General features: G+C 38.2%; 13 protein-coding genes across 20 annotated transcripts in view; 6 read left to right on the top strand and 7 right to left on the bottom strand.

The window, feature by feature from the left end:
* Positions 1 to 2,579, bottom strand: part of LOC127430515 (uncharacterized PE-PGRS family protein PE_PGRS54-like) — a 36,747-nt gene extending 34,168 nt beyond the window's left edge. The window contains exons 1-4 of the mRNA XM_051680345.1: positions 2,504 to 2,579; positions 577 to 795; positions 202 to 243; positions 1 to 8 (exon numbers count right to left, since the gene is read on the bottom strand). The exon at positions 1 to 8 is cut by the window's left edge and continues 187 nt beyond it. Coding sequence (XP_051536305.1) covers positions 1 to 8; positions 202 to 243; positions 577 to 795; positions 2,504 to 2,579 — 345 coding nt within the window. The remainder of the gene's footprint in view (positions 9 to 201; positions 244 to 576; positions 796 to 2,503) is intronic.
* Positions 2,580 to 53,404: 50,825 nt separating this feature from the next.
* On the bottom strand, positions 53,405 to 62,463 carry LOC127430546 (protein FAM114A2-like). The gene is given in 14 exon segments (XM_051680366.1): positions 53,405 to 54,170; positions 55,891 to 55,944; positions 56,081 to 56,153; positions 56,242 to 56,381; positions 56,524 to 56,628; positions 56,707 to 56,792; positions 57,164 to 57,287; positions 57,490 to 57,648; positions 58,070 to 58,204; positions 59,799 to 59,902; positions 59,992 to 60,093; positions 60,225 to 60,324; positions 60,683 to 60,901; positions 62,212 to 62,463. Coding segments are annotated over 13 exon segments (1,479 nt in total). The 5' UTR covers positions 60,881 to 60,901; positions 62,212 to 62,463; the 3' UTR covers positions 53,405 to 54,071.
* Positions 62,464 to 66,413: 3,950 nt separating this feature from the next.
* Positions 66,414 to 69,456, top strand: LOC127430548 (membrane-associated progesterone receptor component 1-like). Its single transcript, XM_051680368.1, has 3 exons — positions 66,414 to 66,740; positions 68,254 to 68,409; positions 68,658 to 69,456. Exons 1-3 carry the CDS (start codon positions 66,452 to 66,454, stop codon positions 68,750 to 68,752), a joined length of 540 nt encoding a protein of 179 aa, XP_051536328.1. The 5' UTR covers positions 66,414 to 66,451; the 3' UTR covers positions 68,753 to 69,456.
* A 1,450-nt stretch (positions 69,457 to 70,906) lies between these two features.
* On the top strand, positions 70,907 to 71,999 carry LOC127430549 (cytochrome c oxidase subunit 7B, mitochondrial-like). Its single transcript, XM_051680369.1, has 3 exons — positions 70,907 to 71,050; positions 71,587 to 71,708; positions 71,790 to 71,999. The coding sequence occupies exons 1-3, from the start codon at positions 71,014 to 71,016 to the stop codon at positions 71,862 to 71,864; spliced, it is 234 nt and encodes a 77-aa protein (XP_051536329.1). The 5' UTR covers positions 70,907 to 71,013; the 3' UTR covers positions 71,865 to 71,999.
* A 1,953-nt stretch (positions 72,000 to 73,952) lies between these two features.
* LOC127430547 (phosphoglycerate kinase 1-like) lies at positions 73,953 to 90,375 on the top strand. Its single transcript, XM_051680367.1, has 10 exons — positions 73,953 to 74,120; positions 76,763 to 76,813; positions 77,580 to 77,735; positions 79,836 to 79,980; positions 83,776 to 83,879; positions 84,016 to 84,135; positions 85,613 to 85,727; positions 87,700 to 87,879; positions 89,316 to 89,493; positions 89,596 to 90,375. Exons 1-10 carry the CDS (start codon positions 74,056 to 74,058, stop codon positions 89,733 to 89,735), a joined length of 1,254 nt encoding a protein of 417 aa, XP_051536327.1. The 5' UTR covers positions 73,953 to 74,055; the 3' UTR covers positions 89,736 to 90,375.
* Positions 90,376 to 92,135: 1,760 nt separating this feature from the next.
* On the top strand, positions 92,136 to 145,751 carry LOC127430545 (angiomotin-like). Of its 3 annotated transcripts, XM_051680362.1 has the most exons (15): positions 92,136 to 92,215; positions 92,407 to 92,457; positions 94,743 to 95,183; positions 115,312 to 115,455; positions 116,237 to 116,297; positions 117,939 to 118,938; positions 120,002 to 120,518; positions 122,499 to 122,643; positions 127,051 to 127,143; positions 127,312 to 127,457; positions 128,813 to 128,962; positions 131,940 to 132,130; positions 133,431 to 133,813; positions 139,216 to 139,467; positions 142,468 to 145,751. In XM_051680362.1, exons 5-15 carry the CDS (start codon positions 116,237 to 116,239, stop codon positions 142,593 to 142,595), a joined length of 3,066 nt encoding a protein of 1,021 aa, XP_051536322.1. In that variant the 5' UTR covers positions 92,136 to 92,215; positions 92,407 to 92,457; positions 94,743 to 95,183; positions 115,312 to 115,455; the 3' UTR covers positions 142,596 to 145,751. The 3 variants fall into 3 exon arrangements, with proteins under 3 accessions (XP_051536322.1, XP_051536323.1, XP_051536324.1); XM_051680363.1 differs by lacking the exons at positions 92,136 to 92,215; positions 92,407 to 92,457; positions 94,743 to 95,183 and adding an exon at positions 107,313 to 107,432; XM_051680364.1 differs by lacking the exons at positions 92,136 to 92,215; positions 92,407 to 92,457; positions 94,743 to 95,183 and adding an exon at positions 107,324 to 107,422.
* A 2,735-nt stretch (positions 145,752 to 148,486) lies between these two features.
* Positions 148,487 to 159,608, bottom strand: LOC127431066 (mitochondrial fission factor-like). Of its 2 annotated transcripts, XM_051681301.1 has the most exons (7): positions 159,271 to 159,608; positions 157,226 to 157,335; positions 157,023 to 157,117; positions 154,956 to 155,135; positions 153,287 to 153,352; positions 152,871 to 152,946; positions 148,487 to 149,191 (listed from the first exon to the last, which is right to left on the bottom strand). In XM_051681301.1, exons 1-7 carry the CDS (start codon positions 159,500 to 159,502, stop codon positions 149,060 to 149,062), a joined length of 891 nt encoding a protein of 296 aa, XP_051537261.1. In that variant the 5' UTR covers positions 159,503 to 159,608; the 3' UTR covers positions 148,487 to 149,059. The 2 variants fall into 2 exon arrangements, with proteins under 2 accessions (XP_051537261.1, XP_051537262.1); XM_051681302.1 differs by lacking the exon at positions 154,956 to 155,135 and having other exon boundaries at positions 159,271 to 159,604.
* A 5,320-nt stretch (positions 159,609 to 164,928) lies between these two features.
* Positions 164,929 to 169,747, bottom strand: LOC127431067 (transmembrane gamma-carboxyglutamic acid protein 3-like). Its single transcript, XM_051681303.1, has 4 exons — positions 169,698 to 169,747; positions 167,525 to 167,570; positions 166,850 to 167,010; positions 164,929 to 165,483 (listed from the first exon to the last, which is right to left on the bottom strand). The coding sequence occupies exons 2-4, from the start codon at positions 167,532 to 167,534 to the stop codon at positions 164,935 to 164,937; spliced, it is 720 nt and encodes a 239-aa protein (XP_051537263.1). The 5' UTR covers positions 167,535 to 167,570; positions 169,698 to 169,747; the 3' UTR covers positions 164,929 to 164,934.
* Positions 169,748 to 170,675: 928 nt separating this feature from the next.
* Positions 170,676 to 172,883, bottom strand: ripply1 (ripply transcriptional repressor 1). Its single transcript, XM_051681095.1, has 4 exons — positions 172,722 to 172,883; positions 172,298 to 172,376; positions 171,554 to 171,627; positions 170,676 to 171,314 (listed from the first exon to the last, which is right to left on the bottom strand). Exons 1-4 carry the CDS (start codon positions 172,790 to 172,792, stop codon positions 171,113 to 171,115), a joined length of 426 nt encoding a protein of 141 aa, XP_051537055.1. The 5' UTR covers positions 172,793 to 172,883; the 3' UTR covers positions 170,676 to 171,112.
* Positions 172,884 to 187,181: 14,298 nt separating this feature from the next.
* LOC127430796 (claudin-14-like) lies at positions 187,182 to 193,004 on the top strand. 3 transcript variants are annotated; one of them, XM_051680865.1, is made up of 3 exons: positions 187,235 to 187,278; positions 190,421 to 190,464; positions 190,973 to 193,004. In XM_051680865.1, exon 3 carries the CDS (start codon positions 191,028 to 191,030, stop codon positions 191,856 to 191,858), a length of 831 nt encoding a protein of 276 aa, XP_051536825.1. In that variant the 5' UTR covers positions 187,235 to 187,278; positions 190,421 to 190,464; positions 190,973 to 191,027; the 3' UTR covers positions 191,859 to 193,004. The 3 variants fall into 3 exon arrangements, with proteins under 3 accessions (XP_051536824.1, XP_051536825.1, XP_051536823.1); XM_051680864.1 differs by lacking the exon at positions 190,421 to 190,464 and having other exon boundaries at positions 187,182 to 187,278; XM_051680863.1 differs by lacking the exons at positions 187,235 to 187,278; positions 190,421 to 190,464 and adding an exon at positions 190,516 to 190,647.
* A 5,296-nt stretch (positions 193,005 to 198,300) lies between these two features.
* On the bottom strand, positions 198,301 to 204,987 carry rbm41 (RNA binding motif protein 41). Its single transcript, XM_051680877.1, has 7 exons — positions 204,952 to 204,987; positions 202,982 to 203,095; positions 202,278 to 202,479; positions 200,858 to 201,062; positions 199,249 to 199,751; positions 198,775 to 198,922; positions 198,301 to 198,558 (listed from the first exon to the last, which is right to left on the bottom strand). The coding sequence occupies exons 1-7, from the start codon at positions 204,957 to 204,959 to the stop codon at positions 198,371 to 198,373; spliced, it is 1,368 nt and encodes a 455-aa protein (XP_051536837.1). The 5' UTR covers positions 204,960 to 204,987; the 3' UTR covers positions 198,301 to 198,370.
* Positions 204,445 to 247,221, top strand: klf8 (Kruppel-like factor 8). Of its 2 annotated transcripts, none has more exons than XM_051680878.1 (6): positions 204,445 to 204,824; positions 229,033 to 229,137; positions 237,079 to 237,541; positions 242,677 to 242,788; positions 243,980 to 244,122; positions 244,399 to 247,221. In XM_051680878.1, exons 1-6 carry the CDS (start codon positions 204,540 to 204,542, stop codon positions 244,578 to 244,580), a joined length of 1,290 nt encoding a protein of 429 aa, XP_051536838.1. In that variant the 5' UTR covers positions 204,445 to 204,539; the 3' UTR covers positions 244,581 to 247,221. The 2 variants fall into 2 exon arrangements, with proteins under 2 accessions (XP_051536838.1, XP_051536839.1); XM_051680879.1 differs by lacking the exon at positions 204,445 to 204,824 and adding an exon at positions 209,004 to 209,889.
* Positions 247,222 to 252,531: 5,310 nt separating this feature from the next.
* On the bottom strand, positions 252,532 to 269,500 carry LOC127431233 (Krueppel-like factor 5). 2 transcript variants are annotated; one of them, XM_051681569.1, is made up of 4 exons: positions 269,216 to 269,500; positions 262,060 to 262,852; positions 261,489 to 261,548; positions 252,532 to 254,377 (listed from the first exon to the last, which is right to left on the bottom strand). In XM_051681569.1, the coding sequence occupies exons 1-4, from the start codon at positions 269,384 to 269,386 to the stop codon at positions 254,199 to 254,201; spliced, it is 1,203 nt and encodes a 400-aa protein (XP_051537529.1). In that variant the 5' UTR covers positions 269,387 to 269,500; the 3' UTR covers positions 252,532 to 254,198. The 2 variants fall into 2 exon arrangements, with proteins under 2 accessions (XP_051537529.1, XP_051537530.1); XM_051681570.1 differs by having other exon boundaries at positions 269,252 to 269,500.
* Between the last annotated feature and the right edge of the window lie 18,858 nt (positions 269,501 to 288,358).

Below are 288,358 nucleotides of genomic sequence, written 5' to 3'. Positions count from 1 at the left end.
TCCATAGCCTGTTCCAAATTAGGTAAGCATTACTTTAATCAAACTCTAAAAGACAACATTTAAATGTTCAGAACCTGCAAACAAGTCAGTTGCATCTAATTGACAGCTACACGAACTGCTGTTACATCAACAATGGCAAACAAAGCAACATGAACCATACTGTTAAAAAATTAACAAGAAAAAGTCAGGAATGGCTCTCACCTCCTGTCTTTCCTGGTTTGAAACCAGGAATTCCACCAATTCCTGCATATAAAAATGAAGAGAGAGAGAGAGAATTGCAATACTTTATTTAGCAGTGCACTTATTTATATTATGAATTATAGATTGTTATCTGACCAAGCCAATTTGGCTTAACTAGAGCACACTGTACTTAACTGGAGATTTTTTTTTTTTTTTTTTTAGGTAAGCATATAATTCAAACAAAACTCTGAATAATTTTCAGTGGATAACATGTATCTTTACACTTTACACAAGTCATAGGTACGGTTGCTAAAGCACAGATATGTAAGCTATGGCCACTTATTGCACATTAAATAGTTCAATTTAATAGTTAAAAGAATAAATGTAGACCCCCACCAGTTCCAGGTCTAATTCCAGTTCCTGGCCCTGTTCCAAGACCGCCAGCAACTAGACCTAATCCTGTTCCAGCTCCCCCAGGACCAACTCCTGGCCCAACACCTCCGATTCCACCACCAAGTCCACCTCCTGGACCAGTTCCAATTGCAGCTCCAGGTCCAACCCCAGCCCCTAATCCAGCTCCAGTTCCACCCCCTGCACCAGCTGGTAAGTAAACTCCTGAGAGAGAAAGAGCACATTAATAATCAGCTGTATCAATAATTTCTATGCAGTAAAAAATGTCAGATAAGTACGTACATAAGGAAGCATTTAGTTTTGATGATACATTTGTTTGACGTAGCAAACTATTACCAAAGACAGAAAATTAATAAGCAGCAGAGTTCACAAGGATATGAAGACTGCCCTGCAAAGGCAAAAAGCAGTAACTATACATTTGGTAAAAACTGAATTATGACTGAAGTCGGGCCTCTTAGAGTAAGATCTGTCCTGTGAGAGACAGGTTTGGCTCAACTATGCTCAGATTCAGAGAAAACAGAGTGAGACTATTGTATAATCCACATTTGCCTTGACAATAAAAAAAACTTTAAAGTCATTTTTCTCAGTTTCAGTGTTGACATTGTTACTGCATTTTGGCTCTGTAGGGCAGAACACCTAATAGAGAATACAATACTATTGACGTCTTGTAAAATAAGAATATTTTCTGAAAAAGTATGTCTGACAAGTACATACATTTTGTGCAAACTGTAGAAATAACCAAATCTGGTGTGATTTTAGTTTAGTCAATGTTTATTAGATTGTACTGTGTGACAGTGCATATAAGGATCTACCTCCTGCAACATATTACCAGTTTATGAGGACCATTCTTGTCCTTCACTCAGTGACGATGTAACATACCAAAGGGGTTATTGCTAATCTCCACCTCCAGTCTTTCGTGTGAAGCACTGAATTCATAGCACTAAATACATTATGTGTCCTCTTGACTTAACCAGTACTGTTTAAGATTTGGAAGGATGGGGAGAGCAAAGAAGGGATGTGAATCATATGGGCAGTAACATCCTATAGCTGTGCTCTTTCCTTCTACAAACCCTGTTGGGGAAAGCTTGTAGGTTGTTAGTATATGGTTTAATGATCTGGACCAGAGCTTCAGTTCTGTTTCAGAGCAGTTCAGATCTTTTTCCTTTTACATGAATAAAAGATGGAAAGTAGGAAATCAAGTAATATCTAGAAACAAACACTTCAAAATGAATGAAAATCTTTCAAAAACTGGTTATGCAGAATATGGGCAATGTTTATGAAAATCCATCTGTTTTCATGTTGTACTCTTTATGAATGCATCATGTAAAAAATTATTTAAAAAATTACATTATACTTTTTTGAAATTTTTTCGTCAAATGGATATGCATCATATTTCACTCATAGAAAACATGTGGCATTCATTTTTTTATTAAAAAACATAATTCCTCAAATTGATAGTCTACAGGTCTTAGATCTTTTGGATGATCAGACAAAGAATAAAAATAAAACATGACCAGAATTCTCTTATATAAGTTTCTAGCGCACCTTATTTTAATAAACAGCTTGGAACAGAATTAAAAGTTGGCAATGTAACATCTCCTGCACAAAAAGCTTCTTAGAATTGAAGATCCTGTTCAAATTAGACCCATTTCATTGACAGTACATGCTATAAATAAAACTGCACCAACACACCAAAGTATTCCCTCACAGTGCAGCAATTTTAATATCACTTGCTTATGTTTAATTCTTACAACTTGTACCCATGTCTAAAACATTGAGAACATAGAATATGAACTGCATGGCAACCTGGCTTCAACCATCAGCAGTGCGAAACTGATATTCAGTTAGAGTTGCTGCCATGGTGGCAGTATACCTGGAATACAATAAGATATAAATTTTTGAGGCACCTTACCTCCTTGAAGGGAGGGTCTACATAGAACCAGCAGGAGAAATCCACGTAAGAGCAGAGGTACCTTACTCCAGGCCATTCTGCTCTGTAATACCCCTCTCCACTCTCAAACTGTGGGTTTTATCCCCCAAAAGCAAATCACTGCACACCCATGTCTTGAACAAGAAGGATAAGGGGTGGGGGGTCAGTATGAGGGAGAAAAAAAGAAAGTAAGGATGGAGAAACACTACGTAATTAGGGAAACCAACACACTTGGGTCTTGTACATTGGGGGTTTTTTTCTGTTTGTTCTAACCCCACCCCACCCCCAACCCCCTTAAATGACTGGAGCTAGTGCATTTATTTGGGTCAATTCTGCCAACAAGAGTCAAAGCATTGGCCAAACATTAGAGAAAGATATTCTGGGATGGGAGAGAGAGAATTCGGGGAAAAAAAGAGAAAGGTTTAAAGAATGAAAGACACACTTATTCTCTCTGAACGAAATGTTCTGTCCGCCAGATATCCTCATGAATTTCAACCACACAGTTTTTTTTTTTATCCCCAATCAAACTCAGCAAGTAATCGTACCAGATAAGGTTATTACGTGATCTATTGTTTCCACCTACGGGGGAGTAAGTAACATTTAAGCACAAGACCCATCATTCAATCATTCAAGGAGGAGGAGAACTCACATCTGAGGTTTAAAGTCACTTGGCCGGGTTCCAGTTATATCTCTATTGTTATTAAAGTATGGGTCCCTGTGGAACACATGAAATCATGTAAGGGATGGAAAAACATTGAATGGGTGTGCATTGGAACACATTATTGAAAGTTGACAACACAGATTTCACACTCTGTAGCCTCAACTTGGGTATTAACGGATAAATCATGAAAATTGACCTTTGGAACAACGGTTCATCGTTACTGCTCAGTGTGATCTCAGAATTGGAGGTTTCCAAAAGGGACAAATGCCTAAAAAGCCTTTTAGTAATGAAGTTAAATATTTTTCTCCTTACTAGGCAATAATTAATTGTTATGAACTTCAAAACTTTATAGGCTGAATTGTATTTAGAAAAATGTTATTGCTCAGAGGTTGCTCTTTCATAGCTCAGGAGACTTAATAGAGCAATTTTTTTCTTTTTTTTCTCCCCTTTTCTCCTCAATTTGGCATGCCCAATTCCCAATGTGCTCTAGGTCCTTGTGGTGGCGTAGTGACTCACCTCAATCCTGGTGGCAGAGGATGAATCTCAGTTGCCTCCACGTCTGAGACTGTCAATCTGCACATCTTATCACGTGGCTCGTTGAGCGCGTTACCGCGGAGACCTAGCGCGTGTGGAGACTCACGCTATTCTCCGCGGCATCCACGCACAACTCACTACGTGCCCCGCCGAGAGCGAGAACCACATTATAGCGACCACGAGGAGGTTAACCCAACGTGACTCTACCCAGGCCAATTGGTTGCTTAGGAATCCTGACTGGAGTCACTTAGCATGCCCTGGATTTGAACTTGCGACTCCAGGTGTGGCAGTCAGCGTCTTTACTTGCTAAGCTACCCAGGCCCCTCCTTAATAGAGCTCTTAATTGCGTTTCATTTAAGTATAAACTTTGTCTCAGATGTTTTTAGGGGTTAGACACAAATGAGACATGCAGTAAGAGTATAGAGCTTTATAATTAACGTGGATTCCATAGCTCAGGTAATTTGGTCTGAGCACTGTTTGAAACATTGTTGAGATCAGAAATACTTCTGAAAGACTTTTGGAGATATATATGAGGTTACACAGGTTTTTTTTTTTTTTTTTTTTTTAGAGAAATCTCTGAGAAGCACAACATTTAAGTCTCCATTTGTTTGCATTTTATCTAATTGCTTTCTAGGTAAAACAACTGAGATGTTAAAGAGATCTAATTTGTGAATTTTCTGACAATACAAGCAGGAGTCATTTGTCACCCACTGCACTAAAACGGCTTTAAGCAGCATTTATCAGCTTGAAACCTTCTATATTCTGACAGCCATACTTAAAAGGTATCATTTTGTGTTTTATGATAGCATTTCTTCTCCAAGGTTATCACCCAGTATTTCCATATTACTGGTCACTTACACTCATGGGTGGTTATAATAATCACTTACAACTGCCTGTTGGATACTTGCGTATGCATACATTCTGGCAGTTTGTGTCCAAATTTTGCAAAGAAACCAAAGGGGTTTTCTGGAAAGGCACCATATACCCCCACCCCTTGCTGAGTTTTAAACCCTGATTGTCTAGCACTCCTTGTTTGGTCTGGAGGAGCTTTGCCAAAAAGTCTGCATTCAAGCACTAGTTGTGTTTCAGGCTATTGGCAAGGAAGAACATTAGGTCATTCCTCTACTGATAGACACTTTCTTGAATTGAATGTAAAACCATGTACATAAAAACCATGAACTTCTGAGTGTATGACCCTGTTTACACCTTGTATCTCATGTGATCCAATCACATGTGGTCAGGTGAGACACATGTTTAAACCTGGTCTCCTAAATGAGTTTCCTGTGACCTCTTGTGATCAGATTTCGAGGGGTGGGACCCTCACTATGTCAGAGTGTTACTGCATAACATTAAAGCGCAACAAAGTCAGAAAAGACAAAGAAAGTGTGAAAAAATGTTGCACTGTTTCTCCAAGATGCAGCTGAAATTTAATCTAAGCACAAACGCAACATTTTGAACAGAACTGTCTATTATTTTAGTGAAGTACTTGTGAGAGCTGAGTTTTTGATGTTCATGCTTCTCATAAGTGTCCCTACATGTTGAAATCAGAATCAGAATCAGCTTTATTGCCAAGTATGCTTACACATACAAGGAATTTGGCTTGATGACAGGAGCTTCCAGTGTACAACAATACAAAAACAATACAAAAACATATGTACATACACACACAGACACACACAGACATACATACACACATACACATACATTGTGCAATCTAATACAAATCTGTTATCTGTTATGTACAGTGGAAATAAAAATCTGTTATGTACAGTGCAAATGGTTTTGGGTTTTTTCTAAAAAAAAACAGTGCTGCCACAGTGCTGTTTAGAATGGTGAGGGGGGTCAGTGTTGGTGGTGTTCCTCCTAAAGTCCACAATCATCTCCACCGTTTTGAGCATGTTCAGCTCAATGTTGTTTTGACTGCACCAGACAGCCAGCTGTTCAACCTCCCTTCTGTATGCAGACTCATTGGATTCTCGGATGAGGCCGATGACAGTGGTGTCGTCTGCAAACTTCAGGAGCTTGACAGAGGGGTCCTTGGCGATGCAGTCATTGGTGTAGAGGGAGAAGAGTAGTGGGGAGAGCACACATCCCTGGGGGGCACCAGTGCTGATTGTATAGGTGCTGGAAGTGAGTTTCTCCTGTCTCACAAGCTGCTGCCTGTCCATCAAAAAGCGCGTAATCCACTGACAGATAGACATGGGAACAGAGAGTTGGTGTAATTTATTTTGGAGTATAGCTTTGATGGTAGTGTTGAAAGCCAAACTGAAGTCCACAAAAAGGATCCTTGCATATGTCCCTGGTCTGTCCAGATGTTGCAGGATATGATGCAATCCCATGTTGACTGCATAATCCACAGACCTGTTTGCTCGATAAGCAAATAGAAGGGGATCTAGAAAGGGTCCAGTGATGTTCTTCAGGTGGGCTAACACCAGTCTCTCAAATGATTTCATGACCACAGACGTCAGAGCGACAGGTCTGTAGTCATTAAGTCCTGTGATTTTTGGTTTCTTTGGGACAGGAATAATGATTGAGCATTTGAAGCAGCATGGGACTTCACACTGCTCCAGTGATCTATTGAAGATCTGTGTAAAGATGGGGGCCAGCTGGTTAGCACAGGATCGAAGACACGCTGGTGAGACGCCATCTGGGCCTGAAGCTTTCCTCGTCTTTTGTTTCCGAAAGATACGGCTCACATCATCTTCACAGATCTTAAGTGCAGGTTGAGTAGCAGGAGGGGGGAGGAGGGGGGTTGCAGGAGGTGTTGGTGTTTGTGTGAAGTAAAGGTCAGAGGGGGTGTGAGATTGGGCCTTTCAAATCTGTAGTAGAACACATTCAGGTTATCAGCCAGTTGTTGGTCCACCACAGGGTTGGGGGTAGGAGTCCTGTAATTTGTGAGTTGTTTCATGCCACTCCACACTGATGCAGGGTCGTTAGCTGAAAACTTGTTTTTCAGCTTCTCAGAGTATCTTCTTTTAGCCACTCTGATTTCCTTGTTCAGTGTGTTCCTGGCCTGATTGTACAAGACTTTATCCCCACCCCTGTAAGCATCCTCTTTGGCCTGACGAAGCTGCCTGAGCTCTGCTGTAAACCACGGTTTGTCATTGTTGAACTTTAAATAAGTCCTAGTAGGAATGCATATATCCTCACAGAAACTGATATATGATGTAACAGTATCTGTGAGCTCATCCCAGGTCTGTGGCTGCAGCCTCAAAAACACTCCAATCCATGCAATCGAAGCAGGCTTGTAGTTCCCGCTCTGCTTCATCGGTCCATCTCTTTACAGTCCTTATTACTGGCTTGGTTGATTTTAATTTCTGATTGTAGTTTGGAAGATGAACCAGACAGTGATCAGAGAGTCTCAAAGCTGCTCTAGGGACAGAGCGATATGAATCCTTTATTGTTGTGTAGCAATGATCCAGTATGTTCCTGTCTCTGGTGGGGCATGTAATGTGCTGTTTGTATTAGGGCAGTTCACATGTGAGATTTGCTTTGTTAAAATCCCCAAGAATAATAATAACTGAGTCCGTGTATTGTTGTTCCGTGTCTGTGATTTGATCAGCCAGCTGTTGCAGCGCCGCATTCAAACACGCGTTTGGCACGATATACACACTCACCAGAATAAATGAGGAAAACTCCCGCGGTGAGTAGAAAGGCTTACAGTTAATAAAGAGTGCTTCCAAATTGTTCAGTGCTGTCCGGAATGGTTTCACTCAGCCAGGTTTCTGTGAAGCAAAAGGCAGCAGAGGTTGAAAAGTCCTTGTTTGTGTGGGTGAGGAGATGTAGTTCGTCCGTTTTGTTAGGAAGAGAGAGGAGATTCGCAAGATGAATGCTCGGCAGCATTGTTCGAAAGCCCCGCCAACGGAGTTTGACCAGCGCACCAGCTCGTCTCCCTCACCTGCGTCTCCTAAACAACAAAGCCACGCCTCCAACTAAAATGTCTAGCAAAACGTCTGAATATTCAAAAACCAGGAAAAGATTGTCTGGTATAAACTGTCGAATGTTCAGCAGTTCGTCTCTGGTAAAACTGACTGGAAAAAGATTACTAGAAACAGGACAAAGAAACAAAAACAACAAAACAATATCATGATGATCACACTGAAGAAGATCCACAGTGTTCTCATGCTTGTGTATGAATCCACTTTTTCAAACCAGTTTGGATCACCAAAAATGCATCTTAATACCAGGTGTAAATGGGGTCTTTATGTGTGTTATTATGTATGTTTTAAACACCTGGCAAAAACACTCAATAATCTCTCAGTAATTAGTAGTGATCGCTAAGGCAAGCATCACTTTTACTATCGTTTATATGTAGGGTTAGAGATTTGAACAAACCCCTAAACCTAAGTATTAAACTTCAGCAGGTAACATGAATGATACCTCACATCATGCAGCTTACTGAGAAGAGATGTGCTATTACTATTCTAAGTGATCATACTCTGGTGGACCATAGAACGAATGAAAGAATACCGGACACTTACAACGTACATTGGAGGGAGCTGAACCATATCATATTCTAAGACTTGAGGGTGGGCCATTTTGTCTTTGGCCAGTAAGGAACCAACTAGAAACCATACAGATCACCCTAGCAAACACCCAGCAATGCCCTAGAAACCACTCACAACACCCTAGCAACCAATGTGATATAAATGTGCCAAAAACCATTTAGCAACTGCACATCAACTACCTGACAGCCATCTATTACACTCTGGCATCATGGCGTCGAGATTTGCATGGACCGCAAAACGCATACTTTCTTAGAAAATCTAAAAAATATAGTTAACAGTTATGGATGTGGATTTGCACTCCTCACTTTAAAAGCCACTAACCATGTAATGATCATTTGGCCAGAGCAGTGACAACAACTAAACCTTAAAACAGCACTGCACCTGTTATTATTTATTTAGGTTAAAAGGGTACCCTACGGAATTCTGGGCTCTTTACTTGCAGGTGAACATTATTTTGCTTTATTTACGTCCATTGTGCTTCAGATCTGCTCTTCTGTGCAGATGATACTAATGGTTTGAGGTTTACTATTTTCACCAAATGATCACCATATCAGAGCCAATCTGACTAGCTACACCAAGAGTCACTGATAGGAAGAAAGTGCTACAAGACATATATAAGTAAAATATGCTGTCTGAACAAGTAGTATATTTTACGCCATAGTAGCCAAACCTTCTTTCCTTTGTTTACTCACATGACGTAACACGCAAGGATGATTTACGAAAGCCTGACATTTTCCGACAAAATGAACCCAACAGCTATGAATGTAAAGTCATTATTGTAGGCTTTCTTTAATGACTCGGGGTAAGGCAAGAATGTGGTTTTGAACAGAGATTTTTATGTACTGGCTCAATAATGGTATTTTGTTCATTTAAAATGAAAAACTCAATGTGAAATCCTCTGTAGTGTACATGTACATTTACAATAAAAGGTAAAACAGGCATCATAATCATGCAAGATTGGAGGAAATGCCTCTCAGTCTCTTCTAAAAGAGTTCCCATATTCACACAATGACATGTTGATATCCAGTAACCAGACAGTTTTAAAACAAGCTGAGCTATGCTTGGCCTGGGTAAAAACCGATAAGCATGCTCAATGTCGACCAAGTTACACTCTTGTTTCAGGGATTTAGGCCTGATCCAGCCAATGTCAAAAGAGTTTTGTTTCAAGGGGGTGGATAAATAGTATAGAAGTGTGCTTGTTCTGCAGTACAATCCTGTAATTGGAAAGAAAATCTGTTTTACTGCCATTTTAACATAGTTTGAAATAGCTTTACATTGACACTTTGATGGAGGAACATAGTTATGTGGTGAAATGTGTGGAATAATAAGACCTAGAGGAAAAAAGATGAGATGTATGTCTATACCAAGCCAGTTAGAAGAAATGCACAAGAATCAGTTTTGTTTATTGATAAGTGGTGATCTAATGAGAATGAGATGCACGCTTGGCATCTGATTTATTTTGGAGAGGCCCTTTGACCAAAACATCTACTAAATTATATCAAAGAAGGATCATATAAATATCTCCAACATCTGTTTTTTTTATTTTTTATTGTGCTCTAACAGACTGCTTATGACTGTATATTATTAACTCACCCAGCTCACCCTTGTCCACATAAAACAGTTACGCACACAGTCTTGTGTCCAGCACCTCGCACCCAATGTCAGTGCAGAGGCGTGTCACAGTTATGAATAAAGCTGCTGACTGAAGAGTGCCCATTTTCAGTTTACCTAACGTCTACCTTGCGTTTACCTAACGTCTGCTGTCTATATAAGGGCTGGCACACTGAGTGATTTAGCTCCCCAGCGCCTCACTATGTAGCGCGGCTTCCTTGGCTTTTGAAGGGGTATCAGAGGGTTCCAGGGGCCCTTCAGATAAGCTGGTCCTGGTGCTGATATTTCTCAGACTAACTCTTGTTCAGGCCAGTTTTAATAACTGATTCCAAGTGAAAAAATTATTGTTTTATTTTTGTCCCCAGGTGGGTAACAGAAGATGTGCTAGCCCTGAATATTAACATCTAGCCAGCATATTTGACTTTATCTCCCTAGCATGCATATGCAGTCCAGGATACAATTTGATGGACGTTCTTGATAACATTACATATTTTGTCAATACAAATTCATTTTAATACTAGTTTAGATTGTGTGAGAAAGTATGTATAGCTGTTGTAAAAAGTTTTGGATAAAAGCATTTGCTAAATGACAGCTTGCTTGTAACGTAGCTTGGCAATGACAGGCAGACGATGATGATGATGATGTGAAGAACCCAAATGCAGTTTATTTACATCAGTGAAAATCAAAAACGTGAGCAAGAACAAAACATAAACATGAACTTGACTAGACTTGACGAAACTTGATTGACTTGACTTGACATGGAACAATGTTACACCAACAATACCTGACAATGGACCATGGCAAACATGAGGGTATAAATACCTGGACAAGGGTAACAAGACAACCAATGAACAAACAGAACTATAAACAATATAACAAGACTAATAAACGTAAACCGATGACAAACTAGAACTGATAACGAGTTAACAAGACTATAAACCAATGAAAACAAGACACATGAACATGGAGGGAAACAGGATATCACATGACCAGGAAACACATGACTATAAAACAGGAAATCACATGACATGAAACGGGAACTAGACTTCCAAAATAAAAGACACGAACACAAAACATGAACAAAAACACATTAAACATGACATTGCTATTTACCTCCTTACTAAATACAAATCTGAATATGAACAAGATATTTAGCATTCCCTATAGCCTGTAATAGGCTGTAGCCTATAAAAGGCTGTAATAAATATATGTAATTACATACAGTATATTTATAACAGATGGGAAATGAAAAAGACCCATACATATAAACATGGGTCAAAATGTAATATATACTGTATATATTATATATACACTGTGTGTGTGTGTGTGAGCGTGTGTGTGTGTGTGTGTGTGTGTAAACTTTCACTAAATGTGAGGGGGAAAAAATCACATGACCAAAGAGACCTTAATTGAGGTGTTCCTTAAATGTCAATTGAAAAGAGACTTGTGAAAAGTATAGCAAAAAAGTTGGGGGGAAAATCGGTCATTTTTATCCATTTGCATTTCGGGGTTAAACAAAGAAACAAAACACCCCTCGCACACCTGGGTGGTTGCGGGCTGGTGCATAGGAAAAAAGTTAATATAATGTAAAGAATAGAAAAATTCCTGCAATTGCCTGAATAAAGTCTTTGGCAGAAACATTGCTATTTTTGGCACTAAACATACAGTATAGCCTATATACACTATATATATATATACCACCCCCCCACCCCCCGGCCAAAAGTTTGGAATAATGTACAGATTTTGCTGTTTCGGATGGTACTTTAATTCACCAAAGTGGCATTCAACTGATCAAAGTATAGTCAGGACATTACTGATGTAAAAAAACAGCACCATCATTATTTGAAAAAAGTCATTTTTGATCAAATCTAGACAGGCCCCATTTCCAGCAGCCATCACTCCAACAACTTATCCTTGAGTAATCATGCTAAATTGATAATTTGGTACTAGAAAATCACTTGCCATTATATCAAACACAGTTTAAAGCTGTTTGTTTCATTAAATGAAGCTTAACATTGTCTTTGTGTTTGTTTTTGAGTTGCCACAGTATGCAATAGACTGGCATGTCTCAAGGTCAATATTAGGTCAAAAATGGCAAAAAAAGAAACAGCTTTCTCTAGAAACTCATCAGTCAATCATTGTTTTGAGGAATGGAGGCTATACAATGCTTGAAATTGCCAAAAAACTTAAGATTTCATACAAAGGTGTCCACTACAGTCTTCAAAGACAAAGGACAACTGGCTCTAACAAGGACAGAAAGAGATGTGCAAGGCCAGATGTACAACTAAACAAGAGGATAAGTACATCAGAGTCTCTAGTTTGAGAAATAGACGCCTCACATGTCCTCAGCTGACAGCTTCATTGAATACCCGCTCAACACCGGTCACAAGACAGCCACATCTATGGCAAGTGCTACAGGAAGTGTGGGGTGAATGTCACCTGAGTATTTGGACAAACTGACAGCTAGAACGCCAAGGATCTGCAAAGCTGTCATTGCTCCACGTGGAGGATTTTTTGATGAGAACTCTTTGAAGTAGTTTAAGAAGTTCTGAACATTTTTTTCAAATTGTAATAGTAATTTTTCACATTATTAATGTCCTGACTATACATTGTGATCAGTTGAATGCCACTTTGGTGAATAAAAGTACCAATTTCTTTCCATAAGAGCAAAATCTGTACATTATTCCAAACTTTTGGCCACCAGTGTAAATACATATGTATGTATGTATATATATATATATATTACTGACCAAGATTTGAACTGTTGACAGGAATACAGTGAGAACCCAACTGGATATCGTTTGATTGATTTAGATGGAGCAAACACCCACTATGATTTTTATGAGGTAAATTCTGCTTAATTGTTTACTTCACAGCCAGGGGCGGTGCCAGGATTTTTCACAGGGGGGCCGGGCAGGGTCCTGTTTAAATGAGTGTTATATCATCCGACAGGGCCCCCACTCTAGAACCACCCCTGATCACAGCAATGCAAGTGTAAAGAAATGTAACATAAAACATTGACATGTAAAACTGGCCAAATTCAAAAGTAAAAAAAAAGTTGTAAAATGGGTCACAAGAGTTGTAAGGAGCTGGCAGAAAGATTATATAGTGCACAATGTAATACTATATAATGTTATAGAGTCTCTAGAAAATGACTAATCTGTAAAAACATCTTAAGAGGTGTCATTAAAAGTGGAGGTCAAATGCTTAGAAAATTATACTCCTAACAATGACCTTTATTCAGCTAAAATGATCACGCTGCAATTGCTCTGACGCAGCTTTAAAAACAATGTTAAGTGTCTAACGTCACATGAGTTATGTTGGATGATGTCGTTTGCCATGTCAAGCCCTCTTCCCATGAGTCAATATGCTGAACTGTCTGTTGAAAACAATAACACAACAATAATATCGTCTTAGGAAAACTATTAAAAGAAGCGCAATGCGAGGGGTTCATTAATCAAAATGTCAAGTAGCCGGACCAAGAGGATTGTGAGAAAGCAAATCTTATCCTGAAATCCTCATGTTACTGTTGGGTTTCTCAAGGGATGTCAGAGTGAAAGGTAAACCAGTTTGAATTACACGCAATATTGTCATTCCATTCTCAAATGGGGTGTTGAAGGAGACAAATTGTTTTATATAACAAGCTAAAAATGTATGACCAAATTCCTATATCTAAAACTAGATGTTTCCTGAAGAACTGAATGTTTTTACCAGTCCCACCCCAGATCAAAGATTATGATCTTAAAGGATGTAGTTCTGTTCATGTCCTTCCAAACCTGTATGACTTTCTTTCTTATGCAGAACACAGAGGGAAATTTTTTATGAATATTCCGGTTCGTTTTTTCAATTCAGTGGGAGTATATAGTGCCTCACTTTAAAGCTTAAAAAAGGACCTAGAAGTATCATAAAATTGTCCATGTGATTCATGCATCATATTCCATGTCTTCTGAAGACATAAATAATAGGTTTTGGTAAGAAACATCCCAAAATGTAAGTCATTAATTGAAAATCTTGATGTCTGTTGAGCATTCATGGAGAGAAGCTCGTTCACTGTGGCACGCATTCACGTGAGAACTTGCATTGTTTATAAGCTCTCACATGAACACACATGCAAATGTAAACAAGCTTCTCTCATAAGGCTCATGAACGCATATTACACTCATGAACGCTCATGTTTTTAGTGTTGTTTAGCGCTAAAAACAATGCAAGTTCTCGTGTGAACACGTGCCACTGTGAATGAGCTTCTCTCATGCACGCTCATGTTTTCAGCATTGTTTAGCGTACAATGGGCTTCATTTTTTATAAAAAAAAAAATTATCTACATTTCGGGATGTTTCTAATCAAAACCTATCATAAGCTTTGGAATATGACAATATGCGCAAGTGGCATGAACCAATTTTATGATGTTTTTGCATGATTTTGTAAGCTTTAAAGTGAGGCATTATCAGGTACTGTTGTATCAAATTGTTGTATTAATTAAAACATCTCCCTTTGTGTTCAGGTTTGAAATGACAAAGGAAAGTCAATGATGTTAGAATTTTCTTTTTTGGGTGAACTATTCCTTAAAGTGTTTTCCTGTGTGCGTAACTGTTTTATGTGGACAAGGGTGAGCTGGGTGAGTTAATAATATACAGTCATAAGCAGTCTGTTAGAGCACAATAAACTATTCCTTAAAGTGATTCTTTGATTCAACCATTTTGCATGGCATTGAGGTGAACTTGTGTTTAATCGCAAGTCTTTTGTACCCTAAAGTACTCTTCTTTTATTTATTTTTTTTACTCTAAACTTTTAAATTCATATTTATTATGTTTTCTAAAAATGAAAGTCCGAAGAGGTTATTGACAGTAATTGGTGTCAAGTTGGAGAAGTCTAGTCATAAAAGTTGAATTGACCGAGTTCTGTGAGTCACTTTAATCAAAAACTACACTTTGGACAGGGTTGAGCAAGAACATTGACCACCAGCATAAACAAATAGATTTGCTTTCTAACAGTAGGAAATGAGGTTGAGAACCCTACAGCTTTACGTGTGCCAACGTTCTGCCGTAATTTAGCAAATAGAAGGAAAATGTCTTCACCTCACTGGATTGCAGATGTTTGACATTCCATGACTCTGAAAATGACTGAGGTAAGAACATGATTTCAGTTCTGTCTCAAATGAGGCTTGTTCACTAGACTGGGCAAAGACAGGATAAAAAACAAATCTGCGTAACTCAAGCATAGTGTGAGGTCATTCTACTAGGAACCGAAGTCGCCAGCAAAAACAGGGTCATCTTTGCTGGGAAACTACTGCTTTGAAAAATTTACCTGGGATTGTATAATCATTTTGATTAATGTTAAGCAATGTTTACACAGCACACAAGGACTCGTGCAGTTACTTTGCCCAAATGTTTTCTTTGTAAGAAATTACATATAATCTAACAAGATTTTCAAATTTTCTGCAGTAAATGTGAGTGGTGCTTGTCCATGGAAAACTCGTCACCATGATGCAAGGGTATTCTGGATTTTGGCCAGGAAGTTGCTATTGATTTGCCAAGTTGTTTTGAGTGGATTTTAGCTTGTTGCAATGCAGTTTCTAGATTGTTCTGGGTGGTTGCTGGGTCTGTTTCTCTTTCAATGTAAGTCTATGGGATTTTCTCGATTTACAGACAATAACATTAGTTACTGGAAAATCTTAAGTCTGATCCCTTACAAAAGTAACCTCTTCTCAACAAGCCACATGATTAGAGGGATCATGTTCATAACACAAATGGTGTGAGATGAATAAGTTGATTAAATACATTCAATTTGTTTTCCCTTACTTTATTGGGCTAGAGACATGGGGTAAAACGTTATTCAAAAGTAACATTTGTTTAACCTGCTTTCTTTGAATGGCTGTTAGAGGAAAAGCCAGTACTGTGACAAAAATAGTTTTATTTAAAAAAAAAAAAAAAATCTGGTCTAAAAACACATTTTTAGTGTAGAATTGTGTCAGCACTTTATATAATGTTAAAACCCCACTGGAGAATAGACCTCATCTGTGACAATTCAATGATTGTCACAGGAGTAAATGAGGATAAGACCTTATTGATATTATCCAATCAATGCAAGGATTGGTGCCATTTATCTAAAAGGAAAACATTCTATTTATTATCAGTGACACCCAACTAAACCTTTTAGGTTTTCACCTCAAAATATAGAATCTAGTAAAAATATTTTACCATGTCTGGTTATGAAGAGATAACAGAATGTGCCCAAAAATAAAAACAGATTCAGATGTTTAAAAACGTGAATTTGTATGTAGTCATCGGATCACATTCTATTTTAAACTAAAACAAATCCCCTTCAATGTGGTTTAACTTTAGACGTTGAGAGTTTTAGTGTTTCAAGCTTTATATTTACCCCTTCCTTCAGTCTGAAGTCATCTTTCAGTCAGTTGTTGTTGATAGCAATGCTGACCCAAGAAGAACAGACATGATTACTGTTATCAATGTCAAGTCAAAATCATCCAGCTGGAAGCACTTAAATTGGATCTGGTCTGTGAAATTGAGGAACTTTCACTCTTGACATCATTGTAATGTAATGGGGCCCATCCATATGTTGAAAAATGTAACAACAACAAAAAAAATCATTTTATTTCTAATACCAAAGAAGAAACAAATTTGAAGCTATAGCTATAACTGAATTTGGTCAACTCTTCTTCTGAACTAAAATAACTGTTGGTGTAATTTTATATGCAAAAAATGTAATTTTTAAATTACAGTTGAAAATAACCTCTTCAGTTGGATAATTTATAGGTCAACCATTTAGTGAAGCACTCAATCAGTATGTTTAAGGATCATCCACATTGAAAATACAAACCCAGTGAACCTTGGTTGTAGAGTCAAAGTCTATTTTATTGGCTAATTACATAATAATTATTCATTTAAAACATAATTTTATAACATTTTCTGGCCTCTTTGCAAACAGTTTCTGAATGATTCATGCTGCGGGAAGTTGCCAGTCAAATATGTCCCATCATGTATGCTGCTGTTCTCTGATAAAACACATGCTGGTATTTGATTTGAGTGGAACATGGGGTTGTTAGGGTTCCCCATGCAGTATTAAATGTGCACTGATTTCAAGCCAAGTGTTATCAAAATACGTTCATGTATTTTATTCTATTTATTTATTCTACATGGAGGTAATTTGTCTGTTGAAAAAATAATTACACAAACATATTAATTCTTTGCATTTTTGGTTGGTGATCTGGGTGGGTAGGAATGGTAAATTTGTTTTTCCGTCTGGTCAGTCTGATACTATACAGAACGGTTGTGGCTGGTCAGACTGTTATCAGTATGACAGAAATTAAAACAAGCTTTAGCTGGCAGGTTTTCCAAAAAGGGGTACACTTACTTAAGCAGGTACTTGAGCAGGTTACATGGTACTCACATTTAAGGACTTAATTTTACATCCTCCACTGTTCTTATTATTAAAATTGGTACAAATAATGGTGTATACACTTGTGGGGGATATTTCATACATCTTAAAGTACTACACTACCCATAATCTTGAAGACAGATGCACCATTCAGATAATTTGCTGTTACAGGAACTGGAAAAGAGCTCAGAAGGGACCGTCCACTCTCATTTACCATTGCGAATGACATAATCGAGCCCCCTTTCATTCTCAAACCAATTTTATATCGGTATATGTATCTGTAGCAACAAATATATGGTATATTATAATTGTAATACCTGACTTACAGTCAATGGTTTTACATTGTACTGGGATTTCTTATTTGATTCCGTTATAACAATGCTTCATGGGATGAGCGATGTCTCTTTTTTTAAATGCTAAATTTAATTTAATCAAATGGTGTAATGTTGTGATTCATCTGGGAACTGGTTGGTTTGGTTCCATTCTCTGCTGTTTTTCAATAATTTGCTATGTATACATGCACTAGACAGATGTCTTTGACCATTGCGCTGTCTCACTGTCTTGAGACACGTCTTGAGACTCCTGTGGTCTGTTCTATTCGTACGCTGCGTCTAGCTTTTTTACAGTAAGAAAGAGTTTCATTTAAACGGCCCCCATCTCATTAATGTTGAGAATAACAATTATTATTTAACATTTTTAAATGCCCATGGAGAAAATGAATGGAACAAACACTTCCAGATCCAAAGTCGCTTAAAAAGTGGGCGGTCACTGTTGCTCTCTGTAATGGTCACTTTTTTTGTGATTAATTTTTTTTATTGATTCATACCTTAAACAAACCAAAATCAAAACATATATACACAGAATCATATTTAACCCCCACTATTACTCCTCCCCCTCCCAATCCCCAACCCCACCCTGACCCTCAACAAACATTCCTGTGGTCACACGAGTACACACACACACACACACACACACACACACACACACAAAAAAAATTATATAATAATATTCACATACATTAACAACTACACCTCTCCACTACCCCTCCCCAAGAGCCCTCCAAAAATGCCAAATATTTGCCCCATTCACAAACGAGTCCAAATTCCCCAGTCTTCTAGATGACCCTGCTTCGAAAGCCGCCACCATCCCCATCTCTGAATACCACTCCTGAAATGGGGGTGCTCCAGCCGACATCCTTCCCCTTAAAACAGTTTGTCTGGCGATCATGACACAGGTTAGGACGCAATTTTTTATATGTTTATTCCCTATATTGATGACCACCCCATCTCAGAGTCTGGGGCAAAATGAAATTTGAGTGCCCAATACGTCACACATAAAACTCTGAACCTTCAACCAAAATTCTTGGATCTTAACACAGCACCAAAAAACATGGGTTGTGTCTCCATCTTCTGATTGGTATCACCAGCAGGTGGGTGTGTCTTTAAGACCAAGCTTATACAATATAACGGGGATCCATTAGAATCGACGTAAAGACTTGAACTGCATAAGGCGCACCCTTGCATCTCTAGATGCAGACTTGGTGTTTTTTTAGAATCCTAGCCCACACTCCCTCATCCAATACCAAGTAATCTCCAGTAACATAATCTCTCGATAGAAGTTAAAGCTCCGTCCCCCAGACTCTGATTTAGCAGGGAGTAATACACTGATGCCTCATGACCTTTTCCAAAAGCAGTAATCACCACTCCCATAGTGTTTACCGCTTTAGGGGGTGTATGCTACTCCCAAAAATAGTACAGAGCAGGTGGCGCAGCTGTAAATACCTAAAAAACTGAGATCTGGGAATCCCAAAATGTTGAACAAAATTTTCTAAGGATCTCAACACTCCACTCTCATATACCGTAGGTCACCAAGTGTAGTAACCCCCCTCACAATCCACTCTTACCAGCAGAAAGGGGACTTATTAATACATAATTTTGGGTTCGGCCATATGCTCGAGACAACATTTTGTCCATACCGAGTGCAAATGCGAGATAACGGGGTGTTACTTAACTTCTCTGGTTAGTTTGATAGAAAGGCTTTGCAATGGCGAAATAGGAGCAAGAACTTCCTGTTCAATACAAAACCAGGGAGGGGCTCTCTCAGGTGGAAGCGACCAATGAGCCAAATGTCTGAGACCGAATGCATATTAATAAAACAAAATATTGGGTAGGCCTAGCCCACCTTTGTCAATCGGCCTATGCAGCTTACTGAAATGTAGTCTGGGACATTTACCATTCCAAATGAAGGACTTCGCTATGCTATCAAATTGCTTGAAATAAGAGAGGGGGACATCTATAGGGAGTAACTGTAGCAGGTAGTTGAATTTTGGAATACAATTTATTTTAATAACATTAACCTTCCCAATCATAGATAAATGTAATGAAGCCCACCTGCCCACATCACTTGAAAACCTTTTTATTAAAGGGTCAAAATTAACTCCAACTAAATCACACAATTTTGATGGGAATAAAATACCCAAATACTTAATGTCCTGTTTGGGCCACTGAAAGGCGCCCGGCTGAAAACTGGGCAGTACGCTGTCAGAGCCAAAGCTTCGGATTTAGATCAATTAACTAGGTATCCCGAGAACTTAGAAAAGGAATTAATAATTATGTGGAGGCATGGCATAGATCTAGTAGGGTCAGAGACGAATAATAAAATATCACCTGCGTAAAGCAAAAGTTTATGCGCCACACCTCCCACCACCACCCCTGGAAAATCATCCTCCTTTCTTATCACGGCTGCTAATGGTTCCAGGGCAAAACAGAACAATAATGGGGAAAGAGGACAACCCTGCCGGGTGCCCCTATCCAGATTAAAATAATCTGAAATTAAATTATTCATTTGTACCGCCGCTACCAGGTGTCTATAAAGTAACTTAATCCAACCAATAAAAGTATTCCCGAACACGTACATTTCGAAAATCTTAAAAAGATAATCCCATTCTACCATATCAAATGCCTTTTCTGCGTCAAGTGAGATGGCAGCAACCGGAATCTGATCATTCGCCACTGACCACATGATATTAATGAAACGCCTGATGTTATCAGAAGAGCTATGGCCCCAAATAAAACCCATCTGATCTATATGTATAAGAGAGGTCATAACTTTACTTAATCAGTTAGCCAAAATTTTTGACAATATTTTAATGTCTAGCTGGATCAGGGAAATTGGACAGTAACTCTTACACTCACTTGGATCATTGTCCTTTTTAAGAATCAGACTGATCCGGGCTTGCGTCATGGTTGCGGAAGCTTTCCATTCTTTAATGACTCCGTATAAACTTATAGCAAAAGTGGAGCCAATTCTGTAGCATAAGATCTAAAAAACTCAGCGGCAAAGCCATCTGGCCCTGGAGTCTTGCCTGTAGGCAAGGTCTTAATTACCTCGCCAAACTCTTCCAAGGTTATCTCAGAATCAAGATAATTTGTTTGCTCAGCTGTCAGTTTAGGAAGTTCTAATGGTTCCACAAAGTTTATAATATCCTCATCAGTAGACGAAGATGTGGAACTATAGAGATCAAGATAGAATTCATTAAAAGCATTATTAATATCAATGGCTGAAGTAAATATTTCATCACCAGCAGATTTCACTGAGGGAATGGTAGAAAAAGACTCTCTCTGTTTTATATATCTAGCCAGAAGTTTTCCTGCCTTGTCCCCCGACTCAAAGTATGACTGTCTTGCCCTGAATAGCCAAAACTCCACCTAGTATTATATCTGTATTTCAACTGGGTCAATTCTCTGAGGCCATCAGATGACATTCGGCGCTTCAGCTCTGCTTCAGCATTTTTAATATTCCCTTCCAACTCCATGAGTTCTCGTGCTTTGGATTTTTTGGTGAATGAGGCATACTGTATGATCCGGCCACTAAGAACCGCTTTAAGTGCCTCCCAAGCCACGCCTACAGAGGACACTGAGGACCAGTTGGTCTCCATATAAACACTGATTTCAGCCTTTAACATTTGTTGGAATTCAGTATTTCGCAAAAATGATACATTAAACCGCCAACTATATGATTTCCTTTTCTCCATATGTGGCAACACCTCTAAACTCACCAGGGCATGAGACTAAAATGTTTCCAATTGAGCAATCAACAACAGATGAAATGAGGGACTTAGATCAAAAATCAAATCAAAATCAAATCAAATCACTTTATTGTCACACAGCCATATACACAAGTGCAATGGTGTGTGAAATTCTTGGGTGCAGTTCCGATCAACATAGCAGTCATGACAGTGATGAGACATATTCCAATTTACAATAACATCAAATTAACACAACACAATTTAAACATCTGTTATACACATAATTACACTCAACAATATACAAATAATAACATACACTGTACAGTATACAATACGCTGTTTTTGTTTTGTTTTGTTTTGTTTTTTTACTATATAGATACACATTATTCAATAAAAATTAAAAATAAAAATATATAAAAAAATTAAAAAAGTATATATATATATATATATATATATATATATATATATATATATATATATATATATTTATATAGAATGTACAGTATTGTACTGTATTGACATTCAGGCTGCAGTTGATAGTCAGTTGTTAAGAGAGAACACAATATAATAATAATAATATAATTTATAATAGTCCGGTGTGAGATATAAGAGTAAGGGTAATAAAGTGCAGTGCTGATGTATTTTGATCATGGGAGATCAAGAGTTCAGAAGTCTGATTGCTTGGGGGAAGAAGCTATCATGGAGTCGGCTGGTGCGGGTCCTGATGCTGCGATACCACCTACCTGATGGTAGCAGTGAGAACAGCCCATGGCTCGGGTGGCTGGAGTCTCTGATGATCCTCCGAGCTTTTTTCACACACCGCCTTGTATATATTTCCTGGAGGGAGGGAAGCTCACCTCCGATGATGTGTCTGGCAGTTCGCACCACCCTTTGCAGTGCTTTGCGGTTGTGGGCAGTGCTATTGCCGTACCAGGCGGAGATACAGCCAGTCAGGATGCTCTCCACAGTGCAGGTGTAGAACCGTGTGAGGATGTGGCGGTTCATTCCAAACTTCCTCAGCCATCTCAGGAAGAAGAGGCGCTGATGAGCCTTCTTCACAACGACTTCAGTGTGGACACCCAGGAACTTGAAGCTGCTGACTCTCTCCACTGGTGCTCCATTGATGGTGATGGGACTGTGTTCTCTGTCTTTTCTTCTGAAGTCCACCACAAGCTCCTTTGTCTTACTGACGTTGAGGGAGAGGTTGTGCTCCTGACACCAGTGTGTCAGAGTGTGCACCTCCTCTCTGTAGGCTGTTTCATCATTGTCAGTGATCAGACCTACCACCGTCGTGTCACCAGCAAACTTAATGATTGCATTGGAGCTATGTGTTGCCACACAGTCATGTGTGTACAAGGAATACAGTAGTGGGCTGAGAACACAGCCCTGCGGGGCTCCAGTGTTGAGGGTTAGTGATGAGGAGATGTTGCTGCCTATTCTAACCACCTGGCGTCTGCTTGACAGGAAGTCCAGGATCCAGCTGCACAGCGAGCTGTTTAAGCCCAGAGCCCGGAGTTTCTCATCTAGCTTGGAGGGCACTATGGTGTTGAATGCTGAGCTGTAGTCTACAAACAGCATTCTCACATAAGTGTTCTTTTTTTCCAGGTGGGAGAGAGCAGTGTGTATTGTAGATGCAATGGCATCATCAGTGGAGCGGTTGTTGCGGTAAGCAAACTGCAGCGGGTTAAGATTGAGTGGCAATACAGAGCAGATGTAATCTTTGATTAGTCTCTCAAAACATTTGCTGATGATGGGGGTCAGAGCAACAGGACGCCAGTCATTTAAACAAGTTATTTTTGATTGTTTTGGTAAAGGCATAATGGTGGATGTTTTAAAGCATGTGGGGACTACAGACAAAGAGAGGGAAAGGTTGAAATATGATGACTCGGCCCGGAATGCCGTCTGGGCCCGCGGTTTTGCGGATATTCAACCATCGGAAGGATCGGGTTACATCCGCTACAGAGACGGAGAGTGAACTAACCTCTGCAGCTTCGGCCGCAAGAGCTCTCTCCGCGAGGGCGGTGTTATTTCCCTCGAAACGAGCATAAAAAGTATTTAGCTCATCCGGTAGAGAGGCAGCGGTGTTCATGGCGGAGTTTTTATTCCCTTTAAAGTCCGTGATGATGTTAATTCCCTGCCACATGCTTCTAGAGTTGGTGGTGTTAAACTGTCCTTCAATCTTGTTCCTGTACTGGCATTTTGCTGTTTTGATAGTTTTTCGGAGGGCATAACTGGCTTGTTTATGCTCCTCCGCGTTCCCGGAATTAAAAGCGGAGGTCCGTACATTAAGTGCCGCGCGAACATCGCTATTGATCCACGGCTTCTGATTCGGATAGATTCGTACAGTTCTGGTCGGAATCACTTCCTCTACGCACGTTCTGATGATATAAATATATATATTCTATAATAAATCTTATGGACTGATGAAAAAAATATATAGTCCCTACCAGATGGGTTCAAAAGTCTCCAAATATCTATAAGATCAAGATTTTCACACATCCTGTGAAGCATCAATGTTGCTCTAGGGGGCTTACACCTTTGCTTAACTACGATCAAGGACTTTGTCCATCAAAAGATTTAAGTCTTCTCCAAATATTATATCATTAGGGGTGCTATCTATAAAAAAAAATGTTGCCCCTGAATTTCAGCTAAAACAATACTGACTCTTCCTAATTTATCTTTAATCTGTTTGAGATATTTGAATTGTAGATGCTTACTTATCAGTGTAATGACTCCCTTGCTCTTACTTAAAGCCAGCACTAAAGAAAACATGTCCACACCATATCTTCCCACATTTTTCAGCTTCCTGCAGGGAAAGATGCATTTCTTGGAGAAACACTATATCATATTTCTCACGCTTAAGAAGATAAATAACCTTCCTTCTTTTTATGGGGTGCCCCAGTCCATTCACATTCCACGTGGAGAGAGACAATCCACTCATATTAACATTTGACATTTTGACATATTAGAAAAAATAGATTGTGTGTCAAAAACAAAATTATAAAAGCCACATTCCAACATTAGTGCAACAATCAAACCACAAACCTCCCCCCGAACCAAAGAAACAGAACAAATAAAAACATGCGCATTAACCCCACACACGACAACACCAACTGGCGTCCATCTCTGTAAACTCAAACAGTCCATGTACGCCCCCGCGACAACTTTGCTGTCGGATTGCTCAAGTTGGGTGTTTCTATACAAATTTTGTGAGACAGAATTACACAACAAAAGATAATCTATAAAACAAACTCCAGCCAACAGGCGGAATAAACACAAAGAACGTGTAGATTCATCCACATAACTGTCCTGAAGGTGTGTTCCTCCACAAAACAAACTCCAGCCACTAGGCGGAACCAGCAAAAAAAATAAATTAATAAAGTTTCCTCGGACAGTCAAATGAATGTTCAGTGAGCCGGCCCATTCGGCTGCTACATGAGTGCAACAAATGACCTAATCACTCCAATGACTTGCAAGAAATACTCCACAAAACAAACTCCAGCCAATAGGAGGCATAAGCACAAAGAACTTGCAAATTCATCCATACAACTGTCCCGAAGGAGTGTTACTCCACAAAACAAACTCCAGCCGCTAGGCGGAACCAGCTCAAAAAGAAACAAAAAAAGGTGCTCAGTTTCCTCGGACAGTGAAGTGGATGTTCAGTGAGTTGGTCCATTCGGCTGCAACGTGAGTACCACAAAATAACTTACTCAGTCCATTGACTTTATGAAGGACATCGCTTACTGGGGACGTGTAAATATTTTACGGCTATCCTTAGCATCTATTCTCAATTTGGCCGGGAACATCAGTGCAAAAGCGACCTTCCTTTGATGTAAGAGTTTCTTGCATTCCTTGAATTGATCACGTTTCACTCTTGTCGAATTCGCAAAGTCTGGGAACAAGAAAATGTTGTGGTTCTTCCAAAGAAGCCTTCCTTTACTCCTCGCCTTGCGTAACAAGAGATCTTTATCGGATGATCTCAGAAATTTGCCACTTTAAGAATATTAATGATAATACTAAATGACTTCTGGTTTGGGGTCATTGAAGGGGTTCTTGAGCATTACTGATAGCAGTAGGGGTACATAAGACAAAAATGGTTGGGAAACACTATCTTACACTTTAGCTTGCAAAGTGCTCAAACACAGATGTGTTATTTTACATTTGCATTTCACATTATGCACAGCATTATTTCATGCATCATTGTCAAACACTCTACTGGCTGTACCAAGTGATGCACCATCTTATTTAACATCTTAAAATGGCATGACAATTTCAATGAAGAGAAGGATTGTTTGAAGTTAATAGAAATTAAGCCTTACCACACTGCTTCATGGAAAACATGTTGACATATCTCAAGACAAAACAATACATGATGGCTTTAACTTACAACCCTGAATAATTTATTTATTACTGATTTTAAGACACGAAATGCATGACGTATCTCATTACAGACAGTAAGCCTATGCCAACAATACATGCAAAATATATTCCCTCTTGACTGCAGGCAGTAATACAGTAATAGAGGAACCTGTCTTACATCGCCTTTTTGGCAAACACCTTGTCGGACATCGAAAAAGATCAAAATTAAGCCCTCTCGCATGTCATTACATAAATCATGCAAAGATCTCACCATAGAATGAGAGTGGCAGAGTGTGGTGAACATGTTTCATGCCATAGCTGTGAGCACATTATATATACACAGCATTTGAGCTTACAGCGTGAATCACTGAGCAAACAATGCGAGGACTTTAATCAGAGTGAAATGGAGAGAAACAAATTGTGCTGTCTGACAACTCTCTGGCTGAGGCAAAAACTCTTTTTGGAGCACATACCTGTGAGCTGTTACCATACATAGAATCAGCACTTATCACAGTAGAGGGATATAAATATTGAATCTAGAGTGTCTGGCTCACATTGGAGCCAAGAACTTGATGTTGCAACTATGAATAGAAAAACTTTTATTATCTGTTGTTGTACACATTCTTCTCATTTGCGCTGCTGTAAATTGAGAGGATAAAGGGGTTTTGTTTTTATAACAAGTTGTTACAATGAGAGTTGACCTTTTGATCATCAGTGTGGTTTGCAGCTTGTTAAAACATACTTTTTACTGTAAACTCACTTTTTACCAAGAAAATAACACTGTAACGGTGGATTCGTTTGTGGTCGTCCCTAGATTTCATCAGTTGGCAACTGTTAATACAGACTATAAGAGTACAGAAACAGTATTAAATAACGATTTGTGATTTTCAGTTACTTCATCGAGGCACAAAAACAAATGCAATGAATTAGGTTGGAGAGACAGATTGTTTAAGCAATATTAAACAATAGTGCTGTTTATTAGCTGTGAACTGAATATTAGCACAACTGGAATTCCACTGGATACTGAATACAACAGAAAGAATGTGAGTATGATATTGCTTTACAACATTTTATAAACAAGAGGTTACAATTGAGTTACTAACACTTGGCAACACATTAGATTACACAATAGTTAACATAAACTAACAATGAACAACACTTTTTAAGCATTTGTTACACTTGGTTAATGACTAGGTTAATAAATGCTATAAAATACTGTTCATTGTTATTTCATGATATACCTAATACATTGACTAAGGTCAACGTGTACAGTCTTGTTGTAAAGCATTACCCTTACATTTTAAGACATAATATGGCAAGCTATCTTGTTTTTATTTTGCTCTGCCAATAAAAATAGGACCTAAAGAAGCCAAAGCAGGATCAACCGTTGCATGTCGCCAAGCAATGCATGGCTGTCAGTGAACACGGATAATTGAAGTGAAACAAAGGCCAAATCCAAACTGCATTTTTGCAGCCTTAAAGGGCTTTGCAGGAAGGAAGCGCTATTTAAAGGGTCGTCCAAACAAAAATGAATACCTATAGGAAGGGTCATTCTACAAAGCCGTTAGCAAATGGTATGTGTGATGGCCACTTCACTGAGGCAATTTTTTCTGTTTATGATCACATGATCCTGGTCGACTCGTCATTGTGATTCATTTTGAAAACTCAGATTATTTCAAGACAGTACCTGGGATTTAAAAAAACCCAGTTTCTCTTACACCCAAGGACTATCATCAAAAATTATTAAATCAATTAAAAGATTAACTAAATAATATAAATAGAGAGCAGATTAAAACAATGAAGTGCCTCAGCGTTGTTATATGAAATATCAGTACTCATGGAACGCTGCTTGTCCATTCAAATTCGATGACTGGACCTAACTGTTATATAATGTCTATTATTGATGATCTCAAAGAACAAACATGTGGATTTAAAAAGTGCTACACAAGAACAAAAAGAGAAATCCTGGGATTATGTGAGTTTAAATACCAAAATACTTGGAATACACTTTTATAGTATTAGGAAAGATGGGTCAAATACTTGCTTAAGGCAATACAGAGATGATGCGCTTTACTGAATGCTTGAAACAGAATCATTCTCTAACAGCTAGAAAATGTTGGGGAAACTTAGAAAATTAGCTGTGAGAAGCAAGCCAAAGTTTTTATTCCATTAGCACCATAAACAGCAAGGAGATTCAGAGACTTTGTGCAGCTACAAGCATCCAGGCCAGGGAACGGTTAATTATGATATCTCTGAGACAGCGTGAGTGTGTTTGATCCCCTGCAGCTGCCCGGTACTTAATTATGAATTATGATCATTCTAATAGTCACTACAGTACCAATTAATCAACATGTCTCCTAAAAATGCAGCTTGTCCCAGTGATAGTAATTCACTCTAACATCTAAATGGCCTTCCCGTGCTCATACAAGATAGACGTGAACCTCGAATACCTTATATCTGTTGTCTGGGTTGGATCATACAGATGAGTTCACTGCCTACAGCTGAAAACATCTGTGGCATTTGAACGTGAATGTTGTTTTACTTGTGACATCACAGCCGATCTGTCAATGCTGACAGATTGATAGTGTTCAGTAAAGGCATTTATTTTCAACCACGCATTGTGGTACACCAGTGCTAACAGTTACACCAAAATGTATCTGAACCAACCCAATCTCTTGACAAGTCATTATAATTTTAGGCTACGAGTTGGCTTGAACAAAAATTTACAACTTTTACTCACATAGAGAATAATAAACAAATAAATGAACAATGTTATTATTATTTTCTTCTTTCGTTAACATTAGTTAATGAATTAGGTATCATGAACTAACAATGATCAATACATTTTCTTACAGCATTATTAATCTTTGTCAATGTAAGTTTACAAAAAATGCAATTGTTCATTGTTAGCTCATGTTAATTCATAGCGCATTAACTAATGTTCATGGATACAACTTCCGACTTTAAAAATGCATTAGTACATACTGAAATTAACATTAACCAAGATTAATAAATGCTGTAAAAGTATTGTTTATTGCTAGTTCATGTTTCCTAATGTAGTTAACTAATGTTAACAAATGGAACCTTTTTGTAAAGTGTTACCATTTTTTCTAAGTTTAACCCCTAACCTATACCTCAAACCTATACCTAAAAATAGTGTAACCCCTAACCCAAACTTTAAACCTAACCAAGATTTTAACAGTGAAAACGTCTTGGTTACTGATGTAACCTCTGTTCCCTGATGGAGGGAACGAGACGTTGTGTCGATGTAGTGACACTAGGGGTTCGCTCTTGAGAGCCCCAATAAAAAAAAATAAAAAAAATTTAAACCGAACAGTGGAAACGCATCATACGGGATTACCGAGGGGGAATCACCACGTATGGAGCACTGAGCCCAAGTACACGGGCTCACCTGAAAAGGGCATACCACGAGTATTGGGCCTGGTGGTGTCACTCCTCCACCAAGTTCGCTACCGAATAGTGCTTAAAGAATTAGAGAGGTGTTCAGTGTTCACCAGTTGCAGGGAACTGTTGTGGACAAGATAGCGCACACTATCACCTTAAAAAAGGGGAAAGGCATAATGCAAGCGATCCACCCGACCGGCTGCCCGGCCTACCTGTTGTCACCATGTAACACTCAGGTCAAAACCGGTTCTATGCACAGGTTGTAGAACCTCGCAAAGGTATTGGGTGTAGCCCAACCCGCTGCTCTGCATATGTCTGCTAGAGAGGCACCCCTCCCCAGTGCCCAGGAGGACACAACACCTCTGGTGGAGTGCACCCGGACTCCCAAAGTGCACGGCAGGTCTTGTGATTGGTAAACCAGAGAAATTACATTTAATCTCCTCGCGCCTTTGAGGAACCTGGTGATCAGGTCATGCTGCCGTGAGGGTCTCCCATCCAGTGTATCGTGATATGCTGCTATAGCAGCCACGTACACCTCCAGGATAGAGGGAGACAGCCGTCTCTCCAGCCTCTCCTGAAGGACAACACAGACCCGACTGCACATCTCTGTGGATCTTCCCTGCGGGAAGAACACCAATTTGTGAAGAGACGCCACTTCAGAACGTACAGCCACCTCATGGAGGGGGGTCTGGCCTGAGTGATCATGTGAACCACCGCTGGCGGAAGGCCTGCTAGGTCCTCCGCGTCCCATCCAGGAGCCAGACGTGGAGATTCCAGAGGTCTGGCCGCGGGTGCCAGAGCGTGCCCTCCCACTGAGTGAGAAGATCTGCCTCAGGGGAATGTGCCAGGGAGGGGCTACTGCCAGGAGCATCAGGTCTGAGAACCAAGTCCGGTTGGGCCAGTACGGCACAACCATCAGCCTCCGAGGCCAGCTGTGCACCAAGGCATCCGTGCCGAGGGGAGCCTCGGACAGGGAGTGCCAAAAGGGGCAGTGAGAGGACTCTCGGGAGGTGAACAGGTCCACCTGCGCCTCCCCGAATCTCTCACAAATTAGCTAGACTGCGCAGGGGTGGAGCCTCCATTCTCCGTGGAGCATTACCTGCCATGAGAGCGCATCCGCTGCACGGTTGAGGACACCCGGGAGGTGAGTGACTCGCAGAGACTTCAACGTTGCGGGCGAGTTGCGACATGCGACATGGGCATACACTGGTTTATGTACGCCACAGTCGCTGTGTTGTCCATCCAGACCAACACGTGCTTACCCTGAATCAACAGCCGAAGCCTCCACAGGGCCAGCGATACCGCCAGCAACTCTAGGCAGTTGATGTGCCATTGCAGGCGGGACCCTGTCCAGAGCCCCGATACTGCCTGCCCATTGCACACGGCATCTCAGCCCGAATTAGAGGCATCCGTCGTGACCATGATGTGCCTCGAGACCTGCTCTAAGGGAACCCCTGCCCGTAGAATTGCCAGATCTGACCAAGGGCTGAAAGTTTGACAGCACCGTGATGTGATAGTCACGCGCTGGGTGCCGTGGCGTCATGCCCACCTCGGGACTCGAGTCTGTAGCCGGTGCTGGAGTGGTCTCATATGCATCAACCTGAGGGGAAGTACCACCGCCGAGGATGCCATATGCCCCTGGAGCCTCTGAAATTGTTTCACTAGGACCGCTACCTTCTGCCTGAAGGTTTTCAGGCAGGCCAGCACCGACTGTGCACGCTCATTCGTAAGGCCATCATGGAGACTGAGTCCAACTCCATACTGAGAAAAGAGATGCTCTGCGCAGGGGAGAGCTTGCTCTTTTCCCAGTTGACCTGAAGCCCCAGTCGGTCGAGGTGCCGAAGCACAAGGTCCCTGTGCGTACACAATAGATCTCACGAGTGAGCTAGGATCAGCCAGTCATCGAGATAATTGAGGATGCGAATGCCCTTTTCCCTTAGCGGGGCCAGGGAACTTTGGTAAAGACACGAGGGGACAGGGACAGACCGAAAGGGAGGACCTTGTACTTGTATGCTCGTCCCTCGAAGGCAAACCGAAGAAAGGGTCTGTGTCCAGGAAGGATCGATATGTGAAAGTACGCATCCTTCAGGTCGATGGTCCTGAACCAATCCTGATGTCGTACAGATGTTAGGATGCGCTTCTGCATCAACATCTTGTACGGAAGCCTGTGTAAGGCTCTGTTCAAGGCACGCAGATCCAGGATTGGGCGGAACCCCCCCCCACCTTGGGCACAATAAAATAAGGGCTGTAAAAGCCCTTGTGTAACTCGGCTAAGGGGACAGGTTCTATCGCTCCCTTCGCCAGAAGGATGGCTACCTCCACCCGAAGGACTGAGGCATCCTCGCCTCGCACCGTGGTGGAAAGGACGCCACTGAACCTGGGCGGCCGTCTGGCAAACTGGATCGCATAGCCGAGACGGATCGTCCTGATGAGCCATCTCGACAGACTGTAAAGTGCTAACCAGGCTCCCAGCCTCTGCACTAATGGCACCAGGGGGACGATTGGATTTATCACGCCCGGGGTGGGGGGTTCGCGGCGAGGCAGAGCAGACGGGAAGATCGTCCGGGGGAGACGTGCTACCCCGCGAGCCCGCAATGGTGGCCAGTGGCTGGGGTGGGCGAGCGGCCCCAAGAACCATCGTACTTATTTTTTTTCTTTATTTTTTCTTTATTTTTTTATTTTTTTTATTTATTTTTTTTATCTGTTTGCCGGCTTTCTTTTGACGGAAAACAAGGGAACGCAAGATACTCGCGTCCCGCTCGTTGACCAGAAAGACTTCCAGTGCCTAGCTATCGCGAGCATTGGAGAATGACCCAGGGAATGAGGAAACTGCTCTTTTATTGACAATTTGGGTGCCGGGGTGCACCCAAATTGTTTTGTGGAGGAACACAACTTTTATGTGGATGATCAGGGCTTTTTTATTGATCTTGAAGGGATGTTGCAAGCCGCTGGCACCCCTCATGATATAATATTGGGAGGAGACTAATCTTTTGATGGACTCAGTCCTTGATCATAATGAAGCAAAAGTGTGTAAGCCCCCGAGAGCAACATTGACGCTTCATAGGATGTGTAACAATCTTGGTCTTACAGATATTTGGAGACTTTTGAACCCATCTGGTAGGGACTATATATTTTTTTCATCAGTCCATAAGATTTATTCTAGAATAGATTTTTTTTTTTAATCTAAGTCCCTCATTTCATCTGTTGTTGACTGCTCAGTTGGAAACATCTTAGTCTCAGATCACACCCTGGTGAGTTTTGAGGTGTTGCTACATACGGAGAAAAAGAAATCATATAGTTGGCGCTTTTATGTATACCTTTTGCAAAATCCTGAATTCCAACAAATGTTAAAGGCTGAAATCAATGTTTATATGGAGACCAATTGGGCCTCAGTATCCTCTGTGGGTGTGGCTTGGGAGGCACTTAAGGCAGTTCAGTTGGATCATACAGTATGCCTCATTCACCAACAAATCCAACTGAGGCTGAGATACAAGTAGGTTTAGGAGTAGGTTAGTTTAGGGTTATAGTTGGAGAAAGGTTATGTTTAGGAATAGAGGTAAGGTTAACAATGTAACTGCAGATGTAATTAAATGCATGTACTTAGGGTTAGGGTTAGGGTAGCAAGTACAGTGTAACAGCACATAGGTACATAATAAGTACATTGTATCAAATGCTTAAATGCAAAGAAAGACACCTAATATAAAGTGGGTCCCAAATGTTTAGTGAAATGTTTTGCTTGAAAAGTGTGCTTGCTTGTAATGTCTTTCTTTAAAATAAATTCCTTTTTAATATTCTGTTATCTATTGTTATGAATTTTCAGTATATGGGGCCACTGAATGCATACATGCTAACGTTCAGTACTCTCCGTCTCTATCACTCTTACTCACACACACACTCAACAAACATGGTCAAAGACACATATTACTGTAATATCAGAGTGACTCTCTACAAGGTTTGATTTGTCCTTCCACAAAATGACTGTAAAAAAAAAAAAAAAATCACCATTTTCCTAACATATCATGACAGATAACTATGGAGGTGCTGCACACGATTTACCAAGGCACTTCCATTATGGTCGGTGGAGCACTGGTGGTCATGTCTGGAATATGGCCAACAATAATCAGCGACATCACTGGGGAGACAAGGAGAGAGAAATAGTGTGTCATTGTGTTTGTGCTTCATGGGGTTTTGTTTGCCAGATTTTTTTAATGCAAAGAATAGCATACAGTACATAAACGTATAATGCACATAGCCAAACATTTTTTAAAAAGTGTATTAGCATTCCAACAATAGGTCAAATACTTTTTCTGCAGCATAACAGATGTATTGCTCAGTAGATGATGTAAAAATAAATAATTTAATGTAATTTCCCAGTAAGCACTAGAACAGGGTGACTCCCTGCAATATACATGCAAGTGGTCATTATCCGATAGTGCTGTTATCACTAAATTGATAATGACCGACATTTGTGAAGGTTGACACCAGAAGTGAAAGGGCCTAGTTCAAACTGGACCACCAAAAGGAAGAGAGGATTCCATCGCTGTATTTCAAGGGAAAACAGTATGGAAAACACTAATGAAAAAAAAAAAAATAGACTGCTACTTTTAGCTAATAAATCAACAGGAACCTTACACTGACACATAACAATGAGTTATTTTATAAAATTAATGATATCACAATCAGTTAATTCTTAGGAGTTGATTAATTGGTTGATTAATTCAATGTTGACCATTTGGAATCATTTACAGACCACCAGTTTGGGAACAACTGCTTTAGTAAAGTTGGTCATTTCAAACCACTTTGTTAGCAAAACTTCCTTCAAACCTTCATGGTGTACTCTAGTATATTTTATTAACTTAAGGCAAGGCAGATTGAAGTCATTAATGTTAAAGTTCGTCAACATGACGTCCCCTGCAACGGCATCCATGTCTTGAAATTCAGTTGTGGTCTCACAGTTCAGATCATTTGATATAACTTATCTAAATGTCTTTCTGATTTATTCACCTCCACTTATGCCATTGCAACTTTTAGACAACACAAAGAACTGTGTGGGGTGAAAAACATGTCTATTAAGTCATGTCTATCCATGTCTATTAATCAAGGTTCCCCTGAGAAGTTCAGATATTTATTCAGGGAACTCAACAATCATTTAATATGAAATCAGCAGTTGCAAACTGGAGCATGACATTTGTTATCATTCAGTTAAATAAGTCAGAACAAATTCAGACCTGACAAGCAGAACATTAAGTAGAGGAAAAAAGAAATACTCAGGGTGGGCTACAAAATTTATAGTGGTCCACTCGGCCACAGTCTTGGGAATGCTCCCGGGCAGCTATTCCTATGGATACAAACAGCAGGAAAGCACAGCTCCTATCTACTGTACATGAATGGAAAAAGACCTAAGTCTTCAAAATGGTAGGTCAAGAATCCGATCAAAGAAAGGCTGTTCCATATTGTATATTGCATCAAAGTGCATTCAGCAGGAGACGCGGATATAAACACAGAGACAGCGCGTGAAAGTAAAAGCCGCCAGGGCAGTGCGCACGTTGATGAAAGAACTGTCTGCATCTCTCCCTCACTAACTTAAGGGGGGCCTGCTGAATTTGTTTTGTACCGGGCCCAAGAATTTCTAACTGCAGCCCTGAATGCACATGCTCGTTCTCAAGCCAACTGACATGCGATGTCTTTATCTAAAAGGTGATTGGCTCTTTTACCTGTAAGGCAGGACTTTCTTTTCCACACCCGCCATATTGGGAGTTCCAATTTCTCCCATTCATTTGAATAGAAGTGCTCTCTCTCTCTGGCTAAATAGTCTCTGATGTGTTGCTTTTTTGCTTTTGTTTCACTGGCCTATTCAGCAGTGGTCTTGACCATTGACCACTGTTGAATAATTAACTAAATCGTTAACTAAACATCTCCAATAACAGGGGGTTAATAGATATAATACGAGTATTATCTGGCTGGTCATATGATCTCAAGGTGCAGGCCGGGTTTTACAGGGGTGTTTGAGGGTGCTAAGCACCTTCAAACAAATGTTAGAGCTCCCTCAATTGAATATGTAAGCCTAATGACACTGTATACTGACAGCAGATTTCTTTGAATATCGAGTGAACGGGGACACAAAATATCTGTATTAAAACTAATAAACATGTAAAATGAGTGTGATTTGTAGGCGAAGCATTCTGTTTTCATACCTCCAACGTACAGCATTTGATTAGTTAAGACCTCCACTTGTGCATAGAGAAATAGCGGAATTATCTCACACAATCCTCCGCCTGTTGCTTTCTGCTCCAGGATAAAGCTGCCTATATATACAGTATTTATAGTATATCACACCTCCACTTTATACAGAGCACCCCCACTATTTTAAGAAGCACCCTCAGTGATTTTGATCAGGAACCAGGCCTGTCAAGATGGTTCCCCTTGTAGGATATCATTTTTTTCTAGACAACTGATATGAGTGCTGTCTTCATATCATTTGTATGTTCATAATTTTAAAACTTTTTTAAAAATAGTACTAACCAGAATACTGTTAATTTATTTAGGGGTATTTTTGTACAGTGGTAAAACACAAATTGATACACATCAATACATTGCCTCAGCATCATTTTTTAAATATATACTGTATATCAAATTTTGATTAATTGCTTGTGCAAACATGCCAGCTCAATGGAGAAATATATGGCTGCAGGTCGCACGCCAGCAAAGATATACAGAACCCCTAACCTAACCCTTTCTCAGTTCCCACGGCCTCTTTTGGAGATTTTGCACCCATTTGGAGATCTCCGTGCTGCAGATTTAACTACTTGGCACAATGGCAGAAATGTGGGTGTTTTCAGGGCATTGCTACGTGCTTACTATGTATTATTTTAGGTGAGAAACAAATCAATATTTATGTCTTTTTCACTATAATTGTTTACTTCCAGTTTCTCTCCAATGTGCGTCCATGAGGGGAATCAGTTCACGCTGCCTCTCGCGTGATGCAAGCACGTTGGCATGTTCAGGCGAGAACTGATGAGATACAATTGGAAATGCAGCTCGATTTGTTTACAAGAGAATGCTGTTCACAAGTTTCATTGGTTTGGCTTTCCTTTGAACATGCCAGCACACTTACTATACATCACACGAAAGGCAGCGTGAACTGATTCCCCTCCTGGACGCGCACTGAAGAGCAACCAGAAGTAAACAATTATAGTAAAAAGGACTTAAATATTGATCTGTTTCTCACCTAAAGTGATCGTATTGCTTTAAAAGTCATTAATTTAACCACTGGAGTCATATGGATTACTTTACTATGATTGTCTGTGCTTTTTGGAGCTTTTAAGTGCTGATCACCATCCACCTGCATTGTATGGACCTACAGAGCTGAAATATTCTTCTATAAATCATAGTTTGTGTTCAGCAGTAGAAAAAGTCATACACATCCGGGATGGCATGAGGGTGAGCAGCGGCGTAGCTAGACCTTGGCTGATAGGGCTGAAGCCCCGGATCTTTTGTTAATAGCCCAGAATATTTTTTTTTTTTGTGATGAAAAAAAAGTAAGGCTCAATGTTCTTGACATCAGGTTACAAAAGCAACAAGGCAGGCTGCAATTCTGGCTTCCAATGTAAATTAATTCCTATCAGTGAGTCTAACTTGCATTAATTGACAGTTCGCACTTTGACTTTTACCTGCTGTTCATGCTCAAGTTCATCAGACACATTACGAATGCCTCGAGTGGGAGCTTTCTATTTTCTCTCACAGTGGTGCAGCTTTTCTGTATCAGAGACACTGAGGTTTTATTATGCAAGCCTTATTTCTAAATATATAATCTATAAGCCTAATTTCCAATCTTCATTTGTTTTTAACAATCCACACACCAAGTAGATTTTAATGCATGCCAGTCAGCTTGTTCGGTTATTCAGGTTTAGTCGGGAGTTTGTAGGCTACGCGGGAATAAAGAATGTTTATTGCAATGGAATTTCCTCAAACGCAACCCAGAATAGCAGAACAGTGAGTTATATGCCTAAAAAGCACAATACAAAGGTTTTAAAATGATAAATCTCACAGCAAAGTAAAAAAAATTATCAAACTGACACTGCCTGTATATGCGTTCTGCCCAGGCTGGTTCACGTTTCCATGTCATGTGCGTGGAGTTAAATTGCTGCATTTAAATAGCCTCTTTGGGGTGCCTTGATTTTTTTTTTTCTCTCCCCTTTTCTCCCCAACTTGGAATGCCCAATTCCCAATGCGCTCTAAGTCCTCGTGGTGGCGTAGTGACTCACCTCAATCCAGGTGGCGGAGGATGAATCTCAGTTGCCTCCGTGTCTGAGACTGTCAATCCACACATCTTATCATGTGGCTTGTTGAGCACGTTACCGCGGAGACATAGCATGTGTGGAGGCTTCACACTACTCTCCGCGGCATCCACGCACAACTCACCACACACCCCACTGAGAGTGAACCACATTATAGTGACCACGAGGAAGTTACCCCATGTGACTCTACCCTCCTTAGCAACTGGGCCAATTTGGTTGCTTAGGAGACCTGGCTGGAGTCACTCAGCACACCATGGATTCGAACTTGGGACTCCAGGGGTGGTAGTCAGCATCTTTACTCACTGAGCAACCCAGGCCCCCTGGGGTGCCTTGATTTTGTAAATGGTTTAAAATCAAATTAAACTTGTCTAATTATTGTACTTAAGTCTGCACACCAGAGCAAAAGGGGAAAAAACACTATCTTACCGTTTATCAAGCGTTGAAACTTTGCTTGGTTAAAAACAACCTAGAATCATGAAACCCAATGCAGGTGTTTCGAGATGCGTTTTTAAAAAATACAGTTATTTTTAACTCTGTGATCCCACGATGGCGTTTTACTGGCAAGTAAAAAAAAAAAAAAAAAAATTACGAGAATTAAGTTGGCTAAACAGAGCGTCATTATCATAACGATAGAACGGATGCTGAGCCAGCAGCTTCGTTAATGCAAGAGATGGATGTGGAGGACGTAATTAAATCATACTTTAGGATAGGATTTATGCAATAAAGAAATCCTTGGTCTTTTGGCGCATCAGCACAGAGTTATTAGTATCCACACTCTGCAGCGGTTATGCAGGAAATTTAATTTATTCAGGAGAAAGAACCAGACAGATTCGAGCAGTCCCGCTTGGCATTGTTATTGGGTTTTCCTCTCTAAGCAATACTGTAACTGAGGGGATGTACCACATACAAGATCTTGATATGGACTTATATAATTCATAGCAGTTCCAATTATTTTTCACTTCACTTGAGTGTGAGCCTATATCTCGCGCCTCCCTTGACAGGAGCCCACATGTTGAAAACTCATGTACTAATGCACACCTCATTCATGAACAAAGAGCTCACAAAAACTTCCCACAAATTCAGCTTGGTTGCATAGCCAAGTTATCTCCCTGGTTAGTGGTGTTGTATGTAAAGACCCAGACGCTCCACTTTGCTGTTGTCCACCACATCACTTTGATGTTACTTTCCCTTTGATTTATTCTCAAAATATTATGATAAATGACAATTGCAAATTAACATTTTTAAATTATTTTTATTTCATTGTTAGCATTAGTTTCTGCACAATGAACAAATGAGCCGACAAGTTGTAATTTTCGCTTTGATCCACATTTTAAATAAAAAATGTGTTTGATCCATTTATTGTGCATCTGACATTTGCTTATATAAAGTTCTGAACAGGTGTCAGTGTTGTGCGCTTAATATAATAATTATTTGACAGGTAGGGTGGTCATTTTTTAAGTCATGGAAGGAAGAATTCTTCTTATTTTTATATTTAATTTGCCCTGTGGGCTAAGCCACATATGACACTGAAGTCTAGCAATGCCCCTGAGGGTGAGTAAATGATGAGAGAATTTTCATTTTTGGGTGAACTATCCCTTTAATGATGCAGAGGCTTAAGGAAATGGTGTAGCATATTTGATGCAGGTGGCCTTCAGCAAACAGAGCCTGTCAAGCTGTAAACTGGGAACACAGTGTGAGCACAAAAGAGAGAGAGAGAGAGAGAGAGAGAGAGAGAGAGAGAGAGAGAGAGAGAGAGAGAGAGACAAGATTTTTCCACCAAAAATGGAAAATTCTGTCGTTATTTACTCACCCTTATGTTGTTACAAACCCGTATTTAAGGTATCGTAGGCACTTTTAGCAATTCTAACTTCCACGAGACTGAGCTGCTGAATTAGCCACACCCCCTCTTTCCAAACCCGGCACATCAGAGATGCCCTTGAGACCAACACTGAACAGAAAAGCAGCATTAGTGCGTGTTCTCAAGGTTGCTAAACGCAACAGTAGTAAAATAGCACCCTCAACTGAAAACTATTATGAAGCTGAACATTGCATTAAGCCTCAATGATCCACTTCAACTTCAACAAACGAAATGATTGAAAGGCATTAGGGCTGTCATGATTATGAAATTTGGCTGACGATTAATTGTCAAACAAAAAATTGCGATTATGACGATTAATTGTCTGTTTTACGGCTGTGACATTTAATTGTCTCATTAAGGGCTTTCACAATTAATTGTCATGTAAATTGTCAGATTTTTAAGGTGCGCTTCATATTCCTTAAGACATCATTCATACACACTTCAAATATATAAATCAAATAATAAAATAGGGATAAACTATGATTTCCTGTTAAGGCTTTAAAAACGTATGAATGACATGAAAAGTAATGTTTTAAATATCAAAATATTTCTAAATACTTAAAGTATGTCTCTCTTTTTGGTCAACTTTAGGTCTGGTCAGTTTTAAATTTACACTTATATTTTATCAATTTTTTATTATAAAAAATAAAATATAATTATATATATATATATATATATATATATATATATATATATATATATATATATATATAATTATTATATTAAATTTTTATTATATTATGCAATAGTAAAATATTTATTTCCTAATTTCTTCACTTTCACATGTTATTTTAATGCTCTGATTAAACCCACAAGCCCTTATTTGTCATGAAGCAAAACCTTTGAGACTTTGTTTCATCATTTTATCACTCAACAGAAATAGAGTAAGCATGCGTCTCCTTTGTGTCACTGCGTGTCATTAACACAGCGTGTATGAACCAGGAACATTTGCTTTGACCTCCGCAGTGCAGCTTAGTGACGCTCAGACTCGGAGTTCAACTGAATGACACACAAACGCACTGCGCGTTCATGGCATTTATACAGTATATTTGCTTAAAATTCCCTTATTTGAGCATTGAAATGTGAATGGAATTAGAAGTGCACAATAATCGCGGTTGTCACAAATAACCATGGTTAGATTAATAATCACGACAGGCCTAACAGGCAGAAAGCATCAAAGACAGTGGCCCGCGGACACATTTTTGATTGCTATTTACAAAGTTTAGAGCTGTTTCAGAGACCTGTAAGGCATCTCAGGACACTTATTTTAGTGATATCTTTCAGATAGAAGGAACATTTTCAGCATTCCATAAATGTTTTTTTTTTTTTTTTTTTAAATCTCTTACAACACATTTAATGAGAAAGAACACAACTTTCTTCCACTGAACAAAGGAAGAACTGCATATTTTTTCTATACAATGAAAGTGAATGGTGACTGTAGCTGTCATTATGCCTAACACCTCTTTTGTGTTACATGGAAAAAAGTCATAAGTGTTTGGAACAACATGAGAAAATGATTACAGAATTGTCATTTTTGAGTCTTGTCTCTCTCTCTCTCTCTGTATTGCTAATACTATGTTCCCTGCTTACAGCTTGAAAGGCTCTGTTTGCTGAAAGCAGTGTGAACGGCAGAACTGGAACTTTGTGTTTGTGTAAACAGCATGACGGGTTGGAAAGTCTGCTGCCACACAGATGACGAGAAGGGCTAACAGAAAAGAGAGAGGCACTCTGGGATATGTCCTCACAATATGCCCCACCTCTGCCCTGCTTGTTGAGTCTGTTGGTCTTGTGTGTGTCTTTTTGAGTATTTTGCTCCATTGAGTTTCATTCTTTGCAGATTGTTCCCTTATCCAAAGGCAAATTGGTACATTTTTATGTTTTAAGTGCTATGCATTCTTCAAATGTATTTAAAAAGACACTTTACCCAACAATGAAAATTTTGTATAATTTACATGTTGTTCCAAACACATATAACATTCTTTCTGGACACAAAAGGAGATGTCAGGCTTAATGTTAGGGATTGACAGCCTCAGTGTTTGTGTGTTTGAGTATATAAATGCGACTTGCTTGAAAATAGCAGGTGGTGTTGTTGCAGGTGAGTAAAACTTTTATGGGCCAAGACCTGCATGGTGATTCAGATGGGAAAAAAATATATTTTTTAAGTAATTAATAAATGACTTATGGTACCCTATAACGGTATTTCCATGGTGATCTCATATTTGTTTTCAAGGCACACTGACATCAACTTGCAACAGGCATGTACCAAGGCAACATCAACATTACACTGTAGCATCTGCCATAAAAATACACAAGCCATTTATCATCGTAATGTAAAGTCAAGTCATTGAAGCATTGCAGAAAAGCAATTAGAAATACATTTGTACTGTGTGTACAGAATTGGAGCAATGTGGTTGTAAACAGGGAAACTCTAAACAGTCAAACAAGACAAATGATTTGAATTGTACATGTACTAGTTTTTCCACTGTAGCATTAGGAATTTCATACTTAAATAGTTATATTTTCCTAACTGCTGAACTTTTAAACAGAAAGTTCAAATATACATTAATATATAGAATTAATAAAAAAACAAATAAAAACAAATATACACTATATTGCCAAAAGTATTCGCTCACCCATCCAAATAATTGAATTCAGGTGTTCCAATCACTTCCATGGCCACAGGTGTATAAAATGAAGCACCTAGGCATGCAGACTGCTTCTACAAACATTTGTGAAAGAATGGGCCGCTCTCAGGAGCTCAGTGAATTCCAGCGTGGTACTGTGATAGGATGCCACCTGTGCAACAAGTCCAGTTGTGAAATTTCCTCGCTACTAAATATTCCACAGTCAACTGTCAGTGGTATTATAACAAAGTGGAAGCGATTGGGAATGACAGCAACTCAGCCACGAAGTGGTAGGCCACGTAAAATGACAGAGCGGGGTCAGCGGAGGTCGTCAACTTTCTGCAGAGTCAATCGCTACAGACCTCCTAAGTTCATGTGGCCTTCAGATTAGCTCAAGAACAGTGCGTAGAGAGCTTCATGGAATGGGTTTCCATGGCTGAGCATCTACATCCAAGCCATACATCACCAAGTGCAATGCAAAGAGTCGGATGCAGTGGTGTAAAGCACGCCGCCACTGGACTCTAAAGCAGTGGAGACGCGTTCTCTGGAGTGACGAATCACGCTTCTCCATCTGGCAATCTGATGGACGAGTCTGGATTTGGCAGTTGCCTGGAGAACGGTACTTGTCTGACTGCACTGTGCCAACTGAGAAGTTTGGTGGAGGGGGATTATGGTGTGGTGCTGTTTTTCAGGAGCTGGGCTTGGCCCCTTAGTTCCAGTGAAAAGAACTCTGAATGCTTCAGCATACCAAGAGATTTTGGACAATTCCATGCTCCCAACTTTGTGGGAACAGTTTGGGGATGGCCCCTTCCTGTTCCAACATGACTGCGCACCAGTGCACAAAGCAAGGTCCATAAAGACATGGATGAGCGAGTTTGGTGTGGAAGAACTTGACTGGCCTGCACAGAGTCCTGACCTCAACCTGATAGAGCACCTTTGGGATGAATTAGAGCGAAGACTGCGAGCCAGGCCTTCTCGTCCAACATCAGTGTCTGACCTCACAAATGCGCTTCTGGAAGAATGGTCAAAAATTCCCATAAACACACTCCTAAACCTTGTGGAAAGCCTTCCCAGAAGAGTTGAAGCTGTTATAGCTGCAAAGGGTGGGCCGACGTCATATTAAACCCTATGGATTAAGAATGGGATGTCACTTAAATTCATATGCGTCTAAAGGCAGATGAGCGAATACTTTTGGCAATATAGTGTATATATATATATATATATATATATATATATATATATATATATATATATATATATATATATATATAATGTTTAAAATGATGTAAACTCAAATGAGAAGACTCTAATCATATCAGTCTGAGAGAAAAAGCTGCTTCATTCTGCATATGGTGCTGGGTCCACATTCATGAGCGCCACCATGTTTGTTTTGTTTAGTTTTTTTACTAATTTTTATCCCCTTTTCTCCCAGTCTGGAATGTCCAAGTGGTGCGGTTACTCACCTCAATCCGAGTGGCAGAGGACAAGTCTCAGTTGCCTCCGCTTCTGAGACCGTGAATCTGCGCATTTTATCACATGGCTCGTTGTGAGTGACAATGCAGAGACTCACAGCACGTGGAAGCTCATGCTACTCTCCGCGATCCACGCGCAGCTTACCACGTGCCCCATTGAGAGTGAGAACCGCTAATCACAACCACGAGGAGGTTACCCCATGTGACTCTACATTCCCTAGCAACTGGGCCAATTTAGTTACTTAGGAGACCTGGCTGCAGTCACTCAGCACACCCTGGATTTGAACTCGCGACTCCAGGGGTGACAGTCAGCGTCAACACTCACTGAGCTACCCAGGCCACACAGGGTGTGGCCATGTTAAGATCACATGACCAGATGAATATTACCCGTTTTATCTCAATAATCCCTCACAATTGGACGCTTTCACCCACGGAATAAATTAATCATGGCTAACTGTGATTAGTTAATTTCTAAAATGGCATCGGTAACTGAAAATATTTGTGATCGCGTGATGTTGCATCGATGCTGCTAGATGTCAGCAAGGGCGTAGATTTGGCTTGAACATTGGGGGGTTACAGTATGAACAATTTACATGTTTCCATTGATCATGGTATAAATATTGGAGGGGTTGTACTTGCTTGTTGATTATTGTGAGGGGGGGTTACCCCCCCCCGGAATCTATGCCCCTGGGTGTCAGCGAACATAAACAGAAATATTACTGACTGCACCTTTAAACTACATTTGTACATTTTATGAAGAAAATTTGAGTGGTGCTTACCCATACAAAATTAACTACTATAATACTAAGGTGTTGTGGGTCGTTGCCAGGGCATTGCTACTATGTGGTTGCTAGGTGGTTGCTTATTGGCCCACCTGTTATTAAGATCCCTATTTACGGCTTCAGATTGAAGATTCATGTTTTACCATCCGGCAAGCAAACATTATACATCTTATTGCATAGAAAAGTATTAGCACCTCTCCTTGACAAACCGACAGTGCAGGTTTATTGATATCCCTAACTCTAAAATTGAGCAATAGTAATACCGTAGTGTGGCTTGCCTAAAACGCACCACTAATTAATAAAAAGTCACACTTATGTTTTAATAATATAAAAGGCAACAGTATGTCATTGAGGTGTGTGGTCTTTACAGATTTATGAGCACAAATCGAATGAATTGTTGTATTTTTATTGCTGTCATGTTCTGTTTAAACCCTCTGACGCCAATCCCATACAATAACATTAAACAAACAGAGCCCATAACAGAGATATGGTGGAAATGAGACAGCATTCTCGTTAATCACTCAAGTATGTTTAAATTAGCTCTTTAGGGAAAATATTCATAAGTCACCTTTCAATCTGCAGTGAAAATAAACAGCTACATGAGTCATGGCCTCTTTCACACTAGCATGTACAGTATGTTAGCAGTGTGGACTGTTTCCTGCAGGCTGACCTTTCCCTTCCTCCTGTTGCTACTTTCTGATCTGCTACTGACCAATCAGCATCACTCTTGCTGTCGGAACAACAAGGAACACTAGATTACAGGCTATACCGAAAGTCAGAGGCTCAGATACAAAAAGCCCCTCCACCCCCAACCAAAAAGAATTGCAAAAAATAATGACTGTTTTAAAACAGGTTTCCCAAACACTCCCCCCATCTTACACTGGTTGGAATAACAAGTGATTAGTTAAGACTTTTTTTTTTTTTTTTTTTTTACTTTTTTATTAAATGAACCTAAAATGTCTTATAGTTGTGTATTCACTTTAAGCTGGGAAAATGTAGGGTATTTTAACATTGGGGAAAAAAGTGCCCACATCACCTTTTCACTGCAACAGCAGAAAAGATCAAGACAAATTAAAGACTGCAGATAGCAGAGTGACATTACATTTAGAGAATGCTTTATGGCCTTTTAGAAATCTGCATCCTGGGCTGGCACTGTGACCACTAACAGATGCTTTTATGAGCTTTCATGCGCTAGACATCAAATAAATACAGTCATATGTCTGTAGAGTACATTTGTTTACATCTTTAAGGTCTGAAATGAAACAGACTGGTCAGAGTCAGTATATTGACTGATATTTAACATGTTTCTGAAGGTGCAAGAGCATTGCAGACTGATGGTGTGCTAGTACTCCACTAAATATCCTATTGCACTGCCTTAAATGGGAATCACATAGAAACAGGCCATATTTTCTGTGTGGTTCTGATTAATACCAGATTTGACTGTGCTGGCCCTTATCCAGTTCCCACCCAGGGACAAACAGATTTCTTTTTCTTACACTGTTGAACACACATAAGAGTGTGCCATGATCTGTTCCCCTATTTTAGACACATCTCTTGTATTTTATAAAATGCCTGTTCCCCGACTCCAAGCCAGTTGGAATGGGCCAAATAGTTAAAATGGGAGTTGGATCACTACACACAAAGCGCAATAAAATTTGCTCTCTGCAGGGCGAACTTTATAGAGGGAATTCACAACCACAATCTTCATGTCATTTTGTACCGTAGTGAAAAGTGACGTTGCCATTTCACACAAATCAGCATTACAGCAGGTGTGAGCGTAACGAAGTAAATCTGAAAAAGGCTTTTTGTGCATCAAAATCATGCCGTTATTGGGACTGGGGATGTGCCAGCAACCAGTAACACTGTCCCAGGCCCTGTGATGAGGGGATCCACTAAGGTCCTCTTTGCTATGGTATAGCCTACTCATTGGGCCCAGGGGAGAGGGGGCCCACACATAAGATTTTGTCTTTGGCCTTGTGAATTTTAGCAGCAGCCCTGTTCAGAACAGACATAAAAAAGTAGTCTACACAATAGGGAGAACATTCAAAAATGATTAATTAGAGAAGTGAGCATTCATCATCATCATAATAATCATCATTATTATTACTATTATTATTATTACTGGCGCTTGCTTTAGCAGTATTACAGTTTCTCAGACCTCTATTTAGGGATTCTGCAAAATCAGTATCCTTTAGTCCAATTTTTGCTTATGAATATGGTATTTTCCCATAATTAAACAAGATTAAAAAGAATTCTTAAATAAGAAAGACCATATTTGGTTGTAATCCTTGTTCATTAAAATACATATATTTCAGAAAGATGAATTTTCACACCCAATGACTTGCAAAGAATGTCTTCCAAGTCGGTCCAAAGATTTTTACTATACACGCAGTTGAAAAATACATGGACAACAGACTCCTTCTCCAAACCACAAAAATCACATTTAGTATTAATATCAATATGAAATCTTAGGAAAAGTGTTTTAACAGGGTATGCTTATTCAATAAACCATAAACAATTAATGAACATGCACCTGTGGAACGGTCGTTAAGGCACTAACAGCTTACAGATGGTAGGCAATTAAGGTAACAGTTATAAAAACTTAGGACACTAAAGAGACCTTTCTACTGACTCTGAAAAACACCAAAAGAAAGATGCCCAGGGTCCCTGCTCATCTGCGTGAACATGCCTTAGGCATGCTGCATGGAGGCATGAGGACTGCAGATGTGGCCAGGGCAATAAATTGCAATGTCCGTACTGTGAGATGCCTAAGACAGCGCTACAGGGAGACAGGAAGGACAGCTGATCGTCTTTGCAGTGGTAGACCAAGTGTAACAACACCTGCACAGGATCGGTACATCCAAATATCACACCTGTGGGACAGGTACAGGATGGCAACAACAACTGCCCGAGTTACACCAGGAATGCACAATCCCTCCATCAGTACTCAGACTGTCTGCAATAGGCTGAGAGAGGCTGGACTGAGGGCTTGTAGGCCTGTTGTAAGGCAGGTCCTTACCAGACATCACAGCAACAACGTCGCCTATGGGCTCAAACCCACCTTCGCTGGACCAGACAGGACTGGCAAAAAGTGCTCTTCACTGACAAGTCATGGTTGTGTCTCACCATGGGTGATGGTCGGACTCACGTTTATCGTCAAAGGAATGAGCCTAACACCGAGGCCTGTACTCTGGAGTGAGATTGATTTGGAGGTTGAGGGTCCGTCATGGTCTGGGGCAGTGTGTCATAGCATCATCGGACTGAGCTTGTTGTCATTGCAGGCAATCTCAATGCTGTGCGTTACAGGGAAGACGTCCTCCTCCCTCATGCGGTACCCTACCTGCAGGCTCATCCTGACATGACCCTCCAGCATGACAATGCCACCAGCCATACTGCTCATTCTGTGTGTGATTTCCTGCAAGACAGGAATGTCAGTGTTCTGCCAATGCCAGCGAAGAGCCTGGATCTCAATCCCAATGAGCACATATGGGATCTGTTGGATCAGAGGGTGAAGGCTAGGGCCATTCCCCCCAGAAATGTCTGGGAACTTGCAAGTGCCTTGGTGGAAAAGTGGGGTAACACCTCACAGCAAGAACTGGCAAATCTGGTGCAGTCCATGAGGAGGAGACGCACTGCAGTACTTAATGCAGCTGGTGGCCTCACCAGATACTGACTGTTACTTTTGATTTTGACCCCCCCCTTTGTTCAGGGACACATTAATCCATTTCTGTTAGTCACATGTCTGTGAAACTTGTTCAGTTTAAGTCTTAGTTGTTGAATCTCTTTATGTTCATACAAATATTTACATGTTAAGTTTGCTGAAAATAAAAGCAGTTGAAAGAGAGAGGACATTTCTTTTTTTGCGGAGTTTACAATATTTTTTTTTTTTTTTGGTAATAACCACGCATTTTCCAATCAGTGTAGTCAGATATGAAGATATGGGGCTGTATTTTGCAGGTAAATACCTTATAAAAAGATTATTCCACCTCCTATATGTAGTATCAACTCCATTAATCATAACATCAGGGGTCCGTTCTTCGTATGTCACCAACTCCATTAGCTGGATTTGATTGACGATTTGTCATGATCTTGGATTGTTAGGTTCTTCGACGCTCATCCTGGACTTGCTGTCATAGCAACAGGTCCGTAAGCTTAAACCTGCTCGGGAGCAGGCTTATTTCATGTAAACAAGATTAGATTGCGGCTTTATAAGCTGAGGTGATACGAGAAGTCTGTGTCAGCCATGTCTTGTCTGTTTTTACGACAGCAACCTGTTACGGAAGGTGCAAGGATAATTCGCAGAGATTTTCGAATTAAACGCGTATTGCGGGATAGACAGGATCCTTTAGCGCAGCGCGATACTGTACTTTTTGAGAGATATCAGTTTTCTCGTGAGGGTGTCATTTACATCATTAATTTGTTGGAACCACATATTAAATGTTCAACTCTGAGTCCGGCTTTAACCACAGCACAAACTGTGTGCATTGCCCTGAGATTCTATGCGAGTGGCACTTTCCTTTACACTATTGGAGATGCAGAGAACTTGGTGAAAATTGCTGTCTGTCATGCCTTTCGCAAAGTTTACCTGGCGCTCAAGTAGTTTTTAGGGGTTTTTGTGGTATTTCCAAGCCACTTAACGCCCCAGGTTGTAAACAGAATTTTTTCGCCATTGCAGGTACATTCAAATCTTTTAATGAAGATCATGCAATCATGACCATGCCAATAAGTATGACTTGTGTCCCCCAGGCTTCCCTAATGTGACTGGTACCATAGACTGCACACACATCCCCATCAAGGCCCCACTGAAGGGGATTTTGTGAACTGAAAGGGGGTTCACAGTGTAAATGTGCAGGTAAGTTACTATTAGGATTCTTAATATTCCAGATTAGTAATATTATCTCAAATTTAAAAAAAAAGGAATGTCATAAAAATAAAAAAAAAGTTGACTGACTAAAATCTCTTAGATGGTGTGTGACTAAGTGCCATATCACAAGTGTGGAAGCAAAATGGGATGACGGGATCCTGCATGGAGACAGGGGCTATGCCTGCAGCAGTATTTTATGACACCATTCCCTGACCCAAACCCGTTACAATGCTCTAACAATGCTCTACGGCTCTAGTCAGGACAAGGGCACACATTGAAATTACCTTTGGGCAACTAAAGGGAAGATTTCAGTGTCTTAAAAGTCTGAGGGTTGCACCTGACAGGACCTGCGACATGGTTGCATGTGCCGTATTACACAACATTGCCACCATCAGAAAGGAGGTGCAGCCTGATGATCACCTCCAGCCAGTGCACTTGGACCAACCTAGTGGCAGAGCTGCACGAGACAGAATTGTGGAACACCATTTTTGATAAGATTAATAAAAGACAAGACAAATATGCTTAGTCACTTGAGAGTTTTATTTCAATTATTCTTTGTAAAGAAAAGTAATCAGTAATCTTTTGCCTGCAATAAGAGATATTATGTAAGGTCAACAATAGTACGGTGTGAAATGGTGTATTAGCATTTACTCTTAAGTTCCTTTTGAAGCAGCTCTATCTCTAGTGCCAGTTTCTTCTTTAAGTGGTCAAGATATATTTCTCCCCTTAATTTGTTTTTTCAGGGAAAAATACTCCATTTTGTGCTGAAGACTCCGTTTATATAGGGAACGGATGTCACCCTGTGCCATTTGTGGACAAAACAATGAACAATACGTGCCTCATGAAACAAAAATAAAAAGGAAAAGTACAACACCTCCCACCTCTGTATCACTTCTCTATGCAGACTCTTCTGTGGGCCTTTCTGTGGATGTGGACTCCTGTAACTCATATTGCAGTCAGAAATAATAGGTACATGAGTATATATAAATTAAGTCATGTTATTTATGCACTTACAGGTACTTCCGCCAAAGGACAGTCATTTGAGGGGGTTTCTTCACTGTCCTGTGCAATGGAAATAAATGGGCATTACAAAGTGTTGCACGTTCTTCCCTTTTGATGTAAAAAGTTAGAAAAAGTCCACTTACTGCACATGCTTCAGCCAGCACTTGCTTGGGAACAGGTAAAAGTGTTGGTGTATTATGTAAAACTGCACAAAAGGGGAAAACACAATGTCATTACAATTAACCACTGTAAAAAATGTGATCAATAACTCATGGTAACATATTTTTACATTAATTTAGAGTTAATAGTTCACTTTAGGTTAAAGCAATTCATCACTAATCAAGATTTAACATGGTTGAAATTACTGTAACAGCCATTTGGATTATACTTAATTTACTGCAGCAACAAATTATTTTACAGTGTACTAAGAGAACTGAAAGCTCATTTACCAGTAATGAAGGTGTTGCTGCTACTGGTCCCTGGATGTGGGTCTAAGGAAGAGCTGCCCCGGGTATGCCCTCCACAATGGGTCAGTTCACATTCAACCCAAGGGCCAGCTCTTCTGCCGGGGTATAACGTGGGGGTGCAGGACCACCACCTTTTTTTTTTTTTTCTTCAGCCTTTCTTGGTTGCTGTTATAAACAGACAAGCACATCATTTAACAGTGTCTTTTTAAAAGAGACTCAGAAAAGTATAAGTAGTAAAGATTACCATTTTGTAGAATAATCTTGTATTTCACTTTTACTTGTTCCCATGTTCTAGTGGGTCCCATGGTGGCTCTGACATTAAAGATGATAAACGAAGTAATTATGAAATTATTAAAATACAAAAATATATATGTTTTTATGTTATAAAAATGGTCACCACTTACGCATTTAAATTGTCTGCTACTTTTTGCCAGCCCTCTCTCCTGGCTTTTGCAGACTTTGAGGTGTTCCCTAGTGTTTTAATTAAACCTTCAAATTCCACATAACCTTCAAGCAATAGCTCTTGCTCTGTTGCGGAGAAAAACTGGGCGCTCTTTGGCCATGGTGAGCAACCAATAGCAGCGTTGCTGATCAAGGTTCGATACATATCCCCTTTTAAACCAATGCATGAATGCGCAATTATCCCAGACAACACAATCCAATACTAATCATAAACTACAGGTGTGTTTTAAGAACCTAATTAGCCAGACCATGATTAGCACGATGATGTCATCTTGGATGTGTCATTTGATCTCGGATGTAATAAGCGAGGTACGAAGAGCAGACCCCCGTTCTAACAAAATCAGCAGTGTCCTCAGTCAAATTCTAACATGCATGTTAAACCAGATGGAATAACATCAAATACTATACTGTATTCTTTAGAAATTATTGGAATCTTATACCTATGAAAAATTCTGTATATGTGTACAGGTGCCCATTTTCATTTAATAACTTTCTAACAAATATAATGTCATTGTCCACACATTTCTGAAGAAAATAAAATAAGGTTTTGGGTTTAAATGTTATTTGACTGTTATTCCAAATTATGCAAAATTTTGTTTATAAACAAGCAACCAGGAGAGTAGAACCTGACCGTAAAAAAAAAACTTAATTTAATTGGAATTTTACTAATCTCAAAGTTACATTTCAACAGAAAAGTTGTCATCGTTCCGTTTGATCCTTTGACACTCCGTATTACATCATTTACATGCGCCATTGACATTCAGATGTATGCGGAGTGTTTTCATGAGTTTTGACCTTTACATTGACCCTTGTCTTTAAAGTGAACCGGGTAAGCAAATTAGAGACACGTCTTGTTGTCCAAAGGAAACTATATTTCTGAAACAACTGTGTAAAATGACATTCTTTGAAACAGGGCCGGGGTAAAGGGGCAATCATTGGGGCAATTGGTTATTTCTTCATCAGATGGAGAGGGGGGTGACAAAAGTTTCTGGGGGGGCAGAAGGAAAATCAAGGGGGGCTATAACCCCACCCCCACCATAGACCTAAATATGTTTTGAAAGCTTCTGCCTGCTGTTCGTTTTTACACAGAAAAACAAATAATATCAGAAACATATTCTTCAATATAATTTGGCAGTACAACGTATTATTCAACAGTAACCCTTCTCAGCTTTTTATTTTTGCAAACCATTTTCAAAGGCTTAGTTGTGGACCATGGTTTGCATACGTTGTCCTAAAAAAAACTGGATGAGGAGTGTATTTGTGTATGTATGGTTGTGCTAGATTCAGAAATTGCATTTTCATAAATATTTATAGCTTTGAACTAGTGCTATATAATAAGGGCTTTACGTTTGTCATTTGAACAGACGTTACAGTGTAACATTGCCCTCTAGTGGAAGTAAAAGCAATCAATCCAGTCAAGTTAATCATTTGAAAGCGATAAGCTAACCTTAAAGAGATGGTTCATCCAAAAATGAAAACTCTTATCATTTACTCACCCTCCTTGCATCCCAGATGTGTATAACTTTCTTTCTTCTGCAGAACACAAATTAAGATTTTTATAAGAATATCTCAGCTCTGTAGGTTCATAAAATGCAAGTGGATGGTGATCAGCACTTAAAAGCCCCAAAATCCACATAAAGGGAGCATAAAAGTAATCCAGACAGCTCTGGTGGTTAAAAACATATCTTCTGAAGGGATATGAAAGGTGTGGATGAGAAACAGATCAATATTCAAGTCATTTTTTGTCATAACTTCTTTCTCCTGCCCAGTAGGGGGCGTTATGCACGAGGAATGTAAATCACCAAAAACACGAGGAGAAAGTGAAAGTAAAGGAAAAAAGGACTTAAATATTTATCTGTTTTGTCACCCACACCTATCATATTGCTTCAGAAGAAATGGATTAAACCACCAGAGTTGTCTGACTCTGGAGTACTTTTATGTTGCCCTTATGTGGATTTTGGAGCTTCAAAATTTTGGCACCCATTCACTTGCATTGTATGGATCTACAGAGCGGATATATTTTGAGTTCAGCAGATGAAACAAAGTCATACACATCTGGGATGGCATGAGGGTGAGTAAATGAGACATTTGGGGTGATCTAGCCCTTTAAAAGTAAGGATGTGCATGAGTAATTGATTAATCGAATACTCAGTTCAGCTTTAAATATTCAACAATACTTGAATATTGCACTTTGATTTTCCTTTGTCTTTGCCTGGCCTGGGCAACAATGAAACTGCTTCTCTCACCTAAGTCTTGCCATTACAAAAATAACATTTTAATTATTATAAGTGCTTGTATTGCTTCAGAAGACTTGGAATGCATGTCTCTAAGTGTCAGTGCAAAAAAAAAGATGTTTTTATGCATAGTGCTAATTTCTTCATAAGAAAGATGAGTTCAGTGGTAAAAGGTTGAACTTACATTCTTAATTTCAAGTAATTGATTACTCGTTTTACACGTTAGAGTACTCAATAACAAACTTACTTGAAATGCCTATTCCACTCTAAAAGGTATCGCAGAGTGGTTGATTGTGGAAAAAATGATAGTAGGTTCCAAAGTTAGTTTTTTAAAGAGGTTTAAAGAAGACATTTGTTTTACTACACTCACATAGGAAGCATAAACACTGAATGTCACTTCAAAAAGGCAATGTGTACTGGCTATGGTTGGTTTGTTCTGCTGTGCAAATTAGCATCTATGTAAGCAGTCAACAACATACTCTATAGTATTGTAACTGCATTTTCTAAGAGAGAAATGTATGTATATTTCTTATTTCCAATAATCCAGAAGACAACAATTGTTTATTTTAAAACGTAATTGACAGTTAATACTGATTTGACCTGCATAAAACCAATTTTTGGAAACAATGAGAGTTTTAAAAATTAAAAAAATATATTTCTATCAATTTCATTATATATTTATACATGACAAAAGACATTTAAATTACTGTATTCTTTTTTACATTGACAGATAAAGGAAGAGTTCTGACACTTATTCAAAAATATACTAAAATAGGAAAAAGCCAACAGTGACATATTTACAGTTACCAATCAACTGTGAGCTGTGCACTCCGTACAGTATGTAATTTGCTTACCAAATCTACCTGAGTGCGTAACTGCACTAGATTACTGAATAGAAAATAGTTTTACATCCATCTTAAGAAGTTGCATGGTGGGTTTTGTGTTCTTAAAATCCATTTTCAGCACTGTTGAGTGTTTTGAGTGGTTATCACTGTGTAGACTCCACTGTTCTTTGGATATGAGACACTTCCAGCACTGGCGTTAGCAGCTGGAACGCATCCTGGATATATGATGCACTGTTTGAAGCCTTAAAATGAAATATAAAGTGAAAGGGAACTTGTTAATACTCATGTGCAAACATGAAAAGGTCAAACACACATACAAGCATAAATTCATCAGACTATTGTAGTTCAGCAGAAACTTTAAGCAGGCCGAGAACAGACATACAGGTGCATCTCAATAAATTAGAATGTCGTGGAAAAGTTCATTTATTTCAGTAATTCAACTCAAATTGTGAAACTTGTGTATTAAATAAATTCAATGCACACAGACTGAAGTAGTTTAAGTCTTTGGTTCTTTTAATTGTGATGATTTTGGCTCACATTTAACAAAAACCCACCAATTCACTATCTCAAAAAATTAGAATATGGTGACATGCCAATCAGCTAATCAACTCAAAACACCTGCAAAGGTTTCCTGAGCCTTCAAAATGGTCTCTCAGTTTGGTTCACTAGGCTACACAATCATGGGGAAGACTGCTGATCTGACAGTTGTCCAGAAGACAATCATTGACACCCTTCACAAGGAGGGTAAGCCACAAACATTCATTGCCAAAGAAGCTGGCTGTTCACAGAGTGCTGTATCCAAGCATGTTAACAGAAAGTTGAGTGGAAGGAAAAAGTGTGGAAGAAAAATATGCACAACCAACCAAGAGAACCGCAGCCTAATGAGGACTGTCAAGCAAAATCGATTCAAGAATTTGGGTGAACTTCACAAGGAATGGACTGAAGCTGGGGTCAAGGCATCAAGAGCCACCACACACAGACATGTCAAGGAATTTGGCTACAGTTGTCGAATTCCTCTTGTTAAGCCACTCCTGAACCACAGACAACGTCAGAGGCGTCTTACCTGGGCTAAGGAGAAGAACTGGACTGTTGCCAAGTGGTCCAAAGTCCTCTTTTCAGATGAGAGCAAGTTTTGTATTTCATTTGGAAACCAAGGTCCTAGAGTCTGGAGGAAGGGTGGAGAAGCTCATAGCCCAAGTTGCTTGAAGTCCAGTGTTAAGTTTCCACAGTCTGTGATGATTTGGGATGCAATGTCATCTGCTGGTGTTGGTCCATTGTGTTTTTTGAAAACCAAAGTCACTGCACATGTTTACCAAGAAATTTTGGAGCACTTCATGCTTCCTTCTGCTGACCAGCTTTTTAAAGATTCTGATTTCATTTTCCAGCAGGATTTGGAACCTGCCCACACTGCCAAAAGCACCAAAAGTTGGTTAAATGACCATGGTGTTGGTGTGCTTGACTGGCCAGCAAACTCACCAGACCTGAACCCCATAGAGAATCTATGGGGTATTGTCAAGAGGAAAATGAGAAACAAGAGACCAAAAAATGCAGATGAGCTGAAGGCCACTGTCAAAGAAACCTGGGCTTCCATACCACCTCAGCAGTGCCACAAACTGATCACCTTCTAGGCAGTAATTAAAGCAAAAGGAGCCCCTACCAAGTATTGAGTACATATACAGTAAATGAACATACTTTCCAGAAGGCCAACAATTCACTAAAAATGTTTTTTTTTTTATTGGTCTTATGATGTATTAATTTTTTGAGATAGTGAATTGGTGGGTTTTTGTTAAATGTGAGCCAAAATCATCACAATTAAAAGAACCAAAGACTTAAACTACTTCAGTCTGTGTGCATTGAATTTATTTAATACACAAGTTTCACAATTTGAGTTGAATTATTGAAATAAATGAACTTTTCCACGACATTCTAATTTATTGAGATGCACCTGTACTAGAGACAAACCTCCAGAAAAACACTGGTGATAAGTGGATTGAGAACCTCTCCCTTTTCGTTTGCCTGAGAAACAAACATTTACACTTAGAGGCATGCAAAAATGTACCAGCTTCAATATAATTATCATACACATTTAAAACATAATTAAGGATTATCTGCTGACTGAATGCATATGGACACAGGTAAGGAGCTTTCTTACCCCAATGGTAGTCAAACAAGATGTGAACTTTTTGGATAGTAGTGATATCTCTTTGCAAATAATGATGGTAACTCTAAAAGTGAAAAACATCAGATGAATTTTTCAAAATGCCACATGGAGCACCATCCTTGATTTTGCAGAAAGACATTGTCATAACTCACTGCGATAAGACGTTGGCTTGTTCTGCAGCTGTCACCTCCTCAGTATTACAGTGAAGCAGCATTTCAGCTGTTTTGTGGAACTGCTCTATGGATCTGGCTGTGAACTCAGCCAGGCTTGTAATGGCAAACAAATGGGCCTTCTATAAAGACACATGAATCGAATGATTCAAACGCATTGCAAATATTCATTATTTACATACAGTAAATACTGTATTTAACCTAAAATTATGCAAGGATTGTTCAAAAATATGTAGTACATTTTGGATAACTGGAGTGTCAGACCTCAATGCTGCATTTTGCCACTGCTGTTTCCTACTCTTTCTCCTCCTGTGAGTTTTCACTTTGTAGCTTCATGTTTGTGATATGGTTGAATGCGTTCTTTCTGGCCTGTGTAAATATTATAAAGTGTAAATGTTTTGACACATAAGAAATTCGAACAGTAAGATTAAAATGCTTAAAAGATACCTTGCAAAGTTTGTCTGCTGATGTGGATATGTGTAATCTTTTAAGAACATCTGTTAGTTCCTTTACGAAATCTTCTCCATCATCACCTGAGAATATCAATAAAGATTTATTCATTTTTCAGTGTTCTTTATTTTACATTTTTCAGGGTTCCCATACTTTTTTGACCAATGAATTTCATTGACTTTAACATGCTCTTTCCAGTCTTTTGTGATTACTGGATAAGGATTTTTTTTTTTACTGATTTGTTAATGTATCATTCAGACTAAATAATGAACTGGTTCAGCCAGTTTATCTATAAGAACCGACTCACAAATGTACATTCACAATAGAAATTTCTATGACTTTTCCAGGCCTGGACAACACCATTTTAAAACATTTCCAGGTTTTCCCTGACTGTGGAAACTCTGAATGTTCTTTCCAACCATTTCAATGGTTATGATCCTATTTTAGTGTTTACCTTTTGTATCATCCTCCACCTCATCATCAAACTCCATGAGGTAAAAGGGCTCTTTAATCTCTTGTATTTCTTCTCTTAGTTTAGCTAACTCCTCACCGGACAGAGTGGTCAACACCGATTTCACCTGCACTCAAACAAAACACTAGACGAGTTCAAAACCTCACACCACATCTGCAGTACCTTCATGTAGTTAACAGCTTTATATAGTATTGTCTACATTGTTTTTCATTTCTATAGGAAATGTCTATAGATTAGATTGATTAAATTGAATTTGTTATTTTCAGAGCAATAGCTTCACTTTTTTGTGAAGTGCAAGTTCTATTGACCTTAGCTTCACTTTCTCTAGAGAGGATCTCCAAAGCCTCCAGGTGTGACAGCCCTTCAAACTCATCAAACAACATCCCATAATGAGCCTTCCTGTCTGTTTCCGAAGTTAAGTTTTCACCTGTCTGTTGCTCCTCACGCTCCTTTGCCTCTCTTAAGACCTTTGAGAGATGAAAAATTGATTTAGAGCAGTTTCATTCAACAGCAGAATCCAAGTGTAGATTGGGCAGGATGAGACACTTGTTCAGGTAAAGGTTGGCATCAACTTCAGGGAATATATTCAATATCATCAGGACAGACAGTCATAATAAACTACGCTAGTTGTCCAGAGACAATATATTCAGAATATAATATGACATTAGCAAATGAAAACAGTTATTCAACGCAATATTTATTCAAAATTCACTAAAACAGAAAATGCTCATTGACAAGACTGTTGGTAGATTTTGAGTGGAGGAACACAAGATGGAACAACCACTACTTTTGAAAGGCTAAGCAGGCACATTGTTTTTTTGTTTTTTTTGCCGATGTCCATCATTACAAAATTATCACAGATGCCTGTTCGATCACTAGATTATGCACCTGTGACAGTGTTGTGTTTCTGATCATCAGCCCCTTTGTTTTCTTAAAGCCAGGATCTCCCTCTGCTATCACATCCATAGTCTTCTTCCCAATAAACTCCAATGCATCCAGACCACCTGTTATTACCGTTTTACCCTGGCCAATACAAATAATAATACAGAATAAACTAGATAGGTAAAGTTTGTCAGGGCAAACTTTGACATTGGCTTGACAAAACCTTGTCTAAGTTTAAAAAAAAAAAAAAAAGGTTTGAAGATACAGACAGACAAGCCCAGATGGAATCTGCACAAGCAGAACCCTGCAGACAACACTTCTAAGATTTCCGCAGAATTGCAACATCTGTCATTCATAAAAGTTCTATGCATTCCCAAATCCCTTGAATATTTGTTCATGAAATATTTTGGCTAATTTCAGGATGGGTTTAGCTACCAATAAGAGTATAGTTCTCTCAGGTCCATTTATTATATTTTGCTATGTTTATATCCCTTCTGCAGACTTAACATTTTGTACAGAAAACTAAAAACAAAAACAAAAAAATAATAATAACATTATATATATATATTTTGATTCCATATGGGCCTGCAGATAGATCATCAATGCAAGAAAGAGAGAGACAGACAGTTAAAGCAGGTAAAAGGCCTTGTTTACATTTGAATTGTTTGTCAGTTGGAATTTGAATAGTCTTGGCCCGTTTGAACATTCCGTTAAAGGTGCTGTAAGTGATTTTAACAATTCTGGAACTTTCAGCAAGCAACGATAGCAAAATAGCATTCGCAAACTGTAACAACCGTCAAACTAACCGCTGCCATTTTTTCCCCCACTGTTTACAGAGACTATAGCGCAGTCACAGAAAACGGTCTGATATTTCATTACACCTATTTCATTAATATCTATCAGGGAACAGGGAAATTTTCTGCTGGTCATTTCATAAAATAAATCTCCTACAGCACCCTTTATTATTTTTAATTGCCGACTGTGTGAAAACCATCATTCTGACCAAGTGAAGTCAAGTCAAATGTATTTGTATACTGCATTTGAAAACACATATCGTTTCAAAGTAGTTTTACAGAAAATTATGCTGCAACAAAAATATATGCTATTAAAGTCCTCAATGAGCGGTTATAATGAATAACCTTAAAAAGCATGCCTTAAAAATGATAGTCTTTAGGCCCCCAGTGAGCAAGCCAAAGGCGACTGTCGCAAGGAACATGAAATGTTTAAACTAAAAGGATTTTGTTCGAACTATAAAATTAATAAGTGTCTACGAATTCCATCCCAAATTGTTTGCAGAAGTGCACGTATATGCCGTGTCCATCCAATATAATACCAAACTTTACTACTGTTATTACTGCTTGTTGCTACTGTGATTGTTGACAGTCAGTGATCAGTTAGAAGTCATAGCAACCCGAGTCAGAAAAGTCAGAGGGTCTGTGCCTTGGAGTTAAAATCAGAAATTTTGGTCTTTGTTTAGGGATTTTGAAAAGTATGTTGCTTTGTCAAGCCAACATAATTATACAAATATACAGTATACACATGTATAAAATAATAGTATATAAGGAAATATCTCTATGAAAATAAAATACAAATAAATTACAGCCTATAAAACATGCGTCATGGTACCATTCATAATAACTTAATGGCATTATTCGATGACAATAATCATGAAATAAATAGATCATAAAATTCACTTCAGTTTTAACATAATCTAACCTATATTTAGTTTGCTTACCGTACTCTGAACTACACTGGTTAAAGAGGAGATCATTCCCATAGCACCACCCATTCCATAAGACCTCTCCCCTTCCTCTTTATTTGCCTCACTGCTGGTTGATCCTGCAGGCAGATGGCAGAAACATCAGTCGGCTGACCCCATTAGATCACCAGTAACAACTTTAAGTACAAGATCAAGTACTTTCCATTACCATCAGTTTTTTCTTCCTTGTCCACTTGAGCAGAAAGCTCCTCGGGACTTGGGATTCCAAGAGACGTCTCTGCCTTCTCAGTGGCCTGTGACAATCCTTGGCCTTAGCCAATGAAAGAACAGTATCAGTCTCTGTAATACATATACTGAGCTGCTGGCTACAGAACCTGAATGTGAGGAGGATTTTGTCAGTACAGTTATAGTAAGCTACAGAATAGCAATTGTGTCACATACCCACAGTAGCCACAGTGGCAGTAGTAGTGGACAGGATAGACTTTCCCCAGCTGCCCCAGTAACCCCACCCTCCTTGGGAAACAGTGGTCTCCATGGAGGACTGATGTAGGACAAAAACAGACACAGTTACGTTGGTCGGGATGCTCAAACACAGCACTGATTTGATACTGCCACAGAGCCACAGTTTTACACATTTCAGAGAAATAAACCTACAAATGGTTTACTTATAATTTCCTCAGCTCAGCATATTAAGCTTGCCAAGTATTTTAACATTGAAAATTGACACACTTCCCCTTTAGAAACGTTTTATCGTACAACACTGGCACACACATTTCAACATGGTCGGTGAAATTTACTAGCCCTTGCCCTATACACCTAGTCTTGAACTAAATAAAAAGTCATTTTTATTGTTAATAATTTCAGAAAGGGTATACAAAATTTCAGAACTAAAAGCCTACTTTTGCATAATTTTCTGCTGGTTTTGGTGTCTCTGGGATCTTCTGGTCCTCATGTGGAGGTTTGTGTTCTGGTCTCCTCCTGGTCTTACGGTTTGGAGCTACATCAATTGAGCTGTCACTCAGAGTATCAGCGGAGGGCTCTTTTGGCTCCATTGATTTGTCTGTTTGGTCACTTGTGGAGTTTTCGTTGTCTGACATCTTACCACATTACAATCTCATCTTGACGTGGTTAAACAAATAGCTCATTACTTAATTATCTTAATGGAATAGTCAGGGTTTAATACAAGTTTAGCTCAATCAACCTCCTTTTCTTAAAAAAAAAAAAAAAAAAAAAAAAAAAAGCAAATCTCTGGGTTCCAGATAGGCACTTTCAATGGAAGTGAATGGGGGCAAAATTAACATTAAAATACTTTTTCAAAAGTATAGCCACAAGACGTAAACAATGTGTGTTAACATGCTTTCAGTGTGATGTAATCACTTACTAACCTTTTCTGTGTAGTTAGTTATATCCAATTTTACAGCTTATCATCGTTATCATGACGACATAAGTGTAAACCCTGCAATCCTAATTTTGTAGTCTGCCACAAAAATGACAATTTAAACAATCTTATAGCTCAAATTATACACAAGTCTTAACAAAAGAATTAAAGTGCTTTTTATACAATTATAAGCTTCACATTTCAGCCTTTAAACTTTCCAAAAATTGGCCCCATTCACTTTCATTGTGCCTCACTGTAACTGCCATTTTATTGCCTTTCTTTTTTTTTTTTTTTTTTAAGAAAAAGAGGGGAGCGGGGCCTGGGTAGCTCAACGAGTATTGATGCTGACTACTACACCATCATTGAGTGACTCCAGCCAGGTCTTCTAAGCAACCAAATTGGCCCGGTTGCTAGGAAGGGTAGAGTCACATGGGGTAACCTCCTCGTGGTCACTATAATGCGGTTCTCGCTCTCGGTGGGGCATGTGGCGAGTTGTGCGTGGATGCCGCAGAGAATATAGTGATGCCTCCACACAGATCTCCACAGTAACACGCTCAACAAGCCACGTGATAAGATGCGTGGATTGACGGTCTCAGACACGGAGGCAACTGAGATTCGTCCTCCACCACCCAGATTGAGGCGAGTCACTACGCCACCACAAGGACCTAGAGCGCATTGGGAATTGGGCATTCCAAATCGGGGAGAAAATCCACAACAAAAAACAAAAAAAAAAGAATGTCAAAATTAATTTTTGTAGTTATCAACATTAAACCACAAATGCTGTCGACTGAGCTTAACTTGTGTTGAACCCAGAATATTCCTTTAATGGCAAAGGAAAGCTGTATGAAATGAAAATCAACGCATTCTAGACTGGGTTCAATCCAGCACAAAGTTAAAAAAAAAAAAAAAAAAAAAAAAAAAAAAATATGGTGAACCCACTAGACAGGTTGACTGTTTTAGAGATCACAAAACATTGCTAAACTAAGTGCTCAGGCTAAACATTTGGTTGCCTAACAAAATATGAAGACTCGAGACACAAATCATACTTACATGAACCATAAAACGTAAACTGTTATAATTGAAGCTGGAGTACAAGTGGCAAAATAAACCAAATTACATCTGTCTGTCACATAAGTGTCACTGTACTGTACTGCATGTAAAGCTAAGCTAACTTTCATCAGCAATAGTTTTAAGTGAGCTTAATATTGTAAAAAACCATTCTAAGGGAGACGTTTTTTGAGTAAATAAGGATAACTATGACATAGCCAGCCTCTCTTCGACACTCCTCTATCAGGAAGCCACGTCACTGGACGACTTCTTCTTCTATTTATTGGCAGATCACACTTATTAGTGCATTACCGCCACCTGCTGACAGCTTGGATCAGAAACTCAAATCTTCTCATCTCTACCCCTCATTCGTTTATATCTTTTTTCCACCGATAATTTAAATCACCACTTATACGACCATTCTACAACTTCATTTAATGCCTTTTGCATTTACTGCACGCTGTATTTATTATTTCTTTCTCTGTACCACAGTGCTCCATCATCTGCAGCGATATTCCAATGCTTTTGTCTACTTTTCGAAGACGTCATTAATCATTATTATAAATAGCACTGGACATATTACACTTCCTTGAGGGGTGTCATGCATTTTCTACAACACCACTAGATGATATGGAATCTCCTACTCTCAATTTTATCGTTCTCTGTTTAAGAAAATCAGTAATCCAGTTAAACATCCTGCCACCTATCCCCAGTTGCTCCAGTTTCACCAGCAGACCCTCTCTCCATAGCATATCATACGCTTTTTCTATGTCAAAGAATACTGCTACTACTGACTCATTATTTGTTAAGGCTTTCTTGACATCTGCCTCTAGACACATGACGGGATCCATTGTTCCTCTTCCAATCCTAAACCCACTCTGGTCAGGTGAAAATTTCCCCTCTTTCTCTAGATAGTACATTAATCTATCCGTTATCATTCTCTCCATTAATTTACCCATATGTGATGTGAGAGCTATTGGTCTGTAATTTAGTGGTATACCTGTGTCTTTCCCTGGCTTCCTTATTGGCAGACCACTGCTTATTTCCAATTTGGGGTAATGTTCCCATCTTCCAGACTTTATTGTAGAATGCTAAAATCACCTTCAATGCATTATCACTTAAATGTTTGAGCATACTGTAACTTGTAATCTCATCCTGACCTGGGGTTGACATTTTCATTCTTCTCAAGGTTCATCTTAACCCAGGCATTTCAAATGGAACATCCAATAGATTGTCCTTAGCTTCTCATCCATTAATCTCATTTATATATATATATAGTATATATATATATTTAGATATTTATATATATATATATATATATATATATATATATATATATATATATATATAATTATTATAATAATTATTATTGCCATAATCAAGAAGCATACAATGAGAATTGTACATTCAGATGTTTGAGAAAAAAAAAAATAAATAAATAAATAAAAACGATGCTGAACAGGTGCCAGAGTACAATGAAATAAATAAAGAGGAAAAGGGTGCCACTTATGTAACAATATCATACTTGCTTACAATACTGTAGGCTCTAATTGCCTTTTTACCTTTACATTTGTAAAGAACATTACAATATTGTTTAAAATCATTTTCAAAGTGAAAAAAAATTTGGTTTGGAGTCAGACAGGAAATTCTCTCATTGTATCTTCCCTTTCCCTCCTACTCTATGTCACTGGACTGGCTGTGGATTGTTTTTCCCGTTAAAATCTCTCGCTTCCATTGAGGAATGTAAAACGATGACAAGATGTTATTTCGCCATCTGTTGTTTGGAGGCTGCACTTACAGTTATGTATACAGAAAGAAATAGTTCACCAAAAAAATGACAATTCTCTCATCATTTACTCACTCTCATACCATTCCAGATGTGTATGACTTTTTTTTTTCTTCTGCTGAACACAAGTGAAGATTTTTAGAAGAATATTTCAGCTCTGTAGATCCTCACAATGCAAGTGAACGGTGACCAAAACTTTGAAGCTCCAACAATCACATAATGGCAGCAGAAAATAAATAATCCATAGGACTCCAGTGGTTTAATCCATGTCTTCAGAAGAAATCTTATCAATTTTGGGTGAGAACAGGCCAGTAATCGAGCTGGAAAACATGATCACCAAGGAGACTGCTAATGTCAAGATTTACCCTGAACAATAAGTTATATTTTGGTCTCCGAAATGGTTGAGCACACCGACCGGAAAAACAAAGTATATCCGAGCCATAAAGGCATAGTTCACCCAAAAATTTAAATACTGGTATCATTTATTCAGCCTCATGTCACTCCAAACCTGTATGACTTTCTTCTGTGGAACACAAATTTGTAACAGAATACGTTACAAATTACATTTTACAGCATGTATTCTGTAATCTGTAGTGGAATACATTTCAAAAGTAACCCCCCAACCCTGTTTATAATTAAGTATTCTTTTTTGGGATTTGTATTTTATTCGAGTGCAATTTAAATGGAATACTTGTTGTACTTTCATTTTACTGGATTGAAGCTGTCTTTTCACTGCATCCAACAAATGACAGACCAGTGGTCAGTCATTTCAAATGGAGTGTCGCACGGCGGCTGTGTGGAGTTCTGACTATCTGCAGAGGCGGAATTTCGGAGCTGATTTGAACTTCGGATATGTTGAAATATTTGTGTGACTAGACCATATATGACTGCCCAATTGAATGTGATGTAATCATGCAAAACTATGAGCATGAAGTGAGAATCACTAAAGGTTTTTGTTCTAAACTTTATTCGAAATGCCTCTTACATCTACAGATTGGAGAGTTATGAAGTAAAAACTTATCATTCATGTTGCAAATATATATTTATATATATATATATATATATATATAAACAAAAGGCTTTTGTAATTAAATGTGTACATGTCATTTATTTCTACACTTGCCTTCATATTTAAATCATTATTTATGATCCTACTCCCTATTTGCCGATATATTATTGTTGTTGTTGTTCTTGCCTGCTCTTTAGGACTTTGTATCGCATATGCAACACTATATCAGTTGAGCTACCGCACAATTTGATCACACTTAAACAAGCTTGTAAATGTAATTAATTATGTAATGCAAACGTTAAAATGAGTCATGCGCTATAGTAAAAGTGTTTATATGTCGTAAGATAGCATTGTGTGAGGAACAGAGAAAAAAGTAAGTGTTTATGAACTGATAATCTGCTGTTTTACTCGTGATTTGTGTGAAAGGGGATAAAAGTCATTGTTTTTTTGTGCCTCTAGTGTTCATTCCACCAGGTAATTGCCATGTTACGTACAACAGGCCACATAAAAATCATTTTGCAAAATGTAGTTATTGTAACATGATTCTTTGACCAGGTTGCGAATGCCACTGGGGGAGAAATACAGTCGGAGACAGTAAAAAGGCGTATTAACAAACCAATCGAGTTAAAAAACATCCTCTCTCATACAATCTCCTTTCTTGATTTCATTCTAGCTAGGAAAAAAGTTACTTTTTACTTTTTTAATACTTAAGTACAATTTAATGTGAATACTTTTATACTTTCACTCAAGTATGTTTTTGGCTAGATACTTGGACTTTTAACTGAGTAAAATTTTTCACTCAGTATCCATACTTTCAATTAAGTATAATTTCTGAGTACTTTTTACACCCCTGATACTGCCTAACATCTCCTTTTGTGTTCCCAGGAAGAAAGGAAGTCATACGAGATTGCAAAACATGGGTGATTAAATGATGACAGAATTTTCATTTTGGGGTGAACAATCCCTTTATTGTAAGATTTGTTATTTTATTGTCTTTTGTGTAAGCATATTTAAACATATTTTTTACATATAATAGTTTAATTTCTACACATAACAGGAATTTTACAACCCATTACAAAATGTACAGCTTCGACTTGCTGCTGCAACGTCATGATATTTTTGCGCGTATTTCAGTAAACCTGAATTTTTTATTGAATAAGGGAAGATGAAGTATCATCCTATCATTGAGAACTTATTTTTATGACATAGGGCAGAAGTTAAGACAAATGTAGTTCGTTCCCGTTATGAAAAAACAATAAAAAGTCATGCAGGGCTCAAAGACTTCACTGAAATTCAAAGCCCGTTGAAAAACTACAAACTCCAGAAATCCACCTCGAATCTGATTGGCTGGCGTCACTCTGTTGTGTGTTGTTGTCGTCGGTGATTGGTGCACCGATGTGGTCGTCGATAAGACTTTATGTTCTCACGCAGTGCGCATCAGAAACGAAATGGCTGAAGAAGAGGTCGAGCAAACTTCTGGAATTCTTCAGGAGATTTTCACATCACCTCTGAACATAAGCTTGCTATGTCTCTGTTTATTCCTGTTATACAAAATCGTCCGCGGAGACAAGCCTACAGACTTGGGCCAGTTTGAGGAGCCGTTACCTAAACTTAAGAAACGAGATTTTACTTTAACAGAACTGCAGGAGTACGATGGGTTGAAAAACTCGAGGATCCTGATGGCTATCAACGGGAAAGTGTTTGACGTGACAAGAGGGAAGAAGTTCTACGGGCCCGGTAATACACGACCTAGTTCAATCTCAGAGTTATCTCCAGTGATTTATCAAAACCATGCGGATTAACTGCTTTCTTGCATTCCTTAGTATCTGCGATACGTTTAATGGTGTCATTGTTTTTAACTCATCATTCTTGTATTTTAATTAAAATAATCATCAGTTAATTTATCCACTTCATTTCAGCCACGCCCCATGTTCACTTCCCTTTTAAGTTACACATTTAAATATTAATATAGAGTAATAAATACCATAAAAATAAAAAGATACTTTCTGGAGATCCTTCAGACACTATTGGGTCAGTAATCCCATCATAAAGAAAAGGCTTTGAGACAAATGAAATATATCTTAAAGGGATAGTTCACCCAAAAATGACATTTCTCTCAATGTTTACTCACCCGCATGCCATCTCACAAGTGTTTGACTTTCTTTTTTCTGCTAAATACAAACAAAGATTTTTAGAGGAATATCTCAGCTCTGTAGGTCCATACAGTGCAAGTGAATGGTGACCAGACATTTGAAGCTCCAAAAAGCACATAAAGGCAGCATAAAATTAATCCATACAACTTCAGTGGTTTAATCCATGTCTTCTGATGCGATCCAGTCGGTTTTGGGTGAGAACAAATCAAAATATAACTCTTTTTTTCACAGTACATCTTGCTATTGCAGTCTCTATGCACAATCATGATTTCAAGATTGACACATCATAGTGCTTGACGTATGTGCAGAGTGCTAAATGACACTAGGAAGTGTAATAAAGCTTGCAGTCATGATCGCCAAGGAGACTGCTGTTGTGAAGATTTATAGTGAAAAAGGAGTTTGCTCTGTTCTCATCCAAAAACAATTGGATCGCTTCAGAAGACACAGTTTAAACCACTGGAGTCGTATGGATTACTTTTATGCTGCCTTTGTGTGCTTTTTGGATCTTCAAAGTTTTGGTCACCATTCACTTTAATTGTATGGACCTGCAGAGCTGAGATATTCTTCTAAAAATCTTCATTTGTGTTCTGCAGATGAAAGAAAGTCATACACATCTGGGACAGCATGAGCGTGAGTAAATGATGAGAGAGTTTTCAGCTTTGGGTGAACTATCCCTTTAGTTCAAATATGGGATATTTGAGGCTCTTTTAAAAGGGTTCTGCCAGTGTTGCAGCTTAGGAACCCCAAATGGTGCTTTTCATTTTTACAGTAATTCACTGTAATTGAGATTTCATGCAACCTTCTTTAATCTTGTTCTAACGTTTTTGTTCAACAACATCTGTGCTTCTGTGTTTCCACGTGTGCCTTTTGTGCACACTTTGGCAATGCCAAAACTGCATGTCATCAGTGAATGATTAACTTATCTCGGACAAAGGTCGGGGATGACGAGATACTTCAGATGTCGACTGTCTGATTCATTCAAGCACTATTTGTTGATTCTACTTAATTTGCATTCCTATCAAAATGATAAATTTGTGAAGAGCTCAGATGTTGAAAGGGCCCTGCTTGTTCTACATACTCACTCTGTTCACTTTTAGAGGGCCCTTATGGGGTCTTTGCAGGCCGGGATGCCTCCAGAGGGTTGGCCACATTCTGTTTGGAGAAGGAGGCCTTGAAAGACACTCATGATGATCTTTCAGATCTCAATGCCGTACAGCAGGAGAGCCTGAGAGAGTGGGAGACCCAGTTTGAACGTGAGTTGAAGGACAACTTTTTTCTTTCCTCAGCGCCCAGTGAGTTTTGCAATTGACATCTTGTAAAAAAGCAGTCATAGGGGGTTGCAGTTTGTTGTCAACAACTCATTCTCACTTGTGAATTGCTGTATCAAGCAAGCTATCCTTATTCTTTATCCGCGCTGAAACGCAAATATTTTCGTAAATATCCGTAATTTTCACATAAATGAAAAATACTGAGAAAGTGTTTTTTTTTTTTTTCTCCACAGAGAAATATGATTATGTTGGGAAGCTTCTTAAACCTGGAGAAGAACCGACAGAGTACACAGATGATGAGGAAGTCAAGGACAAGAAGAAGGATTAGAACATGCAGATCACAGGATGGACCCAAACCTAGTTCTTCCCATCCGTGCTTATGTGACCTAGCTTTGTTCCAGTCACACTTGCCGATAGCTCGGTTTGACTTTTTTGTCTGAAACTCCATGTAATTTCAGATGCACCACCATGACCTTAAAAAGCATGTCTTAAGTTTATAGACAGAATTTCATATCACTGTTGTCTTTAAAGTAATGTAGTACATGTTATTGCTGCAGCAACTGTGACTTATAATGTAATTTGTAGTTATTCAAGGGTAAATATATGCTTCAGGAATATATATGGCTTGCTGTTAATATGGAACACAATTCTCACTCTTTTTATTTTGATTGTTGATCAGCTGTTTTATCTAACAAGAGAACATTTAAACCAAAAAATGACATCAAGATACACTTCAGAATATTTTGTGAGGAATTTTAAAAGAGCATCAGATGACATGTAGATGAGGAGATCTCACTCAAGGGTGCTTGATGGACCAGTTTCACGGATACAGATCAAGACTAAATGCATACTAAAGTGGGATTTCAATAGGCAATCAGTGAGATCATCATATGCTAGTCTTAATATGTGCTCAGGAAACATTTACATAGATGTAACATTCCATGAGATTATGTTTTTGACCAACTGAAGTATTTGTAAAAGACGTTTTTGTTCATACTGTTCATTATTAAAGAACATGACTTATTAACATAATGTATTTTTTGTACATTGGTCCAAAGTTAAGCTTTCTTTTTTTGTGAAAAAAAAAATAAAAAAAATACAAAAATGTATTTGTTGATTTTCTTAACAAGTATCTTTAAACTTTCCATGAATTTTACTGATTGCTGGTGGTAACACATGAACTGTTACGGTGAACGTGATTTTGCCAGGTTGGACATATTCATAACATCTGTTGTTGGTCCTGGAAGAATGCTCCTGTCAAGCAGTAATTGTAACCCTAGTAAATAGTAATGATAATCTACCCCTATAATCAGAGGGAAATGTCAGGTTAACAGGAATGTTGTTCAAGCCCCAACCCTGAAAAACCTGAAACCCTGAAAGCTGAATTGTTGATTCCAAGACCAACAAAAGTTTTTCGTCCTACTTTGAAAAATCATGGTTACTGAAACTTTTTTTTAACAATAGAAATATATATGGGGCCTGGGTAGCTCAGCGAGTATTGACGCTGACTACCACCACTGGAGTCGCGAGTTCGAATCCAGGGCGTGCTGAGTGACTCCAGCCAGGTTTCCTAAGCAACCAAATTGGCCCAGTTGCTAGGGAGGGTAGAGTCACATGGGGTAACCTCATGGTTGCGATTAGTGGTTCTTGCTCTTAGTGGGGTGCGAGGTAAATTGTGCGTGGATTGTGGAGAGTAGCATGAGTCTCCACATGCTGCGAGTCTCCGCGGTGTCATGCACAATGAGTCACGTGATAAGATGCGCGGATTGACTGTCTCAGAAGCGGAGGCAACTGAGACTTGTCCTCCGCCACACGGATTGAGGTGAGTAACCGCGCCAGGACCTAGTAAGTAGTGGGAATTGGGCATTCCAAAATTGGGGAGAAAAGGGGATAAATAAATAATAATAAAAATACAATAGAAATATACATTCAAAAGTGGCAATTCAAATGTTAATTAATAAACAGTAAAGCAAGGTACATATTGTACCAGGGTCAAAAATTAATGGGGGCTTGGGGCAAAATGCCCTTGAAATTCAAAATGTTGTTATCACAAAATGACTTGATGCTGATTTAAATTTATGAGTTACAACCTTACTGAATTCATTTGGAATTTATATTAATACGTTGACTACAATTATTTTACATAAAGTGTGGCCATCCTGACACTTGTTACGAAAATAATGTATTTTTTATTTTTTTATTATTACATTTGAACTTAAATAAAACACAAGGGTAACAACCCACAGCAAGTAAGTGGTTAAACTAACTTTAAGAGTGTAACAAGACAGTAATGATGGCTCCTTTTTATACACACGAAAGAAAATATTACAACATTACAATATTACGTTCCTAAAATTCAGTACAGGGTTAACTATAAACCACTTCTCATTAGACTGCACCAGTGTTTAGTCTACATGATATATTTGAGTATATTTAGTATTTATTTCCATGTTGAATCTGCTGCTCGCTGTCTTGCGTGCATGCGCGCATGTCTCTCACGCGCATTTCCGCTCGGTTCTTCGCCATTTTATTCCTGCCATTCAGTTCAAGGGTATTAGCACGCGCAGTTAGTGGAACCAAGACATCACCATGTATCGCTTCGCCAAGGCTGCTCTCAACCTCTCCGGTAAGATAAAAGCTTAGCAGAGCCATATCGCTTTTATTCGAGTTTTCAGCAATATGCTTATTATTAACGATGGCCTGTAAACTGGCAGTTTGTTGCCTATATGCTAAAGTGCTAGTTTAGATGAGACACATCCGTGGTTAGGCTTCCTACATGTTTGCACACATTAATTTAATGTATTGGGACGTTTTCGCCCTAAAGAATTTGTACGACTTTTAAAACGGTTAATATCTTCATTGAGTTGTCATATAGGTACTTGAAACTGTCAACAGATTACCCATACAGCTGATACTAATGATAAAAGTAATATAGTAAATGCTAATAGCACTGATTGCAACTTTTATCTTTCATTCCCAAATTACCCCATTAACTCTAACAAACTAAAAATTGTCAATTATTTTCTAAGTTGCACTCCCATGTATGAACATGGAAAGGTCATTGTGTTTTGAGTTGACTCATAAATTCAGTGAATCTTGTTTGTGAATTGTATTGTATTAATGTTTTACGATTTGACTACTTAATTTTTTTCTTTGTAATAGGTCAAAGTGCCCGTCAGGTGGCTGTTCGTAACAACTCTACCTTATCCCAAGAATTTCATGCAAAATATGGAGCACCTCTGCTGATTGCAGGAGCCACTTTTTGCACAGCTGTTTGGGCATATGTAAGTGTCTGCAACACAATAGTCACATCAACTCTTTATGTAATAACTAATGTTTTATACATGTTTACATTATCTTTGCAGGTGATCACATCAACAGGCATCGCATGGAACCTGTCTCCTGTAGGCAAGGTGCAGCCCAAGGAATGGAAGGAGTAATGAACACAAAAAGAGTCCTGGGGAATTCTGAAATAACATTCTAAACTTTTCTGTTTTGAAAAATGAGCCCATTTTCACCTGATTCAGTCTTGGCATGTCTGTAAAAAATGTAATAAATTAATTATAAATCTTAAAGATTTGTCTTAGTTATTTCATGTCATGATGTGTTTAAAGAAATTGGCTCTGTGACATTTAGATCCGAAACCAATAATGTTGGACTGCAACAAAGTAAATTAAGATCATTTAAAATATAAGAGTTGGTGGTTTGATGTAAACCTACCTTACACACAAATCAAATATAAAACATGAAAGGAATAGTTCTCCTAAAAACAAAAATTATTTACTTCATGCTGTCCCAAACAAGTCGTTTCTTTCTTCTGCAGAACACAAAGATTTTTCAAATATGAGGTATTTTTGTCCATACAGTGCAAGTCAATGGGGTCCAAAACTTTCAAGCTCCAGAAAGGACATAAAGGCAATCTATGTCTTCTGAAGCGATGCGATAGCTTTGGGTGAGAAACACACCACAATTTAAAGGGATAGTTAACCCAAAATGACAATTCTCTTATTTTCTCACTCTTACTTCATCACAGATGTGTGTGACTTTCTTCCACAGAACACAAATTATGATTTTTAGAAGAATATTTCAGCTCTGTAGGTCCAAACAATGCAAGTGAATGGGAACCAAAACGAACTTTGAAGCTCCAAAAAGCACACAAATGCATCATAAAAGTAATCTATATGACTCCAGTGTTTTAATCCATTTTTTAAGAGATTACAGTTTTATGGATTACTTTTATGCTGATTTGTGTAATTTTTGGAGATTCAAAATTTTGGCACCCATTCACTTGCATTGTATGAACCAAAATATTTGAGAAATTCTTCTAAAAATCTTCACTTGAGTTCAGCAGATGAAAGAAAGTTATACACATCTGGGACAGTGTAAGGGTGAGTAAATGATGAGAGAAATTTCATTTTTGGATGAGCTATTCCTTTAAGTCCTTATTCACTATGAATCTTGACCTCTGGCTCGATTGGAACAGTGTGCAGGCTTCAAGATGGTTTTTCTTTGAGGATGCATGCGGTTGCCAGGTACTCAATCCCAGTATAATTGTACATTGAGACATTACATTTTTATTTTCTAGTGTTTACCATTAACCTTACCTTACCATAGTGTTTACTGACGCTACCAGAATGCATTGCTTATGGATTTTAATAGACTAACTGTGTGTGAAAACTGCAAACCTGGCAACACTGTCTGGATTGTGTACAGCACTCTGTGTGCATGCGTGAGGAATTGTGAATGAGCTTCTCTCTCATGAATGCCTCAAGATTTATTGTAAATAAGGACTTTCCCGTGTTTCTTACGCAAAACCATCGTATCCCTGCAGATGACATAGATTAACCACTTGAGACGTATGGATTATTTTTATGCTGATTTTATGTTCTTTTGGAGCTTGAAAGTTTTGGACCCCGTTGACTTACCTTGTATGACAAAAACACCTCATAAATTTGAGGTGCGTTTGTGTTCCTTAATAGAAAGAAAGTCATGAGTTTGCGATGGCATGAGGGTAAATAATGAGAGATTTTTTTATTTATGGGTGAGCTATTCCTTTAACTTGCAGTATTTTACCATACGGTGCAATTCCTATGATACATTTTGGATAAATCAGCCTACAGAGGGGAACAAATGTAAAGCATTCATGCAATATTCTAGCAATGCCAATTCTAAGCCTGCACCTGTGTTTATTTGCATTGTCTTTGCAGCTGTTCTTAACAATTGATTATCAAGTATGACAACTGATAGCCCAAGTTTAAACTTTGATTAAGGGGAATTTGCGAGTATTTAATGAGACAAGTAAAGTGTACTAAATCATGATGTGAGTTGATCAATTTATTGTCTGAAAACGTATTGGTTTTGCATAACTCGGAATTAAATGCTGCTATCTTTGCATGAGTGTATGGTTGATTTGTAGCACCGTTACTTGTACCACATCTTGAGTCCTTAGAAATATTGATTGACAGCAACTATATCCAATGAGCGCTTGATGTGTTCAACAGCATGGCTCGACAAGACCCGCCCACCCCGTGTGCATCATCATCATCAAGCTAAGGTCATTCTCGTTCGGGAACATACCCAGCTCTGCACCACAGAAGCAACAGGGAGTTTTGCTGCAAATCTATAGCCAGAATGTCTCTGTCAAACAAACTCACTTTGGACAAGGTGGATGTGAAAGGAAAGCGCGTGATCATGAGGTGAGTGTGAACTGGCACCGTTAAATTCCGTCGGAAGTGCCCGACACCTTCCGTTATATATTACTGACATGTCCATGCTCTTCGATTATATGCTACCATGCTTTGTGTAGATACATAAAAAACCTAGCTTGATTTATCGTCAAGGTAGTATGAATGAGCGGCTGTTCAAACATAGATAACCGGAAGTGTATCTGTCACGCGTCACGTTTTAAAGATTCGTGATACGTGCAGGATGGCAGATACACCACGAGGACGCGCACAGCCTTTAATATATGTTTCTTAACACTTTTAATAATCAGTTTATCTAATAAAGGCAAGTCTTTTAGATCCTGACACAATATGTGCATGTCTTCTGGAAATGTCAAATGGTCACAGAGCCTCTGCTTATTTAATTTTTGTGCCACACAGACATAACTCGGCACGTTTTAAGTTTGAAAAACCAGAGCTTTTTTGTGTGTGTGCTATTCCCCAGCAGTAAAAGGTTTGGCTTGCTCTGGCGGTTTTTATTCATATATATGGGTGTTCACATTAATGTGCACATGGCTTGTTCTTACTCGTTTGTCATGCTCATGGCGCCCACCACGCATGTCACGGAATGTTCTTATTATACCCATAAATGAAGATTGTTTGTCATGTATTCCTCTAAACCGCCTCTACATATTCTCAGTGACGCTTAGCATTAATACCTTTGGTATTCATTCAACACAGTCACAAACCCAAAGGCATGCCAAAAACAGCCCACACTGTCAGCCAGTGCTATTCAATTAGAAACCTGCCTGCCCCGCCCGCCAACTGTCTCTACATCTCTTAAAGGGATAGTTCACCTAAAAATGAAATGCTCTCATCATTTACTCAGCCTCATGCCATCCCAGATGTGTATGACTTTCTTTCTTCTGCAGAACACAAATTAAGATATTGAGAAGAGTATTTCAGCTCTGTAGGTCCATACAATGCAAGTGAGTGGTGACCAGAATTTTGAAACTCCAAAAAGCACAAAGGCAGCATAAAAGTAATCCATATAATGACAGTTGATAAATCTATACCTTCAGAAGTGATATTTTGATGAGAAACAGATCAATATTTAAGTCCTTTTTTACAATCAATCTTCACTTCCACATTCTTTCGTTTTTGGCCATTTGCATTCTTTGTGTATATTACCACCTACTGGTTGGGGCTGGTCAGAGGTGGAGCTTCATTGTATAAATGATTTAAATATTGAATGTTTCTCACCCACATCTATTATATTGCTTCTGAAGATATAGATTTAATCACTGGAGTCGTATGGATGACTTTTATGCTGACTTATGTGATTTTTGGAGCTTCAAAGTTCTGGTCACGTTTCACTTGCATTGTATGGACCTACAGACATAAAAATCTTCATTTGTGTTATGTAGAAGAAAGTCATAAACATCTGGGAAGTCATGATGTGAGTAAATGAGAGCATTTACATTTTTGTGAACTATTCCTTGAATATATGACAATATTTAGTGTTACCTAATCCATTGTAGTCATGGAGACAGTGTGAACGTACAGCGGTGTGTGTGCGTTCCTGCATGTAGTATACAGATCAGAGTGATTCTCATTGAGGGAAAATGCCCTCATTCTGAAAAAATGAGCTTTGACTTATAGAATCATATAATTAAGCATTGATTATCCTAATGCTTATCACTAACTCTATGTTAATAACTAGTATAAAGATGTTATAAGAGCAATTTAAGTTTATAAGCTTTTTATTAGTGCATTTCTGTTGAGACATTCATCTTTCACAGACATCTGAATACGTACTTGATGTACACATCGCAATGAAAAATTGTCACTAATATTGTTATCTCAGAATGAATAGTCTTAAAGGAATATTCCGGGTTTAATACAAGTTGAGCTCAATCAACAGCATATGTGGTATGATGTTAATTTACCACAAAACATTATTTCAATTTGTCCCTCGAAAAAAAAAATCTGGGTAACAATGAGGCACTTACAATAGAGGTGAATGGGGGCCAATTTTTTAACATTAAAATATGTGTGTTGACATGATTTTAGTGTTGTAAAATCACTTAATAACCTTTTCTGTGCAAAGTTACAGCCAATTTTACAACTTCGTTGTCACGATGACGTAATGCCGTAAACCCTGTAATCCCAGTAAACAACGATTTAAACAACTTTACAACTCAAATAATGCTCAAGTTTTAACAGAAGAATTAATGTGCTTTTATAAAATAAGTTTCACATTTCTGCCTTTTAACCCCTCCAAAAATTGTCCCCATTCAGTTCCATTGCAAGTGCCTCACTGTAACCTCGATTGTATCATTTTTTTATTTATTTATTTTTTAAAGAAAAGGAGGGATGATTTGAATTGTTTTTTGTGATAATCAACATTGTCACAAATGCTGTGCCTAACTTGTTGAAACCGGTATATCCCTTTAAAAGACTGTCAGTTAGCATCGCCAATAACAGCTTATAACCAAGCAAAGTGTGCTAATCAATATGTTTGATTGCCAGGGACACAGAGTCGGGTAGGATTTTGTTTTCAGTTCTTATAGTTTTATAATATTTTTCTCTATAAATGGATGAGCTGTGTCACTACAAATTGGTAATGCATTACATGACATTAGAAAATAAGCTTTCTTTTCTCTCTCCAATAGGGTTGACTTTAACGTCCCCATGAAGGATAAAGCGATAACAAATAACCAGAGGTGAGATGGATATTGACATTTTACGAGTATTTTTACATTCTTTGCCTGAAATAACCTGATAAGCTGCTTTGTCTGATGTATTTTTGGGCACAAAATTTCCCTGTACTGGATTAGGGTATACAAATATTAAAAGGGGAAACTTTTCATGATTTGGTTTTAAAGCATGATTTTAATGTAAAACAGATATTTTAATAGATTTAACAGGTCAGATCTTTACTCCAGGAGATATGATACATGTTTTAACATAGATTAAACTGATTTCAAGTTGTCCAGAGTATTACTCAGATATTATAGCCTATACAGAATTGACTTGCAGTTTAAACATTATGCTGGACTGAGTGAAATATTAGTTAAATCGATATACCTGTAGAAGTTTTTTATTATAATTTCTATCATGGTTATATCATGGTAATACAAAATGTCACTGCATGGCAGGGAATGCGCATTCAATCAGAGGTTGGGCTACAGATAACCATAAGGCCTATTATTTTTATCTGCCATTAGTTACTTTTGCCTAATTTTTGCATTAAAAGGTGCCCTTTTCTCATGATCTTGAATGAGAGTGCTTTCATTCGATTTTTCATTATTTACATTTAAATAACTTGTTATAATAACATTTTTGAATTCTTTCCATAAAATGTTTACATCGTGATATAGTATTGTTTTTGACCAAAAATGTCAAGAATATTACGATAATACATTTTTGCATATATTGCCTACCCCTACCTGTACTGTTTGTAACTAACAGTATATTCCCTCCTCTCAGAATCAAGGCTGCAGTCCCATCCATTCAGCACTGTTTAGATAATGGGGCTAAAGCTGTGGTCCTGATGAGCCACTTGGGCCGGCCTGATGGAGTCCCCATGCCAGACAAATACTCTCTGGAGCCTGTGGCGGCAGAACTAAAGAACCTGCTGGGAAAGTAAGAGCTGTTCCGAGCACAGCACCTAATATGGAATATCTTGATATGTACATAAGTACAGGTGCATCTCAATAAATTAGAATGTCGTGGAAAAGTTCATTTATTTCAGTAATTCAACTCAAATTGTGAAACTCGTGTTTTAAATAAATTCAATGCACACAGACTGAAGTAGTTTAAGTCTTTGGTTCTTTTAATTGTGATGATTTTGGCTCACATTTAACAAAAACCCACCAATTCACTATCTCAAAAAATTAGAATACATCATAAGACCAATAAAAAAAACATTTTTAGTGAATTGTTGGCCTTCTGGAAAGTATTTTCATTTACTGTATATATACTCAATACTTGGTAGGGGCTCCTTTTGCTTTAATTACTGCCTCAGTTCGGCGTGGCATGGAGGTGATCAGTTTGTGGCACTGCTGAGGTGGTATGGAAGCCCAGGTTTCTTTGACAGTGGCCTTCAGCTCATCTGCATTTTTTGGTCTCTTGTTTCTCATTTTCCTCTTGACAATACCCCATAGATTCTCTATGGGGTTCAGGTCTGGTGAGTTTGCTGGCCAGTCAAGCACACCAACACCATGGTCATTTAACCAACTTTTGGTGCTTTTGGCAGTGTGGGCAGGTGCCAAATCCGGCTGGAAAATGAAATCAGCATCTTTAAAAAGCTGGTCAGCAGAAGGAAGCATGAAGTGCTCCAAAATTTCTTGGTAAACGGGTGTAGTGACTTTGGTTTTCAAAAAACACAATGGACCAACACCAGCAGATGACATTGCACCCCAAATCATCACAGACTGTGGAAACTTAACACTGGACTTCAAGCAACTTGGGCTATGAGCTTATTCACCCTTCCTCCAGACTCTAGGACCTTGGTTTCCAAATGAAATACAAAACTTGTTCTCATCTGAAAAGAGGACTTTGGAACACAGGGCAACAGTCCAGTTCTTCTTCTCCTTAGCCCAGGTAAGATGCCTCTGACGTTGTCTGTGGTTCAGCAGTGGCTTAACAAGAGGAATACAACAACTGTAGCCAAATTCCTTGACATGTCTGTGTGTGGTGGCTCTTGATGCCTTGACCCCAGCCTCAGTCCATTCTTTGTGAAGTTCACCCAAATTCTTGAATCGATTTTGCTTGACAATCCTCATAAGGCTGCGATTCTCTCGGTTGGTTGTGCATCTTTTTCTTCCACACTTTTTCCTTCCACTCAACTTTCTGTTAACATGCTTGGATACAGCACTCTGTGAACAGCCAGCTTCTTTGGCAATGAATGTTTTTGGCTTACCCTCCTTGTGAAGGGTGTCAATGATTGTCTTCTGGACAACTGTCAGATCAGCAGTCTTCCCCATGATTGTGTAGCCTAGTGAACCAAACTGAGAGACCATTTTGAAGGCTCAGGAAACCTTTGCAGGTGTTTTGAGTTGATTAGCTGACTGGCATGTCACCATATTCTAATTTTTTGAGATAGTGAATTGGTGGGTTTTGTTAAATGTGAGCCAAAATCATCACAATTAAAAGAACCAAAGACTTAAACTACTTCAGTCTGTGTGCATTGAATTTATTTAATACACGAGTTTCACAATTTGAGTTGAATTACTGAAATAAATGAACTTTTCCACGACATTCTAATTTATTGAGATGCACCTGTATTTAACCATCAGTTAGGAATAACCAGTCAGTGTATTTACTCCACACTAAACCTATTTAACAGCAGTGATGAAGTAGTGCAGTTTTGCTGTGTGAATACCATATCGGTATGGAACGAGCACTCCCTCAAACTGACATCTTAAAGACCCTATGAAATTGCTTGACGAGCACAGTTTTCTATCCATTAGGCTTTAGTTATGCCACTGCCATGAACAATTATTTGATTGCACAAAAATCTGTGTAGTGCAAGATGAGTCATTATTTTTTTGTTTATTTTTCTAGAAGAGAGAGACTGCAAATTTTGAATGTGTATATCTGCTCAAAGTTAATTTTTTCAATGTTTAAGAGTGCACTAGCATATAGATGACCTCGAAGCAAACGCACATAGACTGAAAGACACAAAAATCAATTTTTATTACTGATCCATGTTAAACCTGGTTGGTTCATTTCTCTCTGAAGAGATGTTCAGTTCCTGAAGGACTGTGTGGGTCCAGATGTGGAGAAGGCCTGTGCCGACCCACCCGCTGGTTCTGTCATTTTGCTGGAGAACCTGCGGTTCCATGTGGCCGAGGAGGGCAAGGGTAAAGATGCATCGGGTAACAAGGTCAGTGCCATGACAACAGCTGCACCAAATGCCATTGGCTCTGCAGAACAAAGTGCTTGGTCATCTTGTACAGTGGTATCTGTCGCTTGAAATGGCACATGCTGAAATGAATAAAAACATGAAGAGCAGGCTAGATGTACACATTGGAATAACAAAATTGTAATAAAATCTTTCTGTTTTGGCTGCAAGAAGCTTATAATTGACTTTTACGATTGCTTCAAAGCAAAAAACAATCTACTGCACTCAAAGGCCAGAGGTGGCTGTAGACAGTCAACCTGTTGACATTTGTAGGAAGGTCATGTCTGATCATGTGGCTTTTCTGGTCATCAGAGTCCTGGCTGGAATGCATGCTGTGAAGAGGAGTAGAGAGGGAGGGAAGGAGTGGAGAGACCAAAGAAAGAGACTTGCTGAAAGGCAACTATAGTAAACTTATGCTTGGCATTTAATAGGCACCTCCACAACCTTTCTTCACAATAGGTCAAGAGTCATGGACTGACTTACAGACAGCAGTAATTTAATCCTGATTATGTGCAGATGGGTCTTGATCCAGGGGTCCTCATGAATCTGGGCCTTCACTGTGATAGTTGTTGCATTCATAGATTATTTAATGAAGTGCATTAAGATTCTGATTAAAATCAATATGTAAAAAATGATGTATAGTTTGCATTAATTATCAGACTTGTCACTCAGATTCATACTGTTCAATGTTGTTTTAATGAAACAATTAAAAAAAGCAATAAAACTCGAGAATTTATTAACATGTTAACGCATGCAATTAACTTAAAATGTGACATTTTAACATGATTAACGCATTTACCAGTTTTCACATTAGATTCTGACATTTTATTCTTTATACATTAGTTCTTTCTTTTATGATCAAGTGATTGAGAAAGGACCACTTATCCATATTTTTTTGTACTAAACAAACTCTTATGGGACCTGTGATAAGCTGCATTCACATGACTTGCTGGAGTGAAGCATCTGCATTTCTCCGGTGCCGTGTTGTGCTTCTGACTTACCGGACAATTCGGATGAAGTATCATTTACATGCACAGTGCCAGCGATTAATGTTGTGGAGGATGGGAGTCCACCTAAAAATGAAAATTCTCTCATAATTTGCTCACCCTCTTGCCATCCCAGATATGTATGACTTTCTTCTGCAAAACACAAATGAAGATTTTTAGAAGTAAATCTCAGCTCTTTAGGTCCTCACAGTGCAAGTTAATGGTGACCAGAACTCGGAAGATTCAAAAAGGACATAAAGGCAGCATAAAAGTAATCATAAGACTCCAGTGATTAAATCCATGTCTTCTGGAGTGATATGATGAAGAAAAAGATCAATATTTATTTCCTTTTTTTACTATCAAGCTCCACCTTTGACCAGCCCCAACCAATAGGTGGCTGAATGTGAAAGTGAAAGTGTCGATTTTCAGTAAGAAAGGACTTTAAAAATTGATCCGTTTCTCACCCACACCTATCATTTCACTTGTAGATATTGATTTAACCACTGGAGTCATATGGATTACTTTTATGCTACCTTTGTGCTTTTTGGACTTTAAAAATTCTGGTCACCATTCACATGCATTGTGAAGACCATCAGAGCTAAAATATTATTTTTAAAATCTTAAATTGTGTTCAGCAGAAGAAAAAGTCATACATATCTGGGATGGCATGAGGGTGAGTAAATGATGAGAGAATTTTCATTTTTGGGTGAACTATCCCTATAAGAGATTTAATGCCTATCGCAGTGAAGACCCAACCTATGGGAGATTCTTGAATTAGTCAATCTTAGACTTTGGGAAATGTTTGATGTTACTTGAATTGGTACTATTGTAGGACATTTCTATCTTTATACTGTTGAATACTTTGTTTGTAAAATGTTAATTTAATATTATTGTTACATATTGTTATGTGTTCTTTTCTAAGAAGGAACTAAATGCATTTTGACAGGGGAAAAAAAAAAATATATATATATACAGGTGCATCTCAATAAATTAGAATGTCGTGGAAAAGTTCATTTATTTCAGTAATTCAACTCAAATTGTGAAACTCGTGTATTAAATAAATTCAATGCACACAGACTGAAGTAGTTTAAGTCTTTGGTTCTTTTAATTGTGATGATTTTGGCTCACATTTAACAAAAACCCACCAATTCACTATCTCAAAATTAGAATATGGTGACATGCCAATCAGCTAATCAACTCAAAACACCTGCAAAGGTTTCCTGAGCCTTCAAAATGGTCTCTCAGTTTGGTTCACTAGGCTACACAATCATGGGGAAGACTGCTGATCTGACAGTTGTCCAGAAGACAATCATTGACACCCTTCACAAGGAGGGTAAGCCACAAACATTCATTGCCAAAGAAGCTGGCTGTTCACAGAGTGCTGTGTCCAAGCACGTTAACAGAAAGTTGAGTGGAAGGAAAAAGTGTGGAAGAAAAAGATGCACAACCAACCGAGAGAACCGCAGCCTAATGAGGATTGTCAAGCAAAATTGATTCAAGAATTTGGGTGAACTTCACAAGGAATGGACTGAGGCTGGGGTCAAGGCATCAAGAGCCACCACACACAGACGTGTCAAGGAATTTGGCTACAGTTGTCGTATTCCTCTTGTTAAGCCACTCCTGAACCACAGACAACATCAGAGGCATCTTACCTGGGCTAAGGAGAAGAAGAACTGGACTGTTGCCCAGTGGTCCAAAGTCCTCTTTTCAGATGAGAGCAAGTTTTGTATTTCATTTGGAAACCAAGGTCCTAGAGTCTGGAGGAAGGGTGGAGAAGCTCATAACCCAAGTTGCTTGAGGTCCAGTGTTAAGTTTCCACAGTCTATGATGATTTGGGGTGCAATGTCATCTGCTGGTGTTGGTCCATTGTGTTTTTTGAAAACCAAAGTCACTGCACCCATTTACCAAGACATTTTGGAGCACTTCATGCTTCCTTCTGCTGACCAGCTTTTTAAAGATGCTGATTTCATATTCCAGCAGGATTTGGCACCTGCCCACACTGCCAAAAGCACCAAAAGTTGGTTAAATGACCATGGTGTTGGTGTGCTTGACTGGCCAGCAAACTCACCAGACCTGAACCCCATAGAGAATCTATGGGGTATTGTCAAGAGGAAAATGAGAAACAAGAGACCAAAAAATGCAGATGAGCTGAAGGCCACTGTCAAAGAAACCTGGGCTTCCATACCACCTCAGCAGTGCCACAAACTGATCACCTCCATGCCACGCCGAATTGAGGCAGTAATTAAAGCAAAAGGAGCCCCTACCAAGTATTGAGTACATATACAGTAAATGAACATACTTTCCAGAAGGCCAACAATTCACTAAAAATGTTTTTTTTTTATTGGTCTTATGATGTATTCTAATTTGTTGAGATAGTGAATTGGTGGGTTTTTGTTAAATGTGAGCCAAAATCATCACAATTAAAAGAACCAAAGACTTAAACTACTTTAGTCTGTGTGCATTGAATTTATTTAATACACGAGTTTCACAATTTTATTTGAATTACTGAAATAAATGAACTTTTCCACGACATTCTAATTTATTGAGATGCACCTGTATATATATATATATATATATATATATATATATGAGTCAATTTTTGCACTTCCAATATCTGTTGAGTAATCGTGATTAACTATGAGAGATCAAACAATTAATCTTGATGAAATATTTTAATCGGCTGACAGCACTAAATAAATCATTTTGAAATAGCTACTCAATTAGTTAATGCTATTTGTATTCTTCAGGTGGCATCATATGACCTATTAAGGATTTTAATTCCTCTTTACAGACCAAAGCAAGCCAAGCAGAAATCGACTCTTTCCGAGCCTCCCTGTCCAAGTTAGGTGACGTCTATGTCAACGATGCCTTTGGAACTGCGCACAGAGCTCATAGGTACCCCAACACTTTGGCTCTATTAAGCAAAATAGTGAAAGTAAGGTTGTTTCGTTTACTAATTTAGTTAGAATGTGTAAACTCATTGTTTGCTTTGGTTTGCAAGTTAACTGGTTCAGTATCTCACTTGCTCCAGCTCCATGGTTGGTGTGGACCTCCCTCAGAAGGCTGCTGGTTTCCTGATGAAGAAGGAGCTGGACTACTTTGCCATGGCCCTAGAGAAACCACAGAGGCCTTTCCTGGCCATCCTTGGAGGGTGAGTGTCCTTTGAAAAAGGTCTGATAGCTTATCTCATCCCAAGAACTATTTAGGTGTAAAATGATACATTAGCACGTTTTAGGCATTTCTTTGGTCTTTACAGAAGTTGTCCTTCATTCTAAGAAAGGATTTAAATTTAAAGTCAGTTTCAGATTTATTGTAAGGCAGGGTTCCTTAAAGGGATAGTTCACGCAAAAAGGAAAATTCTGTCATAATTCACTCACCCTCATGTCAAATCAAATCACTTTATTGTCACTCAACCATATACACAAGTGGAACAGTGGGTGAAAGTCTTTGGTGCAGTTCCAAGCAACATAGCAGTCATGACAGTGATGAGACATGTACCAATCTACAATAAACATCTAATTTACACAATACAATATACAACTAATAATATACAATATACATAATATAAAATACACTGTATTGTGTACACAGTATCCCCACACACACCAATTTACACATGTAATCAGTTGGGAATATATATGCAGTAAGGTGTTGTATAGTGTTGTATTGACATTTGGGCTGTTGGTTGATAGTCAGGAGCCAGTGTGTTAGTAAGAGAAAGTATGAGAGTCCAGTGTGAGACTAATAAAGTGCAGTGCTGATGTATATTGATCGTGAGAGATCAAGAGTAAGATGCTGTCATGAAGTCGGCTGGTGTGGGTCCTGATGCTGCGATACTGCCTTGTTGCTTCTAAACAAGCCTCCTAAAGAGGTTTTGGCTTAATACTCAGTAGATATAATGGGCAGCTGAAGGTTCATACACTAATAAATGTTTGTGAGATGCTTTCTTGGAAACCTTTTGTCTTCTCTCGCTGATGAACCCTTCAGAAAGCATCAGTGACAGTCCAGGAATAGCAGAGTTTATCTTCTTATGTAATGGCAGGATGACTGACAATGCTCTTCTTAAAGAGTACAAGCAAACTCACCTCTCACATCTGCTTCTAGAAAGAGTTTTTTTTTTTTTTTCATTTAAACATGTTAGATTACTTCTGTTATATCCTGTTAATGGCAATTAAAATCTCTGGATACTAGTGGCAGATTACTACAAAGTGCTTTTGTGGAAATGGAGATTTCACTTAATGATTTGCAGAATTAATTGACAGTAGGCAGAGTTCAGGCAATGAGTTTTTGCTCAATTTCCACACATACTATTTTTTTTTTTTTTGTTTGTCCCTGAGATCATCCACCCCTGCACATTCATTGGTTGTCACTAATTTGCATTGATGACTTAGAAGTTATTGTCTGTGGTTTGTCCCAGTAACAAAGTTCATTGACGAGACTGACCCACTGATAAGCCATACTGAAATGGCCTTATGGTTTTGTAGCCGAATGAAAAGTTCTTATCCATAGTTTCCCATAGTGGGAGAAAGATGAATCTGTTTTTTATTCCATGCCAATTAGATGTGATTTAATTTAAAAATGGACATTTCAGTGAAAATGCTTTTTTGCTGCTACTTTGATATTTACAGGGCCAAGGTCAAAGATAAGATTCAGCTGATCAACAACTTGTTGGACAAGGTGAATGAGATGATCATTGGGGGAGGAATGGCATTTACCTTCCTCAAGGTGCTCAAGAATATGGAGGTAAGTGGGGAGAGAGAGAGACACAGAGAGAGAGACACAGAGAGAGACACAAGTTTGCATAATTTCTGTAAAAATAAAAGTCATGTACACAATGAAGCCAGAGAAAGAGGAGCAGTATATTTACTACGGGTGGGCGACATAAACAAAAATTTATATTGCAATATTCTTAATATATTTTCATGATATACACATTTTAGATAGATTAAAATCAAATGTGTGAAAAAGTAATGAAAGTTCCTTTTTTTCTATACTTAAAGTAAACTTCACACATTTGAATTTAAAAAAAACATTTTTAAAGGCACTTTTACATGCAAAAGTATCTAATGACAGACAAAAATATACAGAATTTTTTACAGAATTTTGCAACTCTGATTCATCATTTGCAGTGCAGCCTTTGTTTGGAACGCACATTCTGTAGAATGTGCCAGCGTTTGCATATTTCTGACATATACACTGGCGGCCAAATGTTTGGAATAATGTACAGATTTTGCTCTTTTGGAAAGAAATTGGTACTTTTATTCACCAAAGTGGCATTCAACTGATCACAATGTATAGTCAGGACATTAATAACATGAAAAATTACTATTACAATTTGAATTCTTTTTTCAGAAATGAAGAACTACTTCAAAGAGTTCTCATCAAAAAATCTTCCACGTGCAGCAATGACAGCTTTGCAGATCCTTGGCATTCTAGCTGTCAGTTTGTCCAGATACTCAGCTGACATTTCACCCCACACTTCCTGTAGCACTTGCCATAGATGTGGCTGCCTTGTCGGGCACTTCTCATGCACATTACGGTCTAGCTGATTCCACAAAAGCTCAATGGGGTTAAGATCTATAACACTCTTTTCCAATGATCTGTTGTCCAATGTCTGTTTCTTTATCCACTAACCTTTTCTTTTTGTTTTTCTGTTTCAAAAGTGGCTTTTTCTTTGCAATTCTTCCCATAAGGCCTTCACCCCTGAGTCTTCTGTTTACTGTTGTACATGAAACTGGTGTTGAGCGGGTAGAATTCAATGAAGCTGTCAGCTGAGGACATGTGAGGCGTCTATTTCTCAAACTAGAGACTCTGATGTACTTATCCTCTTGTTTAGTTGTACATCTGGCCTTCCACATCTCTTTCTGTCCTTGTTAGAGCCAGTTGTCCATTGTCTTTGAAGACTGTAGTGTACACCTTTGTATGAAGTCTTCAGTTTTTTGGCAATTTCAAGCATTGTATAGCCATCATTCCTCAAAACAATGATTGACTGACGAGTTTCTAGAGAAAGACGTTTCTTTTTTTTGCCATTTTTGACCTAATATTGACCTTAAGACATGCCAGTCTATTGCATACTGTGGCAACTCAAAAACAAACACAAAGACAATGTTAAGCTTCATTTAATGCACCAAATAACTTTCAACTGTGTTTGATATAATGGCAAGTAATTTTCTAGTACCAAATTATCAATTTAGCATGATTACTCAAGGATAAGGTGTTGGAGTGATGGCTGCTGGAAATGGGGCCTGTCTAGATTTGTTCAAAAATGACTTTTTTTTTTCAAATAGTGATGGTGCTGTTTTTTTACATCAGTAATGTCCTGACTATACTTTGATCAGTTGTATACCACTTTGATGAATTAAAGTACCAATATCCTTCCGAAACAGCAAAATCTGTACATTATTCCAAACTTTTGGCCGCCAGTGTAGACAATACTCAAAAAATTTGTGCCGGCTGACACATTTCCACCAGGATATCGAATTTAACCCATAGGTCTCCCACCACCAATAATAATCATTATTTTTTAGCTAAAATAATTTAAGTTTGACACGCTAAAGTGTCATCACAGTATTGGCCATAGCATTCACAAGGGGGCACGATTATGCCTTTTGTTACTGTCATCTAATGGCAATTTTATGGACTCATTTATACACCACTACAATATTTTTTCAGATCTGTAAAATGTACTTTTAAAGTATTTTCCTCTTGTGCTTAGATTGGCACTTCCCTTTATGATGAAGAGGGTGCCAAAATTGTGAACGACCTGATGGCTAAGGCTGAGAAGAACGGTGTGAAGATCACACTTCCTGTCGACTTTGTCACTGCAGACAAGTTTGACGAGAATGCCGTTACAGGGACTGCTTCAGTAGCAGATGGTATTCCAGCTGGCTGGATGGTAAGGCATATGCATTTTAGTGATTTTTGTGATTATTGTGATCATTCAGAAAGTTAAGAATGAAAAGATCTACTCACTGTTTTCTTCTAAGTCAGCTAAGTAAGGGATAATGTACAACCAGCTGGTAATTTGCATAATAAGCCCTGTCAGGGTAATGTGCGATAATGACCGACTGACTATACAATATCCTGATTATTACACTACTATTTTCTAAATAATAAAAAAAAAAAAAACATGAGTAAAAATTATCTTACCTGTAGATTACAATAGCTTAAAGCTTCTGCCAAGAAAAATAACCATTTAAAGTAGAAAACAATCAGCCTACACTGCAAAAAAATGAAGTATTTCTGTCTTGTTTTCCAATAAGAATATCTAAACATCCTTAAAACAAGATGAAGTAAGTTTATACATCCTTGAAAGAAGAAAAAACTGTTTGCCAATGGGGTTAAGAAAAATAAGCTTAATTCAACATTGATGTCCCTATATTTACATGATATCACTATAAACCCCGAGGGGGCCTTTTACCCCACCACCGTTTTAAATTGGATTGTTAATTCAAACTGTTTTTTCAAGTTTCAAGCATGTATAAGCTTACTTCAAGATAAGTTCTCTCAAAACGTTTCTTAATATCTTACGCAGTTTTGCTTCCCAAGTAAATTCATCTTGTTTTAAGGGCATTTCAATACTTTTATTGGAAAACAAGACAAAAATATTTGTCTTAAAATTAGTTTTTTGCAGTGTAGCAATAAAGACGAACACTGCAACTATAATGAAATATAATTTGTATTTTTAACATGTTAAAAGTTAAAAGTGACTTTTTCTATAGACTAGTTTAGCTAACATATTACATTTACATTTGTGCATTTGGCAGACGCTTTTATCCAAAGCGACTTACAGTGTAATTATTACAGGGACAATACCCCCGGAGCAACCTGGAGTTAAGTGCCTTGCTCAAGGACACAATGGTAGTGGCTGTGGGGATCGAACCAGCAACCTGATTACCAGTTATGTGCTTTAGCCCACTACGCCGCCACCACCTATTTATTTAACTCTTTAACTAAAATGTACAGTAACGTGCCCAAGCATTGTTTTAGTTTTCTTGCTTTAACTGGGGATTCCTGAGCTTCTGGCTATTTATCAAAGGTTTCATGCTCACCCTATATTTTGAAATTAGTACTGAAGTTAATACTCCTTCATGGCCGTTTTTACTACAGTCAGCTAACTATTTTGAACCGCAAGGTTGCGGCAGTTGCTTAGAGATGTACAAGTTGCACTAGTTATTTGCAATGAACAATGTTTAAATATACAGTTTAGTGGGCAATACACAAAAATATTTGACTGATGCTCAATGCCATGATTGGACAAATCTACAAAAGAGACACTCCCCACAAGCAACTGATCTCTCAGATATCTAAAGCTATACCTTTTCTTTTCAGGGTCTGGACTGTGGTCCTGAGAGCTCAAAGGTCTATGCAGAGGCTGTAGCCAGAGCCAAGCAGATTGTGTGGAACGGACCTGTTGGTGTGTTCGAGTGGGACAGCTTCTCTCGCGGAACCAAGAACATGATGGACAAAGTTGTGGAAGCGACCAAAAATGGCTGCATCACCATTATTGGTGAGAATTTCATGCCCATCCAATTATCAGTTTAAGTGCATCTAGAAGGTTAATGCAGGTTTTTTTCCTCTTCGCTTTATTATTAACTGATGTCTGCCTCAGGTGGGGGAGATACGGCGACCTGCTGTGCCAAGTGGGACACCGAGGACAAGGTCAGTCACGTGAGCACTGGGGGCGGAGCCAGTCTGGAGCTGCTGGAGGGGAAAGTGTTGCCTGGTGTGGATGCCCTCAGCAGTGTATAAGCACTCTGTGGCTCTTCTGCCAGAGGTTGGGTACTCATCTCCCAACATGCTGTCATTCTTACTCGCACAGCATTTGTTCAGTGCTATCACCTATCGGGGATGCAGATGACAACTACTCTCTTTATGGACAGCTAGACTGCTGACCTATTCACTCATACACATTCAGATTAGCCATTTGCTTTCTATCAAATTACCCTTTTGTGTGTGTGTGTGTGTGTGGGGGGGGGGTAACGTCACCATTTCTCATTCAAGATGTTTCTATCTGTTAGTTTTTTGTTTGTTTTTGTTTTTTTTAAGAGAGAAAGGGGGACATCAGAAGTAATAGCTGTTCCTGTATTGTTATTTTTCAGAAATGGGTCACGTTTTGTCGGACATGTGTCATCCCCATTATAGTCTGAATGTATTTGCTGTAAACGGTTGTGTTGTTACTGTAGAGTTTATACTTGATATTTGTCTCCCCACAAATGTTGAGTACATGTAATACTGTAGACACTTTGCTCCCCATATTGCACTTGTCATCCTAGACCTGCAGCTTATGAGATAGATGTTGTGCACTGGAATTATTATGATGGGCTAATGGTAGACCCAGGCAGTCTGTCATGGAATATGAACAAAGATAATAAAAAAAATCTAAACTCTCTAGTCTGAGTCATTTTTGTGTTTAAAATATTGTTCCATTTAGAAAAGGCATCTATTGGTCTTATCAATTCATATGGCTGTATTTAATGGAGAATATATAAAGAGAAACATGTTATTCCTGGCTCTTTTGAAATAATATCTGACATAATCTAATGTTCACAATGCAAAGCTCCCCTCCACACACAGTCCACCCAGACAATTTATTGAAATTAACCAGCAAAAACATGTTTCAGAAATTGTCATGTTACTGACATCACAACCATGAACATATTAACATTATGACCTCAAACGTTTGCATATCAATGCCTACTCAGCAACTTGGCAGGCACTTACTGATTTTACATGTGAAGGGGTTAGCCAATTATAATGGAGGTCAAAAGCACAGTAGTAAACCAGCTTGATTAAAGCTGGACTGTGTAATCTCTGCCCCACTAGCACCACGGCGTGTAACTGCAAAAATAAAAATTGTTTTCACAAGCTTTCTGCTATGGATCGAACAAACGTCAAACAAACGAGTCTCGCCCCAAACTCATGCCATTGGTTGAGTCAGTGTTGTTTTGTCAGGCTAGATGGGCCACTCGAAAGGAACAGATGAATTTTTATAGCATCACACGAGACTCGGAGTTCACAGTTTTTGAGAAAATGAGCCTACAAATGGCTTACTTATAGTTGTCTCTGCATATTAAACTGAGATTGGAGCGGTGTTGGGTCAGTTACACCAAAGAGCAATCCATCTTTACTGATTACTGAACTGATAAATTAATCACAGCACTAATTACTTTACTTTTCAGTTACTTTATAAAAGTCTTTCCACAGAAACCATATTTTGTTCAACAAATTCAAAATGTCTATATTTTCTACTCATTGTGGCAGATCCTTCAGATGTCACAAAAATGCAAACAGACATATTAATTCTTATTTTAAATATGTTATTTATAAATAGTATTATATTAGAAATATGTGTAACCCAAGGTAATGAACTTCAAAATAACCTTTGATCTGAGATTAAGCGAATAGAATTTGCCTAGAATTTGGTCATGTGATTCTAAAATGGCAGCCCCAATGAGGGACCCCCCTCCATGTAAAATAAAACTTTTATATGACTGGATTCTTCATCACCGGTGAGTGCTCGTTATTCTATACACTTCTAAAAACGACAATTTGTTTCTTTAGAAGTAAACCTTTTTTAATGAGGAAATGACTGAGTGCACCTTTACGTCATTGTTGTCCGTCGCGAGACTTCTTGGGACTACAGTTCCCATAATGCCATCGTATCTCCGCCCTGCACTCACCTATCGAGGTGTGCATCATTCAACAACAGCTGTTGCAAAAAGTGCGGGTTTCTTTATGGGCAACAGGTATGTAACGTATTGTTCTCTCCGTCAGCAATTATATGTTTTATAAACCTGTGCGCAAACATTCCCGCAAATGAACCGGCCAATAAAGACATTTTATTATGCTAACCATTACTTTTATACACATGGCGCAATGTGCTTCCGCTGTGTGAAAATAACTGTACCACAACATACATCAGTGGAACATGGAGATCATATTTTACCTGTTGTATTGATCCAAATATATGCATAATATCAAATAAAAGGACTTCCACCAACAACTTTAGTAAAGATTTAGAAGTCGATCATTTAAATCAGTTCGCTGTCTGTTTTTTGAATGTCATTAGATTCAGTGCTTGTGTGCTGTTTAATGTCCCGTTAGGAAAGAAAGGATGCAAAGAGAGAGAACAAATGAAACCATGATTTCAGTCGAGGACTGGACCCCAGACCAAGTGTCGACATGGATGAAGCATATTGGATTTCCTCAGTATGCGCAGACTTTTTTGGGTGAGGCAATTGATTTTCAAGAGTTACAACAACAGCAAGTCGTTTAGAAAATTAAAATGGGGAAGCGTTGTCCGTTATAATTTACATTGTCAAAGGTGGTGCCATCACATGGGGGCACTCAGGGTCTAGCTCTTTAAATACACAAGATTAGAGTATTATAAACAGTTTTGTATATTTGTATTTCTTCACAGAAAATGGAGTTTCTGGATTAGAGCTTTTGGAAGTCACTGATTCAGCTTTAGGTAAGAATACATGCTTGCATTTTTTTAATGCATATTTCTGATCTTACAAGTGAGAATATAGGGGGTGATGGATGACATTAGGGATATATTACATATGCATACTGTCTTTAATTTAAAGACATGCAGGCCTGATTTTAATCATTTAGGCCTATGTGGAAGCATCGTAGTATATTTTTTCCACAAGCCTGTTCTTCAGTGAGGTAGATAATATATTTATAGTATAGGTTTGGTTGTGTTAATAACCATGCTTTTCATTTATAACCCCCAAAATAAATATTTCCATTGAACAATAGCCTTGCCGTTACTGCTGTACATCAAATAAAAGTAGAGCTATTCATCTCAGAGAATGAAAAAGAGTAGAGGCATGCAGGGTGTGCTATTGTTTATTTAGTGAAAAGGCATCTTTCAAGCACTTGGCTGATGTCATGCCATTATCACTGCTTTTACAAATGCAATCATGTGCTAATGATGTGCAGCTGTTCTGATAGTACGAGGGAATGTTAAAGACCAATGATGAACTCTTTGTAGGGTACAACAGGGCTAAAGCCACACCATATTGAAAATGTGCTTTTTTTTTCTGATACAATGTGGATCAAGATTAAAAAAAAATTCTTTTTTTTTTTTTTGGGAAAATTGATGAAGCAACATTATTTGTGTGAATAGAAATAATAACAGAAGTTTGTTTTGATTAATATATATATATATATATATATATATATATATATATATATATATATATTTTTAAAGGTGGTGAGTAAAGACCCCCAACTTTTGGGGTAAAAGCCCCCCCGGGGGTTTATAGTGATATCATGTATTAGGCAAATACTTTTGAGGCAGCAAGATGCTTTTTTTGGTAACAGTTTAAGATAATGTGTCATCAAAGTAACCATTTAAAAACATATTTGACATTTCATAACATCTCAATATTCTATAAAAAATCTCCATTGTAATTGGATCAGTTAATGTGAGCTTATTTTGAACATTTTTCATGACAAATCTATTTGCCCCAATTAAGTAAAACAATGTTTTTTATTGGGGCCTTAAGCCCCTGCAACGGGGGCTTTTTTATCCCAAATACTATCCTTACACTTATTGGACAGGTATTGAAAAACTTTTTGTTTAATCACCTGGAACAAAACTGAAAATAACAAATAAGTATTTTGTATCTTTAAAAAAAATGTCATAATTTCCTGGATATTTATTAGCTACATAATTTTCTAAAAATATTAAATATTAGATCAGTTGACCTCATTATCAAACTTTAGCCATAACATGCAATGATCTCATGGATCAGGAATATTTTGCAGTGTATAGTGAAAAACAGGTGTTAAAGAGATAATTCACCCAGAAATTCTCTCATCATTTACTCACCCTCGTGCCATCCCAGTAAGTGTATGACTTACTTTCTTCTGCTGAACACAAACAATTTTTAGGAGGATATTTCAGCTCTGTAGGTCCATACAATGCAAGTGAATTGTGATCAGACCTTTGAAGTGCCAAAAAACACATAAAAGCAGCATAAAAGTAATCCATACAACTCCAGTGGTTAAATCCATATCTTCAGAAGAAATGTGATGGGGAAAAAATATGGTGAGAAACAGATCAATATTAAAGTCCTTTTTTATTATAAATCTCCAATTTCACTTTCACTTTCACATTCTTTTTTTTTTTTTTTTTTTTTTGGCAATTCACATCCTTCGTGCAAATCTCCACCTACTGGGCAGGGAGGAGAATTTATAGTAAAAAAAGGACTTAAATATTAATCTGTTTCTCCCCCACACCTATCATATCGCTTCTGAAGACATGGATTTAACCACTGGAGTCTTATGGGTTACTTTTATGCTGACTTATGTGCTTTTTGGAGCTTCAAAGCTTTGGTTACCATTCACTTGCATTGTATGGACCAAAAAAGCTGAAATATTCTTCTAAAAATCTTCTTTTGTGTTCAGCAGAAGAAAGAACGCATCTGGGATGGCATGAGAGTGAGTAAATGAGGAGAGTATTTTAAGTTTTGGGTTATAAAAACTATTTCCTCCAGCTGATACTCAAAATCACATGCAAAATTAAGATATTATGTTCCGGACGTGGAGTTATTTTAAGCTGAGATTTATTACAAGCAGAGGTTTTGTTTTCTGTGGGAGGGAAATACAATTATAAAAACTATGAGTGGATTTAAAAAGTATTTTCCTCTGAAGTCATTGAATGTGTGAGCTGTACCAAACATAAGACGCTCTCTGACGGGCTGCTGATCTTCTGACGCACAAAAGCTTTTTGTCATTTTCTAGCTTGAGCGACATTCCTTGAAGCCAACAGAAAGACAGGAACAATCGACAAACTCTCCGGAGGAGGGCTCTCCTAGCCTCACAAAAAACTTTGGATTCCCTTAAACTTTCTGCGCAAAGGAGATTGTGTTTTAGTCCTCCACTACACAAGTCATTTCAGTTACGGTTCGTCTGAGCAGAAGTCCTTCCCCTCACAGCACATTTCTAGTGGAAAACACATTTCTCCAGCTCAAAAAATGACACTGAGAAGAGAGGGGTTTTTGTGTGTGGAGAAAACTACTAACATGTCCGACAAGTCCCCTCGGATTGACGAGTTTGAACTAATGTGAAAAGTGCTGGACGTGTCGGAATTAACACAAATAGACATTTAACGGACATACAAACGTCAAGACGTGTTAAACCGGCGCCAGATCGAAATAAAGCGGGACTTCAAGTTTTATGAAGGTAAATCACTTTTAACGGTATGCTCATGTGAAATATTATTGCTTGAATCGATTATTTATAACGATTATTGCACGTTATGCGATTTTTGTCAAGTCGTAGACTGAAAGTCTCATCATAAATGTGATGTGAGCGACAGATAAAAGAAAAAAAGTGAAACTTTTAGCTACATAATTTGACAACCAAGCACATTTTATGATTTTATTCATTAGCATGTGCATATGCAAACTTTTGATAGTTCGCATCCTCTTGCAGTGAATGAATGGTGTTGCTGTTACTTGTACAGGGTGAAAATAATTAAAAATAATAATAAAAAAATTAAATTGACGTATTTGACATCAACGGATGAGTCACAGTTTATAGTTTAAGAAGTTTAACAGTTTTAAAATGTTATAAAAAATACCACAACAATGGTAAAAGATGCCTCTGTAAATCAAATTTAGGGGGCAAATATTGCCCCTTAATGTAAAAGTTAATATCTGACACTGCTGTTAGTAATGCATAAATACAAAGTATGAATTCATAATATATTTTGGTTTGCAGACAACTTTTTTCCTGATTGGTGAAAAGGGACATTTTAAAAAAGCCCACACAATTGTCTATGATGCTTCATAATAACTTAATACTTAGAGTAATGAATTAAGCTTCACAGAGGATAAGCAGAGTCCCTGCTGACGGATGTCACCCACTCCTCTAAGGAATGCCGCCGGGGGGCGAAGAGGGAGCTGGACACACAGATATGCACATTACATAGGGCAGGAATGCAGTCATGTGTTACTGGAAATCAAAGCAAGATTCTGAAGTTATATGGAACAGTTGTCTTTATTGGGTGAAACTAATTGATTTTTACTATTTAACTGTGGCTAGCAGGAGTATAGTTCCTGCCTCATAATTCTTTCATTGTATGGGGTCCATTTAAGTGCTCTGATTCATTCTAAAAGTTGGGAGGTCTTGTTTACCTTGATTTCCAAAAGGGTTACTGGGGTAGCAGCGAACGACATTCTAAGAAATGTCCGTCGCACATTCATAGCTTTATTAGATGGACGTTCAGCATTCAGATGGCCTCCTCTCTTTTCCTGTCATCACAACAGTGCCACGGAAAAGCCATGGGCTTTTAGTTGTAAAGGTAGCAAACGTCTGCCAGAAAAGTGCCTAGCCGCATTGACTCACAGTGCAGGAATGTCAGCTCTCTTACACTTTTTCTTCCTCTCTCCATCTCTTTCCATCTTTCACTTCCTCTGAACACCCCCCCTTGTGTTTCTTGAGAGGGGCCAAAGTTCTGCTTGCTGACTCAGCCTCCAAATCACCCAACTACCTTTTTCCGCTGAGCTTTAGGGACTCTAAGCTTGCAATCATTATTGAAGTTTTACAATTAGGTTGTGTCCAACTGAGATTACTGCATCCCCCAAATCCCCTCAAGGGAATATGTCATGTTAATATAACACAAAAACACCCTTTAAAATAAATGGACCTCTAAAGAATGTGGTGCTAATTAGTGCTGCAACAACTACTCAATAAACCTATAACAATCAATACTGAAAATAGTTGACAACAAATGTCATTACTAAGCATGTTTACATGCACAATCTTAAACGGATTATGTTTAAGCCAACAACAACTGCCAAGTCTCATATAAATGTGGTTCTCTTGCATTGTTGGATCTTTCATAAAAAATAACTACCAAAAATCTGCTATCAGCTTGTTAGCATGGGATCTAAATGAGCATGTAAGCAGTAAATGGTAATAACAGTATGACTTGCGCCTATTTACCAAGGTCTGCTTTTTGGCAAATCACTTAGGACTACCGAGCGAACATCACATCATAAAATGAAAATTCATGAGCAAAGCTGGAGATGTACTGTATGGATTTTTCATCCCCTACTTTGCAGATCCCCCTACGCCTAATTAATTGAAGAAATAATAGAACAATTTATTGATTATCATAGTAGTTGTAAGCTGTAGCTCTAGCACTAACTTTGAGTACTATCTAAGTACTATTTATTCTTGTCTTGTGTAACCCAATACCTTCCACGGAACCATGCAGCATGATGCTTACCTGCTCGCCTCAGGGCAGTAAAGTCAGACACCTTTGTGGTGGAATGTTTCACCATATTTCAGACACAGTCACATAGGCGAGGTACAGCATCTCACCACTCTTTCATCTCTGAGCTGCTAATTGCTCAAGCAAGATGTGTCACTCAAAAATTCATTGTTTAGGGCAAGCCACCACAAGCCAGAGAGTGATTTGACTCCAGGTGGTCCAGTAAGGTTAAAAGCATGCTTACTGTTTTGTGTCAAACTGAAAGGTGAAAGGAAAATGTAAGACTTTTGAGGACGTCTAACTTGACCCTCTGGTTGACTGGCTTTATATTGTTTTAAGAGTTACCTTGCCAAAAACATTTCATTTGTGGTGCTCGCTTAGTAGGGCTTTTGCGAAGTTCGACTCGTTCCTAGCCATTTGTGCTGCTCGTGTTTCTGTTTATCTCCGGGCAGATTATAAAATAGTTTAAAAATTCCATACACTTACATTGAAAGAATATCAACGAGAATATCGTAGAAACTTGGGGGTGGGCTGTTTTTACTTAGCCCAGTAAGGAATCACCCAGCAGTTTCCCAGAACAACCTAGCAGCCATTTAGTGATGCATGAACAACCACTCAGAACACCTGAGCAATCCCAAAGCAATACCCTGGTAACCACCCACAAAACCCATGGTAGCAAGTTTTGCAGGCCAAGCAACACTCTTTTAAAAAAAAAAAAAAAAAGAATCAAGTTCAAGCTGTCCTTTTGTCATTAGAAAGAAGTGCTGAGCCTTTGGATTAGCAGTTAGCAAAGACATATTACAAATATATTACAATTCTACAGACACTAGATATATTTGACCAAGATCTTTCCTCTTGCAACACCCTCATCTGTGTCGTACATGAATGTAACTGTCTTAATTGTCACTTAGGTCATAAATTCAGATTTTACAGATGTAATTTTTCTCCTCTGACAAAATGGGGGTTGGGGTTGTTACATTGATCTTTTTTTCTCTCTCTGTGCTGAGGGAAAGAGAGTAGTGCAGAGCTTGAGTGGCAAAGATGAAGCAGGGATCTCATCTCCCAACCACATGCTTTTCATTAAGGGTTTGGGGGGGTGAGAGGGAGTTGAGGGGAGCAGTGCTGTATTTCCAAATACTTGGGCCTGTATCAGGGACTTGTGGGGGGAAACCACATTATAGAGACCTTGTTGCAGTTGGAGTATGAGGGAAGAGAAGAAATGGATGGAGTTATTTGGTGATTCATGTTGGATTTTTCTGCCATAATGGCACATAGGTTTGCAGGGCCTCTTTTGTGCTTCCTTTTTTATCTGTTATAGTTTTAATAAAGGTAAAAAAAAAAACAACTGTATTTCCTCAATCCTTTTAAAAGTTAAAGGGATAGTTCATTCAAAAATGAAATTATTTGTTTACCCTTTTGTTATTCCAAACCTGCTTAACTTTCTTTCTTACATGGAACACAAACAATGTTAGGCAGAATGTCACCATTTATACTTGCATCTTTTTTTATTCCAATATAAGTTACTTTGTCTGAAAAGTTCAAGCGAATTCTTTAATGATTAAATTGGTGCGTTCCCTGATTAAATATCCACAATATTTAACTTCAGCAAGGCACATGATGTACGGCCACAATCAACAAATATTCATATTCCATCCTGAAGTCTTGAATCTGCCGCGAGATAAAGTGTTAAAGCCCGAAGTGCCGTCCTGGTTTCTCTCAGCCCCAACTTTCCCATCAGACATGTTTAATAGAACGCAATCCCGTGAAATTAATCAGAGGGCAAATTGTAAGAAAGCAAAACAATCGAGGGAGGAGGTGGATTAATGCAGCGAAGACATATTGCGACGAACATGGAAATGGAGGTAGAGAGCAGGAGCAGATGTGTCAGAGTTTCTTGGCCTACTTCTTTTCCAGTCCTGCCGTGTAAGAATCTGCCTGAGCTGGGAGTAATGGACTCAGAGGGAGGCTGAGCTTCACGCTTTATCCTCGGTTGCAGCGCCAGACCTTTCCAGAATGGAATGTTGCGTTTCCTGCTCAGTTCCTGCCATGTGTTTCTCAAATCCCCCTTCTGCCTTAATCTCTCTGTCTGCATGTGTCTTTGTTCTCAGACTGTTGCTTTGTCACTGTCTTGTTCACTCATTGGATCCATGGTGTAAGAAGACGTAAAGTTTGGTCTAAGAGTAGTTGTTCACCAAAAATGAAAATTCTGTCATTTACTCGCCTCCATGTTGTTGCAAAACTGCCTTGTATGACTTTTCTTTTGTGGGACACAAAGTGAGATGTTTGGCAGAATGTTAGTCTCAGTCCCCATTCAGTTTCATTGAAACAGCATAAGGTTGATTACAATATGACAATTTATATTTTTGGGTGAACTAACCCTTAAAAAGATGTTCATTCTTCAATTCTTAGTGTTGTTTTTCACTATCATCCCTCACTTCTTCCCATAAACTTTTCATCTTCTGCCCTCATGGCGTTCTTGTGACCTCATCATCATACATCTCTCCTCTCATTCTTTTCAGTCTATCTTCAAAGACCCCATTCCCACACTCACACACTTTCTTCTCCATTAGCTCCTCCTTCCCCATAACAATATTGTCAGTGTTATCTTGTCCTACATAAAGCATAAAAGAATTCTTAACATGGACTATCTCTCTGGAGTTAATTTAAACCCCTGGAAACCTTCCACCAAAGCTCCCCTGTTATGTAAACAGCACCAGTGAATGTTGGGAGTGGCATTTCTTTAATTTTTTTTATTTTTTTTTTTACTATCAGAAGGTTGCTCACTCAGCCTTAAGTCCAAATATGCTTTGGTTTGACGTGAACACTTAGCGTCTGCGTACGGTCAAACGGCAGCCTTTCAAAGTATATTTAATTTGACGTGCATGCATACACAGGCGGTTGGCGCATGTGCGCTACGACTGCTATGAGATTCTGGACTATTTCTCTTCAGGAGTTTAGATCCATACAGATGTCTTTATACAGTAGTCCTTCAGACTCGAGTTCTACAAATGCAGGTATGTCCTGACCTCCTCACACACGCGCACTTGACGTGCGCATTGACAGTTGTTGTTTCCACCTTCGTCTCTTGATGTTTATCAGTGATAACATTTTCTTCTAGCGCTTCTTCGTGAAGTTTTGGAAGCATGTTACACCACTCCATGTCTCTCTTCACTGGCTGCCGGTTGATGTATGTATCAAGTTCAAGGCTCTGATGCTGGCATACAAAACAGTCACTGGGTCTGCTCCAGCATACCTAAAATCATTTCTGCAGAGCTACGCGCCCACTAGAATCCTGCGGTCGGCTAAGGAACGTCGCCTTGTTGTACCAACACAAAGAGGCACCAAAACACTTTCCCAGACTTTCAGCTCCATCATACCACGTTGGTGGAATGACCTTCCCAACTCCATCTGTGAAGCTGACTCACTTTCTGTCTTTAAAAAATGGCTAAAAACACATCTTTTCCATGAGCACTTAACCAGTCACTAAAAAAAAATAAATAAATCCTTATTGCAAGTTAATCTGTTTTGAATGTTATTCTGATGCAAATAAAACTTTTAAATATGGCACTTTTCGTACCATTGTCTCCTTAAGATGATTCGCTTATGTTTTCCTCTTTTGTAAATCGCTTTGGATAAAAGCGTCTGCCAAATGAATAAATGTAAATGTAAATGTGACGGCTCAATTGTGAGTGTTGCCACCTTGTGGACCCACTAATCAGTGCAAGAAATTCCAGGCACATGCGCATTCTGCGTATTCAGAGACTCGCTGTTAGAAAAATCGGGCCGCACACATTTAGAGCTCAAGCAGTCTGCTGATGACTAAATTTGCGTCACACGTCACACGACCGAAGTATACTATGGGTTTTAAATGGATAGTTCACCTGAAAAAAGAAAATTTTGTCATTATGTACTCACCCTCATTCTATCAGGTGGTCAGTGTGCCTTGCATATCCTTTTGTGTTCCACAAAGGAGAGAAAGTCATATGGGTTTGGAAGAACATGAGGGTGTGTAAAGGTCAGAATTAAATTTTTGGGTGAACTATCCTTTTAACAGGGGTCTTTCTAAGATCAGCCTCCTGATCTTTCTCGCTTTTATGTTGATTTTAGGAGGTTGTAGTGGTAAAACTCTAGGCCTCGTGGAATGCAGCTCTTCCACTCCTCAGCATTAGACATTTTACCGTTGTTGCCGGTGGCAGTATTCATCAGTTCACGCACCCGAGGTTGGGAAGACAAGAAAATAGAATTGAAAATCCTGCTGTCATGTGTCACTATTCTCTGAAAAGTGGAACCAAAGGTTGAAGTTATTGAGTTACAGGAGTGTGAATAGGTCTATAGTAACATGTGCATAAGCTGTTTATTGTTGAGTTAAAGGAAAGTTTCAGGTTCAATACAAGGAATGCTCAATCGACAGCATTTGTGGCACAATGTTGATTACCACAAAAATAATTTAGACTTAGAGTAAAGCATTTACAATGAAAGTGACTGGGGCAGGCCATTAACATTAAATTACAAAGTTGTAATATTGGATATAACTTTATATAGATAAGTTTAGTAAGCGACTTTATTACAATAAAAACATTTCATCAGTCAACACATATACTGTTACGTCTTGTGGCTATACTTTTGGAATTGTGTATTGTAACATTTACGGACTGGCGCAATTCACTTCCATTGTTTGTGCCTTACTGTAACCATGTTTTTTTCTTTGTTTTTAATAAACGAGGGCAAAGTGCTTTTAAAGGCAAGGCAGTCCACTCAGCGGCCATCTTTGGAACGCTCCCGGGCAGCTATTTTCTGTGTATACAACGGCATAAAGCACAGCTTCTGTCTACTTGAATGGAGAAAGACCAAAATCTCCAAACCGGTTAAAGATTACAATCAAAGAGCATATTTCAAATCAGCAGTAAATTCTGACAACAATGGTGTCATAAATTGTTTTGTATTCTGTTAGCTCAGATAATGCTAAAAAATGCTATTTTTCAGGCTGGTAAAGCTAATGCACCTGCACGTTCTCGAGTTGACTGACAGGCGATGTCTGTGTCTTAAAGGTGATTGGTTCTTTTACCTGTAAGGCGGGACTTCCTTTACTTCCTCTGTAGGCTGTTGGCCGTTCCAGTTTCTCTCATTAATTTTAATACCAGTGGTCCATCTCTGCTAAACAGTCTGTAGTGAGGACCAGTCGAAATTGTTTCATTATCATTACTTTATTATTTCACATACAGTATTTGCTCTAAAACGGCTATTTGGGAACCATTATTTTCACCAAACAGCCATTGTTGCCAAGTAGAATAATTTAAAATACATGTTTAAGTAAAATACACAATTTTTTTTATTTTTTTTATCAAAAATAATTTTTAGGCATGTTTTCCACAGTTTTTCACTTCAAGGAATATTTCGGATGCAATACAAGTTAAGCTTGGTCGACAGCCTCTCCTTTTCTTTAAAAAAAAAACCTAAAGTCTGGGTTCCAGTGAGGCACTTAAATGGATGTGAATGAGGGCCAATTTTTGAACGTTGAAATACTCGCTCTTTCAAATTATAGCCACAAGACATAAACAATATGTGTGTGAACATGATTTTAGTGTGATAAAATCATTAAGTAACCTTTTCTGTGGAAAGTTATAGCCAATTTTACATCTTCGTTGCCATGAGGATTTAATGTCAACAAACAATAAAACGACTGTAAAAATGACAATTTAAACGATTTTATAGTTCAATAATTTTAACAGTTTTAACAGAAGAATTCATGTAAGCGCTTTTATAGAATTATAAGCTTCACATTTCTGCCTTTAAACCCTCCAGAAATTGGCCACATTCACTTTCATTGTAAGTGCCTCACTGCAACCTTGTTTTTGATTTTTTTAAAGAAAAGGAGGAATGGGTTAAAAATGTATTTTTGTGGTAATCAACATTATGCAACAAAAGCTGTCGATTGAGCTTAACTTGTACTGAACCCAGAACATTCCTTCAATGAACACAAAGAAGCCAACATGGTTACGTGGTATTATAATAAAAAAAACAAACAAAAAAAAAACATTGAAACATTTTTCAGTATTGACAAAATAATCATTCAATCACTATTGTGAACTAATTAATTGAATCAGACAGTTCGAAAGAGTTGTTCTGGGGAGATGAATCAAACTGCCAAACTCTAAGCATTTTTGCAACTGCATTTCAAATCAGAAATACGATGAAAATATTTGCTTTTATGTTACCCTACGCACAATTTGTAACATAAGGAGTGGGCCTGAAACTACGACCACTATCTTTAGGAAACTTAATGTCCAAATCAAATGTGCATTAAAATTATCGCAGTATTGATGATTTTGGTTAATTTTCTATCGCTAACAAAATAATATTGAATGTACTGCAAATATTTAAGTTATATAGCCCAGCCTTAATCACAAGTACATTTTGTTCTCCTAAACCTGTTGCTTCTATGCATCCACATAAAAGCTACTGTATTTGGTGATTAATTCTATTGCGTCAGTTTCTGGTCATATGACTAAAAAGACTGGAAATCTTGCGAGTGTAAGAGTTGTGTTGAAACTAAACTACAGAGTGTTTTTGGAAATAGTTTTGAAGTTTAGTAAGTATGTCTTAATGTAATGATCAAGGAATATTATTCAACACAAGATGAGGTTTTGTGGGTGTGGTGCCGTGGCAACGTTTCTATACCAAAAGTTTATAATGAGTTAGGCATTAACATCCATCCCAGATCAGAAATGTACCTGAACATCTGTCAGCATTGTACCAAGAGCCTGGAGTGTTTCAGAGTTATGACTGTACTGTCAGAGGCTGTTTGACTGAGTGCCAGTGCCGGGCCTGCACTCAAATGTACCCTGGGCCACATTCCTGATGTATTACATGAGTAAACACTGTCTACGTGGGGGCTCTGGGAAGCTTGTGCATGAAAGGTAAATATTTAGACAGTGTCATGGTCCATTTAAAATAGACCGGACCATCACAGAGTCCAGGTTACAGTGTGAGGGGTGCATCCATTTTAAATAATTCAATCTTTTGCAGTCATGAAATGTAAAATCTGACATTGTGAAACCCACAAACAACAGTTGGCTTATTTTTGCAATTTTAGTAATGTAGCTTGATAGCTAATATCCAGTCATATTTTTTTTTTCTCCTTGCATAACCAAATAGTTCATTGTCAAGGAACTGAGATCGTAATAAATGAGAATGTTTGCTCAACATTGTCGGCCCATTATGGCACACCAGAGGGGGTATTTCTATATGGCTTACATATGTATTAAACCCTGTCATGGCTCATTTATTTCTTTTTTAAAAAATTCAAAGGAAGAGGTCCTGCCACTTTAATTTTATTTTTGAACTTTAGAAGTGCATAAACAATGAGTTTATGCATCGCATCGCACAAGAGCTTTGGTGTCACTGTGAAAATTGCCCTCCTTAGGGGCCGTTCACAACAAATGCGTTACTTTGTGATAAAAAAAAAAAAAAAAAAAAGCTAAATAGAGCAGAATGTAGATCTTCTTAACCTGACATTTTGTCTAGAAAAAATTGGTGATCCGGCAATAAGGTGAGGACAGCGAGACAGGATGCAACAATCACATTTTATTTTTTATTTAACCAGGCAAGTCACTTAAGAATACTTATTTTCAATAACAGCCTGACAGGAGGACAACAAACTCCTGAGCACCAGCAACATACATGCATACAATATTAAAAACATACTAAGACATAAAAAAAATAGTTAAAAACCAAAAAGGACAATTGTTAACAGTTGATGAAGTACTTATAGGCAAAATGATCCAAAATCAACGATGTCCGTCTAGCAGCTCATTTACATTAAAAAACAGTGTGGATGGATCCAAAAACATTTGCATGAATGGCCCATTAAAGTGTGTAGCTAATTTCTGCATCACTAGCCTCACCAAATGAAACTGCAATTGCAAAATTGGTTTCTTGAACAATCCTCGTCTTCCATTGGTCGGTAAAACTGAAGTCACACTCCAAACTCGCTCCATTGGTCACGCTAGTTGGAATGCTCAAACAAACAGCAATGTTTTGTTAGTGCCACAGTGTTTACTTTTTCAACCTATGAATGGCTTAATTATAGTTGACAGCATATTCAGCTGGTATTTGAGAAAGTATTTAACATCTGAAAAATTACACACTTCACTTTTAATTTGAAGTTCATCTGTGTGGGCCTCTCTCTTGCACTCTTTGTGATATCTTGACAGCAGGCGAGTGCCCAGTGCCCAAGTTGTTCTTGGCTCTGCTTAATGCTTTGAATGACACACGGCAGCAGCAGCGGTTAGGGAGAATATGAGGAAGGAATAGCTGCTAGCTGTGTTGCGGCAAGCCAGGTGTTTCAGTTTCTTATCATGAGAAATTACGGTTTGCCATCTGTTCCTTCATTAGTCAACTGCTCTCGGCAGGTGAAAACTCTGCTCAAGTTGGCCTGAAGTTCAGGGATTTGTCAATACACTGGATGCAAGAGTGCTGTGTCCAAATCATCCGCAGACAGCCCACTATTTCAGAAATTTTTTGCCAATGCCTTGACCAAGGTCAAGCTATCAGTTGCAAGCTAGGTTTCATGTAAATAAATTGAATTTCAAAGTATACTTTGGTTGTCTGCGTTGCTGATCAGAATGTGCACAGTATGCAGATTTTGTCATCAGCACAGTCTGTGTGTACTGTCCGTGTGCAGCCAAGATTTTCTCCACACGTGGACCGTCATCGTCTGTGCGCATCATCGGTGCATGTGCCTGCAATTGACTGTACTAAACAAGAATTACAGAGTAGTCATTGTGCACGTGTTGAAATCATATGTATTCACTCACATTCACAAGACACTTTGAAAGACTTTTGAAAGGCTGAGCGCTCGACCTGGAGAGAGAGACGATCCAGAATGTGAAAAAACGAACTGCACCTGAGCCTTAAAGGTGGATGTGCACTGTGCGATTTTCATGCTTTTTTACGATTGTTGCTTGTCAGGCTGTACGATATGATCCCAGTGAGTTTTTCCCGATATTCAGATTTGTCACATAGATTAAATTCACAACTTGGATGGAAACATGACTAGTGACTTCACACTTGTACGTAAATGTTTTTGATCTCAAATCACTTGATCGGTACAGATTTTGGGTTAGCGTCATAGAAACATTATTTTTATAAACTAAAATTAATTTTCATTGTTCCAGTTAAATTTTTTTGTAACTGTAATAATAGTCAGATTTCAGATATATATATATATATAGGGTTGCCACCCATCCCGTAAAATAAGGGATCGATTTGTCCCGTATTTAAGCTGGTCAGATGGTGTCACGGTGAAACAGTGCCAGCTCGCCAATTTAACATTTATATAAGTTGGAAAATTTGCCTAAGGTGGCTAAGGGACCATCTGAAAAGTCCACACATTGTGCTAAAACGTGCTAATACTGTGGAGGGTGTGGTAAGGGATCGTCTGAAAAGTCCATGGTGGTAAAACTGGAGTTTTTTTTTCTATATAAATGTTCAATAAGATCAAACAATGTATGAATACAATCATAAAGACAAGTACAGGTGAAGGAAAAAAATAAACAAATTAAATAAATAAATAATGATATAAAAAAAAAAAACTATTACAAATATGTATAAACCATCCAAAATGTATACATAAATAAGATATAGAAGACAAATAATCGAAAAAAATGAAAATAAATATATTTTTAACATATACATTTTATTTTTTATAAGTCATGGGTTAGGAATGTTCTTATTTTAGCATATAAGAAAGGATATACAATTTTTATTAATAACGCATATTAACTCATTTATTGTGCATTTATTGCAAAAACTGTGGAGGATGTGGTTAGGGGCCGTGATTAGGGTGGTTAGCCCCCCCCCTTTAAGTGTCCCTTATTTTAAAACTTAAAAAGTGGTAACCCTAGATATATCACACCCAGTGTCGAATAATTAGCAGTACTTGCATTAATGTAAGTTAGAGCAGTAACAGCAGCAGGTACATTTGAAGGTGTGTAGATAACTGGCACTGATCCAGACTCACCTATCCTCATAGCCACACCTGATGGAATGTATTAGACTGTTCAGTGTAGTGTGCTTACTGCAGCAGTATCGTTGAGCGTGTGAACAGAGTACGACTCGAGACAAATGCTCAACAATTAGGAGTGTTTGATGGAGTTTTCACACTGAGGACATGTTTGGTGGAGAGGACAATTAATTATCTGTAAGTTAATGTGAGTAACCTGCAATTTTTTTTAAAGTATTTTTTTTATGGTTGCTATTGAAGTAATGTCTAATTTTTAGAGTTAGATTTGCTGTAATGAAAAAGCAACAGACTCATTCACCTAGCAAAAAATATTTTTAATCTAAACTTAAAGGGATGATTCACTCAAAATTTAAAACTCTCTCATCAATTATTCATCCATTCTTCCGTGGAATACAAGAGCAAATGTTTAGCTGAATGACAATCTCAGTAACCATTCACTCTTATTGTATGGAAGGAAGATGCAATGAAAGGAAATGATTGAAACTAACTTCTGTGTCTAACTTTTTGTGTGTCTGTTCCACATCAACATGCATTAAAGGTGAATAAATTATGACTTTTCATTTTTAGGTGAACTTTCCCTTTAAGAGGTATTTGCTTTATGCACATTGTATCTAGTAAATTTGAGGGAACTGATTTCTGAAGTCAGGAGGATAGATAAACATTCTCCCAGTTTTGTAGTTCTGAGACTCATGTCTGGCATGCTCCATACCTTGGAAAGTACTTAAATAGAAGCACACAGTGTCACTGACTCAACCATGGCAAGACTCAGAGGTCAGAGCCTTTGGAAACGTATGTTGAGAGACCTATCTGTGGACTTTCAGGCATGTCAGATTCCCCAAATTCACTTCTGGGCACTCTGGCCATGGAATAAACTGTTTATCTGAAACAGTCAAGGAACTTAAGTTTGAGCGTCAGCGGGGTGTGAGGGGAGGAGGCATCTGAAGCCGGTTTCTTTTTTGCAGAGGTTGGGAAGGGTATTAGAGAGAGAGGTCTGGCTTATTGCATGATTCAGATTGTTCCATAACAGAGTGTGTGGTAAGTGTGAGTTATATGTGTGTGATTAGAAAGTTGTTGTAGTGAGCTTTGTTTCAGAAATGTATTATTAGTGTGAAACAGGGAGTACAATGTTTTGTCATCACAAGTTTATTTGAGTAGTACTCAAGTTGAGAAGCTGGGGTTATATTTCACTCATAAATCAAAAGGAAAAGAAAATGAAACCTATCTTCAGTATTATTTTCATGATATTTAAGCAGCCCCCCCACCCCCATTTTCAGTTCTCATTATTCTCAGTTATGAGTCTCAATACTGTACATTAAAAATTAAATTTTTTAAATACATTATAAATCAATTTATTTCACATTATGGTAATAAGTTGTTTTTAATTGTGTTTAAAATGTAAAAATAATGTCACAATAAAAAAATCTTAATGGTCCTGAAAATAGAAATATAGGCATATATATATATATATATATATATATATATATATATATATATATATATATATATATATATATATACACACACACACACACACACACACACACACACACACACACACACAGTGCATCCAGAAAGTCTTCACAGCGCTTCACTTTTCCCACATTTTATGTTACAGCCTTATTCCAAAATGGATTAAATTCATTATTTTCCTCAAAATTCTACAAACAATACCCCATAATGACAATGTGAAAGAAGTTTGTTTGAAATCTTTGCAAATTTATTACAAATAAAAAACAAAAAAAATCACATATACATAAGTATTCACAGCCTTTGCTCAATACTTTGTTGAAGCACCTTTGGCACCAATTACAGCCTCAAGTCTTTTTGAGTATGATGCTACAAGCTTGGCACACCTATTTTGGGGCAGTTTCTCCCATTCTTCTTTGCAGGACCTCTCAAGCTCCATCAGGTTGGATGGGGAACGTCTGTGCACAGCCATTTTCAGATCTCTCCAGAGATGTTCAATCGGGTTCAAGTCTGGGCTCTGGCTGGGCCACTCTAGGACATTCACAGAGTTGTCCCGTAGCCACTCCTTTGTTATCTTGGCTGTGTGCTTAGGGTCGTTGTCCTGTTGGAAGATGAACCTTCGCCCCAGTCTGAGGTCCAGAGCGCTCTGGAGCAGGTTTTCATCAAGGATGTCTCTGTACATTGCTGCATTCATCTTTCCCTCGATCCTGACTAGTCTCCCAGTTCCTGCCGCTGAAAAATATCCCCACAGCATGATGCTGCCACCACCATGCTTCACTGTAGGGATGGTATTGTCCAGGTGATGAGTGGTGCCTGGTTTCCTCCAGACATGATGCTTGCCATTCAGGCCAAAGAGTAAAATCTTTGTTTCTCATGGTCTGAGAGTCCTTCAGGTGCCTTTTGGCAAACTCCAGGTGGGCTGTCATGTGCCTTTCACTAAGGAGTGGCTTCCGTCTGGCCACTCTACCATACAGGCCTGATTGGTGGAGTGCTGTAGAGATGGTTGTTCTTCTGGAAGTTTTTCCTCTTTCCACAGAGAAATGCTGGAGCTCTGTCAGAGTGACCATCGGGTTCTTGTTCACCTCCCTGACTAAGGCCCTTCTCCACCGATCGCTCAGTTTGGCCAGGTGGCCAGCTATAGGAAGAGTCCTAGTAGTTCCAAACTTCTTCCATTTACAGATGATGGAGGCCACTGTGCTCATTGGGACCTTCAATGCTGCAGAAATTTTTCTGTACCCTTCCCCAGATCTGTGCCTCGATACAATCCTGTCTCGGAGGTCTACAGACAATTCCTTGGACTTCATGGCTTGGTTTGTGCTCTGACATGCACTGTTAACTGTGGGACCTTATATAGACAGGTGTGTGCCTTTCCAAATCATGTCCAGTCAACTGAATTTACCACAGGTTGACTTTTTTTTTTTATTTTATTTTTTTTACGTTTTTTATTTGTAATAAATTTGCAAAGATTTCAAAAAACTTCTTTCACGTTGTCATTATGGGGTATTGTTTGTAGAATTTTGAGGAAAATAATGAATTTAATCCATTTTGGAATAAGGCTGTAACATAACAAAATGTGGAAAAAGTGAAGCGCTGTGAATACTTTCTAGATGCACTGTACATACACACACATATGCATACAGTACTGTGCAAAAGTCTTAGGCACATAAGATGCTTCACAAAAACATTTGTCTTAAGATCAATAGGAAATATACATTTTAGACTCCCAAACATTTCTTTTTGCAAATAGAATAGAAGAACAGGGAGCCCTGCAACAGATGGCATGGTCCCCAAAGAGCCCACCACTGAATATTGAGTCAATCTGGGATTACAAGAAGAGACAGAAGCAATTGAGACATAAATAATAGATAGAAGAACTGTGGTGAGTTCTCCAAGAAGCTTGGAACATCCTCTCTGCCAACAACCAAGAAAAACTGTGTCCAGGTGTACCTAGGAGAATTGGTGCTGTTTTGAAGGCAAAGGTGGTCACACCAAATATTTATTTAGATTTTTTTATGTTTACTGGACTTTGTATGACATTAAGTGATAAATGAAAACTATTTATGGCATTATTTTTGAAGACAGCCTCACTATGCGACATTTTTCACAAGTGCTAAAACTTTTGCACAGTACTGTGTGTGTGTGTGTGTGTGTGTATATATATATATATATATATATATATATATATATATATATATATATATATATATACAGTTGTGCTCAAAAGTTTGCATACCCTTGGAGAATTGGTAATATATGTACCATTTTTAAAGAAAACATGAGTGAGCAGGCAAAACACATTTCTTTTATATCTTATGGGATTCATATTCAACTGTAGGTTATAACAGAATGGCACAATCATAAAACAAAACATGGCAACAAAGAAAAAAATGAAATGACCCCTGTTCAAAAGTCTGCATACCCTTAGTTCTTAATACTTTAATTGCCATTTAAACCTGTGTGTGTCACCTTGTGTGTCTGTAACAAGGCCAAACATTCAAGGGTATGTAAACTTTTGATCAGGGCCATTTGGGTGATTTCTGTTATCATTATAATTTAAAAAGGAGCCAAACAACTATGTGATAATAAATGGCTTCATATGATCACTATCCTTAAATAAAAGACAGTTTTTTTTGCATGATCAGTCATATTTTCAAAATCAGTGCCAAAATTTCACAATTTCTGCCAGGGTATACAAACTTTTGAGCACATCTGTATATATACACACACACACACACACACACACTGGGGCCAAATTTTGGAATAATGTACAGATTTGCTGTTTCAGAAGGAAATTGGTACTTTAATTCACAGAAGTGGCATGCAACTGATCAAAGTATAGTCAGTACATTACTGATATAAAAAACAGCACATCACTATTTGAAAAACGTCATTTTTTATCAAGCTATTTGGTTCGTTAAATGAAGCTTAACATTGTCTTTGTGTTTGTTTTTGAGTTGCCACAGTATGCAAAAGACTGGCATGTCTTAAGGTCAATATTAGGTCAAAAATGGCAAAAAAGAAACGGCTTTCTCTAGAAACTCATCAGTCAATCATTGTTTTGAGGAATGGAGGCTATACAATGCTTGAAATTGCCAAAAAAACTGAAGATTTCATACAAAGGTGTACACTACAGTCTTCAAAGACAAAGGACAAACTAAACAAGAGGATAAGTACATCAGAGTCTCTAGTTTGAGAAATAGACACCTCACATGTCCTCAGCTGACAGCTTCATTGAATTCTACCCGCTCAACACTAGTTTCATGTACAACAGTAAAGAGAAGACTCAGGGGTGCAGGCCTTATGGGAAGAACTGCAAAGAAAAAGCCAATTTTTAAACAGAAAAAAAGAGAAAATCGTGTGGCAGCAGTGCAATGCATAAAATCATGCAGATTTTCAGGAGCTTCACATCAACCATCAGAACATGGAAAAAATGTGATCTCACTGATTTAGACCGTGGCATGGTTTTTGGTGCCAGATGGGCTGGTTTAAGTATTTCTGTAACTGCTGATCTCCTGGGATTTTCACGCACAACAGCAGAAGACCACGACGGGTTCCACTTCTGTCAGCCAAGAACAGAAAGCTGAGGTTGCAGTGGGCCTACCATCAGTGTACCTCAGCAGAAATCGCAATTCATCCGACCAGGCTATGCTTTTCCAGTCTTTAACTGTCCAGTTTTGTTAAGCATGTACCCACTGCAGTTTTCTGTTGTTGGCTGACAGAAGTGGAACCCAACATGGTCTTCTGCTGTTATAGCCCATCCGCCTCAAGATTCAACGTGTTCTGCATTCTGAGATGCTATTCTACTCACTACAATTGTACAGAGGGGTTATAGGAGTTACTGTAGCCTTTCTGTCTGCTCGAACCAGTCTGGCTGTTCTCCGTTGACATCTCTCATCAACAAGGTGTTGGCAGAACTGCCACTTTAACCTATATATATATATATATATATATACACACACACACACTACCGGTCAAAAGTTTTGAAACACTTGACTGAAATGTTTCTCATGATCTTAAAAATCTTTTGATCTGAAGGCGTATGCTTAAATGTTTGAAATTTGTTTTGTAGACAAAAATATAATTGTGCCAACATATTAGTTTATTTCATTACAAAACTAAAATGTAATAAAAAAAACAAAACGTTTTTGAAATTGATGACTTGGACCAAATAATAAAGAAAAGTAGCCAATAAGTGCCCAACATAGATGGGAACTCCTTCAATACTGTTTAAAAAGCATCCCAGGGTGATACCTCAAGAAGTTGGTTGAGAAAATGTCAAGAGTACATTTCTGCAAATTCTAGGCAAAGGGTGACTACTTTGAAGATGCTAAAATATAACACAGTTTTGATTTATTTTGGATTTTGTTTAGTCACAACATAATTCCCACAGTTCCATTTATGTTATTCCATAGTTTTGATGACTTAACTATTATTCTAAAATGTGAAAAAAAAAAAAAATTATAATAAAGAATAAATGTTTCAAAACTTTTGACCGGTAGTGTATATATATAGACACACACTAATATTGTGGAGGTAGGGGTGTGGTTGAGTGCCGGCTTGTGAATGAAGAGCGAGGTCAGGAAAAGAGAACAGTAAAGATCATCACCTGACATTGATTATCTCTAACAGCTGCTTGTCATTGAAGTGAGAGTTGGAGATGGATTTAAGAGTGAGACCGACGCCAGAGAATTGAGAGAGAGCTACGCACACACCCCGAGACTGTGCTCTTCATATGAACATTAAGATTCCTCTGAAAAGCGAGTTTGTTTAGTTGGTAATAATAAATACTTTTTGTGTTGGATTTCGCTGACTCCCGGTTCTTCCTTGCACCTTCATCGTCAAACCTGTTACATATATATATTGGAATGACATGTTCTTGTCAAGTTTCGTGAGATTAACTCCAGTAGTTATGACTTTCATATTTGACAATCTAGATCAGGGATGGGCAACTTTGAAGGGGGCGAGGGCCAAAATGTTTTCTCCATTCTACCAAAGGGCCGGATTACAAATCCGCACTCTAACAATGGTTCACCCCTTTACTCAATTTCCTTATTATTGTGGGTAATCTATTCACAACTAATGCAATGTTCTTTTAAATATTTTGTTCCGTATATTATATATTTTTTTTACAATATTTATAAAAACTAATATAATTATTTTGTAACTTGCGTTTTTACTAAAACATGCTGTTCACATGTACAAATTCATGTTCAATTGACAAGCAATATACTTCAGACTTACATTTTCAAGAAAATGTATCTCATTTGCATTGTCTACATTTACAACAGACAAACACACAAATGAACAGACAACATTTTCAACGCCACCTCATAAAACAGCTTAAATGTATTAGTTAAAATCTAAATATTATCATCAGTAACAACACTGGATACAAGAACATAACATTCAGTGCATTAATACAAAACATTTCAGCACCACAACATACATGCACGGACCAAACATTCCTGTGCGTCAGTTAACATTCTCTCTATTCGCAAGACTTTTCAACAATCAGTCAGGCATCTCAATCACGCATTTCTTCAAAGTCTCTTCTTCTTAAAGCAACTTTTTCTTTTTTCACAAGTATGAGCGAAACAGCATTAGATGTCTTTGGGGATTCCCACACTGTCACAGATTTTGTAAAAACATTTGATGCCTTTTACCCTTGTATTTTATTTACCCTTTACATCTGTGAGGAGAGCAGCTCTGGTGTATGTATCTCTCATACGGTACGCCTCTTTGATCATTTGATCAATGGTGTATTTGCGAATCAAATTGATATCTTCGATGACAGATTTCGTATCCAGGCGAACAAAAGACATGGGTTCCACCTGCGTGCATTAACAATAGCGTGCAACAATAGCTTGTCGTTGACAAGCTGAGGTAAAATTTAGCTCAATTTACCTTATAAATGATGAGCAAGTGTAAGATGTTGCATGCTAGAATCCTAGAGTGATCAGCAGTTCTGCTAAGAACAAGCTACCTCTTCTGGTCAATAGTTGTAATAACATCATAAACTGAATGCAATCTTTACATAATCCCTTTTTCAAAGAAATATAATCAATACTCAGTCTTGTCTGACGGGCCGTATTCAACGATACAGAGGGCCGTATACGGCCTGCGGGCTGCCAGTTGCCCATCCCTGCTCTAGATTCAATGTTACACTGTTTCCTTAGAGATTACATTATTTTGCTTACACCACCTTAAATCCCCTTGAGTAATCCATCAAAACTATGCACATCCTGTGTTTGAATTTAACCTCTGTCCCATTCTATCTGTACCCTCTAATCTGAAATCGGCTTCACTTATTTAAACCATAGTGTGTGCTTGTGTCTGAAGTTTTGACTGATCTTAGTCTAGTAGTTCAGGGTGGTATTTGTGTACTACACAGCTGCAGTGGTCTCAGATGACTGTAAGGGGGTAAAAAAGCAAGGGTATTTAATTTTTGACTCCATCACAATCCGGAAACGAATGAACTTCATATCCCCAGAATTCCACATGAAATATACTTCTCTCCTCAACCCCCAAAAAAGCCCCTCTGGTTGTCTTTGGACCCCACCCCCATTGTTCTAACTCGCATGGCTGCCTTCCTGTTTCAGAGTGGCTTGGCGTACGGGACCTCACGGACCGCCTGTGTGTTTTGGAGCGACTTGAGGAGCTTCTTCAGAGCAGTGACTCCTGCGAATGTCAGCACCATGAGCAGCCAATAGTGACGCACGACAGCAGCTACATCAGCCACACGGGTAGGTGACCTGGTCCAATACAGTAGAGTAAGTATGTAAAGACTAAAGTTTAACTTAGCTGAGATGGAACAAAAGGAACCGTTACAAGGTAACAGTTAGTTCAGTTCTGCTCCATCTCACAATGGGTTTCCAGTTTCCAAAATGTAGAACTTGTTTGGTTTAAATTTTGCCTTTTAAAATGCAGTGATTATAACGTTTTGTGGTTGAAATTAACATCTTAAAACACCTTAAAAGGTGTTTGAAACACTTTTAACAACAAACACATTGTGCACTTAAAGCTTTGATATAAGTAACTTATTTTATCTTTAAAAGGTCCAAGATCGAAGGATTTGTCCATCCCCTTTTTAAGTTGCTCCAACCACATTGGATGAATGTCATAGTAAAAATTCTGATAAAGTAACATCACATTATGTTGCTGACAAATATCCTGTTGCCAAGTATCCAAACATGTCTGCTTTCCATTACATAAATTGCCATATATCCATCAACAGTAGCCAATAATCATTTCATCCATCTTAACCATTGTTGTTTGACCATATAATTTCACATTTTGTTTGTTGCCATCTCTGCCCTTGGTTCTAAGGAATCAGTGAGAGAAAGAGTGGCGTTTGTGGGAAAATGATAGGAAGAGGAAGTTAAAGTATGAGGGGTTAATTGTGATATGTATTTTTCTTCTTTCATTCTATGTATCTCTTCTCTCTCCCTGGCTCTCTGAATTGCAAAGCAGCTGTACACCGATGGTTCCTAACTCGCTGTACATTTATGTATTTATTCACCACAGATGTTTCGGAAAAAAGCCTCATCCTCCTTGAGAATGCGGAGAATATCAGAAAACAATAGACGTAATAAGTTCCCCTTCATTACTTTTTACATGGTGAAATAACCACTAAACTACAAACTCTGTTCAAGGCCAGTAGTGGCAACCATTCCAATTTGAACACAGTTTAGAGCAGTATTTCCCAAATTTTTTTGTCTTAGTTACCCCCACAGACCTATCACTAAGGCTCAAGTTCTCCTTCATTGACATTAAAACAGAAATGTGTATGTTTTAACTCCTTTTAACTCTATGCTGGATTTCTTAAAAAAATTAACTGATGTTGTTAAGATGTTTACTACAAAAATAATGAGCTAAACTGTGAATCATCATTTTAACCTTTTGACAGCACTAATATGTTTATTTTAAGTGTCTGTTTTATAGGTTTAACAAAGTAAAATCAAAATTGATCCAAGTACCCCCTGGCAGGGCCACATCTAAAATTCATGGGGCCTGGGACAAAATTTTATAGGTGGGCCCCTTTTCCCCCAGTCCCACAGAGGATCTTAGTGGGCCCCATCCAGAACCTGAGACAATGTTCCCAGTTGTCCCCCGGATGATGTCCCTGCTTAAGTACACCCTTGAGTATGCATATCCCTGGTTGGGAATCATTGATTTAAAGAAACAGACTGTAAATTAAAGGATAACCTTTAATTTTGCATTATTGATGTAGTTGTAGAGGTACTAAAAATTTGCCTGACATTGGCACAAACCTTATGGAATGGTTTCCACTTAATGGCTTTGTATTCTTTAACAGCTCACTGTTATCTTACATTGCTCTGTGTGATTTGTAAGTGTCTACAGCTCAAGTCTACAAAAGGGAGATGGGACATGTTTAAAGCTTTGGATAATCAGATGAATCAACGGCAATGCATGTTAAAGAAATTGAACTGCTGTACAATGATGGCATATAAAGGGTATTGGTATCATGATTTGCATCAGGGATGGACTTATACACCTTGATGCTGGGCTTTTAATTTTTAAAGTGCAATACAACTGTATTCATGCCCAAGGGAGAAATTGGTAGTAATTGAGGATTGAGTAAGTGGGACACAGTATCGTTAATGATTAGGCCTAGCTGAAAAAAGTTACTTATTTTGGCCTTAAAGGGATAGTTAACCCAAAACTGAAAATTCTGTCACCAATTTTTTTGTGTGTGTGTGTGTGTGTGTAACACAAAAGATGTCAGGCAGAATGTTAGCCTCAGTCACAATTCACATGCATTGTGTGCAAAAAAGATGCAATGAAAGTGATGGTGACCAATGCTAATGTTCTGCCTGACATCTAACGTCATTGTGTTCCACGGACAAGTAAAAGTCATATGGGTTCCATGGAAGACAGAAAGTCATATGGGGAGCAACGTAAGGGTGAATATACGAAGACAGAATTTTCATTTTTGGGTGAACTATCTCTTCAAAGAAAACAGTTTAATTACTTATTTTGTTGCCCAGCTATCAACGTGTTAAGAGTTTGGGACAGTTGGGGTGTGAGATTTCAGGCATTCCTCTTAAGCACATACAGAGGACTCGTCAGTCTCATTCAATCCATTTTCATTAATTTTCAGCTTTTACACTTGGCATCTACTTTCTTGATGTGTCATTATGGTGCAGCATATAATATAATTTAGTGGCTAAGTTTATCACTCATAGCTCATTGATGTTTTGCGCAGGGAGTGTGGACCGTGCCCGAAGCTCCTCCTTCCATGAGGTGGGCCGGACACGAGAGCTGGAAATGAGGGTGGCAGCCTCCGTTTCCGAGGACACTTCGGCTAGCAGTAGCAGCGGTAGTGGCCACACCGTTCTGCAGCGACTCCTACAGGAGCAAATGCGCTATGGTGAGGGCCGCAATTATCTTGCCTTGCAACAACAACAGCAGCAGCAACAACAGCAACAAGGTCCAGTGAGTGGATATCCAGGCCCCGGCAGCCCAGGGGACGAACACTCGATGGTCTCCCACATCGCAAGGCAGGAGCCTCAGGGCCAAGAGCTGCAGACAGACAGCGGCATGGAGAAGCTGAGCACGCGCAATGCGGGAGGGGGTGGCGGCGGCAGTGGGGGCACGGGATCGGGTGGTGGGAGCTGTGTGAGTGGACAGGGGCCGAATCCTGAGGATCTACCCACCTATGAGGAGGCCAAGGTGCAGTCGCAGTATTTCCGTGGCCACCAGCCACAGCAGCCTCAGCCACAACTTCCCCAGACGGTAGGTGCTGCGTTTTACGTGACTGGCGTCAGCAACCCTAAAGTGCGACCCCCGGAGGGCCGGCCCACAGTGCAGAGAGTGAGTGGAGGGAAAGTGCACCAAGATGATGGACTCAAGGATCTTAAACAGGGTCATGTGCGTTCTCTTAGCGAAAGACTAATGCAGCTGTCTTTGGCCACCAGTGGGGTCAAGGCCCATGCGCCCGTTACCAGTTCTCCTCTCTCCCCCCAGCTGCCTCCACCTGGACTGCCAGGAGACTACTATAAACCAACAGGTCCCCCACACAGGGGGCCTCCACCGGACTATCCTTTTAAAGGAATGGCCTCTCCACCCAAACAACAGCAGCACCATCAGACTCAGCATCAAGAGCCAGGACACTTCTATTCAGACCACCGCTCTACCAGCCAGCCAGGCAGAACCGATGTTCCTCATGTCCGCTACCAGCCACCACCTGAGTATGGCTCTTTCCGGTGAGTTTTCCTTAAAGGCCTATGAGAAGGCGTACTTTTAGGAGTTGTTTGGGAACTGGAAGATTACACCTTGAAACACAGCTCAATATAGTTACAAATCACATTTCCTGAGTCTTCAGTTGTTGAAAAATTCCAAATGATGAGTCTTAAACAGCCCTTCCCTACATTGCTTGGACATGTTGTCAGGCGTTATGGGAAAAGCCAGTTTTGCCTGTTTCCCTGAATTAATTCGCCTCGGAGCCAGTGTGTGGCATATGGCAAAAGAATGCATATAGAATTCTAATAATCATCTACAACATGTCACAACATGACAGTTTCTCTCATTATGTTGCAGAGAACCAGGAATGTTGACCTTTTTTTGAACAGTTGGAATGCATTACATAGGGCTTTGGATAAGTTATTGTTCCCTAACCATGATTTAATCTGTTAAAAGAAGCCATTGCTTATGCATGTTTGGATCAGTATAATTTATTTATTTGAATGTTATTGAGAGTTCAATTTATTATTTTGCACAGATTGGCCAATATTATTTTTATGAAAGGAGACCAATTATTTTAATGTTTAAGAGTTCAATAATGATAGACTGGACTGTTTTTATTGTTTTATTTCTACTTTTTGACACGATGGTAATCAGACTACAACAGTGAAATATGTATAATATGCACTATGACTATTTGAATAATATTAATTATAACAATATTACCATTGGTAAACAATGTCACAATCAAGACTAACAAAGGAATGAGTTGTTGCCATATCAGTAAATTTGATATTAAGGAACCGATAATTGGTTGAAAATATCAGTAGAAAATATTGGCCAAACCAATTTTCTGTCTTTCTCTTATATTTTAAATAAATTTTGATATGTTTGTATATTTTAATCTATCAAAATAAAAAAATTAAAGTTACTTTAAAATGTTATTAAAGTTACACCGAAAAGTTTGGGTATTGATAGAAAATATTGGTCAAACTAATTTTTTATATTTTGATTGAATTTGGATTTTGTTTATACATTTTTAATCTGTTAAGATTTGAATATGATTCATTGCTTTGTCCATATTAGGTCCAGTAAAGAGAGCTCAAGTCACTCTCAAAGGTCAGTCCATCACCACAGCCCCTCATCCTCTGTTACGTCAGGGGGCTCCCTGTCCCGTGCCCAGTCCTCCACTCTCAGCAGCATCTTGGCTGCTTCCCATGCTCTTCCACCCATGGGCCATCAAGGAGAATCACCCTTCCCCATGGGTGCAAGAAGCCCACAGGGCCATGGTTCCCACCAAGGTGATCCATATGGCCCAGGTCCAGGACACCCTCCCCATCAGCGGAGCCATGGATTTCCTCATGATCCTTACGGCTCAGCTCCCAGGGGCCTTCACATGCACCAGCACCAGTACCACCAGCAGGGCCCTCAACAGCAGCAACAGAATCCAGGGCAACATTACCCACACCCACACTCCATGCCGGGGGATCCCTATGCCATGCTTGCCCGCGCCCAGCAGATGGTGGACATGCTGTCGGAGGAGAACCGGTTTCTCAAGCAAGAGCTGGAAGTGTGTGGGGAGAAGGTGTCCAAACTGCAGAAGGTAAGAACCTCTTTAAAGGTTAACATTCTAAAGTTTCAGAGCATATGGAAACCAGTTCAGTATACAGTGCATCTAGAAAGTATTCACAGCGCTTCACTTTTTCCACATTTTGTTATGTTACAGCCTTATTCCAAAATGGATTAAATTCATTATTTTCCTCAAAATTCTACAAACAATACCCCATAATGACAACGTGAAAGAAGTTTGTTTGAAATCTTTGCAAATTTATTAAAAATAAAAAACGGAAAAAAATCACATGTACATAAGTATTCACAGCTTTGCTCATTACTTTGTTGAAGCACCTTTGGCACCAATTACAGCCTCAAGTCTTTTTGAGTATGATGCTACAAGCTTGGCACACCTATTTTTGGGCAGTTTCTCCCATTCTTCTTTGCAAGACCTCTCAAGCTCCATCAGGTTGGATGGGGAGCGTCGGTGCACAACCATTTTCAGATCTCTCCAGAGATGTTCAATCGGGTTAGAGTCTGGGCCACTCAAGGACATTCACATTGAGTTGTCCCGGAGCCACTCCTTTGTTATCTTGGCTGTGTGCTTAGGGTCGTTGTCCTGTTGGAAGATGAACCTTTGCCCCAGTCGAGGTCCAGAGCGCTCTGGAGCAGGTTTTCATCAAGGATGTCTCTGTACATTGCTGCATTCATCTTTCCCTCGATCCTGACTAGTCTCCCAGTTCCTGCCGCTGAAAAACATCCCCACAGCATGATGTTGCCACCACCATGCTTCACTGTAGGGATGATATTGGCCAGGTGATGAGCGGTGCCTGGTTTCCTCCAGACATGACGCTTGCCATTCAGGCCAAAGAGTTCAATCTTTGTTTCTCATGGTCTGAGAGTCCTTCAGGTGCCTTTTGGCAAACTCCAGGTGGGCTGTCATGTGCCTTTTACTGAGGAGTGGCTTCCGTCTGGCCACTCTACCATACAGGCCTGATTGGTTGACAGGTTGTTCTTCTGGAAGGTTCTCCTCTCTCCACAGAGAAATGCTGGAGCTCTGTCAGAGTGACCATCGGGTTCTTGTTCACCTCCCTGACTAAGGCCCTTCTCCCCTGATCGCTCAGTTTGGCCGGGTGGCCAGCTATAGGAAGAGTCCTAGTAGTTCCAAACTTCTTCCATTTACAGATGATGGAGGCCACTGTGCTCATTGGTACCTTCAATGCTGCAGAAATGATTCTGTACCCTTCCCCAGATCTGTGCCTCGATACAATCCTGTCTCGGAGGCATACCTACAATTCCTTGGACTTCATGGCTTGGTTTGTGCTCTGACATGCACTGTTAACTGTGGGACCTTATATAGACAGGTGTGTGCCTTTCCAAATCATGTCCAATCAACTGAATTTACCACAGGTGGACTCCAATCAAGTTGTAGAAACATCTCAAGGATGATCAGTGGAAACAGGATGCACCTGAGCTCAATTTTGAGTGTCATGGCAAAGGCTGTGAATACTTATGTACATGTGATTTTTTTTTTTTTTTTTTTCGTTTTTTATTTTTGATAAATTTGCAAAGATTTCAAACAAACTAATTTCACGTTGTCATTATGGGGTATTGTTTGTAGAATTTTGAGGAAAATAAAGAATTTAATCCATTTTGGAATAAGGCTGTAACATAACAAAATGTGGAAAAAGTGAAGCGCTGTGAATACTTTCTGGATGCACTGTACCAGAATATTTCGGGTACCAGCTACCCGACTTAAGTAGAAGGTAGAAATCTCATAACTGTGAGACTGCTCCAAAATACAGGAAATTTGCCTACTCAAAGATCTAGAAGAGGCTTGGATTTATTCTTTGAAAGGGATGATTTGTGTATTTCCAAAGCAGTAAAGGCGGTTCCAATCCAAGCTTGTATACCGTGAACAAAACTCTCTTTGCGTCCATGCAGGGTTTTTATCCCTCTGAATTCAGAACATTCATCTGCTCATCTTTCTATAAGACCACAAGATTGTTAATGCTTCTTTTTTTTTTTGCAGCTGGAGACTGAGATTCAGATGGTGTCTGAAGCCTATGAGAACCTGGCCAAATCGTCCTCAAAGAGGGAAGCTCTGGAGAAGACCATGAGGAATAAGTTGGAGTTGGAGGTGCGCAGGCTGCATGACTTCAACAGAGACCTGAGAGGTAAGAACGCAGCAAGATAATAAAACTACAGTGTGTTTTTGTAATCTTTAAAATACCATGTTATTAACACTCTTATTAGGTGTATTATGAAAAAACTATTAAAAAGGGATTGATAATTAATTTTATCTGGCCACTGTATCAAGATCTTATTATAAGTAAGACTCCTAAGCATATTTGTGTAATTTTTTAATATTTATTTATTTTATTTTTTATTTTCTCCCCTTTTCTGCCCAATTCCCAATGCACTCTTAAGTCCTTGTGGTGGCGTAGTGACTCGCCTCAATCTGGGTGGCGGAGGACGAATCTCAGTTGTCTCCGTGTCTGAGACCGTCAATCCGCGCATCTTATCATGTGGCTTCTTGAGTGCGTTACCGCGGAGAATAGCGTAGGCCTCCACACGCACTACGTCTCCACGGCATCTACGCACAACTCACCATGTGTCCCACTGAGAGTGAGAACTACACATTATAGTGACCATGAGGAGGTTACACCATGTGACTCTACCCTCTCTAGCAACCGGGCCAATTTGGTTGCTTAGGAGACCTGGCTTGAGTCACTCAGCACACCCTGGATTCAAACTTGTGACTCCAGGGGTGGTAGTCAGCATCAATACTTGCTGAGCAACCTAGGCCCCCAATTTTTTTATATTTTTAAAAGTTTTAATTCATTTTGCACAATGTTTTGCACTAAAGTTTTAGTTTATACTTTGCTCACATATCTGGGTCTCATTAATACCAGACCATGTTATTTTTTACATTTAAGGACAGCTGAAATGAGAAGAGTTATCAAATGCACTTGTTCCTTTCACCTTAAATGAATGACTATATTTTGGTCATCTGTTTATGGTTTCAACACAATTCTACCAATGTAACCTAAGGACTAAAGGTGAAATGTGTCATTGTTTAGACACACAGGTAGTCCTGCCCCTCAACTATTGGTTGAGCTCCATTAATGTCGGGCTACTCAGGACGCTCAATTAGCAATATTTAAAAGCGCCACAGAACCAAAGTGTTACACTTTTTGGTGGATTCAACCTACTTAGAGTTGTCTCTGTATATTAAGCTGGGATACAAGAAAGTATTTCAACAAAGAAAAAATTGAATACACTTCACCATTATGTCGAGGTGGTCCCACCTGGCTCCAATGTTCTGTCTTTCCCAATCAACAAGGCTTCTTATTCTTCTCCAAAGCTCAAGGCATTTGAATTTTCATTTAGTTTGCTTTCTTTTGTTTGATGTTTAGTAGCCCTGTCCAGTATCTCTTGGAGTCCAGAGCAACAGTCTCTCTGACTCATTTCTCTGCTGTTGGCTCATTTCTCTGCTGCTGACAGCAGGCTCACTCAGCTTGAGCGTGGCCACCTCAACGACCGTGCCTCACTGTGTTCTTTAGTCCAGCAGAGAACAGAGAAGCCCTGATTTATGGCAGTGTGCCCAGACTTCAAGTCCACAGGGAGCTCCCAGAGTTTTATAGCAACATTTTTCTTCCCTCTCACTTACCCTTCTCTCTTTCACTACATGTTTCTCATACTTTTTTCAGCCTGATATACCACTTCTGCTATTATTCAAACTTAGATTTTGCCTTTGTATATTCCTTATCAATAATTAGTGGTGTTTGCTAAGACAAGAGTCGCTATTGCTATTGGTCATAGTTGGGATATCTACGCCCTGGCAACAATCAATACAAACACCACTTATTTTAAAATCTTCTATTTATCTTCTCATTAGGGATGTGCAGATGTATCGGCTGCCTGTATTTATCGGCCAGTTATTGACCAAATTAAAACCATCTGCATATCGGTTATAAACATGAAAATGCCTATATGAAAAACTGATGGTTTATTTATAATTAGTAACACTCTTTGTAAAAACAATGTAAGAAATAATAATAGTCACAATATGTATAGAAGGGTTGGCACTCCTAAGAACATGTAATGTTTAATTTTTTTCTTTCTCGTTCTCACGTTACTGTGGATAAACCGTCATAAACGTACGTTGTCGTTGTGAAAGCGGCACTTACCTATAGGCAGGGTTGGGGAGTAACGAAATACAAGTAACGGGATTACATATTTAAAATACAAAATATAAGTAACTGTATTCCACTACAGTTACAATTTAAATCATTGGTAATTAGAATAGTTACATTTAAAAAGTATTTTGAATTTAATATTTAGTCCTTTCAGATGGAAAACATTTATACATATAAATGATGCGATCCAAAGTGCATTTGAACAGCAGTGAAACACTTTCTTATGATGTGTTACATTCATACGAGCAGACAGAGAAGTAAGTTTGAAGTTAGTTTGGAGCAGAAGAAATAGAAATAAACCTTGTGTAAATTGTCAGCTTTACGCTAAGCTAAAATGCTATTTCTAGCCATTTTACATGCACATGTTACCAGGCACAATCATATTTTTTTATAAAAAAAATTCATGTTGGATCATAATTTATTTTTTCTAGTAAGATCTTTGATATTAGGGCAAAAATCTTGTTCATGATGATAATTTTTGTATTGTTTTCCTGTAAAAATATCTAAAAATCCTTAAAACAAGATCAATTTGATTAATCTTGTTTTAGAAACAACACTGCATAAGATATTAAGGTTTTTCAGAGAATGTATTTTTAACATGTGTATTTTGTCTTACTGTACTTGCAGAGTTTTTATAGTCAAAACAAGTGAAAAAATCTACCAGTGCTGAAGAAGTAATCCAAAGTATTTAGAATACGTTACTGACCTTGAGTAATCTAACGAAATACTTTACAAATTACATTTTACAGCATTTATTCTGTAATCTAGTGGAATACATTTCAAAAGTAACCCTCCCAACCCTGCCTATAAGCTACATGATGAGGGAAACCATCCAAAACATTTTGAAAGCAGTAGATTTTGACTTCTGAGACATGGGTATAATATCCATTAATCCTACATGATAAATTAATTAAATCACAACACAGCCTCATGCGATTACTAAACCTTAAAATGTTATGTTTCAAAATACAGTCTGCATTCAGCGCTTCAGTTAGAGCTGTGTGAGCAAGCGGCACCTTCTAGCGGTCTGGATGGCATTATCCATTATACCAATATAAAAAAAAAAATTAAAAGGGGGGTTTCTTTCATTGGTTAAAATTTTTTTTTTTTTTTTCCTTCATTATGTGGTTGAGATTTCCGTGGAATTGCCCAGCATGTGGATAGTATGAATTTGTAATGTGTAAAATGTGAGTTCTGTTGCTTTGAAATGCAAACATTTTTTAGAAGTACAAATAACCTTTTTGTCTTATCAATCATCATGCTATCATATTTAGTTATTTTTGTATCTTTTTAAATATGCTTATCTTCTATTTATCTTTCATTGTGGCTCTCTTTAAAATGTTGGGATGTCATGTGTTCAAAAGATCCAGTCCATGTTCAATAGGAATTATTTATTGTTAGAACAGTAAAAAAGCTGTTGTATCTCTTTGTAAATTTTTAAAGCATAATTCTTAAGTACAACAGTGATCTGATGACAAAATACGGTGAGATAAGGTAAAATATTGGTACCTGTATCGGCCTACAGTTTTTTGTTAAAATCTGTATTGTATTGGCCAAAAAAAAATGAATATTGGTGCATCCCTACTTCTCATCTGTATTTTAAATCTAGATTTGAATCTAGATTGTATAAAGAAGCTTTAAGAATTGGGAAGGGGGAAAGTCATTTGATTCTGGAATGCTCATCTCACTGGTTGATGGGGAAATATTTTTTAACATTTGGCCTGCTTGCTTGTTGAATGGTTTGCCATTGCACGAAAGCAGCAACCCCCTCTATATAATGGCCCTTTTATCTGGGCCATTTTTTGACTTTATAGCACATTGTGAATTATGTCAAGACCGCTCTTTGGGATTTGGGCTCATGTAAAATGTTTGTTAGATTTTTGTTTTCCAGTTTGCTGAGCAACCAGTCCCAGTGGAATTTTATGTGTGTACAGAGGCCTGGAATACGAGCTACATTATTCTTTATTTTGGAGGGATGGAGAATATCGCACAAAGCATCTGTTAAAATAATTATAGCTTTTTGCTGCATTTATTATAAGTAAATATTGAATATTTATTCAAAGTCGGAGTAGCGTTATGTTATTATTTTGGGATTAGTATTTGGGAAAGACTTGATTGTGGTCTTCTCAAATAAATAATAACCACATTTGTTAATGCGATGCCATATAAAGTTTTACATGAATGCATTCCTCTACATTAACATGAAAAAAGCTGTTTGACAAATTGTGGTTTTTGTATCAAAGTTTCTAACACTGACTTAATCTATTGCACATTGACAAACTTTTCCAAGCAATGTCAGATTTGTGAACCATAAAATTGGGGGAAAGTATTATGGCATTTTCTTTTTTCCTTTTTCTTTTTTCTTTTTTTTTTTTTTAATAGAGCGAATGGAAACGGCCAACAAGCAGTTAGCCGCGAAGGAGTGTGAAGGCACAGAGGACAATCGGAAAACCATCTCGCAGCTTCTGGCTCAGAGTGAGTGGACATCGCAATCTAGAGGAAATCTAGAACTCCCTTGAAGCCAATGTGCTGCACTTACGATTTGTTTTGAAATACTGTTGATTTGTAAGCATGGACAACAGATGAGAAATATAGGAAAAGAGACTCATTTTGAAGAATTACCTTATTTTTCTCATTTTTTAGATAAAGAGACTCAGAGAGAGAAGGAAAAGCTGGATATCGAGATGAATTCGCTTCGCTCCACCAATGAGGACCAGCGCAGGCACATAGAGATTCGTGATCAGGCCTTGAACAACGCCCAAGCCAAAGTGGTCAAACTGGAAGAGGAGGTAAGCTTTGGTACCCCTGTAGCATTTTAGGAATTAGTAGTGCACTTTAGTGCGTTTATGTAGATGTTCATCCTTCTGTTCAAAAAATGTCTTCTGTTCACAAATAATTTGGTTTTCATGTGAACACTCTAAATTAATGAAGTGTCATCTCAGTGCATGCAGTGTGTTTCGTTCATAACATTGTTAATGAATGCAAACTATTTCAAATATTTGCCTGAGGAGTTGCTGAATCATCAGATGATTCAATCCAGATGTAGTGCTGAGGCAGTTTGCCTGTTTAGCACCAGTTTGCTAAAGTGATTTTAGAGAGTGATTGATATATTCCAGATACTATTCAAATTGAAAAATATAGAGCGACTTGATTTTATCCATCTGGAATTGAGTGGATTGTAAAAAAGTGGGCATTACATAGCAGAATGGAGGTTGAAAAATAAGAGGAATTGGTTATGTCTGCCGAAAAGGAAAGTAATTCTATTTTAATGAAAGATCACAAAGAAAAAAAAGATTTGTTTCATTGGAATAATGTGCACCAATGTTTTGTGCACAATAAGACCATTAGCCTGTGTTAAGAAATCAAATGGGGTCATTTTTTATTTCATAGTGATTCGAATTGACATTTCATATAGTCACAACTCACTTATCCTCAAACACATCCCTATGGTACATCCACCACAATGTTTCAGCTCAAACTTCACAAGTTCTTTGAAGTTCTTCCCGTCATCTCCTCATTGCTGCAGTTAAGATCTTTAAGCTCGAGTGAACCGTTGGCCACAACCATCTCTGAAACCACACAAGGTCTATTGAGGCCAAAAAAAAGCTTCAATGGGGGAGAAAGCTTGAAAAAAAAACCTTCAAACCAAAGTAGTTTTGACTGTTGTGAACTCCACTCTTGAGTATCTGTAACAGTTGGAGTCTGTGGTTGAGCTCCCCTGGCTTGCTTCCAGATGGCCCTTTGGCCCGTGCTGAACGGGGTGCGCACCCTTATGTCCCAAAATGCACCGGGCCATTCCACTTTTGTTCTGCCTTGTCACAAACGCCCACTTGTTCCCCTAACAAAGCCTCTTGAGTTGTCTGCCATGAAAGGACTTAAAGATGGCTGAATTCTTGCCCTCTCCACCCACCCCTTCCAAACAGGACCCAAATACTTCTGTGCTTTCTCCACTGGCACTTCTGTATTATGTTGTTCCGCCCTGAGCTAAATTGGGCCATTCATTTTGGCTTCAATTATGACCGCTGGTGGATTTGAGAGATGTAGAGGAGAGAGGGGTTGGAGGAGACAAGGGGGCATTGTAAGGTGGATGGTGGGTGGGCTTTTGGTTGCAGCATGGCCTGACCTGATTTTTGTGTTTGTATAGCTGAAGAAAAAGCAGGTGTATGTGGAGAAGGTAGAGCGAATGCAGCAGGCTCTAGCACAGCTTCAGGCTGCCTGTGAGAAGAGAGAACAACTCGAGCACCGGCTGCGCACTCGGCTCGAGAGAGAGCTGGAATCACTGCGCATGCAACAGGTACGAGATGCACACTCATACACGCACACACTTGACTAGCTCTATTTATGAATATAAGTCACGAATAGCCAGACTCTTGACTATCAGCATAAATTCGGGTGCACAAGAACCGCCCACTTAGACAGGAAGTGGCCGTCTGACCAACATATTTCTGCTTTTAGATCCAATAGCAACAAAATTGTTCATGTCTTATTTCTCAAGTTGAACAAACGGCTTTAAGAGTCTAATTTTGAGCATAGTCAACAAATATTCAATTCACCCGTATTATTGACATTAACAACTTACACTTGCCCTTCACTATATTGATATAATGTAAAAAAATTTGTATTTTGGAATCTAAGGACATGTCCACTCTATTACAGATCCTGTTTGCTAAAATCATCATATTCCAGGGGGGCCTAGGTAGCTCAGTGGTAAAATACGCTGGCTACCACCCTTGGAGTTCGCTAGTTCGAATCCCAGGGCGTGCTGAGTGACTCCAGCCAGGTCTCCTAAGCAACCAAATTGGCCCGGTTGCTAGGGAGGGTAGAGTCACATGGGGTAACCTCCTCGTGGTCGCTATAATGTGGTTTGTTCTTGGTGGGGCGCATGGTGAATTGAGCATGGTTGCCGCGGTGGATGGCGTGAAGCCTCCACACGCGCTATGTCTCTGTGGCAACGCGCTCAACAAGCCACGTGATAAGATGCGCGGGTTGACTGTCTCAGACGCGGAGGCAACTGGGATTCGTCCTCCGCCACACGGACTGAGGCGAATCACTATGCGACCACGAGGACTTAGAGCGCATTGGGAATTGGGCATTCCAAATTGGGAGAAAAAGGGGAAACCCCCCCCCCCCCCAAAAAAATCATCATATTCCAAAGTATGCAGTGCTAGGGAGTAGAGGTCAACCATCAGATTGGTTTTACCGATAAATCATTGCTGATTGTTGCTCTTTGGAGCTATTGGTTACCGGCAAAAATCTGCCGTTTTTCAATAGTTGTTTTTTTTTTATTACTCCATGTTCCTCTGTGGCAAAAACCTTTCATCTCGTGAATACTGTATATAGGCTACAAAAAGCTTAATTTGGTGACCTTTTACATATAGAGCATTGTAACGGAGCCAAGACTCTGTCACCATCACTAGCCTAAGTTATGATTTTAAGTGCGAAATGTAAAAAAAAAAAGAAATACACATGACAATTGACAAGTGATCACTGATGATCCACTTTTGATGAATAATGATCTACTGTTGATGAATTACTGCTCATCCATTATTTATTTGCCCATATGACCATGTTCAAATATATTGTAATACATTGTGTGTTTGTGTGAGCAGAGTTATTAATGGTCTTTTGGTTGCACAACAAACACACATCTGGGATTTTACTCATTTTTGACTCATGCAGCCTCTCTGTCTGTACCGGTCACAGTAAGAATAGACTACAATGTTTTTTTTTGTTTTTTTTTAACATTCTTTAAATCAGCCTCTACTAGAGAGTGTTTTCTAAAGTCTCCAATTTCTGTTTTCAACTGAAAACATATTATTGTGGACGTGGCTGAAGACTTTGCACGATTTGTCTTTGTTTTACGCTAAAGTGAAATTATTCAAACTGATTATCGGTGTCCCTCTACATTTTTTACATGATGTTTAGTAATGGTTAAATCTGAAAATGGACTCAACCCGGAGAGCAAAGCAGAATATTCAGTTGTGCTCAAAGATATCTTGTTTTGCTGTCTCAAACAAAATCTTTCAAAGGTTTGAGGCCATAAACTTTGAAAAACTTCAGTGACTAGTTCTTCCTCAAAAGCACTCATTGTATCAGCCTGGTACCTTGTAAATCTGACATTGTTTCCCTGCAGACTGATAAAACCTGTGTACACTGACTCCCTGAAATTACATGAAGCCGGCCAACCATGTTAGAGCTGAAACTAATAAGCAGAAGCATTGTACAAATGCAACTTAATACACTCAAAATTACAGCGTAAACATAATATATTAAACTCCAGAGGAATGTGAAGTTTGCAATGTTTCCTTTCTACACAGTCTGTTAAAGTATCGTCCATAAATGGATAAGTCTAAGCTGCAGTCAGCAGGAGCTTTCTCTCACTTTCTGTCCTTCTGGAGATTGTCCATTTCCCTTCATACCCTCTTCCTGTGTGTCCAACCCAGTATTTTACTAGTCCCTAATCTGGAAGAAAGGTTGCAGCTAGGTGTGTGTGTGTGTGTGTGTTGGAGAGGGAGAGAGAGAGGCATAGCAGACAGCTGTATTCTTCATTAGGTGTCATGATAGTGGACATTCTTCCTGTGTGCTGTTCCTGCAACCCAGACACCTGAAACAACCTTCAGATGAGATCTGCATACTTCAGATTAGTGGTACTTGACCTTAGCTAGTTTAGAAACCAACTTGACCAATTTCTTCTGTATGCATGAAATTTGATCTCTCTAAAATTCTGAGATTTCAGCGCCACAGAGCAGAGATACACTTCCTACACTAGTCAATACTGATCAAGCTTTCACTCCTCTTTGAATGTTCATTTTCTCACCTGAGTGGAAGCTGCACTGAGACAAAGCTAGCTAGCTAATGAGTTACAGTGATACTAAATGCTGTTTTTTCAGCCACCAAGGCTCAAAAGTAAAGAATTTGGGGGGAAAAGGGAGCCACAAATCTATTTTTTAAAGGCCCGTTTTATGAGGCTCATTAGCCTCAGGTTGAGTAATAATAATGTAGATGTTTACAGTTTGTTTGTTTTATTCTTCGAAGAGTTAAATGTCTAAATATTTCTGCTATGTGAAATTTATGTCAGGGCTGACAGTGATAACTGATAACGCTTAGATTTAACTCAAAAGCATTTCAGTGTAACAAAATAATTAAAATGCATATTGACTTCTATAAAGTTGCAGCTTTTTTATGCTGTTTTCAAATACCTCATACCTCCAGAGTTTGGTTATGAACAATTTTTTCAAAGAGTTACACCTCTGTTTCTCTTTCTGTTTTAGAGACAGGGTGGTTCTCAGAATACAGTTGGCCCCGAGTTCAGCACGGCAGCTCTGATGGAGCACCTGAGAGAAAAGGAGGAGAGGATTTTAGCCCTGGAGGCCGACATGACCAAATGGGAACAGAAATACCTTGAGGAGAGCGTCATGAGACAGTTTGCACTGGACGCTGCTGCTTCTGTGGCCACACAGAGGTAAACAAGTGAACTTCCCTAAAAGTGTAGGAATGTAGTAGGTTGCACATGCTTTCTCAAGGATATTAGCACAAAACTTCCAGTCAAATGTATTTTTGTTAAAGTAGACATAAAAACATTTACAGACAGAAAAATTAAACCTCAGCTGTAAATGTGCACTGCAATCGGAATGAAAAAAAACAGTGACAGAGAAAAATGTAATTAATGCTAGTCCGATCTAAAGCTAAAGTGTGTAACTTTTTTTCTGTGTTAAAATACTTTCTCTTATCCCAACAAAACTACATCTGGTTAGAAACCTCATTAAGTTTTTACATTGAAACCTGTTTGAGACAAAAGACTAGAGTCTCTAGTTTCATCCGATGTGCCGTTTAGAAAATGTCTTTGATTTATTGCGAAAGACACGCTGTTAAACAGCGACCGCAGCCGAGTACTATAGGGCTATTTTTCACTTAGAAATCCTATATTATAATCCTATATATAAGGTGCATTATCACAGTAAGTATCAATGGGTGCATTCAAAAGATGGAAAATGTTGCTTTCAGAGACTGTATATGGAGTTAGAATGAAAATAAGGTGTATTTCAAATGTTCTGAGACCACTGAAGACAGACAGCTCACTGTAGGTTAAGTCATTCACTAAAAAGGGAGGAAGGAATCAAGAGATCATCCTATAGCTTACTTATGCAGCCTAGTGCATTCACTTCTAAAATCCGACCAAAAGTTCAGTTTCAGGCTGCAGATGCTGTTTGGACCACTTAACATGTTTGGCAGACATGGGACAATGATAATCAGTACATAGATTCAGAATTTATAAAGTATAATTGTATATTTTTAACATGGTTGTCATTGATTGGATGATGCTGGCCATTACTTTGAATCAGAATTAATTATGCACATTTCTGATTAGTAAAATGCTTTAGCACTGGCGTTTGACAGTGCAAAGAGAGAACATTGAGATTTTATTGCCAAAGTAGAAAAAAACAGTAACAAAAGTCAAATCAAGTCAAATCATTTTTATTTGTACATTTCTAGTGCTGTAGAAATTACACAATTCAGCTTTAAGTTAGTCTTGCAAGCCAGACTTTTGACTAATCGGTGTATCCTGGGAAAAGGAAAAGTAAAGTTGACCTTGGATAGAAAATGAAATAAAAACTATTTATGCATCATTGAAACATACTGAAAACTAAACTGGAAAATTGAAAACCAAAAATCTTCTTGAAAACATTATTAACCCTGTTTTATCACTGGCTTTGGTGTGTGCATGCATGTGTGTTTAACATCTAACATCTGGCCCTATCCAGAGACACGTCTTCCGCCGCCATCATCAGCCACTCTCCAAGCAGCAGCTACGACACTTCAGTGGAGGCACGTATCCAGAAAGAGGAGGAGGAGATCCTGATGGCCAACCGCCGCTGTCTGGACATGGAGAGCAGAATCAAGAATCTGCACGCGCAGATCATCGAGAAGGACGCCATGATAAAGGTGCTGCACCAGCGCTCCCGCAAAGAACCAGCCAGCAAACTTGATGCCCCGGCCATGCGGCCCTCCAAGTCCCTCATGTCCATTGCCACAGGCACCGGCAGCTCCACAGGCTCTGGGCTGCTCTCACACTCTCTAGGACTCAGCGGAAGCAGCCCAATCACAGAGGAACGCAGGGAGGACCGCAGCTGGAAGGGCAGTCTTGGTAAGAAAGTTTAAAGTTATGTTGAAGAGGTAACACTTGCATTACTGTCAGTACAGTTTAATCCAGTGGTTCTCAACTGGTTATTTCGCTTTCCTAATTATCCTTGATTATATGGCTAGTTTATAATCATGTTCTGATTGGGTCTCAGACAACAGGGAAAAAACTAATCTAAATGCAAATAATTAAATAATCATGCAGAGCTAAATAAATGGGCTTATCAACTTTTAATAGGGTGAAGAAAACTCTTCCTCTAACTTCTGTTTTTGTCATCAAAGCACTGTTGCCAATTTTGCGACTTTGTTGCTAGATTTTCGCTTGACTCATCTAGCGGCCAGCTACAATTTTATTGACTTTTGCTGTCTGATTTAGCGACATTCTTCCACATCTGGCAACAGAAAAAAACATTAGCTCTAACTTGAATGACATCTCATCTCATTAATTTTTCTTTGTGTTCTAGCGCCCCCTTACGGCTCAAGTAATATGATTGACCTGCATGCAATCAGCAGTTGGACTTACGTGCAAATGGATGTTCTATAAATCAAATGACTTACAAGCTTTTGTGTTGTTGGTTTTTGTTGTGAAAGTATCAACTGCAATTCACATGCATGCTCTCCCTTCAGAGAGGAAAAGTCACCCTTCTGTGATAGAAGAACATTGAGAAATTGTCTAGCAGGGTGAGAGAGAAAAAGAGAGTGAGGATGTATATGAACCCCTGATCTATAATAAAGTATACAGATAAGTGATATAAACAGATGAGGTGTCACTATCAAAAATGAATGTGACACAGTAACACTGGCACAAGTAATAAACACTGATGTTTTTTGATGTTCAGCTTGTAGCATAGTTCAATAAAAAATGTAAAAAACATCCCCAACACTACACCGCTACCTACCCCTGGTTAATATTGCTAGGATAATTTTGGACAGCATGTTATTGTTCAATAATGCAGTTCAATTACCGAACACATATACACGATCAGCCACAACATTAAAACCACCTGCCTAATATTGTGTAGGTCCCCCTTGTGCCACCAAAACAGAGCCAACCGCATGTCAGAATAGCATTCTGAGATGATATTCTTCTCACCACAATTGTACAGAGCGGTTATCTGAGTTACCGTAGACTTTGTCAGTTCGAACCAGTCTGGCCATTCTCTGTTGACCTCTCCCATCAACAAGGCATTTCTGTCCACAGAACTGCCGCTCACTGGATGTTTTTAGTTTTTGGGACCATTTGGAGTAAATTCTAGAGTGCGTGAAAATCCCAGGAGATCAGCAGTTACAGAAGTACTCAAACCAGCCCATCTGGCACCAACAATCATCCATGCGATTACCTAATCAGCCAATCGTGTGGCAGCAGTGCATAAAATTATGCAGATACGGATCAAGAGCTTCAGTTAATGTTCACATCAACCATCAGAGTGGGGAAAAAATGTGATCTCAGTGATCTGGACCGTGGCATGATTGCTGGTGCCAGATGGGTTGGTTTGAGTATTTCTGTAACTGCTGATCTCCTGGAAAGTCCCCTTTCTGCTGGACAGAGTGGATTGTGATGGAGGTTAGTACGCTCGGTGACTTGTATGAGAGTGGAGTGTTGAGATCCTTTGAAAATATGGTTCAACATTTTGTGATCCCCAGGTCTCAATTCTTTAGGTATTTACAGCTGCGCCACCTGCTTTGTACTATTTTTGGGAGTAGCATACACCCCATAAAGCGGCAAGATACTCTGGAAGTGGTGATTACTGCTTTTGGAAAAGGTCATGAGGCATCAGTGTATTACTCCCTGCTAATTCAGAGTCTGGGAGACGGAGCTTCAACTTCTCTCAAGAGATTATGGGAGAAAGATTTAAACTTGGTATTGGAGGAGGGAGTGTGGGCTAGGATTCTAAAAAATGTCAAGTCTACAACTAGAGATGCAAGGGTGCGCCTTATGCAATTTAAGATTTTACATTGATTCTCTTGGACCCCCTCTAGATTGTATAGGCTTGGTCTTAAAGACACACCCACTTGCTGGGCGATGCCAATCCGAAGATGGGGACACAACCCATGTATTTTGGTGGTGTGTTAAGATCCAAGATTTTTGGTTGAGGGTTCAGAGTTTTATGTGCGATGTATTGGACACTTAAATTTCATTTTGCCCCAGACTCTGTATTTTAGGCGATGGGGCGGTCATTAATAGGGGATGCATATATAAAAAATTGGGTCCTAGCCAGTGTTATGATCGGCAGGCAGGTCATCTTTAGGGGATGGATGTCGGCTGGAGTGCCCTCATGTTAGGAGTGGTGCATAGAGATGGGCAGGGTGGCGGCATTCGAAGAAATGTCATATAGAAGGCAGGGAAACTTGGAGTTATTTAATAAAAAAATGAGTCAGCTATTTGGCATTTTTGGAAGTCTCTCGGGGAGGGGAAGTGGAGAGAGATGTGTAGTTTTAAATGTGTGATTTATATATAGTGTATATAGTTTTGATTTTTGTTTTGTTTTGTGTGTATTCTCAAGTTGGACCACAGGCATATTTGTTGAGGATCAGGGTGGGTTTGGGGATTGGGAGGGCGAAAGGGAATTATGGGGGTTAAAAGTTGATTTGGAGTATACAGTGCATCCGGAAAGTATTCACAGCGCTTCACTTTTTTCACATTTTACTTATGTACATTTTTATTTTTTATTTTTTTTTTTTATAAATTTGCAAAGATTTCAAACAAACTTCTTTCACATTGTCATTATGGGGTATTGTTTGTAGAATTTTGAGGAAAATAATGAATTTAATCCATTTTGGAATAAGGCTGAAACATAACAAAATGTGGAAAAAGTGAAGCGCTGTGAATACTTTCCGGATGCACTGTATATGTTTGCGTTTCTGTATCATGTGTCTGAATCAAAAGTGTTAATCGGAAGAAAAAAAAAAGGTGAGTGTTCAATCAAACATGTAAACTGATGTCAATTGGCATTATGGCTAATACTAAAACAATATTTGGCCCAGAGTTGTAAATCTCATAAATAACAAAAACAGAACTTATAAACAGAACTAAAAATCAAAATTGTAAATTCTGTAAACTTGTTAATAATTTTGCATATTGTTGGGCCTATGCAGTAATATTAATCATTTATAGGTAGAATTTATCTGTAATAAATATCAATAGTAATAATAACAATTATTATTATTGATAAAAATAATTAAAAATTATTCCAGAATGTAATAATTAATAATAAATTATTAATAAACATTACATGAATTCATATTTAATAATATTTATACATTTTGGTGTTTGATTTTATGGACATTTTTGTTTACTTTAATATGATAAACAATACTGATAATATAATATGTTTTAACTTGATGTCCAGTGTAAAATCTGAGTTCTGATGCAAAACCAGTTGAGATCCACTGGTTTGAACTTGGTGAAATTTGATAATCCTTGTATCCTTAAGAAAAATGGAATAAGTTGTGGTAAATGCTTTTAGATTTATATGGACAGTGTTGATGTTACATAAATATTGCATGTTGTCAGAGATGGCCTGATGGGCGGTGCACATGCTTGGACACTTTGCATGGTGACACAGGTTTGAGTCCATTTGCGTCATTATCATATCCCGTTCTCTCTATCATTTCTTGTCTCCTCTCCCACAATCCCTATCGTGAAAATGTCAAAAAAGGCCAAAAATTTCATTCACAGTAAATACAAACAAAAAGTTATTATAAGCAATTACAAAAGCAATAATAACAAAGTGTAATTACAATTTACTCTACAGAAAAATCACATAATGAGTACATGTTGTTAATTAGTATAACTCTGTATTTACTAATTTTAATTACAGTGTTAATGCTGGTTTACACACCACGAACAAGCGGCAACTAACACCAGCATTCTGAAGTTGGCCCCTTGGCATCTTGGGAAACAACTGTTAATTTCACACTGGCTCAACAAACACCAACAGGTTTAACACACTGATCCAGCAAAACCCACTCAATAACTGTTGCAAGTTGCCATTTGTTTGTGTTTGGTTGGTTGGGCAATTTAAACTAGATGTCCTATTTTAAGAGTGCTAGTACTAAGCTATAAGTCGGGATTCAGTAAATGTTGTTTTTTTTTTGTCTGTTTTTTTGGCTTACTCTGAGTTTGTGTAGGAGTTGGTGTTGTGCTGGGAGCTGGACGTTTGCTGGATTCCATCTCTAAGATAACGCTACCTAGTGTTGCAGACTGTCTGTTGACACTGTTAAATAGCGGAAGCACTGAGGAAAGGCTCTCGGGAGCGTGCATAAACTTCACATCCTTTGGATTTTCCCGGCAAAAGCAACCCACTCCCTTCGCATGAAAATCAGTCTACAGGCTTTAATAGGCAACCTAGGAAGTCCAGGAAGGGCTCATTTTTTAAGTTTTGTAACAAGCCGTTCACACACTGGCAAAAAAAAGGCGAATATTACATGAAAATTGTTACATATTGCACCTTTAATCATATTGATCAAGTAGCACACAAATCATGGCTTGTATTAACAGTGATTGTATCTGCATTTCAGGTTAGGTTGTGGATCAAGGGATTTTTTTTTTTTTTTTGCATGGACTTCACTTCTACTGGTCAATTTTGCTTAAAAAAATATATTCATTGAAACACGAAAAACTTAAAAATATTATTGAAATAAAATTACACTTCAAGCAAAAAGAAAATATGATCAGAATAACAAAGTGGTCAAAAAATCATATATAACAACCAGCATTTTACCCTGTCCATCTTCTTCCACCTACCTCTTTGCAGCAACTTAAAAATCACTGTACAACAACAGGTGGAAAATTACTAATACAAATTACAGTAGATCATATATACAATTTCAAATATAAACATAATAGTAGTAATAATAAAAAAAAATAAAATAAAAAAAAACAGGACCTATAGATAGTTTAACACAAATCTCATACATTTAGTTTCATAAAACAGCTACAACAGTGATCAGGGACATAATTTGATGTACCATTTTATTTTCAGTGTTTGGACATGAACGTTATTACCACCTGCTGGTGAAATCTCCAAACTGCAAATGCAGGAACTGAGTTTGGGCTTTGTGCTGAAAATATCTTAGCACAATTACCTATTTGTCAGGAAATAAGCAAATTGTGCTTTACACCACTTCCATGAAAATTGGATGAGACGTAGCGCAAAGTGGTTGCGCTAAGTTCGGCCATGAAATTAGAGTCCAAGGCTTTTATGTGAACAATATAATGTATATTTTGAACTAATTTAGCACAAAATATATTTTAATTAAAATTCAAAATTTATAGCAATAATAAAATTAAGTTTGATAATTTATTAACCATTATTGTAGATTGCTGCAGTTTAAAAGCTTCACTTCGACATATACTCATTATATACGTTCACCCACCCTTAATTTTCTCTTCTCTTCATGTTGTAGGTGTTCTGCTCAGTCCAGAATTCAGGGGTGATTCTCTGAGGACAGAGTCCATCTCCTCGTCTCCATCTCCAGTCCTGCCCACAACCCCCATGCCGGCCGCCACACACTCAAAGACGGGCAGTAGGGACAGTTGCACCCAGACAGACAAGGGTCAGGAGGCCAGCAAGCCAAGCACACCAGCGCTGCAGAGTGTACCCGGACCCAGCCGGATCAGCAGCCCAAGCCCCGTCTACATCCCTGACCGCATTGCTGGTAACACTCATTCACACACAATGCATTCATAATTCCAAAATACCATATATCATTCAGGCATCAGCTAAGCACAAAAAAGCAGGAAAATGTCCTGAGCAAAATGGGGGAAAACTAAGGACATTTTCCTGCTTTTTTGTGCCCCCCCCCCCCATATGTTAACATTAATTAATGCACTATGAACTAACAATGAAATTTTATATTGATTATCCAATATTAACAAAGATTAATAAATGCTGTAAAACATTGTTAATTGTTAGTTCATGTTAACTAATTCATTAACAAATAAAATCTTATTGTAAAGTGTTAACAGTAATTCTTGACAAACACATAGCTATGGTTGATCTGCACAAAACCACCCAAACAGAGCGCAGAAGTTATAAATCTATAGCCAACATTTGGGTGGGGATCATTTTGACAAGCTTCGTGATTTGGATTGAAATATGATAAACATTAGTTATTGATGCTGCCATCTCAGTGTTTTCCCGCACACAGCCGTTAGCTTGTGCAGGATATGGCATGCGCCTATGGCATGCAAGGCTACAATGCGATTTCAATTTTAATTCACCTCATAATGCTGCGAATATCATATACGAATGTCTCGGAGGTCAACGTTTGCAGAATTTAAAGAGATTTCCCTCAGCATGTACTGTTCCTGTGCTGCTTTTAAACTGTCACGCAGATTTTTCCACATTAATGTGAAAATGCAAATTAATAAAAATGTATTATTACATGTTCTTAGGAGTGCCGACCCCTCTTCATTATGTGTCTAGTATTATTTCTAGATTGTGCATTTAAATTCACAGAGAGTGGTCTCCCAAAAACTCATGTCCATTTTTATTACATCTGTAACTCAAGTTCATTTCCCAGTCTAAATGTGGGGAAAGTTAGTCTAGACTGAATTTCTTAAATCTGCCATTAAGAAAAGAGGCAATTCTATCTGGACTACTACCTGTGTGCAAAGGTCATTTTAGGTGATGGTTGAGGAGTGCATGTTGAGTTTGTTCTTTCTTATTAAATGTAATATATTTTACTAAATTTCTGACAATTTTATGTGTCGCACTTTATTCGAGTCTGTGGTGTTACGATCATAACTTGCAGATTTGACAGATTTAAATCAAAATTTTGATCAAAATAATCTTACTAATTTTCCAAAATGTCCCCTGACTTTGAAACTATCATAATGGCAGCCTTCATTTGAGAAAAGTCCAGATTTGTGCAAATTTGTCTGTGGTGTTACAGTTTTTCATGGTAACACCACAGACTCCATAGTAACTCCACAGAAAACATACAGACAGAAACATGGGTGTAAAGGAAGTTGTCTGTGGTGTTACTTTAAATTGTAACATTTCTTTCCTTCAGAGCCAATTAATCTTATTATTTGATGTTTTCAAATTTTAAAGTGATTTTACCCTTTGAAAAAAACTCTATAAAGTTACTACAGTTCATTTGTCATGTCTTTTTTCCATTTTTGTCTAAAGAAATAAAGATAACAATTCTCCCTTTACGAAAATGTGGTCTACGCTGAAAAAATCCACACTTTTTTATAACAGAAGCTTCAGTAAAATAATTACATTGAATTCTTTTTTTTTAATCCACTTTTCTCCCAAGTTAGAATGTCCAATTCCCACTACTTACTAGGTCCTTGTAGTGGCGCGGTTACTCACATCAATCCGGGTGGTGGAGTACAAGTCTCAGTTGCCTCCGCTTCTGAGACCTTCAATCCACGCATCTTATCATGTGGCTCGCTGTTCATGACACCGCGGAGACTCACAGCATGTGGAGGCTCATGCTACTCTCCGCGATCCACGCACAACTTACCACATGCCCTATTGAGAGCGAGAACCACTTAAATGCGACCACGAGGAGGTTTCCCCATGTGACTCTACCCTCCTTAGCAACCGGGCCAATTTGGTTTCTTATGAGACCTGGCTCGAGTCGCTCGACACGCCCTGGATTCAAACTCGCGACTCCAGGGGTGGTAGTCAGCGTCAATACTCGCTGAGCTACCCAGGCCCCTATTAAATTGAATTCTTAAAATTATTTATTTTTCAGAATAAATCCCTAAGTTTGCACTTACCTTCTCATTTTAGAACAACCATGAATTGAGGGGGACTGGTTAGCTCAGTGAGTAAAGATGCTGACTACCACCCCTAGAGTCACGAGTTCGAATCCTAGGGTGTGCTGAGTGACTCCAGCCAGGTCTCCTAAGCAACCAAATTGGCCCGGTTGCTAGGGAGGGTAGAGTCACATGGGGTAACCTCCTTGTGGTCGCTATAATGTGGTTCACTCTCGTTGGGGCGCGTGGTGAGTTGTGCGTGGATGCCGAGGTGGATGGTGTGAAGCCTCCACACGCGCTACGTCTCCATGGTAACGCGCTCAACGAGCCACTTGATAAGATGCGTGGGTTGACGGTCTCAGACGCAGAGGCAGCTGAGATTCGTCCTCCGCCACCCAGAATGAGGTGAGTCACTACGCCACCACGAGGACTTGGAGCGCATTGGGAATTGGCCATTCCAAACTGGGGAGAAAAAAAAAAAAACAACCCTGAATTTCACTTCTAATACCAATAACACCACAGACATAAGACTAAATAAGTAAAATGATTTAAAAAAAAAAAAAAAAAAAAAACTAAATGTCTTTAAGCTTCCATTTTACTAGATAAAGCATAATAAACTATTTTAAATACATGGCAGCAGGTATATTTTTAAATAAATAAGAAGATCATTTTTTACAAATTCTGCCTCTCGTTTGCCACTCCAATTCCAGATTAATCCAGAAGAATCACACCCCTGTACATAGTGTTTCCTACAGGGTTCTGTTGTGCAACCAGGCACCAACCCATATTTGTGCTGTATTAAAATACCATTTTAACATTGTAATTACAACAACGTTTTGCCATGGGGTTGTAGATTCAGCTGCACTGCTAAATATTGATGAAGAAAACATATGATAAGACAAGCATCTGAGTAAAAGAAACAAAATATATTCTTGTATCTTCAGATGTGCCAGTGTTTCATACCAGCACGCTAGAGAGGAGAGTGCCAGTACAGTCTCTATCTCAACAGAGCCTTCCTCCACCACTGCCTCAACAAGACGTCGACAATGAGATGGTGGAAATACTCATCTGAATACAATCACACACATTCATAAACGAACAAAACAGGTGAAGTTCGTTTCTCTGTACATATTTACATCCAAACAGAGGGGATGTATGGGAATGTGCGAACCACATCATTCAACGTCATTTACAATCAACAGAGTATTTTTTTTGTTTGTTTTGTTTTTTTTTTTTTTTTTTTGTACAGCATTGTCTGGTGATCTTTTTTTCCCTCCAGACTTTCGGACCAAATGTATTGGCAACCATTTTTTTTTTTTTACATTCATTGCACTACTTTGCGTTTTTTACTTATTTGGGTATGTCATATTTTTGTTGTGTCTTGTGTACTAATATTACAAACATGGCACTTGAGTATGTAGTGGTATGGTAACTAGCACAACAGTTGTTACATGTAAATACTGCATCGGAATGCTGTAAAAAATGCAGGAGAACAACTGAATGTTGTAGGACCTTTTTTTAATTTTTGTACACATTGGCTGTGCAGAAAGTTCTGTATGGTTCACAGTGCAATGTTTAAGAGCAATGGACCAACAAGCATTTCTCTGTGGTCCAAAAGCTCAAGTTAAATGTATGTGAAAGTATGAATGACCCAACTGGTTTTGGGTTTGTCTATGTTAGTCTGTAGTGTTTCAGTCAGAACTGAGGACCCATCATTCCAGTTGAACAACAGCAGCTACAATGTGCCTTGCACATGAGGTACCGCACATAATATGTGATACGAACTAGTATTTTCAGTTTGGAAATCCTCCAAATCTCTTGTTCAGTGATAGCTAAAAAAAAAACAGTTCACCCAAAAATGAAAAATTATCATAATTTACTCACCCTCAGGTTGTTCTAAACTTAAATGGCTTTAGCAGAATTGCTTTGTTATCAGTCTTTTAGTCTCATGGTTGCAAGATACACATTTAGTGCTTGATCAAAGGTATCAGTTATACGCAAAGGTATCCTGTCATCAAAGTGACACACATTGTTTAAAGGGATAGTTCACCAAAAAATTTAAATTCTCATCATTTACTCACCCTCATGCCATCCCAGATGTTATGACTTTCTTTCATCTGCTAGAAGAATATCTCAGCTCTGTAGGTCCAAACAATGCAAGTGAATGGTGACCAAAACTTTGAAACTCCAAAAGCACATAACGTCAGTATTAAAGTAATCCATACAACTCCAGTGGTTTAATCCATGTCTTCAGAAGCGGTATGATAGGTGTGGGTGAGAAACAGATCAATATTTAAGTGCTGTTTTACTATAACTTCTCCCTGCCCAGTAGATGCGATATGCAGACTGTGAATTGCCAAAAACCAAAACAAAAAAATAATAATAATGTGAAAGTGGAGATTTACAGTAAAAAATGACTTAAATAATGATCAGTTTCTCACCCACAAATATCATATCACATCAGATGACATGGATTAAATCATGTATGGATTATTTTATGCTGCCTTTGTGTGCTTTTTGGAGCTTTAAAGTTCTGGCCACCATTCATTTGCATTGAATGGACCTACAGAGCTGAGAAATATGGGTCAAATATTTTTGTAGTGTTAACCAGCTGTACATCAGATTATCATCTCACCAAATTCAAAAGCATTTGCAGTTCCATTTGACTTTAAATGTCTTTTCTTTTTATTTGAAAGAATTCCAAATTTCATTTGAATTAGTGACAATCAAAAATGATACCCGTGACATTTTCAGATTTGACACTAAACACATTCTGCCCCCTGTAGGACAAGAATAAAAGTGCAGTATAACTATCATAGAAGCCAGACTGTGATTTAAAAAATCTAGGACCAAAGAAATCCTAGTTGACATATTTGCAGCTTGGTTTTTGCCTCAAAGACAAACCTGAGATTATGCATACATATGGAGGTCTATAAGTGTTTAAACCCTTATATGGAAACAATTTTCACAGTTTTTTTTTTTTATTTTATTTTATTGTTATTCATCCAAATCTAATTCCTTCACATGTAACTTCACATTTGTTCACCACAAACAATTTCAGTTCAGCACACTTTTTGCCTTGGCAGGGTACTTGACATTTTCTACACAATAAATCCTTTTTACATAAAATGTGAAATTAACATTTACAGCATTGTCAGACAAACCATTGTGAAAATCCTCAAAAGCAGTATTTTTAAAGACCCTTTTCTTAATTTAGATATCAGAAGTTACTTTAGGTTTCAAGATCACTCATCTAATTTGGGCACAAACTAAGACAATGGACCTAAGAAGAGCTGATTGAATCTAAATTGGGACAAAATACTGATAATCACACACATTACATTTCAATATGCTTCAGTGAATGCAAACTGATAATGTCATCAACGAAAATGCCTTAAAGTTATTGTCCGAGTGCTTTATGAATCTTACTAAGTCAAGTCGAGTCAGGTCATGTGAGTTAAGATTTCATTAGGACCTTTATTAATTTGTTCCACTAAGGCCTCAATATTGTTATCTGTCGTATCTCGATGGTCTTGCTACATTTGATACTTTAAAGTTTGTATTTCTAAAGGAGTATGTGTTATAGTCTGTCTCAGGACGAATTATGAGAATGTCTTTTTTGTATTATTGTTTTTCAGTTTTTGTACAGCATTTACCCTTTTGTCCCATCAGTGGGCATTTGTATGTATTTTCTGTTCTTCTCGAGGAATGTTTTCGTTCATTTCACTAGTATTTGATTCATTCAAAATGTCATTCTAGTTGCTGCTTGACAATGTTCCCTGATGGCACACGTACATCACCCAGACGTCTATTTGTTGTGTGTGTTTACATCTGGAAGACGTGTTTTTTAGGTTGTTTGCTCATCTGCAGTACGTCTATAAGATGCTTCCTCTTGGATGTTAATAAGACATTCAGCAGATGTCTTTTGAGATGTTTCTGAATAAGAATGTTTATAAATCTGATCTTTTTAAGATGTTTAGCAGATGATTGTGATGCTTTCCAGATGAAACACTCTAAAACAGACATCTCGAAGATGTACTTGTGCTATCTGGGTTATTACTGTACAGTCATGATTCATTCTTAATTCAGTTGTATTCCTGATAATCAGTTCCTTATCTCACACAGATTCTGTATAAGGCTTTACCTTTTTTATTTGGTTTATAGTCAAAACGTTTCAAATAACTTTTTTTGGTTAATTTAATTTTTTTAATAAACTGATCCAATTGCAGTTTTTAAGTTGTCCAATTGTTCTATTTTCCAAGTATCATGTGAGAACCTATGTCCCATATCTCATCTTATGTCATGTCTACACTTTTGAGACAACTTTGGGTCAATTTTGTTTTCTCGTTGACTAATTTACTTCAATAAGGACCTTATTCACAGTAACAACATATTGGATTTTTGAAATGAATGAAAATGAGGCTGAGGGATAGACGTACTTTTTTTTTTTTTTGTCTACTGAAATTTATTTTTCAATGTTTCATCAGCGGAACGATACAACCCACTTAAGAGGCTCTACGTCTGTTCTTCACAGCCTTTTTGAGATTCCCATCAAAAATTAAAGACGGCGCAACTGTGAATAATGTATAAGGTGAATTGCGAGCTCCACCTCTGAAACTACTTACCTTTTCAGGTGATGTTAACCATTATCCAAATATCTATTTTGGCATTGATTTACCAAATAGCTATTTCGGCACAGAGCGCAACAGTCTGGTTCCGGAAGTAAAAATGGCATTCATTTTTTCCATTTATGAATAGATTTTCAACTATAAATTATAAACCTTTAAAGACAGACCTACTGTGAGCTCGGCGGTTGTTCATCGATTGTATATGCTTCCGTTGAAGCCATCAGTCTGTGTCATTTCATTTTTTAAGAATCGTGTTTAATAGTGATGTTCCTGGTGAACAACTACATTACCCATGATCCAGCAGAGAAAGCTTCACCAATCAGAGAACTGCAACCAATATAGACTGTGAAACTAGCCCAGGAGTGACCACCCAGGATCATGAGGCACTGTGAACGACGCAATTGAGTCAGTCTCCCTTCACCCATAAACTGCTAATATATTTACACATATCTGAATATTTTGCAATGAACAAAATATATTGTTTCTATACTTATAATCAACAACCTAAAATCAATAGTTTTATACACTCACTGAGCACTTTATTAGGAACACTACACTAATACTGGGTAGGGCCTCCCTTTGCTCTCAAAACAGCTTAAATTTTTTGGTAGCATAGATTCCAAAAGATGATAGAAAGATTCCTTTAAAATTCTGGTCCACATTGACATGATTGCATCATGCAATTTCTGCAGATTTGTCAGCTGCACATTCATATTACATCCCAAAAGCATTCTATTGGATTCAGATCTGGTGAAGAACAGTGAACTCAATGTCATGTTCATGAAACCAGTTTGAGATGACTTTTGCTTTGTAACATGGTGCATCATCATGCTGGAAATAGCCATTAGAAGATGGATAAATTGTGGCCATGAAGGCACATAATCGGCAACAATACTCAAACAGGCTGTGGCATTCAAGCGATGATTGATTGGTATTAACGGGCCCAAAGTGTGCCAAGAAAACATCCCCCACACCATTACACCACCAGCCTGGGCTGCACTTCCCAAAGCACTATAAGCCTAAGTAGGTCGTAGAAACCATTAGCGCCAATGGTCTCTACGATCAACTTAAGTTTGCGATGATTTTGGGAAACGCATCCCTGGACTGTTGACACAAGGCAGGTTAGTTCCATGGATTCATGATGTTGGCACCAAATTCTGACCCTACCATCCGTGTGCTTCAGCAGAAATTTTGATTCATCAGATTAGGCTATGTTTTTCCAGTCTTCAACTGTCCAGTACTCGTGAGCCTGTGCCCACTGCAGACTCCGCTTTTTGTTCTTGGCTGACAGAAGTGGAACACAACGTGGTCTTTGCTGTTGTAGCCCATCTGCCTCAAGGTTCAACATGTTGTGCATTCTGAGATGCTATTCTGCTCACTACAGTTGTACAGAGTGGTGATCTGAGTTATCGTAGACTTTGTCAGTTCGAACCAGTCTGGCTATTCTCTCTTGTCCTCTCTCATCAACAAGGCATTTCTGTCTTAAGAACTGCCACTCACTGGATGTTTTTTGTTTTTGGCACCATTCTGAGTAACTCTAGAGACTGTTGTGTGTTAAAATCCCAGGAGATCAGCAGTTACAGAAATACTCAAACCAGCCTGTCTGACACCAACTATCATGCCAAGTTCCAAATCACTGAGATCAAATTTTTTCCCCATTCTGATGGTTGATGTGAACATTAACTGAAGCTCCTGATCTGTATGATTTTATGCACTGCTGCCACACGATTAGCTTATTAGGTAATTGCATGAATAAGTAGTTGCACAGTTGTTCCTAATAAAGTGCTCAGTAAGTATATATACCCATGTTTTTTTATTCAATTACATCATTCGCAATGCTTTATGGGATTGTAGTTCATGCCCTCGTGAAAGATGGTAAGTACACAGACTTTTACCTTTGTCCGATTTTCGAATAGTTTTTTTTTTTTTTGCCTCAAAACAAAGTTTGTAATGTTCTGATTCACACTGGAGCTGGTTTGTTTGGTTCATGGCTTACAACTCTTTATGAAGGATTTTATGAAAATTTTAAGCAGTTAACACAGTAATTTATTGCCGGTTAATGTTGTTAAAATAAATTTACTATTATTACCGTAACCAATGGTAGATTTGAAAAACAAGCATTACCAATTTAGTCCTCCACGATTGACTGCAAACTCACATTCAGGTCTGGATCCATTCTGGTTTGGAACACCCACTTTTCATGACAAAAAGTGGCTGTTGACAATACAGTCCCTCGTCCTACTTTTGAATATCCCGTTTCACTCAAATATATCTAATTAAGTAAAATGTGTTGTAAATGGCATTTCATGTGGACTTTGAGAGAATGATACATGAGAACAATTTATTCAAATTTTTATTATTGTGAATATATATAATACATCAGGCTGAGCAAACAAACATGTTAAAATGGAAAAGGCTATTCAAACCTCATTGGGAGCAGATAAGAATCTAAACACATTTAATCAGTGTAATATCAGAAATATTTTGAACAAAACCTGCAAGGCTTGCAAAACTTGCAGAAATGCAAACAAATTAAATCCTCAAAGCAAGATACATCTACTACTCACCATCTACTACAGTGGTCTGATCACATGTGCCAGTAAGGGTATTTATGGTAATGGTGGTCAGGAAAGACCAGGGCTCCATCAGTGCGCCATGTCGTTGCTGTGATTATACGACATGAATGGATGACGCAGATGTTACACCTTACCCTAATGATAAGAGTGCTCTACAGGTGTGGTTTCTTAGCCATCCATTTACCATAACTGGGACGCCTCTGATTTACCTTAGTAAATCACGATAACATACGTCCAACAGGATCTACAGGACAAGCTCTGCTGTATAATATATGAGAGCTTCATGTAGAGCAGTCTGTTTATGTAGTGTTCTTGTTGTGGTGTAGGTGATATCATCTGCGCATCCACAGCCAGCCGTTGATCAGGAAGGCAGACAGCAGCAGTGAAAACAGCACCAGTTCTGTCTGTCTGTGCTCTGCGTTCTGTCTCTCCAGCCCTGCTATCCGCCTGCTCATCTTCATAACCTGAACCAATAAAACCATTAAAAAAAATTAACATGAGGCTAAAGGAATAAAAATATGTCAGCAGGTGAGGCAGTCATGTCCCATTCTGTGGTCAATTGTCTTTGTGATGGAACATGACATTAATAATTTGGTAACATTACCCATTCCAGTCATAATTTATCGGCCTATTTTTGGACAATATGAGATTATCGGCATCCTGCTGATAACTGTGGCCTTTCAACTGATTAACAGAAGTGTTAACTCCCTCCTGCGTCAAAATCTACCAACAGACTCTACCAACATTTTTTCAGTTTTGAAACATTTTTGACTGAATTTCAAGTAAATTTCATAAAATAAATGTCCATTTGCTATCACTAAAGTGTATTTGATCATATCACAATTATATCCAGTCTCTTAGAATGATAATACATATATAACTGCATTTTTGCAAACTGACTTTTAATGTCCAAATTCTGTTTTGCTGCATTTTCCTAGTGAAATTAACAGTAGACGCACTACAACAACTGTGCATTTAATTTACTTTCACACAAATCACAACTGCAACAGCTGATTATGACTTTAACGCTTATTCTTCACACTATTACTCACACACTGCTGTTATATCGAAACACTTTTCCTCTAACACATAATTTGAAAAACAAGACATTTTAATGCTTGTATTACAGACTCACCTACATTTCCACACTAATTCCAATGTGATTAGCTTACAAGGTAGCTCACCTAATAAGAGTGTTAGACTTTGGACTCGGAAGTCCCAGGTTCGAGTCCAACCAGGCACACAAGCTGACACGAGATGAAAGTGTCATAGAAGCGACACAAAAATGACATGGTTGCTTCAGAAAATGTGCTTTTCGTGTCGCATTTGCTTTTACAACACTATCGGTTAGGTTTAGGCATTGGTTAAGGGTAAGGATGTCCGTTTTGTTAACTTCTCATTTGCTTTTAGGACACTATTGGTTAGGTTTAGGTTAAAGATTTAGGTTTTCACCCTAAAAACCTTGTCTGATTGCAACACCATTTCATTCCCCCCACTGGACATTTCACTGGGAAACTGCAGCTAAACGTGTCATGGTGCAAGTAATTTAGTCTTGCAAAATGTTCTTAAGATCAGGCTGATTATATTCATATACCATTGTTCTCTCTAAATATTTGGACCAATCATTAAAAAGTTTCAGTCACTCAAAGGGCTATGAGGATGTTTTTTTCAACTTTACTTTTAGCACTATGGCTTTCTAGAAAGTTGAGTTTTGTTAAGTTGTCTTCTAACAATATCTAGTATGTACATGCATCACAGGAGATGTGTCAATTTATTATTTTTCTGAAAGTCATGAAAATTCCCACTACAGTGTTATTTCCACCACTTCTCAAATTCTGCATTGTGTTTAACAAAATTCAGTGGTGGAAATTACATTTTTAACGTTTCAGGAATAAAATGTCCAACTCTGTTATCTTGCAAAGGATAGTTGTATAGCTAACATTTTATGTATCCTAAATATACACAATTACATAATTTTTGCATGTTTTTTTTTTTTTTGTGCAAATTTATAACTAGATTGGAAATGACATCCAATAAAAATATTCTTATTTACTTTGATATTTGACTTTGTTTTCTTCAAACATCACTCGTCTCATCCAGTATTTCATCTCAAGCATACTCTCTGACACTCTTGTTGACTTGGTTTTGAAGAAGATGATAATATTAGGGGCTAAATTGTTTGGTGTGATGGAAATGTCACCACAACTGTGGAACAGTTTATATAAAAATTTAATAGAAATTATTTTCAAACTATACATTGAAATGGTTTATTTCTCTCTTTGTTTAGATTATCATAGTTTTAAACATGTACATAATTATTTTTAGAATGGATTTTTATAGTTTATTATTGAAAGTCTGGGATAAGGCTAAAACAGTGATATCTGTACATATAACAGTAAAATTATATACAGTGTATCTGTATATATATATATATATATATATATACACATACACACACACACACACACACACACATACATACATACAGTTGTGCTCAAAAGTTTACATACCCTTGGAGAATTGGTAATATATGTACCATTTTTAAAGAAATGAGTGAGCAGGCAAAACATTTCTTTTATTTCTTATGGGATTCATATTCAACAGTAGGTTATAACAGAAAGGCACAATCATAAAACAAAACATGGCAACAAAGAAAAAAATGAAATGACCCCTGTTCAAAAGTCTGCATACCCTTAGTTCTTAATACTGTGTATTGCCCCCTTTAGCATCAATGACAGCGTGCAGTCTTTTGTAATAGTTGTCTATGAGGCCCCAAATTCTTGCAGGTTGTATAGCTGCCCATTCGTCTTGGCAAAATGCCTCCAGGTCATGCAAAGTCTTTGGTCATCTTGCATGAACCGCACGTTTGAGATCTCCCCAGAGTGGCTCGATGATATTAAGGTCAAGAGACTGTGATGGTCCCTCCAGAACCTTCACCTTTTTCTGCTGTAACCACTGGAGGGTCAACTTGGCCTTGTGCTTAGGGGCATTGTCGTGCTGGAAAGTCCAAGAGTGTCCCATGCACAGCTTTCGTGCAGAAGAATGCAAATTGTCTGCCAGTATTTTCTGATAACATGCTGCATTCATCTTGCCATCAATTTTCACAAGATTCCCCGTGCCTTTAGAGCTCACACACCCCCAAAACATCAGTGAGCCACCACCATGCTTCACAGTGGGGATGGTATTGTTTTCACTATAGGCCTTGTTGACCTCTCTCCAAACATAGCGCTTATGGTTGTGAACATAAAGCTCTATTTTGGTCTCGTCACTCCAAATTACAGTGTGACAGAAGCTGTGAGGCGTGTCAAGGTGTTGTCGGGCATATTGTAACCGGGCTTTTTTGTGGCATTGGCGCAGTAAAGGCTTCTTTCTGGCAACTCGACCATGCAGCTCATTTTTGTTCAAGTATCGTCGTATTGTGTTCCTTGAAACAACCACACCGTCTTTTTCCAGAGCAGCCTGTATTTCTCCTGAGGTTACCTGTGGGTTTTTCTTTGTATCCCGAACAATTCTTCTGGCAGTTGTGGCTGAAATCTTTCTTGGTCTACCTGACCTTGGCTTGGTATCAAGAGATCCCCTAATTTTCCACCTCTTAATAAGTGATTGAACAGTACTGACTGGCATTTTCAAGGCTTTGGATATCTTTTTATATCCTTTTCCATCTTTATAAAGTTCCATTACCTTGTTATGCAGGTCTTTTGACAGTTCTTTTCTGCTCCCCATGGCTCAGTATCTAGCCTGCTCAGTGCATCCACATGAGAGCTAACAAACTCATTGACTATTTATACACAGACACTAATTGAAATTTAAAAAGCCACAGGTGTGGGAAATTAACCTTTAAATGCCATTTAAACCTGTGTGTGTGTCACCTTGTGTGTCTGTAACAAGGCCAAACATTCAAGGGTATGTAAACTTTTGATCAGGGCCATTTGGGTGATTTCTGTTATTATTATGATTTAAAAAGGAGCCAGACAACTATGTGATAATATGCAAACTTATGAGCACATCTGTGTATATATATATATATATATATATATATATACGTCTGTGAAATTTTCTCACCAAGCATTGAGAAAAAAAACAAACAAAAAAAAACATAAAAAACCCTTGGGTGTAAATAGGCCTTAAAACTCTACCACTGACCTGTCTGCGGAGCACCATAAATTCGACAGCAGTTCCTGTGTCCTCCTCAGGGCTGAGCCAGAACTCCTGTGAGGCACTGTAAAGACAAAGTAATATGAAGGAATAGTTCACCTAAAAATGAAAATTCACCCTCATGTTGTCCCAAGCACATATGCATTTCTTTCCTCTGAGGAACACAGCAGGAGATGTTAGGCAGAATGTTAGCCTCACTAATTGTATCAGTGAAAGTGAATGGTGACTGAGGGTGTCATTCTGCCTAAAATCCCCTTAACAACTAAACAGGAAACATTAGTTTGCCTTAAGGGCATCGTAAAGCTGCGTTCCACTATTGCATGGGAAAACTTAATCCAAGAAACAGTGTGAGAAAATCATTGTGTTACTGAATAACTATAGCAGCAAACAAAAGCCACTGTCACCTTGTCCTGCTCTGATCAGGCTGAACCTCCGCGGCCTGGGAGGGGCGGTCAACTGAGTAACCAAACCTTAAAACACAAGAGAGACACCAGGAACCACAGCAGTCAGCATTGAAAAGAGATTTCTTCAAGTCCATACTAAATTACTCAAACAGGTGAACTAAATGTGTGATAGGCGAGCGCAGTTAGGTGCTTATTAGTCGCAAAATAAGCGAATTAATAGGCTAAAATTCTGAGAACAGAAAAAAAGCATGATTTTCTAGTCACAAAAGGTGTTATAGGCAAACACTGTAATGATAACCCAAATTAAAGAGCCAACTTTGAAAGCCCAAAAAAGTTAGTTCTACAGAAAGCCCTCTTTTCATAGCCCAACAAATTATGGGGCCTACAGGGTTCCCACACTTTTTGACCAATGTATTGCCATGAGCTGTCCATAGCCTTTGTACCCAGTTCATGATTACAGGATAATACGTTTTTTAATAATTTCATAGAGACTGCTTGAGCGGATTTCCATTTGAAATGTCAAGTAATAGATTTAAACAATTACTCTTGTTAGTGTGCAAATGTCTCCAATAAAACTCTGTGGACAGACTGATGTTATCACACTGGCTTGCAGTAAGGTTTTACTTTAGACAAGTACTTTCAAAAACTAAAATATTTACCTCTTTAAATATTTTAGGACAGAGAAAAACTAGTTCTTGGAAAAAAATCATGGCTTTTCCATTACTACTGTAAGATTTTAATAGTTTTCAGAAAGACTGCAGATTCCAGATTTCCTGAAAAAGCTCAACTTTAAAATGCCCTGATATTTCCAGACTGTGACAACCCTCGGCCTAATTCAGTTCCAAACTGTGCCGTGATATTTACAATAAATCAAACCAACAAAACCAAACTACAGTGGTTCAAAGGTCAAAGCAAACTGCTGAAGCTTCAACAGAACAGTGCACATTGCAACTGGGGAAAGTGGGAGGATTGCAACTTCAAAGAATATTCTGGGTTCAACACAAGTTAAGCTCAATCGACAGCATTTGTTGCATAATATTGATTACCACAAAAAAAAAAAAAGACTTGTCCCTAATTAATAAATAAAAAAAGCAAAAATCACAGTTACAGTAAGGAACTTTCAATGGAAGTGAATGGACCAGTATGTAAACATTAAAATACACACCATTTCAAAAGTATAGCCATAAGACGTAAACATTACACATGTTAACATGATTTTAGTGTGATGAAATCAGGAATTTACCAGCGTTACTAAGTGTTTACCAGATCAAAGGCTTTACTGGCAGTGAGTCGTCGTGACAACGAAATTGTAAAATCGGATATAACTTCACAAAGATATGGTTAGTAAGTGATTTTAATCAAACTAAAATCATGTTAACATGTATAAAATTTACATCCTGTGGCTATAAATTCGAAACAGTTTGTATTTCAGTGTCTATGGACTGGCCCCATTCACTTCCATTGTAACAGTGATTTTTAAATAAATGAGGGACGAGTCTAAATTAATTTTTGTGGTAATCAACAACATGCCACAAATGCTCTTGATTGAGCTTATCTTGTATTGAACCTGGAATATTCCTTTAAGCCTGGTTAGCTAGAGTCCATAACAGCAGGAAAGGGTCAGGCAGGGCACGCGTGGGGCAGGATGAGGACCATTTTGGGGTGTCACCTGGAGGAGTATTTTTTGGTGACAGTCTGTAGGATTTTTTGAGAGGTCTGCTGCCCCAGCTCTTTGCCGGCCTGCAGTATGCTCTGTGGGGACAGCAGGTTCAGTGGGATGGAGGGCAGCCCCAGGGGCTTTGGAGGGGATGGGTCTGCATGTACCGCAGTTGGACGTCCAACACTGCGACTATTGTGGACAGACCAGGGAGGTACGAACATAACAGACAACAGGAGCGCCATGGTTATTTAAAGGGATAGTTCACCCAAAAATGAACTTTCTGTCATCAAAAGGAGACATCAGGCGGAATGTTAATCTCAGTCACCTTTCACTTTCATTGCATCATTGAAGGTGAATGGTGACTGAGATTAACATTCTGCCTAACATCTCCTTTTGTGCTTAATGGAAGAAAGAAAAACATATGAGTTTGGAACAGCATGAGGGTGAGTAGATGATGATAATGTTAATTTATGGGTGAACTACACCTTTAAGGAATCCAAACCAATACTACACAGACATTTAAATGTAAAGATGAATGTTTTTATTTGAATAGGTGAAATAACAGGTCAGATGTTAAGCATAGGTTGCAATTGAACTTATGTTAAAATATCCATGAGACTGAAACAGCCTTATCAAATGCTGTCTGGTAAACTAGCATTTCCCATTCATGCCATGCAATGAAGTTTTCTAAAGAACAGCAGAGATGATGTGTCCTGTAACACTGTAAAATCCATAAATATGTCTCTTATGCCATCTAGTGGATGCTTAGCATTTAGCAGGGAGTCTGTAAAAAACAGTGGCTCTCAACTGGGTTGCAAGACTATTCTGAAAGGGATGAGAACAGCAGGGGGGGGGGAGTGAATGCTGAATGCAATAAATAAATAAAGGCAACTGACAATATAATAATGCACAGCTAGCGTTTCCCATAGCTTTTGTTTGTTGACGTCAAAGACAGCCCAATTAAACTTTTCGACATATTCATCTGTCACTTGGTAGATGCTAGCCAAATTAGGTAGAAGCTAACAAAGTGGACAGGTTGTTTGACATTCACTCATCCTTGAACATTTCTGTTCATTATATTAATAATTTCCACGCTTTATTTGATGGAAATTTCGGTTTACTTTTGTACAATTAACAATTTTGGTACTGTGGGAATATATAGCATGCTTTTTAAAATTGATAGTATCAAATCTTATCTCGGTGTCATAAATCTTTATTTGTTGGTGAAATACCAATGGTACTTTCATCATGATCACCCACATCTTGTCACAAAATGAAATACTTAAAGGAATAGTTCACCTAACAAATGAAGATTTTTAGAAGAATATTTCAGCTCTGTAGGTCCATTCAATGCAAGTGAATGGTAACCAGAACTCTGAAGTTCCAAAAAGCACATAAAGGCAGCATAAAAGTAATCCATAAAACTACAGTGGTTTAATCCGTCATCTGAAGCGATCTAATCGTTTTTGGGTGAGAACAGACCAAAATATAACTCCTTTTTCACTGTACCTCATGATATAAGAAGTCTCCTTGGCAATCATGATTACAAGCTTGATTACACTGATGGCACAAGTAAGTGTAATCGAGCTTGAAATCATGATCGCCAAGAAGACTGCTAAAATCATGAGGTACAGTGAGAAAGGAGTTATATTTTGGTCTGTTCTCACCATACAGTGCTGAAATATTCTTCTGAAAATCTTAATTTGTGTTCAGCAGTAGAAAGTAAGTCATGAGGGTGAGTAAAAGATGAGAACATTTTCATTTTTGGGTGAACTATTCTTTTAAGACATTGCAATTTAGAGGTACAATTTGTTTTGTTTTCTAAAAATATACAGTACATTGTTATTTTTAAATTGTGTATTTTAATGGGGATCCCAGGAAGACTGGCGACCACTTTAAGGAAGTTAATAGGGATTTGAATAAAGACTGAATGGCACATGCAAAACAACTCTGTTTTTCTTTATTTCCATTTTTGTCAGCTTCTTTGCACTGGGGTATATAAAAATTACCTGGATATACACAAAATGTCTTGTGCGCCTTTCAGCACCTAAGGAATACAGTAAACGGTGGACTTACGGAGACTGGGAGTGGAGTGCTTGTCTGGAGTATGTGGGGGTTCCAGGTGGGGTCCGGCCCAAAGCTTGGTCACTATAAGACCTACGCAGCAGACTCTGTGCAACATTAAAGAAACGCCATGAGCTTTAAGACTTCTTAAGTTGTTTTATTTATTGCCACTGAACATGTTTGGTCCTTATTCAGTTATATTCACATTTCACTACCTGGACAGGCTCTCTCATGTACGCCTCCCGATCCAAGGATCCGTGCAGCAGGTCCCACACTGATGAAGTATGTTTGGAGAAGAGGGGCTGTGAACTCAGGTCAGGAACATCTGTTTTAGGACCAACATAAGATGTTACATGTACATTTTAACTTATTTTGTCTTTAGTTTGACTGAATATTAAGTTGTCAACAATCTCTGCTTATGGAAAATTATGTGAGTGCAATTACACAGATTTATAATGTGACCTGTAAATAAATAAACAAGTTTGAAGCATGAGAATTCTAACAGACATACAGTTGAAGTCAGAAGTTTACATACACCTTAGCCAAATACATTTAAACTCAGTTTTTCACAATTCTTGACATTTAATCGTAGAAAACATTCCGTCTTAGGTCAGTTAGGATCACTACTTTATTTTAAGAATGTAAAATATCAGAATAATAGTAGAGAAAATTGTTTATTTCAGCTTTAATTTCTTTCATCACATTCCCAGTGGGTCAGAAGTTTACATACACTTTGTTAGTATTTGGTAGCATTGCCTTTAAATCATTTAACTTGGGTCAAACGTTTTGAGTAGCCTTCCACAAGCTTCTCACAATAAGTTGCTGGAATTTTGGCCCATTCCTCCAGACAGAACTGGTGTAACTGAGTCAGATTTGTAGGCCTCCTTGCTCACACACACTTTTTCAGTTCTGCCCACAAATTTTCTTTCGGATTGAGATCAGGGCTTTGTGATGACCACTCCAGTAACTTGACTGTGTTGTCCTTCAGCCATTTTGCCACAACTTTGGAGGTATGCTTGGGGTCATTGTCCATTTGGAAGACCAATTTGCGACCAAGCCTATTTGCGACCGAGCTTTAACTTCCTGGCTGATGTCTTGAGATGTTGCTTCAATATATCCACCTAATTTTCCTTCCTCATGATGCCATCTATTTTGTGAAGTGCACCAGTCCCTCCTGCAGCAAAGCACCCCCACAACATGATGCTGCCACCCCTATGCTTCACGGTTGAGATGGTGTACTTCGGCTTGCAAGCCTCACCTTTTTTCCTCCAAACATAATGATGGTCATTATGGCCAAACAGTTCCATTTTTGTTTCATAAGACCAAAGGAAATTTCTCCCAAAAGTAAGCTCTTTGTCCCCATATGCACTTGCAAACTGTAATCTGGCTTTTTATGGCAGTTTTGGAGCAGTGGATTCTTCCTTGCTGAACAGCCTTTCAGGTTATGTCGATATAGGACTCATTTTACTGTGGATGTAGACACTTGTCTACCTGTTTCCTCCAGCATCTTCACAAGGTCCTTTGCTGTTGTTCTGGGATTGATTTGCATTTTTCGCACCAAACTACGTTCATCTCTAGGAGACAGAATGGGTCTCCTTCCTGAGCGGTATGATGGCTGCGTCGTCCCATGGTGTTTATACTTGAATACTGTTATTTGTACAGATGAACGTGGTACCTTCTGGTGTTTGGAAACGAACCCGACTTGTGGAGGTCCACAATTTTTTTTATGAGGTCTTGGCTGATTTCTATTTATTTTACCATGATGTCAAGCAAAGAGGCACTGAGTTTGAAGGTAGGCCTTAAAATACATCCACAGGTACACCTCCAATTCAGTACACCTCCTATCAGAAGCTAATTGGCTAATTGTCTAAAGGCTTGACGTCATTTCTGGAATTTTCCAAGCTGCTTAAAGGCAGAGTTAACAGTGTATGTAAACTTCTGACCCACTGGAATTGTGATATAGTCAATTAAAAGTGAAACAATCTGTCTGTAAACAATTGTAGGAAAAATTACATGCACAAAGTAGTTGTCCTAAACGACTTGCCAAAACTATAGTTTGCTAATATGAAATCTGTAGAGTGGTTAAATTAGTTTTAGTGACTTCAAACTAAGTGTATGTAAACTTCTGACTTCAACTGTATATTTGACACAAATAATATGCTATAGGCTGAACATGGATTGTTTTCATGCAAGTGGCTGCAAAGGCATAACCGGTTAATGAAAGATTACCGGTAAGTAGACACCATATATCTTTGATCACCTGTTAAGGCCAGTCTGTCGGGTATGTGCATGCTGTAGGCTGCAGGTAGACCTTCAGGTCTTTTGTCCCCAGGCTCGTGCGTGTGAGGAGCGGGACCGAACCTCAGCCGCTCGGGCACGCGCATACTCTGGCTGATGACCTCAGCGAAGTACGGGTCACGCTCGCGCATCGGCTGACCACCACCAAAATACCCCGGAGAAGCCATAACTATTCCAGCACTACCTGAATACATACAGTTTATATGACTTCAGGTACATATAAAGGTAAAGCAGAGACTTAATACTATCCCAAGAGTCCTGTAAAGGGAATTAGACTGACCACACTGCCAAATATCAAACGGTAAGCTGCTTTACGTAAGCAAAACAAACACTAAAAGACAGTGAACTGAAATAGATCACACGATACTGTGGCCATACGTAATTCGATTTGCGTAAAGGACAAAAAAGTAGCATATATTCTGGTTACAACTTGTTTGCTGGCTGATATGTTATAAACCGCTAAGAGAGAGGTCAGTGACCCATCTAATACAGCTCAAAAATTCATATTAGCACAAATTCATTCAGTTATCTGAATAAAATGCGTCTAGACACATAGAACTAAACAATATTTCGCAATTCTAGCTGTAAGTTGGTCTGAAATTCGTCACGTTAAACTTTGTGTTAAAGTGTCTATGGCTCGACCTAAACGGTTTCGTTTCGGGTTTGTTTTTGTTTTTTTTGCCGAATCTACAACACCATGCCAACCGATACAATACACAACTTACACAGAGCTTTTAAATGTTGTTTAAAACTAATAAACAAATCTTAAACTTCCACTAAACCGCTGAACCAACCTTCATGCAGATCACGTCGACTGACGTATGTGACGTCAAAATCAGGCGGAGCTTACATTTTTAATGTCAACTCTGCAGCTCAGCGGACTAAAAGCGGCTGTACGTGGTTTTTGTTTGTTTGTTTTTTAGGAATACAACAAATAATATTTGCATACTAGCTGACATATCACTGAAATAGATGTAATTAGAAATCACACATGTCCTGTGAAGAACATGACAGCTGCCTGTGCGAGTTAGCCAATCAGAAAACGTGGAGGCCGATCTCTTCCGTTCTCAACCGTTTGCAGGGTAAACTTTGACAGCAGTGAATGGGAGATCACAGCAAATATAATTTTCATTTACCCATTTGCTCCAAGAGCAAAAGAAAAAATCCACTATTACGTTTGAATGACTTTCTAGAAGAGGAAAAAAATAGAGATTGGTGGATTATGATAGTAAGATGGTAGAAGATTCCAAAGTTACTGTCACTCTCTCAGTAGCTGTAATAGAACCCCCTCGCAGCTGTGGTAATTCTCTCTTTTTTTTTTTTACTAATTCCAGGGTAATATAACACAAAGCACAATGTTATAAATTTACACTCAATATTTAAAAAAAATTTATAATATAAAAAATCTGCGATATTTACGCTGCGAAATAAGGCAGAAACGCGTCATCGCAGTCTGTGGAAAATGGTCTATAGTGTGATTTCAGGTGCGGCTACCTGTTAGTCGAACTATGGTAGACTGTAGAAACAATATTGTTTTTTTCATATACAAAGTTATTTTTGCTATTCCGTTTGGAGCCAGAAAATTCACAAACAGCACCTCATATTTATTATAAAAAATAAACACTGTCATATTCTTAAAATAAAACAGCATAGACAGATTTTAAGAGGTATTTTTCTTTAATAGACTATTCTCCATAAACATCAGTGCTTTCATAAAAAGAAAAAAAAAAGAAAGATGGCACTTGAAACATTCAGTTAACAGTGTATTCTGGGCGAATGCAAAAAAGTTGTCAGAAATCACATAGTTAAATTAAAACATGTAAAAAGGTTGTTTATCCCTTCTTAGATAAAAATAGGAATGTTTGGTCATAAATCATGACTAAATCCACATTTCTGAGCAAAATGTAAACTTTTAGTAAATTTAATGTGATAAGTCAAAAATGATTTTACTGTAAATTTTGATATGATCAAATGAAGCACATATAATTTTAGATTAAGCATAAAATCTTGTTTGTGACAAAGCGAAAAACACATTTTTCAAATGTCAATCTCACTGGAAGCTCTAAAGATCCATGTGAGGAAGGTTTAAAGAAAAAGCTTAATATGGATATGATACGGAAGACTCCAAATCCTTTTGAATGCTTTTGAACTCTATGGTCTTATTAACTGCAAACTAAAACCTCATAAAAGCACAAAATGGTAATTTCTTTGGGTGAGATAATTCATTGATAGACCTTTTAACAAGTCTGTATCTGAAAACACAAAGCACTTAACATGAATAAAAGCAGTTTAAGTGTTTTTACTAATAATTATGAAGCTTAATATGAGCAATTACTTCCAATATAAAAAAAAATATAAAAAAAAAATATAAAAAAAAAAAAAAAATACAAAAATCAAAATTAATACATGCATCCGTTTACTATTACGCAACTGACTGGTGTGTGTGCCACAGATCTGATTAAATGTATATTCAAACTAAATGGATATTTGAATATATTATATCCATTTGGTATAGAAATTGCCATGATGCCTATAAGGAGGAACATTTGATACAAGACATACCCAAATGTACAATGGTGTCATGTCATTATGAATTACAGTAACAGTAGTGCTTATGTTGTTAAAATGTATTTAAAATGAAAATGCAGAATTGGTGTAACCAGCTGTGTATCAAGGTAACAGAGCCACAGTGAAGAATGTATAAATCTACATAATAATAGAAAACTGCAGAAATTAAATTTATGAAAAATCATGCATTTTGTCTTTAAAGGACAACGATGGTGCATTATGTTTTGGTATTGGGTATAACAAAAAGAACATATTCAGCATATAAACCAAAGCCTGTGGCACACTCTTCCTAGAGAAGCCGCTAGACAGGAGCAGGCATAGATATAAACACATATACACACTAACACACATATTCCCTGTCACATTTGTTCACACATACAATTTTATCTTGGTCTAAAATAACACACAAAGATAAACCACACTTGAGATTACCTCCATATCTTGCTACCTCTGACATACTGTTACATCAAAAACCTGTTGCTTCATTTTGCACTGCAACATAAGGTCCTGACTTTCATTTCACTTTCTGTCTTTCAACAGCAACCATGCCTGAATCTGATCTGCAGTTTGTGCCAGCCATTTTCAATGCAGAGGGTGCTCCATCAGTGCAGAAGACAGCCTGTCAGAGCATTCTAAGATTGATCGTTGCAGCTGGGTAAGAGGCCCATGAGACATGAGCAGAGACCCAATCCAAGCCAAGTCAGCAGTTTGACTACACATCCTGGGTTTTGTATCCTCCATTGTTAAAGATCTGAGATCAAGCGCAAGGTCATTTCAGTCAAACCCCATTTCATCCTTCAAATACTGTGCTTGTTGATGTATTCAATCCATTCTGTATATTTCATCTGATTGCCTGGATAAGCATTTGTGCAAAGGACAGTTCACCCAAAAATGCAAATTCTGTCATCATTTACCCACCCTCATGTTGTTCTAAAACTCCATATGATGTATGGAACAGCACAAGGGTGAGAGAATGGGTGAACTATCTATTTAAATAATTGGCTACTGATGTTTTTTTTATTTTATTTTTTTACCTTTAGCATTTGGTAATAGTGTTTTCAGCATTATCAAATTATAATCACTCATTATTATATTTAAGGCTCCATAAGTTTAAGTCTGTTTTGCATGTGTATTGAACTGATACAGTAATACTCCCATAGCAATGCTCATTCCAAATACCAGTCCATCAACATGGCCCAGTCACCCGAAGGTTGGCAGTGTGAGAGATTATTTACACATTTACTGCAACATCAGCAGTTCATTGGCTTAAACCTGAGCTGGAATACATGATTCAGCCACATGTAATAGATGGGCAGGTTGACTAGTATGAGCATAAGCCATATGTCACAGAGATGTACAAACACAAACAGATAGTGAGGGGGAAAAACAAGGTGACAACAAGCAGCATTATAATACAGTATAGCACCTGGTGATGATGTCAAAAGCCACAGAAAGCTTTATGCAAATTCACACAGAAAATAAGGGCCTGGAATGTTGTATTATTTAATGATTGGGCCCCCAATTAAGTTTGTGTGTGTGTGTGTGTGTGCGTGCGCGCGCAAGATTTTGTGCATTTGTGTCTTGGGAAAGAGTGATTGCGTGAGCACAGCGTTTGAGGCAAAAATCCTAAGCAGCTAATAACTGCTGAGCAGACATTTTGATATGACTATTGATTCGCTAACACTTTACAATAAGTTTCCATTTGTTAACATTAGCTGACTATATTAGTTAACAGGAACAACAATGAACAATTGTATTTTTATTAACTAACATTAACCAAGATTAATATATGCTGTAAAATATAATTGTTGGTCATGATACCTAATGCATTAATGGAACCTTATTGTAAAGTGTTACCATTGATGTATCTAAGGCCTATACTGAGCTGTATTCAGAAGTGACCCTCTGTGTATAAAACCTGTAAGGAACGAATTACAATCTATTTAAATGTATTTGTGTATGAGTCTGTAAACAAAGCAAATTGCCTAAGTGTGCATATATGATGTGCATTTTCGACAAGTAATATCACACAATGTATTTGTCATCCTCAATTTCACAATAATGTGATTTGGATACTGTATTCATTTTGCTCTACTTGTCATTGTTATTTACAATTTACACGTGACTTGTATTACTAATTCTATGGATGTTGGCATGGATCATACTGCTGGTATAAGAATTCACAGGGTTTATGTTTCTGTTTTGTAAATGTCTTCGAAATCAACACTGCCTATGAAATCACTGAATAATATAAACATGATGAGGACAGGATTCACACTGATAGCAGTACGTCTGATAAACATCTCCTCTAAAAATATTTTGTGTCATATGTTGTGTATATTCATCTGGACTCAGTATGTTTACATGCACAGTTCGAGCAACGGCGAGTTTATGTGTAGTCCGACTTTGCAAAAAATGGACTGGTACGATTCCGGTCGAACTTCAGCGTCATTTTTTTAAAATGAATGAAAAATGAAATCAAACTTTTCAAGTGCATGTAAACATACTGACTGTCTGATCATTCCTACGAAACACCAATTAGGATTGGCACATCAAGTGAATTCTCCTTTCGTTTGCTAGCAGACTCTGAAGCTTGATACCTGACTTGCCAATGCAATTATGATTCAGCACAAAGGAAGCTTGGCAACACTCAGTAAGGGATTTATCTCTTCCTCACTTCCTTTTATACATTTTCTACTTCATTAGTTGCAGCTGAAGCCAGATTCGAGAGGATCGTGCTTTGATGTGTGAAAGGTCAAAGGAGAAGTGAAGTTGTGCAGGGACAGAGGTGAGATTTGTCATACAAATGTGAAGGCAGAAGATGCAACTTTGGGGATGCAATTTCATAAAAATGACCACATTTACCTGTGCAGTCCACATACCGATCAACAACAAAAGGCAACTGCTCACGACAGTTCAAGAGGTCAAAAACATAGCCTGCACACTCTGCGTGAGACCCACATTAGGATAAGTGCTTGGGAACCAGTGCGTCACATCAAATGTTCCCTAACATCTGGTGGCGAATCATACCATTACAAGACCCTACTTATGAAAGCTCTCACTTTTCTAGAATGATCTCCTCATATTTGGGTGGAGGATCGCTGTAGGGGGCAGTAGTCTCATCACTGCTGCTTTCTAAGTGGCCAGTGACTTCCTCATACGATGGTGGTGGGGTCGCCCCAGACAAATGTGAAGCTACAGACAAAGACGGATCTTGTACATACAAGGAGCGATTGTTCTGAGAGTGATTAGTGTGATGATGGGCGTCTTGGGTCGTGACAGAAGCTCCGCCCCTCTCCACACCGCTGACCACCACGCTAGGCCTATCATTGGCATGAGAGTCTAAATGCGAGGGTGGGTCGCGGTGCACCAGGATGCGCGGAAGGCTGCGGGCATTGCGGTTGGCCAGATAGCGGTTCTGGGTGTAGGCAGGACGCCGACGCGTGGCCTTCTGCAGTTGACAACGCCAGATGAGGAAGAGTGCAATGATGATGAGAAGGGCCATGCCCAGTAGAGGCACCACCATGTACACAGTGTCCGGGCGCTCTGAACGTGAATCAGCATTGCTGTTCACTGTAAAGATGCTGCGGTTCTTCCAGAACTCCATCTAAGAATGAAGGGGTAAATTAGCAATGATTTTGGTAAAAATGTTGCAAGCATGTCAATATCAAAATCATACATACAGTAATACATTGGTACAACATTCCAAAATATATTAAATTGTTAAAGGGATAGTTCACCCAAAAATGAAAATTCTCTCATCATTTACTCACCCTCAGGCCATCCCAGAAGTGGATGACTTTCTTACTTATGCTGAACACAAACAAAGATTTTTAGAAGAATATTTCAGCTCTGTAGGTCCATACAGTGCAAGTAAATGGTGGACTTTGAAGCTCCAAAAAGCACATAAGTCAGCATTAAAGTAATCCATTCGATTCCAGTGGTTAAATCCATGTCTTCAGAAGCAATATGATAGGTGTGGGTGAGAAACAGATCAATATTTATGTCTTTTTTTACTATAAATCTACTTTTAAACAGCCCTCCTATGCACGTTCACGAGAGTTCTTCTGTTTTTTGCTGATTCGCATACTTCATGCACATCGCCACCTACTTGGCTGTTGCGCAAATATAATTTATTTATTTTCCTTTGTTTTCTCCCTCCCTTTTTCCTTCTCCTTCTTGCCAGTAGGTGGCGATATGCACAACAAATCACTAAAAAACAAAAGGAGAAATCTGTCCTCTTGTGAATGCACATAGGAGAGCTGGTGAAAGTGTAGATTTATAGTAAAACAGCACTTAAATATTGATCTGTTTCTCACCCACACCAATCATATCACTACAGAAGATTTGGATTTAACCACTGGAGTCTGGATATGGATTACTTTTATGTTGGCTATATGTGCTTTTTGAAGCTTTAAAGTTCTGGCCATCATTCACTTGCACTGAATGGACCTACAGAGCTGAGATATAAAAAAAATATTAAAAAATGTGTTCTGCATAAGAAGGAAAGTCATACATGTCTGGTATGAGAGTGAGTAAATGATGAGAGAATTTTCATTTTTGGGTGAACTGTCCCTTCAAACTGTCCCCACTAACAAAAAAATGCAACAATTAAATGCCCAATGAAATAAACGCCTATTGAAAACATAATGCTAACCTAAAATATTACAAAATTAGATTCTTTGTTTGTCTCACTGAGCTTTTGACAATCGGCATAAAATCTGGTCCTTAAAATCTGGTCTAGCTTATTTTTGCAATGAGCCATCAAATAAAGGCCAACGTATACTTCGATTGTCCACGTTGCTGATAGGAATGCGCACAGTATGTGTGATGCAAATTTCATCATCAGCACAGTCTACGTGGACTGTCCATTTTTTGTGTGCAAAATGATTCAGATGGTCAGTGAAACGAGTGGGTGGTTCGTGGGCATGTTGTCTCAGGCTGAGACTCCTAAAAATGGAAGCAGGATTTACCGTTCGCTCCTTGTTTTCAAACACTTCATTGGCCTCCTCAAAGCTGCAGCTCTCCTCAGCACACTCCCTCTCAATGTTGCCCTGTCGCAACTCCTCCAGAAAGCCATTAGCCCGTGGAAAACGTTTGAGGAGAGAGTTTGCTACCTTCCCATCTAGGAACGCTGAGAGACGGAAATACATCTTGAATTATGACCGGGGGGGGGGGGATAATAGCAAAATGGCTTACAAATGGTTCCTGAGTGAGTATGTTTGTTTGCCAGTTTATGACAATGCAACAGGTCTGTCAAATGCATAAAAAAGAAGATGCCATGGCAATGAAATATGTGACTGGCCTGGCCAGTCTGTTATGTACTGTTATTTCAGTGCATAAATCAGTTCAAGAAGGGCTACAGAAACCCAAAAACTATCACATGAGGGTTTTTGTCATTTAACAAAGGGTGTCACAAACTACTGCACTATTTTTAGACCAGACAGAACTCTGTCTCTGAATGAAACATTAAACCTTTTCATTGCTGAAATACACTAAAACTACATTTTGATTCTTTAATAAATGACAAACAAACGTACTTTGTGCAATGGGGCTTTTTCATGACAATAGAGGTCACTTAGAGATAAAAAGCCATTAAAAATAACTTTTGAAATTGGTAAATATACAGTAGATAACAAGGTCCCTACCTGCTGCCATGCTACCACTAGAGAACTCAGTCTGAGGTTTTTTGACCTGGAGGGAAGAAAAGATACATTACAATTTTAAATTATTTTAAATCTTAAGAAGTCTTCTTATCTGCATATATTTATTAATTATGTCTCAGCCATCATTTTACGTGATCTGTGGTTCATTACACAGACAAGACAACAAACAACAATTTTCAGTATTAAAGGGATAGTAGGGCTGGGTGATATGACAGTATTACCAAAACGCAATACAAACACAAATTCAATAAGAACACACATTTGGCAGCATTATTTTGGGAACATAAGGGGATTTATTAGGCTTTATTATTATGGTTATTATTGTCTTTACATTTATAATTGTCTTTAGTTCTTAATCTGTAGGCTATTAGTAATTTTCCATCTGTTGTATTGACAGATGCTTGTGTGATGGAGCCGTTGGAGACGGTAAATGTTTGGATTTGGGGAGGTTATACTTCGTTATATTATTGCTTTTTTTTTTCGTTTAGTTTAAAGTGCAATTTGAATTTAGAAATGACTTTTGTTTATGTTTTTCGTGTTCCAATAAATGAATTACATTTTTAAAGCAAAATCAATAAAGCAAAAATATTCACCGACCCTCGGCAGGGGGTTGACGATGTAATCAGATATCGCAATATTTTTTAAGGCAATTATCGCTAAAATATTTTTTACATATCGCCCAGCCCTAAGGGATAGTTCACCCAGAATTTAAATTTTCTCATTTATTCACCCTCAGGCCATTCCAGATGTGTATGACTTACTTTCTTTTGCTAAACACAAACAAATTTTTTTTGAAGAATATTTCAGCTCTGTTGGTCCATACAATGCAAGTGAATGGTGATCAAAACTTTGAAGCTCTAAAAAGCAAATAAAAGCAGCATAAAAGTAATCCATAAAACTTCAGTGGATTAATCCATGTCTTCTGAAGCGGTGAGAACAGACCAAACAGTCTCCTTGGCGACTATGATTTCAATCTTGATTACACTTCCTAGTGACTGAAGCATGCGCAAAGCGCTTGATGGCATTATAGGAAGCGTAATCGAACTTTAAATCATGATCGCCAAGGTAACTGCTGATGTCAAGGTTTATAGTGAAAAGGACTTAAATATTGATCCGTTTCTCACTCACACCTATCATATCACTTCTGAAGACATATATTAAACCACTGGAGTCTTATGGAGTTTATGTGCTTTTTGGAGCTCCAAAGTTTTAGTCACCATTCACTTGCATTGTATGGATCTACAGAGCTGAGATAAAAAAAAAAAAAATTAAAAATCTTCTAAAAATCGTTGTTTGTGTTCTACAGAAGAAAGAAAGTCATACACATCTGGGAAGACATGAGGATGAGTAAATGATGAGAGAATTTTCATTTTGAGGTTAACTATTCCTTTAATACCAGGCCAATGCCTTGTACACACATTTAAAATATAATTAGAAGATTAACAAGCTTTTATCAGTATGCCAAAACCACAGAATATTCATAACTGATTTCTGCAAGCAGATATCTACCTTTATAAATCTATATAAGCCATTATCACACTCGTAAGATATGCTGATAGGGGAGGGAGGTGGTTCCCATAGTAACGGAGCGGCGAGATAGAGAGGTTCGCGAGCTAAATTTATATCGCTCGTGCTCACTCTTTACGAGCGAATTATTTCAGTTCATTGGTTACTACCATTGCTTTCCACAACAGACAAAAATGTCCTCGCAACAGAATTCCACGTTTAATAATGTCTTAAAAACCACATCAAATAAAAAGATAGCATGATGACAAGAAAAAGAATAAGACATCGAAAACATTAAAGCATCGGTTATTGACGTATCAGTGTGCGACTGAAAGTGTGCTAATTGGTATTTAAAATACTGGCAAAACAATTTACAGTAATAACTATTTCTAAAGCCATATAGCTTCCTTAAAAGCAAATAAAATATTAATCAGACACACGTTCAGTCTGAGCAGCTGACTACAGTCCTTTGAGAGGCTCTATATGTGATTAAAGATGTACATTTATTAAACACAGCGATTTCTATGTTATAGACACTTAAGTTTTTTTATTTTTTTTTTATTTATTTTGGTTGGTTGTCATAGAACAACATAACATTATGTGTACATTTGAAACTTATGAGGAGACACAAATGAAAAACGAAGCCTACCTTCCAGACTGTTGCAATTGCTCGTCCATTCCATCCTTGTTTCCAACAAGGGAGGGAGCACCCACATGAGTCACAGATACAGATTGATTGACATGTCGATAGACCAATAGGAGCCACGGATTCCCCTCGATTGTCCAATGGAATTCTACTGATGATGTCGGACACGCAAAGTCATGCTACTTGGGGAATGGGGAAAAATAAACTCGATGGGTAGTGTAGTCTAAGAGTGCACGCGTATGCAGTTCTCCGAGGTTGTTTTAAGGAACAGTTACGCATTTATGCTTAGCCATTATTATTTTACTTTCATCGGTATGGATGTGGAGGAAACTCACAAGGTGACATCTTAATTAGAGGAAGAGTGTGATATGGGCATAGAGTTAGGGGTCCCTCGCGATGCCACGCCTTGTGTTAAAAAACAGCATTTCCCACAATGCTGATCCTCTCCCATTAACATTCTCTTCGCTCGAATAAAAAATAATAATACAATGAAGTGTGATATACCTCAAAAGGTTAAAAAGTAAATAGTACTGATTTGTAAATCGAACAACCAAATAAGGTTGTAGCATTCTAAATGTTTCAAATGTTGGATGACACTGTAAACTTTTCAATGTCCTCCTATAAGGAACTGTTTTTTTTTTTTTTTATCTTATCGTCTGTTAGAAGTAGTAAAACTATCAAGGCAGGTATTTTTGACTGTTGACTTTACAGGAAGTGTAAAATTCTTCAAAATCAGATATTGTTAGGAGGGCACTGCCATTGTCCTTTATCAGATCTACTTTGTTTGAACCCTGGACAAACAGCAGACCCCCTTTTAGGCAAAAGATAGGGTCAGAGAACATCAAAGAACATGAGTAAGTAAAAAAAAAAAAGTGACCTATCTGAGGCACACATCCCAAACCTTAACACGAGACAGTGATGTTTGAACACATTTAAATATATTTTATTTTAAATCAAAATACAAAAGTAGAAAAATATGGCATAAATACATATATACATACAATTTATGTACATACATCATAAGTTAGAGATGAATAATAGAATACAAATAGAATGTTATGTACAAAAGAAGATAGGGACCCTGAGATAGCTCCGAAACAACATTTCCCAATGTGGGATTGCATTTTTTGCTGTTTCCAACAGGAATTACTTTTATGCAAGTCTTATCGGTTCTGTTCTGGGGAACATTTTCCAACATTGCATTAGTGTGATTGATGTTTCTGGCATAAAACAATCAGTTTCAGTAAAATCGCCCTGGTTGTGCTTTGCGTGCTAAAGAGGAAGACATGTCCACGCACTGAATTATTGATGGAGTGACTTTTCTAATAGAGCTTGATGTGGTATTATCCAGTGTCGATGTTGGATTTATAAGCTTCCCCAGTTTAAAGTCACAGAATCGTATGGGCGAATTTGAACTCTCAGTTGTAACTGGTGAAATGACGGTTGAGTTTAAGACATTCCTCAGTGTCGCTGTCATCATCTTCATCACAGCTGTCCTCCTCTTCCTCACTGTCTGACTCATCATAGAAGTTAATGGTGGCCTGCACAGGGAAGTTTCGGAGCAGAGCTTCGCCATCACTGAAGAGGTAGTCAAAGGATTTTGATCTGGGCCAATACAGCCTAAAATAAAAAGCAAGACCGTTATTACAGTGTTACTACAAAACTAACACAGACAAGCTTATGATATCATTTTTCTTTAGATTCAATTCATGAATACAAACTACACACAGATATATTGGAAATGGATTTATCGGCACAATAAAATAAGCCTTATTTAGAAAGGATTAGTGTTTAGGATAAAAATGTAATCGTGTTACAAAACAAGACTGTTGCTCAACCAAAATGAAAAGTGCACTGACCTGACAGGGTGTTGGAAAGACTGTGTTTTGCCATCTGTTGCAGTGTTACTGGGTTCTGCTGGCCTGGCGTAGGGCTGTAAAGAGTGAGAAAAGACGTGTAAGACCACATATAAAAAACACAAACCATCAAACAATGCTTCCTGTCCAGTGTTTATGAGGTGATATCACTGCCAACTTCGTGGGTGTATAACACCCTAGGCAGGATGCAAAAGCTGTGGCATGGAGGGTGTCAGGCTAAAGCATTTGTGGGAAAATGACTGCAACTGCCTCTCCAAACCTAGAGGTGTCTACTTAAATCTTGGCAGGCAAGCGTTTGCTCTCTGGGAGCTGTTTTCCCCTACACCTCGTCTCTGGGCACAGGCTCGGCGTTCACACCCAGACAGCAGTGCCATATGGCAAAGTGTCTCTGTGCTAGACTTGCTCTCAGCTTCACTTTGCTTTTGCGTCACTGTGTGGCTCAGTGTCAATGAAACAGCTTGACGATTACACCTTCTGGTGGCCTAATGTTCACCACATGCCTGTCTGTTACGTTAAAGCTACCTGCTGCTCACGTTAAATATCTGTATGAGTCACTACAATTAGAATTTACATGCTGAAAATGGTTAAATCAGCTTTTGGAGTCCAGTAAATGACACTTTGAGGTTGATAGTGATCCATATGTTATCTGAGCTTAATAACATACCAATACAGATGGAGATTCTATTGTGATATTAAATAAATGTTTGCACTGGTGAAAAAACGTACACAAGCCAGCTTGGTTCTCCGGCATTCAGTTTGTGCATCCTTTCTGGCTACCAGCCACGGTCTCCACAGAGAAGCTGGGCTGCGGAAAAGATACAAGAAACATGGTCAGTGTCAATCAAACGACTGTAATATGTCAAATGTGCATATCACATGAGTAAAACGCTGTTTTAGCAAAGTCAGTCTGTAAATGTTGCAAAACTGACTTAAAAAAAGAGAAATATGAATAATAAAAATAAGACAATGATAAGGATCCTAATAGTTAAAATTTGTATTAATAATAATAATTATATTATTATTATTGTTATTATTATTATTATTATTATTATTTACAGTTTAATAATTACTTCGTTTTACTTGAGAATTACTTTACTTGAGATCGTTATTATTATGTAAGGAAGTTAATAATGTTTTAGGTAATACACACCTGCTGTTGGACTGCTGGATCTCAGTGTTCATGGTATTGGAAAGAGGCGCGGCAAAACACACCGAATTCATCTTTGTTTTCGCGAGGTGAAAGTCCCAAATATTCCTGTTTAGGAAGAGCTTCGAGCGATGGTGTCTGGGTGTCGTTGTCCTCCGCAGGTTAGTGAATGAATGGAGGAGAGTTGCTCTCGGGGTTTATATATGAAGCACTGCAGCTGCAGGGGCGGAGGCAGGATGATGGTGCCAAATGACTCGTATTTTTTTTTTTTTTTTTTTTGTTTAGGAGGGGGTTTGGGGAGACCATGGTGCTGTTTGCCAAATGATTGGGGTATTGGCTGCTATGGACATTTTGGTGTGAAGGCTTCTCCAGTTGTATAAACAGTGCGCCCCATCGCGAGGGTGAGAAATCTGGTACCCTGAGGTTATTGCAACAACACGGAGGGGCAAACTTGCACACCATCTGTGAGAAAGACGACGGGGGACGACACAGGAGTGAGGCCATATATAATATTGTTAGTTATTAGGTGTCTAGGCTACATTAAAGAACTCTGCAGTCCCTCAACAATACAGTCGAAAGAATCCGAAATTAGTTTAAGAACAATGTTTTGCTGCATTTGTTTTTGAAGTTCTGAAACTGTTACAGTCTTTTACAGCACATTTAAATGGTCTTGTTTCTGGAAACAAGCCTCCTAATGGGAAGCATTCGAAATATTTAATCATTAATTTGAATTGGTTAACGTCTTTTGCTAGCGCCAGCTCAATTTTAGCTTGTATAAAACTTTATGAGCGTCCAAATGCAAATCTTTTTGGTATTTAACGAGGATATCTACATAAATGTTGATTATAGTGATCCTTTTCGCTGTCTATCAATCCTTTTAGTGATTGGCCACAACAACTGATCTGAAAACAGCTCTTAACCCCTTCACTTGCCGGAGTCGCCACAAGCCGAACAACTCAAACCGATCCCCTGTCAGTGCGAGCGCCTCTCGCGCTGTTTGTCTTAAAGCACGCGTTCGCACTTCAGCCCGTTAAGAAGGGTGCAAAATATCTCACTGAGCGAAATTAACGAGGTCCTAATGGGGTCTTGATGGACTTCGTCGCCCCATTTGGAGGAGCACATTTGCGAGACTGCGTCACTCCGACCTCCTACAGGGCCAGCAAACTGACCAGGGTAAGGCAAAAGGCACAAATGGACAGCGTAGATAGCAATGTGCTATTCCTTAACACAGTTGAGATAACAGATAATGCGATGAATAAATTAAGTTGGAAACTGTGGTGTTTTCGTTCGCTTTACTAATCTAATTAGTAAAAGTGCTGAAGTGACGTGCATTCCTGCAAATAGTAAAACGTTTGAATTTGCTAAGAAGTTACTCAAAGCCATAATGACATGCCAGACAATTTATCAGTCAAATGGGTGGACACACCTACTCATTCAATATTATTACTGTTTCCCCCATTTTACAATAGTAAAGTCATCAAAACTCTGAAATAACGCAATTGGAATTATAGGAATCATGCACAGATGAAAAATGTGAAATAAATCAAAACTTATAAATCTTATATTTGAGCTTCTTCAAAGTCACCCTTTATTTAGATTGAGAACTACTTCATCACGTTGTTTTTAAAACAGTTTGAAGAAGTTTTCATGAATGCAGGTTCACTATCCGATACAACTCATCTATTAAAAAAAATGTTTATGGCATTTTAGTAATGGCATTTTAATTTTGTAAAGAAATGCCGTGGCACAAATTAAAATGTAGAGTTTTAAAATAAAACCCCTAATTTAAGCATAGGCCTTTAGATGTTAAGATCAATAGAAACACATTTAGTGTTTCCAAGTGTGCCCAGATAGATAGATAGATGATAGAACAGAAAGAGTGATAGATAGATAGATAGATAGAAAGAAAGAAAGAACAGAACAGAAAGAGTGATTGATAGATAGATAGACAGAAAGAACAGAAAGAGTGATAGATAGATAGATAGAAAGAAAGAAAGAAAGAACAGAACAGAAAGAGTGATTGATAGATAGATAGACAGAAAGAACAGAAAGAGTGATAGATAGATAGAAAGAAAGAAAGAACAGAACAGAAAGAGTGATTGATAGATAGATAGACAGAAAGAACAGAAAGAGTGATAGATAGATAGATAGAAAGAAAGAAAGAAAGAACAGAACAGAAAGAGTGATTGATAGATAGATAGACAGAAAGAACAGAAAGAGTGATAGATAGATAGATAGAAAGAACAGAGAGTGATAGATAGATATGTAGATAGAAAGAACAGAAAGAGTGATAGATAGAAAGAACAGAAAGAGTGATAGATAGAAAGAACAGAAAGTGATAGATAGATAGAAAGAACAGAAAGAGTGATAGATAGAACAGAAATAGTGAGAGATAGATAGATAGATAGATAGATAGATAGATTGAACAGAAATAGTGACAGAGATAGATAGATAGAACAGAAAGAGTGATTGATAGATAGATAGATAGATAGATAGAAAGAACAGAAATAGTGACAGACAGATAGATAGATAGATAGAACAGAAGAGTGATTGATAGATAGATAGATAGATAGATAGATAGAAAGAACAGAGGTAGTGACAGATAGATAGATAGATAGAACAGAAAGAGTGATAGATAGATAGAAAGAACAGAAAGTGATAGATAGATAGATAGAACAGAAAGAGTGATAGATAGATAGAAAGAACAGAAATAGTGACAGATAGATAGAAAGAACAGAAAGAGTGATAGATTGATAGATAGATAGATAGATAGATAGATAGAAAGGACAGAAAGAGTGATAGATAGATAGATAGATAGATAGATAGATAGATAGATAGATAGAAAGAACAGAAAGAGTGATAGATAGATAGAGAGATAGATAGATAGATAGAAAGGACAGAAAGAGTGATAGATAGATAGATAGAACAGAAAGAGTGATAGATAGATAGATAGATAGATAGATAGATAGATAGATGGAAAGAACAGAAAGAGTGATAGATAGATAGATAGATAGATAGATAGATAGATATTTGAAGGCCTACCTTCAAACTCAGTGCCTCTTTGCTTGAAATCATGGTAAAATCAAAATAAATCAGCCAAGACCTCATAAAAAAAATTGTGGACCTCCACATATCTGTTTCATCCTTGGGAGCAATTTCCAAATGCCTGAAGGTACCACGTTCATCTGTACAAATAATAGTACGCAGGTATAAACACCATGGGACGACGCAGCCATCATACCGCTCAGGAAGGAGACGCATTCTGTCTCCTAGAGATGAACGTAGTTTAATGCGAAAAATGCAAATCACTCCCAGAAAAACAGCAAAGGATCTTGTGAAGGTGCTGGAGAAAACAGGTAGACAAGTATCTATATCCACAGTAAAACAAGTCCTATATCATTATAACCTGAAAGGCTGTTCAGCGAGGAAGAAGCCACTGCTCCAAAACTGCCATAAAAAAGCCAGACTACAGTTTGCAAGTGCACATGGGGACAAAGATTTTACTTTTTGGAGAAATTTCCTCTGGTCTGATGAAACAAATATTGAACTGTTTGGCCATAATGACCATCGTTATGTTTGGAGGAAAATGGTGAGGCTTGCAAGCCGAAGAACACCATCTCAAACGTGAAGCATGGGGGTGGCAGCATCATGTTGTGGGGGTGCTTTGCTGCAGGAGGGACTGGTGCACTTCACAAAATAGATGGCATCATGAGGAAGGAAAATTAGGTGGATATATTGAAGCAACATCTCAAGACATCAGCCAGGAAGTTAAAACTCGGTCGCAAATGGGTCTTCCAAATGGATAATGACCCCAAGCATACCTCCAAAGTTGTGGCAAAATGGCTAAAGGACAACAAAGTCAAGGTATTGGAGTGGCCATCACAAAGCCCTGACCTCAATCCGATAGCAAATTTGTGGGCAGAACTGAAAAAGTATGTGTGAGCAAGGAGGCCTACAAATCTGACTCAGTTACACCAGTTCTGTCTGGAGGACTGGGCCAAAATTCCAGCAACTTATTGTGAGAAGCTTGTGGAAGGCTACTCAAAACATTTGACCCAAGTTAAACAATTTAAGGCAATGCTACCAAATACTAACAAAGTGTATGTAAACTTCTTACCCACTGGGAATGTGATGAAAGAAATAAAAGCTGAAATAAATCATTCTCTCTACTATTATTCTGTCATTTTACATTCTTAAAATAAAGTAGTGATCCTAACTGACATAAGACAGGGAAAGTTTTCTGCGATTAAATGTCAAGAATTGTGAAAAACTGAGTTTAAATGTATTTGGCTAAGGTGTATGTAAACTTCTGACTTCAACTGTAGATAGGTAGATAGATAGATAGATAGATAGATAGTGCACTAATTATGGATAGGTTTTGAGGGGAGAGAGAGTGGCAATAAGAGGTATGTTGTTTATTCTGTTCATTTGTGAGTGTTCTAGTGTATGGGGGTCTGTCTAGTCCCAGTCTGTTTTAACATTTGCTGATCTCAGAGCCTTGGAAACCCCCTGCCACTAACGGCTCTTAAAAAATCTTCTCCCCCATGGTCAGGAATGTCAGTAATCACCAGCCCACTGCTCCCCATGCCTGACGAATGTGTTTTCTTTAAAGCAAGTCAACACAAATCTTTAATTAAAAATAACATGAAATGGATTAGTCAGAGCACTCAATGTATATCAAATCAACAGAAGAATTCAGCAAAAGTGACCATTTGCGATTCATTATTTTATCATACAGCACATTACTGCCTAAAAGAAATAATTGCTTTGTTTTTGTAATTAACTGCTGCACTAGAGCCAATCTGAGTTCTTAATCTGTTTCTCAACATTTTTTCTTTCTTTCTTTCCTCCTTTCTTTCTCTTTGAATAATGAATGCTATGCCTTCATGTTCATATATAAATCTGTCACAAAATGTTGACATCTATTAGTCAAAGTCAGTTAGTCAATTTGATTGATTGGCTTGATTATATGTTTTTAACATATTTTAACAATGCAGTTGTCAGCCCATAACCTTTCCCTCAAGCCAAGATTGACTTAATCATTTAAAATACAGCACTGGTAAATTCCAAAATATTCTGTAATGGAGTATTCGAGAGGAAATTCCAAGACTTGTTGAAATGTTCACCATTCAACCGTCAAAATCAGATTTGCTGTTTAAAGGAATGTTCCGGGTTCAGTACAAGTTTGAATGAAGTAATGTTGATTTCCACATAAAAATATTTTTGACTTTTCCCTTAAAAGTTGTAGTTACAGTAATGGAAGTGAATAGGTTTGGTCCAGACCACATTGTTCCAAACGTATGTCCACAAAACATAAACATTGTGCGTGTCAGCATGATTTTACTGTGGTAAAATGCTTACTAACCTTATCTGTGTAAAGTTTAAGTCCAATATTACAACTTTTTTTGCCATGATGACTCAATGTTGGTAAACACTGTAAGCAATTTTTCTAATTTTACTCAAACTAAAATTATGTAGATCATAAAAATATGTACCTTGTTTAATAATAATACGTTAATAGGTAATGTTTATGTGTTGTGGCATTTAAACAGTGTTTCAAAGGTATACATATTTTAATGTTTATGGATTGGCCCCATTCACTTCCATTGTAAGTGCCTTACTGTTTTACTTTTTAGTTTTAAACAAACCAGGTATGAATCAAAATACTTTTGTGATAATCAACATTATGATACAAATGCTGTCGACTGAGCATAATTTGTATAGAACCCAGAACATTCTTTTAAAAATAAAACACTGTTGTCATAAAATGTGGGAATAATGAAGAAACTAAAAATGTAAACTTATGACAATTTTGAACAAATTACTTTATACTGTGTCATATGTTATCATCATATTACATTCTATCATTTTAAAAGCAAATTTAATTTCTCTTTATGTACAAAGTGATTTAAATACACTGAATTCTCTTTTTTAATATTTCAGGTGCCCATTGAATCCCATAAATTAATTACTTGTGAGTTCATCTGGTTGCTTATTTGCTAGGCTATGTGATCAATAATGATTGTTAGCCTTTGACAAACAAAGGCTAAAACCTTATTTTTAAATGAACCTTTTTTACTTTGAACTATTAATGGCATATAAGTTTGTCTGCATTAGAGCAAATCAGGGAGATGGCTGGCACATATTCCTGCTGGAGCAATGTGAGGTTGATTGCTTTTTTTAAAGACAGCAGACCCTCACAAGTAACAACATTCCTCTAACTGCCTCTCTCTGATTTTAAACTAGTCAAGAGGCAAGATTAGCCCTCTGTTGTCTTATCACAAAAGAATCTTTACCTTCGATTGTGATGTTTTTAGAGCAAATATAACTCTGGACTATAACTTCAACAATAGCTTAACTATTTTTCTCAAGCTTTATTACCACTTGTCTCTCGACCCCTGGCAAATTAATAAGAGCAATTTCCAAACCTAATGATGCATGTCTGCTGTCTAGTAAAGTGTAAAGATGTAATTCAGAGTGAATGTTTGCAAACAAATGTTACTAGCATGTTTGTGAATAAGATTAGGAAACCCACCCAATTGATTAATGTCCTTTCACACTTTTGAACATATTTAAGTGGACATGCATTGTAAAACTGGGAAGCTGCAATTGTTACCTTAAGGAGCTATTTCTACTTGATCTAACCATTAAAATTAGATTTGTTCGTGTGACCTAATGTATTTAGGTTGATTCAGTGATGTTAAATTGCATTTTTTACATTTTTATTGAATCAAACAGCTAATTTAGATGTTATGACATGAAGCAGATCTTTAGGTTAACAATATTTTCAGTGTGCTTGAATACACCTAAAGGCACATTTCACAAGTTAAACAGGTAAACAGATGTGTCTTGAGGTTTGACTCAAAGATCATCTTCCCAGAAAACTAATAGATGAAGACTAAAATAGAGTAAAAATATTAGAAATAGAGTGGAGTTGGGGTGACAAAGGGATGCCTGAAGAATTGGCACCTGAGTAATGTAAGCAGCAGATTATATACCCTTGTGATTGACAGATAAAATGGGCATGCTCTTTACAAATCTTCGTTTAGTGTAACTTACCGATAGTGGTTAAGATCTGGGCCTACGAACAATTAACTTAACCCCTATGGTTGCTCCAGGGGTGTTGTCACTCTAATCACTTTGAATAAAAGGGCCTGATAAATGAAGAATAAATGAATAATAAACACTGACTTACAGTTTATCAGAAAATCAATCCTTGTTTAAGTTATAATTGATCTAAATCAAAATATCAGTGCTTGTGATGTCCTAAAGCCAGAGAGTGTACACCCAAAAGGGGGCGCTCCTTCTGCTCAAAAAGAATGACTGATTCTGTTCAAATCTTTTGTGATTTAAGATAACATTTGAAATTAGGAACTCTATAATTCACATTTTAGTCATTGCAAAGACAAATTTCATGTGCTGTTATACATACCCCATTCTTTTTATGCAGGTAAAGTGAAATTATTGTTTAAGACGGCTGGTGTTGCAATCACAGAAAATTGTAACTTGCAAATATTCAAATTGAAGATGATTAATCAATCTGCATGTAATCATTCTTATTGTATGCCTTCGGAATATAGAGTCATATGGACTCTTTTTATTTTATTTTTGTCATTTTGGAGCTTAATAGCCCTTAGTCACTACATGCTTTTGTGGTACTGAAAGGAGTGGCGTCAACGCTGCTAAATCTCTCCTTTTGTATTCCAAGAAAGAAGTTGATATGGGTTTGAAATGACAAGAGGGTTCATGCATATTTTTTTAAGAAATTAGAGGATGTAGATTATTGATGATTATATTACATACAGTATGTGACAGGTCTCCATGAGAAAATTACATGTTTACATTGATGACTGACCTCTGCTAAGGGTAAGAGTGTCTAGTGATACTCCAGTGATCCCGTCATTCTCACTTCTAAAAAAGCCTCGCACCTCTGCTCCCATTTGAGGAGGTGCGTGTGTATGGCACCAGCCATCACACCTCAATGGGCACACATCTCTCACCCTTTCCAATGCTCCTCTCTACACACAGCACATGTACCAGGACCTGCATCACTGTTCCCACATCAGCACCTACACAACACTGACCCTGCTTCAACCCTGAGCAAAATAAAGATAAGAATCGAGAAAAACATAAACAGTATATAAACAGGAGAAAGGGACTGAAGAATGCTGGATCAAAATATAAGCATAAATTCAAACTGAAATTCATTAAAATATTTCCTGTTTGGCCAAGTCTCAAAGTTATTACTATTTCCCAGAGGGAGAAATTTTGTTTGTTCACCCACCCCTTTAGCTCCTTTTGAAATAAAAGTCCTTTCTGAAATCACACCCATTTGCATTTACCAAGAATATTAGTTTGTAAAACTAGGGTTTTTAGTGAATAAGTGAGTGTATAGGTCAGTGGTTCTCAACATTTTTGACTCAAAGGCACCCCATTGCCCATGACAAAATTTGAAGGCCCCAGTCCCCCAAAAACTAGGAGTTTATATGTTGTTTTTCAATGAAAATATTTAGAGGCATTATGTCAGGTTTGCCATCATTGGTTAATTAAACTCTCCAGACCCACAGGCAGGTCCGTGAGGAGGTGCTATATGGAAAGCCGTTTTAACACTTAAAACACTGCCCCTGGATGCATAAATTAGGCATATGTGGTATCATTTGAAAGCTTAGAATCTCAACTCTTCAGAGAACCCCATCACTTTTGCATTTAGCTACATTCAATAACAAATTAAAGTCTGAAAACATTTGTGTCGCAAATTGGCCCCACCTAGAGGTTATGTTGTAGAAAGTCCTTCACATAGCACTTAAATAGACAAGTCATATATCAAATGAAAGCTCTTATTCTCAGGACGGTGACTGTACAGTTTATTTTGTTGCTATAATCAACCGTTTGAATTATTTTCAAAAAATATCACAAATTTATATGTTATTTTGGTTAGGCATAAAATGCAAACGTCTCTTTTCTGTGCTGAACACTGATCTGTAAACCCCAAATAGCATCAAACTTTTTGTAATTAAATGTTTTTATTAAATCTTACAATAATAAAGAAAAGCAAAAACATATATATATATATATATATATACATATACAAACAACATTTAAACCCCACAACCACCCCTCCCAATCCCCAACCCTGCCCCCAAACAAACATCCCTCTGGACACACATGAGTAGATTTACAGAAAAAAAAGAGCAAACAAACAATTTATATATATATATATATATAATAAACATACTCAACCAAAACTACACTACTCTCTCCATGCCCCACCCCGAGAGCCCTCCAAAAACTAATAAATAATAAATAAATAATTGCCCCATTTCCAGACAAACAAACATAAGTTACCCTGTCTTCCCAATGACACCTCTTCAAAAGCCGCCACCCTCCTCATCTCTGCGCACCACTCCAGAAATGGGGGCGCACCAGTTGACCTCCAACCCCTCAAAATAATCTGCCTGACGATCATCACACAGGACAGAAGACAATTCTCTATATGACTATTCCCCACATCGATGACCGCCCCATCGCCCAAAACACAAAGTCTGGGGCAAAATGAAACCATGTCTCCATCCTCCGATTGGCATCGCCAGCAGGTGGGTGCCTTTAAGACCAAGCCTATACAATCTAGAGGGGGTCCAATAAAATCTATGTAAAATATTGAATTGCATAAGGCGCACCCTTGCATCTCTAGATGCAGACTTGACATTTTTAAGAATCCTAGCCCACACTCCCTCCTCCAATACCAAGTTGAAATCTTTCTCCCATAATCTCTTGATAGAAGTTAAAGCTCCATCCCCCAGACTCTGAATTAGCAGGGAGTAATACACTGATGCCTCTTGACAGCCTCAAACTTTATATCAAATCTTACCGTAGGTTGTTAGCTTTAAAATGAGTTAAATAAATTACTTGTTTACTTGTTTGTTAGCTTGCTTGGATGAATAATCCAATGTTGTGTAGAAAAAAATGTGAACAAAATATTAAGTCTGGTAGTAAAAGTATGAGAAACAAATCATCAGCAAAATAGATTCCCATCTATAGAAGATTAAATGTTACACATAATTGTAAAGCTGGCATTCTCTGCTTTTCAGTGACACCTAGATTGGGCTTATAGACTCAGCAGCCAAAATATTCAACAAAACAACGTGGAAGATCTCAGCACTTCAAAAAAAGACTTGTTGTCTATGGGTGAGGGCTAAAATGCATTAGAGAACCACCTACATTTCAGATCAGTATAATGTGATGGAAGAATTCTTTTTTCTAGTACTTGCTGCCATCCAGTGGAATAAAATAAGACTTTTTGCTTGAAAACAGAGGACACAGAACTGAAATGGCATGCTTTTAAACTTTAGACATAATTTTTTTTTATTTATTTAAAAAAAAAAAGAATATATATATATATATATATATATATATATATATATATATATATAATGTTTATAAACAAAGTTATGTTTAACATTAAAATGTATTAACAATTGCAATAAAATACATGGGGATTATCTGTAAAATGAGACCATTTTTATTGAATTAGTTGACTAAATGTGTGAACAGGGAGCTTTTAAATTTGAGTGTGAAAAATTTCAGGCGGCAGCCCAAAAATCCTGCAGAATATAAGAGGTTAAATGCATAACCAAACTTCACTGATGTCAAAACTGACTTGATGCATTTAAGTGTGCCATGTTTGACATTTATAATCATGATTGCATTTATATGACTTCTATAACTGTGAAAAGGTTAACAGACCAGGATTACACTAAGCAACGACCGTCCAGTGACCCTGTTCACTGATGCGCTCCTCACACCTCTGCTCTTATCTGAGGAGGTGTTGGGGTGACACCAGCCTTCACACTGCAGATCACCACCATTCTACTCACTTTCTGTTCAGTACACACATGCCCAGGTCAAGACACACAGCCAGAGCCACCATTCCCACATCAGCACCTACACACACCTTTGACCTGGACGCTGACCTCCAATGTGCCCTTAAAATTGTACATCAAAATGTTTTGTTCTGTGTACAAAAGCTTTCAAAGGTGATCGCTGACCAGAATAAATGGAGCATATCTCATTTCTCAATACTTTATTGATTGTGTAACCTAAATTCCAGCACCCTTTGTTTTGAAAATTTTTTCTTTTACCAACAGCCAAGAAAGCCAGTATTTTGGCCAGCGTTTGAGATCAAAGAGACTTTAAAGGACCAAATCAATCAAGTTTCAGAATTACGTTGTTAGGGTGCTGATACCAAATGGTCAGAAGGGGCACATGCCTAGATAAGGAAAGAATTAGTGATGATTAATTAGTGCTTAGCAAAAGACCTTGGTGTATTTTATTGATACGGCTGGGTCATTTAATGAATGCACTCATACACTCGTTCATGCACTTGTCCTCTACATAGATTTCATTGTATTCCCATTCCTGCCACTGAATCTTGATGACTGATGGTTGTTTGTGCTTTTTAAAGAAATGTTCTGGGTATAATACAAGTTACACTCAATCAGTAGCATTTGTGGTATAATGTTGATTAACACAAAAAAAAATGTTTTTTTTTTTTTTTCAAAAAATAAACAATAGATAATAAGACGTTTATAATGGAATTGAATATGGCCAGTCCATAAACGTTAAAATACACACTGTTTCAAAAGTGTAGCCACAAGATGTAAACATTTTATGTGTTAACATGATTTTAGAGTGATATAATTGCTTACAGGCATTATATCATCAGGGCAACGGAGTTGTAATATTGGATATAACTTCACACAAATAAGATTAGTATGCAATTTTATCCCTCTAAAATCAAGTTCACGCACATAATGTTTACGTCTTGTGGCTACACTTTTGAAACCGCTTGCATTTTAATGTTTATAGACTGGCCCCATTCACTTCCATTGTTTTTTTGTAATAAACATGTGATGAGTCAAAATTCTTTTTCACAGTAATCAACATTATTCCACAAATGTTGTGGATTGAGCTTAACTTGTATCAAACCCGGAATGTTTCTTTAAATACAACTAGATTTCTACATTTTCAGAAGAAAATGCAAGTTGTGCTTGCCCATGCAAAACCTGTCACCACAATACTAGGGCGTTGTCAAGTGCATTGCTATGCATGTGTATGGTGTTCTCAGTGGTTGCCACGGTGATTGCTTGGCTGACTGGTTGGTGGTTGTTTACTGTACCAGGTCAAAAGAGCCCACCCCCTAGTCTATATGATATTCTGGTTCCTAGATATGGATCGGGTCCCTCCTTCAATGTAAGACTATGGGATTTATTTTCATCATCTGCCAGACAAAAATCACAAGTCTGATTTAGAAAGCTAGTTAAAAATCTCTCCTCAGCAAACCACATTATTTAAGGTATCAAGCATGAGCAATAATAATAGTGATGCTTGCCTTAGCAAACTCTACTAATAAGCACCAGAGGTTATGATGGGGTCAGTGTGTGTCAGTTTAGAGATTGGAAGTGTGCAGGTGCTGTTGTGTGGACCTGGTACATGAACCGTATGTACATTGGTGGGACTTTGGAGGGAGTAGAACAGCAGAGAGGGTGAGAGAAGTGTGTCTGTGTAGGTGTGAGAGCTGGTGACATTCACACATCTCCGTAAACGAGACCAGCAGAGTGAGACCTAGAGAGATAGCTTGGGAACAACAGGGTGATGGAATGAGACACTGAGAGAAACTGGGAACTTTGGCTATAGTATATGTTATGGTTTGGTGTCTGCAGGTTAAAATGATGATTCACCTACAGCATGCTGAGCCTCAAGAGACCATTTTACATTCCCATTATGCCTTCCTGTGCAACTTAGATTAGATACAGAATTCATGTGTGTACAGTAGAATTCAGATTTACTGTTAAAGGAATATTCCGGGTTCAAATCAAGTTAAGCTCATTCAACAGTATTTGTGGCATAAAATTGATTACCACAAAAATTAATTTTGACTTGCCTCTACTTTCTTTAAAAAAAAAAAAAAAAAAAAAAAAAAAGAAAAAATCTGGGTAACAGTGAGGCATTTACAATGGAAGTGAATGGGAGGCAAATTGTTGAACATTAAAATACTCAGTTTCAAAAGTTTAGCCACAAGACATAAAAAACATGCACGTTAACATGATTTTAGTGTTATAAAGTCACTTACTAACCTTTTCTGTGTAAAGTTATAGGCAATTTCACAACTTTGTTGCTATGACTATGTAATGTCACCAAACCCTAAACCCCTAAAGTGACTGTAAAAATTACAATTTAAACAATTTTACAGCTCAAACAATACATAAGTTTTAACAGAAGAATTAATGTAAGTGCTTTTATAAAATTATAAGCTTCACATTTCTCCCTTTAAATCCACCACAAATTGGCCCCATTCACTTCTATTATAAGTACCTCACTGTAACAACGATTTTTGCTTTTTTTTAAAGAAAAGGAGGAACGAGTTAAAAATGTATTTTTGTGGTAATCAACATTATGCAACAAAAGCTGTCGATTGAGCTTAACTTGCATTGAAGATACATTGCATGGCAAAAATTGGACACAGTTTCCATATGTGCCTGTCATTAAACTTCAACATTTAACTTAAAAAAAAAACAGCTTCCACTCTTCTGAGAAGGCTTTCCACTAGATGTTGGAACACATACTGTACTAATAAAATCTATAGTTTGAATGAACTGTAAGTTGCTTTGAAAGTGTCTACTGAGTATTTTATATAATGTAATTATATTAAATATTTTACCATAACTCATTGTTTCAGCGTGTTTACTTCAATGTTCTGGTCAAATGGGTCTTAAGTTAATAGCTGTTGATTTGGGAATAAACATTCAGGCTCAGACTATGGTGTTGAGATACACCATCGTGTGTATCTCAACACCTCTGAGCTCATTTGAGGAGGTGTGTGTATGGCACCAGCCGTCACACCTCTGTAGACACACTCCTCTCACCCTCTCTGCTCCTCTGCTCTCTCTATTTCTATACTGACATCTTGTTTTCTGGGCCCAAACACAGGATCACCGTTCCCACTGCAGCACCTAAACATCTCACCCCTGACCTGAGAAGAGATCACACTGTGACTCTATGTACATGCTGCTGGTGTGAACATTACAATCAGATTACATATTCCAAAGACATCAGGAATTATGGTGGCAAGGCAACTTTAATACTTTTGTAATGCTTTGTGTATTTTATACAATTATTTAAAAAGATAATAATTGTATAATTTGTATTATATAATAGCAATATTTATATTGTTCTGTTGCCTGGAAATATGTGCAAACTGCAGGGACACAGGTTACAATCTAAATCACTACATTTAAAGACAATCATTTTGAGCATACATGAGCTGAAATGGCCTGTCACATCTATTTATTGTTTTTGCTGGTTCATAGTTGACCCTTCCAATAAGAGGCTGGATTACTGTTATAATCTCATTACAGTGAGGTGACATGTGAGTGGAATATTTAGTGAGATTGAGAGGAGGGTTCAGTTGAAACTGGCTCAAACTGTACGAACATGCACATCGATGAAAGATAGAGCTGTATCTTTCTCCAGGGGTAGAGCAACTTAAAAAATAACAGACCAGGTATGTTTAAATTTGTGTGAATGCTTGTTTTTGTGTAATCATTGTAAATCGATGTGAGATAGTTTACAAAGTGAAACTGATTTCACATTACCAATTTGTTTTTACCTAAATTCAAAATGTGGTAAGCCTATGACTGAGGAAATCATACAGTTATACAGAGAAATTGATGCAGCACACTTTTGTTGAGCTATACTGTACATTTGTGTTTTTCACAGTAGAGTGCTTGCCATGTGAACAATACATGTTGGAATGTACAATGTTTGGCTTCATAGAAGAGAAAAATAAAACTGCACATCTCAAAATAAGGCTGATAGCCAAAACGCTGGTAAATAAATTAGCCTGTATTTTGAGTTGTGCAGTTATATTTTTCTCTTCTATAATTTTTGCCATAACTTGCACCCCCTAATTTAAGGTGTGTGTTTACTTAAAGGAATGTTTTGTGTTCAATACAAGTTCATCTCAATTTACAGCATTTGTTGCATAATGTTGATTACTCCTTTTCTTAAAAAAAAAAAAAAGAAAAGAAAAAAATGCAAAAATCTGTGGTACTGTGAAGCACTTACAGTGGAAGTGAATGTGAACAATGAAAGTGAATGGGGCCAATTTTTGGAGTGTTCAAACAGAAATGTGAAGCTTATAATTTTATAAAAGCACTTTAATTCTTCTGTTAAAACTTATCTGAGCTGTAAAGTTGTTTAAATTGTCATTTTTACAGTCATTTTAGTGTTTGTTGACATTATAGTATCGTCATGGTAACAAAGTTGGCCATAACTTTATACAGAAAAAGTTAGTAAGTGATTTTGTCACACTAAAATCATGTTAACACACATATTGTTTATGCCTTGTGGCTATACTTTTGAAACAGTGAGTAGCTAACATTAAAACATTTGCCCCCATTAACTTCCATTGTAAGTGCCTTATTGGAACCAAGACGTTTTATTTTTTATTTTATTTTTTTAATTTTAAAACCCTGACCAGTCCCCCAGTCACTGCTGCTGAAAAACACCCCCACAGCACGATGCCACCACCATGCTTCACCGATGGGATGGTATTGCGCAGGTGATGAGCGGTGCCTGGTTTCCTCCAGATATGACGCTTGGAATTGAGGCCAAACAATTCAATCTCCATTTCATCAGATCAGAGAATCTTTTTTTCTCACAGTCTGAGAGTCCTTTAGGTGCTTTTTTGTTTCTTGCACTGAGGAGAGGCTTCCGTCTGGCCACTCTGCCATAAAGCCCAGATCGGTGAGTGTTGCAGTAATGGTTGTTCTTCTGCAAGTTTCTCCCATCTCCACACATGATCTCTGGAGCTCAACCAGAGTGACCATCAGGTTCTTGGTCACCTCTCTTACCAAGACCCTTCTCCCCCGATTGCTCAGTTTGGCCGGGCAACCAGCTCTAGGAAGAGTCCTGGTTGTTCCAGAATTCTTCCATTTAAGAGTTATGTGGAGGCCACTGTGCTCTTGGGAACCATCAATGCAGCCGAAATTTTTTTGTAGCCTTCTCCATATCTGTGCCTCGACACAATCCTGTCTCTGAGCTCTGCAGGCAGTTCCTTTGACCTCATGGCTTGGTTTTTGCTCTGATATGCATATTCAGCTGTGAGATCTTACATAGACAGGTGTGTGCCTTTCCAAATCATGTCCAGTCAAATGAATTTGCCACAGGTGGACTCCAGTCAAAGTGTAGAAACATCTCAAAGATGATCCAGAGAAATGGGATGCATCTGAGCTAAATTTCAAGTGTCATAGCAAAGGGTCTGAATACATATGTCAATGTAATATTTCAGTTGTTTTCTTATTAATAAATTTGCAAAGTTATCAAATGTTTTTAGCTTTGTCATAATGGGGTATGGAGTGTAGATTGATGTGAAAAAAATAAATAATTGAAAGCAATTTAGCATAAGGCTGCAACATAAGAAAATGTGAAAAAAATTAAGCGGTCTGAATACTTTCTGAATGCAATATATATATATATACTCAAACCAGCCCATCTGGTTTTTCCCTATTCTGATGGTTGATGTGAACATTAACTGAAGCTCCTGACACGTATATGTATGATTTTATGCATTGCAGTGCTGTCACATGGTTGGCTGATTAGATAATCGCATTAATAAGTTGGTGTACAGGTATTCCTAATAAAGTGCTCAGAGAGTGTATACTGGTATGCTTTCTGCAACCCTGCTATGCATCAGTACCATACTGAAAACTGAGCACTGATTTAGCATTTTCTAAAACACTATACCTCAGCACCAGACATTAATATGCTGAACCAATGACTTCAACACAGTCCAGGGGTTTTTAAAATTAGAAATGAAGGCTACTGACAGCAGACTTACATTAAATTAACCTTAAGCCCAACATTAGATTAATTTTGTGTACAGCTTATCAGGGACATCTGCTTCTCTTCATTTGTAGTCAATAAACAAAAAACGTCTTGGTTTCACCTAGGTTATACATCATGTTCTTTTCGATTAAATTACTGAAATCTTTATAAAATCAATATATTAATCTCACATCTAGAAGTAAATAATTATTGAGGAAATTAATAAACAAATGTCAGGAAGTAGGCGCTCAACTACTAGGAGTTGGCCCAACGGAATAACCGTTACATTTTAAATTTTGCGAGCGCGCCAAGTTTGTGGAGGAATTAAGCACGTGCGGATCAAAAACGCGAACATTCAGTAAATCAGATGGAGCGAGTAAGATAGGAAGATACAAGGCACGTATACTATGATTCTTGTATGCGTATCACACCTGTTCATTATAAAGCTTTTTAAACCCATACACTGGGATCTTCATTTCAACATTTAATTGAATGCTGTACTGTAATGTCACAAACTTCTCTGCAACGTTTATGGAAACTAATCAATGATTATGAAAAATAATGGAAAGTGTGGAAGAAAAATAAAACCTAAAACTCTTGCTTATGTGATATTGCTTATATATATAAATACTGTATAAGAATAGCCTATATAAATAAGTGGAGTAATTATTTAAATTACTTTATATGAAAGTAAGAAATTGCATTTAATTTACATAAAAAAAATAAATGGATAAAAAATAAAACTGTTTTCTCTAATCAGTCACACTAGTAAACAAATAACACTCACTCCCTGTGATTGACACTGTCCTTTCCCACAGTGGCCTTGTTTTTTGGGATGGATAAAGAAAAGGTCAGTTTTGGGGTGAGTAACGAGTAAATCTTTAACTTATCTTTTCCGGAGGTGCCTGTGTGTACATGGACAGGGGCTCCTAATATGTAAAGAGCGATATAAGAGGGACTGTGGGAACACACATGCAAAGACGAGGAGCACATATGAGCACATTAAGAAATACTGGAGAACATCTCACTTATTAGCATATGTAGTGTAAGTAAACTTGCCAGACATGTTTTAAGTGTTTTAACTGTTTTAATTGAGGCTTGTGTTTTAAAAGAGACTGTTTACCCAAATATTAAAATTCTGCCTCATGTTGTTCCAGACCCATATGACTTTTATGTGAAAAGTGAATGGAATGGGCAAAAAATGCAGTGAAATTGAGGCAAAAATTCTGCCTAACATTTCCTTTTGAGTGTAACTGAAAAAAAAAAAAAAGTCATACAGGTTTGAAATAACATAAATATGAGTAAACAATGACCATTGTTTGGATGAACTATCCCTTTAATTAACTAAAGTGAGTTGTTTTCTTTTACAGTAATCTAGCTACAGTTTGTTTGACTTTTGGAGTACACATTGATCCAGTGGCCAAAATGGCGATAGCAGCGTTGGAGTTGATGGGCTTCTTTTTGGGTATCTTTGGCATGTTCGGGACCCTGGTAGCCACTCTTTTGCCATACTGGGCAACCTCAGCGCACATTGGTGCTAATATTGTGACTGCAGTAGAAAACGTGAAAGGTCTGTGGATGGAATGTGTCCATCAGAGCACTGGAGCCTTCCAGTGTGAGACTTACAACAGCATTCTGGGGCTCACGGCTGATCTACAAGCAGCCAGAGCTATGATGGTCATCTCCTTAATGTTTTCAGTCATGGCACTCGCCGTGTCCACCATCGGCATGCAGTGCACTGTCTGTATGGATGGATCCTCGGTCAAGAGCAAGGTGGCTGGTGTAGGTGGCTCACTGTTTCTCCTGGCAGGGCTCTTGTCTTTGATCCCGGTGTCTTGGAAGACCCATGAGGTAGTGCAAACATTCTACACCAACAACATACCTCCCAGTCTGAAGTTTGAGATAGGCAACTGCCTATATGTGGGGCTGGCTTCTTCTCTCATGTCCATGTTAGGTGGAGGGCTGTTGAGTGCATCCTGTTGCGATGACTTAGATGGTGGTAGGGGAACCAGGCGACAATACCCATACCCTGACCGCACTGGGTTCGGGATGTCACGTGGAGCGACCCATTCAATGCCCTACCATCCACCCATTCTGCAATCTGCCGCAAACCACAACGTTGCCAACAAGAGTCAGACGCTTAACAGCCAAACCAGCACCAGTACCCATTCTGCCATGCCAGCACCAGCCCATGATTCCAGGAAATCAACTAGGCAGAATACAGCTGCTGGGTATGACGTCACAGGCTATGTCTGAGGATTTGTGTTATACTTTTGGTTTGTACCATTTCTCCTAAAAGGGCCATTGTGATTAATCCTTGGACCATGTAAAGACTCTTATAATAGGCAAGATTAATCCTAAATTGGATTAAGGCACAAGCAGAATGGATACATTGCCAAAGAAAGAGCAAATGCAACTAATTGAACTGATAAGAGAGGCACACAAAGGTGCTTTTGGATTATTTCATCACATGGACGAAAAATACATGAAATGCTGGTCTTTTTTTGTGTGTGCTGGAGGTTAAATAATTTAAAATATATATCAAGATGCTTTTTAGAGAAAAACCAATCAATATGTATCGACGAAACTATACGCCTGTGCCCTTGTAAAGAGATATTTTGTCCTCTTTGCAAACATGCAGAGCTAATATTTCACAATGACCTCTTTAGCTACAGTGGGTCAGTCCTTGAGAACTGTGAGCTAAAAGTGCACTCAAACATATTAAATATTTTTGATTCACATTTATTTTTTAAGGTTTTTGTATGACTGTTACACATAAAAGTTCAAGATGTTAATAACAGAACTTTTCTCTTTGTCAACCTTAACAAATCAATGTGTACACGTAATTAAGCACACAATTATCATATTCAGTATATTAATAAAGATGGGGGATGTTCAGCAGTCTGTAGCAAAAACCTCTCTTTCATTTCTTTACACATAGACCTTGGAAAGCTCTTATTATTGTTCCCAAATGCTTTTAATACTGCAGTTTTCTCATATCAACCACAAAGCCCTGCAGACACCATATCAACAATAAACATCTCTGCATTGGTACGTCACAGATATTCTCAGTGCTGCAATGTTCCCTGCTTATTAGCACATTCAAATGTTATGTATAACAGTATGTTAAAGGGATTGTTTACTTTCTTCCGTGAAACACGAGGAAACATTTTGAAGAATGTTGCTGCTGCTCTCACATATAATGGAAGTGAATGGTGACTAAGACTAACAATCTACCTATTCTGTATCTCTTTTAACTTTCATGAAAGAAAGAAAGAAAGAAAGACATACAGGTTTGGAACATGAGTGTGAATAAATGATGACCAAATTTTCATTTTCTTTCCTTTTTTTTTGTTGTTGTTGTAATTAAATGTATTTTATTGATTCCTACAGTAAATAAAGAAAAGCAAAACATACATACATAGAATCAACATTTAAACCCCACAACTGACCCTGTATCCTGAGAACTTAGAAAAGGAATTAATAATTCTGTGGAGGCAAGGCATAGATCTAGTAGGATCGGAGACAAATAATAAAATATCATCAGCATAAAGCAAAAGCTTATGCGCCATACCTCCCGCAATCACCCCTGGAATATCATCTTCCTTTCTTATCGCGGCTGCTAATGGTTCCAGGACAAGACAGACCAATAATGGGGAAAGAGGGCAACCCTGCCAGGTGCCCCTTTCTAGAGTAAAATAATCTGAAATTAATACATTTGTTTGTACCGCCGGTAACGATGTCTATAAAGTAACTTAATCCATCCAATAAAAGTATTCCCGAACCCATATATTTCCAAAATCTTAAAAAGATAATCCCATTCTACCATATCAAATGCCTTTTTGGCATCAAGTGAGATGGTAGCGACCGGAGTCTGATCATTCGGCACTGACCACATGATATTGATGAAATGCCTAATGTTATCAGAAGAGCTGCAGCCCCGAATAAACCTCACCTGATCTATATATATAAGAGATGTCATAACTTTACTTAATCAGTTAGCCAGAATTATTATATAATATATAATAGGTATATATTTCACCACCAGCAGATTTCAGTGAATTGTAGAAAAAGACTCTCTCTGTTTTATATATCTAGCCAAAAGCTTCCCTGCTTTGTCCCCCGACTCTTGCCTTGAATAGCCAAAACTCCACCTTCCGTGACAAAATAGTATTATATCTGTATTTCAATCGGGTCAATTCTCTGAGACCATCAGACGTCATTCGGTGCTTCAGCTCTGCCTCTGCACTTTTAATATTCCCTTCCAACTTCACGAGTTCTCCTGCTTTGGATTTTTTGATGAACTGTATGATCCGACCCCTAAGAACTGCCTTAAGTGCCTCCCAAGCCACGCCCACAGAGGATACTGAGGACCAGTTGATCTCCATATAAACACTGATTTCAGCCTTTAACATTTGTTGGAATCCAGGGTTTTGCAAAAGAGATACATTAAAGTGCCAGCTATATGATTTCTTTTTCTCAGAATGTGGCAACACCTCTAAACTCACCAGGGCGTGATCTGAGACTAAGATGTTTCCAATTGAGCAATCAACAACAGATGACATGAGGGACTAAGATATAATTAAAAACAAAAAATCAATTCTAGAATAAATCTTATGAACTGATGAAAAAAAATTTATAGTCCCTACCAGATGGGTTCAAAAGTCTCCAAATATCTGTAAGACCAAGATCTTTACACATCCTGTGAAGCATCAGTGTTGCTCTAGGGGACTTACACACTTTTGCTTCACTATGATAAAAAAAAAAAAAAAAGATTAAAGTCTCCTCCCAATATTATATCATGAGGGGTGCCAGCAGCTTGCAACATCCCTTCAAGATCATCAGCGTTAGGTGCGTAAATATTAGACAAAATCAACCTTTGCCACTGAATTTCTGCTAAAACAATAATGACTCTTCCTAATTTATCTTTAATCTGTTTAAGACATTTGAATTGTAAATGTTTATTTATCAATACCCCCTACTCTTACTTGATCCAGCACTAAAAAAAACATGTCCACCCCATATCTTCCCAAATTTTTCAGCTTCCTGCAGGGAAAGATGCATTTTTTTAATAAACACTGTATCATATTTCTTACGTTTAAGAAAATAAATAACCTTCCTTCTTTTTATGGGGTGCCTCAACCCATTCACATTCCATGTGGAGAGAGACAATTCGCTCATATTAACATTTGACATTTGACATATGAGAAAAATAGATTGTGTGTCAAAAATATAATTATAAAGACCACATACCAACACTGGTGCAACAATCAACCCCCAAACATCCCCCAGAACAACAACAAAAAAAAAAACAGAAAAAAGAAAAACATGCGCATTAACCCCGCGCACGACGGCGCCAACCGGCGTCCATCCCTCTAAAATCAAACAGTCCATGTACGCCTACAAGAGTCCCCGCGACAAATTTGCCATCGGATTGCTCAAGTCCAGTGCTTCTATAAAAATAAATATAAGCACAAAGAACGTGTAGATTCATCCACATAACTGTCCCGAAGGTGTGTTCCTCCACAAAACAAACTCCAGCCTCTAGCGGAACCAGCACAAAAAAACAAAAAAAAATGTACAGTTTCCTTGGGCAGTCAAACGAATGTTCAGTGAGTTGGCACATTCGGCTGTTATATGAGTGTAACAAATGCCCTAATCACTCTACTGATGTGCAAGAAATATTCCACAAAACAAACTCCATCCAAGAGGAGGCATAAGCACAAAGAACGTGCAGATTCATCCACAAACTGTCCCAAAGAAGAGTTATTCCACAAAACAAACTCCAGCCACTAGGCGGAACCAGTGGCAGTTCTAGCTTGTATGGCGCCCTGGGCGAAACCCACTTCAACACGCCCCCAACACGTGCGGGGTGGTATGTGTGGGTGCCTCGTGCCTCCCCTCCGCAAGATGCCACCGCCCCCCCGCAAGATGCCGCCCTGGGCAACGGCACATGTCGCCTGTGCCTAAATCTGCTACTGGGCAGAATCAACACAAAAAGAAACAAAAAAGGCACTCAGGCCCACTCGGCTGTTACATGAGTGGAACAAATGCCCTAATCACTCCAATGTTTGCAAGACATATTCCACAAAACAAACTCCATCCAATAAGAGGCATAAGCACAAAGAACGTGCAGATTCATCCAAAAACTGTCCTGAAGGAGTATTATTCCACAAAACAAACTCCAGCCGCTAGGCGGAACCAACACAAAAAGAAACAAAAAAGGTGCCCAGTTTCCTCGGACAGTCAAATGAATGTTCAGTGAGTCAGGTCCACTCGGCTGCATCGAGAGCATCACACAATGACTTACTCATTCCATTGACTTTATAAAGGTCATCGCTTGCTGTGGGCATGTAAATATTTTGCGGCCATCCTAAGTATCTTTTCTTAATATGGCCGGGAACATCAGTGTAAAAGCGACCATCCGTTGATGTAAGAGATTCTTGCATTCCTTGAATCGATCACGTTCCTCTCTTGTCGAATTTGCAAGTCTAGGAACAAGAAAATGCTGTGGTTCTTCCAAGAAAGCCTTCCTTTACTCCTCGCCTCACATAACACAAGATCTTTATCGGTTGATCTCAGAAATTTTGCCAGAATTGATCGGGGTCTGTCTCCTTCCACGGATCTCCAAGCTGGAACTCTGTGAGCCCGCTCGATTTCCAGCTTATGGCTTGTTATATCGAGCAGACTCGGGAAGAGCTCATCTAGGAATTTCATCATATCTCAACCTTCTTTGTCCTCAGGAATTCCAACAATCCAAAGTTGTTTCGCCAGTTCTCAAGGTCTTCCAACTTTTCCCAGACGCGCTCCAAGTCCACTTTGGTTGCTAGAGGGTTAGCTGCTAATTCCCTCTCCGATGACTCCAGATAATCGTTTCTCAACATCCGCCATTATTGTAACCAACTCAGTGAATTTCGTCTCCATGGCAGTGATCGATCGACGTATTACAGCAAGATCCTCCAAGTCAGCAACGACCTTCATCAGCATTGCCGACATGCTCAACAGTTGATGCTAAATCTCTTTCACCTCACTGGCCAAATTGAGGACCAGGCTTTCGGCCTACTGCTCAGGGGCTTCAGCTTGAGCACATAAGTGTCTTTTAATGTATCCAGAGCCTGAGGATTTTGAATTCTTTGACATATTGTCTTCATAGAACAGTTATGGAACAGGGTGTATCGAATCTTACTGGTTTATGACACAAAAAGTATAAAAATTAGCAAAGTGCGTAGAGCTCGCCGTTCATGCATCCGAACCTCGCGTGGCGCCACGTGACTCCTCATTTAATTTTCAACTATCCCTTTATGATATTGTATATTATGTGTATTTTACAGAAATATTTAGAGAGGATGTGTTTTGAAAAGGAGGAATGTGCAAAGACAGAGATATAAACACATTTTTTAAATCTGATGACTTGAACAATTTGATGCTCTTTTAATGAAAGACATGCACGCCGCCTTTTGCATGGGTCATTTGTTTCAGTGAGAAACCAAACATTGTCCTAATAGTCAGCTTTTATGAGCTATCCAAATGGCAACCATGTGTTCCAAATGTAAATCTCTGTTCAAGTCTATGTGTGAACGCTTAAATAGAGGTTTAACTCTGATGTTAGCATTTAAACAAATGAATAACATTGCACTACAGCCACTCCAATTGAAACTCTACTGCATTGATTTTACCTTGATTTTAATGTGTAACTAGGTGGGAAAGATACTGTTGTAACACCATATTGAAATGTAATTGGTTCTGTTGTTGAGACCTGTACTTGTCGGGTTCATTGACTTCAAACACAACCTTGGTAGAGAAGCAGCCACAAGTCTAGTGCCCCTTCTCTCAAATATAGGCTAATCCTGGAATCTCCTCAGAAATAGCTAAATATTTTCAGCTGGGTTCAAAATCTCACTAAAACAACAGGTTAATGTTCAGTTCCTGCAAAATACTACTGTTTAGCTTATGTCTGACATCAAACTGAATGAATAAAGTGGTTTGCCATTTTTCCAGAAATAATTTGTGAAAATGTAAATATTTCATAAATATTTCTAACCAGCCATGAAACTGTTTTTCCCCCACATCATTTTGAATAAAGAAAATATATTTTGACCTTTGAAAATGGGATTATTTGCACGTTTGCGTATTTGTGACAATATGCAAGTGTGCAACTTATGTTTCCTTTGTACTTTTGTGTGTCTTTGATTTCATGTACTGTTGCAGTTCTTAATAAAAGTTGTAGGCAAACTGTTTTATTTACTTGCAAAAGCCAATTTGGGTTTTGCTGTAACTTTCAAGGATATAGCTAGGCCAAACTCCAAACTGCTAGCAAAGACAAACAGAGCCCCTAACCCTTTCCCTAATCCTAACCATGTGTGGAAGTGTTGCCCCTTTTTGAAGCTGGCCCAGCCCCCTTCTTGAGTAATCCACCCCCTTCTGGAGATATCCCACCCCCTTTTGGAGATTCCACCCCCATTTGGAGATCTCTGGGCTGCAACTATACCTTGATGTAAATTTCGAATGTTGTTCACAAAATTCTAATTCTCAGAGAGCTGGTATTAAAAAATGGGAAATGGGTGAAACCTGCTGGTCAACAGAAGAGTAACAAATGCCTCTTAGTTCAGATACAAACAGTTGAACAGAACAGAGATTCACATTGTGAATTTGTTTACATATAAACAGAATGTACAGCATTTACAAAGACAAAAAAGAAAACAGATTCGTTTTGTTTAATAAACAGCATATACAGCATTTACAAAGGCAAAAAATAAAAGTGAATTTATTTAGGCAGGTTTTTCATTGTAGGATTGTCCATCCTGTTGGGTTGAAGTGGTGTTAGGATCTACAGAGGATCTGTCAGTCTTTGCATTGGTGTCTTCACTTCTTTCTCTGCCAAACTCAATGATTAGAGGCTTTTCAAGCAGCCTGTATCCATTTAACAGGTCCAGAGCTGTTTGGGCACTTTCTACATCTGTGAAACACAAAAGACAGTTAATCCTCATATTACCTAACATGCTGTGTACACGTATCCAGATGTGTTATATCAAGTTCTGCAAATGAATGGTAAAGAGTATGTTAATAGACCGAGTTTAAGCCTATACAGTAAATGTCTAATTGGTCATTTAGAACTGGCCATTTTGAATTAGATTACAGTTATGTCAATATTTGTTTACAGCCTTTTTCTTACCAAAGAATGTAATAAAAGCTTGTCCTTTGAGTCGACCCGTCAGTAGACGGTACAGAATGGGGTGTGTGTTATCTTTCTGAAACCTGGAGAAGAGAGAAACCAGCTGAGCCAATGAAGCCCGTGGACTCACGTTCTTTACACAGAGCACCTACACGTATAGAGAGACAAGAATGCATTGTTTCTTTAAAGTTTTCAAAAGTCCTTCGATATGTCTGACCCCAACTTCCTGTTTCAATACCAAGTATGTCAACAAATGAATGAAAATTGAGCATGTGAAGAGGTCTTATGGAGTCTGATAAAAACAAAATGAAGTATGACCTGATGTATCCTTGACTTCAAGGGCTGCTAAAACTGTTACTCCACTTATTATTTTACTTAAATTGCGGGGTAAACATATTTTGCTAAAGCATTTTCTCTTTCAGAAACATTTTAAAAGCAGTTATTCAATAAGCAGTTGCTATCAGCAGCGCTTACGTTGCTTGGCTTCCCTCTCTGGTAGTTCTTAAAACGTGGAATATTCCGTATAGCCTCTTCTGTGTCCCGATTATTCTTGATCTCTTCATCTGAAATATCCTCTATCATTCCGCTGACTGTAACCGGCCCATCATGACCTTGCACTAAAGAAGAATTCAGTGTACCAATGGATTGGCTGACTGTCATTTTCCTTGGCACAATACTTTTTTCTTGGGACTGTGGAGGGTTGATAGTGTCCGACACACGGCCTGATTCCAAGCAATTGTGTTCGTCTTTACATTGACTGGAGTCACAGACTCTGTCGCTTTGGTCAGTATCAGAGCATGATGATTTAGAACGGACATTGGTGACAATTGTTTCTTCAATGCAAGATTTTGGTTGTGGTTGCAGAAAACTCTCTGAGATATGTAAGTTTTTGTTTTGATCCTTCAGAAAGTCTCTACAGAAAGTGTCCATTGCATTGGCAGATGATGCCCCCTGCTGGCTGACCTGTGACTCTTCATCTGAGGATAGAAAAAAAGGTTTAAGCGGAGACAAAAGTGGCTACAGGTAGATTTAGTGAGTATAGAGCTGATCAGTTTGTTATGATTCCTTGGAGAAAAAAAAATAGAAAAGGTAATTCTGACTTCATATCTCACGATTGTTACTATTTCTCATAATTGAGACTTAATATCTCAGAATTGCTACTTTGTCTTGCATTTCCATTTTTTTTCTCACAATTGCAACCTTATATCTCAACTTGCAGTTGTGACTTTAAATCACTCAATTGCAATTTTATTTCTTACAACTTTATATCTTGCATTTGCAATTTTATTTCTCACAACTTTATATAACACATTTGTAATTTTATTTCTTGCAATTGTGACTTTATATCTCAGAACAGCGACTTCATATCTGGAATTTGCGTTTTTATTTCTCGCAACTGTAACTTTATATCTCAACTCGCAATTGCGACTATATCTCAGAATCCCAACTTTATATCTCGCAATTGCGACTTTTCTAACTCAACTCACAAACATGACTTTATGTAAACTTGCAATTACAAGAAAGACAAAAGTTAGAATTACAGAATATATATATATATTATTATTTCTTTTTTTAATTCCAGCTTCTATAGTGTGTAGTCTTAATACCTGGATGAGAATCAGCATTTTCGTGCCTCAGGAATTTCCAGTGGGTTTTTACAATAGTGTTTGTTGATTTACATCATTCTGTTTTGCAACATAAATTACACACAGTGTTGAAATTTGAGGCTGCTATGTTTTTTTTTTCAAACAAGAATCTAAATAAAGACTAAAACTCCCACAAGAATGTGAAAATAGGTGATTTATGTAGCAACTTTTTGCAACTTAACTTTTCTAAAAACACAGCGGCTTCAAAATTCATGTTTATGGGATAAATGTCGGTCATTTATGTTGTAAAACAAGTAACAAATATGACAGTCTCTTCCAGTAGTGTTAAATTCAGACCTTATTTTACTTATGAAGCGAAAAATCTTCACAAACAACCCACTGGAAATTCCTGAAGGAATCCATGGCGAATTAGCCTTCCGGGATTGCCTACAAATTGACATCAACACTGAACAACTTTATGTAGATATTCTCTTAACCTTGATGGTAAAGGGCAGTAAGGAAGCTGCTGCGGTCACTGCCGTGAAACAGAGCCTTCTCGATTTCCATCTCCCTGCGAGAGAGCGGCCGACTGCTCGAGAAACGCTGAGGTCGGGAAAGCAGCTCCGCATGTGCTGCAATTTTATACTGGATGGCCTGCAGACGCTCATTCCTCGCTTCGGGTGCCACACAAACCCCTCTATCCTGAGAAAATTGTGAAATGGGACACATTACATTAGTTGACCTACAGATGATGCTACATATCCTCCATTTCAAATCCTAATCAACAGCATTTTAAAGGGATAGTTCACCCAAAAATGACAATTTTCTCATCATTTACTCATCCTCCTTGCATCCCAGATGTGTATGACTTTCTTTCTTCTGCTGAACACAAATGATTTTTAGAAGAATATCTCAGCTCTGTAGGTTCATACAATGCAAGTGAATGGGTGCCAAAAATGTTAAGCTCCAAAATCCACATAAAGGCAGCATTAAAGTACTCCATAGAACTCCAGTGGTTAAATTTATATCTTCAGAAGAGATATGATAGGTGTGAGTGAGAAACAGATCAATATTTAAGTCTTTTTTTGTCAAAAAATTCTCCTCCCTGACCAGTAGGGAGCGATATTCACGATGAACGTGAGTCACCAAAAACAGAGGAAGGAGAAAGTGAAAGTGAAGGAAAAGGACTTAAATATTAATCTGTTTCTCACCCACACCTATCATATCACTTCAGAAGAAATGGATTTAACCACCAGAGTCTTCTGAATCTGGAGTACTTTTATGTTGCCCTTATGTGGATTTTGGAGCTTCAACATTTTGGCACCCATTCACTTGCATTATATGGATCTACAGAGCTGAAATATTCTTCTAGAAATCTTCATTTGTGTTCAGCAGATGAAAGAAAGTCATACACATCTGGGATGGCATGAGGGTGAGTAAATGATGAATTTTCATTTTTGGGTGAACTATACCTTTAAGTTACACGGATTGCTCTCAGTTAAAATCCATCACCTAACAACATATTCTGCAAAAGCATATTATTACATGGCTCTATGAAATACTTGATTCTGATAGGTCAATTGCGGAATTCAGCAATGAAACATTTCTTAATAACGACTGTTGTCCTTGGCAACACTGTATAACTACAGAACTTATACTTCCTACATACAGTAGCTCTGCTCATGTTAATAAAATAATCTCAATTCAAATCAATATTTAATGTCGATTTACTCATTTATTTGGTTAGTCGCCATGTAATATGAGGGATAATGTGCAATCAGCCTGTCATTATTGCAAAATAAACTCATTTGGGCTGATACAAGTCCTGATCCCCCTGTCGGGTTTATTTTTTGTGATAATGACGGGCTGACTGTACATTATCCCTAACTCAACATTCACTTTGTGTGTAATTCTGACCTTCCATGAAGGCTCTGGCAGGTCCCTGCATCTCCACAGCTCTATTTCAGAATCCGTGAGGCCCAATTCTCTCAGAGCGGCCAGTTCCTGATCTCCATCCTGTAGGGCCTGGAACTGGGACAGACTCCTCACACCAGCTGCCAACTCCCCAAATGGCTTGTACACTGCTGCTGGAGCAAAGCATTTCTTCTTAGCAACACACCTATAAGAAATAAACCCTTTCAAACAACTTCAACAGCAATAATTAATTTAGCATATATATATATATATATATATATATATATATATATATATATATATATATATATATATATATATATTAGTTTATTTTTATTTTTTAATCCAAAGTAACATTTATTGCAGGTGCAGTCATGCTAGATAAACTTGGTGTTAAGTGCCTGACTCAAAAGCACAAAGGCTGTAGCTTATGAGGAGCCCATTCTGGGGTTTTAGCCTACAACCTTTCAGTTACAAACCCAGATACTTTAACCAGACACGTCACACTCCAATAATCATTAAGTGGGCAACATTTCTTGATCTACATACAGTACAATGCCACGAGACGTTTAAAATGAAATCTATAAAATAACCAACACAGGTCACTGCTGCTACTGCTACATATTCCCTGTAAAACTCCAAAAGTCTGTGGGCAAAATGAAAATAATAATTCTGTATAAAGCCATGCTTAGACAACAGAAACTAACCGGTCAATGTCTACATCTGTGTCTAGTTGCTGTAACAGTAGATTGTGTAGTTGTCTCTGGCCCTCTGTCTCCTGTTCTTCAGGAATGGGTGCATCGTCACTGGTACGAGTGACCCTGAAAAGTGCAATAAACATTTCCATCAACTGTGTAAGGGTGAATCTTATAAAGCCTATCAAGAATGTCCATGTCATATGTCATCACCAAAATGTTAACTTAATTCCACAATGTGTATGGATGTCTTGTAATTCTAATTATTTATATTGATTTCTTTATTATTATTTGTATTAAATAAATAAATATTTAATGTAGTGATTCCTTATTGTGATTGTAGTTTCAGAACTGATTTGAAAAAAATCTGAAATAAACACACGAGAGATTCATTCAACAAGCCCTAATAGGACATTGTAGAGTGGTGTGGTACTAAACGTAAATACACTATTATATAACACCAGACGTAATAATAAAAAACCAACATATACAGAGCATAAATTAAGCTTGCATTCAACATACATTCTGATTCTGAGTTTAAAATTGTGTTTTTATATACTTAAAGGGGTATTTCCCCCCCAAAAAATGAATATTCTCTCATCATATACTCACCCTCAAGACATTTCAGATGCGTATGACTTTCTTTCTTCAGCAGAACACAAACGAAGATTTTTAGAAGAATATCTCAGCTCTGTAGGTCCATACAATGCAAGTGAATGGTGGCCAGAACTTTGAAGCTCCTTAAGTGCATAAAGGCAGCATAAAAGTAATCCATACAACTCCGGTGGTTTAATCCATGTCTTCAGAAGCGATATGATAGATGTAGGCTAGAAACAGATCAATATTTAAGTCCTTGTTTTACCATACATCTCCACTTTTACTTTCTCATTCTTCTTTTCTTTTTGGCGGTTGGCATTCTTCCTGCATACTGCCACTGAGTGGTCGGGGCTGGTCAAAGGTGGAGATTTATAGTAAAAAAGGATTTAAATATTGATTTATTTCACAACCACACTTATCATATCACCTCATAAGACACTGATTAAACCATTGGAGTTTTATTGATTACTTTTATGCTGCCTTTATGTGCTTTTTGGAGCTTCAGAGTTCTGGTCACCATTCACTTGCATTATATGGACCTTCAGAGCTGAGATATTCTTCTAAAGATCTTCATTTGCGTTCTGCAGAAGAAAGTAAGTCATACAAATCTAAGATTGCATGAGGGTGAGTAAATGAGTAGAACATTTTCATTTTTGGGCGAACTCTCTTTAAAGGGTTGCCAATTACTGGTGATCTTTTATAGGAGCAATAGCATGGAAAACATGATTTCCCTTGCTTTTTTTAAAACATAACAGGTCGACTTAGACATACCCTAACGTTCATAATGCAAAAATCTCTCCCCAGCCATTTATAGAAACTAAAGCCGCAAAAACAGGTCGTGGTATTGACGTCACAGCCATGAGCTCATTAACATAAGATCGCCCACGTCTATGGCCCACCCAGTCACGGTAAAACTATATGGAAGAAATACAACAGAGCTAAACACCAGAAGAAGAAAACACTATTATTTTAGATGTGGGGGAAAACCATCAAGCGCTGTGCCATTCCTGGCTGTAGGATTGAACCTGCGTCTCTGCACAAACTTCCAAAGGATTCCAACATGAGAAACGAGTGGCTGAAGTTTCTCTTCACCGAGGTCCCTGATCGTTACAGTCCGACATTAACAGTTTGTTCGGCACATTTCACAACGGACTGTTTTGTGAATCTGCCACAATTTAACGCAGGCTTTGCAAGTAAGCTCTTATTGAAGGAGGGGAGAGTGCCGACTATATTTGACCCGACAGCAAACTCGCGACCTGTAAGTAAGCTTTCTTATTACTTTCAAAGAATCACAACAGAGGTGATTTACATAAAAAATAAATAAAATAAAAACTAACTAGCTAATCAAACAACAGAAATGCTTAAAAGGAGTCTTTGTCGCTTACCGCTTCATGTTTCCGATTGTACCCAAAATATCCGGTTTCAACAGGAAGGAGGCAACAGTAGATAGGATTATGGGAAATGTAGTTAAATTAACGAACATGTATTTTTAATTGGAACATCCAAGAACAATACAGAGAAATGTTTATTCAAATAAATGTACATACGTTTACATGGTTTTAATTGTGCAAACCATAAAATAGCAAAAAGCAAAAATTAAACGGGTGCCAGAATTAAAAACAAAGGCGAAAACAGCAAAAAGGTGCCAATTATGTATTAAAACCATACTTAATAATGCTATTACAGACTGTAAAATCCTTTTATAATTATACCAAACTCTACCATATTATTTGAAGTCATTTATAAAGTGAAAAAACTGACTTGGAACCAAGTAAATTAATCTAAAAGAAAAGGGTTGTACTTGCTTGTTATGATTATTGGGGGGGGGGGGGGGGGGGGGTTACCTCACCCCCATCCCCCCTGGAAACTAGGGCCCTGCAGCTGACAATTATTTGTAGGGGAAAATTTATCAAAAATTGTAATATTCCAGGCTGCAGGATTACACCTGCATCTCTGCATGCCCTTCCAAAGGATCCCAACATTAGAAAAGAGTGGCTGACGTTTCTTTATAAGGGGGTTCCTGCTCGTTTCAGTCTGAACCTGCTGGTTTGTTCAGCACATTTCATCCCGGGCTGTTTTGTGAACCGCTCACAATTTAATGCAGGCTTCGCAAAGAGGCTGATATTAAATGACGGAGCAGTGACGTGCACAGACCTTAGCAGGGACAAGGGCTGAAGGATAAAAAAGAGCACTGATATTTTTATTTTTTTTTATGAGTAGTAATTAGAAATATGTAACAAATTTCTTTGCTTTTTGAGTATTTAACAATTTTCTTGTGTGTATATATATATATATATATATATATATATATATATATATATATATATATATATATATATATACTGTACATATTTTTTTCAGTTTTTCCTTTATCACAAATAATGGATAATTTTTATTTATTTATTTTCAGACATAGTCTGTGATAACCCCATGTTTATGACATGTGTCATGTGGTATTTTTTAAAGTACCTTGGAGTACCATGACAGTATCATGAAATATGAACATGATCAATCATTCAGTACCATGGCATTACCCTAGTAACATGGTGCACAGTGAGAAACACAAGGCCAGGTCCTTGAATAACGTATAAGATGCGAGTAAGGGCAGACGGTGGAGTTTCTGGTGCCCTACGCAGACTGAGTAATATGCGTATAGGGAGCTGCGGTACTGTGATAGCCTAATTGAATTTTTCTGAAACTGGTAAGTCTAATGGCTTATTAGTTTCAACAAAACCAAACTGGCTTTGGCTGAACCTGACAGCTCCTTCAGTTTATGTCAATATTCTATAAAAGACTAATTTAATTTATATCACTGAAACAGACACGCTCCCATTATAATTAATAAATCTGTCTACACTAGTGGTTCGCGATGTCGGAAATGCAGTAGCAATCGAGTATTATTCTTTTGATGAACTTACAACACAATACATGGAGTGGAATTTTTATCTTTTTATAAAACTGAATTTTTTGCTTCCTTGAAGGGCACTCCTGCGGTAGGGGACGCCACTTGAAAACTTGTTCAAAACGAAAGTGAGGAAATGAATCTTTTCTTGGAGGGCCCTTCCACAAGACTATTAGTGAATGGTACAGTCATGCAGTAATGCCATTTTCCTTCAGAGTACCCACTTCAAGGGCTCTGCAGTTCGGAGTGAGAATAGGGCATAAGAATCCGCCCCGATCTGCTTTAGTGTGCGCTCTTAAAGGCACCTCCGCTTAATTTTCTTTAATACGTCCGCGATTTACAAAGAAATCTCATATTAACACATTCATGTTATTGTAAAAATATGACAAGATTTTTAATGTAACTATTTTAATTATTAAAATTTCTCCCCCTTTCTGGACAACCAAAAGGGCACCTTTAGATTTGTGAACGAAAGGGGCAGGGGCTTGTGCCCCTGCTGCCCCCGTTCTGTGCACGTCAGTGGGACGGAGTAGTTCTGACTATATTCAACCGGACAGAAAAGCAGCAACCCGTAAGTAATATTTCCTATTCTTTTCACGTGGGAAGTGGATTGTATATTTAAGGTTTAAACCAGCGATAACAAACTCTTTGATAGGTATCTTACAATAGATTGTTCATGTTTCCCATTGAATAACTTCCTTTTTTAACAGGAAGTAAGGGTAGGTTGAAAGGATTACGGGAAATGTAGTTGGAAACAAAAATACTAGATATGCATCTTGATGTTCTGCAAATAAAACATTTGAGTGATTTATTCAACAAGACCTAAAAGGACACTGTACTCATAATGTGACACTGTACATACATAATTGAATATCTCTGTCAACGATTTATGCAGTCACAAGAAACTAATTATAAAATTGTATCCACTTTTAAGTTTTGACATTTTGAAAGTCAGACTTAATATTTTGTTTTAGGGATTTCTTTTTTAATGCTTTATTTTTAATATAGAAATGGTACAGAAGATGTACAGCACAGAGCCAGTTTAATACAATGTAAAATAAACAAGTGAATAAAATAATAAAAAGGCAGTTCTCAAAAAAATTAGATTTTCCGACTAACAAAATGTTGACATTATCAGTTCAGTGGGGAATTTTGTTACTTTTTTAACATCTTAACATTATTTTTATTCATAAAAGACAACTTGACTGTTGTTCTTTATTTTATTTTTTAATTTTGTTTCATGAAGCAAGGGTTGTAACCCCAGTGACATTCTCTTAAAAAATGAGTTTTCTAAGATGGCGCTAAAAGCATCACAAAACATACACCACTGATCAGACTAAAATCAATTAATCATACCATTAAATATTTATTTTCCAAAAAAAATCTTTCACATGAACATTAAACAATTAAACAATGTAACCAATGAACCATGTGAAAAATTACAGTTAAAATGTAAATGAATAACTTCTTCACCATGGTGGGAAAAATCATATGCACATTTGAGCAGCCTCTTCTTCCTCTGAACTTTTCATATTTTTAAAATACAAGTTTTTAATACTGATGCACCAATGAAATCAAGGAACAAACTTTCTATTTCAATTATTAATTACTTTTTTGCACACTTGTTAGACCATGCACTAATGCTTGACCTGAAAAAAATAAATAAAAAATTGAGTAAAAATGTACACATAAATAACTGCAAATGCCATAGAAGTGGTATACCAGAAGAACGGACAATGTTTTTTTTTTTTGTGTTTTTTTTCTTTCATGAAGTGACAAATTCAGATATATGTTCTAAAAAATTATAAAACAATATGGAGTCAAACCATTTCATTTTATTGAATAAAAAGGTTGGGTTATAGAATGATGCCTTTTAAATGGGGTTTCTTGACTATTTCAAATCATTTTCATGACTGAAAAGTCAAGGGACATGCTTGCCACCATATTTTGATTATGACTCAAAAATTAGGCAAATAAAGTTACAATATTAAAAAAAAATGTACAAATACATTTGAAGAAAAAACAAAAACACAAATAAGTATGCTAAATAAATAACACCAATAAAAAATTGTATTGATCTCTTTCTTGTTTGATGTAGAACACTCAATAAATAATTTTTAAAATAAGAAAAAGTCTAAAGTTAGGTTTTAAAGAAGTAACCTCACATTTGTGTGTGTTGTTTTAGGCATGTCACACAGAAAAAACCCACCACTATCCCCAACCACAACCCCTCAGTCCTGTCTGTCTGTTTCACAAATACAGACTTTTGATACAGTTACAAGCCAAAAGCCAAGGTAGACAATGAATGCAAATACAATCTTTTAAGTCGACTTAAATGTCATCAAAATACATGGTCTCAGGTAGCTCATGCAAACAGACAGACCACAATGTATTTATATATATATATATATATATATATATATATATATATATATATATATATATATATATATATATATTATTTGATTCAATTTGTAAAACAAGAGTACATATTCACATTTTAAAAGAATTGTTATAAAACAGACATGTCAGCGATATAAGGAGAAAAATGAAATAAAAGTGAAGCAACAAAAATAACATTATAAAAAAATGCTGTACCGAACAGTTGCATAGTTTGTATCGCTTTCATATTTTGTTTCCAAATATGTTTCAATTTGAAATGGTTCACTTTATGTGTCATAACAATAATTATTAAATCACATATAAATATTGTTATCACTATCGATCCGAAATACACTCATCAGTTACAATCTTGGCTTCTTTTTAGAAATATTTTTTTCAACTCTCTCCAAAAGACTTGTACTTTAGGACACTCCAAAAATAAATGATTACTAGTCTCAGTGAACAGACCTCAATATAGTTGAGCAGCTCAGAACATACGGTGCAACTTCATTAGGTTGCGTCATTAGGTGAGGTGACACATGGTGTGTTCACTAAACGCGCACAATGGTGATGATGACACTCAAATCCTATATTCTCGATGGCGCGGGCGGAGAGAGGAGCGCAGGGCGCGGCTGCTGCGCGCGCGCGCGCGCACACACACACACACACACACACACACACACACACACACACACACACACACGCTCACTCACTCTGAAGGGGTGGGGACGCAGGGTGGGGTCAGCAGCAGGGAGAGGCGGAGGAGAGACTCGCAGCTCAAGCCCAACCCTGAAACACGGCAACAAACACACTCGCACACACCGAAAGACAGCCGGGGCGACGGAAAGAGGGTTTATTTCTCGACGCCGGGGATATGATTTCTGCGATCCGCCGAGGCAACGAGCGCACCTTTCTGCTCTGAAATTGATACCGAGATCACTGTTATTCAAATATCACCCCGCCCGATCGACCCCCCTCCACTCCACCCCTTCACCGCCGCTTAGCTACCGAGATGCACACGGAGACTCGGAATAAAAAAGTAAGTCCGTTTATTCGTTTGCTAACGCCGGTATGTGCATTTTATACGAACTGACTTTTAACGATAGTCTCTGCCTGGTTTCTTGTCTGCATGACTGTCATATCAGAGCAAACCGCGATAGTTCCTCATCATCTATTAGCAGTTACCGGGTACGGTGAGCTCGCCGCTAACCGTCATGAGCCGATCATATGTGAGCTGCACGAGCTGCTGGCTGATTAGCGCGCTTCTCGTGCTCTGTTGCCTTGTGTGCAGCGCTCACCCGAAAGCCTGCCGACGACAACGCTGATGAATTTCAAACACTTATGCAACTTGAGAACAAAGTCTGTGTGGTACATCTGTGTCTGTCTCGTCTTATCTGCAGTGCTGTTTTAAAGCGGTAAAAGCTGGAAGGAAGCGCGCCGAATGCAGTTCGCTGGAGTGACACCATCTTAGCTGCTTTCTTAAAGTAACAGCAGCCTCTCACTCGTAGTAATTCAAGTCTGTTATGATGCTTTCTTATTTTACACGCCACATTTTGTGAACAGCTCTGTTAGACACTTATTATTAAACGGCTGTCAGCGAGTTTGTGGCATTGCATTTCTTGATATGAGGACATTGCCCCCAAAAATGGGTTAGGGATATTCTCTCTTCATTTGCTCACTCTCATGCCATCCCAGATGTGTATGACTTTCTTTCTTCTGCTGAACATAAATTAAGATTTTTTAGAAGAATATCTGTGCTCTGTAGGCCCTCACAATGCATGTGAATGGTGACCAGAACTTTAAAGCTCCAAACAGCGCATAAAGTTAGCATAACAGTCATCCATAAGACTCTAGTGGTTTAATCCATGTCTTCTGAAGAAGTATGATAGGTATGGGTGAGAAACTGATAAATATTTAAATCCTTTTTTTTTTTTTACTAAAAATCTACTTTCAAACAGTCCTTCTATGCACGTTTACGAGAGTTCTTTTTTTTTTTTTTTTTTTTTGCAGATTCGCATTCTTTTTGCAAATTGCCACCTACTGGGCTGTTGTACAAATATCATTTATTTTTTTCTTTTCATTTGCTTTATCCTTCCATTTTTTTTCATTCTTCTCCCTGCCCAGTATGTGGCGATATGCACAAAGAATGTGAATCGCATTAAAACAGAAGAAGAACTCGGTCCTTTCGTTAATGCACATAGGAGGGTAGATGAAAATGTAGATTTATAGTAAACAAGATAAATAAATGTAAAGGATGATACAATTTTCATTTTTGGGTGGACTATTCCTTTAACAATTAACATTTTTACATTTGTAGCTGTGTTTTTGTTGCAGAGAATTATTTAGTTACTGAATCTTGTATGTAGGGTTGGGAATCGTAAGAAATTTTACGATTCTGATTCCTCTTAATGATTCCGGTTCCTTAACGGTTCCAGTAGCCATTCCAGTAATTATTTTAGTACTTTTAAAAAATAATAATTATTTAAAAATGAGAAACGCAATTCTTATTGCATTTACTACTTTCTTCTGTCTGTTACCAAATAATGAGTTCATTTTAGATTTGTACAGAGCAGATATAACAAATCAGAAATAAATTTAATACTGTTCTTGTAAAAGGTGTGTTTGCAGATTTTTAGAGACATAAATACAAGCCAATTATAGGCCCGTACTCTATTTTAATTAAAGAAAATTTTTAAATCTAAACCAACATGAAGTGTGATGGCATATTTCATTTATTTATTATTTTATAAAATTCCACTTATTACAACAAAACTTGTGTATCTTTATTATACATTGTCATATGAACAACTAGTCAGTAACTGCACTGCTTGATTTAATAGATACACAGGTCATCATTAAATAAACAGTAACAGTTCCAGAGACAGTTTAGACAGTGTTTTGTAGCCCACTGTTGTACTTCAGGCTTGTGAGACTTCAACAGTTCTTATTTAATTTTGAGTTGGACATTCATAGCTTGCACATCAGTATAAGATTACTTGTATACTGGACTATAAATGGAAGCGCTGTATGTTTTGCGCAGTAGATTCAAAAGAACCGTCTCATTAGAATAGTTCTTTCGGGATCGTACTATACCGGAGGACCGTATGTTTTGCGCTGTTGATTCAAAAGAACCAGCTCCTTTGAATAATTATTTCGGGAATCAAACTAAACTGGAAGCGCATATGTTTCGCACTGTAAAAAGAGCCGGCTCGAGACTTGTTCGATTGGGAATTAAATACACTGGTAGAACAGTGTTTTTTTACGCTGTAGAGTCAGTAGAGGGCTGCACTGCTGCAGAGATGCACTGCTGGAAACACTGTCAGAGTATTTAAGGACGCTGGAGAACCGTTAATGGAACCAAAAGTCACAAGAATCATATGATTCCGGTATTCTGAATAAGAACCGGTTCTCGGTTCCCAACTCTACTTGTATGGTAATTTTTCGTATTAGCGCCATGTTTAATTTTTGACTGGAATGAAAACGAGGTTGTGAGGGATAGACCTAAAGCCGGAACATACTCTATGCAAGTACATACACGGAGACTCTTATAACTACGCAAGCTTAATTTCCAGCGTAGTTGTGTTCAACGCAAATACAAGTAGTAGCATTCTCAATGTTGCCATGAGTGCAATAGCGGACAGTAGCGTGAACTTTCTGCTTCAACTGTAATTTTTCTCTTTTAAGTCAACAGCTGTCACAACAGTTTAAAGAGAATATTGCTGAGCAAGTAAGGTAAAGTCAATATATTTATAGCACCTTACCTGAATAATAACATCCAGTTTAACGGCATGTAATTTTGATGGGAACTCTATCGCTCCCTTGAATAATGAGGTTTGCTGTCGCCACAGTATTGCAAGAACGCACGTTATGTATGTTCAACTGGACCACACGTTGGCAATGCATTGGCCAGGCACTCGCTTCTGCATACGCATACTAGTGTAAGTAAATTTCTGGCCTTACAATTGCCTCAATGGGTTGTACTGTTTTTTTAAGTTATTAGTGGTGCTTGCTTTAACTTCACCATGGCAACTGCCTAGCCATGCCCAAGCAGCCATCCAGAGCACCCTAGCAACCAAACCCCATAGACTTCCACTGAAAAGAGTGATGCCTTAAGATAAGAATATCATTGAGACTTGGGGGTGGGCACTTTTGACTAGGTTAGCAAGCAGCCTATGTAACTGCCTAACCACACCCTAGCTACCGTTTAGCAAGACCCATATTTCGGTGCCAGAAAATTGTTGAGACATCGGGGTGGGCTCTTTTGACTCAACTAACAAGCAGCCTTTTTAGTATCACCATGATAACTACATAGAAACTATCCAGAGCACCCTATAAACCATATTGCAACACACCTCTCTCAGCCTTGTTTTCATTCCTGTCCAAAATCAAATATGGCGCCACTATAAATAAGGTCATTCCTAATCAAGAATGTTCCTTAGTTGATCTACTCATTCGTATTAGAGGGCAGTGCCATTCTTTTGTCACTGTTCAGAGTACAGCACCTTTTAGCAATGGATATGTTATTGTGGTATATTCTGAAATTGAGCTCTGGACACATTCTTGGGTGGAGACATTAGTTGAGTCTGGGAGGTGAGCAGAGCGAGGCATTATCATTGGAGGAACACTGAGTGCTCTGCCCTGGGTGTGCTAGACAGCTGATAATCATTAACAGCTGTGGACAAACTTTGGTCAAACTGGTTAAACACTCAGCTACCCTCTGCACGTCTCAGCCTTTGGGTTTTGTCAGGGTGACATGGCAGTGACAGTGTGTTATATGTTCAGGCATCCATTGGCAGCCTAATCAAGCCAGCTAGCCAGGGGGGCGTGATGTGGATTGCATCTGTTTTTAGGTATTGAGACAGTTAGGGACTGTCGCTGTCCTAAAGCACACAGTTATTTTTAGGTGAAGGGTGCAGTCAGCCCTGGGTGTGACTGAGGTTGTGTTTTTGCAGGGTGGCAACGGTGCACGCCTTGCAGTTTCTCTCTCCCTCTCTTAAATCGTCCTTCGATTTGTTGACTGCACTCTAGTGTCTTTACCACACCCTTAACCTGTCCAGAAACCTTGCTGTAAAAGAGTAACAAATTAGTACGGGTTCTGTTTTATATAAACTCGATTCGCTATGATTGTATCGTGTGAAGTATGGCAGTTCCCCCTTAGATATTTCACTTAAGTCAACAATGTGGTTTACTATACATCACACTCTTTGTTGAACATTTCTTTAAAAAGAAGCCCATTGTCCCTATTCTCAAGACAGTTACCTTTATGTTAGATGAGCATTTACTACATCACGCCTCTGACACCTTTAGGTTGGGCCTTATTATGAATACAGTGGGATGCAAGTGGGGCAGTGCCATAAAAGACTCTCACACTCAGTAATGTGTAAAATCCCTTTAGTACACCCTGAAGCCTAGGGTAAAATTTACACCTACAGATCTAAAGTTCTTCCAGTTAGTTCAGCCCAGGAGGATGAGATTGTTGTTGGTGTAAGTAGTGCTCTTGCATTTTTTTTTTTTTATCATATATGTGAAAAACCCACCCTTAACCAAAGGCTAGTCTTCCAGGAAGCAGTCTGTAGTGTCATTCTTTAAATTTGTTTGAACTTAAGCTGTTCCACCTCTAACTAGTAGTCACAAACAACCATTTCTAACAGCCCCTGTCTTTCAGGAGAAATTGAACACAAACATTAAGTTAACTTTGTGTAAAATGCACCCTAGCATCATTCAGTGGACAGAAATGTCAAACGGAAACATTCATGCTTTTTTTTTTTAGGTAGCAGACATTTGTGTGTTAGCATTTAGCACAGAGCTTCAAGAACCAAAATCCTTTTGGTTGCTTACAGTGACTCTGAATGTTATATTCCCAAGGAAGGGAAATCACATTTTCTCGAGGAAATCACAAATGAATCAGTCTTGTATGACATCTGTTGAAATGACGGTTCTCTAAATGCAATAAACCAGACCTCAATTCTAGGACAATTTTAGGACCCTTGACTCCAATATTTCCATCTGCCCCTTGATTCCATTCTGTTTCTAGTCATCTTAGTTTCTCATAAGTGTCTCACATAAGTGTAAATTTAATAGTAATATCCATCATTTTCAACTCATTGGCTGAACACAAAGCACATTAATCTATTAGAAAGCCTAAATATTGAGTAAGCAAAATGGACAAGTTTGAGCATGTATTTTGTCCTCCACTAGTCCACTTTTAAAGTCAACCTGAAATGGCATTCACAACTCATTTTGCTTCCGTAATGTGCTTTATTCCAGAGTGCAGCAATATATTCAGTGATATTCAATACAAAATTATCTTTTAGCAGGCATACACATTTAAAATTGAGTTTTTCTCTTCTGGGAAAATGGACCAAAATATATTGATGACTGCTTGAGGCACTCAGGGATGTATGTACATTTTTGTTTCAATAGAAAATGCATCAACACAGGACACTGAACTGCGCACAAGAGATTTCATGGGATCGCTAAGAGCGCCTACATACTAGGGAACACTTCGTCGGAGTGTTTAACGGATAGGAATGTGCAAGCTCTAATATGAAGGTCTGGAATCAAGCGGGCATACGGCAAATTTGATTTCCGAGCACTGGACCCGCCTCTCTGAGCAATCCTCATTGATTAGTTCTCATTGATCAGTGGATGCCTACGTCAGAGTGTGTTGCGGCAAAAGTTTAAATGTTCTCAACTTTGTTCATACGCATCTCTATCACGACTATCCTTGCATTTTCCCTCTCCGTCTTTCTGACGCACTGTCCCCATTGAAATCAATGCATTCACAGCGTTTTCTGATGCAGTGTGAACTCTAGTGCGTAGGGGCCTTATTTTTTATTTATATCGACTTTAAGACTGTTAAAGTTCACCTAAATCCCCTAAAATGTTCTGGGATTTTTTAGCCTTTTTTTAAAGCCTGTATGTCGGGCCGTTAATAGTTAGTGGTGGCGGAAGAAGCAAACAGATAAAATCAATCTCTTTTTTGCATTTACTTAGTGGGAGCTGCCTGAATAGAACTCGGTGTCCGAGAGAGAGCACAGAGGATGTGAGACACTGTGAACTGACTGGAGGGAAAGTGAGCCATGGAAGAGGGAGGTTAAAGGGGACATGCAGTGTTATGTGGTTTATGGAACTGAAGTTTTTTCCCATTCCCCTCAAGTTGAAATGGGTGGGGGTGAGGTTTTGGATGGATGGGGGCTCTGGAGCTGTAGATGGAGTGTGTTTGTGTGTGGTATGGGGCTGTAAGGATATTGTCCATGTCTCCCCAGATTAGAGGCGATGTGACAGAATGGCCCCCTACCATTGCGGCATAATCATTAACCAGGAAAAGAATCCTGTCCCCATAGCAACCCCTGCAGTTCTGCCAAACTGTCTGCAATGAAAAAGAGGGAGCGGAGGTGGGGTGGGGGGTGGGTGGGGGGGTTGTGTTCAGGGTGGAGAGGGTGTGTCTGAATGTGTGTGTGTGTGTGTGTGTGTGTGTGTGTGTGTGTAACTATTGATGTTGGAAACAGCATGCAAGCCCATTGCTCAGTATGTGAAATTACGTGATTTGGAAAACTAGATACAAACCTTTGTGTTGCCCCCTCTAAACACATACAAATGCAAGACATCTGCAATAGCCTTTTACTGTAGATTAATTATACTGAGAGAGGCGTAAAATTCATTTCTCAACCACATTCTTCCAGGGAAATGGTAGTATAGACAAACCACTCAGGTATGTGCTCTGGGAATAGCAGCGTGCCCCCTAGCCTCTAAAGTTGACATCACCAGCTCTCGCTCTTTGTTTTTCTCTGTCAGTGCGCTCTGCAGCAGAGATGAGGCGCCTTTTTGGAAGAAAAAAAAAGGTTCTTCCTTCCGGTGCTAATGCTTGGGTGCCAATCTGCTTCACAGACAAGAGGTGAAATGTTGAGGTTTGCATCACAAATACACTAATTTCACCAAGCTATCATTTGAAGAAACTACGGGCAGGGCAGACCTATTCTTCAAGTAAATGAACTAGTGGTAAAGGAATGAGCATGCTAGGACTGTTGTGTGGATGTGTTTTAGGGTTGGGAGGGCTATGGGAAATAGCAGCAGAGTTTGCGTCAGTAGGGTGTGGTGAGATAAGAGCGAGTTCACTGCTATGGTGACCATGCCAACCATGAAGAAAGAGTCCTAAGTGTGCGTTTTACTATGTTTGAATTTATCTGCAGCCAGTACACAAAAACTGCCTGCTGTCATTGTAGGTATTTACCCAAAAATGAACATTCTGTAATTATTTACTCACACTTATGTTGTTCCAAACCAATATACGGTTGTTTTTCTGTGGAACACAAAAGAGGACATTTTTAGGAATTTTCACGCAGACTCTTTTCATACTATTACAGTTCATAGTGACCCGATTCTGAAGTTTAAAAAAAATATGATAAAAGAACCATTAAAGAAGTCCTCTTGAGTTTCTTTGGAAGCCATACATTTTGAAAAGATCGAAATTTAAGCAAGGGCTGCACTATTAATCAAAATAATAATCGAGATTCCGGGGGGCCTGGGCAGCTCAGTGGAAAAGACACTGTCTACCACACCTGGAGTTCGCTAGTTCGAATCCCAGGGTGTGCTGAGTGACTCCAGCTGGGTCTCCTAAGCAACCAAATTGGCCCGGATGCTTGGAAGGGTAGAGTCACATGGGGTAACCTCCTCGTGATTGCTATAATGTGGTTTGCTCTCGGTGGGGCGCGTGGTGAGTTGTGCATGGATGCTGTGGTGGATGGCGCGAAGCCTCCACACGCACTATATCTCCGCAGTGACGCGCTCAACAAGCCACGTGATAAGATGCGCAGCTGAGATTCGTCCTCCGCCACCCGGATTGAGGCAAGTCACTTAGAGCAGGACTTAGAGCACATTGGGAATTGGGCATTCCAAATTGGAAGAAAAAAAAAAAATAGAGATTCTAGTTACAGCTGCCACAATAATCTAATCGTGAAAAGTGTCAATTATAGCAGCCCATGTACGTCTATTTTGGTTGCATCGCTGTTTAATTTTCTATTGAATGTGTGTTTGTGAAGCGGTTCAGCATTGTAAACAAATCACAGACAAATTCATTGCTTGCTTCTGTGCATAATGTATAAACAAATGTTATGCTGAAGTTGATCATTTAGGCATCTTGTCTTGATTTACTGATGTTAAAAATGGCAAGTTCTGAGGATGTTTTAAATTTGTAGAATACAGCAGGGAGTTGCTCCACCCAAAAGTATTTTAGTATTATAATTAAAAGTATTTTAATGTAAATTCTGTTAATCTAAATAATCGTAAATACAATATCAAATGTCATAATCATGCAGCCCTAATTTAAAGGGTTAGTTCACCCAAAAATTACAATTCTCTCTTCATTTACTCACCCTCATGGCATCTCAGGTGTGTATGACTTTCTTTCTTCAGCAGAACATATTTGAAGAAAAATGTAAAAATATCTCAGCTATGTTGTTCAATGCAAGTGAATGGTGATCAGACTTTTGAAGCTCCAAAAAGAACAGACAGTCAGCATAAACGTCATCCATACGACAGTGAAATTAATGTCTTCTAAAGTGACACGATCACTTTTGGTGTGAAAAAGATCAATATTTAAGTACTTTTTAACTATAAAGCATCGCTTCCGGTCAGCAGCAGTATGTGTGTGTGACGTTATCATGTTGGTATGTTCACGTGAGAACTGACGCATGTGCTACATACCTGGAAGAGCAGCGCTGTTTACAACTGAGTAGGAGGAATGCTGTACAGAAGCTTGGTTGGTTTTAGTTTAGATCTGGAATTGTATCTGCATGTTTACTCACAATGGTGCGTTTGTGTGCTTATCCTTATCAGCGAATAATGACTTCATTTTTCAATCAATGAATAATATAGTGCACGAGTCGTTTGGACTACTTTTATAGTGCTTTTTTGTCTTAGGCAGAATGTTAGGGATTGAACACCTCAGTCATCGTTCACTTTCATTGTATTAAAAAAATAAAGATGCAGTGAAAGTGAATGGTGACTGAGGCTAAACATTCTGCCTAACATCTCTTGTTGTATTCCATGGAAGAAAGTCATATGGGTTTGGAACACAGGAGTGTGAGTAAATGATGGCAGAATTTTTGATGACAGAATTTTCATTTTTAAGTGAACTGTTCCTTTAAATGCATTATTTGAGGTTAACTGAAGTCTGCACTTGTTCCTCAAACAAAACTGCAGTGTTGTTGTTCTTCCAGACTTTGTGAAGGCCCTGTGTCTCTCTTCTATCTGTGTGACCTGCTACAGTCACACTGGGCCCATATGACCTTTTCATGTGATTCTCGTATTGGTATCATCCTCAACTCTCACCTCATAAAACTCCCTCGTTCCTCTTTTCTCTGTGAGGCCGCTCACTTCCTCTCACTTCATCTCTTAGCAGAGACTCCTCTGAGGCAGAGCGGCCTGCCCAGCATGTCGCACACAGCCCTTTTGTTCCAGCATGACTTGTGTGTGAGGGTGATACTGCTCTGTCTCTCGCATCCCTCTGAAGAGGAAGGGTGGAGCTGGAAGAATGGAGGTGGCAAAGAGGAGAGACTTCACTCAAGGATAGAATGCATAGACTCCGTTTTAGAGCAACACAGACCAAAAGAAACCTCATAATGGACCTAAAAACTTCCTGTATTTGTGATCATATTTTGCATAGATTATTTCCATGCCAGTCTATTATTGTAGTATACTCTATTTCAGATAAACCCACACATAAACGGCACGTAAGAATAATTTTTGCAAAAGTTGCATGTCGGTTTAACAATTTCTTCCTGTATATTTTTTTTTATTTTTTTTTATTTTTTTCAGGACTAAGCTACAAAGTGGACCAGAATTTATGCCAGTAGTTAAAGGGATAGTTTAAAAATTACATTTCTCTCATCATTCTCTCAATGAAGATTTTTAGAAGAATATCTCCACTCTGTAGGTCAATACAATGCAAGTGAATGGTGACCAGAACTTTGAATTACCAAAAATCACATAAAGCAGCGACTGTTTAGCAGAGACAAGCCACTTCTTTTAAAATGAATGGGAGAAATTGGAATGTCCAACTGCCAACAGATGTAGAAAAGGAAGTCCCGCCTTACAGGTTAAAGAGCCAATCACCTTTTCAGATACAGACATCGCCTGTCAGTCAGTTTGAGATTGTGCATACGCATTAGCTAAACAAGCCAGGAAAGGTTTTTTTTTTTTAGCGTGATCTGAGGTAAAGAAGCACAATTTATGATACAAGTGTTTGTCAGAATTCACTGCTGATTTGAAATATGTTCTTTGATCATAATTGTGACTAACCATTTTGTAGATTTCGTTCTTCTCCCATTCTAATAGATAGGAGCTGTATTTGTATGTCACATGTTTACATCGACAAATAGCTGCCAAGCCTGCCCGAGAGCGTTCCAAAGATGGCCGCCGAGAGAACTAACTTTCCTTGAAAGGGACTTCAAATTAGCATAAAAGTAATCCATATGTAATTGGTGGTGGCATAGTGGGCTAAAGCACATAACATGTAATCAGAAGGTTGCTGGTTCAATCCCCACAGCCATCACTGTTGTGTCCTTGAGCAAGGCACTTAACTCCAGGTTGCTCCAGGGGGATTGTCCCTGTAGTAAGTGCACTGTAAGTCGCTTTGGATAAAAGTGTCTGCCAAATGCATAAATATGATTTCAGTGGTTTAATCCATGTCTTCAGAAGAGATATGATAGGTGTGGGTGAGAAACAGATCAATATTTAAGAAATTTCCACCTTTGTCCTGCCTCATCCAGTAGGTGGCAAGATGAATGAAGAATGTGAATTGGCAAAAAAAAAAAGAATGTGAAAGTGGAGATTTAAAGTAAAAAAGGACTTAAAAAATGATCTCTTTCTCACCCACACCTATTATATTGCTTCAGAAGACATTGATTTAATCGCTGGAGTCATATGGATTGCATTTACGTGCTTTTGGACCTTCAAAGATTTGGTCACCATTCACTTGCATTGTATGGACCAACAGAACTAAAATATTCTTCAAAAAAATCTTTGCTTGTGTTCTGCAGAAGAAAGTCCTATCCCTTTAAAAGTCTGGCAACAGAAGACTAATATCAAGACCAAGACAAAGTACCACAATATTGCCATCTGATACCATAACTGTACCATTGTACTGCCACAGTCCTTTTTTGTAAAGGATTAGTGCTGTAAATGAGAGAAGCCTGGAACACTGGTATCTTTGGCCAAAGGGAGGTGTTGTACCTTTAAGAGCCTAATGAATAGATCCAGAGGGTAGGACAGAGTCCTTGCACCAGAGCCCACTCAAACACCCCATGCAGCTGCGACCTTACATATGTATCCTTCCCTTCTGCCTCTTTTCTCTCTCTCACTGTCCTTTTATTTTCTTTCGCTCTTGGACCGATGAGTTGATTACATGGAGGGACACAGTGACAGCACTGGCTGGTACACAGAACAAGATGTGCCCCAGGCCCCAACAGACTGCATTAAAATTACACTGTTCTGACATATTTAAACAGCAGTGGCAAACACGTACATATACACACAGATCCATACATACATACACAACCAAAGACCTAATTTTCTTGACAAAAGAGCAGTATCCCCCCCAGTGCTGCAAAGGCTTTCTTCCTGTTTGAAGTCTAAAGGAGCATCTCATTTGTTCTTGTAGCTGGCTCTCGAACACCTTATTTGGCAGTGCATGGAGTTAGTGGAGCGGCTCTGAGAAAAGCAAAAACAAAGTACGTTTACTTGTCAGTCAGTTACTGCTTAAAGGAATAGTTCACCCAAAATGAGAATTCTCTTGTCATTTACACACCCTCACGCCATCCCAGATGTGTATGACTTTCTTTTTTCTGTAGAACAAAAAAAGATTTTTAGAGGAATATCTCAGCTCTGTAGGTCCTCACAATGCAAGTGAATGGTGACCAGAACTTTGAAGCTCCATAAAGCACAGAAATACAGCATATAAGTAACCCATAAGCCTCCAGTGGTTCAATCTATATCTTCAGACGTGATATGATAGGTGCAGGTGAGAAACAGACCAATATTTAAGTCCTTCTTACAATAAATCTCCACCTTTGACCAGCCTCAGCCACTCTGTGGCAGTTTACATAAAGAATGTGAAAGTGGAGATTTATAGTAAAAAAAGGACTTGAATATTGATCTGTTTCTCATCCATACTCATCAAATCACTTCAGAAGACATGGATTAAACCACTGGAGTTTTATAGATTACTTTTTTGCTGCTTTTATGTGCTTTTTGGAGATTCAACATTCTGATCACCATTCACTTGCATCATATTGACCCACAGAGCTAAGATATTCTTCTAAAAATCTTCATTTGAGTTCTGCAGAAGAAAGAAAGTCATACACATCTGGGATGGCATGAGGGTGAGTAAATAATTTTTGGGTGAACTATCCATTTAAGGCCTTTAAAAACTTGCAGTTATTTAGTTGTCAAAAATAATGACAGTCAAAAATGATTCTTCTTAATCCATACCCATCTAATTTTACAGTCCTCTTATGTAAGAGGAGTTTGCATTCTAACAAATCAAGTAAAAATCAAGGCTTGAGTTTAGGGTGTACTTTGCAGCAAGCATTCTTCATACTTTTTAAATGCAAAACATTCCCTGTTATTCAGATAATTTACCCTTTAGCATGTTTATTTTTATTGCAAATAGACAGGATGCATTATGGAGACTAAGGGAATTTCCTCCTGCTATCACCATATGGAACAAGCGCTACTGAAATCATGTGATCCAAAAGTAGTTGGCACAGATCAAACACGTCGACTAGTGGCAACTGAGTAGTCTACTGGTCTGTGCATCCCCTAGCGGACAGTCTTAAAAAAATTGGGCTGCACGCAGACACCTTCGTTGCATGCGCACTATGACTACTGGGAGACCATATCCTACTTCACTATCTTTGTATTCTGTAGCTTTGCTATGCAGCATGCCAGAAAAACTGACCTCAAGTCACTTTCCTCTGTCACAGTCTCCTCTATTTACTCTGTATGAGATGAAGAAAGAAGATCTCACATGATGTTTTTTCTGAGCCTATAGCAAGACTGTAGGCCAATATGTGGGAATGCTTGTTTATGTGCTGAGTAGGCTAAGACAGCACTGTACTCCTCTGTTTATTTATTCTGTGTTTAAATGTGTACTAAATGTATAGGCTGAACCTGAAACGGGAGTTGTTGTAGTTAGATAACGTCACGATTGATTGATTGAGAATTTAAGTTTGTTTTTTTGGTTGCACATTATACAAGGTCTGATTGGGAGAGTATCTAGAATAAAACCATGCAGTGATATCACATTGGAATACAATATTTGCCATATCCAGTTCGACTTCGATGCCAATTGAGAACATGTGCATGGTCCTGTTGGACTTGTGATTTCACAAATGTCATGTTTGAATCATGTTCACGTGTTTTTCTTAACCAGACTTATTGGAACATTTTAGTGTTGAATGGGAATGATTGGGATTTCCTTATTGTCTTTTTTCACCAACACACCTTGTTCATTGGCATGTTTTTTGCCCCCCAACCCCAATGCATCCTGTCATTCAGACATGAACACGTTCAATCTAGGGCTGGGCAATATGGCTTTATTAAATTGTATCTCTATATTTTTTACCCGATTGCCAAAATACTGTATCACAAGAACCGCTCTTGAGATTTTTGAGCGTCTCATGAGGCGCGGGTGTGCACGGAACAGCTCTTCACCTGTTCACTATTAAGCGCACAGATACCATTTATTCATTTAATAAAATCACTGCCTTATGCGGTTCAATAATCACATACGCTTGTATCGTGATTCTGATGTTTTTGATTAATTGTGCAGACCTGAATGATCATAAAATTAGTAGAATGATGTACTCTTTAGGAAATATAGTGGCCAAATAAAAAATGCATTCAAATCATCACTATATTCATGATACAGCTTAATTTTATTTCGCCAGCAAAATCATTGCAATATTATTGTGAATATTCAAAATGTCGCCCAGCCCTAGTTCCTGTCACAAATACTTCACTCTTACCTCTATCTGCCTCCATCATCCAAAAAAAAAGAGAAGAGGTCTATGAGTGGGGCAGTTCTTGCACTTTGGAATTTGGGCAAAGGTTTACTTGTGTACTTACAGCGGTCAGAGAAAGCAACTACACAACAGCAGGGGAGGCAGGAGGCCATGCCCACTCCTCCCTGCTGCTAGCAAAACTGTCCCACACTGCTCTGAGAATGACCCACACCTCCCTGCCCCCTCTGCATATACCTCTCCTGCACCCTCTCAACCACTCCAAATGGTATGGAGCACAAGCCAATAGCCAATCTCGGGTTACACAATTGTGCAACACGCAGCTTTGAACACTTTTGGCCCTTCAGAGCTGAAGTTCTACAGCTTTCTTCTTAGGGCCTCGTGTATTATGAGTTTAGCCTCTTTTGGTTCCAGTAAGCCTCATGGTCCTCTGCCATCAAGCTTTTGAACAACCTCAAAGAGCAATGGTTTACAACATGGTTCTGCTGACGCACTTCAGTTGAGGGTCAAGTTTGGAGAACTGGGAGTTATCAGGACTGGGAAGCCCCTGATATTTTTCCGGAAGTACCCAAGAGATATAGCGTATCGTGGCATTAGGGGTGGGTTTGTTCGGCTAACAGTTTTTGTAAACAAATTAAATGGTCTGTTTATTTGGTGTGACTTCCTTAAAGGCACAGTTCACCCAAAAATTAAAATTGTCAACATGAGTGTATGGAAATAATGACCAAATTAAAAAAACTAAAAATAAAAAACTATCCTTTTCAAGTCACAAGGTGTTTTTCTAAAGGTGTCCTGACCACCTTCTGCATTTGAGGGCAATTTTCTAAATTTCTTCATATTGGTGTTGCTGTATTCATGTTGACAGGGTTGATTCTCTTGCCAATCCCCTACAATTATGCTTATGTTTCATTTTCCTGTGAGCGTTATGAAGCCAACAGGAAAGACCTTACAGTCACATACACCATACTAGGGTGATGCATGAAACCTCTTGCGAAAAACTATTTTTATCTGTACCGTTTTTACTATTTATTGTGAAAATAGATGATGTTGTACAAAGATTTCTAAAATTAGCAAAAATAAAAGGCAGTACCAAGGGAATACTACTTTGATGTTTAAATACTGTAGTTTACTATTTAAAGAGAAAAATGTAAATTCTCATCATGTACTCATATCATGCCATCCCAGATGTGTATGACTTTCTTTCTTCTGCAGAACACAAATTAAGATTTTTAGAAGAATATCTCAGCTCTGTAGGTCCATACAATGCAAGTGAATTTTACTTTACAGTAAAAAAGGACTTACATTTTGATCTGTTTCTCACTCACACCTATCATATCGCTTCAAAAGATATGGAAGACCACTGGAGTCTTATTGATCATTTTTATGTTGCCTTTTTGGAAGGTCCTTTTTGGACCTTCTGACTTCTGTTCATCATTCACATGCATTGTGATGACCTACAGAGCTGAAATGTTCTTCTAAAAATCTAAAAGAAAAAGAAAGTCACACACATCTGGGATGCAATGATGAGAGAATTTTCATTTTTGGGTAAACTATTCCTTTAAATAATATAGCATTATTTTGTGTTATAGTAATGAGAATATCATAATAACGGTGTTGCGGTAATGAGAATTTGGGGTTAAAATGTGCTTCACTATCATGAAAATGTCACAATGTAAAAAAAAATGTCCTTAAGAACAGGCTTCATTTTCTATTTTCAAAATACAATTTTGTATTTGTTTCATTGGATTATGAATAAAATAGAACCAGGACATTTTCTTGACAGGTTACACAAGAATCACCCATGAAGTAGAAAATACAGGATTTCAGCAAAATCAAACAGCCATGTTGGTATTGGTCTTTGTAGTAAATTGACCCAATATTTCGGTTGATACCAAGTGAATTGTAGGAAGCCAAATTGAACAGCTCTTGTTAAAATGCTGAACGTAATATTGGGATTAGGTTAGGATTGTTAAAGGTGTTTTAGGGAGCCAATACTACCCAAATATGGGTACCAGAGAGTGTCTTTGGGGAAGGAGGGATGGACAAAAGGGCATGTGTGGTGAGCTATGTGGTCCCAGACGCCATGCTACCCACGCTGCACTGGGGCGGGGACTCGTTGCTATGGGGGCTTGGGAGCGACTGAGTGAGGGAGAGCGCCATGACCCAGATTGTGATGGTTCTCTCTACCCCCACCCCCATTTATTTCCCCCTCTTCTTCACCTCTCTCCCCCATTCTTTTTTCTTCAACTCTATCCTCTATCTACACTATCCAATCTACTTCATACTTTCCTCTCTCTCTAATCCCTGACATTACCTCTCGCAGTAATAAGAGCGCCCCTCTCTTCATAACTTCCTGCTGGGGCATAGAGGGGCTGGGGTCACACACACCCCACCCTCTTATATTCCTGGAACTACCCACAGCGCAAGCTCCCAGGGGAGCCTTTACACACACACAAACACACACACTGATATTGCTTTCTCACCAATATACATCATCATCATCTCTGTGAAAGGTTTGCCATTGGGCAAGTACTACTTTCAGTCATTGAAGAGCTCACATACTTATTGTCCTGATCTGAGCCAATTTTATGTGCATAATTTACAGAAGTGCTATCCTCATTCAGTCTGTATTATATTTTGATAATTTTGTAGCTTTATGATATTCTGTACATGTCTCAATGTTTGTGTGCTGTAAAAAAGCTTTAAAGGATGTTTTTTCCTTAAATCAGAGGAACTGATAATTTAAATCATAAAAGGATAGGCTAGTACACCCAAAAAGAAAATCCTTTCATCATTTACTCACACTCACGCCATCCAAGATGTGTATGACTTTTTTCTTCTGCAAATAAAGATTTTTTAGAAGAATATCTCAGCTCTGTAAGTCCATTCAATGCAAGTGAATGGTGACCAGAAATTAGAAGCTCCAAAAAGCAAATAAAGGCATCATAAAAGTAATCCATATGACTCCAGTCGTTAATTCCATGTCTTCAGAAGTGATATGATAGGTGTGGGTGAAAAACATATCAATATTTAAGTAATTTTTTTCCAGAATGTCTGTTTGGTACCATGGTAAAGATAGTTTACGGTTTGACACTCAGACTTCTTTTGATAGATTTATAGTCTAAAGGAGTCTGAATTTCAGACTGCAAAACATCTGTACTGTGGTCTGTCACTGTAACGGGTAAAGACGGGCAAGGAGGAGGCAGAACAGTCAACGTAAACTTTAATGACAGAAATGAACTTAAATCAACATAAAACACATAGACGCGCACACACACACACACACACACACACACACACACAGTGGCTGTGTCTCTCTCGAGAACTGGCGTCTCTGGCTCCCCTTTATCTCTCTCTTCCACTGATTAGTTAATTCAGCGCCGGCCGTGCACACTCATGGCCCGGCCACACCCTCCTCGTCACACTCCTCCCCCGCCCATTTCAGGCCGGGGCACCATCCGGACTGGCCTACTCCAACCTACCCCATCTCTGGAGGGGAGACTCCCTTCCGGTCGTTCCGCCAGCCAATGGTCCACCCTGCCTCCTAGGAACCAGGGGAGAGGGGAGAGGGAAAGGGTGAGTGGGAGGGACACAGAGAGAGAGAGAAAAACTTGTTTGCTGGTCCCCGGACATGCCGTTGCCTGGTTCTCAGCCACCCTCCTCCCCGGGCGGACAGCAGCGAGTCCTCCGAATATATTGTGAATATTCGATATGTCAATATATGGAAATAACAACCTCCACAGCTCTACCATATGTGAGAGCGTAACGGTCAACTAGCATGTTACTACAGTAAGTCACCATTTGCGGATACCATACAAATGAATGGGGAGAGCCGTAAAGAGACACCAACCTGTCGCAAAATCATCCGTGACTTCTCTTATAAAACATCAATTTATCGTAGTAAACTCCACACATAATTCATTCCAAAAGCATTAAGTGTAAAACATGTTGAAGATTAGCAGAAAACCAGTCAATTCATTAAATGATGTGCTGTTTCCTCACAAATGCAGTTTATTCAGCACACTGAGGCATCTCCTCCATAGACATCCATTCAAAAAGAACAGCCTCTTGTCTTCTTGCCAGAGTACCGCCATAGAATGTCTATGGGATAGCCGTGTTATGCTGTTTTAGGCTAAGCTTGTAGGCTTCCCTATTTGAAGGGTTCTGGCCATAGTCTTGGTCATTTGGTTACATTGGTTTTTATCACACAAGACACAACATTATCAGTTTAAAGTACAGGATGTATGTTTGTTCATGTGTTTGCCTTTTGTGTGCCCACACCAGGTTGGGGGGTGCCCAAATTGAGTGTGGCCACACCCCATCCTATGGGGGGCCACACCTCTATGTGGAATCTACTGCAACTGAGTCACATGACCCCAGACTCCCACTCCCATGCCTAAGCATTACCACATTTCTCTCACTCCACTAATACTGCTGGTCTGCTCTGAGAGACTGGCCTCTCTCTTTTTCTCTCTAATCATTCTTAAAGGACTGGGTGTGACTGCTTAGCTGAAAGAGGGAGGCAACACAGGATTGCTGGCTACCCCTCCCTGCTTCTGGTTCACTCGCTCTTTCTTTCTTCAGCTGGTCAGTTTTAGCACCAGGATAGGCTACATCTTTTGCTTCTAAACCTATTAGGAATTCTGGATCTATGTTATTTATTTCCTAAAGGTAACTAGTTTAGTATCAAGTCTAGTCTAGGTCTGATATCTTGACTGTTTTTGTTTCTTTTCCTTGAAGTCTTCCCTTGTCTTCAATTCTTCCTCCATCTTCACACATCCCCCCACATTTGATTGACCTGTACTTGATTTCCACTCTACGGCTAATCATCTTCTCTCTTTTGTTCCCTGATATCTCTGTCTCCTCCTCCTCCCCCAACTAATTTAAGCTTAAGAAAGTCTCACTAGCTTCTCACTCTCTTCACATCAGTCTGGTGAGGTTCATTAACTCCCTCTCTCTCTTGCTTCAGACTAACTTTTCTGTCTTGTTCTTCTTAGTTAAACTTTTTTTTTGTGTACCTTGTCTCAGGTTGCTTTGTTTGAGCGAAATGTCATACATTTCATAAATCTGGAGTTTAGTGTTCTGCTAACTCTTCACGCCATCTGTACAACTACTTTTCGATGATTAGCTCACAAATGTTCTCCTTTTCTTTTTCGCAGTGTCAGACGAGTCCAAAGAAATCCACTGCAGCCACCTCTGAGCCTGCTGAGGAGATGCCATCCATACAGATCAAGCCGGAGCCAGAGGAGGTGGAGTGTGCGGTGGTGAGTGGGCTTTTGTCATGTGTAATGTGTGTTTGCAAGTTTAACTTCATAGTAAGGAAAGGAGACGTGGAGAGGGAGAAGGCAGGGACTACAGAGTTACTGGAAAGGGGTGTGGTCATAGTGTCATGGGAAAGGCATCATTGGTCCTCAGGGTTCCTCTAGACTGGGGGGAAGTTGGCTCTCCTCTCTCTAGATAAGGCCAGGGCTTGTGTTAAGGTTTGGCTAATGTTTACTTTGTTTTCTATTTTTATTTTGTGAATGCATGTACCATTAGTTTTATGATATGCCTCTACAATTTATATGATTTGACTCTGTACATGCAGTAATTTTGGTTCAGCTTTTGGTGAGGAAAGGCTAGTCTCACAGAGCCAGACTTTTGCATATCGGAAAAAATTCTGGTCCACTTTGCTGATCGTAAACCGCCCACTTAAACAAGAAGAGGCCACCTGAGTGACATAATAAGTGAACAACCACAGTTTTTTTGGCAACATTTAATTGGTACTCTGAACCTTGCAAATGTTGACCAATTCAGGCATGTTTATATGTGACATTCAATTGCTACTATGGACCTGGCAAACTTTGACTAATCCAGATGCTTTTTCATGCAACATTTAATCACTACTACAGTATGAACCTCGCAAATGTTGACTAATTCAGATGCTTTTTTATGCAACAATTAATTGCTACTATGAACCTTGCAAACATTGTCCAATTGAGATGCTTTTTATGTGCCATTTAATTGCTACTAAGAACCTCACAAATGTTAAACAATTCAGGCGAATTTTTTTTTTTTATGCAAAATTTTATTGCTACTATGAACTTAACCATTGTTGATTAATTCGGATGCTTTTAATGTGACATTTAGTTGCTGCTATGAACCTCTCAAACGCTGACCAATTTGGCTGCTTCTTTATGCGACATTTAATTTTTAATGTGGCATTTAATTGCTACTATGTGCCCCTCAAACATTGACCACCAATCCAGCAACAACTTTTATCCTGGAAGCGCACATTGCAGCAGCCTGGTACATTATAAACGTGACATTGTTACTCAGCAGAACAATAAATCTGTGCACCCCAATAAATTCATCCAATTAAATTGGAGTTTTGCAGTTTTTGAAAATCTCTTGCCATTTTTGTGCACAAAATGCACCAGACGGTATGTAAACAGCCCATGGGGATACCAGCTGAGCCTGAGACTAGAAAAGGGCCAAATATATTTTGTAACAAAATTGTTTTATCCATTGCTTAATATACAAGAGAGCATTAGGAAATGGAAACGTGGTCGCTAACAGACAGCTTCCTCCACAGGAGTGGATTAAGTAACAGTGATGCCATCTTGCAGACCAAAGTTCTACCCAGTAATGAGATATAACATATATGCAATTCACTAGTGCTCTTACCTTCCACTGTTTGATCGTCTCTTTCTGTACCTTTTCATTTCTGTCCTTCTGTATCTTTCCTTCCAAGTCTCGCCAAGGCCCTAATAGGATATATCGAGGGAGGCTTCCGTTCTGCTGTAGTCATGGCAACGAGGCTCTGGTGGGAGTTGGAATGACTGTGATGTAGCCACCCCAAACCCCTCCGCCTGAACACACACACATACACACACACACACACACACACACACACACATTGACACACTACCCTACCCCCTCACAACACTCTCTCACAATATGACACACTCAACACCACATACCTGCAGGGGTATACTCACACATGCATGCACACAAACTCACGTCCACACACACCATACATTCACATGTTCAACACTCACTCCTCTCATGCACACACATACACACGCTCACAGCCTTCTCTGTGTCTAATGCGCATTTACCCATGTATTGCTTCATAATGGCTCAATTCACAATCACTGTTTATTTTTTTTAAATTCTGGTCAAAATTTGTTAAAATGGTCTACTGGTAAAAAGTCAACTCCTCTTGAAGGTCGACTGTGAAGAACTGCACTACCCATTATCCAGAAGAGAGATCCACCTATCAGAGAAGTCACTTCTGTAGAAACGCAATTCGCGGCAATAGAGCTCAGTAGTGACCGCCCATTCCTGTCAGTCTCCCTACACTCCCAAACTACTTCTATATTTGTGTGTATCTGAATATTTTGCAATTAACTTAAAATATATTGTTTTTAAATTTGTAATCAAAAGCTATATTCAGAAACTTTATTTGATTATGTCATGTGCAGTGTTTCATGGGATATGTAGTTCTTTACCTTCAAGAGCTCGGTAAACTTCTACTATAATTCGGGTGTTTATTAGGCAGCTAGGAAACTAAAAAAGTACCTCAGAGTACCAGAGCCTGAGTTGCTGTTAAGTTCAGCCGTAATGTTGATTTCACCTGTGCAATATGATATGGCAGGCTGTTGTGAAAAGGAAGTAGGGGATCGCTGCTGGTGCCAGGTATTCCAGAGCTCTGCGCTCAAACAAATAAACATTTGCTTATCGAGTTGGTTCTCAAAGACAGCATGACATTGTAACCCATCATATTCACAGGCAGTTGGATGGCGACTTTTTTTAAATAGAGGTTACCTAACACGCCATCTCGAGCGTAATGCAGGGCCACAAATTTAGAACAGATGCAGCTGAGGGTGATTTTAGCGTCTTGCTTCTCCTCCTACATTTTATTATTCATATCTCTGCCTTCATGCCACACCCTGCAGACACGGCCTGTGCAAGTCACAAACAACAGCCTTGACTAAACAACAGCCCAGACCTGCAGTGGGATAAGAATGGTGACTGAAGCCAACTAGCAATCAGAAACTCTTGCTTGTGAGTTGAGTATTTGTCAAGCATAAACCCAGACAGCCAATAGAGGGCAGCAGTAGGGTTTCGGAAGTTAAAGGGGTCATGACATGAGGGATAAAATTGTCCTTGATCTTTTGACATATAAGAGGTTATTATACAATAAACACATACTGTAAGTTTCAGAACTCAAAACTTCTTCCTTACTGCGAAAAGAGTATTTGTTGAAACCAAGCAGCCAAAACAACTCATTCTCTTCTTCCTCCACATTGTAATGTCACACTGTGGTGGATATTTGCATCTGACCGCCTCCACAACAACACATCAACGATTACTTTACCTTATCACTTCAGTAGCCTGCCCAGTAGCGGTGATCAGTGAGATGGCATGGAAAGAGCAGGTCAGTCAAGAGTAGAGAGCCAATCAGAACAGTGGCCGTTTACTGTCAAGTCATAAAGGAAAAGCAGCACCAAAACCAAGTGTTTCTGACAGAGGGTCCAAATGATCAAGTTTACAAATATATTACTTTTTGTGCAAAAAAACTTTACTAAGAGTGTAAGTGAACCTCGGAACATTTTAAAATAATGAAAAAAGGCATGTCATGACCCATTTAAAATCGACATTGATTTTCAACGGTCACATATACATTTTTTGAGAGCTCCAAGACTAAGATCACATATAAAATAATTTAATAGCTGAATTCTCAGTGCAGAACTACACTACCTATAATTCTGAAGAGAGAGCCACCAATCAAGTCACTGTTACTATAGAAATACAAATCACGGCAAAAGAGCTCCGCACCAGTCGCAGACTCCCATGAAGCATTGCGAATGGTGGAATCAAGTTGATCTCACGACACTCTCAAGCTACTTAATTGTTTATAGTAAAAAATTTTATATTGTATAGTCATTTTTTATTTCTTTGTCATTCGCAATGCTTGATGGAATATGTAGTTTATTCCATCTTAAAGAATTTAAGTACAAGAAGAGGCTTTAAGGACAAGAAAATGAATGAGGAAAGAAAATCTATTACAAGGGCAATGAAAATTTGGGAATTCACTGTTGCACTCTATTGCCATTTAAATAGACATAACTGAGATGAGAGAAGTGAGTTAGACTGAGGCATGACTGCCTATCAACCTGCGAAAGTTTTAGCCACAGTGGGGTCTTTGACAGTGGTTGTAGGCTTCTGGTGTCATCATCCTGACAGTTTACTGGTGACCTGAAGAGAGACTAAATGAAAAGAGGTAAAAGAGTTTTAATTGGTCGAGTTTTAAATTTCTCCATGCTAATAGTGTCAAATGCAACATTAATTGCTAACATAATGAGATTAGTTAAAAGACAAGATTACCGACTATATGGTGGTGCAAGTGTTTTGCTTTTTAGCAAGTTTAGCTTCGCATACTGCAGCATCATCATCATCTTATCTTTGAACTTCGAACTTTTTCATTGTAGAGTCAGCCCATCTCTCTTGCTGTCTTTTGTGAATTGTAAAAACATTAGTTGTGATGTGCCATAAATATGTAAAACTGTCATTTTCCAAGATGGGAACCTATAAGCACATACAGTTGTTTGCTAGTCTTGGTTTTGTTGTATGTTGTAATTGATTAGTAATCTAATTTGTAACAAAGATTTTTCATCAGTTCTGTAGGTGATGGAATGTGAACTTGATAAAACCCCTTGTGAATATTATTAATGGTCAGTTTCCGTGTTAATGGCCATTGAAAAGGTCAGTGGAGAGTCATGCCGTCATCAATCCATCTTTCCTAACAAAATTAGACAGAATTATTTTTTTTCCCCGCCAGAAACTCGCATAAGAGTTCCAATGTTACCCAAGCTCTCTCTCGCTCTCTTGTATCACTGTCAATTTGTTCTGCATTTCTACACTGTGAGAAACAGGCAGCGGTGCTTTCACGCTGCCAACCTTTACCATGAGAGCTTCCTATTTTCTCATCGTCTCTGAGACCTGGAAGCTCTTATCTGAGACTTAAGCGGACTTTTGTATAGTTGTCTGTTTGTTCTTAAAAAAATAAAAAAAATGTAATAAAATAAAAAATAAAAAAAATATGCAAAGCAGGATTACTTGGTCATCCTTTACAGGAACCAAGACACTGAGTGCATTTACATACACAGCAATACGCTGATAACTACGAAAATAAAAAATAGTATAACTCAACAAAACTGCATTTACAAGAGATTTTATATCATCAGATTATTCTCTGCTTGCATGCGCATAACATTGGCACACATTGGATAAGCCGGTAAGAACGCCGGTAAAGGTGTTTATATGCAACACAAAATCGGGGTAACAGGCAAAAATCTACCTGTGTTAATAGTTTTTGGCTTAAGTCGTTTATCATATTCCGATTAAGGAAAGCCATTTAAGGCGTGTACATGACAACACACGTTTGCTTATTAAGCATAATTGCTGTAAGATTGTGTATGTTAATGCGCTCACTGATCTACCTGTGTTTATTTACACGGCTCCCTGGAATACTAAATTCCGATTGGTCAATCGCAGCAATGTATTTTTGTATAACGACCATTAACCAATTTAAACATAGCTATGCTAGTTTCATGTCCCTTTTACCACTACATAGTCTCTTACTTATTGCAATAATATTTAATGTCCATTTATTTATATTGTGCCAGGGTTCCTGATCATCCTTTGGGCTTTGTTTTGCAAAAATCACCTGCTGACTGTATTTATCCCTTTAAAACAACTCTAATTTAATTAAAAGTGTGGACTCAAGACGTAGTGCTGAGTTTTTCCACAGTTCGTTGGTTTTTATCTGCATAACATCTTTTCATTAGTTACGTTTTTTTATTTAATTTTTTGCATCTAGTTAACGTATCCCAGACGAATAGCCAATATGAACAAAGTCATGAAAGATTACGCACCCTCGACACAAAATCTATAGAATTGGTTTTCATAATGGCAGCCACAGGCATGGTCCTTATCTCAACATTCACTCTCTGCCGCAGGCCAAGACTGTTTCCTACAACTGCTAATAGAGATTGAACGAACTCAATTAACATCCTACACTGCGCGCTAGTGATAATTGGGTCACTTATCGATGTCGTTCTCCAGACTGCAACTCAACATTTTTACGTGAGTTCTTTAGATTACAGCGAAAAGAAAACAACTTAAGAGGATGAGAAAGGTGGACCGGATGAAGGTGGGGATGCAGAGAGTGAGATGGCAGAGTGGAGAACCGAGAAAACGAGAGAGAGTGAGGTGGGTGGGATCAAGAGAGAGAGGGAAAAATAAGTCAGCTGATATACTGTACCTCCCAGTTTCCATGGCAACCAGAGTCCTTTCCCACCCACTCTTTTTCTCTGTGTTTCGCTCCCACCCCGGCCCACTCATTCTTGTTTTCACTCACTATTTTGCTCCCAACACATCAAGTTACACAACTCTGGCATACAACCTCTGTCTGCACCTGTCTAGACTTTTTATTGTCATTGTTTGACTTTTTGCAGTGCTTATGTTTTTGATGAATGCCAGTTGCCAACATGCACCATGAACTGGTAACTTCTTCATCCCTATGAACTTAGCTCAAACCTTTTTTAGTGAATCAACAATCTTAAGGCTCAACAAGCTTAAATTAACTGAAGGCTAGGGTATACTTTGTTTTTCAGTGTACCGTTCCGACTTCTGACCACCAGCCCATACAGAAATGTTCAATGCAAACGCACTACGACTGCTTTGTGAAACTATTTTGCAAAATCGCATCGACAACGCACAAAGATGTGGACTTAGCGTGTGTAGAAAAATGAGGCTGTACACAGACAGTCTGCGGGTACTGTGCTGTTGACCAAATTTGAAACATGCGCGCTGTGCACAGAATGTAGCGGCATGCAGAAAACAGAAGTATACTTTTGTATTAGGGATTTGAACAAACCCCTAACTCTATTTTAGGCGCATAACTCATCCTGCAGTGTTTGTGCTACGAATATTAATGATACCTCAAATTGTTTGGCTTGTTGAGAAGAGATGTGCTATTACTTTTTCTAAGTGATCGGACATACGATTTTGTCCTGATGGTCGATAAACGGGCCAAAAAATCCCGTAGACTTACGTTGAAGGAGGGGACTTGGGACTAGATTCTTGGGTCAGTAAGCAGCCACCTAGCAACCGCTTAGCAATATGCTAAAAACATTCAAAACACCTTTGTACTATATTACCCTGGAATTAGTTTAGAAATACTAGTTACCACAGCTGCGATTAGAATGTTTTCTTTTGCTGTTGGAGCTAATGGGTAAGCAAACATTTAATTTGCTGTGGACTCCCATTCACTGCTATAGAAGTTTACCTGTATTCCAAAACCTGGAAGTGTGAAAAAAGGTCTATGGTCAAAGACGTCTGTCCAGCACGTTTACATAGAAAAATGATTAAAAAAAACAGCGCAGATGGAAAATAACTTGTGTGGTGTGAATGACTCCTTAGAAACAACATAACAATGCCCTGGCAATGACCCACAACACCGAAGCATCATGGCAGCTAGTTTTGCACAGGCAAGCACTGCTCAAATAGTGTTTTACTGCTTTCACTAATGACATAAACACATACAAAACCCAGTCTGTATTACTGATTCAATGCACAGACCTTATGGTTGGTTATGACTCTAGCTGCAAAGGGAGCGGAGTGGGTGTAGGTTGTACCACACACACACACACACACACACACACACACACACACACACACACAGATGAGACTTGTGCTTTGTGTATGTGTGTATAAATGTGTGTGTCTGGGCTTGGCTGTGTTGAGCTGGACTCATGCCAGGTTCAGGCCTTCTCCTCTGCAGCACGGAGGCCTGATCCAGTAAGCCATTGTTCCTGTGTTTGTGGAGCTGCTGCACAGCTGAGTCGAGCGCTCCATTCTAGAACTGCATAATTATCTACTGATCAACTTTCTCCACTCCTTAAAGGGATAGTTCACCCAAAAATGGAAATTCTGTCACCATTTACTACATTTAAAACAATTTGCCAAATACATTTCTTTGTTCTTTATTAATTGAGAAATACTTGATTTACATTTAAGTTAATATGTATGTTAATATTTAAGTTCTTAAATAAGAATGTGTTCAGTAGCATATCATTTTTTGCTGTGGTATCAAAATTTTTATTGACTACAGGAATTTTGGTATCATAACATCCCTATTCTGTCCATCTCTACAGAAAGAGGAGCCATTAGATGATTGTCCCGAGCCTACAGACTTCAAAATCAAATCCTCGCCACCTCCGCTCTGTGACATCAGCACCCAACCCGCAGATGCTGACCAGACGGAACCCGTGGACCTATCCCTCAACAAGCCCCGACCCTCCCTTCCAGTCGCCACAGCAACCTCGATCCCCTTAAACCCACCGCCCCATAACATCACGGCGAGCGCTACCATCCCTGCGGTGCTGTCGCCGGGCTCCATCCTGGCGTCCATGCAAGGGGTCGGAGGTCAACAGATCCTGCACGTCATTCACACCATACCCTCCATGAGCATGCCCAGTAAAGTTGGACAGCTGCAGACCATCCCCGTGGTGGTCCAGTCCTTACCGGTGGTCTACACAACCGTACCCACAGACGGAGTGGCCACCGCAGCCATCACCGTGCCTCTCATTGGGAGCGACGGGCGGTCGGAGGGAACAGGTGAGAAGCTATCTCCCTTTCTCAAGCTGTTCTTTAATTTAGTACATTACACATTGTGCTGGTGTCAGGTAGCAACCGCTTGTGCTCTGACCATTGAACTGAAAGAGATATAGTTCCCTAACCACATAAATCTACATAATAGCTTCAGGTTAAAGGGTCTGTTCCAAAACCTAGTGAACTGCCTTGCTGCCTCTTGCCTACATAGGCAGCTGCCTTCTCGGCAGCGGGTCGAGTAGGACCGGTGACATCTGCAGTGTTCATTTGATTTATTTGTTCACTAAGCTTTTCACAGGTACCTACCTTTTGGTACAGCTTTTGTTTCTGGTGTGCACCTATGATGCCCTAGAATACTGCCTTCGTAGGCATCACACTAGCTTTTAAAACAAAGCTAAAGGCTTAAATAGAATTGTTTCTGTAGTTATGCATTTTATAAATTTGTTCAGTTCAAAACTTATTGAGCTACTCACAGAGAACGAATTTAAGGATCGGTAGACGAAGCAAGAGAAATGACGATTATAAATAAATATGTTTCATTCAATACTGAAAAATATCGATAAAAATAGTTCAGTGTAATTTCTATTATTTTGTGTATGCTATGTATTTGTACACTTATTAGAGTATCCACACTGTTACCCTACAAAATGCTAATGCTAAACTCTTAAAAGAGTTGAGTCACACGTGCAAGCACTATTTGTGTGCCGCACAGAGTTCTTGCCCATGTATAGTGTTTCAAATCAGTCTTTTATGATGTTCCATGAAGGTTAGGATGCTGCCTTAGAAGGCAGCTGCCTATGTGGGTAGTAGGGACTGAGGTAGCTCACTAGGTTCTTGAACAGAGCTGTTATCTCTTGGATTTAACATGGAATATGGCAGTGCTGATCATCTGTCATTTCTTTCTTTCATTCGTTTCCTTTAGAAGGTCACACCCTTGGTCTCGCCCTCTTACCGTTTTGTGCCAGTGTCGTTCAGTTATCAGTGTACAGATGCATCTTCCCACACAGATGTGGACACACACATAAAAGACACGAAAGATGATTGCAGGGTGAGGCAGAAACTAGCTTAAACTTTTAATTAAAGGAGATAATGAAGCAAATCTTACAGGCTTTTATCAGAGTCGTTATTAAATAGAAATTGCTTAACGAATTAGTCTTATAGTTTCACTCATGGAAAGCTTTCAAAGGTTTTGCTGTGTTTTCCAAATGAAATAAGGAAATCATGGGGCATTTTCAATTTTAATTTTTTTAGCAGGACTTTTAACCATAGTTCCTTCCAAATACAATTGTTACTACAGTTATTAGTTCTGTTTGCTAAGGTAAACATTAATATTATGGTTGCTTATACTTGGATTTGAAAAACTCTTAAGTTTTTAACGTTTGCTCATAACTAATCCCATACTTTTTGCTACCTCAAATCGTACGGCTTGTTGAGTTGAGGTGAGGTCATCGAACAAGTAATTTTGCCTGGTGGTTGATAAAATGAGTAAAATCCCATAGACTTGCATTAAAAGGCCATGTCTTGAGACCAGAATATTATATAGAAGCATGAGCTCTTTTGAATTGGGCCAGCCTAGCAATGCTGTAGTAACTGCATAGCAACATGCTAAAAACCACTCAGAAGCCTTAGCCACTACATTGCAACACCCTGGAGCAAAAATCTAACTATTACTGTATATATTATTAACTATTATACTTTTACAGTAGTAACAATGACTGTAGTAACCATGGTATTTTGGTGGTAACTATGATCTATAAAGGTGAACCAATACTATGTAGGTTGCAGAGGTAGTTTCTTAGAATTTTAACCATCTTCCAAAAAACTTGCTAAGTTAGGGGCCGATCCCAACGACCATGTTTTGGGTCCACCTGCGTTATTTTATTTCTTTTTTTTAGCTAATTGTTTTTCTATATATGCTCTAGACGAACGTCTTTGACCATGGCCTGGGATCTTGCTTTTTTCTCATGCAAGATCACTGTGTTTGTTTTAGACATTGTGTCAGTTTAAAAGTATTCTGTTCCATTCATTGCGCTGTGTCTAGCATTTTGAACACATGAACATGTTAGTTCTGAACGCTCCCTTAGGTCTAGCAGTATGTTTCACCCCCTCCCTCAAGAGTTAAATGGTTTGGTCCTCACTTGGTCTCTTTTTTCCACCAATTGCCCTTTTAATCTCAATCTTTCATCTCCATTAAAAGACACCATGCAGGTCTTGGACCGTAATAAGAATATTAAAGCACACTAAAATCTTGAATGAAATTTGCAGAATGTTTTTTAATGGGAGAAGCCCACCCAAATAACACTTTTTAGGAAGTACTAATGCTTGTTTAACACACAACCCCAAAGTCTGAACTCAGTGAGGAGTTCTGTTTGCCTCAATTTCTTTTGGGTTACCTTCTGTAGTGCAGTTAAATCCAACTGGCCAAAATGTGAGGATCAGTTTGGTGAATTATGTTATTTGGGTGGGGACCTTCTTCAAAGAGATTGTAAAGTAGATCAGTTTTTTTGGACTCAATATATGGGAAAACTTTTGAGGTGGAGGACTCATTTTATTTTGAACAAGCCCATACTAACCTGTACTTTCACACACACGGAGAATCTCTGTAGATGGGTTTCTGTGCCGTTGAGTGATGTGGGGCAATTGGGGTTGGGGGAAGGAGACAATTAATGAATGAGTGGGCTGCACCCTTCCCCCTTTCATTCAGAAGATAATCTTTGAATACTCTGGAGCGTCTCCAATTCATCTCCTCTGTGAGGGGGTTAAAGGTCACATCAAGAGAAATTGGCCCAGTTTTCAAATGGCCACACCCTGTGTCAATATTGAGCCTGAATTCAAATCATATTATTTCCATCTTTTATTTCTTTTCTCTTTCCATTGTCATAGGGACACCATTGAAGAATGATGTGGTGGCCAAAAACCACAAAGAGCACCTCTCACAAATGTAAAATATTGATCTGAAACATATTAGGTTCTGGAAGTAATGTTGTTTGAATAAAACTTTAGGAAGGCTAGGGAGTGAACGAACCTCTTTGATTTAATGGCTCGTTTGAGAAATGGGATGCTTTTTAAATGATCAGAGCATGTGAACAGACCAGCATACGTATACTACCGTTCAAACGTTTGGAATCTCTATAAAAATGTAATGTCATTGAAAGAATTTGATACTTTTATTCACCAAGGTTGCATTAAACTGATCAGAAATTACAGCAGACATAATGTTATAAAAGACTGTTTCTTTTTCAAATGCTGTATTCAAACTTTCTGTTCATCAAATCTGTTGTTGGACCAAAGACAGCTTTGCCAACCGTAGGCATTCTAGCAGTAAGTTATTATATTTAAAACGTACCAGATAAACAGTACTTCAGCAATTGAAAGAAGACTTTGTATTACGATTTATACCCTTTATTAGGTAGCATAAACCATTTTAAACTGAGCTAATAAAAAGAAAGGTTTCACAAGTGCCAAATTTGCTTATTAGAATGGTTTCTTAAAGATGAGGTAACTGCTGTATTAGTAAACTGGAGTAGTGGCCAGTTCGGCTTTTAACAACATCAACTCCACTCTCCTATTGACTAAATTAGCTCAGCTCTCTGATCCCGGCTCTGTCTGTCAGTGGATCACCAGCTTTCTGACAGACAGGCAGCAGCTAGTGAGAATGGGGAAATTCACCTCCAGCACATGTACAATCAGCACTGGTGCCCCCCAGGGATGTGTGCTCTCCCCACTGCTCTTCTCTCCATACACAAATGACTGCACCGCCAAGGACCCCTCTGTCAAGCTCCTGAAGTTCGCAGACGACACCACTGTCATCGGCCTCATCCAAGATGACGCTGAGTCTGCATACAGAAGGGAGGTTAAACAGCTGGCTGTCTGGTGCAGTCAAAACAATCTGGAGCTGAACATGCTCAAAACGATGGAGATGATTGTGGACTTTAGGAGGAACACCACCAACACTGACCCCCCCTCACCATTCTAAACAGCACTGTGGCAGCAGTGGAGTCATTCAGGTTCCTGGGCACTACCATCTCACAGGACCTGAAGTAGGAGACACACATTGACTCCATTGTGAAAAAGGCTCAGCAGAGGATGTACTTCCTTCGCCAGCTGAGGAAGTTCAACCTGTCACAGGCGCTGCTGATACAGTTCTACTCAGCGATCTTAGAGTATGTCCTCTGCACTTCAATAACTGTCTGGTTTGGCCAGTTGTTTCCCTCAGGCCATCCACATCATGAACAGTTAAAACTGCCCCAAAATCCTTTCCTTTAGTCAATACCACCATGTGGAATAGTCAGTCCATCCATTCCTACTTATATCCATATTTCATTTATATTCTTTAACATATCCTGCCTCTTCTTCAATACATTACATCACCTGCACATAACTGTATATCTGTATATAAAATATTCAAACAACATTATTGCTCTATTGTATATTTCTCATTTTATTTATCTGTTATATCTTATTTTTCATTTTTATGTCACTCTATGTATATATGTTTAAATGTATATGTTTGTATGTATGTATATATGGTTGCATTCTCTTGCACTGGAAGCTTCTTTCACCATGACAGATTCCTTGAATGTGCAAGCATACTTGGCAATAAAGCTCATTCTGATTGTAATGGCTGCTAAAAATAGGGCTTTGCCACCAAATATAAAAAGTAAAACCACTATTTTTCAAACAACAATAGGGCTTTCAGTCGATTACAGTTTTTAATCAAATTAATGACATGATGTGCTGGGTAATTAATGGAATTTATCGTGTATATCAATATTTGGTGAGGAGCCTCAGATTTAACTCAGATTTAAGGGCTGTTCTCATCCAGGATTGCTCGCTACCAAACTTCCGAATGCTGATGTAGTTTTATTTAGGATGAGTCAAGTTTACAGATGTGGCCTAAACAACCAGCTGAATTTACACTTGGCCGAGTCTCATGTCAATCTGTCTCGAATGTGTCCTGGAGTGCAGTTACTTTGTTCTTTTCATGATCGGATCGCTCTCTGATCAATAAAAAGTAAACAAGTGTACATACCCACTTAGCGAATCCAAACTTTTCAACGGTTGTGTATTCTGATATCTGAGATTTTTAAATTAACCAAACTGAGTCTTTTATTCACATCTGTCTATTTATGTATTTTCAGTGCGTATCAAACCAGGCTCGACCTCTCCAGTCGAGTATCAGAGTGACAGTGATGCTGAGAGTGGCACAGAGTCTGGATCGGCCTCTTTTAGCACTCAAGGGATGGACGGCAGGTGAGAAAAAGATATTAACAGCGTATATAATAAATGCATCTATTAATGCTTGCGTGTGGTAGAATAACTGCAGTTCTGGTCTATGGCATCACTGCTCCACTTCACTGGACTATAACATAACCCCAAACACACTGGAGGCCCATGGCTCTTCTTTGCGTTGATTACAAGCTGGATGCATCCTCTTCTGTTAAGTGTGTGTGACTGTGTTGCTGGGCAGGGTTCTCTCCAAACTGGGTGTAAACCATGTTACATAACTTGCAATGTCATCACACCTTTTACACATTTTGAAAAAGAGAGTATAATGCAAATAGGGTAAGACTGATGTGATGGGGTAAGGGGACAGAAAGGAGCGCAGAGGGTCTTGTATAATTATTCGGACATGTGGTCAAATGGTTGCAGGGAGAGAGAATTTGATGGAAATGAGTTTGGGGAAAGGAGTGGACTGGTTTGCTAACAGAGAGGGGAGACGAAGAGGCTAAGAGAGAGAGAGAGAGAAACAGAGAGAGGAAGGAAAGGAGGGGAGAGTGAGGCAGAAAAAAACATTGCATGGGGAGGGGAACTGGAGTGAGAAGGGATAGGGGGAGAGATCAGCATTGAACTGGAAGCTGTCCTGCTGGATGGAATTTAGACTCATATACAGGCTTGCTTTTTAGCCCTCCCTGGTGGCCATTTAGGATTGGTGCACCAGGGGTACAAAGCACACTGGCACAGCATGGACAGGAGTTACCTGGTGCACACTCCTGTACTTAAGACCTGGCATACATCACAGACCAAATTTTATGGGACACTTTCATTCAAATTTCTTTTTTTTTTTTTTTTATCATGGCTGACTGTCAATAGCACATTTCTGCAATGGCATAGTCAGCCGAAAATTATTGCATTTGTGCAACACAAACAAAATGAATGACTGCACCTTTAATAGTGAATAATTTAACATTCAGCCACAGCGAGTTTCTACCAGTGAGAGGAGTGTTGCAACAAAAGATTTGATTGCATCACTTGTCTATTTTAATCTCTTTAATCCCAAGAATGTTATATGGATTAATGTGTCTTTTTCATGAAGATGACACTGAATGTTTGCACCTGTCTTCACATGCTTAAATACTCTTTTAATTGCTGGATTACCAGATCTGGGTATATAAAAAAATCACCACACACCCTAATCACCAACATGTCTCATCTTGTTCTCAGTATGAATACGGATGTGGACATTCAGGTTGACCCTGACTCTCCGGACATTAAAAGAAGGCGTGTGCACATGTGCGATTACGATGGCTGCAACAAAGTCTACACCAAGAGCTCGCATCTAAAAGCCCACCGCAGGATACACACAGGTACACATTTCTATTCGGTGGGTTGTCTACCGCGTATGGCGCGAGAACAGACTGAGATATAATGGCATTGGAAAGGGTTGCCGCTTAAAATTAAAGATGGATTTTGGAATTTAAGAATTGATATTGAGATTGTTCAAATGGAGATTGCGATGCATCAGAAATTTTTTTTTTTTACCCAGCCCTACTTAATTTGACACTTGTACAGCATTTTAGTAATAACTGTTTGTTTGTTCAGTGTCATATTGGTTTTTTACTGACGTACTGTTTTCTCTACAGGTGAAAAGCCATACCAGTGCACTTGGGAGGGCTGCACCTGGCGCTTCGCTCGCTCAGACGAGCTGACGCGTCACTTTCGTAAGCACACCGGCATTAAGCCCTTTCGTTGCACTGACTGCGACCGTAGCTTCTCCCGCTCCGACCACTTGGCGCTTCACAGACGGCGCCACGTCATGATGTGAAAGTCACTTTGCCTCGTGCTCCCTAGCCCTCACCACCCTGCCTGCTCCTCAGGAGAAACACACGCCCACCCGGAGGGTTCTAAACGCCTGTCTCCGGATACGAACCTATATGTTGAATTAGGAGAAGGGGTGGCGCAATCATTATAGTGACCCCTCCTGGTCAGAACGTGGCCACAGTTTTCTGCCATGCTCTCGGAATTTGCAAACCACCCGTCCACTGGTGACCTTCATCGTCATCTCAATGCCTAGTCATGTTAGCTGTTAATTAAAGGGACTACAAGAAAGGCAGAGCAGCACTGCTGTAGAGAATGATGTTTAAGGAAGGTACCCCCCCTTCTTTTAAAAACAAGTGTAGAAAATGGTTGGTGCAAAAGATGAGGAAGGAAAGAAAATATAAGATGAAATAAGTTTATGTTCAATAAATTTTGATAATTTTAATGAGATAAGTACGTTGGAGGTGAATTGACAGCTGCCTTGATTAATTCTTACTTTTCATTGGAACTTTTGGTTACCCTGAATTTGTATACACAAACTAGCTCTACATACATTTTAGTCTGTATGTTTGTGCGTGGATGGGAATAGCCACAGAGCACTCTGTAAAGACAGCTGAAGATGCTCCTGTTTTAACCATTTTTGAACAAATCTGTTGGTGTGAGTTGTTGTTTTTTTATTTACCAATCTATTTCAACCCATGAGAAGTAGAGGCAGGGGGCTGACAAGACTGTGAATTTTTGTACGTTTTCTTTATAGTATCTGTTGTCTGAGCATCTTCCCCCAAAAAATAGTTTAGTGCAAAAACAGTATTTGTGTTCTTTTTTAGTCATTTTGCTATCGCCAATAATGGCATCTAACTGAATTAACATCCATCAAAGGGTGTTCTTTATCTTTTATCTAACCTTCAAATATTATTTCAAAAGGCTGTGAAAAAAAGTTTTAAAAAGAAACAGCTCGCAGGGAAAGAGGGAGCATACTAAATTGGTATGTATGAGTGTGTGTGTGCATGTGTCTGTGTGTATAAGCACACTGCGTATTTTTAAAAGAGACATAATCAGATTTATATAGAAGAGGTGTGTTGTAGGCAGATATTCTTACTGCTAGCCCATCAGAGCCTTAATGGAAGTAAATGTGCAAGTCAGATTTGCACAACGGGTTTTCGGAGTACCTCTGGGTTCAGTGTTGGGCCCTCTTTAGTTGTGAGGCACCCTGAAAATCCATGTTTGCACCTAGTTCGCACTGACAAAACATGTCTTAACAGCTCCTGCCCCCACCCCCCCAAATGCTGTTGATGTTATTTGACATTGATGTCATGAAATATTAGGCACAGTCTACACAGATCTGTTAGGAGAGGGTATCTTGGATGCATTATTTCTCCTCTCAACTTAGCACTCATAGTCATGGTCATGATTTCGATTTCTATAGCAGCTGATAAAGAGTGCGTATAATGCCTTTTTTAAGAATCACTGCTTGTTCGAGTCCAGCCTTTGAGAGTTAAGTGCATGTCTGCAACAGCTTCACGATTTTTGGTCCAGAGAGCAAAGCAATCTTCAGATTTTCTATCATTCTCTCGCTTGAAGTCTAAAACGTGACTAAGCACATCTTTCTAGAAGAGTATATGCATTTGATAGCGATTGTTTCTTTTTTAAACTGTTCATAGACATACAGACGATTAATGAATAATTAAAGAATAAATGTACATACTGTATATATTCGACAAAGTTCAGAATAAATGTAATGGGTGGATTTCTATTTTTAACAATGACTAGACAATGTGAAATACTCATGTTTTCTTTTCTTTTTTTGTTGGTTCTTTAAAATTTTTTTTTTGTTTTTACTTTTTTTTTAATCCTTAATGTGTTGTACACCTGTGTTGCATGGAGAGTAGTTTTTCTTTTGTGAATTTGGTGAGCATGTCAAAGAGTTGGTGCCCTGACAGACGAGGCCTACAAGCACTGATAATCCACAATTTCATTTCCATGTGCAACCATGGCCATTTGCAGCACATATATGGCCTGTTTTTAATTACAAAAAGACATTTACATGCTGTTAATGCACTCAATGGTGAGTGATACCTCATTCAAACTGTTGTATAGTGCCCACAATAAAAAAAATAATATAATAAATAAAATCTCATCATATTCTAAATCGGGATTAGTTAACTCTAAAATGACTGGAGCTCATGGAATAAATTTAAGAGTTGATCCCCCTCTCTTATTAAACGCCCATGACTGATATGTGAAATCTAAGCATGTTTGCTTTCATCACTTGTATTTGATTTGTTATAAAAAGAAAGTGTGCAACCTTGTGCTCGAATCATGATAGGGTTTGGGTTTTGTGTGAGTGTAAGTGTAAGTGTGGTTATCCTAAAATTATTTTTTAAACTTTCTGAATCATAGGTATTTTATATTGAATGCAGTAACTTATGGGCCAGTACTATATTACTCAGTGCAATGCAGTTATCATTATAAAAAAGCAAGTAATTAATGTTATTTCTTTTGTATTTGTACAGAACAAGAGTGTAAAGATCAGCGAGGAACATGCAAGCTTTTTGATACTGTGAGAAATGGTGTTAAAAGTCAGTTTCCCCTGTACAGTTGTGATTACCCACTCCTTTTATAGAATAAAATGTTTTTGGTGCAACATAGTGGACTTTTACTAATTGTGTTTTATATTTTAGGTCCTGTCTGTTGGCAAAGGTTATAGGTAAACCACAAATTAGAAGGTCCTTGTACAAGTCTGAAAACTGTCGTAATGCTGTTCTAATCTATTCCATTCATCTCCTTATAATTCTCTCAATATCTGTGCTTGAATCGAAATTGCTGATATTCCTTAAATGGAACTACAAACAAGTGGATCTCACAAAGAAATATCTGGGTAATATTTCACCCTAAAAATGAAAGAAACAATTGGGGCTGTTCATTCATGGTGATTAATTATATAAAAGTAAATGCAACTGCCCCCTGACATGAATGTAAATACTTGATTGCCAAAGCCACTTTTTGTATTGTCTAATCAACGCTTTACTCGTCTGCCACAGTAATGCAATATATTTAAATCTGAATTATATATATATATATATATATATATATATATATATATATATATATATATATATATATATATACACACAGTTGAAGTCATTTTTAACCACTCCACAGATTTAATATTAGCAAACTATAGTTTTGGCAAGTCATTTAGGACATCTACTTTGTGCATGATATGAGTAATTTTTCCAACAATAGTTTGCAGACAGATTGTTTCACTTTTAATTGACTTTATCACAATTCCAGTGGGTCAGAAGTTTACATACAATAAGTGAACTGTGCCTTTAAGCAGCTTGGAAAATTCCAGAAAATGATGTCAAGCCTTTAGAAAATTAGCCAATTAGCTTCTGATAGGAAGTGTACTGAATTGGAGGTGTACATGTGGATGTACACTACCGGTCAAAACTTTTGAAACACTTGACTGAAATGTTTCTCATGATCTTAAAAATCTTTTGATCTGAAGGCGTATGCTTAAATGTTTGAAATTAGTTTTGTAGACAAAAATATAATTGTGCCACCATATAAATTTATTTCATTATAAAACTAAAATTTAATAATAAAAAAAAAAAAACGTTTTTGAAATTGATGATGGACCAAATAATAAAGAAAAGCAGCCAATAAGTGCCCAACATAGATGGGAACTCCTTCAATACTGTTTAAAAAGCATCCCAGGGTGATACCTCAAGAAGTTGGTTGAGAAAATGTCAAGAGTACATTTCTGCAAATTCTAGGCAAAGGGTGACTACTTTGAAGATGCTAAAATATAACACAGTTTTGATTTATTTTGGATTTTGTTTAGTCACAACATAATTCCCATAGTTCCATTTATGTTATTCCATAGTTTTGATGACTTTACTATTATTCTAAAATGTGAAGAAGAAAAAAATTATAATAAAGAATAAGTGTTTCAAAACTTTTGACCGGTAGTGTATTTTAAGGTCTACATTCAAACTCAGTGCCTCTTTGCTTGACATCACGGGAAAATAAAAAGAAATCAGTTAGAAAAAAAATTGTGGACCTCCACAAGTCTGGTTCATCCTTGGGAGCAATTTCAAAATGCCTGAAGTTACCACGTTCATCTGTACAAACAATAGTACACAAGTATGAACACCTTGGGACCACGCAGCCATCATACCACACAGGAAGGAGACGCATTCTCTCCTAGAGATGAATGTAGTTTGGTGCGAAAAGTGCAAATCAATCCCAGAACAACAGCAAATGACCTTGTGAAGATGCTGGAGGAAACAGGTAGACAAGTATCTATATCCACAGTAAAACGAGTCCTATATCGACATAACCTAAAAGGTTGCTCAGCAAGGAAGAAGCCAATGCTCCAGAACTGCCATAAAAAAGCCAGACTACAGTTTGCAAGTGCACATGGGGCAAAGATCTTGCTTTTTGGAGAAATGTCCTCTGGTCAAATGAAACAAAAATTAAACTGTTTGGCCATAATGACCATCATTATGTTTGGAGGAAAAAGGCTGAAGAACACCACCCCAACCCTGAAGCATAGGGGTGGCAGCATCATGTTGTGGGGGTGCTTTGCTGCAGGAGGGACCGGTGCACTTCACAAAATAGATGGCATCATGAGGAAGGAAAATTATGTGGAAATATTGAAGCAACATCTCAAGACATCAGCCAAGAAGTTAAAACTCGGTTGCAAATGGGTCTTCCAAATGGACAATGACTCCAAGCATACCTCCAAAATTGTGGCAAAATGGCTAAAGGACAACAAAGTCAAGGTATTGGAGTGGCCATCACAAAGCCCTGACCTCAGTCTGATAGAAAATTTGTGGGCAGAACTGAAAAAGCGTTTGTGACCATGGAGGCCTACAAACCTGATTCAGTTATACCAGTTCTGTCTGGAGGAATGGACCAAAATTCCAGCTTATTTATTTTTTTGCTTTAAGCAATGAAGCCTTAAATCAAGGACCATAAATATTATTATTATTAGTGTTTTTTTTGTCTGTTTTTTTTTGCTTGCATTGTGTCATTATTTTCATGATAATTAAGAATTAATTCCCCCATTTCCCATTTTCTCATTACTATAACCGTAGTAAAGGACACACTTATTTTTTCTTTCAATTAAAACTAACAAATGAAATTCAGTACAACAAAAACTACACTACTGGTGTTTTCTTACAATTTCTTACAATATTGTTTTTGCACTACGCAAGGATACCCTGTCAAATAATTGCAATGCAAAAACTCTTAATGGTCCTAAAATTAGACTTAATTTATGACATTAAGCTGATGTTGCTACTGATGAATCTCCAAAAGATGTCTAATATCTCATTCAAAATAATATGGCTGAAAGTTGCTATAATCTCGTTTTCATTATTTTTGTTTATATTTTGTTCAATGTCATTAATTTGTAATAATACATTTAAATAATTTGAACAAAAAGCTTAATTTGCTTTTAAATAACTTTGCTGTGATAACCATGAGGGGGCGCTATGCTGTCGCTGCTAGTGTTTGTGTCTCAGCTGCAGCAGTTCTCTGTCATGTGACAGCGCCATCTAGTGGTGCAGGTGTGTAACAGCTCAGGTCTTGCCTCCACCCAATCTTGTTATTCATAGCTGTAAAATGCCATTGTCCTCTTCATTCCAATAGTACCAAACGCATCCGATCATTCCGATAATACCAAGCTCATAAACATGCAATATGGTGAAATATTTTATAATTTTGTCAATAAAATTGCCAGGCATTGTCCAAGTCAAACTTGGTCAGAACCTTTGATGAGTTGTTACCCTCTTGTTTGTTCCATAAAGTATATTACCCCAGTTGCTGCAGAGAAAAATGATAGTCAAAACAAGTTTTATGGCACTCACTTCTCAGCTGGTGTGATAATCATTAACACTGGCCCTGAGATACAGACAATAACAGGAGGTTTCTTTGTTGTTTTGAGCAATGCACATTCACTGATATAAACTAGTAAAGGCATGCCTGTAAAGGTTGTGATATTTAACCACTGAGTGACATCTTTCCTTTTATTAGTATCAGGTTTGTTCGCTTTATGAAATAAGAAAGCTAATTTTAAACTCTGTGAACAAAAATTCTACTGATATTCATTTCAATCAAGTGGTAAATAAAACCAGGGCAAGTTTTAACTGGATTCTGGCTGCTTTGCTAAGCACAGTTAACACCTCAGGAATGAGAAAAGCTTTTAACGTCTGACTCTGAGAGGAAACAAAGCAAGGATTTTTTCCCCCCGCCCGAGCAGTACCTGTTCCTATGTTTTCATTTGATGAACTCCTCACAGAACACATGCTGTACCATTGTAAAAACAAGGGTGTTCCCCCTCACAAGTAGCCTAATAATGCCTTATTGTATGCTGGATTTCATTCAGTAAATTATCTCGTCAGTGTAATTATTAGTTTCCATTTCATTTAAAAGCAGCTCTCCACCCAGTTTTATTCCTATGCAAACTGCGGCTGGTTTTCTGATTATTCTTGACAAACTGACTCACTGTTTTAACAAAATCATGTACTCATATCATGCCATCCCAGATGTGTATGACTTACTTTCTTCTGCAGAACACAAATGAAGATTTTTAGAAGAATATTTCAGCTCTGTAGGTCCACTTAATGCAAGTGAATGGTGACCAGAAATTTGAAGCTCCCAAAAGCATATGAATGCAGCATAAAAGCAATCCATAAGACTCCAGTGGTTAAATCCATGTCTACAGAAGAGATATGATAAATGTGGGTGGAAAAAAAAGTCATTTTTTACTACAAATCTCCACCTTTGTTCAGTAAGTAGTAGGTGGCAATATGCATGAAGAATGAAAAAAAAAAAAAAGAAGAAAAAAAAGAATGTGGAATTGAAAGAGAAGATTTATAGTAAAGAAAAATACTTACATTTTGATCTGTTTCTCAACCACACCTATCATATTGCTTCTGAAGACATTGATTTAAGCACTGGAGTCATATGGATTACTTTTATGCTCCCTATATGTGTTTTTTGGAGCTTCAAAGTTCTGGCCACCATTTACCTGCATTGTATGGACCTACAGAGCTGAAATATTCTTCTTAAAATCATTGTTTGTGTTCTGCAGAAGAAAGAAAGACACACATCTGGGATGGCATGATGTGAGTAAATGATGAGAGAATTTAAATTTTTAGGTAAACTATTCATTTAATAAGGCAGGTTTCTACTTGTGTTTTGTATTCATTGTTATCGGTCACCATATATAAACTATTTAAAAAGCTGAAGAAAGTTATTTTATTTCTCTTACTCTACAAAATATACCCTCAGAGGTTATGACAAGTCAAGGTTACAGCAATAATTAACTTTAAGTGGTTTGAAACTTACAGGCAATCAATCAGGCATTTAATACTTTACCAAGTTTGTTAAGAAACTACAGACACTCTAATTCCAATTGTCTCACAATATGATACACATCAACAAGCGTTTCAGCCATTGACCAGGAAAATAAAAATGGCACTCCATGTCAAAAAGGTTGCCGACCCCTGTTGAGGTGAGCTTGTGACTGGGAAACACTGGATTCAGCATGTTTCTGAGATTAAGAGAAACACTAGTGGGATAAGTTCCTCTAATAGCCTGTTCAAAATAGTGGTCTATTTATAAAGCACTACCATGAAAATGTTAATAAAAACATTGATTAAATCAGGAAATAAGAAACTAGCCATATATATTCTGTGGTGTGTTGGAGTTTTAGAAATTGCAATAACTTAAAATGAATATTAAAAAATATTTAATTATATCAAAATTTGTTGTTTAATTAAAATGTGATTATTTATTTGCTCTCCTGTAAAAGTTGGCAGAAAATCCATTCTGATTGGCTGGCTGCTATAGGCAACTCATGTGAGACAGAGACAGACTCATCTAATAGTTCGGTTCATCTGGTAACAAAGTTTTTGCTACAATGAGCACCTCTGAGAAAGAACTAGTCTAAAACTTTTTTATTAGATTTACCCAAGCTTGCAACGTTTATGGCAATGAAAGAAATTAAAGATTGGCATTGAAGCAAATTGTGATTGATTATTTGAATGAGCAACCACTGTTTTCATGGCATACCACAGTAAATAATAATAATAATAAAATAACAATGAAGAGGGCCCCATTCCTGTACTTTGCATACGGCCCCCAAATAACTAAATCCACCCGATTATAAGGACCCGTGGGAACCCTGACAAACACCAAGGTATATTCAAATGGCATTCCTCTAAAGACTTGTCACTGAGATTCTTGATTCCTGAGACCTTACAAAAAGCAAAATATGTGGTTAACAAATACATGACAACATAATTATTAAAGAATCTAGGACAAAATGCGATTACTCGTTTTATTTTCAAAATTAGTTGTACTCAAGAATGAAAATACAAAATGTTAACCTGATCATCACTTTTTGCAAGAATGAACGATCTACAAACTCAATTCACCCACATTTAAGACAAGCTTAATAAAATCCCATTTGTTCATAATAAAATCAGCTTCAAAGAGGAAAAATTATTTACATGTAGTTTTTAACTACAGTATATACAGTATCGTTTGATCCACCAGAGTTCCCTTAATAAGTGAAAGACACAAACAGAGGGAACTTGAGAACTTTTACAAACCGTGGTTGCTCACACTGCACAACATTGGTTACAAACGGCATTAAAAAGGCAACTGCATCAAATGTGTGTCCATACAGAATACATTTGTTCTTGAGAAAGGTGAGGGATAAAGAGGCTTCAAAGTCTTCTACAATTTCTTGTGAACTTGTTGAAACACTTCCTCACAGAAAAAACTTTATTTTGAAGGGTACCTACTTAAAATTTGACATGAAAATGCTCCATATTCTATAGTTTTTCATGAAAAATCCACTTGCAAATAAATACATCTCAAATTCATGTAAAGCTTGGCACACACACTCAAATAAAACATGGGTTCATACCTTTGAACAGTTGATGTCAACATGCAATTGTGAGCTAATTTGTCATTTAAATGTACACATCAGCCATACAAAGAGGCAAACTGTCAAACAGTCAACTGATCTGAGCGATACTTTTTACACAGTCCCATAAAGATCTGTTTCCATGGATACTGAACTGTGAGAAAAGCAAACATCAGGGTCGCTCAGTTTTGTATCGTAACCCAAACGCAAACAACTTGAGATTTTTGTTGAAGGTTGGGAGGGGAATTACATATAAATATTATACAGTGTTACTGTCATCAAGAAATTAACAATTAACAATTATCTTGGAACTATTAATTCAAAGATTGCATTTCAAGTTATTCGGAAGACATTTTTGTTCCCAACGGAACAAAATGTACTTTCAAATTTTAGTCAGAAAAGGTGGCGATCAAGTATAAAATTCAAGACATTCTTTCACATTACAGACACATACAAACATATGTACAGTACTATACATCCTATTTAGGCTCTTTGCTGTGATGTTCTAATGATGTCCAGTCCTCTTCAAGACAATCGAAATTTGTTGAGTGCTGGTATGTAATTGGCAGAGCTTTTCTGAACATAGGTCATTTGATCTGCATTTGTCAATGACTGGGATCTATTTATAAGAATAAAATCATTATTAAACTTGAAAACGTAAGGATGTGAAGTCCATTAGTTTTGGTGGCGCTTCATATGCAGCGCCAGGTGGTCCGAGCGAGAAAAGCAGCGACTGCAGGCGATGCATTTGAAGGGTTTTGCACCAGTGTGTTTGCGGTAATGCCGCGTCAGTTCATCGGAACGGGCGAAACGCCAGTCGCATCCTTCCCAGCTGCAACGGTATGGCTTCTCACCTACAGTCAAGATAAACAAAAACAAACATTTTGTTCAATTATACCAATTCATCTTTAAAAAAGAAAACAAAAATAGCAGTCATTCTCCAAAACCTAGAAAGAAATTATACTTAAAGTAGTCTTAAAGTAATCTTTACAAAATTACATAATTACATGTTTTAATTCAATGTTGTTAACGATTATACAATTCAGTTTGATGGAACATTTTTATAATTCATAAAGTTGTCGTAAATCTTAATTTTTAAATCTTAATGTGTAAATACAATTTTTGGAAAAATAAAATATGGGTGTTTCTCCAATTAGGAGAATAATTTGATTAAATGTCATTATTTAAATAATACAAAAATACAATTATCTTCCTAGAAATCATTGCATTTTTAAAGGATATATTATAATAGGTTGAAATGTTTTATTCATTTCTTTAATTACATTTTTCAAGAGTGTTAAAATTAATCTCTCTATTTTGCACTTCTCCCAGACACAGACTTTTGAACTTAATACATTTATAAAAAGCCAGGAATATTCTACTTTGCACCTTGTCATTAGAAAATCCTATTTTCAATTAATTTGGTATGTGTACAATTTGTAACTAATATATATATATATATATATATATATATATATATATATATATATATATAAAAAAGAAAAACACTGTCCCTGAATACTGCTGTCATTCCCATCACGCAAAGCATTTTAGAGAAAAATTTAGTTTTTCCAAAAACTTTTATATTTGATTATCATGAAAATGAGAAGTGACAGGGTCACACATGTCGGCCAGCACTGCAGAGTGTTTTTTGAGAATTTCAATAACAACAAAAAAAAAAAAGATCAATATCTTATTGTTTTAAAAAGTTCAAAAGTTAATTGACTGTTGTGTAAGCAAGTCCAATACTTAATTTCATTACTATAAATCACAATACACAAAATTCACTGATAATCCGGGATAATTGATAAATGTCTTAAGATAAAACATATTTTGAAAGGGTCACTTTTAAATTTCAAGTAGTCAAAAGTACCCTTAATCACCCAGACATAGTAGACCAAAGATATCATATCTCAGAATGAGCCAACGCCTTTCAAAATTTAACCTCCATCTGATCTTAAAAATGTTCAGATAAAAGAATCAATATGGAACAATGAAACAAAAGCCAGAGTTTGGAGAAACCTGCGATAGGAACCTGTATTCAACAGCGTGAAATTAATCTTTTGCTATTCTTTCATCCAGCAGGGTAAAACGATACAGCTAAAAATCATCAAAACAAGGATTTTCCCCCCATCCCTTTGTGTTCAATACACAAACAAACTTTGCACAAATTTCAACTGCCATTTATGGTCATCCAGAGCGACGTTTCGCCCTCCGTGAAAGCCAGGTGCATACAAAATCCAGCATGAACATGTAACAGTGTGTGTGTGTCTCTTAACATTTTTAAATGGCAGTTATAGAGGAATTAGGCGAGTATGTGCTTGTGGTTTGGAGAGTAATACAACTTCAATGTGTAAACACAGAAGTCATTTCCATGGCGCTTAACACACACTGACAGGATCTGACATTGTAAGGTTTGCCACAGCACTGAATCCTGCAAAGCCATGTTCAGCATGACAACATAGTAACCATTCATCTCTTATGGCCCCAGTCACACAAACATTACAAGATTCACACCAAAACAATTGTTTATTCTAAAGCAATAATTATTTTCTTTGTGTGTGCATGGCGGAGAAAAAAAAGTCAGAGAACGAAAGTAAACTTAAGTATGTATCCTGCTTTCTGACTAAATCTAAGCCTTTTCTTTGCTTAATATGCTATTTCTGGACAATTGAGTTTGACTGACAAATGTTAGTCGGTCGCTTTCATGTATCATATCTTTGTGTTTATATATATGTGGAAATAAAATTGTCTGATTGGCTGCTTTCCAGCTTTATTAAAATTTAGCTCAGGTATCTTATGCATGCTGACATCCTGCATTAATATGGACAGGTTCTAAAAATAACTTTTTGCCACACCTTCCAGTGCTGAGTGAATATAAATGTACCTGACATGAATATTCTTACAGCCCATGAAAGTGTATTTTGTTAATCAAAATAAAGTACAGTTTCTTCAACTTCAGGCAATTTAAGCATTTTGGTTTTCTAGAAAGTGTACAAGGGTTCTTGTGGCTCAAGTGCATGGTGCTTGCAACTCCAGGGTCATGGGTTCGATTCCCAGTGAACACACAAACTGGTAAAAAAATTTATAACATTGTAAGTCGCTTTGGATAAAAGCATCTACCAAATGCATAAATGTAAATGTACATGCATCACAGGAGATTTATGTCATTTTTATCACTTTTTCCAAAAGTCATGTAAATTCCCACCACAGTGTTATTTCCAGCACTTCTCAAATTCTGTATTGTTTTTAATAGAATTCTGTGGTAGAAATGACTTAAACGTTTAAAGTAAAATGACAGCCTCTTTTGTGTTGCTACGGCCAATTTCATGATTAACATTTTATGCATCATATATAGACACAATTAAATAATAGTTTGACATTTTTTGCACAAAATGGCAAAATTACATTTTTTGGGAAATGACGGCCAATAAAAATGTTCTGCTCACAAGTGATATTAACCTCTTTGTTTTCATCATACATCAAGTATCATCTTTTTTTGGGGGGGTATTTTCTCCCCCTATTTGGAATGCCCAATTCCCAATGTGCTCTGAGTCCTCGTGGTGGCGTAGTGACTCGCCTAAATCTGGGTGACGGAGGATGAATCTCAGTTGCCTCCATGTCTGAGACAGTCAATCCGTGCATCTTATCACGTGGCTTGTTGTGCGTGTTACCACGGAGACATAGCGTGTGTGGAGGCTCATGCTATTCTCTGCAGCATCCACGAACAACTCACCACGCACCCCACCGAGAACGAACCACATTATAGCGACCACGAGGAGGTTAACCCAACGTGACTCTACCCACCCTAGCAACCGGGCCAATTGGTTGCTTAGTAAGCCTGACTGGAGTCACTCATGCCCTAGATTCGAACTTGCGTCTCCAGGTGTGGTAGTCAGCATCTTTACTTGCTGAGCTACCCAGGCCCCCTGCTTATCTCATCTTTAATCTCAAGCTGACACTTTTTTCAATGGGGTTAACAAGTACAGAAAAAAGAAAGAAATAATTCACACAAAACTATTGAAATGATTTGTTTATTTCTCTCTTTGTTTAGATTGCCATAGTTTAAAACATGTAATGTATTTTTTAGTAATATAATTTTCATAGTTTAATATTAAAGTCCAGGTCTGGGACAAGGCTATAGTAAAAACCATATATAAAAGGCATGTGAAAAGTACCATAAATAAATGAAGGCATGATAAATACCTATATATATGTATACACACACACACACACACACACACACACACACACACACACACACACACACACACACACACACACACACACACACACACACACACACACACACACACACACACACACACACACACACACACACACACACACACACAGAGTACTGTGCAAAAGTTTTAGGCACTTGTGAAAAATGTTGGATAGTGAGGCTGTCTTCAAAAATAATGCCATAAATAGTTTTCATTTATCACTTAATGTCATACAAAGACCAGTAAACATAAAAAATCTAAATCAATATTTGTTGTGAACACTTTTGCCTTCAAAACAGCACCAATTCTCCTAGGTACACCTGGACACAGTTTTTCTTGGTTGTTGGCAGAGAGGATGTTCCAAGCTTCTTGGAGAACTCACCACAGTTCTTCTATCTATTATCTATGTCTCAATTGCTTCTGTCTCTTCTTGTAATCCCAGATTGACTCAATATTCAGTGGTGGGCTCTGTGGGGACCATGCCATCTGTTGCAGAGCTCCCTGTTCTTCTATTCTAAAGTCTAAAATGTATTTTTCCTATTGACACACTAAAGCTGAAGATATAAATAACCATCTTAAGACAAATGTTTTTGTGAAACATCTTATGTGCCTAAAACATTTGCGCAGTACTGTGTGTATATATATATATATATATATATATTACACACACACACATTCTCTAACAACAATGGGGTAATCTAGTTGTGTTCTTGACATATTAGTAACAAAATTAACCCAGCTCACTCTGATTTGCAGCATCATATACAAGCTACTCTCCATTTTCCAGTAAAACTGCTCCCGTCATAAAAAAAGTGAAGAAGATGCATCATGATTTTGATCTGCACATTTTTTGTGGCTTAATGTAAAGAATATTCCACGTGTGTCAGCATATGGATTTCTGGAGAAAGAAATATTGTCACAACAGATGTTTTCATTTTTGTGTCGCTCATGTCACACAGTGAGAATCAAACAATTGTTTTTAAAATTTGAATTTTTTGTGTGGTGTTGCAGTGCCTTATAAAATCAACAGTCACTGGAGAGTAAATGTTTTATTTACATAAAATAAATAATTTGGCACCTGACAGGTGTTAATTTAACATTTAACAGTTTTAACATCAAACATCACTAGTTGCTGCTTCAAAATATCAGTTCAGTCCAGTAACTTTATCATTATCAACAGTATATCTCGTGTCAGGTGAGGCGGTGAGAGCTCCAATATGGGAAGTAACTGACAAGAGCACAAATTTAGCTCAGTGGCAGTTTGGACAGTGCTAATAAATGTTTGATTTAACTGCAAATAGGCTAGATGGCACCCCACTCTCCCCCCTTTCCTATACATGAAACCAGAATTCAAAAGGAGGCAAAAGACTCCAACAGCTCAGGGTCTTGAACAAGCTAATGCTCCCCTATCAACCACTTCAGCTTGTGGAATATGTGTTTAAGGGCCAGCAAGCTCAAACAACAGAGAGATATTATTTGGTTAGCTGGTAGTTGTGCAACGGCTAATCTGTTATCGCTAAAGTATTTTACTGCGTGCACACACACATGCACACACAACTATTATAAAATAAAAAATGTGGAAGTTGAATATTGCTAACAGTATAAGCAGTGTTCTATAGTGATTCATTTAAGTGTTCAAACTATTGGTCTATTTCAATTTAAGTCATTTTTATGACAATCACTTGGCGACACCCAATAAGTGCCCAATAAGCACCACAGATTCGCAGGGATACCCATAAAATCACCATCGTAAGACCTTTATCAGTGGCTTCTGTTTGAGAAAGGTGGGCAACATGTTCAATTACAAAGATAATGCAGGGCTTTCACAAATGCACCAATTGCCCTCAGAGCAACTGGTCAAAAAAAAAAAAAAAAAAAAAAAAAAAAAAAACCCATCACGACCATGGTTAAAGCCATTTAGATAGCTGGTAGCACTTTACAATACCTTCACATTAGTTACTGCAATAGTTTACATGGACTAACAGTAAACAATACTTTTAGAGCATTCATAAATCTTGGTTAATTTCTACATATAAATGTTCAACATTAAACGTTTTATATGTTAACGTTATTTAATGCATTATGTTCTAACGAAGATAGAATACTTACAGTATAACAACAACAGTATATTTATAAAATTACATTAAGATTCATTAAAAAATGACTGTTTATTGTTAGTTCATATTACTTAATGCATTAAAGCTAAAGTGTGTTATTTCTGCGCCACTAGTGCCACCAGAGGAATAGCAAATAATCATTGTTTTCGAACAGCCTTCCTAAATATTCCCCCATCTGTTGTTATTATTTTTTTTAAAAAAGGGCTTATTTTTGTAGTTATCAGCATATTGGTGTGTATTGGTGTGCATGAAAAAGCACTCAATGTTGCCATGTCAGGCGGTTGGACAGTATTTGAAGAAATTAACCTTTGAATGGCTTACTTATAATTGGAAGCATATTAAGCTGGTAAAGGATAAAGTATTTTAACATAGAAAAAGAAGCACAATTCAGCTTTAATGTTAAAGTACAGAACTTTTATTGTAAAGCATTATCATCTAACTTTTACGTTTTAATAGAAGACGAGGCTGTACCATTGGAAGATATTCTAAAACATTTATAAGAATCATGTTTAGATAAGCTCCACCAACTTTTAGAACATGATCATAACAACATAAATGTTGCTAACTGCTTAGATTACTACTTTGATTACAAAGCTAACAAGTTTTGCAGGCTTATAGTTAATTGCTTTTTAAGTACATCTTCACATACTTTTCTTGATTGGCTCTTCCTCTTGATCTCCTGACTAGAACATACTATTCCTGGAGACATCAAAATTACATGTTACCAACCTGTTCTAACGTTCATCTAATGTCAGTATGGAATATTCTAGACTTCTTAACATGTTGTTTGACAGCTTTTAGTGTGATGGGCTCATTCCCAACACCCGACATCTTTTGAAATAAAGCTCTGAGCCATGTCCACCTGAGGAATAACTACCTGACCTTAGTCAACTTAAACATACTATGCTGATGGACAGAGGGTCACAAGCCAAGCGAGGATGAAGGATGTACGCATGACCCAATGTACCATATGGGAACATACTTTTGTTTGCTTAAAGAGAGTTGTGATGATACCTCTAAGGCACCACTGAGTGAGAGTACAACAATAATGATACCTGAGGCTAAAGGGAATCCCTCTGCACTCTCTGTGACCACCCCGAAATGGAAATAAAGGGAGGAAAAAAAAAAAATTGGGCAGAAAAGATGCTTTTATTAGCTTAAGGTCATGTGGAAAAAAATGATGATCTGCTAGTGTTGGGAGGGTAGATTTTGGTCTTACTCTAAAGTGTGGTGTAATTGCAATGGGTTTCATTTTACGGCGAGCTGAACGCACTGAATCTGCCGAGTTCTTTTTCTCTGGCGGTATACTCCTCCCCCTCATGAGCACAGACAGAAAAAGCAGGAGGAACAGGTTTTTCCTCCACCGCTTGGCGATATACCCCTCAGGAAAGCATGCAGGGCTTGCACAGGCATGCAGACACATTGTGTATAAATGCATGAAAAGAGAGTCAATTAATCTCTCCCTCCGCCCTGTTCTCTGTCTTTCTACATCTCTCTTGTCCCTAGGCTGTCATCTCAGTGCAAGCTTTTGCTGGATTTGTAGCCTTTGTATTGATGGTACATTGCATCTGGTATAACAGTTACAACTGCTTCTAACTTCATGTATGATTCCAGTTTCTTACCTGTATGAGTCCTTTGGTGTGCTTTCAAGTGAGAGCTCTTTGTGTAAACTTTGGTGCATCCTAGAACAGAGAAATGTTTTGCCAAGTTTTAGTTCACAAATGTCACTGAAAAAATCTGCACACCTTCATGAAGGCATGGCAAATGTAATCCACAAATATTTACTTCAGTGTTTCTCAATCCTGGCCCTGGAGGACCACAGCACTGCTTTTTTTTTTTTTTTCAGATGTTTCTTCTAGCACACCAGATTCTACTGATTTTAGCTCATTAGTAGAGAATCCAAGACCTGAAATGGGTGTGCCAGATAAGGGACACCAAAATGTGCAGTGCTAGGGTCCTCCAGGACAAGGACTGAGAAACACTGATCTACATCAAGGCTACTCATTCCTGCTTGTGGATAGCCACCTTCCTGCAAAATTTTATTCAAACCCTGTTCCAACACACCTGGCTGTAATTTTCAAGTAAATCCATAGAGCTTGATTAGTTGATTGATATGTGTGTTGGATTAGAGTTGGAGCTAAACTCTGCAGGACCAGGAAAAAGTAACCTGGTCTACATAAATGGCACACTAGCCTGGGAAGTCACAGTGATGGATCCGTCTCTTCTCCAGCTCGGGGTTGCTCCTTCGGTTGTATCTGGGCCCCGTGAGTACGCCCTGACCATGGGCCATTAGCATGGAATGAGAGGTCATCTGTCCAACCTTCATTCCAATTCTAGCCTGGTACGGAGGGGGAGGGAGAACAGTGGTAATAAGCTCTGCCTGGTTCTCTGGACTGCCGGGCTGGGAGTTGGGGGGTGATGGAGGCAAACTATGGGGCTGGGGAGAAGTGTAGAATGATTCAGGCATGACAAATTCTCCAGATTGTGTCGTCAATGCCACAGTGTTTAGGTTGAGCATCGTCCTGCCCGACACACCAACTCCATTCATAGCCTGACTCTGGGAGTAGGTCATTGTGGTTAGGTCGCTACTACTGATGGGCATCTGATAGACTGATGGCTGCTGAGGGCCAATATGGAGCTCGTCTGTGACAGTCATGTCAGGCTTGATGAAGAGGCTGTTGACTGTCTGGGGTACGTTAAAGACGGAGGTAAATTCTGGGAGTGCCTGAATTCCACAAGGTTCGTCCACACCTGGCTCAGTTTTGATCTGTTGCACTGAAGGCTTGTTTGGTCGGTAAAGGCCTGTGCGAAGGTGTGTGGTACTGGGTAGGATAACGTTTATGTTGAGACTGTAAGGGGCAGGTTTCTCATCAGCAAAATATTCGTCCACAACCGAGGCACTTTCTCGACGATACTTCTTATCAGTCATGTTTGGGGATAGCAGTAGACCACTTTGGGGCAAATATTTATCCATTTCCATCCGTGTCTGAAATGAAAAAAAGATTAGTGTGAGTTGTCTGGGACACCTCTTAGTTCAAAGCATGAGAGGTAAATTCACATGCACCTTTCTACGTAAATAATGCACATTATAGATTGTGCTTCTTTCACAAAACTCTGTGCTATTTGCCTGGTGAAATAAACCGCCCTTTTTTTAAAAAGAGATGTTGTGAACATTTGAGTATAATGATCAAATGAGTGTTTTAACCTGGCAAATATCCAGATTCACAGTGTTGTTAAGAAACATGTTAAAGAGATGATTCAGGTGGCTGGATCACAGTAGTGGAGTGTTGCTGTACAGTCTCGGCAGTGAGCCCTATACAGCGTCCAGAACCGGCTCGCAAGATCGGAACTGCACTGTGCAAATTGTGTTTAGAACAGATTTTGTGGGTGCGTGCAGCATTTTGCCAACAAACCATCAATTATTTATTTGACCAAAATGCAAACTCAGAAATTGTTTTAGAACTTGTTTAAATTATAAGGATGCTCCGTACAGTTAAACGGTAAGATTTTCATGTAATGACACACTGGCACCAAGGAACACTACTCCCTGACGTCATTTTTTTAGGGGTCTTTACTCTACTATACTTCTATGGCTCTAAGATGAAGTAAAGCAGAAAGTTCAGCTAAGTCCAATGAAGATAAATGGGAAACAAGAGAGTAAAAGATTGCAATTCATCATAGTTTTGATTCACAATAGACTTAACATGAAGCACTGCAATATTATTATATTGAGATCCATATTTTGATATAATCTGTTTTGCCAGATTCCTGCAGATTCCCACCCCTTGTTATTGAACTAGCTGATGTCAAACTGAGATGTCTGCACTGCCTTTTTACCCTTTTCATCCACAGCTACTGAAAATAATGTTTCAGAGAGGAGAATTGGGAGCCTGGCATTAATATACCAAGTTACTGTCTTTCAGAGTTGACAAAGATGATTTGTGACTGTAGTGCCTGGTATAAGTAGTGTGCACTATTAAAGCTCAGTTCGCACAAAGATAAGTTCTACAGAGCACCTCTGCACAGTGCTCCACTGCAGCACAGAGTAAAGAGAAACCCCATAGGTGTGGTGGCCATGAAGGCCTGGAACACAAAGCAAAGCCAAAACAGTGACATGCGATAGCAAGAGGAAATATGGGCACAAACAATGTACAAAAATAGAATGCCAAAAAAAAATATTGCATCCTGGAGAGCCATTCAGGTGCAACAGTGCTGTAAACTCCAGAGATTGATAAATGATATCATTGTGATAATAAGGAGCTAGATTTACCAAACCAGTCAATTGGCAAGTCAAATGATGAAATGGTTAGCACATGCAAAAACCTGAACCACCAAAACAGGCAATGTCTTGAACTGAACAGAGGTAGACTTGAAGGGAAAACAATCCATAATGATTGTAACATTTGCAGTCACTATATAATAAATAATAATAAACATTTCAACAGCATCGGCAAGTCCTGCTGTCTTAAGTGTCAGCTATGTCAACAATGTGCATTGTCGAAATGCAATTCCTTAGCAACCCACTGATGTGGTTTCATGTACACACTCCAAATGTCTTCATCCTTTCAGGTAACTCATACCCTAACATGTGAGGTCATGTACCTTTGGGGAATGTGCAATCAATGCTGACACTTTGCAGTGGTACATATTGTGCTGGAAGAGGCATTTATAACAAACTGCAAGGCTCTACAGTGTGACAGATTTGCTCGTACAGTATTTGCGAACAAAAATTATACTATGCAACAACAAATTTTAACCCATCCACACAAGTGCGAAAAGAGTGTTGCAACAAAGAACATGTCCAATGTGTCTGATGTCAGTTTTGATATTGACAAATCTTTAGTGCTCGAACTTTAGTGGGTTGCTGTGGATGAGGTGTCAGAGTGGCAGTAAAGTTCCCTCTATGCTGCCCGCTAATCGTACAAAAAAAGAGAGCAGAAATTCATACGATAAATAAAATGCGAGATATTATCTGCACGCTGATTATGTTTGCCCTCTGTGAGCATCCAGTTGCTTGATTTCCGGAGGATGAGATTAAACAGTGGTGATTTAGAATCAGAAACATTGAATTCAACATGTTTCTGTAATTCAGTGGAACACGTTCCTCTCATAAGTTATTTAGATTAGTGGTCGATGGATGGGTTTCTAAATGGTCTATTCTTAAACCAATACAACTAATATGTCAAGCAAAAAAAAAAAAATACAAAATCTTAGTATTGCTTTTTTTTAATAGCAGGAAATAAGGAAATACATATTCTGTGGTGGTGAGAGCAAATGGTAAGTCAAGGTAATTTTGATAAAATATGTAATTAAAATTGTATTGTAGAAATTGTATTAAGGTGATAGTGATAGTAGTAGTAAATTGTAGTAATACACAAAAATACTGTAATAATTCATTATAAAAATAACAATCAAACAGATTCGACCATACTCTTGTGTACCAACACACTTTAATTTTGTGCCAAGGAATTTTAATTCAATAGCACCGGTGCTAACACCTAAGGAGATGTTAGGCAGAATATTAACCTCAATCGCCATTCACTTTAATTGTCTGGAAAAAAAGGTGCAATGAAAGTGAATGGTAACTGAGGCTAACATTCTGCCCAACATCTCCTTTTGTGTTCCAGGAAAGAAAGTCATACATGTTTGGAACAACATGAAGGTGAGTAAATGACAAATTTTTTGGGGATTAACTCATGACTCTATATACATTTTTGCAAAACTTATGTGTATTTCCAGGTACAATTCCCTGCAGTTTCCAGGTGAAATGAACACTAGAGGTGCTACAACAACTGTGTGTTTTATTCACTTTCACTCAAATCATGAATTTAATGGCTGATTATGACTTTATAAATACTTATTTTTCTCTCTATTTCTCAGACCCTGCTATTTTATGATAGACACACTTTTACTCTAACGCATCTTTTCAAAAATGATACATTTTAATGTTTGTATTACACACCCACCTACATATATACACATATTCCAGCATGTTTAGCTTGTGCGGTAGCTCACCTACCTATTGTGTTGGGTTTAGAATCGGAGGACTTCATTTTAAATCCAGCCATAAACTCAAGCTAAAATGTGACATTACAGAGTCATAAAAGTGGCATGAAATGATGTGACTGATTCAGAAAATTAGATTTTTCATTTTGCTTCTGCAATTTAAAACACTATTGGTTAGGTTTAGGCATTGATAAGGCAAGGATGTCTTTTTTAAACCTCTCATTTATATTTTAAAACACTATTGGTTAGGTTCAGGCAAAAGTTTTACGTTAGGGAGGTTATGTTTTAAAAAAATTCATCTTAAATCCTCGTCTAAATACGACACAATATTACTCACTTTTGGTGCCCCCAGCTGGACATTTCACTGAACACCAGCAGCAAAACGTGTTATACAGCACGTAAATTTTGAAGTGCAAAAGTGTTGTCATGTTCACATAAATTTCATGACATCAGGCTGGAACTATCCCTTTAACATTTACAATACTACCTTCATCCCCATCAGGCCAGCTCAGGAAAGTTAAAACCAGGTAATTATTGGAAAATAGCTTATGATTTACACTCTCAACCTGGCAAGGGTAGTGCCCTTGCTCTTAGTCCTGGGCACAAATGGGCCTTGTGTTGTGGTGGTACTGGCAGAGAAGAGTGTCCTTGGCCGCAGCCTCTGTTGGCCTTAGAGACCCGGTCCTCCTCTGAGCACCATGCCAGAGAGTTCTGTTCACTGCGTCTTTGTGTGAGGCAAACGAAGACTGCAGCTGAACCCTGGCCCAAGAACTGAGTTAATGATTGGAGAACATTTACAACTGTTCAGTTATGTATCTCAGGGGCTGATAACAACTGGGAGACAGAGTTAGGCATAAAAATAATCTTTGACATAAATAAGATGGGGTTTCCGTGTCACTTGGAAGTTTCTTTCAAACGTTCATTGATAATATGGCTCACTTTGGAGCATTTTGCTTAAAAATATTCCAACTTGCTTTTTAAGAATACTTATCAGTAAAATATTTTCAGTGAAAAAATTAAACAGTCTCATTATTTGTTAAAGAACACGCTAAGCCCGGAAGCTTCGCAAAATTACACAATGGGCCCCATTCATGAAACACGAGCAAGAACGAAAATCAGTTTAAACTGTGCGTGAAACCATTCTTAAGTTTATCGACCCATTCATTTCAATAGGATAATTTACATTAGAATGGATTTATGAACGTTCTCAAATATATTCATTCGTTCTACTCATCTTTCACAAATAAGAACCAACATATGTAGGCTACTCCTAACTGTTTCCCATAATTATTTTTCATAGCCCGTTTCAGAGTGCAACTAGCCACTTCATCCAAATACCTCTTTCCTAATTACAACACAAATGGTCTTGCTCCTCAAATAATTGTCCTTTATGGCCAAAAGGAATGCAAAAGATGGAGATTTGTTCACAGATCCCCATAAAACGAGACGGATAGGCTTCTTGTCTGTCTACTGGAGCCATAACAGCACAAATCATCCGAGGGCAGCAGCGAGAGAAAACAAAACCTTTGAGACTAAATTGATGTTTTATGGCTTTGGGGGAAATAGATAACCGTTGTTTTGGCTTTTCAGGACAGGGTCTAGTAAAGGAACCGTCTTGGCTGCTCTTCAAGGCAGACGACATGAGTGCCAGCGAGGACACCAGACAGAAAATTAAAGTAAATTACTGTAAAAAAGATGCATGGCACCACAAGAACCGATGACTCAGACACAGATAGAGACTCTCTTATCTTTTGATTAGACATAACAAACCAATCATATAATTAAAAACGATCTTTAATTCAGGACATTGTTGATTTGCTAATTACTTTAATTCAAGATTCTTTTTCAAAGATATTTGTCTTCTTTTCACCTCATTTAGACAGGATTATGACTCCTTTAATAGCAGGTACATGTGATGGGGCAGTTTTCCCAACGATTAGTGGGAATTAGAGACAAGAATTCCCTAAAGCACATGAGGTTAGCCATATGCTTCTCATCACCGACCACATACAGGTGTCAACAAGGGAACAAAGGCCATGTGAAGGCCTAGGCTGTTCCCTTCAGTGTAGACTACAACCTGCATGCTCCCCCTGGCCATATGAACCTATGAAGAAGTGCAACGAGGTCATCAGTCATTGGCTCAACCAGTCATATACAAGTAGTGCTGGTAGGAGTCCAAGTTGGAATCCCATACAAGCCAACAGCGCATGTTCGGTTTGCCATTCGGACAAATACACTTTCATTTGATCAAATAATGTGCATTTGAGCCTTAAAAACAGAAAATGTACCATGATGTACAGCGTGTCTCGTTAAAAAAACATTTAAATACAGCTTGACTGAAGCAAAATAGCATTCTAATATCACTGGATTTCAACTTCAATGTGACAATGCCAAATGTTATAGTAGAATTCTGATTCTCATCCTACAAATGAAAATCAGCTTTTATATCCTATATGAGCAATTTTATATTCTATGGGTGAATCTGTGGCATATGAATTTTCTTTGTGGGAATAACTAATTTATTTAATTTTTTACTATTACGATTCCATGTCATCAGTTTCTACATAACTTTAAGATGTGCATTTAAGTTGTTGGGCGTTTAGTCAGTCTTGCAAAAAAACGAGAGGGCAATAAAGGTAAAAAGGTCTCTTTCAATAATTTTTGTTCTCCTTTTCACTCATATAGTTTTTATAGTAAATAAAGTTGGCCTAAACTCAGTGTTTACCAACAAGTGAGAACATTATTATGTAAATGTTTTATTATAAAACCTAAACATTCATGCTAAATCATAAAACTTCATATTTTTTCTTATGTTAAATTAGTTTATTACTTTGAACTACCACACTGATTAAACATCTGGAAAAAAATATGAAGCCGTAATGTATTATTATTATTCATTATTATTCATAATTATGTAAACAATAATAATAACGATAATTTAATATTAATTATTTATAATACTTTAAATAATAAATGTCTATTTAAAATAACTTTTGACGATTTTTACACAACTCGTCCATCATCCAAAGACATTTAGGTAACAATACAAACAGCAACTGGCCCTCATTTGAGGATGTTACACGCACACTAAAATGAGAACATAGTTCATAAGGCCTAAAAGAGATGTCTTCAATTTTATACCAACAAAATTTTATTTTCATTAATCCAGAGGCGTGAAAACAACTAAAAAGACACTTGCAATACAGGAATCCTAAATATTATTTCCACTTACTGATGCTTTCCATCAAAATACATCTATTCTAACCTATATTTTGAACACTTAGATATAAAAATCTTTGCTTCTCACTTAATGAAGACAGAAACCACAGGGCGCCTGTCATACCTGCGCCATTTCAACTGCGTTTGGTGCGAGACTCACTGCGGGCTTGACGTCCTCAAACACTGAAGAGTCCTCCGGCCCATCCGCGCAAGACATCCGGACGGGTTTCAGCTGCGTGAAAACAGCCCTTTCTTCTGTATTCGGCATGCCAACGGCCAGTCCTATGCTTGCCATTTCTATACGAAAATAACGAATATTATATATTCCTAATTACGAAAACACATATAAGGGATTATTGTAAACGCCCTTGCAGGTACATCCAGACGCACGGTGTATCCAAAACCCTCCCTGTACAACTCAGGTAGTCTTACCTATTGTAAAGTATTACATCGTGGATGCGTAGGACATGAATGACACCTGCCTCAGCCAATCCGAGCGAAGGAAAGAGCGCCTTCTCCAATCACAGAGAAGGTGAGAGTATCGCTCACCTGAGATGTGTTGAGAACAACATAGAGGCGTTACCTTTCACTTCCATCAAGACGTTATCGTATTGTAAACAGTTTAATAATTAAGATGACAGACTTTTTGGTAATAGGAACATCTCTGTTTATTAATTTTGTAACACACACACACACACACACACACACACACACACACACACACACACACACACACACACACACATATATATATATATATATATATATATATATATATATATATATATATATATATATATATATATATATATACACACAGCTCTGGAAAAAATTAAGAGAACACTGCAAAATTATCAGTTTCTCTGGATTTACTATTTATAGGTATGTGTTTGAGTAAAATGTACATTTTTGTTTTATTATATAAAGTACTGACAACATTTCTCCCAAATTACAAATAAAAATATTGTCATATAGAGCATTTATTTGCAGAAAATGACAACTGGTCAAAATAACACAAAAGTATTCTGACCTTGAATAATGCAAAGAAAACAAGTTCATATTCATTTTTAAACAACACAATACTAATGTTTTAATTTAGGAAGAGTTCAGAAATCAATATTTGGTGGAATAACCCTGATTTTCAATCACAGCTTTCATGCGTCTTGGCATGCTTATGCCACTCCTGGTGCAAAAATTCAAGCAGCTCAGCTCAAAAATTACATTTTACTCAATCACATACCTATAAATAGTAAATCCAGAAAAACAGATAATTTCGCAGTGGTCTATTAATTTTTTCCAGAGCTATATACATACACCGCTCAGCCACAACATTAAAACCACCTGCCTAATATTGTGTAGGTCCCCCTCGTGCCGCCAAAACAGCACCAACCCGCATCTCAGAATAGCATTCTGAGATGATATCCTTCTCACCACAATTGTACAGAGCGGTTATCCGAGATCCTTAGACTTTGTCAGTTTGAACCAGTCGTGCCATTCTCTGCTGACCTCTCATCAACAGGGCCTTTCCAGCCGCAGAACTGTCGCTCACTGGATGTTTTTTGCTTTTGGCACCATTCCGAGTAAATTCTAACACTGTTGTTCATGAAAATCCCAGGAGATCAGCAGATACAGAAATACTCAAACCAGCCCGTCTGGCGCCAACAATCATCCATGCGATTATCTAATTAGCCAATCGTGTGGCAGAAGTGCAGTGCATAAAATCATGCAGATACGGGTCAGGAGCTTCAGTTAATGTTCACATCAACCATCAGAATGGGGGGGAAAATGTGATCTCAGTGATTTGGTGCGTGGCATGATTGTTGGTGCCAGACGGGCTGGTTTGAGTATTTCTGTAACTGCTGATCTCCTGGGATTTTCACACAGTCTAGAATTTACTCAGAATGGTGCCAAAAACAGAAAACATCCAGTGAGCGGCAGTTCTGTGGACGGAAACGCCTTGTTGATGAGAGAGGTCAACAGAGAATGGCCAGATTGGTTTGAACTGACAAAGTCTACAGTAACTCAGATAACCACTCTGTACAACTGTGGTGAGAAGAACGGGTTGGCGCTGTATTGGTGGCATGAGGGGGACCAACACAATAATAAGCAGGTGGTTTTAATGTTGTGGCTGACACAAACACACATATATGTTAAATGCACGTGAATCAGCAAACATTTATGCAACACAGACTGCCACATTTTGTGGCAATGCTTTGATGTGAGAAACACTGATGTATTTATTTATTTATCATATATAAGCACAATAACATTTATATTGAAGATTTAATTTGATACATTGTTTTAAACAACACACACAGAATTCTGAGAAAAACTTAGGCTACAGAATAAAGAAAGATTTTTAGATTAACTAGTCAATCCATGCAAATCTGTTTAACACAGTTTGGTTTAACATATAGCAGTGACCTCATCTTACGGCATTCCATATGATTGTGAATCCATGAACTTCATTTTCTGACCATATAAAAATGACTTATAAATATGAACAGCTTTTTTTCTTTTCTTTTTTTTTTTTTTTTTAAATCTTGCATTAATGCAATGTCTGGCTCTCTAATTACAATCACATTATTCTGGCTCTTGTAGATTAAACACAGGTTGATCCTTACAGACTTTAATGACTTGTTGTCCTGTCTCATTAAAGTGGGTGATCATACAATTGTTTTACAACATGTCATTGGTGTGTGAGTGTGTGTGTGAATGGGTGAATGAGACACAGTGTAAAGTGCTTTGTAGAACCACTAAGGTTAAAAAAGGCGCTATATAAGTGCAGACCATTTACCATTTACTGAATTAGCCAATAAGGGACACTGAAAACTGTACAATGTAGTGCCTACAATCTATCATGTAATATGATTTCTGTTTTGATAAGCCATTGGTGCATTTTGTAACATGCCCATTGATAATGGTATTGTTGTGGCAGACCAATTTACAATTGTTGATCTGCAAATCTCTCCTTACATTCTTGGCTGTTATTGTTTTGACTAAACAGTATCTGAGGCTGAAACCAATCTCAGAATGAATCAGTTTCCTTCTTTCCACTAGATGCATTTGCTCACACAACACACGTCACACAAAGCACCAAACCAACAAGATTTATTCATCTTGAGCTATAGACACAGAACCACAATTCCATAGCTCCATTAATTTCTACTATCTCGCACCAGCAATGTGGAAGAAGGATGTGAAGACATGGTGGGTCAGAAACTGGATCATCTGCATTCCTCATTTTTATAGAAATAGACTGAGGCCAGAGGGGACAGACAAAAAACAGATGTCGGCACTACAGGTGTAACTGTTCAGGGCAAATTTGGAGGGAACAGCAGTTGTGTCACAGGTCAGACAAGATGTAAACACCTGTTTCAGGGTTATATGGGGTTGCTGCATCATGTATGTTATTTGAGAAGTATAATAATGCTTAACAACAGGGGTGATTAACCTAATCCGACCCAAAGACTCCCACCCACATTCTCAGGACACCCATAAACCCCTTAATATAAAATGCTAGATTTTCTTGGCAACACAATATTAACAGTGAATAGTAACTTTCATTTACAGCATAAACTAATGATTGTTCACTTATTTTCTTGACTGACGTCCTTTTTTCTCTCTCCCCTTTTTCTCCCCAATTTGGAATGCCCATTTCCCAATGCGCTCTGAGTCCTCATGGTGGCGTAGTGACTCGCCTCAATCCAGGTGGTGGAGGATGAATCTCAGTTGCCTCTGTGTCGGAGACAGTCAATACGCACATCTTATCAAGTGGCTTGTTGAGCACATTCCAACAGAGAGCGGAGCACGAGTGGAGGCTTCACGTTATTCTCCGTGGCATCCACGCACAACTCACCACGCCCCCCCACTGAGAGCGAGAACTACATTATAACGACCACGAGAAGGTTACCCCATATGAGGAGGGTCCCTAGCAACCGGGCCAATTTTGTTGCTTAGGAGACCTGGCTGCAGTCACTCAGCACGCCCTGGATTCGAACTCGCAACTCCAGGGGTGGTAGTTAGCGTCTTTACTCACTGAGCTACCCAGGCCCCTGATTGATGTCCTTTTAATCTTTTACCATGTTCTAGATCAGGGGGTGTCAAACTCAGTTCCTGGAGGGCTGCAGCCCTACAGAGTTTAGTTCCAGCCCTGCTCCAAAATGCCTCCTTGTAATCTTCAAGCACTCCTGAAGACCTTGATTAGCTGCTTCAGGTGTTGGAGCTAAACTCTGCTGGACTGTGGCCCTTCAGGAACCGAGTTTGACACCCCTGTTCTAGATGAATCGTTCCAATGTACTGTCCAATAGAAAGAGATTTATATTTGTTTATTGATAGATGTACACTCTATAGATGCAACCAAATTATCCTAAGATTATGTAAGAGGTTGTTTCCTTCACCGATACATTGAAAAACCCTATAAAGCAAATTAAGCACATTTCAGTCATGACAACTCTCTGAACAAATTTTAAACTATTATAATGGAAATGTCGGTAAGTTTGGTCTTGGCGGACTAGAACTGCTTACGCTGCTAGAACACACAGACATGCTGTGTCAAGCATGTAAGACGTGTTGCTGCTGCACAATTAGACGTACATACAATCCCCCATAAAGCAGATGTAGACAGGTGGTGCTGGGGAGGAGGGTTTCAGAGGGAAAACTCTCATAATGCGCTACAGTGAGACTGGCTACCTGCGAAAAACTGAAGCAATTTAAATGCTAGACAAAGAGGGAGTCTGCTAGTTGATTGGCTTATCAGGCTCATCATTGACCTATCAGCTTGCACCATGTAGAGCTTCATGACCACAGTCATTTAATACTGAATGGAGACATTGAGAAACATTTAGAATATTTTTGTAATTTTAAAAGAAATTTTGACATGTATAACATACAGTATCAATCCACGGATCACTTGTAGTGCCTTCATTGATCCCTAGGTTGAATACCCTAGCTTTCCATAATTTAAAATGTGTGAGTGCTACAGCAAACTGCTGTTTCTTTTTAAACAAGACTTATAGGATCTTTTGTGCATTTATTAATAAATCTCCTATGAAGTACTGTATATCAAGTTCATGGTATGAGAATATGGGCATACAAACTGAGACAGGGAAGGACCTTGGTGACAGAACAGGCTGTTATAGACTATAATTACAATAATTAGCAGCAAAATGATGGCTGTCAGGACTCAAAAACTCACACTTCAGAATATGAAGTATTCAGTTTTCATCAGTTATACAGGCCTTCCAGTTCCAAAATTCCAGAGCATTTCACAGAATATACTGCATGATGTGAACTTGTATTTGGAGAAGAAAATACGTTGATATATATGATTTGTATTTCTCTGATTGGTCTTCTCTAGTGAGACGGAAATCTCTTATCAATAGGCTCTAAGTCTCCTGTTTTGAAACCTGCCCGTGCTACATGCAATTAATCACCCAAGATGGTCAAATGATGTTTAATGTATTTAAACTGTGATGATCGCCCATCAAGTAACATTTGAACATCCATTGAACAAAATTACTTAATCAATCCTGCTTTAATGCTACAGTGTGTAAACACAGGTACTTTTTAAAAGCATTTCCCCAGATGAAAGCTTTTTCTCCCCAATTTGGAATGCCCAATACATTCTAAGTCCTCGTGCTGGCATAGTAGCTCACCTCAATCTGGGTGGCAGAGGACGAATCTCAGTTGCCTCCGCATCTGAGACCGTCGGTCCGCACATCTTATCATGTGGCTTGTTGAGCGTGTTACCGCGGAGACCTAGTGCGTGTGGAGGCTTCACGCTATTCTCTGTGGCATCAACACACAAGTCACCACGCACCCCGCCGAGAGCGAACCATATTTTAGTGACCACGAGGAGGTTAACCCAACATGACTCTACCCACCCTAGCAACCGGGCCAATTGGTTGCTTAGGAAGCCTGACTGGAGTCACTCAGCACGCCCTGGATTTGAACTTCTGACTCCAGGTGTGGTAGTCAGTGTCTTTACCTGCTGAGCTACCCAGGCCTCCCCAGAGTTTGCAAATTGATAGGAGACATGGACTTCTCAGTTGTGTTTCATTGAATTAAAAATAAATAAATAATATATAAATGTATTTTTTTTTCCTGCCCAAATTCCTGTAGTGAAATAGAAACAAATTGAACAATTGTTAACATACAGTAAGAGTATAGACCTATACAAATATCTAATTATATATCTATTATCTATATCTATAATATCTATAAATTAATGTGGATAACATAGCTAAGATAATTTGATACTGGAAGAATTTGTGAGAAATGTTCAACTTTTGATTGCAGACTTTGGTATGGCAAATTTGATCACACTTTGTGACATTGTTGAGGTATCTTTCGAACCTTTGGAGGAGGCACATTACTGAGATTACAGGGTGGGGGTTTTCTCAGGAGAAAAATCTCAAAAGCAGGAGGAGACTTAAACAAAAACCTCAATTTGCTCTCCATTTAATTGCATTGGTGTTTAGAAGAAATAACTGAGCCATTAAAGAGATCTCATCTGTGATTTTATGAGACAAAACGGTGAGTAAAAAAAAAGAAAAAAACTGTTAAATGTTTTAACTTCTGCCACATACATTTACAAAATAGAAAGCACCCTGTAACATTTTAAAATGAATCACTGGGTTACTGAATATGTATTTATGCTGAATTAAGTACACACACTATTAATGAATCTCACCTGAGCACCTTGAGTTGGGCATGTGTGCTTGTGTAATCATCAGACCTGTGTTTGCCTGGCAAGTATCAGATTTGCATGGGCAATTGGCTGATGGATTTCGATGAGTTTCAGTGTGTGGTTACTAGTGCAGTGTCTGCAATTGCTCACCTTCCCAAGCTCAAATTACAGCGGCAGCACTCTCACACACTCCTGAACACGTGTGCAATAGGGCTATACACAAGTATCCACTCATAGTTTGTCATTCTATTTCAATGCTCTGTTTTGCCTAAATTTTATGCCTCACTTGTCTGATTGCAGTGTAAGATATGACACTATTGCATATTTCACAGCTTTTTTCACGTCTAAAAGTAGACACATAAAATATCTACTGAGTATTAAACTTTTTTACCAGCACAAAATAGCCCAACAACAGCTCTGTAAATGAATATCTGAGCACTGAAAGTAACTGATGCATTCCGGGGCCAGAGAGCCGGTGCCGGCTATGGATTTGAGAGCCAAATGTTGACTGAGGGAGGGTGTCCTTCAGCCCTGAATAGGCCCTGATTGTTCTCCCCTATAACAGCACTGAGGCTAAAATGTGTACTTTTCAATACGGTAAGAATCAGCATTGATCTAAGCAAACCGTGCAGCGCTAACCAACCAAGAACACACCCAGACTCTCATTGTGAAATGACAGACAAAAGGTGAAAAATTGATTTTTTTTTGTTTCTCCAGTGAATACAAACTATGACCACTTTCCAAAACACAATGGTCATATGTAGAGATGCATTACAGTGCTCTATAAATCACTTTTCGGATTTCATGGTCTGTGTACACTAAGAACATTCAGAGAAGCATGTAAAAAGAAAAATAACAAGCACATTGACTTTGTTAACTCTGTTTCATTTCACATTTGCTTTTTATATATACCTTGAATATATACATACCTTGAAAAAGGCTGATTGCCGAAACGTTGGTAAGATAAATAAATTATATATATATATATTTGAGTTGTGCAGATATAGTTTTTGATACATATTTTTCCATAACTTGCACCTCTGAATCTAAGGTGTGGTGTGCATTTACTGTATTGTCACTTCAAAGTAAACATTTGCGTTTTATGCCACTATCGGTTAGGTTTAGGATTAAGGAGGTAAATTTTCTTGGTTTAAAACTCAACAGAGCATTAACCATAAAAACCTCATCTGACCGACATTTCACCTTGGAACTGCCGCAATATGTGTAAGGAACCACGTATTATCATTTTGCAAAAATGCCGCCACAGTCACATAATTTTCATGAGATCAGGCTGTAACATCAAGAGGAAGGTTAACACCTTTTCAAATCTTAGAATCTTGTGTATTCACTGGCATTTGATTTTGAATCGGACCCTGACATTTTGAAATACCTTGACAACATAGCTGCAAAATGCATGTTTATAGCTTTCAAGATTGTTGTAGCAAATAAACCTCATATATCAAATATAGCCTCTTTGTGTCTTTAATTTAATTCAACTTGTGTACTGTCTCTTTGTGTGGCGTTTGGTAAAAACAAACATGAAAATATGTAAGGAATATTTTTTATTGGGTTTAAATCCCAGACAACATATCAAATAAATTACCTCATTTTGAACCTTTTGAACAGAAATGGCAAAATTACTTCCTTCAAGTGAACATTTCATATCAATTTAGCTAAAAGCCTTATGAAAAGTTCCTTCGGAAAGGGATTCAGCTGCTCACTTTCCTCGGGAACCACATTTCAAATAGTACCCTCTTCGCACAGTACCGTTCAAGGATGCAAAAATTTGGAATTCGCCCCTTCTTAACTTAACTGGTTCTGACTCAGGCCAAAACATTGATTGAAATGTTGTGAAATATGTGTGTTGTTCTCTGGTACATCATATGGCAGTTAGAAAATACATTTTTTTTCCCCAAAGGAAAATCAATAATACGTTCTAAAAACTGAAAATAAGTTCTATTGAGAATCATGTTTGACATTTGATATTTTGGATGGTGAGGCATGAGCAGGCCCACACAGAACCTGCGGCAAACTTCCATAGAAAGCTCATCAGATTTGCATAGAATTGGAACAGTCATCATTCATAAAGTTCTTCACATCCCCTTCCTTTTGCATGTTTGATTATTAAATAATTTGGCTAATATGATAACAATTTCACCTACCAATAATCACCTACTCTCAGCTCTGTTTAAAATATTTTAGAAATAAATATTTGATTTAAATTCATTCCACCGAATTCTGCAGATTTCCCCCCAAAATCAGCACAGAACAGGATTCTGTCTGGCCCTGTGCATTACTATTTATCTTAGATCTCATATTTCTGTAGAGTATGTGAAGCACAGTAGTTAAGCTTTATTTCTTGTATTTGGACAAACAACTTCAAGTTTTCACATATTTGCAGTACTGAAAAGAGCCACCTGGATAAGCAAAATCACAATAGGGCAGAGTGCACAACTTCATATGGGCCATTTGAAACTTCACAAACACACTGCAGACAATGTGAGCTATTGTAACACTTCAGTAGAAAAATGAAAGCATTTCTTGTGACATAGCGTTCGAGGAAATCATATTAAACAATACATCTATTCATATTATGATCAATATTGAGCTTTGGTCCTCTTTTGAAAACAGTCTTATTTTCATACTTTGGACAGCCTATTTCTTACCACTGTGCTTTTGCAGCAGACTATTTACCCAAGATCTTTTGTTAAATAATGACTTCAAAGATTCCGTTGATAGAAAGACAAAGAAAACATAACAATACGCAGAAATGAATTGAAAGGTCCAACAGACCTTTACAGTTATAACGCTTATGTGATCACTAAGTGATTCAACAGGAAATCAAAGGGTTAAAGGGGACATCTGGCATGCTTGAGTATTGCTCTAACAAAATTACATATGTCCTTGTCCATAAAAAAATGTCTAAGATCAAGCAGGATGTTGTATGTAACTTTAAGGGGGGTAATTGCACAATTCTAAGTACCGGAATTCAGAGGGAGTTGACCATATTTGGGCTGAGGAAATGCTGGAATTCCTTCAAGTGAGATAGGCAAATGGCGTCACAATGTAATGGGGTCAGAGAGCATGGAGTTAAATGATTTCTGCGCTCTATCAATAAAACACGCAATTTTAACTCATTCACCACTGATACACCCACCTACAGTACATTTTGCAGAAGTCACAATGACCTTGCTTGAGATGAAAGAGGGAAAATTAGTTGACATGTCTCAATCTAATAAACGGAATATCTTAAAACATTTTTAAAAACTCAAATACCGTTGTGACAACGGGCAATTGTGCATGAAATGTGACCCAACAGTACAAGTCCTTTTCTATGTCTAAGCACCTTGATGTCGCCTGTTTTATATGTCACCTGTTATAGGAGCGGCCTTGTTTGCAGAAGTCTTCTAAATAGTATCCTGCCAAAGGAGAGCAAACAAACAAACAAACAAACAAACAACACAGCTGTGATGTAATGTCTATTGTAATGAATACACCATTGAAAAAGATCATGTAATTGTGTGTGCTTATTTATTGTGCTGTGACTTCAATAGTTACCTTTTATTAAATTCACTTGTAGTGAAATCATGGAATAATTCACAACAGGTTAGTGAAAAGGATCACAACTTTTTGTGTCATTAGCGGCCAAGCACTAGACAAGCAACAAAGGTGCATAGTTGTATCTGTTAGTGTTATTATTGTTCTGCTGTTTCTGGCTTGGCATCAATCTGCAGCCCATAGAACCGTATGGTAAAAAGTTGTGAAATTTGGCACACAGATAGAGGATGGTCTGAACATTCTTGGTGGCAAATGTGGAGTCTCTACCTCAAATCCTCTAGCACCACCAACAGTTCAAATTTACACTTATAGTTACGTTAATAACTTTTCAACCGTAAGGGCTAGAAACAAAATAATGTTTTCTCCGATTTCTTGGCTCATGCCAAGTCCTCCGACTTTCGTCCGACATTAATTTTCTGAACTTTTTCAAATGTCTCCTAGAACGTTCGTTGGATCTTCACAAAATTTGGCTATTATCATCTTAAGACCATGCTTGCAAAATGTTAACACATTTTTTGATATACCAAACCATTTTTGTATAATGCATCAGTGAATTCAGTGGTGATCATGCGAAACAGAATGTGAAGATTTATCTTGCCAGTGTTTTGTCGTATTAAAACAAAACTTGGTATATGTCATAGCTACCATGCACCGGAGTCCATCAGCAATTTCAAAATATGTAAAATGGCTATTTTTGCTAATAACTTCTGAATATTTTGGCCTAAAATCATGAAACTGGTCTCTTTAGACTCCTTAGGGCATACAGAGTTGAATGATACCCAATGTTCCTATGTCGGTCATATTGACTGTCAGCCATTTTGAATTTAGTGGTAAAATGCTGTATTTTAAAAAAACTTTGTATGTTTCATTGGAATCATGCCCTGAGAGTACCTGAAAAGTGGTGACAGCGCCAATTAGTGGTCAAGAAATATAACAAAATGTTTTAAAATGCTTATAACTTAATTTGGTCTTTAGACTGGTCACAGTAATTTCCGTTACTCATGCTGAGTACAGATGATCCATACTTTCTGTCTGCCATTTTAAACTTGTTAATCGCTGATGGATTGATTGATTCCACTGAAAATAAGACATAACTGACTAATAACATTTCGAAAAAGAAAATTCACACAAGAGTGAAACAAGAAAACGGCCATAAAATGCAATAATTATATATTCATCAGAAAGTAATCAGTTTAGAACTGGAATATCTCACGTTTTTATTTCATGACATTGGTGTTCGGTACATTATGATTTTCATTTACTTGAAAAGGTGTGTGGTTATGTGAGTGAGTGTGCGTTCGTGCCTGCCTGCATTCATTCATACTAGTTATAGTTAGGGGACGGATTTGTCCATAGAAGTGAGCTAAATCTGACAAAACCTCCTTTGGGAACAACTGAGTATGTCCTCAATTGGAAAATGGTTTAATAAATGAAGCAAATGCAGTTTTTTTTTTTTTAACTCGAATTCTTTTTCTTTTAAGGGTAAGAAGAGGGTTTGTGTTAGGGTTGATAGTAATCATAATTAACTTTTTATAAAAAAAAAATAGAACTATATGGCATGTCCCCAATTTAGAAAGTTAGGTATGTGTGTGTGTGTGTGTCTGCATTTGTTTTAGTTTTTTTGGTCCCACAGTGTCATATTACCTTAAGTCCAGTCTGAGAGAAGGCACTGAGATCAACTCCCTATTGTTATTCCATAAACTATTAACAATTGGGCCAGGAGATTCCCACACTCTGCATCCTACAGAGTTCTTTTATTTCCTCTTTTATCTGCATCCTCCTAAAACAACTGAACAAAAGTCAGTTTCTCCAGATCCAGACCATTTCTGAATTGCATCAACAGAAAAGAACAATATGGCTACTGTAATGAGTAAAGGTTATTGTTTCCAAGCCTGGTTGGCATTGCACACTCCATGTTATGATTTCACGGAAGCCTTAAATGGAAGTAGTGTTTGTGTTTTAAAGATGGTCTCATGATAGGAGTGATTTCATCTGAATCATAATCCCTTTTAATGGTTGATGGATGGATCGTAATGATTTGAAATTGTTGGGTAAAAGAACGAGCCAGGTCAATGTCTATACTGTAGGTATCTAGGAAACATGGAGCAAACAATAAATATAAGTATTATTCCTGTGATGTAACTTCATGAAGTTAATCAAAGGATGAATTGTGTTAACAGAGACAAGAGTAACAATGACAGATCTGGTCTAAGACTTCTCTGCTGAAAAAGTGTTTTCCCCACTTTTTTATTTCCTCTATTAATGCACTAATGGTCATTGCGAGCATGGTTGTTAACCAAAAAAAAAAAAAAAAAAAGCACCATAAAAGTAGTCTATATTACTTGTGTGCTATACTCCAAGTCTTCTGTAGCCATGCAATAGCTTTGTGTAAGCAAGCATTTACTGGTAATGTTCCCTACAGTGAGCTGGCTACTGGAAAACAGCTGCAAATGGATCATTGAGTCAATTAGTTGAAATCTGATTTCTGAATGAATCAGTTCAATTCGTGAATCATTTATTCAGTTCCATTTATGATCAATAGGCTTATAACAATAATTCATTCACTGATCCGGTTTTTGAGTTCTTCTCACTGACTCAATGATCAGGTTGCAACTGTTCTTAATTTACCAGCTAGATTGAAGGGATGATTTTCAGTGAATAATTAACTACTTCACACAACAAAAAATTGCGTGAACTGTTATTGTGGAAAAGACCTGCATGAAGATTCTTCAAAATTTCTCCTTTTGTGGAAAACAAGTACAGCATACAGGTTTGAAATACTGTATCACGAGGGTAACATAAATAATGAATAAATAATGATTACTTTTCATTTTTGGGTAGACAGTTCCTGGAATATGACAGGACATGTGGACTTCCCAGTGAACAAATAGCAGTCTATTGTTATATTATGAATCATGACTGAAGATAAGTCATTATTAGTGTAGTTTAATTAAACCAGAACTCACAAAACTAAAAATTTCACCTCTGAGAAACGAACTCATCTCCAAATCAGTTTGATTATTGTTGCCTCGTTCCAGAGCTGGGTACAAGATTTCTTTAACTTTTATATGCTATAACATCACATCCGTGATAAACTTTTTTTTAAAGAGCATGTGGTAATTTGGGTCCAGGAAATAATGGAATTACTTCAGGTGAGACAGGCGAATGACGTCAATGTAACAGGGTAATTTCTGCACTCTATCAATGCAACATGCAGTTTTAATTTATTCACACCATTAATACACCAACCTACAATACATTCTGCTGAAGTAACAATGAGCTGAAAAAGAAGTTATTGTTGATATGTGACACTTTAATAAATTATATTAACCCACTGTATCTCAAAACAGAGCCTAAATCAAAGGAATATTGTGACTGCTTTATAGCTAATATTACTGAATATTTTTCACCTTTATGGTCCTAATTCTTTTAGCTATCAATAATGATGTGTTTTATAATTTATATATATATATATATATATATATATATATATATATATATATATATATATAATCATTTGAAATGAATTACATTTTTTGCACTGAAATATACTGATCAGATAATGAGTCAAGAACAGCCTCCAGCCAGATATTGAAATGATATAATGTTCAATACATTATAAAGATGCAATATTTGAATGCAAATATACAATTTCTATTTCATAACTAGTGTTAAAACTGGCTCTGACCTCACAGCCAAAATAAAATCTTATATGGTAGCTAACATAGAAGTGATAAAATTAAATTAAGTTTAAATTCAAAGGCATCAAAACTTTAGAAAGCAGATGCAAAATACTAGACATCTAAAAAAAAAAAAAACAACAACAGCTTTTCATAGGCTACTTTAAAATAAGGTTTTTGCCGAAAATGTATCACAAAGTGATGCAATCACACTAATTTCCCTTCAGAAGAGAGCTAACTTGTGTCATCAGTCTTTGATTTAAAAACGATTAAAGATTATGCTTCAGATTGGCCCCGGTCTTCCCTATTTACAACGTGCGGGACAAATGCAGCAATTCAATTTCTCAAAGTTGGATGCCTCTGTATGATATAATTATATGATATGATGTGAAGTGTTAGTTCGGCTAAACCAGCTGATGGTTTGCAACATGTCATGGTCCAGATTATGGTTGTATTCTGGGGACACACACATGATAAAAAGGACTTGATAAATATTTGCTAATGATCAAAACTTTGGACTGTCACAAAGTAATATTGCAGTATCTCATGACTACAAAAACAGGTCAAACCTGTTAAAAGGGATTTTAAAGCCAGATAATATACATTTTAAAACCATTTAACTAATAAACCAACATGAACATGTTCTTTCTCTTATGGAGAACTTTTATATTACAGTTCATGCAGCCACAGCAGTGGTGCAATACAGTGACTCATTCTCATTAAAGGGTTCACGTGTCAATCAAAATTCAAAACTTTTCTCAAGAAGTTTCTAACAGCAGGAGGTATGAAGGTCCGCCCACCAGTGTTCTGTCTTACGATGACCTTACGTCAGGAGACTTCATTCAGACCCATTAGCAGTGGGCGGGAGAAGTTGTACATTCTTGTGGTTTTTGTTTTGCGTGTGATTTAAATGCTAGGACAGGTTTTTTTCATGGTCGCCCCAGCAACGGGAGTAACACAGGCTCAATGACAGTGTCAACAGAGGACTTGCTGAGCAAATGGAAAAATTATTTGACATGAGGGTAGTGAAGGGAGGAGGAATAGCCCGGAGGGGTGTGTGTTGCGTGTTGAGGTTCTGAATTTGAAAGATTCAGCTGAATATGTCCACTAAAAATTTAAGAGTTAATAATTAAAATTGCTAATAAAAAAAAAAAAAAAAAAAACAAACACCCAGGCACTCAAAAACTATGAGTATTCTATGAGGATACTGTAACTCATTCTTAAGCAAAATGGCTTTTGAGAGTTACAATAGACTTTTTAGAAAATCTTTGTTTAAAGAGATCAACCAAAATGACAATTCTGTCATCATTTACTCACCCTCATGTTGTGAAAAACCATACAACGTTTCTTCCATGGAACACAAAAGCAGATGTTAGACAGTATGTTAGTCTCAGTCACCATTCACTTTGATTGCAAATTTCTGTTTTCAGTGAGGTGACTAAGACTGTCATTCTACCATTTCTCCTTTTGTGTTCCATGGAAGATGTAAAGTCATGCAGGTTTGGAACAACATGAGGGTGAGTAAATGATGACCAAATTTGGGTGAACTCTTCCTTTGATACATTTTCAAAAAGTTAGTTCTAAAAGTTAACCAATTTTCTTAATTTCTTAAAGACAATACACTCTTAAGCCATCCTCTTCTCTTCTGGTGTAAGTTAACATCCTCTTGATATGGTAACATCACGCTACCCTGCCACACAACTGCCCAATCAACATGTCACACACAAAGTACAAGGTAAACTGAGGCGACAGGCAGCGTTTGACAGCCAAACAGCATTTACACAAGCGCCAGTACCCTGGGGAGCTGCTTTCGTGGTGACTGGTAACTAGTGTGGAATTTCACCTGTGTTTTTGTCTCACAGCACGAGTAGCGAGATGCTGTTTCCTCACTTAGTGCCCCGGGCCATTTTGATGCTGCCACAAGGTGCCAGAAGTGATGAATAATTTTGGCACCTGCATCTGTGGGGTCAGCTTTCCCATAGGTGCCACACAAAACAGAGTGAAACAAATGCTCTAATGGCAGAATGAGACTCAACGGCAAACTGAGAATGAGAAGGTGTCTGAATTAGCTTTTGATTTGTGCCTGAATTTCAGTCATGATGAACTGAGAGGCCAGATAATCCTTACGACCCTTGGCTATGATTAGTGATCATCTATATGACAGTGGGTACTGAAATCAAACATTGTTTTCCCCCCATTAATATCCAGTAAATACTGCTAATAAACATTGTGTGTTAAGGCCCAGGTATACTTCATTTTTGCGTGTTCCGGATTGGTTCATGCCTGGTCGACCATGTTGCCTTTGTGAATAAACTCCTCTGACCGCGAGCGTATATGAATGTGTCTGACACATACCCACTTCAACTTCTTTGTGATACTCTTTTAGTAGAGTCAGTAGCCAGCGCATGCAGTGACTATGTGCACAGATGATGACCGCGTCCGCAAGTCAAGAAAATCTGTCCGGCGTGCGGTCAGGCCGCGTGGACTGGATTATTTACATCACGCATACTGTGCACGGAGCGATCCTCAATGCAGACGTGCAAAGAATACTTTGGCCTTAGTCATCCTACTAGAACACTTACAAAGTCTTGTTGAACAGAAACAGACTGAACTTACTGTGAATTCGGAAACAGTTGGTTCCAAAGTCTTGCTGATAAGTGCGGTTTGAGTTTACTGAAAATTGAACCACTACCCCCAGTGGCCAAAGCTGGAAGTGTTTTTAAAAATATGGGCACTTGTGACCTCCAGTTTTTATGTGAAATGTCCACAGAGTGGCACCAAAAGTGAGTTGTATTTTAGTTGTAAATGCTAATACAGTCAACAGGAATGCATATTTTATCAACTCTACCCTGTAGATCAAATCCTAAATCTAACCGTCAGTGGAGTAGAAATAAATTTTAGAGCGAAAATGCAGAGGTGCAGATCTTGATTGGTGAAGCTGGTTGCCCAGTATGGATTTTCTGGTAATGCTGGTTAACCAAGGACTCTTCCTGGTTAAGTTAGTCAAAAAGCCTTTTTGGAACACCAGTACACCAACATCCCATGATATGGACAATCATTCCAAGCACATGAAATGTTGGTGACAAGCCATGTTGGTTTTTTTGTCTTCTTTTTTTTTTTTTTGTGCAGCAAGCACCACCAACTACTGAAAATTATTTCAAACTGTCAGTAGCGCTAGTGAAACGTGTGTGTGTGATCTGTCACACTAAGTTTCACCTCTTATCAACCTTTTCCGTGATCATTGATTCTGCGCACACATGGAACACAATATTGTACAGGAAGAGTTTGATTAAACTGTAACTTGGACAGTCTGGCTGGTGAAGGTATGCGTGAGGTTGAACACGAGGGTGCTTACCACATTATCTTAGTAACACTCTGTGTGCTTAAATCAATCATCCAATGTCAATAAAGCTGTTCGGTCATGACGTCAATTTGTAGGCCAACCCGGAAGGAATTTTCTATGGGTTTTTAGGAGAGTGGTTTTTCATTTATGAGAAAAATGAGGTTTGTAGTTAACATTACTTTAAGAGACTTTAAAACTTTTGTTTTTAAAACAAAAATGACACACAGTCATATAGTATAGCACATTTTAGCAACATCCTTTAAAAAAACACAGTGGCTTCAAAAATCACGTTTGAAGGTACTGTGTGTAATTTATGTTGTAGAACAAATGTGAAAGTCTTTTCAAGTAATGTTAACCAAAGACCTTATTTTACTCATAAATCAAAAACTGCTACAAAGCCACTGGAAACTCCAGAGGGAACCCATGCTAATTCTCATAGGTTTCAGCACTACAAGCTAAACAGCTCTAAATGATGGGAAAAGATTATTCAAGTCTGTTGCTGAAAATGCTAATTTTGTTCAAAGAAGCTAAAGATGATGTAACTTGTTTGAATTTTAGGGTAAATATTTCTCTTCAGGTTCAAAGAAACCACAGCATTTGTCATTGTGTAGACTTTGATATTAAGGAAGTTTTGTTGGGCAATACAGCACATTCGATTAGACTTAATACAACAATTAGTAGTGTTTAGCAGTTAAACCATCAAGCTTAACCCTTTGAGTTGGAAGACTGGGGCCAATCAGTGGCAGTTCTGGCTAACTTGGTGCCCTAGGCATGATCCGACATACCGCCCCCCTTAACTTCCCAACACATACATAATATGTGTGGGTGAGAAACAGATAAATATTTAAGTAATTTCTTTACACTTTATCTCCACTTTCACATCTTAAAGTCACATGTGATGCCTGTTTAGTTTCACTTTCAGATCTGAAAATGTAAGTGGAGATTTAGAGTGAAAAGGGATTATCGATCTATTTCTCACCCACACCTATCATATCACTTCTAAAGACATAGATTTAACCACTGGAGTCTTATGGATTACTTTTATGCTGCCTTTATGTGCTTTTTGGAGTTTCAAGTTTCTGGCCAACATTCACTTGCATTGTATGGACCAACAAAGCTGAAATATTCTTTTAAAAATCTTCATTTGCAATCTGCAAAAGAAAGAAAGCCATTTTTCTGGAATGGCATGAGGGTGAGTAAATGATGAGAGAATTTTCATTTTTGGGTATAACTAGACAATGAATATAGAAATGAAGTAACGTATATATATATATATATATATATATACACACACACACACACACACACTGGCGGCCAAAAGTTTGGAATAATGTACAGATTTTGCTGTTTTGGAAGAAAATTGGTACTTTAATTCACCAAAGTGGCATTCAACTGATCACAAAGTATAGTCAGGACATTACTGATGTAAAAAACAGCACCATCACTATTTGAAAAAATTCATTTTTGATCAAATCTAGACAGGCCCCATTTCCAGCAGCCATCACTCACCTTATCCTTGAGTAATCATGCTAAATTGCTAATTTGGTACTAACAAATCACTTGCCATTATATCAAACACAGTTGAAAGCTATTTGGTTCATTAAATGAAGCTTAACATTGTCTTTGTGTTTGTTTTTGAGTTGCCACAGTATGCAATAGACTGGCATGTCTTAAGGTCAATATTAGGTCAAAAATGGCAAAAAAGAAACAGCTTTCTCCAGAAACTCATCAGTCAATCATTGTTTTGAGGAATGAAGGCTATACAATGCTTGAAATTGCCAAAAAACTGAAGATTTCATACAAAGGTGTACACTGGAGTCTTCAAAGACAAAGGACAAACTGGCTCTAATAAGGACTGAAAGAGATGTGGAAGGCCAGATGTACAACTAAACGAGGATAAGTACATCAGAGTCTCTAGTTTGAGAAATAGACGCCTCACATGTCCTCAGCTGACAGCTTCATTGAATTCTACCCACTCAACACCAGTTTCATGTA

The sequence above is a fragment of the Myxocyprinus asiaticus genome, chromosome 40, assembly GCF_019703515.2.
Source record: "Myxocyprinus asiaticus isolate MX2 ecotype Aquarium Trade chromosome 40, UBuf_Myxa_2, whole genome shotgun sequence".
Classification (NCBI taxonomy): domain Eukaryota; kingdom Metazoa; phylum Chordata; class Actinopteri; order Cypriniformes; family Catostomidae; genus Myxocyprinus; species Myxocyprinus asiaticus.
The sequence above is the reverse complement of the archived record's forward strand: the minus strand, read 5'-3'. Positions and strand labels throughout refer to the sequence as shown.

Coding starts and splice junctions, on each gene's coding strand:
- LOC127430547 (XM_051680367.1), top strand. CDS start 74,056: ATGTCTCTGTCAAACAAACTCACTTTGGACAAGGTGGATGTGAAAGGA. Junction 83,880..84,015: donor ACTGCGCACAGAGCTCATAG/GTACCCCAACAC, acceptor CACTTGCTCCAG/CTCCATGGTTGGTGTGGACC. Junction 84,136..85,612: donor TTCCTGGCCATCCTTGGAGG/GTGAGTGTCCTT, acceptor TGATATTTACAG/GGCCAAGGTCAAAGATAAGA.
- LOC127430549 (XM_051680369.1), top strand. CDS start 71,014: ATGTATCGCTTCGCCAAGGCTGCTCTCAACCTCTCCG. Junction 71,051..71,586: donor GGCTGCTCTCAACCTCTCCG/GTAAGATAAAAG, acceptor TCTTTGTAATAG/GTCAAAGTGCCCGTCAGGTG. Junction 71,709..71,789: donor GCACAGCTGTTTGGGCATAT/GTAAGTGTCTGC, acceptor TTATCTTTGCAG/GTGATCACATCAACAGGCAT.
- LOC127431067 (XM_051681303.1), bottom strand. Junction 165,484..166,849: donor TTGAAAACAAGGAGCGAACG/GTAAATCCTGCT, acceptor CTTCATTCTTAG/ATGGAGTTCTGGAAGAACCG.
- LOC127430548 (XM_051680368.1), top strand. CDS start 66,452: ATGGCTGAAGAAGAGGTCGAGCAAACTTCTGGAATTCTTCAGGAGATT. Junction 66,741..68,253: donor GAAGAAGTTCTACGGGCCCG/GTAATACACGAC, acceptor GTTCACTTTTAG/AGGGCCCTTATGGGGTCTTT. Junction 68,410..68,657: donor GTGGGAGACCCAGTTTGAAC/GTGAGTTGAAGG, acceptor TTTTCTCCACAG/AGAAATATGATTATGTTGGG.
- LOC127431066 (XM_051681301.1), bottom strand. CDS start 159,502: ATGTATTCAGGTAGTGCTGGAATAGTTATGGCTTCTCCGGGGTATTTT. Junction 157,118..157,225: donor ACATGAGAGAGCCTGTCCAG/GTAGTGAAATGT, acceptor AATGTTGCACAG/AGTCTGCTGCGTAGGTCTTA. Junction 153,353..154,955: donor ACCAAAAAATACTCCTCCAG/GTGACACCCCAA, acceptor TTGTGTTTTAAG/GTTTGGTTACTCAGTTGACC.
- rbm41 (XM_051680877.1), bottom strand. Junction 202,480..202,981: donor ACAGATGTAGACATTGACCG/GTTAGTTTCTGT, acceptor TATTTCTTATAG/GTGTGTTGCTAAGAAGAAAT. Junction 199,752..200,857: donor TACTGCCCTTTACCATCAAG/GTTAAGAGAATA, acceptor TTCTATCCTCAG/ATGAAGAGTCACAGGTCAGC.
- klf8 (XM_051680878.1), top strand. CDS start 204,540: ATGTGGGGGAAAACCATCAAGCGCTGTGCCATTCCTGGCTGTAGGATT. Junction 242,789..243,979: donor ACTCAAGGGATGGACGGCAG/GTGAGAAAAAGA, acceptor TCTTGTTCTCAG/TATGAATACGGATGTGGACA. Junction 244,123..244,398: donor CCACCGCAGGATACACACAG/GTACACATTTCT, acceptor TTTTCTCTACAG/GTGAAAAGCCATACCAGTGC.
- ripply1 (XM_051681095.1), bottom strand. CDS start 172,792: ATGAATTCGGTGTGTTTTGCCGCGCCTCTTTCCAATACCATGAACACT. Junction 172,377..172,721: donor ATCCAGCAGTCCAACAGCAG/GTGTGTATTACC, acceptor TCTTTTCCGCAG/CCCAGCTTCTCTGTGGAGAC. Junction 171,315..171,553: donor TCTTTCCAACACCCTGTCAG/GTCAGTGCACTT, acceptor TTTTTATTTTAG/GCTGTATTGGCCCAGATCAA.
- LOC127431233 (XM_051681569.1), bottom strand. CDS start 269,386: ATGGCAAGCATAGGACTGGCCGTTGGCATGCCGAATACAGAAGAAAGG. Junction 262,853..269,215: donor ACGCAGTTGAAATGGCGCAG/GTATGACAGGCG, acceptor TTTTCATTTCAG/ACACGGATGGAAATGGATAA. Junction 261,549..262,059: donor CCATCACTGTGACTTCCCAG/GCTAGTGTGCCA, acceptor TCTCTGTTCTAG/GATGCACCAAAGTTTACACA.
- LOC127430545 (XM_051680362.1), top strand. CDS start 116,237: ATGTTTCGGAAAAAAGCCTCATCCTCCTTGAGAATGCGGAGAATATCA. Junction 116,298..117,938: donor AATATCAGAAAACAATAGAC/GTAATAAGTTCC, acceptor TGTTTTGCGCAG/GGAGTGTGGACCGTGCCCGA. Junction 118,939..120,001: donor CCTGAGTATGGCTCTTTCCG/GTGAGTTTTCCT, acceptor TGTCCATATTAG/GTCCAGTAAAGAGAGCTCAA.
- LOC127430796 (XM_051680864.1), top strand. CDS start 191,028: ATGGCGATAGCAGCGTTGGAGTTGATGGGCTTCTTTTTGGGTATCTTT.